Source organism: Chlamydotis macqueenii, chromosome 11, assembly GCF_036417535.1.
Source record: "Chlamydotis macqueenii isolate bChlMac1 chromosome 11, bChlMac1.mat, whole genome shotgun sequence".
Taxonomy (NCBI): domain Eukaryota; kingdom Metazoa; phylum Chordata; class Aves; order Otidiformes; family Otididae; genus Chlamydotis; species Chlamydotis macqueenii.
The window spans coordinates 14,591,329-14,879,686 of NC_141566.1; the positions used below are offsets into that span (position 1 = coordinate 14,591,329).

At 46.9% G+C, this 288,358-nt stretch overlaps 2 protein-coding genes across 2 annotated transcripts; both read right to left on the minus strand.

The window, feature by feature from the left end:
* Positions 1-3,764: 3,764 nt before the first annotated feature.
* GPC4 (glypican 4) lies at positions 3,765-72,439 on the minus strand. Its single transcript, XM_086756527.1, has 9 exons — positions 72,206-72,439; positions 41,995-42,153; positions 27,615-28,006; positions 16,899-17,064; positions 11,012-11,142; positions 10,657-10,803; positions 10,104-10,240; positions 7,826-8,001; positions 3,765-6,874 (listed from the first exon to the last, which is right to left on the minus strand). Exons 1-9 carry the CDS (start codon positions 72,378-72,380, stop codon positions 6,666-6,668), a joined length of 1,692 nt encoding a protein of 563 aa, XP_086612653.1. The 5' UTR covers positions 72,381-72,439; the 3' UTR covers positions 3,765-6,665.
* An 18,441-nt stretch (positions 72,440-90,880) lies between these two features.
* GPC3 (glypican 3) lies at positions 90,881-240,795 on the minus strand. Its single transcript, XM_086756401.1, has 8 exons — positions 240,568-240,795; positions 231,494-231,655; positions 171,966-172,660; positions 151,543-151,676; positions 148,827-148,952; positions 135,932-136,052; positions 117,402-117,555; positions 90,881-92,052 (listed from the first exon to the last, which is right to left on the minus strand). Exons 1-8 carry the CDS (start codon positions 240,731-240,733, stop codon positions 91,877-91,879), a joined length of 1,734 nt encoding a protein of 577 aa, XP_086612527.1. The 5' UTR covers positions 240,734-240,795; the 3' UTR covers positions 90,881-91,876.
* Positions 240,796-288,358: the final 47,563 nt, after the last annotated feature.

The window sequence follows — 288,358 nt, forward strand, 5'->3', positions numbered from 1 at the left end:
TTTAGGATTGCTCATGAGAGAGCCACTACTTCTCTTCCTCCGCCCTCCCGTGCCCAGCGCCTCACCTGCAGACAGGGCAGGGCGGCTGCTCACCCCAAATCAGAAGGGCGGTGTGGAGACACACGCACTGAGAGCTGCCCCCAGAGCCCCCCAGACAGGCAGGGATTTATTTAGGGTTGCACATACCAGCTCTGATAGAAACACGCTCTGTCATGGGGGTGCAAAGGAAGGCAACCACACAAAAAAAAAAAAAAAAAAAAAAAAAAAAAGGCTTTTTGTTAAATCAGAATAGGTTTTCTACTGCAACAACCCAGTTGATACGGGTGTGTGACCTTGTCTCCATAAAAGTCCCTGGAAATGCAGACGCACCTCCTGTTAACGTCAGTGAAAAGCCTCCTGCGGACTTGGACATCCTCAGGTCTGCGTCTTGCACAAGACAGCAAGCGCGTGTGTGGTACTGGCATGAGGGAAATGGCTGAACATGCACAACAATTAGCTTTATAAATGTACAATTTCGGCTATTGTTTCAGTTGCCTCTCCCTGGGGATCCTCAGCGTTACTGTATTATTGATGATGTTAAATGGGGTTTTCAGCAAAGCTGGTTTGAAGGCATCTGAATGCCAAAACAGCATTTCAACCCATTAAACTGCACAGATGAAACAATTTCTTCTAAAAATAATCATCAGTTCTTCTCACCAGAAAAAAAATAAAAACCTGGCCAATTCCTAACATGCCAAGCTTTCAGGCCGGCCTGATTTTTACAGCTGAGCTTATAAAGCTCTGAAGAAAAGCAGGTCTAGAATGAAAACACCGACGGAGCCGAGTTATAGGTGAAGAGCAGCCGCCCTACACAATAGGGCTGCCAGCAAACGCACTCCACCTTGCTAATCCTGAATTTTCCCGTTCAGAGGAAAAGAGGAGATGTCTTAACTGCTAACATCCTCGCCTTTCTGTCGATGCAAATACAGTCACGAGGCAATTACCGGCCCAGCCAAGGGCCAGCCATTGTGGGGCTGACAATAGCTCTTCGGAGGAGAAACAAATCCCCTCAACCTCTGCAAGATTTTAAGTCTCATTAGTGTAAATCAGGAACCCAATTAATGAGGGGTTTAGCAGATTGATTTGCATCAGATTACACAAATTAACAACACATGGAGCGGGAGATGATGCGGCAGGGCACGCTGGGAAGATGAACAGCTACGCAGGGAAGTTGCATGGCCACAGTACAAGAAAGAGGGGCATGAGCACCCCAGATTTTGTGATGGGGGAGAAGCTGCCCCGCTCAGCTCCCACGTGGCCGCTGGGGAGACAGACACATTACCTGGCTGCTGAATATGGCTAACAAGCTTGGGCAAGTTTGCAGATGTAGATTTTAAGAGCTGCTTTTTAAAAAATGAAAACTCCTGCTTTAATGACTGCAGCAATCTCTGGTTGGGGGTTGAACGGAGATGGCTTCTGGGGGAGACTTCCAAGGTCCGTGGGTGAGACATTCCAGCTCTGCTCCGCTGGAATGTGGGGCACACGCAGGCGGATCCACCAGTAAGGGCAAAAAGAGACGTGGAGAAAAGCAACCAGGGCAGCAAGGAAACACAGGGCACAGCCACTGTGAGTAGGCTGGAAGGAGCCCAGAAGGGCAGAGGCCCACGAGGCAGAGCAGGTTCAGGAGGAAAAGCATCTCCACCAGCTCCCCACCAGCACCCAGCACACACGGAGAGTACACAGAGGAAGGCAACAGTTAGGACGTGCCGTCAGCATCCTCCAGACAAGATTGTGTTTATGGACTTACTCTTCATTCGTCATCCAGTAACTTTGCAAAGCCTGCCAGGTTTACCAAAAGCCTCTCCCCCCATGGCCGCCTACCCTTTCTGCTCCTGGCAGGGTCCCCCCGCTCTGGCCAGGCTGCCTCGCCCAAGGGATGCCAAAAAGGGATGGTCCCTGTCAGAGGAGAGGGACAAAGGGACAAGGCTGTGCCCAGGATGCCTTCCCCTCCTTCCTGGGAGGGCAGCCCCTCCTTGCTCCAGCAGTTATAAAAGGGCTCCCAATCCATGTAATCCATTAGACACAAATTACAGCAATTTAAGCACACTTGACCCAGAATTACAGCATGCCCGTAAAGAGCTGTGTCTTCCCAGGCAATTTACACTGTTACAAGCCCTCAAACAAACCACAGCAGAGGATTAAAGAACAACAACAACATAATAACAAAAAAGCAAACCAAACCCAGAAAATAGGATGCTTGAAACAGCATTATCAAGAAATGAAAACCGTTACTGGGGTTGGGTCATGCTCAGGTGGTCCTAGAAACACCAGTATTGCACAATCTCTAACCAACGCGTGTCTTGCAGCTACCTTGAACTATTAAATCACAGCTACTTGAAAAAAAGATGCCACGAAGCACAGCACTACACAACCCTTCGGGATGGGGGCTGCAACCCGGAGCCCAGGGGACGCAGGTGGGAAGGACAGTGCTGACCTGGCAGCTGCTCACCCTCCCTCCTTGCGGGTCCCCCCTTAGCATCTCAGGTCAACAGAGACACCACCAGCCAGGAGGGGCATTGCAACATTCCTGCAGCAATTTTCACCCCCTTCTGCACATTTTCCTATTTATTTTTAAATTACTACCAGCCCTTGATGGCATCCCAAGGAAGAGAAGCAGCAGAGGACAGGCCAACCTCCTGCCAGCCCTGCGGGTACGACAGCATTGACTTATGGACCACTGCAGGCAGGTGGTCACTGGCCATCACATCAGGGAGAAACTTGAAGGAGCAACGCTCTGCAGTTATCCTAGATACTCAGCCTGGCTTACATGGAAAAATAAAACCATTAGTTATTTTCTTCCAACAGTGGGAGATGGATTCAGCCAGGTTCCGGTCTTCTGCAGCAGCTGCGCCCACCGTTTTCCACACGCACACAATCCTTGGTCCTCAGGGTCCCCGGGATGCTCCAGGACTGCCTGCTCCAGCAGGACCTTGCTGTCTGCTGCTCCTGGCTGTGGAGTTGTGCCGGTGGCATGGGACTTCCAAGGGACAAGAAGAAACGCCGTGGTTTTGTGCTGGCAAGTGAAAGGTGTGAGCTGGGCAGCAGCCCCCGGTCACTGCTCTGGTGACAGCATCATGCTGGGGGCAACACTGCCACGTTCACACAGGGGCTGCACAAAGGTGGGAGGGTGGCTTTGGGAAGAGGGTGACAAACAGGGCCAGCAGTTACTGTGGGACTTGCAATAATTAAAAGGAATTTTTATGTGCCTTGCTCTGAGATGTCCAACACCAGATGCTGTCATGAGCAAGGAGCCAGAATCACAGAGGTTTTGCCTGGCCCAGCAAGTCTTACATCCAGCACAGCAATTAGAGGATGGTGACGGAAACTTCAGCACCATCAGGTCTAAGAAACGACCGGAGCACTGAGAGGTTGCACCTTCCAGAATTAATATTCCACCTTGGCCATGAGCATACACCCCAGGCTGGCTCAGTGGAGGGGCAGGAGCAGGACCCTGCCCCGGGGGCACGGGAGGACTCCTCTTGCTGCCCTGGTCCTTTGTCCTCACTTAGAGCCACACATCACAGCACAAAACAAAGGACTCCATTTATAAAAGTCTCACTTTTTGCCTTCCTTTTCCCCCCTTCATTGCTATGAGGAGTGTCAATAGGGAGGCTGGGCCACTGGAGCAGCCTGGACCAGCCTGTACGCGCACGTCGCCTGCAAGGCTGTCGCAGCACCGAGCTGTACGTGTTTCAAGGGAGGCAGAGAGCTGATAAAGCAGATCCTTTCAAGGGCTGTATATTTTTATTCCAACTCTTTGGGAGACAGCACCTCACATGCCGCCAAGAACACCACCTTTCTGGTTCATTTTCCATTTGAAGCTCGTTACCAATTCCATTAATTTTAATTATTAATTCTACATATAGGAATTTTCCTTTAAAACACAGTCGTAATGGCAATGGTTATGTGGAAAAAAAAAAAGAAATACTTGAAGGAAGGGAGCACATGCCTTCCTCAAAGCCAGCAGTTCCTACCCGTATGGTTTAGTTTACAAGCTCATGTCAGAGGGCCGATTTCACACACAAACACAAAATAAAAGCAGGAACACAACTTTTGATCATCCTACACTGATGTTTACTCTGGTTTCCTGTAGCCCCAGGTGACAAATCTGTCCTTTGTATAGTGGAGGGTCGTTGTGCTAGTAACAAAGTCAACTGGACACGCTTAAAACTCACGGCAGTCTTTGCATTGTTGGCTTGTACCAAACTAAGGAATAATAATTAGCAATTAGTTGTAAAATGATAAATACAAATTCAGAAACTTTTTTTTTCCTGAGCAGAAATGCTCAAAAGCAGGAGAATTTACAAGCAACTTTCTTACATATGAACACTTACGCCAAGAAAGGAGATGTTGGAGAAGTCAGCCCCTCCGAACACAAGGGCTTTTGTTCCACCGTTCTCTGAGCTCTGAAGAAGTTTAATTTTTATTTTTTTTTCTTCATTTAACTTTGCCGGCCTGCCAGCTGGGTATAAGCCAGAAGGGTTATCCAGTCAGACCTTACTGCGATATATTTACAATGGTAGTGCATCTAAGGTTTGTTTATTTCGGGATTAAAATTCAAATGGCTAGAACCATTTAAATAATTAAAGGGCAATCAGAAAATGCCATGAAACCAAACAAATCAGGAAAAGTCATGGAAACCATCAGCAATATTTAATTCAGAATTTCTCTTTGTTAGGGAACTTAGCTGAAAGAAAACAGCTGGATGTAGTTCAACCCTCTAAATTAAAAACAATCTAACAAGGTCTATAGGGATAACTCTTTCAGCTACATATTGGAGACCAGATTCACTTCTACCAAGTACATGTAATAGCACTCAAAGCTAGAAAGGAAATTCCTCAGAACTGAGGTAGTTTCTAAGTATCAGCACATTTTCCAATTCCTCGCAAGGCAACTTAGCTATTTACAATCCATTTTTTCCCACACATAAATTTATAACTTTTTCAATTTTATGCTTCCATGATTTATTTTCTAAAGAAAAATAATCTAGCCAGAATATCCCTACTCTACTAACATCATGTTTTAATAAATAACTGGCTACTTCTAGTAAAATTAAGCCTCCAGGATTGTTTATACCAGCCAAGAACACTCCGTCTTTATAGCTTTGCAGAAATTTGGTGTGAAAATAAATTTGAATATAACGCTGACCCTGAGCTAACAAGTAATTAATGCTTCAATATAAAAATAGAAAATTATCCTTACAACACAAGGGTGGAATAGAGCAAACCCTCTCTCTCTGGATTGCTCTCCTGGCCGGATCCCAGCGTCCGGCCAGACCTAAAAGCTACCTAAAGCGGGAGGAGACGTGCAGAATAATTTTGAGTCTTTCCAAAGACTGTTTTCCCTAAGCTCTTTTAAAAATTATTTTATCTCTTTTCTTAAAAATATACATTTCCTTTATTAATGAGTTGCTGTTCACCACAACACTGTTCCAACTGCAAAAGCACAGGCAGAGAGAGAAGGGTGTCATGGGTAGCACCGAAAAGCTACAGCCGCTGGGCATCAGCTCCCAGGAGACCAAATACACAGAAAAGGAGACATCTTCAGCCCTGCCAGCTCCTGCCTGCTTCTACTCTGATCTGCCTGCAACAGTGGCATGGGGTGCTGCCTGCCTGCTCCTTCCCTTTTGCCCGATCAGAGAGGAAACAACACTCTTGCGAAAACAAACCTGACACTTCCCTGCCTCCCCTCCCATAAAGTATTCCTTAGGAAAAAAAAAAAAAAAAAATTTAATCCAGCATTCATCTAAGAAATTTGCAGACAAGACACATGTGGGCATTTGGATCTGCGACATGACAAGTTGCTTCTAACCGAACAAGTTTAATGCCTTGTTTCCACGGGGGATGCACGTCAGGAACTGACCTACAGGAGTTACAGCTAATTGCAAGGATCCTGGGGAACAAGTGACAACTCTTCTTAGCGTCTGCGGAACTGGCATTCTCTGTAGTCTCTTCCAATTTAATGAAACCTCCTGTAAAGAAAGTACAACCTGCTCCTGGCACTAACACCCTGTGCAAATGGGGCACTTGGCACACTGACCAGCTCTGCCTTCTCCTTCTGTTTTACCGCATAATAAAGACAAATTACTTCCACTTCTTTCCAGATAAGGCAACTAACATAATGTGGATAAATGGGAAGTTAGCTACATGAAACATGTTTTCCGCTTGCTGGGCAATCATTTTTTCCCCATAAGATACCATGATAAATAAAACCTGCTTCTGTACAGATATTTCTCATTTCAGAAACACATACTTGTTACAGGCCAAGAGAAGACCCTGGGGTTTTCTTGTTTTCGTAAGAAATATGGTAAAATTAAAAAAAAAAAAAAAAAAGTGATAAAGACACAAATGCAGAGCTAACTACAGGCTTGTATATACATTTTTGTTATCCACTTCTAACATGGACTCTTGGTAAACGGGACAGACTGGTAGTCCCTGTTCCTGTTATTCCCAGAATAGCAAGGGAAAAAAAAAAAAATCAGTATCTTAAAACCAGTGGCAACATAGTAAAAACTGTACACTGTTGTCCATTAACTTAAAAAGCAAAGTCCCTAGATGGTATAAAAGTGAAAGCAGGTGCCTTCTAACTTTGATAATAAAAGTCTTTTTCCCCACTATGCTGCACAATTATCTCCATTGTCTTTGCATGGCCAAGAACAAAAGGCTAAGGAGCAAGGCTGCTTGTGATAAACCGCTCCTGGTAGCGGCAGAAGTGTTCACGGTCTTATCGCTCTTGTTGGAGTTCCCAGTGACTTCGGTGGCATTGAACTCGAACTCCAGGGAGCACTGCTGGAGCTCGCAGCCACTGCCGCTCTCCTCCCCGCTGCTCTCCTCACCTGCGGGAGACAAACACACGTGCTGTCCTCCTCTGCCGTCTGCAGCGCAAGGCTTTGCTTGCAGAAGGCAGTGGGGGTGGAAAAGGCAAGCACATGGATGTTTCAGCTTTTACAAGATGTAAGCACGGGTCCTCTGGTTAATGCGATTTCTGCATGCCATTTGCCACACCCATCTGTGCTGGTGGTGACATGGGCTGGCAATGTGCGCTTGCAACCCAGAAAGCCAACCACATCCTGGGCTGCATCACAAGCAGCGTGGCCAGCAGGCTGAGGCAGGGGATTCTGCCCTGCTCTGGTGAGACCCCAGCTCTGGAGCCCCCAACATCAGAAGGACGTGGATTTGTTGGAGAGGGTCCAGAGGAGGCCATGAAGATGATCAGAGGGCTGAAGCACCTCTCCTACGAGGACAGCCTGAGAGACTTGGGGCTGCTCAGCCTGGAGAAGAGGAGGCTCTGGGAAGACCTGAGAGCAGCCTTCCAATACCTAAAAGGGGGCTGATAAGAAAGATGGGGATAGGAGGGTCTGCTGTGATAGGACAAGGGGTAATGGTTTTAAACTAAAGGAGCATAGATTCATACTAGATTTAAGGAAGAAATTTTTTACACTGAGGGTGGTAAAACACTGGCACAGGTTGCCCAGAGAGGTGGTGGATGCCCCATCCCTGGAAACATTCAAGGCCAGGTTGGACGGGGCTCTGAGCAACCCGATCTGGTTGGAGATGTCCCTGCTTCTTGCAGGAGAGTTGGACTGGATGGCCTTCCAGTCCCTTCCAACCCAAACCATTCTATGTGAACAACCCTCCTCACACAGCCTGACAGAGATGTCAGTTCCCACTCTCTTTACTTTTTCTGCTTACCCATAGCAGAAGCTTAACCAGGTACCCTGTGTTAGCATGAAATCCAATTTAAAAGGGAAAAAGAAAAAGCAAAAGGCGAACACCAGCAAACATACTTATGTCAATGAAGTCGACATCGTTCCCACTGTAAGCGTTCTTCAGCTTGTTGGTCATCACCCGCAGAGCCATGATTTGCCGGCGAATCACCATGTCTGGCTTGGTAATATCGACTTCCACCTCCGGGTTATTTACTTGACTCGCTAAGCCGTTTCCCGTTACCGCAAAGTCGTACCTGAAAATAAATCATTCCTGCTGGTACTGGAGCTGCAGCTCAGTGGGGTCCTGGGCCAAAGGCGATGCCACCCCCATTTTCAAGCTTGGGAAATATCCTGAGCCAAATGCGATCTTCCACATGCTAACCCTCACGGAGCCCTTCTCCAGCTTCTTACCCCATACCTGAGCAGCATGTGGAACTAAACACTGTTTTCATATACACTGTGCCACAGAGGCAGGGGAAGGCCAATTTTCTCCCCAGTTGAAAAGAGAAGGGAGATCTAGGGTTTGTAATAATAATGGCTTACAATAGCATAAGTCAGCTTGTTGCAAGCAACAAAGCAAAACAAGATGCTGAGATGCTGTGGTGCCCAGTGAGATGACAGTTTTGGGAAAACAACCTTTGGGACCATACTTATCCCAGAGAAACCTATAGTAACTGTTGGAGGCAGGAGTATCATTCTGGCTTTGCATAATGCGCCTTTAGCCATCAAGCTGGGGTATTCAGCGTGCACTTCTCACCACGCAGACACAAGATGCAATTTCCCTTATAACCCCAGCAGGAGAAACATCTGTGATGCTGAAGATGAGATAACAGAACCCCACGCATCGAAGCAGAGAGCAGCCGAGCTGCTCAGCCTGAGGAGCTGTGCATGCCAAGGTCTGAACACAAAAATGGCCTCTTGGTTTAAAAGAGAGACTGAGCAACAAAACCCAACAGACTACGTCTCCTGAAATTGGTACTCGGAGTATCATCTTAGAGAGCTTCTTTTTTCCTCTTCCAATTATCTGACTTGCAAGAAAAAAAAAAATTGCTGTTTAACAGAAGAAAATATTACTTCTGCTTAGTTATGATGCCAACATCAGTATTAGAAGAGAAAGAAAAGCCTTTAGCACAATCTACTGATCCTGGAGACCAGGCTCAGATATAAGCACGCATCTGAAGGGCATGCACAAACCCTGTCTCTATTTGAGAGGGTTTATTATTATTATTGTTTTTATTTGTGATCAATGTTGTATGTTGCAAAGAGGTCAGAGAGAGACCAAAGTGTGGAAGATTACTGAACTTTCAGCTTATTGGAGCCACAGAAAAAATAGCAACAGCAAAGCATCTTGCACAACCCATGTAGGAAGGCAGTAAATGAGGTCCAGCCTCCCCCAGCCCCTCTGTCTCCTCGCCCAGTGCTGCCAAGTCTCCACCTCCCCTCCTCGCTGCTGCTGGCCCTCGCACACACTGGGGGAATCTGCCATGAAAGGCTCTGTAAAGGTTGTGATAAACAAGACCTCAGGAGGGGAGAGCCATTTCTTCTTGCAGAGACCCAAACCACTGCTCTGGCCAGGTGAGGTAGTGTTTCAGGCACACATGAAACAGTGCTAAATTTATGCAGTATGGCTCAGTCCTGTGCCCCAAAAATATCAAGGGCAAAAACTGTTATTACTTGGAAAAACTGCTGGAAAACCCTGGATTACTTTTTTTTTTAAAATGGAACATCCTGGATTTTGCTTATTTCCTCAGTAAGCAAACAGAAAAAAAGACACATCTACTTCCAAAATAAAAGTTAAGCAGTTACATAAACCATATGACAGAAAACCTTTGGCTTATTCATGTGTTGGTAATTTCTTCCTCAGAAGAAAAAACAAAAAAATAAGTTTTGTAACTATTTTTTCCATCAGCTCTTTTCCATTTTCTTGTGCCTCTGCACTGGAGAAGTGGACCTGTCAATCAGCCTCCATCTCCCTTGCCCTTGCTCAACAAAAACCATTAATTGGGTGCACTGGGGCAACAGCGCTGTCAGACAACACGAGCATCCCTGCTCTGTGACCGAGCTACAGGATTTTGTACAAATCACCTCCCCAAACCCATGAGCAACCAGTAAGAGATTTAGGTCCAAGGAGAGATGTTGGTATCTGGATACATAGACTGAGTTCTCTCCTTTAGAACAAACCGCCACGTAGAGCTTGCATGATCCATTAGCTTTGCATTCAAGCTCTCCCATCTTCAAAAACAGGGGTAATGGCAGCAGCCTGTCTCAGGGGAGGTGGGGTCAGTCCTGGAAGAGTGGAGGGCTCAGGGAGAGGGATCAGCAGGCTGGGGGGAAAGGGGCAGCAGCATTGCCCAACCTGCTCTTGGCGCTCCCGTTCCAGCACTCGTTCTCGTTGACGGTGCCTACAGACATCTTTTCATCATTGCAAATGTTGCCAGGGAGAGATGACCAAAATTTTTTGGCTTGCTTCAGCTTCTCTTTCACATCAGTAACCTATTAAATAAAAGGAGAGGGAAAAGAAAAAAAAAAAAAAAAGACATAGGACATAATCCAGAATACCAAATGCTCACTAGAAGTGAAGCTGGAAAGGTACTTTTTATCACAACAGACATGTATAGGCCAGATCTTCAGGCTGCAAGTTTTGATGGTTGATTTACTTTTTTAATACAAAATTAAACACTGCTCCTCAAATGCATATAACTCATAAGCCAAACTTTAAAACAGGCACTTTTCTGAGATACAAGCATTGAGGCCATTCATGTCTAGAGCCATAGGCAGATTACACCCCTCAGAGAGTTTAAGACAGCCAAGGAATATTAAGAAATCCTGTAAATTACAAATGGTAAATTATACACTGCGGTACACGGGTATGAAGTGCCTGCGCAGCACCAACAAGACCAGGCACTCACCAGTCGGTCTAAGCTCGTGCCGGCGGCTGTAGTTGGCCGCTCCTCCGGGTTGTAGGGTCTGAAACGAGCGCTGAAACCACTTTCGGACACAGAGCGAGCAGTCCGGCCTTGAGCAAGCGTTTTTGGCTGGCCACATCCCTGGAAAACCTACATGAGAAGAGGAGAGGGTTTTATGAAAAGGGAGGTGGTCACAAGAGCCTCCCTTCTCCAGGCTCCAACCCAGCCCTTGCCCAAAGCAATACATCAGTTTTATATATACTTGAAAGGACATGGAAGAAAAAAAACATATCAAGGAGAACAGGAAAATAAAACACACTGCATAAATAAAGCCCGAGTGTTCTCTTGGCCCATTTACCTTCTGAGACACCTGCATGCTGTTCTCCTGCATGTTCATGATTGCATCCGAAATTTTCACATCAATGGGGTCCATGACTGACTCGATGTTGAAGGGACCCTCCAGCCTCTCTGCTACCAGCAGCATCGAATCTAACACAAAGAAAGAAAAAAAGGCTTTTAATGGAGGAGCTTCAAGGACAATGGACAGAGTGCACAGACCTTAACCACTGCAATGTTGCTTCTGACCAGCGCACGTCTCCAGGAAACATTTTACTCCATTCCCAGAGCCTACAGCTTCACCAGGCGCTTACAGGCTGCGAGCACCAAGCCACGGGCTCATACACATCAAAAGCCGCGTTAAACGAGGGAGAGCCACCGTAGCCTGCCAAAAGGCAGCCTGTAATCAGCTCCTCCCATTAGAACAAGCATTACTAACACCCTCCTCTCCATGCTCATTTATTAAAGGTTTCCTTGTGTCATTTGTTTTTCAAGACTGCTTTCAAAGCCGCTGGCTTCCTCATGCTGGTCCTGAATGCAAGACATCAACGCGAAAGGGCCCAAGAGCACCCCCGCTACTGTGTCTCCCTTATGGAAAGCTACAGGCTTTGCCATGCCCCAGGAAGCCAAGCGATTGAACCTTCTGGCCTCTACATGGACAATTTGCACGAGGGAGACTGCGCGGACGCAGGAAATGCTGTGTACCAATGGCGTATCTGGCACATCACTAAGCCAGGGGAGACGGAAGAGTTCCTCGGCCAACACCAGGTCAACTCCTGTGCCGTCATGCATGTACTCACCAAATACTTCAAACATAGGAGCTACCAAACATCCTCTACTTCCTCTGGGAAATTATTATTGACATGAAGGCTTTCACCCTGCATTGCATGGAAGCCCTCTCCCCGGTTCTCCCCTAGAAGGTGCCTCCAGGTACACGCCTGGTGCTAAGCCCTTGTCTTCTCGCCCACCGCAACCTTTATTTAATGTTACTTTTCGCTGTGGTCCCTCAATCCCAAAGCACCCTGTTTGCTGGTCTCCTTTCCTATGTCACTTCATGATGGTCTGCCACAAACTCATCATTTTCCAGTTGCATTTAATTCTTCAATTTTTCCTAGCCTGTGTGACGTGGGAGGCCAGGGCATAACCACCCCTCTGGCCCTGAAGAAACCCTCTCCCAAGGAGCTCCTCCCTGCTCCCAAGGACATGCCTATTCCCTTCCATTAAGGAGAAATGGGCATTTCCCAGTCTATTAATTTCTCTTGAAAAGTGCCTCTCATTACATTCCTCCTCCTAAGTGCAGAAGGTACTTTTCAACAAGCAGAAAACTTCCGTGGGTTCTGGTTACCTGTTAAAGCCCTATAAAGGTATTCCACAGACTGAATAATTTAGTAATGGCTCTGCCCTAGTGCCCAAGTCATGTTGAACTATGCTACGAAAACCACAAACTGATGACAAATATACAATTAAGCTATTTGTGTAATTAATAATAATGATGATCATCATCATCATCATCATCCAACACCAAAACCCCTGCATGAACTGCAGATGCCTTCCTAGACTGTAAAACCACTTTTTAAAGACAACTCAGTATTCTAAAGATTTGCTGGGTGTAAGTTAGAGGTCCATCGGTTGACCAACCCATCCTAAAAACCACGTCAGCCGGGACTCACCAGCTCCGCTAAGGCGTGGGTGCTTAGAGAACAAAGCCCGGGAGGAGCTGGAGCCCCCAGAAAAGCCCCTCGCCCTGCTGGCACACACCACCAGCATCACGCAGGGTATGGCTGGAATTCAGCCGTCAGGGACTACAAACAGGTCTGAACTAAACGTATTAAAAAAAAAAAAAAAAAAGGTAATAACAAATGAAACAAAGAGTCTTAGACTGTATTGTGGTGGGCTCCAATAAAGTGATGCTTCAAATCTCTGAGTAATGACTGCTAGCATGAATATACCATTGTGCCAGAGGGGAGAAAAATGCTTTTGATGTGCTACCAAATGGAGACTTTTGTAAACAAGTGGAGCACAACTTAAATGTGTTCATCATTGTCAAAGCTTTTGGGGTTTTTCACGCGCACAAAGAACATCCCGGCGCAGTTTGCAGGAAGCTGCTCATTTCAAATAAAAATATTACCAATAGACAGATAATAAAACACACAAAACTCAGTTTTTTAAAATTAAAAAAAAAAAAGAAAAATCATTCAATTTTGTAACTACTTAATTCTCCGAGTGGCCAGGAAAGGCCTCAGATCAATAAAGTGTTTGTGAAAGACTGAAAGGAAACATAAACCCCAATTCTTCTGGCTGTTTGGCGTCTTTGTAAACTTTGAGCCGGGCAGGCCATCCACAAGACCATGGGAATGTAGAGCGAATTGGGCCCTTTGTTCGCGGGGGTGCCATGGCGTTACATGTATCACAGCCCAGGAATGCGGCCTCCGCTTTGACTGCCGATAGAGAAAATGCATTCGGCCTCCAGCAGAGCTGCCAAAGCTGGCGAGAAAAGATAAGGAAAGTAATAATTGCCCTTGGAGAATACATTCAACTGGAGCCCTTCAGGAGCTGGGATTGACACTGGCAAGGAGCAAGAAATGAAATAAACTTTCATTAAAAATTAAAATTAAAAAAAAAAAAAAAGGGGTGGTGAGGGGCTCTACCTCATCCACAGTTTTGATTTTGGGGGCATCCTACAAACTTTTACCTCCCACCAGGCGCTGGCTGGTGTCCCCAGCAGCAGTCATGGCGAGCAGCGGTTCCCTCTGGCAGCCACAGCTGATATTAACAGGGTTGGCTGGCGTTCAAGATAATGCCGGCACGTCGAGACGGGAGGCGTGCGGCACTAACACCAGAAATGAAGCTTTGGCGCAAGGTTTTCCATTATTGGGAGAGAGAAGTTGATATAAAGATCAATTATGTTGTCCCAAATAATTGATATTTATAAGCCACGGTGAGGTGGCTCAGATCTGCTTCACAAAAAAAAAAAAAAAAAAAAAAAAAAAAAAAAAAGGGCTGGCTGAGTGAAAAATGTACCCTGGCCATTTATTACAAACACACAGCGTGACAAAGACTGTCTTCTCCTCCCTGTGATGGGGAGATAGAAGTGGACACCCCACCCACACCATATAGCTCCATCCCTTAAAGACCCTTTTCCTCCTGCATACATTTGTCCTTGCTACTGGCATTGAGACAATCCTTGGTGACAAAGCACCTCGCTCTCATGAAGGAAAGCAATTCTTTCGCATTGTGCCACCAATAATCAGAAACCCACATCTTCAGCCTCACTGTCTGACTTGAAGAACAAAAGGCAGTTTTCAGTCTTAACCCCAAGATCTGATTTAAAAGGAGAGGGAAGGAGGGGGAAGACCTTGACCATTCATTAACAACAATCTTTCTTCTTTTTTTTTTAAAGAGGGAAAGAAAATTCTTTGCACACAAAGTAGTACTCCAGATATGTATATGGAGCCTGAATTTGAAATCTTTGAGCAGAGTAAACCTTTGGGGGGCTGGGGGTGGAAGGAAAAAAAAAAAAAAATCATGAAAAGGCACTGGAGATTAACACAGTTCATTCAGGAAAGCTCCAACTCCCCCAACAGCTTGTTTGAAACAAAGTATACCCCTGTCTAATTGGTGTACAATTGTGTCAGAAATAGAGGGCAAAATAATTTAAAGATAATTAAATGGGAGAAAAGAGTTCAATTTGGTCATTATTTCATACGCAACAACCTGAAATGGTACTTTGCAGAAGTAAGGAAATATAAAGTCTTCTTGCCTCAAAAAAAAAAAAAAAAAAACAACCAAAAAACAAACCTCTACAAACTTTACATCCCAGTTTGGAACAGCTTTACGTAAGTGACTTACATATAGACCTACTAACACACACGCATGCATATTTTATATGCACGTGCACCCAAATTCATATGTTCCTGCAGCATTTGTTGCAAATTCTCCCATTTAACCACCTTTAAATTATTTTGCTAGGTTCAAAATCTGGTTTTGCCATGTAATAAATCATTGCCATAACTTCAGACTTAAACTCACCATGCAAAATAGCAACAAGCCTACGCAGGTGGGGTTTTCTGTTTTGGTTTTGGGGTGGTTTTGGGGGGATTTTTGTCATTTTTATTTATTTATTTAAACACACAGAGAGGATATTTGTGACATATGTCCTGTCACAAACACCAAATCTATTTAAATTTAATTAGCCTCAGGTGGCAAATTGAGATAGAAATCAAAATCTGGACCATAACCAGCACCTGTTCAGTTATTAAACTGTCTTAAGAAAGCACAGCTTAAAGTTTTCAGTGTCCGTACTCCACCGCAAGAACCAACCCAGAGTGCAAGAACCAGGCAAACACTGCCAATGAACGTAACAAAGCTTCATACCACACGTAAGTAATGAGCGGGCAAGAAGCCCCTCGGGGAAGAAGCACTGGAAGCAGAAAGCTTTGCCTCCGACCTGGAATCGCATTTATTTATTTCATCTTGTTTAATAATCTTGATGACTGTGCACGGTCCCTGATCAGTCTCGTGTGACAGGGCTCGCTGGCTTCCCCTGAGGTTCGTTTTTAGCTGCATACCACCTACAGCAATTAGCTGCTTGTGCTTTTGTCTGTTTTCTGGCATTATGCCCTTCCCTTTCATGGGATTCCTCTTTTCTACTTGGACTAGATGTTTGCAAGTCTCCTGGCTTTGAGCTATTTCAGCAACAATTGTAGCTGAAATACTTAATATTCTCATGAGAAAGACGGCTGGGAGGAACGGCGAGGAGGTGTCAGCTTCCCAGAGAATGACTTGGAAACCCAATTTAGTGTCACATTTAACTCCCTATATGGAATACACAGGCAAAAACACGCCTTCTGAAAATAATACCCTGCACACTTCCAGTTGACACAGGCAGTGAAGTGAAAAGCCAGCGTGCAAAACACGGCAAAACAAGTTCTAAGATTTAAATCTAGCCCAAAACGCCAATTTATCAGCAATTTCCATTTTTCATCTCACAGCTTAATGAAAGGGAAATCTTTTCTTTCTAACAGTCTTTTTTCCACGAGTGGGATGGGAAGAGTACCACAGCCTTGTCAGTAGCAGCAGATACTTCACATGTGCACTTCATCACGCATTAACTGGAGTGAAGTGACTGCTCCCAAAGGATACTCATTCACAGATAAATCAAGCCTCCTGGAAAAGGAGCACAAACGAAAACATTTAACATTATCTCTTGCCTGTGCTCCCAAAACGTGATGCATCGCCAACTCTGATGAGCCTTGACCCAAGGCAGAATTTAACATTTTGGTCTAAATTTCATATATCAAGTATTACCCTTTATAAGCATGGAAGAGAAATAACAAACAGGAGGAAGAGGATGGCCAAAGCACTCCTACAGAGTCACTTAAGGCCTGTCGACATTTCAAAAGGACGGTGGCCAAGCGCCAAATGAGCTGTTCAAAAACAGATTCAGATGCATGTCCCATTAATGTTTTTAATGTAACATACAGGCCTACAGCTTTTCCCAAAGCTCACCCTGTCTGGCAAGGAGACTCCCAGACTGCTGAGCAAGAAAACTGGCTTTGGGAAGGACACCTATATGGTGAAACAACGGGAAAGAAGTAGTATGGAAAAAACAGCTTGCACACATGCTTGCTCCAGCAAGAAGAGATGCTCCAAGCCTACAAGCACGTGGCAACTCCATCCTCCTAAAGCTTCCTGCAACAGAGGTCACTGGCACAACAAGTCTCGCTTATTTAGAAATTTACACAAATTGCAAAAGGTTTGCTGTAAACAAAGACGTGGAAGGAAAAGATACCCATTACAGACACCAAAAAACCTGCTATAGCTCAGCACAGCCACTCATAAAAACCCTTCAGGTGGGGGACACAATATCAGTATATACGCACGTGCAGTTTTAACCCACGTTGCCTTACCCATAAAGATATTCCACTCGGCGTCCAAGTCCCCTTGGTTGGCCAAGCAGCCTCTCATGACATTAAAGCAGTAGTTGTAACAGGGCTTCACCGACACCAGACCTCGGCAGTGCGGGCAGTACATCATTTTCAGCAGCGCTCGCGTACCCTGTGGCGTGGGGTTCACCTTTTAAAGAGAAAAAGAGGAAAGGAGAAGAAAATTAGCCCTTGGTCACTAAAGCAAAAACCACCCACACATTTACCCCAGAGTGGGTGGGAACAGAGCTGTGCAGAGGAGATAGCATGGGGTCAGCCACCGCTGTCCGGTCAGAGTCCCCTGCTTAAGTGGTCCAGGGATCTGGGGAGGAGGTGAAGGGGTCTGGCTGATCTCCTTGGGTGTACCTGCCACTCCAGGGAACATCCATAGTTCCCATCTCTGCAAAATACCTTGTGTATTGTACAGGCACCTCGAAGGGACAAGCAGCACTCAAGCTCAGGGATGGCAGTAAAAGGCAACCAAGCCAAAATGCCTAATGCAAAGGTTGCACTATCCAAGCCCTGCTGCAAACATGCGCTGAAGAAGACAACACCAGGATTTTTTCAGGGAGAAGTGGCTCAGATGGGAAGCCTGCCACTATCCCCAGACCAGACCTGCCAGGAACGTGCCCTCCTCCTCTGCAGCGCTGGGCTCAGCTCTTCCCGGACAATCGCCCAGCAGGGCTCACCGGCAGAGAGACCAGCTCCTTTATCTTACATTCGTCTCCTGCAACACAGCATTTACATGACAGATACCCAGGTTAATTTATACTCAGCAACCATCACACTAAGTAATGCCATTCCCCACATCTGAAGGAGGTGGCAGCTACAGCTCCACAGCTGAGGACAAGCCAGGAGGACCCTTGACACCAACACGCAACCGCAGGGCGTGCAAGCGGAGCTATCTGCAGCAGGCATGTCACCCTCCGAGCCTTCAACAGGGCTATTTTCCAAAGTGACTCATGGTCATTCATGTTTGATTCACTCTCTGGCCCGGCTTCAAAACATTCATTGAAACCATTTCCACCAAGCCGGTCTGAGGAGCACTAGCCCCAGCACCACATATGAGTGCCGACCACGTGGTGGGTCTGTCTAAGAAGCTCCCTCAAGAGCAAGTTTAAGTGTTAATCAGCCACACATGAACATGGAAAACTAAGACATGATCAGAGATATGCTAACAAAATAGGAGGGGTCTCCAGCAATGCGCTGGAAATTTCTTGTAAGGCGTTTATGGAAAGTGCTCTAAACAGGTTGTGATCTAAGACCCTGCTGAAGGAGGAGAGACAGCCCTGAGTGAGAAAGAAGTCATTCAACACAAATGGCTGGAGATACCGATGGCCTCCACACCTCATCTGCTGGAGGTGTGGAAACCAATTTCACGTCAGTGTGGATGACAGGACTGAAGGGAGATGAATGTATGGTGAGGAAGACCTGGTACCACGCACACAATGAAAATCTTACTATCGCAAAGCCCATCCCAGCACAAGGGCTATGGAGAAACTGAACAAAAACTAGTTGGTAGCACATGAAACTAGGAGGCAACAGATTTTAACAAAAACAGAGCAGAAAACAAAACAAAAAAAAAATCTACTACATATTCAAGTTAGCTCCACAAATAACATCAGTGGATTTTTAAACCCTCTTTTCTCATGAAAAGAGATGACAGATAAAAACCTGTTGTTTCTGACAACTCCAGAAAGACAAAGATTTCTCTTCCATGGGCAAGGGAACTGGTTAGAAAGACAGAACAATTTTCTGCGGATGATGGAGCTCAGTGCTGGATTTTGGCTGGCTAGCAATGTTCATTCAGACATTGCTTTACCCCTCTTTTGTCATCTTCACCCCTCCTTTGTCCACAAGGAGCCTGTTTGGCTGAGCAAAAGGAGACTTAATGTAGAAATCTGTCAGCGGTGGTAGGAGAATCTGATTCAGATGCTTCAAGAACACATATATATATATATATATATATATATAGACACACACACACACATTTGGAACGCGCAGCGGGAGCAGGAGTCCCGGCAGAAAGCTCCCTATTGGGGCAGCATGGCTTTAAAGCAGAGCGAGTTCAAACACTGGGAAGAGCTCAGGCAACAGAAACCAGCCAAATCAGATGATTTATAGTAGGAAAACCGAAAACAGGCAAATGCAAAGGTATCATCTGCCATCCAGATGGTGCAGTCTTTGCATAACAAAAAAAAAGTTGTGAAGGGGAAGAGGGAACTAAACAGCATCTCACACCCAGAGTCAGAGCTCTGAAGGATGCTCTAGTTTAGTAGTTCAGTTGTTTCTCTGATAAAAATCCCTTCCCGTATCATTCGGTGATAGGTGCCAGGATCCAGGATCTCCACACCTAGAGTCTGGAGGCTTATCAGCAGACCCCGGCCATCCTAGCACTGCTGACTCTCAAAAAAGTGCTCTGCATCCTCCTTGGGAAGAAAACTAGGAAAAGGTTGATAGCACCAGCGAGGTGCTAGAGCAGTTAGAAGCGGAATGAGGAGCAGGAGACTTTCCCAACCTTATAATGGAAAGCTGCAGCTTTATGAAAGGGATTGCATGGCAGCACATTACAAAAAAAAAAAAAAAAAAAGAAAAAATCAATCACCCACACAGGAGAGACCAGGAGGCACCTTCCCATCTTAGGTTCCCGGCTCGCTCCATGAGCACCAAGCGGCTGCAATCCCGCAGCATCTACTCTGCTTTGATATTTCATAGGGGTTGATCTTTATGAATCTCAGCAGATGCAGGGGAAACTGAAGCTGCTTCCCCACGTTCCATGGCAGACAACACGGGACGGTCACTTGGATTAGGTCCTTTGAACAAAGACCCAGGATGATTTTAAAAGCAAACAGGCTTTTGCTCCTTCCCTACGTACGTTTGCAGCTCTGAGCCCTACAGAGCCAAGCAGAGGGTGATGGCAAAGGCGGTGATGAAAAGACAAACCTCAGCCTGTGCTGACTGCCAGACTGAGCCCTAACTAGTGATGGACGTAACCCACAGGGAAGCTGTTAGTTTGCAATACAGTTGCAGGTGAAGAGGAAAACAAAGGGGAAATTCATCAGTCCAGACCTGACATTTTGTGGTGTCCAAAAGCAACAGGAAGGCACAAGCGGAGATCAGCTCTAACAGAGAGTTTTGAGGAAGATTATGAGCAATTACACCTCGTTACAACAGTGATAAATGCTTAACTGCTGCGTATGGCTGCAACGGGAACCTTAACCCCTGGCACGGGGCCCGTACCCGGTCCAGACCAATTCTGGATCTGTCAGTGGGCTGTGCCATATGTTGCACTGGCAATTCTTCACAAGCTTTTAATGTTCCCTCTGCCACGCCAGGTGCAAGCTCTTAAAACACCATTGTATGTAACAGTAAACCCAGATATGCTTTGTTCTGGGGTCGTGTTTATCTTGGAAAGCAACTCAAGTTCATTCAAACCCTACTCTAGAATGACCCTCAAAACCAAATAATCTCCTTTCTAATAAAGCAGAGTCCCAAAGAAAGCTTTATTTGCTGAAGAGGATTTACTCCAGCAGATTTGAGCCCAGGTATTAGTACACTGTAGTGCATATACCCTGTAAAAGCTTACAATAGAAGTAAATGCACTCCAACCCATTCCTTTTATCTTCTGAAATTTATTTCCTTTCTGTGGCGTTCCACGCCACTGCAGCAATTCATCACCCTGCGGTTTCATCATGTAAATTACAATTTGTCCACGTCTATACGCTTTGTCAAATGTGAAGATTAAAAGCTGCTAACAGATGTATTTTGGCACCAATCTGCACATTTGTATCAAACTTGCTCCTTAAAAAAATAGAGATTTGCACACAATCCACAAAAATTAAGTGAAAAGCAAACAGTTCCAGGCTTTTGGGGCTTAATTCAAATGTTTTGTATCTTATCTGTTGAGGTAGCCTCCCAACTTACACTTATGGGTGAAGATACAGTCGTGTTTTTGTAAAAATTATGTGCTTTTGGTGAAATAAAATCTCATTTTCATTGGTACTTTGTCATATCCACCCAATTTCAGAGTCTCACCTAAGGGAAACTGTTCGCCCTGTGCCCTTAGCCTTTTCCAACTCATTGGAAATCACATCTGGATGCATACGTCTGGTAGAAACCTCACCGTCAAAGCACACCCCTACCAAGTGAAATGCCTTGTTAACAGCCTACCACAAAGACTCAAGAAAACTCCAGAAAGACCAATCTGTGCAAGCAGAGAAAGTTCAGAGAAGCAACCAGTTTCCTTTTCCCCTCTTTCCCAAGGCAAGAAATAGCTGAGGAAGGATGAGAGAGCTCCAGCCATGGATAGTCCTGCGGGGAGCTCCCACCAGCTGCCAGGCAGCCAGAGCCACATGTTATTCTCTCACTCTGCCCTCAAGTTAACATTAAGAATGTTAATAACAAGATTTAAAATCCTGTCAGCTTTAATAACTATTTATAACAACACTGATAACTCAGGCTTTCTTATTTTCCAAGCTTGCACAACAGCAGCGTTGCCATGCCAGCAGCACAGCCACCAGAAAACATAAAAATCCAACATTTTGAGAATAAATGCAGTGAAATAACTTTTGATTTATACTGTGTTTTCTTTGCAGAAAACTGATTTAGGGCAACACTGGATAAAGATGACTGACGCAGTAACTTCTCAGTGACAAGGAAAGATCACTTCCTAACTTCAAAAAACTAACTCCAAAGCTACTGAGGGACTGTGGGATGCTGCAGGTGAGCAGCCCGTTTAGACAAGTGAAGCATCGTCAACTTTTGGGACCAACACAACCTTACTTATATCATTTTTTCCTCCCCCCAGTATTGTGCAAGAGCATAATCTTGGCACATGTCAGTCCAGATGTTCCGCTCACTGCAAAGCAGATCACTCGGGCGTCTCTTGGTTTGCTTCCCCACCCCAAATATTCTAACGAAAGTGTTTTGGAATTAACTATGCATTTAACCAATTTTGCTGGCCCGGTGCTAGCACATGAATAGTTTAGAAAGCATCTGGTTCAACCACAGATTTGGCCCTCTGAGGTCTTGCACAAGGGAGAACATTTAGAAGCGACACTTGGGAACCGCACGGCTCTGTGCCTTGTCAGTATTCGCTACCCATGGCGATGTCTGCTGCAGCTTTATCTTGTGCGAGGGAATTTCAAGAGTACGTTTATGCTCGATTCCCTACTTGTAGCTTGCTTTTCCCTCTCCCCACATGTGACGCTGCCAGAGAGGAACAGCAAAGCTCCTGAAAATCACACCACCACTCACTCGACCTGCTCAATCTTAATGCTAATGCATCAAAATGGGAGCACCATGCGCTTGTCTGCCCTGCCAGCACCCCCAGCCCATGCCGGGCAGAGGGGACCTCAGGGTGGCAAGCAGTCACCTCCTCCACAGAGCAATGCCAGTGTCAACATCTCCTGCTCTTGGTGTCCTCAGGACCAACTCACCTTTCAAACAAAGTTTGTTCTCCAAAGCACCTGCCTGTCCCCACTCCAGAGACACAGCAGATAATTAGGAGCATTCTGCTTGCTTTAAAAGAGCCAGAACACTTATCGTGGCAGGTACACCCAAAAACTTCCTTAGTTATCCCTCACACTGTTCTCAAAATTAGCAGCAGAACCACAGCGTGGTGAGAAGCAAAGAAAGAAAGGAAAAAAAAACAAAAAAACAAAAAAACCTCAGTGGACTGAAATGCTCCTGCACAACCCCATCAGCTCTAAACCCACGGCCACATCACGCGTGCACTCAGCCCGTTAAATCCGCGATGATTGCTGCTCCAACACTCTTTGAAGGCTATGCCCAGCGCAGACCCTCAGATGGCTGGAGCTGAGGCAGATGCAGCAACATTCTTGGCAGGTCTCCTCAGGGTCATCTTTGATGTGGAGAAGTGCTCAGTATTGTTTTCTGCATTGATATTTGCCCTTGGCACGTGGATGGCAACATCCTTGTGCACGGCGGCCCCTCGGTCTGGCTCCACGGCTTGCAACTTGCTGCCTGGACAGTACTGCTTCTTCAGAGGTCCCTCTGCAGCACTAAAAGGGCTCCTTGGCTCTTCTGGCTGTTTCTCAGTTGCCCATGAAGCAGCAGCATCCGCTCCCGGCTCCTCTCAATGCATACAAGGAATGAGTTTCATTTCTGTCACTTCCCTGGAAGGGCTTGCTCTTGCCCAAAGGCTGCCCAGCTTCGTTGGATACAGGAACATTAACTTCTTCCTGAAGAAGGATTAAGGTCACATTCCCCTTAAATCAAACCAAGGGCAAAGATCCCATGAAGGGAGATTGGACCTTTGCTCTCTGACTAAACTTTTAGATCCTCAAATGGTAATTGCAAAGGGCACAACTTTTACTGAAGTGGGAGCCCAGTGCCCTGTTATTTTTGATGATACAAGCCTTAATTCTTATTCATTCAGTGTTTTATTCTTTTCACCACTGCTTCTCCTAAGCTAAATGCCTGGCCCACATTCTACATCCATGCTGGAAAGAGCAGGAGCCACTGTTCAGCACTTCACCTTGTGCACCATGGATGCGTCAGTAGAGATGAGGCAGCTCAGAGCAAAGGGGGTTAAAAACCCATGGAGCTGTGGGAAGGCAACCACCTGCCCTCTCCGCAGTTCTCTTCCATAAACAGTTTATAGCCAATTCCCTTCTTGGCTGCTATCATCACACTTCATCAGGCAAAAAAGGCCAACACCAAGGAAGCTGAGCCTCTTTCACCCACCACAAACATCTCCAGCAGCTTCCCCTCTGCTGTTAACGTCTCTTGAGAACAGCGGATGAGGAGGTAGACGTATTCCTCATATGAAGCTGTGCACGATTTCATACGTTCATATCTGTGCCTCCAAATTAAGCACCATTTCTTGCATATGACTGAAGCTGTTGCCTGTCCTGGACAAAACAGACAGGGTTCCCAAGGACAGGCTGGAAGTCCATTTCCAGCAGCCCAGCTGCTCTGGTGGCAACTGCACCTCGTGTGGCTTTCAGTATGCAAATGCTTGTTGGGGAGGTGATTTAGGAGCCTCCATAGCTCCTGGCAGACCCTCAAACGATTGGACACCAGGGTAAGAGGGAAAAGTGGTAAAAGAACCCCAAACAACAGCTCATCAGCATAAATCTCCCGGGGGGCTGCAGAAAACTCTCACCACCACTGCAACTAAAGCCATGTCCCATCCACATGTCCCTGCCGGCAGCTCTGCGGAGAGACTGTGACACAAACGCAGGGAGGGATTTGGTGTCATGTGGCTGCATGCTTTGTCCTTCAGGCCCCTCTGCAGCTGACCAGACCTCCCCTCCCAGCCCTTGGGTCAAGCAGGCTCCTCCTGACCCTACAAAACTGTCAGGGGTCTCAGTCCTTGACTTCACCACCTTCTCCTCCCCCCACAGTGGGGATCTCCATCCCATACCTGCAGTTGACCTGCGCCCAACAAGCCTCTGGGCACTTTGCTCTCAAAAATGTCATGACCCTCGACCAGGCTGCAGGTTTAATAGCAAGGGACTAATTAAGGGAACATCACTGCAGCTTGAGAACTGCCCAGTTGTAGGTTCTCACCCTTTTTTGGTCACTCTGCGCTCTGGCTTGTATTTGCTCCTTTTTCACCCCTGGCTGGGGCAGGAAATGTCACTGCTGGCAGCAATTTAACCCGGCTGATTTTAGTGCTTGTCAAGGGCTAAGTAGCAAGCAAGCGATTAGGGGATGGGCAGGTTTCCGTCTCCCGAAGGCGAGGGCAGGAAGGTCAGAGAGAAAGCACCAGGCGTCAGCAGGCGACGGAGGGAAGCGCTGGAGGCCCCCGGCCCCTCGCAGCCCACCTCAGATGCAGGGCACATCTCTAGCAGGCAGAAACGGCATCCTGGCTTTTCTCCTCGGATCTGCTGTTCAGGATGGATCTGGACAATTTTGTATTTTTTGAGTCCAAAGGAAGGAATTTGAGGGGTGAAGCCTTGAGCACCAAAATTGCAGGGTTTAGACACAGTTTGAAAAAAAGGCTGTGCTTTCTCTCCATTGTGTGTTTGGGCAGCAGCACACAGCTTCTGATCCATCCAATGCCGAATTACAGCTATTTCCTAGCATTCTGGCTCAGAAATCAAGCATACTTGCAGCTTTTCGATATTCTCTCTTCCCCCTTTACTCCCAAACTCACTCAAGAACAATGCCTTTCTAAATGCATCTCCCTAGTGAAGATGTAAAAATATATGGGATCACTAAAAAACCATCAGGGTTGTTCTACTGTAAAGTACTCTTTGCTCTCCTCACAGCGCCCCAGGAAAGTAAAAAGCAGGTGGGTCTTGCAGGAGTTTGTATTTCTCCTCCTGAGGATTTTCAATTAAACTTTTTGTTTGTTACAAAACGTATTCAAACTAATTTGCATTGCTTTGGACATTTTTTTCATAAAGAAGAATAGAAAATTTATCCCTCAAGTTAATCCCTGGTATAAGCAGTCATCCCACTACAACTCCTGAGTAAAAATAATAAGGAACCAAAGTCAACGGAGTCATTACAGAGAGCTCAGCAAAGCTGGGCTAATCTACACGTAATGTGGGAAGCCCCACAATACAACCGCAAAGCAGCAGGCAGAAAAACATCAGCTTTTAAACGCACATATAAAATTTTGCATTGTGTCTTCCAGAAACGTGATGCTAAGATTTCCACTGAATTAGATTAGCACACCAAAAAGAATATTATTATTCCTTCCACCACTGCAACTAAAGCTTCGGTACGCAGCAGCAGGGACTTTTGCTACCACTTTGAAAAGTCAACCTGTTGCAGGATTTCCAGTGCAACTGGTGAAACTGAAGTGGAAAGTGCGGTAACTGTGATCGTCCACAGCACATGAACTATTTTTGCAGCTGAGTGGGTCTCTGGGTAACCTTCCACACTTGAGCAATTAATTCTAGAGTCGAAGGCAACTCTACACTCAAGGATCTTCAAAAGCGAAAGAGAAATCACGACACCACCTCGGGTTCACGACTGATTCGTAACAGATGCAGGGACCGTGTCAAGTCTGGAGACGTTTTGATGAATTCTGAGCAGATGGAGCATAAACACGATCCCTCATCCATGCACGTTTACTGCCTATCAAGTGATTGCACATTCCCGAAAACTGTACTGGGGCTTAGCAGACGGACCTCCCACCCAAATACTTCAGCTGCACTCTCCAGCAGTGAAAACCCTTTTCCCCTTTCTTTCTAACCACAGCATCTACCACAGTGCTACACAGCCAGAAACAAGAGTCACCAAGTTTGAAACTCCAACCAAGAGGTCAGGGGGTTTGGCCGGTGACCTGACATGGAGATGCAATACTTGGCCTCATCCAACACCAAACCTGCCTCCCACATCTCCTTCCCATCACAGGACAGCATCCCCGAGGCTGGAGGATTTTGTGGTCTCGTAAGAGGAACTCCCCATGTCAGCCATGGAGCTCCACAACACCCACTCTCAACCAGTGGCACGCAGACACATGTAATATGAGAGTAATCACTATTAAACAGGGACTCAAGGTGTCCAAGCACCAAAAAGCACCACAGCTAACTCACAACTTGCTCCTGGGGCCTGGATGTATTAATATGGCAGCTCTTTCCTCGCTAACGTTCTCTGCCCTTTCACACAAATGCAGGCTTATCACAGGCTGTTCTTCTCATTTCTCTTCCAAGAAAAATAACATAGAAGTAGATTTTTTTTTTCCAAGAGAGACAGTATTTTAATATTATCCCCGTAAGTCAAAGCAATTTGAATTATTATCTCACTTAACGATGCTGCTTGTGCTGCCTCCAAAATCGCATTCTGCTTCTAAGAGCACCTGAACAGCTATTCTTTCCTGGTTTGCTACTTTTTTTTTATTCTTTCCTGGCACTTAGTATTATTCAAAGTACTGCCTGCCCTTTCAGCCTGGTGTTTTATTACTCTGTAACTAGGTAGAGAGAAAGTAAATCTCTCTCTGCCCGATTAAACGATTATACTAAATCTTCTATAGCCCACAGGAAATGAGCTGAGTTTGTTAAAAGGAAATCACTAATATTTGTTATCTCACACAATCACTTTAAGGGGATTATTGACTACACCTGTGCCCTATTCCATACAACTCATGTCAAAAAAAAAAAAAAGTTACTCCGCTTAAACCACTCCAAAGTGGTTTAGAAGAAGAGGGAGGTAAACATTTAAGTGACTGACAGTCCACATCTGTTTGACCCCCCACAAAAAAGTGACTTTACCACAAAAGTCTGAGGTCTATCTCACTCACCCTGCGTGTGTGGCACTAAGGACAACTGGCTCCTGCCCTGTGCATATGGCTCTGCCTTACGGTTATCATAAAGATATTGTGTGCTCATGCTCCCGGGAGTCAGGAGCAAATTATCAACTGCTCCATAATAGATGCCCATAGCATCCATGACTCACTGTAATTTGAAGGCAATATTAAAAAGAAGATACGGCCATTACACAGGCAAATATGGTTATTTCCACTGCAGAAGGTATTTAATTTCCTGCTCTTTGCTGTTTCCCAGACAAGAGGACAGTATCAACCTGGGGAACATCCCTGCTGCTGGGCTGAAGCACTGGAAGGTGGTGTCCCCAGAACACGACTCTACCACACAATGGCATAGTCTACACAGATGGAATTTGGTCCCACCTGCGCTCAACTATGCCTTTAGGTACAACAGGGAAAGATGCTACCCATCACACGTCCACGGGACATGGGAATAATAACAAGACGGAGCTCACCGCAGACACTTTGCTCACGACGTCCCTTGCGACAGCAAGGCCCTGCGCAAAGGTGCGGGCAGCCACGAACGCTCGCGTCACTTGTAGCTTGAGCTTCCGCGGCACGTCCCCAAAGGGCTTCAGCTGCTCGGTGTACTTGCTGACACACTCGAGGTACTCATCCGTGAAGTGGTACTGAGGGTTGACCAGCCGGAACATGCGCTCCAGCAAGCGCGCCCAGAACTCGTTGAGCATCTCCTCCAGGTTGACGTTGCCACCCACATAGTACCGCTTCAGCTCCACGAAGAGGTCCTTGAACAGCTCCGAGTTCTGCATGTACAAACGGCCATACGTCCGCACAAACATGTCATTCAGCGACTTCTCAGCGTTTTCGAGAAGTTCTTTGAAGAACTCTAGAAGAGAGGAAGAGAAGCCGTGGTAAATGTCAGCATCAGGTTGTGTGCTCACATACTTCTACAACCACTGCCATCACTTAACTTGAAAATTCAGCACAATGACACCATCACCCAAATGAAATGGAAAGTTAAAGAACTCCCTAAAAATTGTCATACTATTTCTGTGTCTCCAAATCCTTGATTACTCTTCGTAAACCAATCCTTCCCCCCGACCAACCACCCTCCAGATCCAAAGACATACATGAGCTAAATCTCTTTTTATGCAAATCCAAATACCACAACAGAAGTCAGTAAAATTTGAAAAAGAGTCAGTTTTCTATGGTACCATTCAGCCATCTTAAATTGTTTTAAAGCATAAGAGTATCGGAAAGCAAAAAGAGAAAAAAAAGGTGGTCTTTTTTGTTAAACAGATGTTTTGCACAAATGGATCTTTCTTTTCAGTTCTTGTCAATCCATTTTCTGAAATGATCATAAACTAGACTCAAAAGTGAACAAATTTCAATATACTTTAAAAACAAACCCAAAAATCTACCTGCAGTTTCTTTCTCCTGTCTTGCAAGTTTGTAAGCTCCCAGGGCAAGGCCTATCTCTAATTACTTAATTGGTCCTGATCGCAGATGGGGCTTCAGATGTTTGTGGCAGTACAAAAAAAAAACATAATTAAGCCAGAATTTGCTCAAAATCCAAGGGCTAAACACTTGGCACAAGAACAACAAGAGATTTTTCAGATGACAAAGGACAGATGAGGGCCCTTAGGTTTCATGGCTTTCTAAAAGCAAATCCCTGCTTCGGTTCACCCTCCAAGAGCACCAGACAGCCCAGTGCCGGAGAGCGGCCACTGCTGAAGCGCCATCACCACATTTTGGCAGTGCCACACACGTCTCTGATGCCAATAATGAGCTGACTTGACGATGCCCGGCATATCAGATGCATCTGCCAGATCAGTTGAAAGAACAGTCCTCACCAGGCCAATGCCACCAAAGCCTCGGCACGTGGGTCTAAGCAAAGACCGCCCTCCTGCAAAGCCTTCACCTTGGAGATCTGGTGTAGATGAGTTAAAATGAAATTTAAACATAGGGAAGGAGTCCACTAAGTCAACCACATTTGGGCCATTTTGGAACAAAATTCCATGCTATGTGGCCTTGGGAAGGAGCTAAGGAGAGGAAGGGTGGGTGCCATTGGGACAAACCATCACGTGCTGGCAGCAATCGCGCCGGGCTGCTGCCCATTTGCTCCAGCCTCACAGGGAACGCTGGCACCTTGGAGCGCGGGGACAGCCTCTCCACCGCCACACACGGCGCAGGCGAGGAAGAGTATTATTTTACGCATGCCACTAGCAATTGAGGATTCTGACCTCTGCTTCTCTGTGACTCATATTCAATAAATATTTTTTAATAAAACATGCCTCTGTGTTTTTTTTAAATCCTCAAAGGAGTGATGGTTAGAGCCAGAAGTTGTTAGAAGGGGGGAGGGGGAATATTTTGGCCCGGTGTGAATTTAAACCTTGTTAAAACGTATTATAAGTATGCTGAAGTTCAGATTTTCGTCTTCAAAGTGTTCCAGTACAAACAAAGCCTAACACAGAAAACATTTTCTGGAAAAACTGAAACATTCTTCGAGTTCCTGACGAACAAAGTCATGGGGCTCGGAGCCTGACATGGCTGTATATAATGCAGCCTCCTAGGAGCACAAGAGAAATGATCCAGGGAAGAGGAGATTGATTTCAAACACCCGACACGTCCTCTGTCCAATATCAGCAGGAACCTCCACTTTCGTTCCCATGACTGGCATTTCCTCTCCAGGAAGATTTTTTTCTGTTGAGTTTATACTATAGAGATTAGCTTGGTGTATATTAATTTCTAATCCACTTAATCATTTTGAAGGCTCACTTCCTTCCTTTGCCCAGACCCTTTAGTATCGCCAAATAAGTTGTTTAAATATTTTTGTGCCTGGCACAAGAGCTGGTAAACTCTTCAAAAATAATTAGATTTTGAAATTATATTGATGAGAAGTCTATTAAATAGTTCCAAACACCAGTTTAAAAGTATCCAAAGCAATGTTTTAAACCAGGCAAGTTATCTCAAGTAACACATCCATACTACCATAACCAATTTATTCTCTTGCCCAAACTCATTTTACTGGTTACACTCCAAAGTGGAAGTTGAATAAACTCCATCTCTTAGCAATTTTTCTTGTGGGCTAAAACCAGGTATGTTCATTAATTACCCTGAAAAAAAAAAGCAACCTAATTAGCAGCAAATACCTGTGCACCTGCAGTCTTCCAGCCAGCAGCTTTTCCTTGGCCCAAAGGAAGGTAAATAAAGGAAATGAAAACTTCCCACCAAAACCAGCCACTTCTAACATCCCAACACAACATTGCTGAAGGAGGCACCATGGCAAAGCCATCGTTTCCAGCTCGAGCGCCAGGCAGAGTTCTTGTAGGCCGAAAACACTCATTCTCAAGTGCAACTTTACAAGTGAGAAGAGGAGGAGGACAGGGGAGGCTCTGCAGCGCAGAAGCAGCACCCACCCCTCCCACCCACAAAACTTCCCCACCAGCACACGCCTGCATCCCCAAACTGCGCCAGATGGGAGTCCTGGTGATGGGTGCTGGTGGCTTGGCCCATGGGTGGCGTCGCGGGCACCTTTAGGCTCCTGGCATGAAGACGAGGAATAACAAGCACGGCACCGAGGATGAGGGGCCACCCCACATCAGCAAGGAGGGGAGTGACTCAGTAGCAGAACATGCTGAGATCTTCCTCCATGCAAGGCACTGCTGTTGCATTAGCACTCAACTTGGTCAGCAGGAGGGATTAAATTTTTTTTTTATATATATATACACACATATATATGTGTGTGTGTGTATAAAAATAAATATATACATTATTTACTCTGGCTGTTGGCATACTACAAGTCTGCATCCTCAGTTTGTCTCCCCTTCAAGAAATCAGCTTGGGTGTAGCAAGGAACATTAAGCTTTTCTTTGTGCAAACCATGGGCATAGAAATCTGCAAGGAAAAGAAGAAAGCCCAAAAGTCCTTTTTATGACTTAAATGCTAATCTGACTAGTAACTCCCTACATCTAATTAGATATTAATTTTCTCCTTCACAGAAACAAGCTGATTAGCAAACACCAACGTAACCCAGCATTAACCCTGCCACCACAAGAAGAAAAATGGCAGGTTCCTCTCTTACGTCTTGACTGTTTGCTGGGTAAAATAAATGACCACCTTTCATTTGTATTAGAAGTTGACTTGTTCTCAAACAAAGCAAACACACAAAGGCCTCGGTTGCTTATTTTACAGCACTGTAAAAGCACGTTTTACAGCTGTGTTGCAAGCAATCTGTACTCATTAAATTATCACTCTGACAGGCTTCCTGTGAAAAGCTGTCAAACGCAAACATTTTTCACAGACGACAATTCATACTTTGCCGGTGCTCTCTGAGACACTGCTCTCCGGAGAGATGGCAGGCTCTCTTTTCCTTACCAGTTATCTTGTTCAAACTCCCAGAACAAGGGCTGGCCCCTCATTGACAAACAGGCAAACACAGGCAATGCCAGGAAGGGCTTTACAGACTGACCCGTGGGAGCAGCACGTGGCTCAAAGGTCTCCCTGGTCCTCCTAGCTAAGAGCAGAGCACGGGAAGACGTCTGGGTTACACGGAGAAAATCACCCCTTTGCTAGGTTTAAGCTTGGCAGTTTCTCACCTGAGGACGGACCACAGAGATGATGCTGGGCTAGGGTGACTCAGCCAGCTCTAGTCCAACCTGACAGAGGAGCAGGTCCACATTTTACTGCTTCAACCCACCTCAGCTAAGCCCTGCTGATGCCAAGCCATCTCGTTGCTCAGGGTGATGAGTGCAGGGGCCAGGGTACCAGTGCTGCCGTCCGCAGAGCACAGCCAAGGTGCCCAGTGGGACCAGAGCCACAAACCCTCTCCCAATGCCAAAGAAGAAACTTTAAAATTTATCTATATTGCAAAATAAATCCTGTGGATGCTACAGACTTTGATGCTCAAAGGAAGATGACATTTCCAATGCAATTAACTTTTAGAGATAGAAAAGACAGTAATCTGCAGTCAGGTAATCTACAGCTCTGGGCTCTGTTAATTCTTTTAACTTATTTGAATTTCAGGGTAGAATTTCAATGCCCAACACTCAGGGAAAGCCTAGAGATGTCACGAAACAGTAAGAAGGTCTAGATGTGACATAGCTGTTATTTCTGCAATAAGAGTCCTGGAAAAGAAAAAGAAATCTCTGCTTTTGAACAAACTCTTCTATAAAAGAGCACAGTGGGAAAACATAACCATAATTACCTGGCAATTTCCTTTTTTCAGGTAATAAGATGTATATTACCTGTTTGCAGCTTGAGGGCAGACCAGCCCTGCCAGTAACGCAGCGCAGGAGAGCACCGCGCCTCCCCAAGGTGCTTCCACACGACATCAGCTCCTGCTGCCAGAACAACTCAGAACAAACCTTCTTCCAAATTGCGGATACATGAGCTACTTGAAGAAACACGAGCACTCCACCCACTGTAAGACACAGGCCAAATCTCACCTCCAGACAACACATCCACTTCCTTGGAATTCTGTACCCAGTATTTTTTTATCTTGGATTCATAGGTCTCATCTGGAAATATCTTTTTTTTTTTTTTTTTTAAGTAAGAAGGGATGTAACATTTTCCTATTCCTCATGCTAACATTTTCAGACATACCAAGAGCAGGACTTTCATACAAGAGGGCTTTTGATGAGGAGAGCCCGCTGCTGTTAGGCACAGCCCTACCTAAAGCAAAGGCAGCTCCTCGAAATGAGATGAACACATCAAAGAGGCACATTCCCCTTCACCCACAGGCAGGTTTGGCATTTCCCCTACAAATGCTAGTGACAGAAGAAGCAGCAGAACTGCCTGCTCTGAGCAGCCTCCTGCCACCACCAGCAACATCTGCCCCTCGGCAGGACCGAAGCACAGGTGTCCTCTGTCCCTCCAGCCATACCCCAGGCAGGGAGTCCTCAGGGCTGAACCCATAGCTGACCACCGTAGGAGTGCAAAGCTTTGCCTTGAATTTCCTCATCTTCAGGATCAAAATGCATTTATTTCAGAGAATAATTTCCCATAGACAAGCACAGCTTCGCAGCAGCCTGGCTTGCTGCTCCTCCAGCAACTACAAAGAGTCAAACCATGAGTGACCCAGGGCTCAGCACCAAAAACCCCGCACTTTTTAGAGCGGAAAAAACCCTAACCATGGTGCAAGAAAGGCAGAGATTCCTACCAAAGAGCTGTGCAAGGCCATTAAGCCAACATGCTCTCCACAGATGCCTGTCTGTTGGCCGTGTTCGGGTGTGCTGGTGTCCTTCCAAAAGGAGACCAGGGCTACCATGCCCCTTTCTGCTCCAAAAAGCCACTGGACATGCTACATTTCCTCATACAGCCGGTTTGCTTCATTTAGAGTTGTATTTTCAACTGGTCTTATTCTGTTTGAGGTTTCCAAATTAACAATGCAAACAGATACCAGGTAGACATGCAATTACACAACACACCTTAAAAAACAAATAAAATCAGGCTCAAGCACACAGAGGGAACATGCTGAATTTTTATGGGCACAATTCATCAGTTTCAGATAATTTGCCACCCAGCTTTTTGGGTATATTCTTAATATGTTGTCCAGATTATGATTAATTAAGGACCGTCTGTCTCACCGAAACCTTTAATTTGCTTGTCTGTATAGACAATTACACTTTCTAGTGTGTACAGAACACTGCCACAAAGAGATTAATTATACTTTCTCATAAAATGGTTTACTTATAAAATGTCCACAACATGGATTCCCAGACAAACCCTCTTGCCACGCCGCAGCCCTGAAAGCTGCGCCGCGGAGGGGCCAGCGCCGGCACCGTCCCAGCGCCTTCACGGAGGTGCATCTGTGGATGCAAACCCCACCCTGCAGCTGCTCCTACCATGCAAAGTAAAACTCAATCCAGAGAGATAAAAGGAATTTGGAGGAAAAGAGACGAATGTTTCACAGCTCTTTTCACCTCAAAGGTGAAGCCATCCGTAGCCATGCCACCTACTCCAAAGGAAAAAGAGAATTATTTTTTTTCCTAAACGTGCCTCATTACTTTTAACACGCCTTCACTTCCTTTATTGCACATAGCGCATTTGTAATTTCCACCAGGGAAAAACAAACCATAGCTTAACAACCTTTTTCCAGAAGTGCTGAGACACCGATGAACACATAGTGTTAACACATTTATTGAATATGAACTCAGGAAGGGCAGGGCAAATCCACAAGCTGTTTCTCTGTCCTGTTTTCAAACATGTGTTAGCATTTACTGACATGGGAAGAACTCTTCCACGGAATTTGAAGAAGAACAGGCTTAAATCATGCCAGCATCACAGCAACAGCCCTAACACGTGAACCTTGGAGAGCTGGGAGGTACAACATCTCCCCAAACTTTGCTTCATGAGTGAACTGTTTCAAGACAATAACAACAACCAGGCTGCAGCCTCATAGGAGAAAAAACAAACCACCAAAAACCAGGATTTCTAGAACTTCTTGTTTCTTGACTTCATCTGCACCCCAGGGCTGGCGGGAGCCCAGAAGAGCAGGGAAGAAGCTACAACACAGTGTGAGATCACCACCATCACACTGAGACTGAGCTCCTTAAAGGAACAAGAAGCAATGAAGGAGGGGGGAAAAAAACAGTACGGAGACTGCCATTTGTGGTTCAAGAAGTGAACAGCAGCACATTGCATCCTGCTGCACCTAACAGTCATCCCATGAATTAGGAAAGCAGCCACAGCAGAAACGCCCTTGGTCCCCCCTTGGTCCATCCCGCTCTGCCGCATCCCACACAGGAGGATAAGCCCACCCTGCGCAGCCTCCTCGTCCCCATTTTCAGGGTCGTCACCACTCACGCATCCTGTTCTGGGTCAGCTATAGCAGGTTTCTCCCTGCTGCTTCTACGCTGTCTCCTTCCTGAGCAGCAGGTCCTTCACTCCCAGCATCTCCATTCCCCTCCTCATGACCACAACTCAATGGCCATCTTCTCCAACTTGCTGCTGCTGCTGCTTTTCCCTCCATTTGCTTCCTCTTCCCTCCACTACCCCGCTGTCTAATTTTCACTGCACCCATTCCTCAATCTCAACTGACCTTTCAAACACATCTATTATTTCTCAGCTGCTTTAGCCTGCTGACCCAGGTCCGTTCGGTACCAACACACCAAATTCCCACCCCAGAACAGCAAACGTCACCCGCAAAATTTGAAAGCAAGTTCCTTCAGGTCGCATACCCCCATTCAGAGGAGCTCTCTGGGACACCCACTAAGGTATTTCACACATATGTATTTTTCCAAGCCTCCCTTCCTATGACAGCTGTTGCAGATCTTGAGGAGGAGCCGTGCTGCTGAATGGTGGGAATGGCTTTCTCGTTCCCATTACCTCAGTTCCCCTCACCCCGTTATATTTGCACCAAGAGCTCTTCCAGCTAAGGTCACCTCTCTGATTTGTTCATCCAGCATGCAAACAGCTAGACGCTAAGACATTATGGTACATTTACCGCTAAAAAATTAGCTCCAGCTCTGCACCGGTGGAATATCACACCCCCAAGCCCACCGCAAGACCCCAGAATACCACCAACTCAACGGGCACCTGGGGGGAGCAGCTCCCAAAACTAGGCAGGCGATGGGATCCCACACATCGGCTGACAGCTCCTTTGTGCAGCAAGGAGGAAGAGCGAGTTAATTTTAAACCGACAAACAATAGCTCATTGACGGGTTGACAGCAGTCAGTAACCAGAGAGCACCAGGCACGTTTCCTGTAGCCAAGTATAAAGCGTGCTGCCCGCATCTTTGCTTTTAGGAAAAAAACCAAAAGGGTAAGAGTAGTTTACCTGTGATCTTAACAGCAGAACTGCTTGGACCTGAGATGGCAGAAGTTTGTTTGATCCCTCCAAACATAGTGTTTTTGCCTACTGCCGAAGTCTTTGCTTAGTTACAACATCTAGGCGGGGGGTTTTTTTTTTTTGTTTTTTTTGTGGTTTTTTTTGTTTGGTTTTTTTCTTCCCCTCTCCCAAAATACAGGGCAGGAGTCTCCCCGACTTTGAGATCTCCTTCTGGGATGACCTGACCTCAGGGTCTTTCTGAGGCTCCCAAAACAGAGGTCTGGTCCCCCACTGTCAGACCAGCATCGTCCTCCTCAACAATCAAGACTAAAAATCACAGTGGTTTAGGTACCTCCTTAGAAGTCTTCAGATATAGAGGAACCAGTTAAAAGAAAACAAAAACAAACGAACTTCCACAGCACAGACAGCAGACAGTTTGTTTCATTATTGTTGCAGTGAGTGGGAAAGCCCACAAGTGGGATTTGCAAAAGCAAGTATGCCGGTGGCTGCTCCCTCCTGCACCTCTGGAATCAGTCCACCCCGACAGGCAAGCACAGGTCTGAAACCAAATCTGAAGGATTGGCTCTCAGCAAAATTTGAGGGACCTTCCCAACATTTTCCACCTGATTGGTATGAGGTTTGGTGCTGTGCCTTTCTGGAGAAGGAAGAACAAGGCTGTGCCTTCATCTAGACATGAGTGGCAGCAGATAGACAAAGCCACTCCATTATTTCTATGCTAACGATGCAGTTGTCATCAGCACACTTGCCAGAGGATGGGTTGTAATGGTAGATCTCTCTCCACCACGTTGATTTTTTTTCAGAAGCACAAACATCACGCAGCTCTGGCACAGCAAGCAACAGGACTAGCCCCACGGTCCTGGGTGCCATGGACACAGGGGAACCTGGCACACGAGCAGGATGAGGTCCCAGGTCTCTACTCTTGCGGGCAGTTTTCAAAAAGGTGAGATGAAGGTCCCCAAAGGGCAGTTATTTCAGTAATGCGGAGCACCCCGACGGTCTGCCAAATTCTAACTATAGAAGCTGGGCACCTGCGTGGCTCATCTTTCGCCGTTTGCCTCTGCACTGGCTGGAGCAGTGGAGAAAAGACCACCAAAAGCTTTCTCTCAACCCTCCTGTCTCATTCCCAGTTATTAACACTTCCCAGCCACGCTGTCTCAGCACACCTCCCTGCTAACTCCTACCTGGAGACAGTGGCTGGAAGTCAAGGATCATCTGAACAATGAAATCTAAATTCAGAAATGAGATTACAGGGTTTTTTTCTCCAGTTTCAGCTGAGTTCGGAAGGTACTTGGCCAATGCTCCACCTGAATAATCACTAGAACTCAGCCACAACCCAGTTACTGGAAGTAATTTGTGCACCCAGGAGTAGCACAGGGCTCATGCTAGAAGATGAAGGGCACCCTGGGATGCTTCTAAGATGCAGGGCAGGATCGTGCGTTATACCTGTGGCTGCTCTGCCCAAAGCAAACATGGAGCCCACAAACAGGGATCCCTCTCCAGCCCTTCTGCTCGCAGCAGGGAGGTGGGTGCACCACGGTGTCGAGGTTCCCTGGCCAGCTCCTGCTGCTTGGGTTCGGTTTCTTCCTGCTCACCGTCCCAAAGGGGTTTCATTTTACATTTCTGTATTTGTTTTCTCTTAAATGCTAATGCAAAAGTCAGGAGGAGCGGATCGGAAACAGGACTCTCGGCATTTAATAGCTTCCCAGATGCTGGCTCGGGCTGCGCCGTTTTGAACAAATCCTTCACTCGCTTGGGCATCGGGAACACCAAACCTGCTGCCAGCCCAGCCCAGCGATGGATCATGTTATATTCATCTCCTGTACATATCATTCCCGTACAACAAGAGTTGCAGAAGCTTGCTTGGCTTCCCTAAGTCCAGAGCATGCAGAAGAAAGTAATAAGACCTGGTTTAAGTGCAACAGCAAAAGCGTGTGAAATGCAGGGGCAGGAGAAGCTGCCGCCACGTGCTGGACTCAGCCCTGCAGGGCAGAGGCTCGGTGGTACCTCAGCTCACGAGGGCTTGGCAGCTCTGCCCTAACCACTCTGCAACCAGCCCATTAAAATAATAATAATAATAATTTCTCCCCCCAGAAAAGGCCTAGGACAACAGTTACGCCTTCTGAGAGATTCAGGAGGTGTCTTTAATAAGAAAAAAAACTAAGAACATCTTATCTAGGAAGCAAGAGAATAGCGGAAATGCTGGAGAAGAGTTATGGGCTATGTCCTGTCCCTGCTCCAGTTCCTCAAAACAGCTGAGCAATTTCCCCAAAGCACCACTTGGCTAGCACAGACCCCGGCACGGAAAACTTCAGCAAAAAAAGAGCAAAAGAGGTGAAAGTTCAAATTTAATAAATGAGACCGAGCATTTATGCAGTCTTAATGTCACCATTAATCCTATTAATGTTATTCATCCCCAGGAGAGGGGAGGGCACTAACTGCTGAAGATAATACAAGGCAAAGGAGACTTTAAATGCACCCCCCTCGTCTTTTTTTTTTTTTTTTTAAAAAAGCCCTGACTGCTATAACCGCTTCTGTGGCAGGAGATGTCATCGCAGTTGCACAGCTTTGTGGCTTTCCCACGGCTGTCGCTGTCACAGAGGCAGACGGTTACATGGTCAGAGAATCTCACCCACAAATTTCTCAATGAAGCCCACAAACGTGTATCTGAGGTCACTGTACATCTTCACCTTAACGACATCTATCACTGGGGAATCTGACAACTCCCGAAGTATTTTTTATTAAAAAAGCATTTCCCTTACCACTGAAAGTACATCCCTTACTGCCACACTGGGGCTGGGCTACTTGTTTAAATTGCAAAGGAGACACCCCCCAGGAGCATACATAGCTGTACTGTGAGAAAGTGTTTAGACAGGATACATAAGATACGTGACTCCAAAGCAGCAGTCTTCTCCCAGTGTCCACAAATGGAACACGCGCAGGAGGATCTGACGCTGTCATATTATGCATTAGGAGCCAAAATGACTTCTGGTCAGCCCTTTGGGGACAGATAATCACCAGCTTGTTCCATGCTCCCGATTAAGAGGAGATAATCCATTTCTGTATGGCTTTGGTGTCAGATCAGAGCAATTCTGGCAACAGTTCCAACGGCACACAGCGCTCCGGCAACAGCTGATGCAAACGCTCCAAAAGCCACGGGGCATCACAGCCTCCATCCAAAGGATGTGCCGCCACTCCGACTGTCCTTTCGCAGCGGCAACTGCTGCAAAGGTCAAGCACATAAGGGAGGCAGCGCAGGTTTGCCTCTCCTCTAGGACCTGAATGTCAAAACTGAGAGATGAGCAGCCAGAGAATCTGCAACAAAGATTCTGAAAGAGCTGGAGGACACCATTTGCTGCTTGAGCTGCATCCTGGGTTGGCTTTTCGCAACATGGAGATGTCATCCTGCAAGAGGAGCATTCATCCAACAATTTAGCTGCTAGCAACAAGGCAGCCCTAAAGAGCTGCAAAAGCTAAAATCAGAGCATGGGCCCATGCAAAGGAAGAGCTCTGGAAGGGATCAACTGCTTTTCAAGTCTCATCCCTAGAAATAGGGACAAGTATGTGGGTTTTGAACATCTCCCTCTCCTCTACATTGGGTACATTACACCAAAAAAAGTGGGAAGAATGATGATGGACAAGGAGAACTCATACTGCAAGGCAGAACAGACCACAGCTGACCCGATGACCAAGCACCAGGACCGAAGGAAGGACACATCACACCACAAGCAGCTGATCACTCAGTAGGAAGCTCTTAAAAACAAACTGACAAAACTAACATAGCAGTCTCAGGCACACCACTCCAGAATTTTTGCAGAAGAGTCTGAGAACCTCCGAAGGGAGACTCCCCAATCTGCCCCAGCCACCAGCAAGAGTGCTGCTGAAGAGGAGGTGTCTCCAGGTGACTGGGCTGGAGGGAGAGAGGCAGTCATGATTAAAGGTCTTCCCAGAGGTGAATGATGGAGGATTGTAATCACTTAATCTCTGCTTCCAACCCAGGTAAGATTAAAAAAATCCCTAAATCAGCTTTGTCTGCAGCAAACGAAGATTGAGATCTGGTATTTGCCAGCGCTCAAAGATGGGGCCATTAGGCTTTGGGACAAGCTGAGGAGGTTGCTAATTCTCCTTCATTAGTTTTGTACAGGGAAGAGAAACACCCTTCAGGGACAGGCTGGGCACAGCAAATCCAGCTTCCAGCAACAGGATCACACCATGCCCTTCCAGATTTGCCTGTCAAGGACTCCCAGGACTAAGACCAGGCTGAGACCAGCACAGGGCACGCTGACAAGGGGCTGATGGAAAAACCACGCAGCACAAACAAAACAGCTCATACAGGGCTCCCTACCAAAGCTCACCCATTTTGAAGCCTTGTGCTTGGACAGGTATCCAGCTCAGCTTAGTTTAATGTCCCCTTGCCGTCATGCAGCCCTACAGCCATCTCTCACCCTACAAACGGGCAGACACATCTAGCAATACGTCCGCCCCACGTCAGGGATGCTAATACACTGAACTGTGCACACTCTTTGTTTTCAATGCAGCATTTCATAAAGCCTCGTTGTTCATTTAAGGTGAAGCAGATGCTGTTCCTCTGGTCTCTTTGAAAGGGCTTATCTATGAGCTGGATTTCATTAAGGATCTTGTTCTGCATTTAATAAGATTGCAAGTCTAGACACTTTGGTTCTCCCTCTATCACTCCTTTGGTGTACCAGCAGGTAGAGACAACAGAGGTTAAGAGGGAAATATTTAGCTAGCAGATTTAGATGCTATCAAGACGATTGCATAATTCCACTTTGACTCACTGCAATTTCATACCCAGGGACTTTTTTGTTCACCCAAGTTCCAATCCCTTTAGAAAGAAAGGGACTGCTACCTGCTACAGTAGAGTAGAGAAAGTTCTTGGGAGGTTCAAGGCACAGACTTTGGGATATTAGTAGAAAATCCATGTTGAACCAATGACAAAACAAGGGAGAAAAAAGGTCCAGAGGAGATTTGCAGTAGAATTGCTCTCTACTACCAGGTGGCGATGACAATGTATGAGCAGAACAAAAGTCTCAGTAACCCAGTCCACCTAAACCTCCAGACATTTCCATGTGTAACTGGGTGTCACCTCATTCCCCCAGCCAACAAGGACAACCCAGGCAGGAGCCTGATGCCCAGCTCCTCCTTCCTGGGGATGTCCAGGCACAGGGGTCACAGTGACCAGGAGCACTGAGGCATCTGCAGAGCCCCGTAGGAGCTGCCACGACCAAGAGCTGAGCACTAAAACCAAGAGATGCTGCTTGGACCTCAGATGGGTGCTGTGCCTGATGCCTGGGCATTGACTTCAGGTGTTTTCAAGAGGGATGTGCCAAGGTGTTCTTGAAAGAAAGGCACCTGGCTGCAAGGAGGGCAACGCTCGAAGGCTGTGTGCCAGCTGTCTCCAAACAGAGTTCTTTCCTGCAGCTCCCATGAGCCGGGCATGCCCTACAAAGACCCAGTCTGACAGGACACCACTGAGGATCCAAGGGCAATGCAGAAGCCAGTCGTTTGCTTATCAGTCAGCAGTTAGCGTCACTCAAGTGACGGGAACTCAGCCGAGACTTTGTTCATTTTGCTTCTGACCCTGCATCACACTTGAACTCTCAGCCTCCGCAGAAAACCAACTCTGTATTTATTTGCTGCTCTGCTTAGCCCCAAAGTGAGCTAAAGCTAAAGTGAGATGGATACAAATCCTGTTGGTTCACACTATGCCAGGAAAGATGAGTATTTTTGTGGACTGAGGCTGCGAGATGTGCATGTTACAATTAGATGTGCTGCAGGGATGTACCAACAAAACTAACTGCAATCTTACATTAAGAGCAAAACGGTTTTCCAAAGGATTAATCAGGAAGAAAGATCTCTCTCTTTGGGAAACAAGCAGCCATAATCAGCAAATATTTCTCTCTCACAGGATTGCAAAACAAGGCATGCTTTGCCCTCCAAGCCATGAGTCATGAACTTCCTGAGCAAAGGGGGAGGCAGAGCAGAACAAATGCATAGAGAACAACAGGATGAGGATTTTTTAAATTTTATCCCAAGGAAAGCAAGTTCAAGGTCTCTGCACTTACCATCAAACTTCTTGTACCGGGAACTAAACATGGTTTGTAAGTGATTGCTAAGCTCTACAACAGCGTTTCTAAAGTCGTGTTTACTCTGCTGACCGTACTTCTCCTCCATTTCTTGAGAGCAGCATGTGTAGCCTTGCGAGCAGACTTTCAAGTGGTCACCTGAAAAGCAGAAAAGAAAACATCCCCAGTTAAAAGGATTCTCTATGCATGGGCAAAGAGGTTGGCGTGCGAGGTAGGGGAGCATGAGCACCCAAGGAGATCTTCCCTCACTGCGCAGATAACAAAACCTGAATCTGTAGAGGAATTTTATAGCGACACACGTAAATACCACACCTTGCCTTCCTGCAAGAACATTAAAGAGTGTCCTCTTATTTATTCAGTTAATAAATGGAATAAATAGATATTCATTTTGCACAGTATAATTGGAAGAATCGGCAAATTGATCTGTATAGACTATGCTATCTTCCATGAAGTTTTTGCTGAGTATTTTAATTACTTCCAACTCATTTAGTTAACACACAACATAGTATCAATGGCAATGGTCCTTTTTGCACAAGAGAAATCCTTTTTTCTTCACCCTCCCACCTCTAATTATCACAGGAGAAGTAATCTCTCTCAGAAACACAATTATCACTGATAGTAAAACGCACTGGGGTTTACGCAACGGCTCATTAAAAGGCTTTATATTTCCCAATTCCTGATTTTACAGTTTTCTGTCACCATCCTGGGTGAAATTTAGTGTTTGTTTTTGGAGAATTAAAACAGATTTCCCTTCCTTCACCATTAAAGATGGTTCTCTTCTACAAGTCATCTGGTTCAAGTTGGCTTGGTCAGAGGAATCACAGCACTTCAGTATCTACCGTAGCTCCACTTCAAATTTCACCAACAATCTGGGAATAGGATCCAGCCCCACACCATTTGCTTTTAGAGCATCTGGTTGCAGTGCAGGATGAGGCCGTCCTCATCTAGCAACACCAGTAAAACGTTGCTGTCAAGTTTTGGGGACCAAGACAAACCCTTTGCATAGTAATCCTCAGCTCCAGCTTCTCTGACAGGTCCCACAACCCAGCACCACCACAGGCAGGCAGGCTGATGCTAAAGTGGTTCAAACTTGGGCAAACTGTGCAATTCTTCGTCAACACTGAAGATACAATCAAAACAAGCAGTCAAGATGAGAAACTCATCCTTCCAAGTCAGATGGTGTTTTAAAAGACACAGCCTACATGTAAGCTGCTGCCTCCTCTCCCATTTCACACCTTGTTGCTAAACCTTATCCTTCAAGCCCGAGGAAGTAGATGGAAAAGCAAAGGCTCTTCCCTACCTGCTCACACCCTGGATGCCACCAACAACCTCCAACCGTCATCAAGGTCCGCAGACTCATGGCGAGAGCTGCAAAGGACTCGTCAGCCCCCTGCACAGAAAATAACCTCTTCACGACAGGCCATGAACCACGCACTTACTGAAGAGCCACCCTACCTGCTAGAGCATCGAAAATACGTTTAGAGAAACAAAAGCCATTTTTGCATGGTGCAAAACAAAGCCTGCCCATGCCCAACATAAGTGGTTGCTTCTCTGCCCACCTCATGCAAGATCTTGTAACAACGTAATTGTCCCAGCTGTTGAACCTCTGCATCACTTCGCACGACTTTCTAGCCCAGAAATGTTGGTATCTCTCCCTTAAGGACCATTTTAAAACAAGATATAACTATTTATATATATATCCCTCTCTCTCTAATTCTTAAGAACCTCTCCTCCTAAATCTATTTTCCTTTTGTGCTGCAGGGTTTGTTTGTTTTCCCTGGCATTACAGAGAGACCTTGACCAACAGATAATTCTGCCACAGCTAATTTATTGCACAAGACCATCCGCTGTTCTTGAATTACAGAAAGCTCAAAGTCTGTTATGGGAAGCAGCACTGCTTAGGCACGGCCTTCAGAAAACACAGAAAAATCTCACCGTCTCCTTACAGACATTTGTCTTTCGCAGACACAGTTTCTTCCCATCTGAGAAGGGCACCTTCAGCAGCAAATACACGGCATTAAGGGGTGCAGCACCAAGTGATGAAGCTCCATTTAGCTTGAAAGTCATTTAAAAGAGAGGAAGAGGTGCACCCAGGATTTTCAGATCCTGCCCATGAAATCCTCCATGAGTCTGCCTTACCAGTGAGCATTAAAAAAAAAAAAAAACTGCCCAAGCTCCAGCACTTCATTCACTTTGAATCTCTTTGCTCTGGTCCAGTACAGGACTAAGGCTCTTTGACACAACGGGAAACAAATAAACAGTAGCCAAGCAATAATTACAGCTACAGTGAAGGCTCGTTTCAAGGTGTCAAATTAATTTAATTTCAGAAGTCTTGACTCAGTTGTTTTTTTTTTTTTCCTAAATTCCTTATGAAGGGGGAGTATGTCGGAAATACTTAACCTGAAGCGCACGTCATGAGTTCAGCACCATTTCCATGATGCACGCCTGCCTTTGGCGGTTATGGCTTACATACCTGCCATTCTTTTGTGTTTGAGAGGCAAGCCTCTGCCCTACTCGGTGAATTCAAACATACCGACAGTGGGATTTCTTCTCCTAGTTACACTTTGCAGACACTTCTGAAGATGTCCACAGATGTCCTGAGACCCCTAAAACAACTTCTAACAACTACTCCAATGTATTTATTGATAAAAAAATAAAAAGCTCAATATATTTCACAAATACAATTAACAGTTTTATATCTATTCACACTATTAAGCTAAAGTCACCATCTCTCCTATTTTACAAGGCCTTTTTCTGTTATGTCACAGTGGTTGACATTTCCGAGTGTTAGATCAAGAGCTAATGCTACAAAGCAAAGTCATTTTTCTTTTATCCCCCCCCCCGTCCCAAATTTGCACAGTGCCTCCCCAGGACACACGTGCAAAGCCGAGCAAGGTGAACAGTACTGACAGTAACTCAAGCTTGCACAGATCCTATTTGGTTAATCATTAAGAAATTACGCTCCCAAACGCGACGCAGACATTCAAAAATGAATGACCAAGCAATCTAATTATGGAAGATATTTCTCAGTCATGTCAGCACTATGTGGTCTTGGCTTGTGATCAAGAATTAGCTCTGTCTGGAGCAGAGGAGCTCCGGCTACTCAGTGCTAATCGTAGGAGGATGCACTATGTTACCCAGTGTTAAAAAACAGAAAGTTTAGGGTTGTGAGCTGCTTTTCCTGCAGTTTTCCTATGCCACAGTGGGAGATACCAGTGGAAAGTCACTGGAAAACACTGAGGCCCCCGTTTTCTCACTGAGGCCCCCGTTGTCCTTAGCATCTCCAAGCCCCTGAGAACAGATCCTCGCTAGAGCAAAGCAACACGCACTGATACGGTTTGCGAGAAATCTCACACCTAGCCTTTGTTTTAAATCAGCTGGCAGAGCTGATCCGTTCAGCATCCATCCACAGGACTCAATCCACACCCGAGCTTGCAGGGAGAGCCACCCAACATCCCAGCGTCCCATCATTGGCCGGGGTGATGGATGCCCTTTCGGTGAGCAGCTGCAGTGCTGGGAACCACTTATACCTCCATGGACGGATCCCAAAGCATGCCACCATCAGGTAACAGCTTCAATACAGAGCAGTGCTACAACCACAGTGTGCAAGAGAACGATAACGGTGTGGCCTAGAAAGCAGCCGCTGCCAGTGGTCCACGTGACCATGGACCAGTTGTGCACACTGAAAACACTGACCTAGAGCCAAGACCAAAGACAACACTCTTCGTTTTTCCAGCTAGCAGTGAACTGCTTTACGGAAAAGGAGTGAAAAATTTGAGTATTCAGGCCCACTTAAACAGAGAACTAATGTTTATGTGTATTATGTAAAGAACACTCATGGTGTGCGCGCACTGTCAAGGACACATTCGGCAATAATTATTTCCCAAGTTAAAACTCATCAAACAATGCCCATACAAGGCATCTTCATCTACTGTTGAGTGTTAAAGACTCGGCAGCTTTTGTAATTTATCACCATGTGAGCACAGCAAAAATACAACTCTGCCACAGCTTCCTTTCAAGTTCGGCTTTTTATTGAATTGTTTGGCAGGGTGTGCAGTCATCACGTTGGAGGCTGCATGGCAAAAAGAGCTTAAGTAGCAGAGAACGACTCCAAGTATCTACCACATATGCACGCCATCACTGCAACTTGTCATGGATTTGCAGCAGACCTTTCCCATGGCCTGTTGCAGCAAGACTTTTTCTCTATTTTACATTACCTATGAATACAGAGAGAGGATAATGGACTAAAATTACAAAAGCAGCTTGCTCCTTGGCTAGTTAACAGCACACCTCTGGGGAACAGAGCGGGTGTTTTAAAGATAAAAATGCAATGGTACACGATGTTATCATCTGTACATCCAAGGAAACATCCTCAGAAAGGTAATCTTGCAAACTTATGATTTGAGCTGTTACAGAAACACCACATTCAGCACACTCCAGGTACATGGAGTTTCTTCCAAACCAAGTCACTGTTTTGCAATGTGCTGGAAAACAAGTTTTCCTCGAATGAGTAAGCGTGCAATACAAACTCAGGGGCTTCAGATCTTGAAAAGTAGTTCCCTTCACTGAACAATTACCCAAGACCTTTTCAAAATGCTGTTTCTGGACGTCTGACATGCCTTCCCAGCCTGCTTCTCCTCACCTTGACCAAGTTCATAGTTTAAGTATACCCAGCTGCAAAACTAGCTAAACTGTCAGGAGCGGTTCACTGGAAGGCAGTGGGGTTTATTTCTTTAAAACACTCCTGTACACAGACTAGCCCTTCATTGCAGTTCAGTAAACAAGCCAAAAACAGTTTATGGTCCGAGATGTTGCTGTTGGACTTTGCTCTCACGTGAGAAAACAGGCTGGGGCAAGCTGGGCTGGTGGAGGAGCGGGAGGCAAACACTGCTGGGGGACCGGCAAGTGGGGCCACCATTTCAGCCTTGCGCTCTGCCTCCTCCCTCCAGCACACATTGGCTTGTGTCATCTTTTAAAGGAGTTTTATGACTTCCTCTGAGCCAACTACCAAAGGAATCCCGGACTGTAATGCCAGGCTCTAATCCGATTTCACACTAGACTTGCCTTCTAATTATCACAGAATATTAGGCTTCCACCCATCATATATAATTGACACGCTACTGAGGCTTTACAAAACCCCCAACAAAGATGACAAGAAACACTAGCATCACCCCTGAACACAGCTCCGCTGCTCCGGCCCCACGTTAACAAGGGGTGAGAAGAAGAAAGAAAAGCATGAGGTTGTGATCGACTCCGACACAGTCATTGAGACAGACAGGGCTACCGAGCCACCCGCCCAATCCGATCACCTTTAATTGTACTCAAAATACAGAGACTTGCCCACTTTTCCTGGCTACGAAATGAACTGGGGATGCTCAGCACCCCCAGGAACGGCCCATGAGCTCTCATCCACCTGCAACGGTGCTGCCGTAACCCCTGCGGGCTATGGGCACAACCACACGTCCCACAGCCACAGCTGTCCCTGCGCCCCAAGGAGAGGCTCAGCCACCCGAACCACTGCTTACGCTGCTTTTAGGTATTTGCTAATGAAGAGCACTACAGAAATGCAGGCAGTGTCTCGGCATATAAATATTTCCAGGCAAGATGACACTAAGCTGCAAACACCAAAGAAAAGCAAAAAAGTGACCATACTGCCTCCTCCCAGGCTGTCGCACATGCACGCTGCTCGGAGGCATGCTTTTGCTTGGCATAAGCAGCAGACTTGAATTTTTAGTTGATGGCTCTTATCAGAGTACTTCTTTTTCACCAGGTAGTCAGCCTTCTCTGCTTGCTTTAAAGTGGTGCTGCTGTGGGACTTGTTTATCTTACTGGAGAGAATACTCCTGCAGAGACGGTCGCGTGCCAGGAAGGAAGATATGTAAAACATCGCTGAGGTCCTGCTAACGGAGGTGATGCATCCACAAAGGGCAGCAGCATTATTTTTTTCTAAGCTCACATCCTGCAAGCGATGCAGCAGTGCTGGTACCCTCTGGTCAGAGTGGGTCAAACTGGGCTGGGACATTCGGAGCCATACCTGCCTCGATGCTCTCGAGTGCATGGTACTATTTCCAGCCTGAACGACTATTTCAACTACACGCTTCCAGGAGAAGTGCTTTGTGCAGCATCCACCCTACATCTATCACCATCAGACACAAAATAACATAACCCATTTCCAATACAAATTATTTCCCATCCTCAAGGCCACCATCAAGCAAGAAGAGTCAGTTTTCCTTTCTTCCCTCCTCAAAACATTTGCAATTCCCATTGGTATCTCAACATAAAAAGCACCAAAAGACAGAGAGCACCCCACATACCCAACCCCAGGTCCTTGCCATTGAGGTCTGCAGCCAGCATCACCCTCCAGCCGGGCATGGGAGCCCCCCTCCAGCCCCTCCACAGCCACTGAAGCCCTAGTCCTGGATTCAGCCACCATGGGTGCTCGTCCCCACCCGCACCCTCTTTTTCCCCAACCACCCATGATTTTTTTCATCCAGAAGACATCCACAAGTGCAGTCAGCTCCCAAAGCTGGAAGTACCTCAATTTGGCAGCACGTGCCAGTGCGCAGTATATTTAACATCCCACTCAATTAGCAACCGTTTTATATAAATGGTTTATTTGCCTTATTAATGTTAAAGCCACTTGTTTCCCCTGTGCTTCCACTTAGTTATTAATCAATGTGCGTTTCAGTTTTTTGCTGATTACTCTTATGGCACAGAAAAATTCCCCAGACTCACTGAGAAAGCTTATAATATTGAAATGATTTTTTTTTTTTTTGCAAACTTGTCAAGCAGTCAAAATACACTCTTTGATACCTAAACCAAAGCCCTTTCACCTATGCTTCACAACAGTGAGCTATTTTCAGTTGAGCTTTACTGCATCTGTTAACTCAGCTGCTAATCCATCTTGCAGGCGCGAGGAACGCCAGCGCGCACAATACCTCAGTGGCATACCTCCCTTCAACACAACAAATAATCCTAATTATTTCCATAGCACGTACCTACAGTTACTTAAAATATCGTACACAACCGAGGTCTGTCTGGCTTCTATTTTTCCATTTCGCTTTGTTGACAGCTTTGGGTTCCCAAATTTACTGCCAAGAGGGTCAGGGACCGAAGAGAACAAGAGAGATTTATATCCGCGTGTGTACATTAAGCCAAATGTGCATTAGGAACCTTAATTTTTTACTGGAAAGAGCAACTTAGGACACAAAGAGAACTCTTGCCTTCCACCCACCCAAATCCAAATTTCTACAACAAAGCTTGTCTTCCAGCTGACGACAGAGCCAGGTCCCTGAAGGACCGAGTCCAGGCAAATGCTGCCTGTTGAGGCCAACTGGAGTGATTTTGGGACATCACTCCCAGGTGAGGGCAAACCAGGAGAGGCCTTCCCATGCTCCTAACGCAGCTCTTCAGCCTTGAACAAGAGACAAAGACCTGCCTCCACTTTCTGCAGCGCCTCAGAGAAGCATCACCAGTCAAACATGGTCCCCTCCTGCCTGGCTCTCCTGTTTTGAGCTTGGGGCAATGGAGAGGTTCAGGTGGAGGTCCCCAAGGACCAAACCCAAAAAGTCTCTACAGCCCACGACTGCGCCCTTTGCAGGCGATGTCCAGATGAGGAGGATGCAGGATCTCCCCTTCAGCAGGGGTTTTAAGAGTTCATTTAAAGTTAAAACCCTGCTCACCTGAGGAAAAACACCATCGCTGCTTCATTTCCACAGCACAACCAACAATTTCCTTCTCAACAGGGTGGCCCAAATACTGCGAGGTTTTACACCCTGGAAAAATAAGCCATGATAGAGCGTGCTTTCATTCCAACAAACAGGATATTGAGTCAATTAGTGGCACACCAAACACAAACCAGACAGATGAAGATAATGCATTTCTGCAAACATCAAAAGACAGAAACCACACAAAGACCTGAATATACAAATAAGGCAAGAAAAAACAAAAAAGAACACTACATAATTAAATTTATTATTTAAACAAACCTGCAGAGTAAAATAGCTCTAGTTAACTAGAGGATTCTCCCTGGCTCTAGCTAAGACAGAAACCTTCAATGAGAACCAAGAGTTCTTTTCTAAATAAAAAACAAAACAAAAAAAACCCTATTTGACATCACTGAATGAAAACTTAGGAAATGCAAATTCTCTTTATTATCACCAAATTCTTCAGGCATGAAACGGTTTTCATAACGTGTTATGCTGAAAATTATTTTTCGTTTTTTCCACTTCTCTAGTGAAGAGGACGGATACACAAGGTGAACAAGAGACCCATCTCTGGAACAGCTGAGACCAGTAGTGTCCGTGTCCCTGTCCCTCCATCAGCTACCAAAGAACAGCTAGAAAGCCCAGCACTTGCGGTCAGTAATTCTGGGTATATGTAAAGATAAAAATAAAAGTAAAGATAAAAAAAAACAGTAAATAGAAGAGACCTGGCTGGGAGACAGTTACTTTCTTTGTGAGACTTCTCATTTTTTTCCTCAAATTCCCCATTAAGAAGGCAAAACAAAGCTGAAAAAAACTGCTTTTTTGTTTTGTTTTGTTTTTTTCCAGAAAGCTTTGGGCTATTTGCCAAAAAAGTAGCTTTTAACCAAAACTGATTCTGCTACTAACACTGTCATTTCAATTGGAATATCTTTCCTTCTTAACAATATTTTCCCCTTCCTCTTTTGGTCCCTCTCCCCCTGCGCTCCCCAGACCCTCTGGCAGGCACCTCCCAGGACGCTTGCCGGCGCAGGACGGCACCACACATGGGCAAGCAGGAGAAACAGGAGTACACCGCTGGCAACCACTTTTCCAGTATTTTTTTTTTTTCCTTTTCAAACATACCGATTCCAGCATCAATGCACAAAAACATGTTTCAGAGCCGCACAGTAGTTTCTTGTGAGATGCTCACCTATTTGTGCCAGCAGACCAGTCATCGGCTGGCGAGTCCCAGATTTGGCAGCAGACGACCCTCGAAAGCTTCAGCAACGTTTTGAGGTCGTACAGCCCTACTGATTCTGAGGATCACGCTTTATTGGAGAAAAAACCCAAACAAATGACAAAAAAAAACCTGAAAATAAGGTGTTCATGAAAAGCCACAGCTCTCCCAAAGGGTGGCACCAGCACATTTTAAGGCAAGGACCACAGTCCCAAGGCACTGGTGCCAACCCCTCCAAGCATCCCACCTTTCCGATGTCGGCAGCTACGCAAGGGCTTGACAGAAGTGAAATTTTCCTGCTTGAAAAAGCAAAAAAAAAGCATACACCATGCCACAAAGTGGAGCTACCACTTCCTCATGTTAAAAGCGCACCAACAGGAACAAAGGTACTAACGGCATGTGAACTGCCAGGTATGACCCAAGCAAAAATTTTTTTAAAAGCCCCAAAACCTAAATATGTTTTCAATTCCTTAAAAAAGAAACAAAGCTTGTGAAATATAGCCACAATTTCCTGTTTTTGCCTTAAAATAAAATTTAAAAAATATCCTGGGCTTGCTTTATACAAACAATAATCTGATCTATAAATTGGAACACAAGAGAGATGCTAATTAACTTCCAGAGAGATTAATTCTCTATTTCAGGATCCAAAATAAGCACTGTGGAATCTGCTGCAAGTCTGAGACAAACTTTACACAGAAGGGAAGGAAAAGGGAGGAAAAAAAAAAAAGAAAAAACCCCACACACAACCCTAAGCTGCAAACAGCTATATTGAAGAGCAGCATACAAATAAATACGCAAGTATCTGCAAAGTAGCAGAGCGATGTTTTTCATCTGTAAAGACACACTCCTTCACCCTGCCTTGGGTGGCTTTGGGCAGGGAGGACAGCGAGCAGTGTGTAGGGGCTCAGCAGAGACCCAGGACCCACCAGGGCTATCCAAAAGTCCTAGGTGACCCAGGCAGGAGGTCTACTTTTGCTCCCCTTGCTTTGATAGTGAAACCCTCACAAGCCCCTTGCTCCACACAACTGCTGATGGCAGGGGTCACCTCCCACTCTGTGAAGGCAGCCTGAACTTTGGACCAGAGCACCGACTCCTTATCTCCTTCCTCCTGCTGCCCCACGTGCCACTGGTCACCAGCGCCGCAGCACCCAGTGCCACCCACCCCCAGGAATCCCGCTTGCTAGGGGAACAAAAGTGAGCCAGAGCTCTCCACCGAGGAGAAACACTCTTATCTTCTCAATCTGCAAGAGTATCGCTTGCTTGGGGGTTTTCTGGGGCAGGAGTTATGACTTCTGGTAACTGAAAGTATAAACAAAAAGATGAAAAGCTGTGAGGGTTCGGGTGTAGCAAAGTCCAGCCATAATCTAACAGTCAGCTCATGTCAGGAAATCAGGCACCCTCCCCTGCCTCTGCAGACCCCCATCGTCCCCAAAGGCACCTCACTAGACAGAAAACTGAGCTCTGGACTCCGTCTAGCAAGAATGGCTAAAACCTGAGGGCCAAGGAAACAAGTTCACTCGGGCAGGTTGCCTACCCACATCTGCCGAGAGCCACGGACGCATGCTGCCCAGCAGATCCCATGGCCCCTACCCATTCCCCTCCCTCGACACCAAGGCAAATAATGAGGGGTTTGCCAGGCCTGCTTTGGAAGACATCAGTTTCCACCCGGCAGTACAACATCACTGCCTGGAGTCATGCCCATACCCCATTTGCCCTCGGTGGGCTGCTGCCAGCCCAGAGGGTCCTCCTGGTACTTGCAGCACCAAAGGGTATCGTCCCTCCGTCCTCTGGCTGGGCCACATGGAAACTTCGCTTTCTTCCAGGCAGGGACAAATCTGCCCCAGAGCACAGAAATATAGTGTGATTCACTCTTTCAGAAAGTCTGGCCACCCATCTCCCTCAGGTCCCGCTTGATGCATGGTCAGCTGCCACTTTGGCTTGCTGAGGATCAACCCTGAGGCCCTTTGCTCCCCAAATCCCCCCTTATTCAAGTTGAGGGATACTTGTGGCCTCTCTACAAGACTCAAGCAACCAGCCTGACCTAGGAGAGGAGGCAAGGTCCCCAAAACACTTCTGACAGCATCATGCCATTTCTCAAAACAAACTCACTGGCACGCAGAGTCCTTCAGTAAGAGGCCACCTACCAGCCTGAGCTCAGCCCCGGGATGAACGTTCAACAGTTGGGGGATGTCAGCTCCCTGCACAAAGCGACAGCTGTGCAACGCCAGCAAAAACAGAGCCCAGGCATGGTGAGAATCATTCATCTGTAGGATGCTTCCCCACCAACTGCAGAAATATTTGCTCCAACAGCCTTCAAGTCTTTAAGGAAGAACTCAATGTTTTTGTTTGTTTTGGGTTTTTTAAATTTTTTTTTTTCCTTTTCAATCCTCTATTTTCCATTTCTCCATACAGCAACCTAACCAACCCAAACCAACCCAAGTCCTCGACGAACAGACTCTAACTACCAGACCTTCCCCTTACAGAACAGAGTTGCTTCCCGCATGGCCACATCCTGCTGCCCCTCATAGGACAATTAGCCTTAATCCTCGTTAGTTCTGTACGTTTCCTTTAAATCCTGTTACTGCATTCCTCCGTGCACTCGAGTGCAGCTCAGCCAGCCTCGGCTGTGACGGTGACCCCGCGGTGCCTCCCAGCTCCTGACCCGGCAAAGCTGCACCCATCCCAAGGGCTGCAATGCTCCCGGACTAATCTATCTTCACTGATTAGTTCTTAATCAGGAAGGCAGACGTGAACGAAGGGTGCAGATGAAAAGAGAAAGGGGGAGGGGAGGTTAAATAGAAAAAAAAATTGTTTTCTTCAAGGAAAGGTTCCCCTTTGCTGCTTTAGGAAACAACTATGAAAAATTTGTCCAAAAGCATCGTTTGAAGTCTGGCTACTTTCGTATTTGTAACGTTTGAGTCACTCCACAAAACCTCTGCCAAAGCAGACTGAGTTGGACTACTACATTCATTTATTTTGGAAGTTTATCCAAGCTTTTGGTTAAAGATAAACAACGTGCCTGGATGTGAAAGAACATCAGAGCTGGGCTGCTGGAGCAGCGGGGAGCTTCCACTCGCTTTGATAGCACCAAGGCACGAGATGGTATCAGCACAATCCAAAATGTACTTACTCCTTCCTGGAGAGGCACGGCAAAAATGCTGGGAAGTTACTGCTTGTCCTTGGGAGGCATTCTTGCCATGCTAATATTATGCAAAGGATTCAGCTTAGAAACCTCAGGCACAATCAAGGCATTTAGACCTGACTCATTAATGGCCAGCAGTTAATAGGCTGGAGCCGTAATTCCTCTGTCTGGGGCCCTGGGGGTGTTTATGCCAAATCTGCACTTCTGATCTGTTACTGAAGGTAGGAAGCACCTTTCAGTCCAAAACACCCTGAAAACCAAAAGTAAAACCAGACCTGATCAGGTCTTCACTGATTCCCAAAGCCAGTGAGAGCATGAGTATTCCTAAACCTGTCTCCAGCAGGGACATGGAAAAAAAAAAAGTGATTGGTAATGTGTCTTAACGCTCAGTGCTCTTTTAAGACATCCAAGGAAAACCCTCCATCAAACAAAAGTTCAGAGAGTGTAACTCTCTCAAGAGCAGCACCTGCATGTCAAGACTACAAATTAGTCTCTGGAGCCTGCCACCCTCCTTTCAATTTAAAGTTTAAGGCAACACCAACACACCAAAAACCAGGATCTTTCTTGTGAAAAGCTGGTCTGAAAACACATGGTGAACATATTGCCAAATTCGAGAGACACCTCGAAAGAGCGACAATGCGAACTTTTGGGACTTCAAATAAACAAATTTGAACTAATCAATCTGGAAAGTCTGTTTTCTATTTGTGGCTTTGGGGTTGCCGTTTTATGTTTCTTTTTTTGTCTTCGCTGTTTGTTTGCTTTCAATTACTCGGGGCCCCTCCTTATCCTAACCTCTAAAATTCCCTGTGCCGCGCCGGCCGGGAGGCAGGCAGCAAGACACCATAGTCATGCAATTGCAAATACGAGCTGGAGGATTCTCCTTCTTCAAAAGCTGCTGGTTTTGCTCTTAAATGAACTTTTTCTGGTGTGCCTCCCCCACGGCAAGGGTACAGCAGCAGCAGTTCGGCGTCCTCTCCTCTGGAGTGGGGACTGTTTGCTGTTTCACAGGTCATGAGGAGGTAGCCAGCAAAGCTCGCCAGATGTGTGTTTTATCACCTCGAGTGAAACTACTATTTTCTTTATGAGAACCCTGTTTTTTAAGGTTTTATCAGATCACTGTGATTACAAAAACTTCACTTACATGCTCAAAAGCTCCTATAAAACCAAGGTTCAAGGTCTATGTGGTTTTCAGTTTGGAGGAATGACTTGCAGACATAGGTAAATTTGTCCATAAGCTTCCACTGACCGGTTGCTCGGTGCGCTCGAACCATGCCTGCCTTCTGAGCAAAATTCCATCAACTCACTGACCAAAAGATGTTCTTTTAAGAATATTAAAGAAAAAAAAAAAAAAAAAAAAAAGAGCTTGCAGCAAAAAGGAAGTTTCAATTACTTTGTGAAATCAAGCAGAAAAATTAAGATCCAAGAAAACTTTATTAGCTCTGACAAGCAAATGCTGATGCCTTTGTTTCCGATGTGCGCAAAACTTTTACTAAGGAGAGGGGGGTGTGTGTGTGTTTTGGGGTTTACCTTTTTTCTTTTTAAAACAGAGATGTGTGGGATTTATTTTTTTTCTTTTTAACAACATGCTTTGCTATAACAGTTTCGTAAAGATATGCAAAGGCAGGGACTGGCACAGAGCTATCACAAAGCAGCTGATCCTTCTCTAAGCATCCACCAACATTTCCATGTGTCAATATTACTTCACAACCGCATTTATCTATGGAAAAACCCACATTAATAAGCCCTTCCCCTGCCCGCAGAGCTTGCCAAATACAGTAACAGTGCAGATAACATAAGAATTTAGAGCAGGTTAAGAGACTCTGAAAAAAGATACATAAAAGGCCAGATTTCCAAATGCATTTTGCATCCAGGCTCTTTTTTTTTTTTTTTAAATCATGACAGTTTGGATCTTACAAAGCATTTCATATTTGATTTGTGGTCTGCGCCCCAGGGGCGACTAGAGGGGCCTGGGGAAGCACACACATAGGCCGTGGTCTGAAGCTGGCAATGCAGGGATCTGTGGCACCCCTAGAAATTAATTTTTAGGGGGCCCACAAACTAAGACAGTTCAGGAGAGCTATGCTATTCACCGCCCTCTCAGCCCTACCCACTTCTGCTGAACAAACTGTCCCCTCTGCCAGAAACCCACGCTGGCTCCCGGTCACCCACTGCCCGAGGGCGGGTGCGCTGCGAGCTGGTGGAGCCCCCGCCTCAAGGGCCAAAAAGTCTCATTTACTTAGAAAATAAAATTCAGTCCAAGAGCAAGTCCTGGGCAGACATAAATGAGACTTCAGTTGCAAGCGGAAAGTTTTCCACAAGACATTTTCATAGCAACACTGAGACCATTTTGGCACCGAAGGGAAGGCAGAGCACTCACACCAGTCCATGCTCGCAGCTCGCCAGTTGTCCTCCCAGTTTAGCTCAGTGCAGAATGACCCCAGCCTGGACACAGGCAAAGCCCTTTCCACAGCAAGCCAGACGTACAGCCTGCTCCAGTTTTAGGCCCCATGTTTCAGCCAGGAAGCTCCCATAGCAAGGCAGCTTTCCAGAACAGGAGCCTGGAGGAATCAACCCAGAGATGCTTCTCCAGAGCATCACAGCCACAACACACTATGGAGTTTATCTGCAGGAACCCACACTACATAGCTGTACACTACAAAACCCCAGGAAAGCAGCAAGTTTGATGCATGCTGCATTTTTCAGCCCTGCCCACAAAAGCAAACGAAGGCTTTTCTTGCTTCATCAGTGACTCCAGTGATGCCTTCAGCCCCTTGCTCCAACCTATCTCCCCGGGAAGGAAGGCCACGGGTGATGATGCTCTGCCCCATGTCTTCCCTCTGCTCATGACCGTAGAAACAATCTCCCAGTTTCAGCCGGACCAGAGAGAGGCACCAATTAAAGAGATTTCAAAAATAATTAGCTGATGCAAACCAGGGTTGGGGAATCAAGCCCAGATGAAGGGCTCTGGGAGGGATGGCCAGCAGAGCTTGATCTGGCAGCAGCTCTTCCTGGAGAACCAAGGCATGTGCATGTGCTTCCCAGCGCACCCCCTCCCAGGGTCAGAGCTACCAGGGGCTCTCTGGGGCTCTCAGGTCCTGGCTTGTCAGGCCACCAGAAGAAAGGCTGCACAGGAAATTAATAAGCAATCTGTGTATACAACATTGTGCAGGAAGAGAAAACATTTTAAAAAATCATAGGCTGCTATCCACACACAGTTTGACATGACTTTCCAATTTTAAAGGTTAAAAACCTCACACCACATGTTATTGCAAAAAGCAGGAAAGAAAACGTTCCTCAAAGGAGATGAGAACACCAAAAACAAGGAGGTGGGTCAAATCTAAATCTAAACAGATTCACTGCACATCCATCCTAGGGCCACTGTTTATAAGCAGAGAAGGGCAACTTTATACACAAAGATCACACACAAGTGGTTCCTGGCTGTTCCCAGGAAGAAAAGTTGCTTTTCAGCTGAACTTTCCGAGAACTGTTCATGTAAATAAGAGAAACCTCCAAAAACGCACACGGCCGAGTCTGAAGCACCACGTGGAGAAAGGCAAACAAGCGGCACAACAGGAGACAGGGGAAGTCCAGTGCCAAAAAACCCCAAGGTGCAACTTTCCCAAGACCTTTGAAACGCCCCTGAAATTGGGCCACTGTGCACAGCTAAGAGCCAGGGAAGGAAGAGAGAAACTGCTCGTGGAAATCTGCCCTCCAGCACGTGGCACAGCCCCAGGTTTAGCTCCTCTGAAAAAAAGGGGAGCAGAACCCCTTCCAGGCCTCGGAGAAGCAGCAGGCACCAAGCCCAGCTCTGTCCTACCCCAGGCACAGCAGGCAGGACGTCTGCTGGGAGATGCCACCACGGCAGAGCCTGATCTCAGGGTTGCTGCCTCTCATCCAGGGACATTTATTGGGAGCAGCAGGGCCGGGATGGGAGCGCAGCCCCACAGCACCGATGAACCATCACCTACATCTCCCACATCTCAGCTTTATCTCCCCTTAAACAAGCCACCTCTGAACTAAGACCACAGCTGAGCTTGTAAATAAGATTTTCACCTGAAAAATGTGCTTTTAAGCCTTTGCCTACTACTCCCACCAAACGTACTTTTTTAACAGCCTGGGCATCTGTTGCAGAAGCCGCTCAGCTCACACAAGCAGCACACTGTGCTCAACCAGCAAAATGCTACCTACGCCCGAAAACTCATCCCGCAGCTGGAACAGACTCCCAATGTATTCCCCGGGTCCGGAACCAGCAGCCAGCCAGTATTTGTGGAAAAGGCGAGGCTGAGCAACTTAACTTACCCTGGTAGAGGTGCAAAAGAGGGTGGGAGAGAAAGGAGAAAGGATTAAGATAAGGGTATCACAAAATTAAAAATTCCTCCTTCTCCCCCCCGCCCTGTCCAGGACATCCTATCTACCCCATTATCCTCAGCGCAGCTGTGAACACTGGTCTTATCTGCCAGCAGGTTCACACGGGCACCCCTCCTAGCATAGATAAATCTCAACATCTTTTCAACAATTTGCAGGCCAGCTTCTGCGCCACCAGGTTTGTTTGAGCAAAACCCTCCCAGGAGCGCCCGCAGCGTCCCAGATGAAGGATGCGGCTGCGGAGAACAATTGCCCGCAGGGAGGGCAGGAGGGCACAGGAGGCCACTTCAGCCTTTGAAGACCAGACCAGCTTTTTGGTTTCCCTGCCAAGCACATTCCACCGCGCGGGCACATTCCTTCTCGGCACTGCTCTGCACAGGAACATGGCGCCTCTCCTTCCCCACAGCTGAGGGGGTTCTGCCCATCCCACACGTTCGATAGTTGGATGCCCACGCAAGCTGAGCCACCCAGGCCTTTCCTCCACGTTTGCAGAAATCCTTTCCCAGCCCAGAAGGGGACCCAAAGTTTGGATCTGTCCTGCACCAGCAACAGACCCTACACCCATTCAGGAAGGCCTCTCCCCTCCAGCCAACACAGGGTCATGTTTTCTCAGGTATTTTAGAAAAAGCAAGTTTGGGAGACCACAGCCCCAGGTATCTCAGGGACTTTCCACCTGCAGACACAAATTTTGATCCCCTCTCATGCATAGCAGCTGGGCTTGTGCAAAGGGAAAAAACAACAGGCCTGGCTGAAAGCACCTTACTATACCAGGGGACAACTGCTTCAAGGCCTCCACTGGCAGGCACTGAAGGAGCTTATTTTGGTTTTTTTTAAGCACGACCCTGAGCAACCTGGGGGGAGGAGGGAGTGTAAACAGGACCTTTGCCATCCACCTCCCAGGCGGTGCCATCCCAAATCCGCTGCCAGGAAGGTAAACAGCCCCCAGCACACTGCGAGCCCCAGGGAAGGGACGGCTGATGAGAAGGATGGGATGTATTTACCAGGGAGAGAGAGGGGCTGCCACTCTCCTTGTCACTGCTGCTGTGCTGTCCTGACACCCTTCATCAGCACAAAACAGTCTATAAAAAGTTTGCGGCTAAAAAAAGCCCAAAAGGAGCGAGGGGCAGTCTCCACAGCAGGGAGGCATTTGGTGACCCACCGGCAACGTGCAGCAATGTGAGCAGGGCTGAGACACGGCCCTAGCGCGGGGGCTGCCGTCGGTGGCGTTCCTGTGTGGGATGGGGTCTCCAGTGGAGAACCGCGGCCCCACGAGACACAGGCTGTGAGCACAGCTGCTTCCCACCGTGGGGATGAACCTGTCCTGTGGATCCACCACGATAAAAGAGACCGAGAAACACCCAGAGAAGCACCCATGGCAAAGCAGTGAACCACGCTGGTTCAAATCCACGCAGTTGGGCGCAGCCAAAAGGATAAACACAGGGATGGGCAAAGAGCACACGGAGGGGAACCGGAGCCGGCAACTCTCCCGTGAGAGCCCAAGTGCTGACCACAACAAGGTTTGAGGTGCTTTCAGTGCAGCCAGCCATCACATTTCTGCCCACCAGTCAAGATGTTCCTTTTTTAAAAAAAAAACAAGGAAAAAAAAAAGGGCAAAGTTTCCCATCCTTCAGCACCAAAGAGAGAGGCAGGGATGGGGGATATGTAGCCTTCCAGCCTGGACACCCTGGGACAAAAGTCTGAGCTAACACTGAAGCTTCACCTCAGCCCCAGGTACAAAAAAAAACATTTTCAAGACTGCCACAGGCTTATGGACAGCCCTCCTTCTTGCTCTCCTGCTATTTTCAAGCAATGACATTTTTTCCAAAACAAGTGTTTCGCAATCCCTTCCTTTTCCAATAAAAAGTGAAATTCTCTTCATTCTCTGCCGGTCGAGAAGCACAACCACAGGCACAACCACCAGCTCCAAACCCACCCACCCCGCCGACGGCCACGTCAGAGCCCTCTCCCCAGGGTCCCGTGCTGGGCTGGCACCAGGCAGGTCTTGCTGTACCACGAGCCGCTCGCAGAAGATTTGAGAAAGGTTAAAATTTAACTTGAAACTCTTTTACTAAACCACTTGACTTGTCTTCCGACCCTAGCTCCTGTAATTGAGGGATTTCACTTAATCCATTTAACTTCCAAGTGTGCTGCTTCTTCTAAAACTTCTTTCCTCAAAAAGAAATTGCTTAATGTCTCAGAATACTAAAATGTATGTATCACTGAAAACCACAGAGTCAAAGATGACCTATTTCTTATAGCAATATACATATTTCCAGGTTCTAACAAAAGCACAGGAAAAGTAGCTCTACATCAAAATGTAACTGAAGCCAATAAAGAGATTTGCTCTGAAACAAATTAATATGAATCAAATCCCAAGGAAGTGGATTTCACGGCACAATCCTCCTATGTTAACTGCCCAGTAGTCGCCCAAACTGCCAGTCCAAAGGCAACATACAGTAAAATTTACATTCTGTGGTAACTCAGACACACATCTGGCGCAAAGGCCCACTCTTTAAAATAAAAACCCATTGAAAACATTTCTGAAAGAGCTTTGTAGTTTAAAAACAACACCCAGGATCTAAGTGGGACTGAGCAATTCAATCCCAGAAGACAGACGGGCAGTCCCATGGCACATCCCCAGATCCAGCTGGGAGAACACAAAGGGTTAAAACTCACGGTGGCCTCAGCAGGAGCATGAAGGGCCTATTTTAAAAGAAGAATCAGAAATAAGGAATTTTGCCAGTTTTTACCCCTGATAAATCCGCATTCCAGTCTGTCAGCTATCTTGTTATCCCCAGAGCTGCTGAAGTGTCTTTGGCTGTAACTATGCATGACTCCGGCTCTGAGTAATGGAAATAAAGTATGTGCGTTGCGACTGCAGCGTTCCTTTCCCAACCCCAGAAAAAAAAAAAAAAAAGAGAGCGGGAGGAGATCCTAGAGCAGCCCATTGATTTTGTAGAGCGAACTTGGAAAGCTGCTCACACCCTACATCGGCCGCCCACCCCACCAAACCTGCCTGGGGAAGGATGCCTAGAAGTTTTAAAGGAGATGCCAAGTTTTGGCCAAATACAGCAGCTTTTATTGTCTGCAATAACAAACAAATAAATACTCTCCCAGATTCACAAGTCCAGTTTAGCTGGCAATTCATACCCGGCAAACATTTGGAAGCAGTATTGTAAAATTAAACAAAGCTATCATTTACAGGAAACCCTGCCTCGAGTACAAATTACAGAGTTGTTAGGTTTATCTGGCAATGCCTTGCCCCTGAGTGCTATATAATTATTCCTAAATCTTTCAGGAAAGAATGCAAATATTTTAAAGCCGTAATTCATTGACAAGGAGGAAGTCTCCCTTAACCTTTTATGCATATTTTGATACCTAGAAATTAACCCCTACTCGCCACAACTATTTTTCAGTATCCTACTGAGCTGGCTGGCGAGTGGGATGGTCCCCGGTTTCGGCAAGGCTGGCTGGGAGCACTGGGCTCGCCCGGCATCCTCGCCCACTTGCAGACAGTGTTCTCAAAGCGGCTTCCGGGCTGGTTTGGAGGTGCCCTGTGCCAGCCAGCCTGTTCCCTGCGCAGGAGCCTTCCCGGTAAGGGAGGTTTCAGGCTGCTGAAAAGGCTGGCTGTTCTCACGGGCGTTACGGCAAAAACGTGGTATAAAGGAGCCTTTAATAGAGCAGAGGGCCGAGTTCTGTGGAGTTTTCCTAGCTGGGCGCCTGCCACCAGGATCTCCGCGTCCCTTTGGCAGGCTGGATGCAATGGGGCAGAAACAGCCCTGAGCCCCGTCCCTTTGAGCCTCCTCTACCCACCAAGCCACAGCTCTCCAACCATCCCCAATTAACTGATGTTAATTACTGGAAGCCACGTGGCAGAGAGCAGTGCCACTTTCCCCAGCCTAAAAAAAAAATAAAAAAACAAACTACAGTGCTGTGCCTGCAGGGTACTCAGCTCTGACGGCACTCAACTCTGCTGTCAGGGCTGCTCTGAAACCATAACACATCCACTATTAAGCTCAAGAGGAAAAAAAAAAATAACCACAAAAAAAAACCAAAAACAAAAACAAAACACAACAACAAAACACCATCCAACATTACCTTTCCAAAAGGTAGCACTCACGATATTGTATTCTCCTCTCAGTGACATTATTTATTTAATAGGAGCTCAGCGGTGGGTGTTATCCCTGCTGTGCAGAGCGGGATGCTGCGGGAGGCAGATGCTGGCACCCTGTCATAAGCAACCCCAGCACTCACAGTTCCTCAGACACGGCGAGTAAACCAGTACTCTACCAAGGTTAGGCTGCAGCAGTTAACCCAGTAGCTCCATACACCCAAACAATATCCGTGATGCACATCGACCATCGCAGATTAGCACTTCTGATACGGTGGATCTTGGAGGCGAAAGGACCTGGCTTTTTCCTCCCACTGGAAGCAGAGTAGTGGATTCCCTTCCTTGCCAATAGCTAAAACCAAGGGTTTTTAGTATGAAGGTGAGCACTGCACAGAGAAGTCACCCAAAAATGGATTTAAACCCAGCTCCACTAAGATGCTACGATGCTCCAAACCACTACGATGCTCCAAATCGCTACCTGGGTCTTTCAGAAGTTGTCCCAGCGATACAAGTCCCCTCTACCTCCTTTCCTTTGCAGTGACAAGTCGGGAGCTTTCCTCCACACCTGGAGCCGGGGAAGGGAGGCCAGGACAGGCTTAAACCCTCGCACCACCTCCTTGCCCCAACACAAGCCTGATGCCACGGTCCGGGAGGCAGAAGGTGTAAAACCAAACCAGCAAGTGACTGCACTAGAAGAAAGCAATCTCATTATGAGAGCTAATGAAAGCAAACCACAGTTATTATGTAAACAGCGCTGAATCATTAGCAGACGCTATCAGAACCATTTTTCCCCCACTGAGGGGAAAAAAAAAAAAAAAAAAAAAAAAAGCATATGGTCCTATGGCATCCTCAGCTCAATCTCTGAATCGAGCCAAAACTCAGGAGGAAGCCTGTTTGTTTTCCTCCAGTCCAAACCAAACCAGTGGCACCGCTCTGATCTCTGATCCGCGCACCGGGTTTCTGCCAGCCGCCCGCTCCTGGTGCCTCTGCCCTGGCAGGGTGGCATTGCTGCCGGTGTCTCACCGCCTCATCCCACTGGGCACCCCATGCTTCCCCAAAACTGCCGGCCACTGTGCTCTAGAAACCCAAAGGTGGGGAGGGAAAAAAAGAAAAAAAAAAAAAAAATCCACCCTGCACTACTCAGAGCAAAGGTGAAGCCCGCTCAGGTGCCCGTGCATACCTGGCAAGGGAATTATTTTCCATCAGGTTTATAATTGCACTGGTTTCTTTGATCACCTAAATGCCCTGTCCTCCCACGGGAAGGGCCCAAGGAAAGCCAGGGAGGCTGCAGGAGGTTATTCTCCTCCCTTACTGCTATCATGCAAAGTCTCCCCCCATCACAAATTTCTTCCCAATAGCACCCACCAGAGCCGGGTGAAGCTGCTTGCTCTTTAACCTTCCAGGGGTCAAAGTTACCTTTAAAACCAGCAAGCAAGCCAGCTCCCTTGTAAAGAGGACACTGCCAGCCAGTTGGCTATGAAGACACTCCAACGAGATCCTCATGTTTGTAGAGCCAAAAACCTGCATTTCAGCCCAGGAAAAATCCTGGCTCTATCTTTGTATTCCAAGAATGCTGAATCAAAACAGGCTCCACTCTTTAAAAAAAGAGAAGAGTACAAAGAAGCAAAAAGTTTGTATTAAAACCCATGTAATCTTTTTAAAACACCATTATTAGAACCTGTAGCACCAGCCAAGAGTGATTTATCACCCCCTGTCATCGCAGCGTGCAAGACAGAGCTTTTTATACCAAACCGTCAATGCTACCAAGCTAAAGCTCCAGCTCATAATTTCTTAAAGCTGGCCCTCCGCTGCCAGCAAATCCCCTAAAAACCCAGTGCTCCTCCATCAGAGCCACTGTTTGGGGACCGGCTGCACGGGGCGATGCGACCCAGCGCCAAGCATCCAGCACAGGCTCTGCACAGTGCTTCGAAGTGGGAGGATGTCATAAGGCAACACAGGTAAACAATGTGCCAAGGGTTATTTTGGCGTCTTTCAAAGGGAAGTCAACGGGCCGTACAGGCTTTAACTACATTTTCCAACGCGAGCGTGTCCCTTCAAGGGATGTACCATGAGGTGTCCAGTTTTCACGGGGTGAGAGGTTAGAGCTCTCTGAAAACCAGACACCCTGACATTTGGGGTTTTCCTGTGAAGTTGTTACCCTAACACACCCCAAATCACCAGTAATTTCTAGAATAGCACTACAAACCACAAGAGGTTAAACCGACTGCACATTACTTAAACTAACCTAAGTGTGACCCCTGGAAAGGAACAGCTATTGGATGTTGTGGTTCTGTAGAAACTCAATTACCAGAGCCAATTTCCTATGAGCATTTTAAAAAAAGAAGGGGAAAAAAAGAAAAAAAAAAAAAGCAGCAACAATGCTGACAATGTGTAAGGGCCACATATTTTCACCTCCCAAAATCTGCAGCCTCGCCTGTAGAACAGTTCCTATTCCCACAAAAATGTTGAAACATATTTTAAACATTTCATCACTGTTTTCTCCCATCTGAATTTGCTTAAAATCCAGACAATTCTCAACTTCTAAATTGGAAACATTAAGAGAAATATTCCTTTGAAATCCTTCGCTGAGGGCAGCTCCTCTCCGCTGACCACATACCTTTCCCACACGAAAACCAGCCGGGAAAGGAGTCCCTCACAGAGAACTCCCATACATCCAAGTCCATCAGCCACCGATTGCATAAATCACAGAAAATCTGAGTAGAAAGACTGGACACGAACAGATTTTTTTTTCTTTTTCTTAAAAGATGAATTAAAAAAAAAGTATTTCTAAAAGTGCTTTTTTGGGGGGAGGAGAACTCGAGCAATACTTTACATTGGGCAAGAGGCACTACAATCCTAATTTCACATTAAAATCAACATTGGTCAGCCCTTAACGAAGAACAAGCCCACCCTCACACACACCTTAAGCATAGTCTCCACCCTTTCAAGCACTGCGCTTTGCCAGCGAGGTGAGGCACCGCTGCCCTTGGGTACCACCACCCTTCCCCTTCCCCATCCCATCTCGCCCCTCTCCCAGGCCCTACGGGAACACAAGATGTGCCAGACCACAGGGCATGAACTGGAGGGGAAGCAGGGCAGAGATGCCTGCACCAGCCAGAGCCATGTGCAAACAGAAAACATCATCCTAAGAAAACCAGGATAGCCACAGCATCGCGGGGGCAAAGCCTGATGACAGCCCACATGGCTGCCACCAGCCCCATGCACGTAAAACTCTCCAACACCTTCTCATCAGCTTCTCTCTTCCCAACGCACTGCTTTTATCCAAGCGTCTTTCCTGGACCAGAAAGACATAAATAAGAAGAAAATCCTCCAGAACAAATACGATGCTTCAGCTGCAGCCTCTGCAGGGCTGCACGCATGCTGCATTGGCAAAAACAGACGGCCCAAAAGCTCTTCTAGAAAGGCAAAATAGTTTAATGAAACACTAAAGAAAGTCTTTAACAAACCAGGAAGCAGCTAAGAGGGGCTACAACAAAGTCATTCTCTTTTATTAAGCCGCTTGGAAATGAAGAAAAGTAACACAAGCAGCAGCTTTCTTCCAGAGATGCATGAATCCCACCAAACAGCACAAACTGCCCCTTCCAGGGCACCAGAGAGGTTTGCTACGGGGCATCTTGGAGCACACAAGGCAATTTAGGGAGCAAAGGGGGAAATTCAAGAGTTTTCCCCAGCCCTCCCATTGCTAAGCAATGGGAGAAGGAAGTTATCTTCATAATCTCAAAAGAAAGAGAAAGCAGGAGGAATGTGAGGAATGCGAGGAGGTTATTGCCCCAGAGACCGGAGCTGGCAGCTCGCTCTCAGCCCCCGGCCGTCGGGGAGGAGACGCACACCCTGACCTTTTTGGCTAACAAGAATTTCCTTGCCCCCCTCTCCAGAAAAAAAAAAAAAAAAAAAAAAAAAAAAAAAAAAAAAAGAAAAGGCAGAACAAAAGCAAGTAATCAGTTTGAGTGGGTCGCTCCTCTTCTGGGAGAAGGCGAAGGATTTGGAGCAGATGGGATAATCCCGATGCTCCATCCCATGGTTTAAGGAGGAGAGCAAGAGATACAAAAGACTGAGCCCTCGCAACTCGACACACACATGCACATCCATAGAAGTCCCGTGGTCAGCTCCTCTCTGCTTATCAGGGGAGCAGCTACGGGTGGAGGGGATGGGAAGCGAGAACCACGTGTCCGACACCTCTCAAGAAGCGCTGGCAGCCCTTCTCCATCCACGCAGGCTCTGGGGCACTGGCAGCGTTGGCAACTCATTGCACATAACCAGGACAGCGGGGTCCACACGAGCCGCCAGCCAACACCACAGAGCAGGCTAAGACCACGAACATCACCACCGCGAATAACCCAGGACCCCTCCAGCCTCCTGACTGTGTCTGTCACAATCCCACTGGGCAGACGCTACCTGCGCCTCCAAGACACTGGTCCAGGACCTTCTCCAGAGCCATCTCACACCTTCTGCTCCCACACCGCTGCGATGCTTTGGCCTGAACTCCCTCAGCTCCACAGGTATCAAGGACAAACGCCACAGCAGAGGGGAGAGGCAGAGACCCGAGGCCAACCCAGCGCCACGCCGGCCTTGCTCTGGTGTCGTTTCAGCGAGAATAAAAAGTCTGTTGACATACGAAAGCCACAGAAAATCTCCCTGAAACTACAAAACGGTCCTGAAAACATTGTGCAGCTCCAGCCTCCTGCACAATGTACACACTTCTATTCAGCCTCTTAAAAAACAGCTACACGTCTAAGGAAACATCTGATAATTAAGGCAATTTTAACAATAGATAATAATTTGACTATGAATTGTATGGAATGTAATGACTGCTTATTCTGGCAGAAAAAACAGAACTTTCTATGAAGTGTCTGCCAAGGAAAATGATACTCCCACTCAGCCCGGACCACTGCAAGCAGTTGCTGCTAACCACATGCTTCACGCTGCCGGCTGCTAGGACACGGCGTGCTGCTGCTGTCGAACAAAACCCCGTGCTGCAGACGTACGGAGAGAAAGCAGAGTCCCAGGCGAGCGGCGGCTGGAGCCGTGAGTCAGCCGGGGGCCACCACCGGCTCTCACCAACGCTCACCGAGCCAGCCGGCTGCCAGTGCCGGGACACTCGCTGGTGGCCTGCGGGCAACTTGCACGCTGCCAGCTCCCGCCTCCCGCTGTTTCCAGTTGCTAAATGACATTAGAAGCAGCTAAAAATACTTCAAGCGATGCTCTCGTTTGCTTTTCCATGCCAGCACTTGGCGTTCGCCGCGAGGACGTTCTCCAACGGTCACTTCTCCACCCACGGGTGGTCAGGCAACTGCTCTGTTAATGCACACCGGGCGGGAGAAACCACCCTGCCCGCCAACAACCACTGCCTTCACTGGACAAGAGTCACTGCCAACAGCTACAGCCGCTGGCCAGGTAGCTCCATGCCTTCAAATGGACGGTGACAAGGACCAGGGATAATCTGGAACTTCTCACACCCCAAGGACCACAGCAGCCGTCTTGTGCAAGCTGACTGCAACAGGCTCAGCGGTGCCAGACAGCACGAGTAACAGCCCTGGACGAGGGCCAGGAACCGTTTCTCAGCTGGAAGAGGCCACATGGAAAAGAAGGAGGTGAAAACTAAAAAAAAAAAAAAAAAAAAAAAAAAAAAAAAAAAAAAAATTAAAAAAAGCATTTGCTGGGCTTTATATGTAAAACAGCAGCACCGACAAAGCAGCCTTCCCCCTTGACCAAGGCGGCCTGCCTGGGTGATACGTGGGCACCCAGCTGACAACCACAAACACCAGCAGCAGGACATCGGGGCGTCCCTGACAAAAGTCACTTTGGGTAAAGTCCCATCAGGCCAAAAATCGGGGCCTGAGTGACTTCCTCTGTCACAGTGAAAGAACTGCTCTCCATCGCTGCCAACAAATAAATGCAGCTACTCCATTAATTTGGTTTAATTAGAGACAAAGATGACATTGAGCATCTTCACCAAAACTGAACACAGAGTACCACTTGCACCCAGTTCCCTGCAAAGGCGGGCTCCAGGCTCGCTCCATGCTCCCCAACAGAGCCACTTCCACTCCAGCTTGGCACCAGAAAATCAGGACGGTGGTGCCAGCGAGAGAAGACAGTACCTTTCTGCAGGAAATTCACAGGTTAACTGATAATGCTTTCCACCAACAGGCAAGATTACCCCCCTCCTCTTTTCAATCCAGGAAAAGAAACATGTATTTCTTCCAATTAGCAGGAAAAGGGAAGGAATTTCCATCTGTTTAACACCTGAGGGCAAGAAGGAGCCTCTTGAAAGGAACACTGGCTTTTTTTTTTTGTTTTGAAATCACAGCCACCTACTGTGGGTCTCCGGATGCCACCACACCAGCTCACTTTGCATTCCGTCCTGCAGCCACACCAGACCAACCCGGATGGTCGCTCCCAGGGAGTTTTGCTCCATCATCCAGTGACACGTGGGCTCAATGAGGACGGATACTTTCCAGGTAGCATTCAAACAAAGTGAGCAGCTACAGGCTGTAGGACTGAGACCTTCCCGAGATGTGCCCTTTCCTCACAAAGCTTTTAAAGTAATCTTAAAACCAGTTACAGGCTGGTGCTCTCCCCATACCACCTACTACCCATAGGTGACCAAGAGTCGAGTTTCTCAAACCAGCCATCTACATCAGCTCTGCGCAAGCACCGATCTCTCCAGCAGCAGCAGCAAGTTTACATCTTACCACTGCCACATGCTTTGCAAAACACACATCACAGGGCTATAGGCGCAGAGGCTACAGAAGATCACTCGGACACAAGGCAGTGCCAAAGGACCGTGACTGACGAAACGCTTCCATGCGGATTTACAGCAGCAGTCTGCCTTTACACCTCTAACACCCAGCTAACATAAAAGGAAACAATTTCTATACGTTCCACACTACAAATAACACATTATACATCTCTTATCGAGCAAGCAGTGAGTTGACCAGCTGCGCATTTCTTTCAGAAACGTTTATGTACTTCAGCAAGATATAACCTGCCATTTATGCGCATTCTAATTACAATCTAAACAGATATTAAATTGAACTCCTAGGTAATTACGGACAAGCAACAGCCATTTAATGTGACTGAAATAGCAATGATAGACATAAAGAGATTGTTGGAATATGCCCTTTCTTGAAAGAAAAAGAAGTTGCACATACCTACTCCTCCAGGAGAAGATAAATGTGGCAGAAAGGTTTAGTCGCTGCTAAACCCCGAACGACTCCCCTGCCCACCCAGTTTCACTTGTCACGCAGCCGGATGCAGGGGCACATCTGCCCACACGGCTCAGCCACTTCACTTCGACAATTCAAGGCCAACGTTTTGTAGGATCAGTAATCTCTGCTTTGACAGTAAAGACGTCACCACACCAACAGAAACTAGTTTTCCACAGCTTTCACAATACCTTTTTGGAAAGGTGTTTCTGTCTGTGCACTGTGAGCTAAAGCAATTCTGTGAGAATGGGAGAACAGAACACAACCCACCAGACCTGTACAAAAATCTAAAGAACTTTGATGGACTTCAGACTTGAGTTCACGCCAGTAACAACCGCATTTCTGTATGTTATCCCAACACCATCTCAGCCCATTGAACCCTCTCCTACCTGTTCACCATGGCTTGGCAAGTAGAGAGGTGCTACCAAGCAGCAATCACCAGTTTCCACCATCACCCCAATGGGATACTCGTCCAGTCCAAACACACAGCTGTTTCCCACACACATTTATCTCGTTCCCACCGATTAGCCAGGCTCCCAGGCAACTGCCCTTCCAATTCACTCACCCACCTGAAAGAAAGCACATCGCTATCACCTGAAACACCAACTGAAATCAGAGGTTTGACAAGTGACTCATTTTTCGAGACGCAATACACACCGTGGACCTTTCACCCGTGTGTCAAACCACAGCCTCCAGCGTTATCACGGGCAGCATTTCCCACCCAGCCCACAGCATCCCCAGTTCCCTGCGCTGACCCCGCAAAGGCAACGGCAGGTGAAGCACTACATGCTTGGTAAGTTAAAAACCAGCAGTGGGATGAGCAGTTACCATCGGCATACGCCAGCTGAGGGGCAAGCAAGGGGATCCTCTGAAGACGACACGTGCCAAAAACATGTGCATTTTCAGGGGGAACGTGAAACTGCAGCAGGTGTAGCACCCCACTCGAGGTTTCATTCTGAGTGCAGTCGCACTTCAGGTACACCACACTTGAAAGCCATACGCAGCACGCCTCCTTTAAAGACTTCCACCATCCTCTCCGAAACAGCCCGCAGAGTGGGATGACATTTAAAACATAACTTTGCAAGACCTGTTGCTTTCCAAGGGAGGCCAGACACAGACTCCCCGCACCCCTGGAACAGCAACATAACCCAGCCGATATTCTCAGCATGTCATTGCTGAAAGCCCTTCTTTTCTCCAACAACCTTACCTTGCCCATCATGTTTCTCTGACCACTTATTTCAAAAGCACAGGGTCAAAGCGACAACAGCTTTAGAGCCTCAAATGGAAATCCTGTCAGCATGACCTGCTCCCGACATCCTCCAAAGCTCACCAAGTCATCTTAAACAACAACATATAAAAGAAGGACTAGGTCAAACCTTCCTGGTACAGCGCATACAAGGAAGCCCGCTCATGTCCTGATCCTGCACCGATGAGAGCTGGACTCAAATCAAATCCAAGCCTATTTAGTAGAGACCGTTTTAGGAAGCAGGGAGGGTTAAAGGGAGAGAGTATTTTAACCGCAACCAGTCAGACGTTTCTCATTAAAATACTTCTTGGAGAAGTAAACGGACCCACAATTTTATTCAAACAGATGGAGGCTAAACGCGTATCGTTACTCCTGACAATATAAAAGCGCAACCGACTGAAGTCATTTTAGTTTTGTCAGTGAAAAGGATAATGTATGCATATCTGGAGGGCACGCCAATGGTAAAGATTACCCCCAGCTTCTATCTGAGCCGTCTAAAGGTATTTACTTGGGGTCTGCCTGTGTTGTGACAGTGTCCTAGACAGAAATGAATGCCTCTAACACTCCACATTTTTGAGCCATTCAGTCATGCATTTTTGTTATTGTTGAAAGTAGTGCAAAATCGCAGCGCATGAGCTGGAGTCCTTGGTGGTCTCCGAGGATTCCAGCTAAAAAGGCACTTCCTTTGTTCCGCGGAGAATGCGGTCCAGTAGGTCATTCAGGAGGGGAAATAAAAGCCGCGGCCCTGGGAGGGAGATGAAGGATGAAACAAAAAGAATAAAATGTTTTGGGTGTGAGCACATTAGCTACCATTTCCTACTGCTGCCGGCTGCCAGCGCTCCTGTCCCCTGGATGCGCGAATACCTCGGGACGAAGGTGGGGGAAAGGAAAAGAGAGGGGAAGAAAAAAGCCACCGTTCCTCGGTCCCTCCGCCAGCAGGCCGCCGGGCCAGCGGCACCCGGGGCGGGACGGGGGAGCGGCAGCGCCCGCCCCGCCGCCGCGCCAACCGCCCGGGCCGAGCGCCGGGGAGCGAGGCCGGCAGCGGGGGGAGCTGAGCCCCGGCGGGATACGCGCCCAGCTCCGGGGGAGCCCAGCTCCGGGGGCAGCCGGGCCGGGGGGTGAGGGGAGGGAGCCGGGGCCGAGCGCGCACAAAGGCGGCGGCGACGATCGCGACTCACCGCTGATCTCGTGGCTGGGCGCTTCGCTCTGGCTGAAGCCCTTGGCGGCGTAGAGCCGCCGCACTTCGGAGCAACTTTTGGCGCGGGGCTCGGCGGCCAGCAGCAGCAGCGGCAGGCTGAGGGCGGCTAAAGTGCAGCAGAGGAAGGGCGGCAGGCAGCCGCGCCGCCGGGGCATGGTGCGGGCGGGCAGGGGCCGGGCGAGAGCGCCCCGAGGCCGGAGCCGGCCCCTCCGCCGAGCCTGCCCTGCACCCCGCTCCGCTGCCGCTCGGCTCGGCTGGCCCGGCGTGCGGCGGCGCTCTGCAAAGTTGGCCGGGCAGGAAGCACATGGGGTGGTGAGGGGGGAGGAGGAGGAGAAGGAGGGAGGCGGAGGGAGGCGGGGAGGGCGGCAGCCAAGCAGGATCGCGCGGGGCTGGGACAAGCCTCTGCAGCCCCCGGGAAAATCAGGAGCTGGGATCCACCCGCCCAGCAAGGCGGAGCGGAGCCCGCGGCTGCCCACCCCGGCTCTGCCCGCCGCCGGCTCTCCTCGCCGCCGGCTCTCCTCGCCGCCGGCTCACCGCCAGCCGGGGGACTTGGAGCCCTTCGCCTCCCGGCGGAGCTGGCCCCAGCCCGGAGCCGGGGCTGAGCGTCCCCCGGCCGTGGGGAGCTCCCACCTGGCATCGCTCTGGCGCTCGCTTACAGCCCAGAAGGCCAACTGCATCCTGGGCTGCATCACAAGCAGCGTGGCCAGCAGGTCGAGGGAGGGGATCTGCCCCTCTGCTCTGCTCTGGTGAGACCCCAGCTCTGGAGCCCCCACTATAAGAAAGACATGGACCAGTTGGAGAGGGTCCAGAGGAGGCCATGAAGATGATCAGAGGGCTGGAGCACCTTTCCTATGAGGACAGGCTGAGAGAGCTGGGGCTGTTCAGAAGAGAAGGCTCCCGGGAAACCTTATAGCAGCCTTCCAGTACGTAAAGGGAGCCTACAGGAAAGACTGGGAGAAACTCTTCAGAAGGGCCTGTTGTGATAGGACGAGGGGTAATGGTTTTAAGATAGGGGGAGGTAGATTCAGACTGGATATAAGCAAGACATTTTTTACACTGAGAGTGGTAGAACACTGACACAGGTTGCCTGGAGAGGTGGTGGGTGCCCCATCCCTGGAAACATTCAAGGCCAGGTTGGACGGGGCTCTGAGCAACCTGATCTGGTTGGAGATGTCCCTGCTTCTTGCAGGGGGGTTGGACTTGATGGCCTTTGAAGGTCCCTTCCAAATCATTCCAACCCAAACCATTCTGTGATTCTATGATCTGCACTCCCATCCATCTCTAGCTCCAAAGTACCCAGCAAGGGAAGGAGGAATTCCCTGGTTGAGTTTGGGAAGGGCTGGGCTGGCTGCACTTCCTTGACTGGAGCTGTAGATGGTTCAGCTCTGCTGCAGTTTTAATAGGCTCACTAAGCTGCTGAATTTTGACATCGCTGTGATGGGTTCGATCTACGTGCATGAAAGACTCGTCAAAAGTGACTATTTTTTCACCCATCTTCTCTTTCCAAGAGTTTGGCAGGACAGAAGCCTCAAGCACACAGACACCAAGATGCTCCAGCCACTCTTCCTCCATACCCCAGCCCTGCACACACACACACACAGAAACATGCCCTGCTAAGTCCTTAAACCAGCAGTTTAAGCACAACAATTGCTAGTTGCTTCTGTTTACTGAAAATCATGGAAATAATACTGCAAGAATAACAGACACTGTCACAATTCCATGGAGCTGGAATGTCAGTTCAAGGGTCTCCTAAGGAGACCTTGCTCCCAGTCTGACACGATGAGGTCTCCTGGGTGCAGACACCGCGCAGGCAGCTCTGTCCTGCCACAGCATCCGTGTGTCTGTGCCCCGTGCTGTGTCCAGAGTGGTGTCTCAGCACAGTGTAATTTGCCCCATGACAGTGTAATGGCCTAGTAATAGCGTCATTTAAAAAAAAAAAAAAAGAGAAATGTGCAGCATTTTACATTTCAATGTTCCTTTATTATATTCATTATATTCATTTCTCTCATTGCCACATTGGGGAAGGACAGACTGAAACAACAGCAAAGGAAGTTGCCAGCTTCACCTCCTTGCTCTCAAACCAGTGAAACACTGGGCGGGTCGAGAGAAAAAGACCCTCTATCCATTCCCCTGGTGAGTGTGTGCCAACAGCAAAGCATGGCCTCACTGCCCTGCCAGGCATTTCTCATGGGAACCAGATGCTCCTTCAGCTCTGAGCTTTCCAGCGACGCTGCTGGCACCAGCCTTGGGGCAGCGCAGGCTGCTGCAGACGAGAAATTTCACCAAAAGCAATGGAAAGTCGTGTTACCGCAGCCCGGCCTGGGCCGGTTGCGATGGAGAGGCTGCTGCTGCAGCAGGGCTTCCGCTCCAGTAGGGATGCAGGGAGCATCCCCTGCCTGCACCATGGGAACTGGGTTGCGCTGTCCCTGAGGCAAAGCTGGAGTTTGCTTTATTGCGCTTTAAAAAGTCTTCAGGGGCAAATCCAGCCATCCTGCTGGAAAGGGGTGTAGGGGTCTCAGCCTCCCTGCCATCCGCCGGGGCCGCTCACGCCGGGCTGGTGAGACAAGCCAGGCCAGAAGTTCTCATGAAGTTATAAAGTGTCCTGAGAAAGAATAATCCTCTAGAATCTGGCCCTGCAATGTATGACTGAGTTCTGGTTTTTCAAAGCACTACCTCACCCTCCCAGCCTTTATTTGAAGAGACAATGTGAATTTTAAAGAGAACTCAGCAGGGAGCACTGCATTTTTTATTCCAAAGTGAGAGAGAAAACGAGAGTGAGAAAGTCTGTGGGGTAAGAGACAGCTTGCCATTTGTTGTTTCTCATAATCCCATACCTCGGCAGGATTTAAGAAACCTCCTGAAAAACACGGAGGGTTTTGTCAAATGCTTGATCAAGTAGTTAAATCAAAGGCTGCAGCAAGACAATGGGACTGCCTGAAATTTTTCATGAAAAACTTTTTTTCTTTTTTTTTAAGGAACAGAAAAGTGGCCTCCCTCAAAAAGGCGCTCTCAGAAATTTTTCTCTGAGTTTTTTTGCCTTCTCCAGCATTTTCTCACATCTGGCAGAACCTCCCTAGCCCCCTCACCCCAAACCCAAACCTCGAGCAATTCCCCTTCCCCACTTCTCTTCCTTTCCCAGGAGAAAAAGATAGAGAAAAGCAGAGGGGAAAACTTGCAGTTTTGTTTTCAAAAGACATTGAGAGGCTTTTTTCAGGGTGAAAACTTCTGACTTCCCACCTCCTCCAAAACTCTAATCTCTCCCCATTAATATTTCTGCCCCCAGACCATGGGTATCTCTCCCAGCCCTAGAAGATACCTCGAGGCCTGCCGCGGTGGCAGGGAATGATCGCCAATGCCGGGGCTGGTGTCCCCATCTCCCCAACCTGCTCAGAGAGCAAAGCCCATGCTGCTTGCAGGGCTTTTGGAGCTGTTTCAGCTTTGCCCGCTCACAAAGTCGGCTGTGAGCCTCCTCTGTTATTTGGGGGGAGCCCCAACGTGACCCCGCCACTGGCACGGGCACACCTGGGCTGGGCAGAGCCAGCTGTGGCGTGGACCCGCTTGCACAGCCGTCACTGGCCCCGGCGCAGGAGACGCAGACAAGGTGACATCACCCGCATTGTGTCTGCACCGAGCCTCTTCCAGCTATGCCACAGGCCTTGCACATCTTGGCATTTCAAATTTCCGTCATCTCATTTGGCAGAAAAATTGCAGTCCTGCCAGCTTTTCAGAGAGAAGGAAGGGTAGGGAAGGAGAAACCAGAGGAGACCTGGCTCCTGCACAGTTTCCCTTCACGTTCCTCTGTGTGCTCCCTCTCCTTTCCAGCGTAGACCTCCAGCCGCACCGCTCCTGCCCGAGCCCTCATCCACACACCAAAATTACATCAGTTTAATTAAAACCACTTTGAATCCGCTGTAGAGGAACTGGCACAAACCCTTTGTGGGGGTGCGGTTAAATCAGAATAAATTGTACCGGTATCAAGCGAGTCCCTGTTGGCGATGTACCGGCTTACGCTAAAAATCCATACAAGTAATTCCCACCTGCGCGGGATTCGCTGGATCGATTTTAACTCCAGGCTGGTGGGAGCAGGGCAGATCTCTAGCACTGACGAATCCTGGCAGCAGAGAGGAACCCCAAGCCCAGCAGTGGCACCAATTACTTACGAAAACCCCATCGGGTCCTACCAGGGTTTAAAGCTTTTGGTTTGATTTGATTCTGGTGCTAGCCAGAGGTCTGCCCCAGCCCTGTGGTGTTTCCAGTCATCTGCCAGGGAATTTACTGGGGGGGGTTGTACTCAGAGAAAGATTTCAGATGTAGCCCTTTAGGAAAACCTGGCTGAACCCAATCCTTGGGCTGGCCATCATGAAGGGTGATTAAATCCTGCATTCCGGCAGGAAAGCTTGGGCCAGGGGGAGGTTAGAAAGTGTTGAAAGGGAACTGGACAGGCGTGTCTTCCCAGCTCCAGCTCATCAGCAGGAGACGGCTCATTGTAAACCCGAACCAGGCGCGTTGGCTCTCCTGCGGCGGAGCTGTCGGGCTGGAACGAGGGACGCTGGAGTGGAAAGCGTCTTCTTTAATAAAACCCCAAATACCACAAATTTGGGGGGTGTTTAATCCAGGGCATCTGTCATGAGGATGGGAGGATTCTGCTGGTTGCAAAATGACGCTCTGGATCTGGGTTTTGAATGTCAACAGCCTGATATTTTAGGGCAAGCAGTCCGGTGTTTCAGCATGGGCTGATGTCTCCATTTATTTTTATCACTTCTTTTTCTCCTAGGGCTCCTTCACCCCGTCCAGCAAACAGAAGCCTCCCGCAGTACCTGCTCGGCTCCGGGGTAAGGGGTGGGTTACCTCCTCGTTGCCTTTTCCATGGGGGGCAACACCCGCTGAGCTCTGCAGCAGGCAGGGTGCGAGGTGCTGTGCACACTGAAGCAGGATGGAGAGATGCTAAGAGGGCAGGGGGGAAGAGGCCAGGCGTGCGAAGAGGCTGCTGTGAGGGTTTCGCTCAGCCTCCCATGTCCAAACCGGCTTGCTGTGTGGAGCTCAAGCTCATCTCCATTTTAGGGAATGCTTGTCTCTCCCCTGTCAGGACAAGAAGTCATCCCAGCTCCGTCCCTGGACACCGCAGGGGGGAGATTTGGGGACACACAGCTTTGAAGGGCACAGGAATGCACTCACTTTCACAGATTTTCATGCCTGCACTTCCCAGCTCTCCCAAAAATGACTGTGTGGCAGATGGCTCTGACGTGTAGCACACTCACACCCAGCGGATAAAAATATTCCCCAACAGATTCCCGGCAAGCGAACGTCAGTCACTGGCGCTCCAGAGCTGGCCGTGGCTTCCTCTGCTCCCTGATCCCTCGCTGCTGGGCGGCAAAGAGGGTCCCCAGGCTGCATATCCCCGATGGGCACCGCATGGGTCACCAAACCAATGCTGGCAGCTGGGCTGGCATCCCAGATCCACACCGGCTCACCCGCACTTCTTCCCGCAGGGGATATGTCTCTGTCCTCCCTGCCCTGGGTGGCAGGATGGGACCCTGCCTCACACAGACCTTTTTCAGTGTGAATTGTAGCCACGATGTTTAATTCTCCATCCGCACTGACATAATCTTCCTATGGACGTGAAGCGGGGGTGGGAGTGCATGTGGCAGGGTGCGTGGAGGGGGAGCAGCCGTTGGAGGGCAGGGAAGATGAATAGCATAATTCAGGGATGACAGAGGAAACAAGCCCACAAGTCATTCTTGCATTTCCATCCCTTCCGAGCGGCAATCCCTTGCTCAGCCCTCCCCCAGGCGCTCTGGGCTGTATTTACAGCAGGCATCACCACCTGGGCCACTTTTTTTTTTTTTGGCTTTTTTTCTCCTTTTAAGTATGGTTTTGCGGGTGCACGGCTGGCCCAGGGGCTGCCCACTGCGGTTAGTCTCACCCTCTGTTCCCAAAATCCATCCTCATTTGAGACTGCACAGCCTGTCCCAGCTACCGACTCGGGATCTTATTGCACAAAAGCATTTCTTAACGGCTAACCTAAACCTCCCTGGCCACAGTTCAAGCCCGGGATTTATTTTCTCCTATCTCCTGTACACGGAGAAAGCATACCCTGCTTTCAACAGAGCCCAGAGCCCTCGGCAGAAGTGGCCGGCATGGCACAGACGGAGGTGGCCCTGGTTGCTCTCGGTGGCCCCGCCAGCCACATGGCCTCAGTCCCTGCAGACCTGGGGTGGAGGGGAACAACCCCAAGTGCTGTCTGGAGCAGCAGGAAATAATCTCCTGCTATGGAAAGGAGAAAGAGGAGGAGAGGCATGTTCAGAGCAGCAGATAACCCAGCCAGTTGGCACTGCTTAAAAATGAGTAATACCTAAACGTTACCTGAGCTCCCTTGCGCCAGCTGGAAGTTAGAGCCAAGGGGAAGAGGGAGCTCATTGCTCTGCAGACTCTCCCGGTCCCCTCTGATGCCTGGCATCACCGCTGATGGTGCTTGCTCGCTCTGGGTGGAAGGTTGGTCTCCGCCGGCAGCAGTGGTGCCTTGCGGCAGGTCAGGCTATGCCTGTCCAGGGATGGAGCCGCGTTGTGACAGTCAGCAGAGAGGTCAAAGTTGGTTTCTTAGGACCTGGAAGGATCTGTGTGAGCTTGCCAGGGAAGCTCCTGAGATCCTAATTACCGTACCCAGCACTTCATCTAGGGCCTTTCATCCCTCTCGAAGCGCTTCTACCTGGGCACCGGTCCAGCAAGCACTTGGTTTGTAGACATCTGCCTCGTTACAGCAGGGATGTGCATCAGCGCCTTTGAGGATTTCATTAGCGGAGAGCAGGAGTGGCTACCCTTTTTAACATCACCTGGGACGTGGGAGGCAAAACGGGTCAGCAAGAGAGCAGGGGGAGCGTGAGCTTATTGTCCCAGCCTTGTTCTGTACGGGGCTTCAGGATCAATAACATAATGACAAATAAAAATTAAAAATTATAAAATAATTATTTGGGGGCATAAAATAACACCCCAAGGCACTCTCTTTATTCTGTTTAAAAGCTATTTCAAAAGAACTTATAAACACAGAGTGGAAAATGTGTGTGTGCTTACACAGGTGGCAAGAAACAAACCCTACTTAAAATGACTGCCGCTGCGGGCAGGAGGCACTGGCAACGCACACAGTGCCCGCATCCGGCTCCTCAACTCAGCACCCAGGCTGGACAGGCTGCTGCGGCTCCGCTCCCCGACAGTGCCATGCCAAAACCAAAACCCATGCAGGAGCAGCCCAGGAGACCAGGGCACAGGCTGAGTGCCGGCTCAAGCCCTGTTCATTTCCAGACTTCGCCTTGGACCCCAACAGCCACAGCTCGCACCCCCATCCCAGGTGTGGTGCCCATCAGAGGGTGCAGCAGGAGGCTCAGAGGGTGTGAAACAAAGAATTCAGGTGCAACCCTCCCCGCTGCTCCAGTCCTTGCACGGACACTGCAGGGCAGCGGGCAGCAGGGAACCATCCATCCCACCAAGCCCCGAGCATCCTCCACGAGCAGCATGGCCCTTGCCATCGTTCCCCCCAAATTGCAAATGCTTCGCGTTTCACTCCATCCTCCCCACCCAGTATGGCCGGGGCAGCACGCAGGCTGCCAGACGTTCATGGTTATATCGGTGCTGCTTGCAATTCTTTTTTTTTTAATCTTCTTTTTTTCATTCCCCTCCGCTCGCGCCCCTCACCCCCCGTGGTTCAAAGTTTTCAAATGAAAATATGCGAGTTGTGACTTGTGGGTAGCGAGCTGGGGCTTGCGAGGAAAGCCGGGAGGGAGGAGGGAGGAAAAGAAAGAGCGATCTGCTCCAAATGCCAGCAATTGTTTTTATCCTTTCCAGATGAAGGAAAAAGATCATGTTATTTGTTCGGCATAAAGTTCCAGATTTTCAGGAATGAAATCTGAGAGCAACATGTCAACAGTCTGTCTGGAGAGCTGGGGTGGATGGCGGCCTTTGTGCTCCCAAACACCAGCGGGGCCGGTACACTTGGCTGCGGAAAAAAAAGGCTCCATTCTCACACTCTGAAGTGGTGGCATTAGATATCAGCAAGATAATGGGCCCAGGGCCTAGCCCTGTTTTTCCTCCCAACCGAACGGCCCCAGGCAGCTGGCTTTGATCTGCTCATTTATTTGCCTTTTCTTTTGAAAAGATGATATTTTTAACCGATATCGTGGTTTGAGCATAGATTGGGGAGAAAGGAGGGAAAAAAAATGAAAGTCATTTTATCACAATAGTTGATGAGGAGGGAGAGGAAGGAAAAAAAATGGGAAAAAAATCAGTCATGTGTTCGCCTGTACGTTGACGTTTCCTGCTGTAAATCAGCTGGGACGTGGAGGTCTCACAGCTGGAGGGAGATCCCGCACCAGCCTGGGTGAACCTCGAGGTGCGAGGAACCGTACAGCCCACAGCCCCGTGGCATCCACACTTGAATCCCAGGGGATCAGGAGGGAGATAACGGGGTCAGGGAGGTGGCCAGTGGTGAAATTTGGCTGGGGCTGATTGATGTGCGCGGTGGCATGGGTGGTCCCGTGCCACGGGGCTGGGAGCGTGCCCCACACGAGATGGGGACAATGGGAGCAGCCACTGCCCCTTTAACATGCTGCCCCACCATCCCCGCCGCAGAGGGCTGCGTGGCAAGGCCGGCCATCCCGCACGCTGCTGATCACTGGAAATCCAGCCCGTGGGTTGGGGGAGCCCACAGCCTCCCGCCACGTCCAGGACAGGATGGGGAAAAGAGAAAAAGGAGGAGTGTGAAGGGGAAAAAAAGAAAAGGAGGAGAAGTAAGGACTTGTCTTGCTCTCTCCTTCCGGACCCCATGTGGGAGTAGTACTCAGCATCCTCGGTGCAGAGGCTGGAACCCCCCCAGCATGACCAGCATGGGGCTGGGCACAGCCCCACGTCCCCTTCCCCTGGGGAGTAACTTTTGCGGGGCTGATGCAAAACAGCAACCACACAGCCGTTTGCTGGGGGACCTGGCATCCCGCTGCGTGGTACAGCCATGATTTTCACCTCCCTGGCTCCACCCGGTCCGAAACAGCAGGTCCAGGGACGTCACCTCTGCGCTGTGGCTTCTGAAACTGCCATCATGCGAAATCGCCATCTCTCTGGGGAGCCCGGGGTGCGGATGTTCAGCACAGGCTCTTGTACCAGGGAAAAAAAACATTCAGCAGTTCTTGGTATTAATGGCCGAGCAAGAGTTCCCCGTGGAAAATTTCATTCTGACTCACAACATCTTTGTTTCGGTTGAGAAAGCGAAGCATCAGATAGCTGTGTGCTCGATCCCCTTCTGCGACGCAGGTCTGAAAGTACCAACCAGTGGTGCTGAGCTCTTGCCACTTAGGTTTCACAATACTTCATGTAAGTGCCCAGCACTTGAAATTGTCCTGTCAGCTCTTTAAAGAGGATTTTTTTTTTTTTCAAGGCCCACAGCTGCAGTGGAAAAACTGAAAACTCACACCCAAAACATGCAAAACCAGATGGCAGGAATGGAACTCCAAATTAATTATTTCTTAATTTAAAAATTCTTTTAAATTTAGTTTGGTTTCTAAAGCAGGCCGACTGCCTTGGAGCCTCATTCACCAGCTTGTGTGCTGCTGGGATGACGATACCGTGACATTTACAATGACACTGGCTCCTGTGGGTGGTTTTTTCCAGAGCCTGTAAGCCGGCACACGTCCCAGAGACACAGACACGCTCTCGAGTCACTTCAGCCACATCTCCACTGCAGGACCCAGCGCAGGATGGGCTCCTCCACGGACACGGTGCAGCTGCTGCCTCCGTCTTGCCAGAGACGGGTTGTGCAGACACTGGGTTCGGTTGGGCCTTGCAGGCTCGCTGCCAGCCCCCGCTGTGTCCCACCTCTCCCTCTGGCTGTGTCCCTTCCTCTCCATTCTCAGCCCCATGAGCTTTCCCTCCTGTCTGCAGTGTGCCCACCTTGCAGCTGGGTGTGCAAAGGGTGCCTGGAGGCAGCCTGCTCCCAAAATGGGCTCATCAAAGGTGAGCCGCCCCTCTTGCCTCAGCATCCTCTTTTTGTTTGAAGCAATGAGATGTTTCCCCACAAAAGATGCCCCCATGACAGCAAAACTGGGGCTGGGAGGTGTTTTCAGCCCCCAACAGAAGCATGCTTCAAAAGGAAGAGCATTTCGCCACCTGATGGGAGTGGCACTTTCTAGTGGAAAAACGTATCATAGAATCACAGAATGGTTTGTGTTGGAAGGGACCTTAAAGATCATCCAGTTCCAACCCCCCTGCCCTGGGCAGGGACACTTTCCACCAGACCAGGTCAGGTCCCCATCCAACCTGGCCTTGAGCACTTCCAGGGATGGGGCATCCACAGCTTCTCTGGGCAACCTGTGCCAGTGTTCCACCACCCTCAGTGTAAAAAATGTCTTCCTTATATCCAGTCTGAATCTGCTTCCTTCTATTTTAAAACCATTACCTCTCATCCTATCACAACAGGCCCTACTGAAGCGTTTCTCCCAGTCTTTCCTGTAGGCCCCCTTGAGGTACTGGAAGACCGCTATAAGGTCTCCCCGAAGCCTCCTCCTCTCCAGGCTGAACAGCCCCAACTCTCTCAGCCTGTCCTCATAGGCGAGGTGCTCCAGCCCTCTGATCATCTTCGTGGCCTCCTCTTACTAGTCCATGACCTTCTTATGTTGGGGGCTCCAGAGCTGGACGCAGTACTCCAGGTGGGGTCTCACCAGGGCAGAGTAGAGGGGCAGAATCCCCTCCCTCGACCTGCTGGCCACATAAAAATGAAGGTTTTAATGAGCCTGGAAATCAGCGCTGGTGCGTACCTGCCCAGGGCCCCACGGCCAGCCGGGAGGCTGACAGGGAAAGCCAGCACTGAAAAATAATGGGGGGGTGAAGCATTAGCACCTTCCACACTGGGTGAGCACCTCAGTGCTCGTCACACTCGGGAACACCAAGCAAATTATTTTTTATTTACCACTTTGGCTAACTGACTGCTTTGGGATGAGGCACCACAAACTGCACAAATCCCTTGGCCAAATGCTTCCCAGGGAGGAGCAGCACTTGTGGTGGAGACCCCCTTTCAGGGGGCAGAGCCGGTTTGGCTGGACTGGCACATGGAGGAAGCATCCCCTCAACCCTCCTGTGTGCACCAGGCACCGTCTGAAAAACAACACTGGCAATGGCCGCCTCTGATCTTTCTTCGCACTCCGCGTGGAAGCGATTTTATTGCCTGCCCCTGCCTACGCAGCTGGCTCTCCCTGGGTTTCAGAGCGATAACGGGATGAAGGGCGGCTGGGCAGCGAGCCCCTCACCAGCAGCCCGGAGCCCACCAGGCGCTCCCGGCAGCCCTGCAAACCATTGCACGCCCGTCCCACGCTGTCAGGAATAGGATCAAGAGCAAACAGCAGAGCGTTGACCGAAATGCCACATGAGGCTGTGTAAAAGAGGTGGTAAACGCCGTCTGAACAGCGGTGGGGGAATCCGCTCATCCCGTAGCCAGCCAGCAGGCAGAGCATCCCCAGGACCCTGAGTTACTTCTCCAGAGATTGCATCAGCAGGTCAAGGTCGCAACGACCAGGGGCTCCCGCCAGACTGTTGCCAGAGACGCAGCCTGGCAGCCCATCAGGCAGCGGGATCAAGCAGTCTCCTTAAAAATAATTAAATTACGTATATCTTGCCTAAAAGGATCATTCTTTAACTGATGAAAAGAAAGTTTCAGGCAAGGAGCACAGAGGTTTGAGGGATTGTGCAGGATGAGCTACAGAGCAGTCATCACCGTCATCGTTGTTGTTATCACAGTTGTTATTATTGTGGCAACGTATACAAGTGCTTTCTTCCTCCCGTCAGTGTCTTCAAGCGAGAGTCACTCCAAGCGAGCGGCCGCTGCGGCGGTCTCTGTGGAGGGAGGTCACACCAATGCCACCTGACAGCCACACGCAGGGCGGCTCGGGGTCCCCTCCGTCCCTCAGCACTCACATCCTACCTGCACGCTGTGCTGAGACCTCCCAGCGCCCTCCTGCTTCCCCCTCGCCCCCTGCTCTGCCCCCCAAAACGGGGGACACTGGCTCGTGCCACCTGCCGCCAACTCCCCGCTGTGTCTGTCACCTGCACCCCTCTGAGCAGTGGCCCCGCAGGGACACGCGTTAGACCCTGACTTCAGTGGGCTCCTCTGTCCTGGGGAAAGACACCAATTATCCATGGTGAAATCCATCAGCCTCGTGACGCAGCAACAGCGTGGGGGGAGCGGGAGGCCTGGCAGTGGTTTCCCCTCCAGCATTGGAGCTGGGGCGCTGGTGACAAGAGGTTGCCTCCACTGCTGTGCCTTTTGGGTTTTTTTCCTTCCTTTTTTTTACCCTTTTTAAATTTTTTTTTTTTCCTTTTTGCGGTCACACATTTGGTGTCTGCAGGGTGGTTTCCACAAACACGGCACAGCTTCTATCGCACTAAATAAAGCAGCATGCAAATCCCATCTCCACATTCGCGGTCCGCAGACATGCAGTGTTTAAAAGGTGCGAGAGCCACTTCTCCATTCATCCTTTCACCGGCAGAGACGCGGCTGCTGAACATTTGTCTCCAAGCTGTGGGATGCAGCTACCCCGCGCAGCTCGGTGCATTTCTTTCTGCCTGAGCACCACTGGTCTGAAGGCAATCCCCGTTACACCGATGAAGGTTTTCCTTCCCGAAGTAGCCTCCCCTTACGGACCCCTGGGCTGGTCCAGGCCCCAGCAGCATCACCGTGGGCCAGAGCAGAGACTGGAGCCAGGGCTTTCCTCTCCCCCGCACCTTTCAAAGAGAGGTTACCTCTGCCACGGCTTAAAAAAGAGGGGCACCGTTTCCTAGCCCAGGCCTTGGTCTCCCTCGCTCGCTGCAGGAGCATCTTGAGGTGGTGAGAGGGCAAGGACAGTCCTGTACCCCTCCATCAGCACCCCCGGCGTATGGGGGGGGGGTGCTGGTTCCTCCCCACGTGAATGACCCTCCATCCACTCCCATCTATCCATTCCCACCTTGACTACACCATGGCCAGAAAGCAGCAGCAGCTGTGGGCAGGGGACAATTTACGGAGCCCCTGGCTACCGAAAGACAACCACTGGGCTTGAGCTCCTGGAGGCAAAGGGAAGGTGCAGCCGGCAACGGCACAGGCCAGCCCAGCTGCCTCTTCCCAACAGGTGAGTGGGAGTTACTGGTGCTGCAGGCAGGAGAACAGGACCACGACGAAGACACAGTCTGGCACCTTGGGCCAAACCCCAGATCCTTCTGCAGGTTTCAGTTCAACATTATAAGTCACTTATGCCACCATCCTCTCTTTATTTTTTCCCAGAAAACATTGATTTCTGTCAAATGGGAACAAATACACCCAATACCCGGAATTTTGCTAGATAGAGTCCAGATGACAAGTTCTCAGAAAACACTGTCAGCTGCTGAGATTCAGCTTCAGGAGACATCATCCAGCATGAACCATAAACAACAGGGGCAAGGAAATGTCTGGCAGATCTTGAAGTGACATGAGATGCCTGCGCTCCACAACAAACCCATTTCACACCACAGGAAAGGTCACCACTTTTATCCACTTCTGGGTGGAATGTACACAAACGTCATTCTTCTTAACATCTGTAATTAAACAGCCTCTTGCTTTGCGATCCAGCCCGTGTTTATTTTCCCATTTGCTAACATACTGGATGGTAATATAATATGACACTGAAGGGATACAGGCTGCTACAGGTGGGCTTTCAGCTTATTTTTAGGGGTTTGTCTGCAGAGAGCTGGATGTGAAGGGTGATTGTGCTGCAGTGATTTCCTTTCTGGATGTGCAGCATCTTTGTGCGCCGAAATAATAACAGCAAAGAGGACAGTGAAAGCAAACCAAAACTGCTGCCAGAGGTCCCCAAGCGTGTTGACTTGTTGCAAGGAGTTGTTGAGGTCTCTGCCAGGCTCCTACGAAGGAGCTGACAGCCACTAAACTGGGAGACTGGGTCTGGGTCTGCACTTCTGCTGTGGAAAAGTCTGGTTTTCGACACCGGGAATGTGCTGGAGCATTCAGGAGAATTCTTCTGTGTTCCCGTGGCCACTAAGGAGCATTTGAAATAACCATCAACAGTCCCTAAGGGGTCCCTTCCTCTCACACAAAGTCCTCTCAGGTACAAGCACCAGCTTCTACCCCACCACACAGCACCAGGAGGAAAAACCTCACAGCAGCAAGCATGGGTTGGTTTTTTTTTTTTTTCCCTCCAAACCTTTTGGGCTGCAGGGCTGGCACAGGCTTCGCGAGGAGCCTCACCGGGAGCCGGGCGCGATGGCTTTCACGGGAACGGCGTTAGCCGTTGGGAAGGGCTGTGGGATACAGCGCTTTGCAGCCCAGAGGCATGGATGTGTACTTCAGATCCTAGCATGCTCTCAGCAAAACAACACCAAGATGTTTATTTTCGAAAGGATACAATGTTTGACAAAATAAACTATATTTGATTAATACCGACTGCTTTTCTGCTTTTTTTCCTGAAGGCAGTAAATTTGCTGACTCTATAAACATGCCAGGGCTGCTTCATCTGCCTGTATCAAAATTTCAGTTACCTCATCTCCAGGGAATGTTCTTCAGTAACATTTTGACAAGCTTATTAAGGGGGTTGTTTGTGGGTTTGTTGATTTTTTTTTTCTCCACTTTGGCTTCTTGGTGAGGTCTCCCATGAGCAAGCTGCAGGCTGGAGCCGAACAAAACCCACCACTTGTCTTCACAGGGAAAATTTCCCTGTGCCTCTAGTAGAAAACTCAAATTCCCATGCTGAGGACCAGCAAGCATCCTCCAACAGGACAGCTTCACCTCAGTACCCTCAGGCTGCAAATTTCATCCTGGAAACAGCTTCCCATCCCACCTCCATACCTGGCTCCTTGCTAAAGCAGCAAACAACGCCCAAGGAGGATTTGTGAATTTGCCAACGTCCAGCCGAGTCATCTCAGCTGTAGAGCTCACACCGAAAAATCCCTGGGTTTCTGGGAACGGACACCTGCTTCTGGGGCGTGTGGCTCGTGATCTGGTAAAACTTTAGCAGCGTTTGTCAATCATTAAGCTGCAGCACTGCTGGAAAGGTCAAGGAAATTCCAACCGAGGCACCCAAGTGCTTGGGAACCAAATGATGTCTCTGAGATGCTTTAGCTGGGTGGGCTACACAGTCTGCAGGGAAGGATTCCTTCAGCGGACTTGGCCAGGGCCGGTCCCACCACCCAGCTACGTGTTCTGAGGTTGGAAGGAGTCATCTCAGCAGCACACGTGGCTCTGTTTTGAGCATTTTGAGATCTTTGTGTGGTTTCCTCTATTTTACTTTAAAGACTCATGCAATATTCCACGTCTTCAGCCCTGGGACTGCCCCCACCACTGCCTCCCACACGTCTGCGAAGGTCTCACCATGGGCCAGCAGCTGCTGAGAAAGCAGGGCAGGAAGCACTGCAATGCAGTCACCTCCTCCCCTCCCGGCACAGCGGTTCCCAGCGTGTCACCTCGCCGGCACCCTGGCCTGGGCCCCAACCGAGCACCCGCTGAAGCTGGGGAGCAGCCGGGAATTGCCCTCTCAGTTGGTGGCATCTCCCTTGCTGTACCCACAGCCCAGCACACAGCAGTTTTGACTCAAAAGCAAATCCAAACACCTGACAGCACGGGACTCCGCGTGTCGCCCTCAGCCAAACCCGCGGGAACACCCTTGTGTCCAGCTGCCACCTCTGCAGACGTGGCTGCTGCTCTCTGCATCCTCCATGGAAGGGGGATTTTGTTTTGGTCGGAAGCCCCAGTGAATCCAGTCCCACGTCCCCGCTGGGTCCCTGCTCCTGAGCACTTGAGGGCTTTGCTCATGGAGATGAATGAGCAATTCTGAAAAAACTCCCTGAAAAACAAAACCAAGACGCTCTAGATTTCACTTCCCAAAACAGCCCAAGCCGTGAGCCCCAGCTGTTTCCAGCAGCTGTTAAGCGCATTAGATTATACCATTCCAGCACTGGACTATTAGTCAATTGATTAATGAACGGAGACTTCCCATCCAACAAAAATATTTTGGTTTAAAATTATAATTTGATGCATGGTTAGTAGAGAAATACATTACACATGCTAAGCACATGTTTGCGTCTCATCACCACCCGCAGACATGGGGAAAGGTGCCGGCTTCGCCACCTTTTCAAGGCTGCCCGCACACCCACCCGCAGACGTGCTGGTTTCGTGTGCGGCGTGACGCTGCTCGCCCCTGCCCACGCACGGGATGCCCGCGGTGGCGGCAGGCCACCGGAGTTTCAGGAGAACTGCAAAAACCTGCCAGGAAGCGTTAAGGGGCAGGGGGCAAGGGCTCAGCCACCTGACGCTGGGACACTGGGAACCTTCCCCAAGGTTGCCGGGCCTTCAGCCAGCGCTGGCACCAAGCACCGAGCCTGCGAGGCACGGTCGGGACGCGGAGCTGGCAGAAGGAGGGCAGCCACGCTGCACCGGGGAGACTCGGCGATCGGAGTCCGCAACAGTTCAGGACCAGCTCTCAGTTTCACTGCAGGCCTGGAAATTACCTAGAAAAGGGTTTTTTTCCCCTGTTTTTATTTTTTTTTTTCTCTCCAGAAGCACCTCCATGACATAAATCCCTCTGTTCAGCTGCTTCTCTTGCTGGCAGAAAACCAGACAGATATTTACTCTGGCCGCTGGATGTGGCCACCACCGGTGCTGGAGCCACATCACCGCGTTATCACGGCGGTGCCCCAGCACGTACTGTCAGGTCAAGCAGTGCACCTCCTCGACTCATAAATATATTACTGTATATATGATATATGTACTAATTACTGACACATATACGAATATATATATACTAATAAAAATAAAGAAAAATTGAATATATCTTGACTGAGTGGTTAAACCTGCAAGCCCTGGGGCAGGGCGTGGAGCTCCAGGGACACATGCACAGGGGAGGTGACAGTGCCCATCGCCTGATGAAGATGTCCCATCCCGTGGCAACACAAGTCACAGTAAGCAGAGGTGGTGTGTAGGAACAAACAGGGAACAATTATTCCTTATTTCTCACGACGTGGCAACAAAACACTGCCCAAACCTGAACGCCAGCTTTACTCCGTGTTGGTGGCCAGGACATCCCTTGCAAACCTCTGTTAAAACACACACATAAACCCACCACAGGGTAAAATTCAACAGCTTTTTTTGAAGTTATAATGCGTTATTTTCTAAACTTGGCAGGTAGCAGGCTCAAAGGCTGCTTTTTTGTGATCTCTTATCATAACAAATTCTCCAACAAGCACAGCTTTGCTGAACAGCATGTCTGTGCAACGGGAAACCAGGCTCCGTGTGCTACAGAGCGGTCTTCTGCTGAGAAGCATCGGCACTGCACCGCGGTGATGCGGAGGAGGAAAGCCGGCTTTGTGAGACACAGCAAGGCACAGCCCGTGCCGCCTCCCTAAGAGAGAAAGAGAAGCACGCTGGACGTGCACTGCAGAGGGCCCAGTGTCATCACCCTGTCCTGCTGCCTACCAAAGGAAGGAGAACATAGAATTTTCCAACACAATATTAGCAGAGAGAATGTCCCCGCACTGGTACCAGGGACGCCTGGCAAGGAAGAGGCAGCACATCATCTCTGAACAATCCCAGCGGCCCACTCCCACCCCCACCACTCCAGAGGGATGAAAGGAAATGATCAGAAGGGAAGAAGCGATGGGAATTCAAGTGGCGCTAATAAAATATTCCCTTTGGTGGCGCAGAGGCTCACGGGCACAGCCAGCTGTGGCGCGGAGAGCAGGGATGATGGGGAGAGATGGGCCAACACAGGAGTGGAGTAGCAGGAGGGTCAAGAAATGCCTCTGCCATCTACGCTGACGGCTCTTCCCCTCGTCACCCCCATGCACCGGCAGCCCTTTGACACGAGGGCTCCCCAGAGAGTGGCAATCCTGAGAGATGGAGAGGATTGCAATGTGGTTTGTAACATGTAAAATACAAATACACATATACAAATATGCATCACACAAGCACAGACGTAAAAAATCAGCACTTGCAGGAATGCTGTATGGCACCAGCGCTGCCCAAACATCCCTGGTGCTCACATTGATAGGGATGGGACATGACGGGTCTGAAACCCAGAGGAAAGCTCTCCAATCATTAACCAGCAGCTTAGCCCAGATCCGCTCCTCTCCATCAGGAGTGGTGAACTGGGAGTAACGTCCCCAGGCAGAGGAGCGGGGTGAGCAGCTAGCTCTCCCTCTGCCACCAAAATGCTTCAAATCCAGGTCAGCCAGATCAGTCCCACCACGTCAAAGTAAGAACAGGCAAAGTTTCTGCTCTCCAAACCGTCTGATTGCATGGTTCAGATTTATCTACTTTCTCCCAAACACAAAGTTGCTTTTAAAAAGGTCTGAGGCACACAAATATTTAAAGCATGCACACGAGAGAGTGTGTGCATGCACACATACAGGCACACACTGCAGCTTAAGATACTGCAGATACAATCACCCTAATAAAGGCAGCATCTTCACCAGAAATATGTAACCATTTTGGCCAGGAACCAAACCAAACCAAACACTCCCTGGCCCCAGCCCATCCCTTAACCAGGCTAAGCCAAGCCTTTCCGCGGTGCCCCGAGCCAGGCACTGATGGCCTTTCCAGGCTGCCCACTCCAGAAGAAGGCAAAGCATCACCTCGCGCACACAGGAGGCTACTTCCAGCACACCGTTTATAGAGCAATCGACCTTTATTTTGGAGATAGCTTAAGTAAAGTAACATGCAAAGAAACACATGAGTAAGAGTCTCATCTGCCTCAGGCTCCTGCAAATCCTTTTCTTTTCCTCCCTCGTAGCACAATGTGTTGGACGCCCATTATTTATCCCCGAAAAGCACAGCGTGTACATCCACACTGTCTGTCCTTTGGCTGGAGCTGTGCTTTCAGATTTCCCATGGGAAAGGAGGTGCTTTGCTTCTGAAGAATAAAACCAGGGCACCGCACGGGCTACGGGGATGCCGGAGTGGACCAACCGCTTGCACTGAAGGGCTTCACAGGACCTGGCTGGGAGGTGAGCAGCAAAATCACCAGCAACTTGCCACAATGCAAGTGTGCTTCGTGCCCACAGGAGCATGTCTCCACAGCAATCCCAGTGCACCACAACTTGTCCTCCGCAGCATCTTTCCTCCTGCTGTATGCCTGACTTCTCTCTCCCCTGTCTTCACACATCTTCCGTATCATGTGCCTGGCCAGATTCCTAGGGGTGAGCCTGAATTTGGAGTAAGTATAAAAACTGCTTGAATTACAGACAAAAATCTGTATTCAGTCAACTAGGAACAGGGGTCTGATATTTGCTGCGAGTATTTCATAAATCGTAGGTGTTCTGTACCCCATGCATGTTTGAACAACTCAGGATGAAATATGGTCTTCAACTTAACAGCAACGGAGATCTCAGTCTTCAAAAACTGTGAGGAACACAATTTAATATCATCCTCCTTATATTAAACAGGATTATCTTTAAAAAGCACTGTTGTGTATTTACTAGTTTACCATGAACAAAGGCTTTTTTAGGGCATTTTTTGGTGTGAAGATATCATATTCTTTTATAAAACTGACTCAAGTCATTTGCCCTGTCTTTGGAAATGTGCACATATTTCAGGAGACATTGCAAATGTCTTCCTCATTAAAAAAAGCCATGGAGAGATACCGAGCAATGCCGCCAGCACCGCTCACGGCCAGTGGCCCAGCAGCAGCAGCAGGACCAGGGCAACGGCAGTGGCAGGGCCGCGGCAGGGGACTGTGCTCCCAGGGTCGCTGCTGGAAATCGCGGTGGTGTCTTTGCTCTGCTGGTTCAGAAGCTGCTTGTTTGCAGAGGCATCATCCATATCCAGGTCATACGCCAGCTCTGAAAGCAGAAGGAGAGAGGTGGTTAATAACAGGCGGTGCATGCCGGCATCCCGTGGCACGGCACATCCAACCCTCACTGGCACTGGGGTCCCTGGGACAGCCCGCACCAGCGGTTGGGGACAGCTGGGTTCGAGTGCAGTCGAAGGTATCGTGGCGGGGCGGATGGGCCACAAGAGCTCAGCAACCATCTGGTCAGTCCTGCACCTAGCCCCGGTCCCAGAGCACCTCCCAGTACCCTACACCAAACCTTATGCTTGGAAAGACCAAAAATCACAACTATAAGATCCTCCAGTAAGAAAACAAAAATCTGCCTTACTGGAGAGGCAGAAAGAAAATCACCTGAGCTTCAGAGCGGGTCTTTAGCAATGCAAATCATGCCTGCTCCCCAGACACTGAAATGACGCATGCAAGAGTGTGGAAATCCACAACAGTCCCCCAAACCCAGAGGCACAAGGCCTTGCTCACCAAATACCCCTTGGCTGGAGGACCTGAGAAGCTCTGCCTTTCTGCATCACTGCAGTCTTACATAAGTGTGTGTGCAAAATATGCTCATTACAGCACTTCCCATCCCCTGTCCACCTCATCAAAGCGCTGTAAAGTGAGGAATGTGAACAGATCACGCACCCCGGGCATGCTGGTGTTGCAACATAGGGACTTTGAGATTAGCACATGGGAGCTCCAACCCAAGAAAATGTCCAGGATAAAAGTTTTTATAGTCCTGGCAGAGGAGCACGATATTAACCGGGGAAAAGCTTGCAGCAACCCATCACTGGCTGCAAAGGACCTGCTAAGCAGTAAGTTACAGTCGCTCTCGTCTCTCTGGGACAGAGAGGAATAAAAAAGTCCAAAGAGACAATGTGGAAAGGCAAGAAAACCAGCAATTCTCAGGGCCAAGAACAAAAAGCAAAAGGTGTTTTAAGACACCATTCACCAGATCCACCTGGGGTGTTTGTACCTGCTGAACATCTGGACTCAGCGGATGCACCCATGCCTGACTGAAGGCAATGGGTCCCTCGTTCCCCATCTCATGTTCCTGCCATCTCCTTCTGGTGTCCAGGTTTCTCGCCCGGACAGGAATCAGTTAAGCCTGTCCGTCCCATCCCCAGAGCCTTGCCTCTGGAAGTGGAGGAACCTGGTGGTTTCCATCAGAAGAGACCCTGGCTCAGGCCTTTCACAAGCCCTCGTGGATCACCAGCATACTGACGGGTTTGGATCATCCCACCCCACCACACCCCTGAGAAAGAATCCAAGCGACTGAATAAACACTCCGGCTAAAAAACGCCACATCAATCCAACGAGCTCCACTGCCAAGGCAAACAGGCAGTATTTCTTAATCAAAAATACCCAAACACTGCAAAACAAAAGCGTAACAACGTTAGCATGACAAGTGAGTCAGCCAGGGCCATCAAAGCGGGTCAGGAACGGCTGAACGGGAGCAGATATCCATCCGCACACAGGGCCAGGTGCAAGCAAAACCCGCCTGGTAAACTGACTTCTCCAGGAGATTCCCACAGGTATTCTGATCTGCTTCTCCACGGCTTTCCTGCTTTTCTTCTTAACAGTACAGACGCGCCACTGTCCTCCAGAGCTGCACACCCACGGGCAGAGCAGGAAAAGGTGCCACCCTGACAGGGATGCGCCCAGAGGCCACCTCTGCCCATCCTGTGCTGCTTTCCAAGCGCAGGAAAAAAAATAAATCCTTCTGACACAAGCGATGCTCAGGCTTTGGGGCAATTCGGGAGCAGCCTGGCTGCACCATCTTATTTTCCCAAGCTCATTTCTGCAGAACAAGTGAAGGGATTTTGAGTTCATAAAATCACAGCAGATTGCGTTGCAGTTGGCTGTTTCACACAAGAGTCCTCAGCTGGTACCATGTGCCATCAGGTCACAGACGGCCTGCCCCGGTGTGTTTTGGAAGGTGTTTCCACACACTCCAAAGTCTCCTAAAGCCTAAAAGATGCCCCATGGGGTCACAGTACCATCAGTCACCCGCGTGCTTCCAGGCCAGCGATCTGCAACTGCTGGGCAGAGCTTTTGGGGAAGAATATTCTCTTATTGAACATCCTAGCAAAACTAAAAAAATCCACGAGAACTGAGTAACGACTCTTGCCTTCAGCTCAGAAAAGAACTTTGAAACAAAAGAGTGCTTCATCATGGTCCTTAACAGCACAAAGTGTTTTGACGTTCCCATTTCAAGCCATATTCTGTGATGCTGTAATTTATGAGATGCGCGGTTCGCAATGCAGCAGCTGAATCCTGTTGGAAATGCTCAGCCAAAGCATGCCAGAATTACCACTTCAGACACATTCTTTTAGATGGGAAATTTTCAAATTCTGAGATTTCACCTGAATCTGAGTAAAGACAATTTTTGAAATCACAGAATTTCACCCAACTGGGAATGGCCATTCTCTCATTCATTCTTTTTGACCAAATTCAGAGAAGTGAATGGAAACTCTCTTGTCATCAGAGATTTGAGAGCTATTTTCCTAGCCTTGTTTAATTGCTTCAGACGTTTAGGGCTTGGGTGTGTCGTTTGTTCTCGCTGTTCCTTCCATTGTTTCCTTCTCTGGGCTTATTTGTGCCCAATTGTATTTTTAGGCTTGACAGATTTAGCCATACATCCTTTATTTTGTATTAATAATGGATCTGTAACTCTTGCAAATCCCTTTCACTTAGCTTCTAATGACCTTTGGTACACAGGGGGAAGGGAAAAAAATATTAGCCTCTACCAGACCTGAGGCAGCTGATAGCCAGGTCCAGGCAATAACAACGTTAAAAATGTATAATAATATTTTAAATCCAGGAATCCAAATTAGCAAATGTTCCTAAGCAGGTACTTCTTGAGAGGGCTTAATTACGGTTCCACCCTTCGTTAGGATCCACATTTAGCCCAGGTCACTGCCGCATCCCTGCACCTCCTGCTCCCACCTCTGCACCGGCAGAGCAGGATCCCCGGCACCAGGGATCGAGCTGCCGGATGGCCGGCGGCACAACACAAACTCATCTCCCACGTACGTCATTTTGGTCACTTCCACCCAAAACTCTGCCTTTATGCTGGAAAATAACCCAAGAGACGCTGTTCCTCTGGCTCCCTGCTCCTCAGCCATCCTCTGCGTGAAGATCTCCACTGCCCCAGCTGTGATCATCCCCTTAATTTGCAAGAGTTTCTGCTACAAAGTGGCCCTTTGGCCTGCAAAAGGTTTGGTTTTTTGGGGGGGGGCCGGGGGAGAGGGGCAGGGAACGAGAAAAATCTGTTTCTGTTTATAATCAGTTGGAGCCCAGAGGGTATTACCAACAATCTGCACTAATTACATATTCAGTCTTCACTCATTTTGGTCCTTCTTGTCCTCTGGGCTGCGGATTAGACAATCCCCTTAAAATAATAGTCAAGAGTCAATCATTAGCTCTGCTTTTTTTTTTTCTTCCCCCCCCACCCCCCCACGCAAGCCAAGCGTGCCGTGCTGTTTCCCGGAGTCCTCACGCAGCTGGTGAAAGGTCTCCAGCCAAACACAAGCCGGTCCCTCCGGAAGCATCTTTTGTAACAAAAGCCCCTCTAACACAAAGCTGCTGCTCCCAGGATGGCAAAAGCTCCTGTGGTCTCACAGCGCGGATGACAAAACCTGCCGCCAGCTCAACGCCGTGTACTTTCCACATCCGCAAAATGGAGCGGCGGCATTTTTCTGCGGATTAGGACTAAAATTATGCGTACCGGCTCTACGCGAGCTTATCAGGCAGCAGTCATTACAAAGCCCTTCTTGCTGCACCATGCTGGCTGTGGAGGCGGCTACGAACGATGGCTGACGCGGGAGGAGGTTGGTATAAGTCCCACGGCAGCTGGCATAGAAGAAGCCAGGAGGATGAGTACTGGCACGCAGGCAGCGTTACGGCAACCGTTCCTGTGCCAAATTCACCGCTGCCTACCCAAGCACCCCTTTTCACCCCTAAAAGGGCAACACAGCCTTAAGCAAGGAACGGCCAAGCCAACGTCACTCCAGCAAATGACCTCAAGAGGACAGTGCCCGGCTCCCGCGGGCTGGCTCGGCAGCTGCCCAGCGCCCGCAGCCAGGCAATGTCATCTCCCAGGCTGGCATCTGGGCTGCCTGCCTGCCAAGCCTGCCCTGGCAGATGGCTCCAGCCGTGGACCTGATATAGCAACAGCGTCACAACGGGCAGCCATGCGTGAAAACCGCTTTGTGGCGTCACTCCATAGCTCTTCCGGTGCCCTGCGCAGCGGCAACGGGTGCGAAGGAGATCCCCCCACAGGCAAAACTATTGTGCCTAATGCAGCACGGTCACCAAACGAGGCTGCCGAGTGGCCAAAGCGCTCGTGGGGACGTGGTGATGGCCCTTGTTTCCACATGATGGAAACTCTGTGGTGTGAAGGGATAAGGAATGGACCGTGACCATGTGTTCCCAATAAGCTCAAAATACATCAAGTAGAAATGTCAGAGACAAATAGAGCAGCTTGGCAAGCTCCTGCAGCTCTCATGGTCAGCTGTGAACATCTGCTTGCGCGTGTCCTTCAGGACTGGTCTAGGAAAGCACATGCTACCATTGCTGACAAGAATTACAATCTCTGAGGCACACTGCTTTACTTAATTTTTTTAAGCAGCAAGCCTCATCAGTGTGAAGAACAAATTGCCAGTGGATGCAGCAGCAGACTCCAAAGCAAGACTAGATTTCTTAAAGGGAGGGATGTTTGATTCAAGCCCAATCTGTTGACTCATTACAAGGTGAAGCGTAAGAGCTTCTCATCCCACAGACCAGACTGCCTGACCCCGGCTCCCAACTCTCTCCATCTCTACAGCACCAACCACGTCACTCTCGCAGGTGCTTGCACCTGAAGTCTAGAACAGTCCAATTTAATCCCAAACCCTTCCTGCTGGAACACCAAAAGCTCTCCTCACCTCAGCCTCCAGTTACCTGGCTTTCTCATGCAAGCAGCTCATACTACAAACACACCTCTGCATCCACAAAGATGATGTCTGAACCCATCTGTGGAGTTACACAGCCAGGACTGTGTGGAGAGAGCCGGGATCCCCAACCCTCTGCTTCTCCAAAACACGTTAAACTCTTCCAAACACCCAGCCAAGCATGGTTTCATCTCACCAGGGAGGTTTTGCCCTCTGGCTTATTACCATTAAAATCCTGGAGCACCAACAGGTTTGCCAGTTGTCTTCTTGCGCAACGAGCTACAACAGCCCAGCCATAGGTGCGGCTGCGCCGGTGCGTAATTAAAGCGCTGAGCTGGGGCTGGCCGCGATGCTTGTGTTGGCATGGTTGGAAGATCATCGAGATGGATGCGCAGCATGTGCATGGTCTTGTGCCTCTGCTTTTGCACCTCCTCCGCAGCAATTTAGGAGGTGTGGCTCTTGGCAATGTGGATTTGGAAAAAAAAAGAAGAAAAAACCTGGCTCAACACCATCTCAGTGCCGTTGGCAACGTGGCCAAGGGAGCCTGGTGCGGCTCGGCAGCCCAGCGCAGCTCGGCAGCGAGCAGTAAAACCAACTTCCTGGGCAGAAACCCAAGGGAACTGGGTTTGGGATTGCTGATTTGCAAACCAAGACTTTTCCCCCACTTGTGTCTTCAACACGTCCTGGCTGCTGGCACGCTGCTGATGGCCTGCAGCATGTGTTTGTGAGACCCAAAGATCGCAGGCACCGCCACCACAAAACTAGCACCGATTTGAGGGAAGTTCCCCCAGGATTGAAGCAACCTGGAGGGTGGCAACTGGGTTGACTGGGGGGACCCAGTCATCTGGCATAGAGAGGCAAGGAAACTCCAGCTCAGCCCCATGCCTGGGGTGCAACCATGTTCTGCTCAGGGTACACAGGGCAATTGGCCACAAGCTCTGCGAGGCAGCCAGTACACACACCCCGGCTCCCCAACCTCCAGCATTACCACAAAAATTTTGTCCACGGATGTCCTCAAGATTCCAATGGGGCAAAAAGACAAAGTACCCCCCCAAAATCCAAGACATCACATGGTATGGGCAGAGGGGCTGCACCATGACCCCAATTCAAGCAACTACTCCTCCATCCCACCTTGGCCGGAGGTGGTGTGCTCTAGATTCACCCTGAAGAGAATCTGGCGTCTGCAGTTGCATTAAGCGTTTTCCCTTTGGCAGTAAGTGAAAGAGTTTCTGAAGTGTACTCACAGAGCAGAGCCACAAAAATGTGTTTAGCAAAATGCGCTCATGTAATTTATTAAAAATTAACAAATCTCATTAGCATTATTAATTGGAAGTGCCAGAGTCTTTGTACTTCGATGATGAAGCAGCATGCCTTGGTCTGATAACTAGCTGTACTGCCCAGAAAAAGAGCTGCTACCTAAAGGAACGTAGGAGAGAAGAACTGAAAAACAGGGAGCTAAACATGGACAGCCAAAAACATCTACAAAGGCAGGAGTCAAGAAAGAAAAAAGAGAAAAAGTTGGAAAACAGGAGAGTATGAATAGAAGTTAAGTGATTTATGAGGCAGAAATACAGGACTGGGTCAAGCAACGGCCCTGCAGATCCCCCATGTACCTCAGCCCACCCAGATGTGGAGTCACCCTCTCTGTCTTTGGAGACCTTCAAGGTCTAAACCCACAAAGCAATCCCTTCTGATCACTCTGCCATCACCTGAGCCATCTCAGGACAGTCTTGATTTTGGGAGGTAACATTCCCAGTGATAGCAGGGCAAAATGAAATGCTTCATATTTCCTCTAATGACCGAAAACAACATCATCACACCAAACTGAAATTTTCCCCTTCACCTTTGCTTCCCTAAAGCATATCCCTTGGATATGACCAGGCAGGCAGCTCTTGCATGCTACTTGCTGGCCCTCAACACTCCAAGCTCAGGACACTTAGTGATATTCATGTACTAGAAAGACTTGCCAAGACGCAGTCCTAAGGGGAACGGCAATGGTCCCTGCCTTCCAGATGCCAGCTGCTAAAAGCAGCCCTGAAGGCAGAAGGATATTTCTCAATGCTCGATCAGAAAACCCACGGTGGTGTTACAGCACCCAGGAACATCTGACATCTTCCTTTGTGACTCACTGTGTGTGGAAAACAGACTTGAACAGGGCCCAGGTCATGGAGACTGGGGTTCGTGGCACTCATGCTCCAAGTAGGACAACATGCCTCTTCAAGGAATGTGCCTCTTTAGTCAGAAGGGACCAGGACTTTGTACAATATCTACACTCAGTCAAAAATCCTTGGGCATCCATCACTGCCTTACACAAATCAAAGGTGGCTAGCGTACACACGCATCTGCTCAGCCTGCCTCTGCTCCTGGAGAAACTGCCCAAGGTTTTCTGCTCCTACACCATCCAGGATCACCAGTGTGGATGGAGAGCAAGCTCCACCTGCCCATGCTGGGGAACCCAGCCAGCCCATGGACCTTTGCACAGAGCATGGGTTGAGGTGAGAGCACTGCCAAGGGAAGGGAGGAGAGAGGCTACAGCACCACCCAGCTTTTTTAATTGCATTAAGCTGCTAAAATAAACAATTAAATAAATAAAACCCTGGCTCTGCATTAAAACAACATTAAAGTGACTTCAGCCTATAAAAATGGGGTAATGCAGGAGGCCCTGGGAAACATCATCATAGTTGACTTTCCCACTTAATATAAAAAAAAAGAAGGGTTGGGTTCATAGGCTGGAACTTTTTAACAGCTTCAGGTCATGTTCCTGCACTGGAAGGAGCCCCGGGAACAGCCAACTGCAGTCTGAAACCAGGAGCTGGCTTTGCACTGCCTGCTGAACGGCTGCAGGAAAAGACAGACCCAAATTAAACGCAGCTGCTTACCGGGTGCGTATAACATCTGACACAAAACTGGGGCTGATTCCTGCTCCTTGTCTCCATCCTGAACCAAGAGCAAACCTCAGTCCCAAAGCATTGCTGGAACAATGGTGCCGAATGATAAGAGCTGGACGGTGGTAGCAGCTCCAACAGGAAACCCAGCATCATCCCAGCTGAGCGCCCCAACACTGTGGCTGTAGTGCTTGGGCTGTGCCAGATCCATCTCACCACACTTGCTCTTTTCCCAGGGTCAAGGGGCTCCCTGTTGTGATTGAGGACCTCTGGCTGGGACCTCGTCAAGCCGGTGTGCCCAAAGCTGGACCATGGTGGAGCTCAAGGAGATCACCTTGGCTGTCCCTGCCCCAGGAGAAGGGAGCAAGGGAGGGAGCAGATCAACCCCAGGCTCCTACCTGTCACCTCCCCAGGTCAGCTTGGATGGAGGGTACTGGGGACGGGGCTGCACAGCTCACACAGGAGCATCCAAATTGTACCAGGGACACATGCATCGGTGCAGGCAGCAGGTATTGGCCGAGCAGTGAAACAAGGAGCTGACAATGCAAGAGGGCTCCAAGGTCCAAGTACATGAATGCCTCCCCCTCCGTCCTATCTGTAGCACTCATAGTTCAGTCTCAGGAATGTCACAATCACGGTGGAAAATCAAAATAAAGAGGCTATGTAATCCAGTTTGTAAATCCCTTGAAAAATACAAAATCCTCTCTAAAACAGATTACGGAGATTAGAGAGAAAAGTTTCCTGGAAATCAAGAATTGCATTTCAGCCTCCCTCCTCTCCGCTCTCCCAGAAAAGAGAGGGGCTCATGCCCTGCCCCACCTCCCCACACTTCTCCCCGGCCATCACCCCTGCCTCGGGGAGCAATGGCAGCTCCCTCCAGCCCCCCAAAACAGCACAGCTGTATCTACATGATTTCACCCTAAAAACTATTTTGGGGCTTTACCTGCCGCATGTACCTGAGCCTATGGGCAACAGGCATCCATGGTAGGAAACCTGCCTTCCTCAGGGACAGGAGGAGATGCCTGCCAGCCTCCTGCAAACTTTTTGGTCCATCCCTTTTCCAAAGAGGCTCCGCGGGACCGTGCAATGGTTTTGTGAGCTGCAGGAGCTGCACACAGCCCTGCGGGTGCCCAGCAGGAAAACGTCCTCTGAAATCAGGGTGATCTTCTACAAATCAAGATCTTTCACTTGGCTGTGCCAATGGTGACAACGCTATCAACAGGAGAAAGGTCAAACACTCACGTGGCGATGATATAAAAATATTTAGCAGCCACACCACTGTTATTCCGATAGATTAAAATCAGCATTTTGTTTATTATTTTGACTCAAGGATCCACAGTCAATGGTGGCAGGACAATTTTCTGCTGGGAATTTTTATTTTCGTGAGAGTTTTTGTGCTCTCATTCTTATTTGGAAAAAAAAAAAACCAAAAAAAAAAAAAAACAAAAAGAAGATTGCAATATTAGCATTCCCGGCAGAGCACACATTCCAGTTCCTGACCTGCTCTTGCTCAAGGATTTCTGCAGCTGCAGATGCCTGTTTGGAGCTACAATTGGGTCACTTTGAATGATGCTCACAGAGTAAGGATCAAAACACTTACAGCCTGATCAAAAGGACATTTTATGAACACTGCAGCCCGAGTTAAGTGCTGATGTGAATACTTACGTTCACCCTTACATTAGCTCAGCTCAGTTCTAATAAAATTAACACCCTTTTAAATAACGCGCTCAATTTGTATTTGTTTTGTGGTTTTGTGCCTTATGGCTTTGAAAACAAATCCTCAAAACCTTTCCATCATTCTGGGAACGTCTGGCTGTGTTAGGATCTGGAAATTAAATTCTTCTCCAGAGGAATAAGGGGGAGTTGCTGCTCTGTATCCTTGCTCCACCTGCTCTAACTTTAATTTAGCCACCAAAGGTTGAGTGTGTGTGTGTGTGTCCCCCACCACAAAAGAGGCTAACACAGTCAGACTTTCTTTTCACAGCAGGAGTTACTACCTGTAAATAAACAACTAAAAACTGAACTACAAGCACCAGCAGCATCAATGCTCCTTTGAAAAGAGACAACAGAAAAAAAACAAAGCAGGGAAAAATCCAGTCTCTTTTCTGCATTTCCCTTGCACATCAGAGGCAAAATGAATTTACCAGCCCAGGACAGGGGACGTCTCTTTGGCGCAATACAGCCGGTTAACTGTTCTTTAGAGATATTCATCTCAAAAGCCAGAACAGAAAAAGCATTTTCCCCCCCTTTTATTTATTTATCTTTTTTTTTTGTGCCAACTCACCTTAGCTGAAAAGCACATTGAGATTGTAATTATGGGAAGGCCTCATCTAGTAGATTTGTAAACTCAGTTATCGGCTTGAATTACTGGAATTAGCAAGGCTAATTTAATGTCACTGTTCAAAATAGCTCAGATTTGGAATTTCTTAATGGCCTCAGGAGAAGGAGTCTTTATGCATACTGCAATCTAGGCTTCATTCTTAGACTAAATTCCTTCTCATAGATTTTGTGAATGCCCTGTTTTGTAGCCAACACAAACTCTGTCCAGTAAAATAATGTAAGGACTCCGAATGAAAAGAGATTAGCTGTTCCCTGCTCCTGTTATTTTAAAGCAGAAATAACTTTGGCTTCTACTGATTCATAGACAAAGCTTGAAATGCAAAGCATGCTCAACTCCAGATTCAGCATGAAAAGGACCTTAAAATATTCCTGAGTGCAAGTAATGGACTTATTAGAGGGATGAAAAGAGGCACTTTTCACAGGATCCCAAGCTCTTTAGTCCTGTCATATCAATAATCTTGCTTAAGAATTTCGTTCTATTTACATTTCTTTCCCTTCCAAATATCCTGCCTGACTCCTATGAAATACAACATTTACACTTTTAAAGCGTTAATTTATTTCTGTTAACGCTCAGTGGCAAGTGGTGTAAAACGTCTGCAGATCACCCAACGCGTGAGCGGGTGCGGTGGCGTCAGGACGGCGTGTGACAGGGAACAACTCCGTACGGCGTGCAGTTTTACACCTGACAATTGATAAATGAGGAGGTAATTTTAAAGACTTGGTTACAAGCGTCTTCTTTAGATGATGACAGTTGATTGTGTTGGAACTCAACGTACCTGCAATCTGTTCTCCTCTCCTTTATGTTTAACACCCACAAAAACAATGCTGACAGTGAGAAAAAAAAAGGCTTTATAGATATCAGGAAGGAAATCTGCCCAGCTGTCCTTAAGCTATCAAAATACACACTTTTTTTTTTACCCAGTTTGCTTAGTCTTTGCAAGATGGTCTAATCTAAAACCAGCACTAAGCAACTAGTAACAATTTTGCCTCTTTGTTTAAAGAAATGGCTGAAAACCAAAGGTATTTCAGGAACCAATTACAAAAGCCTGTGTAGAAACACCAGGAAAGCAGATGGAGATGTCCCTGATAGCTCACTTTTTAAGGAGTGAGGGGAGATTTTTTTTTTCCACTCCACTCCATGTCCCCATGAGAATTTGAACCAGTCGGGAGCGTCGTAGCACGGAGGGGAGAGATGATGGGCAGGGCTACATCTGCCCATGGCCCTCCCTGAGACAGCACTGGCAGAGACCAAAACACCCCAAAACACAGCGATACAATGAGCGGCCATCCCAGGACAGCCATGCAGTTTCGGTCTGGAAAGGCAAAGTCCAGCCATTGCACACTGCCTTTCACCCAGGGGTCTCAAAGCACACCACAGGCATTAATTACACTCTCTGCTTTGCAGAGATTAATTAAGCACTGAAGGCTCACGGTCCCCGAGAACCGAGCGCAAGCCTCCATTCACTAATGGCTAAAACTGAGCCAAGGATGCAACGAGGCTTCACGAGCACTGATGGGCGAGCTGGGAAATGCACCTCTGAGTGACCTGAGTCGCTTTGCAGTGGCAGCCTCCTCCTCCTGGGATGCTTTTAATTCCTCCAGACATGTCCCAGCAAGCCCCCCTGTGAAGACAGACATTCAGGGTTTTGCTCTGAAAACACTCTTTATGGCCAGGCATGGAAACCAGAGAGATGAGGGAGCAGGGAGAGCAAGGAGCAGTCCTGTCCCATAGCCATCTTTCAGTGCATCCGCTCAGCCCCTATTTCTAAGGACACCTCAAGAAGTCTCTGGCATCAGTGGTCATTTTTCAAACAAGGAACTCAACAGCCCTGATGAGACATCCTGCATCCATACACCAGGAAGCAACAGAAGCTCCTAGAGTCACCCTCATTCCTTCCTTGTGTGCTGCTTGCTGCCAGGCCACTGCATCGCGTCACCCCTCCCTGGGTGGGAGAGGCTGCAGAAGATGACCAGGTTGCCTTTTTCTGCCCATCCTCCCAGCCCATCCTGCTGTAAGAAACGTCCCCAGCAGCTCTGTCAGCGGAGCCATGGCAAGGCACCCTAACACGCACCGGTGCTTCGAGATGTCCCAGCAACCGCCCTCGCTGCAGCTTTGGTAGAGCTGGCATCCTTCACATCGCATGGTACTCGTGCAGCCTTGGTCACTCCAGAGGCCTCCTGTGATGCTCTAGCAAAGCTGCAGGCAGAGGCAGGGGCTGAACCTGCATCACTGCGGTCATCTGTCTGGAGGATTTCCTTTCTCCTCAGAAGCTGGTCGAACATTCACCCAGGGCCCAGGTGCCAAGCAACGAAGGATTTAGACAAGCAGCCTGCAGACCCACAAACATCCGCTGTCACTGTTTCTTTAGCAACAAATACCTGGATGAAATAGCTGACAAGTGCATTAAAAAAATATGATACCTGCGCAGCAGAGAGCTGGAAGGCGAAGGGGGATTGCCGGTCCCTGCAGCTAACAAAAAGTGCTGGCTGTGCTGTAGCTGCAGCCTGGAAAACCCATTAAGAGCACATGGGGTGCCAAATCGTCGGTAACGTGAGTGCCGGGCTTGCAGGCACTGCGTGACGGCAGCCCTGCAACGGAGCCGGGCGGAAAGCAAGGCCAAAGAGACCAGAGATGACAAGAGTTGCTCAGCACATGCCTGCCTTTGCCTCCCAAAAACTGTGATGAGCAGGCAAAGGAGCACAGCCCCGCACAGCCCCCCGAGGAAACGCAGAGATGCTGCAAACCTGCACAGCCCCAGAAAGCCTGAGCTGCAGGGCAAGGCAGAGGCAGAGAAAGAACCCCAGCTGCGGGATGCAGAGGGGGAGATGCCCAGGGAGGGATCCCTTGGAGCAGGGATTGCCATAGGGGCTGTATCTGCTTGCTTTGCTCTGGGGTTAGCACAACCCTGCAGCTGTCCAGTCCCCCAGCGTAGGTTTCAATGGGCTGGAAGTGATTTAGGAACCTCCGGGCAATCCCACACAGTGGTCCCGGTTCCCTCGTATCCCACATAACAGGAGCTGGTTAAGTATTTTTACAGGCAGGTTTCTGCTCCTTAACGCATGCAACTGGTCAGGGTTAGTCTTACTGCTGTTAGCGACCGAAATCGCTCTCAAACCTCTGGCTTCCAACACAAGCACAGCACTTCTTTTTGTTCAATGTGTAGAAACACCTCCTTGCTACCTCCTTATTTTCGGATTTTATATTTTTACTGGTACACAGAACCATTTTTCTTTTTTCCACATTTTCTAATGAGTTCTGGCGGCGGGAAGTTGTTTGTAAATCACACAAGTATTTGTTCTACTGGAAACATCTGCTTTAACATATTTGTCTTGAAAAAGCTTTTTTTTTTTTTTTTAACAAAGGTATTAAGCTGCAATGTAAATTGGGCACATCTGTTTATGAGTCACCGCAATAGCACTGCCTCCAATGCACCGGATCACATGGATCTCCAGGGGCCTGATCCAGCAGAAATTGGAAACTTACAGCTCGCTCTGCTCCCTTTTCCAGCACTGCTTTTCCAAGAGTATCGCTGCCTGATTTAATAAATTAAGGCCACTAAATAAGAAGGACCTATTTAGTGTCTGCTAATAGCATTAAGGGTCTGGCCCAGCAGATACTTCAGTAACAAGATAATTAAGCCGGTGCCCCACTCCACGCGCACCCCAGGACTGAGTTCAGCGGAATTATTTGTGAGTGGGGGACACTCGTGGCTGGGGACACCGGGTGGTACCAGACTCACCTTGGCCCATGGTACCGTCCCGCCTCTGCTGCCTTCAGCCACTCAGCGCTGCCATTAAAAGCATTTAGAGAAGCAAACTTGATGGCTGAACCTCCAAGATCAAAACCCGACCCAGGAGCTGGTATTTGTTCATTAGAAATACGAGGGTCAGCAAATCTCGCGCAGTGGTCTGGGGTCCAGGAGAAACCATTCAGCTTCATTTTCTGGAGTGGCTGGAGAGCATCCCTCAATGCTTCTGGGGTAAATAAAGCAAACGGGGGGTGGGAAGGAGGCATCAAAAAGGGCAAGGAGATGCCTGGAGAAGGCAGATGCAGGACCTCCATCCCCACAAGACCTGAAAGACCCAAACTGTCTCAGACATATGCACACCACCTCACTAGGGCAAAGCTTTCTGCCACTAAAGCCCACAGCTGGGCAGGAACGCTCCAGCAGAGCCCAGGAGGAGAACGTGGCACATGCAAAGCCTTCACACCTGGACACAGTGGCTCCCCAAGCACAGCCTGCTCATCTGGGACAAGTGCCTGCCCCGAAAGCACCGGACTACTGCTGTGACCTCCCCCCAACTGGTCAACGGCCCCACATTTGGAAAAATTGGTCTACTGGCGAAAGCACCCATGGACAGTCCACGCAGCAACCGCGAGGAGGTGGCTGCGCACAGCCGCGTGTGAGCTGCCCCGGGCTGGGCGCACCTTGAGCCTCTCTCAGACTTTGCAAAGGCAAAAATAAAGCTCCAGGTGCCAGGAAGGGAAATGAAAGGTGACAGCGCATCAGATGCTCCCTGGCAGCAGACAGCAGAGCACAACTGGGGAAGTTTGCCCTTCGAGGGAAGGGGAGAGGAGAGCATTTTGAGTACAAATGCATTCTTTCACATTCTCTGTGCTTGCCTTAGCAGATGATTTATGTGGACAAAGGAAGAGGAAGAGATATTGCAGGCTGTGTTCTGTGATGACTTTGGGGACCACACAATTTTTTTTTTTAATTTACTTTTTACTGGAATGATCTACACAGAACCAGAACAGGATGAGTGAATGTACCGAAGCTGCAGAGCAGCCGGAGGAGACTTACCAGGGCGGCAGAGGATATTACTCAGACTCTGATAATAACCACCGGCTCCCACCTGCCAACTGCAGTCTACCGAACCCAAAAAAGTCCGAAAACAGCCTGCAGCAGATGTCTGCCTCCCCATGCAGGAAGCGTCTCCAGTATCCATGGGACACAAGCAACTCCAAAATAGCTTCGAGCCCAACAATTTCACAGAGACGCAAGATGCTGAATTAAAACAGGAAGCAGGGGGAAAAGAAAAATAAAAAAAAAGAGAAAAAGGATGTGCATCACACTGCAGTTGTAATTTGGATTTTAGAAATCCTGCTGGGACTCCTGCGCTGGACTGAGACGGTGACAGACGCCCTGGCAGTCTGTCCAGCTGCCAAACCTGACGCAGCCAGCAAGGTCCCACAGCAGCCAGCAGTACCTGCCACCAATACACACGTCCCTGCACACCATGGCATATAACCAGCAAGGGAGCAGCCAGCCAAGGGACGCAGCAGCACCCGCGGCACGCAGCAGAGCACAGGGTCCTTCAGCACCCAGCAGAGTCACTCCCAAAGCAGCGCTTCAGGCACCGGCTGCCAGCTCCCCAGAGACGTGCTACGAGAAAGGGCCCTCAGAGGAAGGAAGGTGTAGGAAAGGGAAGGTGCTGCTGGCACGTAATGTCCTTGGCTGGGTTTGCCTTCAAGATCCACATCGGGTGCAGACCCAGCCCCATGCGGGAGGGAAGGGCAGAGCATCGACCCAGGTCCCGCGGGAAGTAAAAAGCGAAGGAAAAGCAGGAACAGACAGCAAGATGTTGTCAAGAGCCCCAAATACCATTGAAGACATTTTCTGAACCAACAGAAGCTGGTCAAAATGCCAGATTTCCATTCCCACAGAAAATGGGGAATGTGCTACTGCTCCAAAGTAGAACAAAGGCAAAACACAGCCAAATTTTCTGCTCTTTAAAAGAAAAGAAAAGGCAAGTTGACATGCCTCTCCAACAAAGTCCAATCAGTTCTTTTGGATTTCTTTTTTTTTTCCATGGTATAATTAAAACTGTAATCTCAAGCAGACTTTTAGACAAGAAGCCACTGTGGAGTGAAAGCTGACAGCATTACCTTGCAGTATGGGCAAGCAGGCTGCTGCTGCATTTCCCTGCTGCAAAGCAGAGAAAGATGTTTCAACTTATTTCCGAAACGAAAAAAATCCCATCCAAAACTCCAGCATGCTTCATTGCATCCCAGTTCCAGCAGAGAGGTATTTTCCAACACAAAGCCCTCCCATAAGGAAGTTTCCAACCTGCCCTAAAAACAACATGAAGGGAGGTTTAATCTTGGGGTCAAGCCGCATTTGCCCCAAGTGAGATGCACCATAGACAGAAAAGCTGGCAAGGCCAGCGAACTTCAGAAGCACTCGGCTGCCTGAAATTTGTTGGTATGGAAGAAAGCCATCTGGGTTTGTCTCAGAGCCATGAAAGCCCTGGAAACCCCTGGGGCTGGGGATGGATGGTGAAGGCAAAGAGCAGCCCACCGGCAGCCACCGCGTGGGAAAGAGGACATCTCTCCTCCTGTTCACAGCTCATCCATCCCAGCCATGCAAAGGGTCGGGGATCTGCTGGAGGTCCACCTGGGAATCGCGGGAGCCAGCGCTTGGACGGACACACCTGGTTCAGTTCATGTTACTCCTGGTGTCGGCCCCGGCAGATGTGCACGCACAGTTCAGGGCTAATGCACAGCAGTTGAAGAGAGCTTCATCCTGATGGATGATGAATCCCCAGTTTCTGGAGTGCACAGAGCAGTGTTGACTCAGTAACGGATCGTGTCCTGGTAATACACGGACTGATGAGTGATTTGCAGCCCAGACTCAAATACACACCATTTTCATTTGCAAAGCAAGGGGTGGGGAGAAGAGGGAAAGAAATGTGGCTTAAAAAAAAAATGAGTCCTGAGAGATTTCTCCAGAGGAGCATCCCTTTCCTTCTTTCTGATATATTTTTGGCAAGGACTAAAAAGACAGGCTGCTTTCTGGGCAGGTCTGTGTTTCCTTCTACTGGAGACCATCAACAATCAGCGCCAGGCACCAGGATCAAGCTCGTGCAGGAGGCCAGCATGGTCTCTCCATTGATTTCATTTTGAGAGCATCAACTCAGGCAATGCCTTTTCCTCCACCCAGGCTACAACCCATGACTTTCCAGGGAGTATCGCTGTTTGGAAAGATCCAGACATCTTCCAGGTATTTAACTCACAGCTTCATTTAGTCAGGCTTGATTAGTTCATAAATACATGTACTTATACTTATGGAAACATGTAAAAACTAACTTTCAAGAATGTGATGCTCCTGTCTGTAGCAAGTAAGAACCTGTTGGATCCCAGGTAAGGAGATGGTTGCTGTGTAGGCCCTCACTCAACCACACCTAAGTAAACACCAGCTCCCCAGAGCCTTCGGTTGCTGCCATAATGCGACACTGCAACTCACACTGCTAGGTCATCACCACAACATCCTATGTAAAACCAAAAACATTTGTTCAAATTTGAAGAGGGGAATTGAGAGGTCAGGATTTTTAAGGCAGTCTGGAGAATTTCAGTATTTCCCATCTTTGCATTAGGGCTCAAGAGTGCTCTGAAAATTGTACCCAAAAGTTTTCCACTAAGCGGTGGCTTCCATGGTCCACCTGAAACATCATCTGTTCTCTTGGACGTCTCCCTCCAGGCAAGATGATGGACAGCAACGCAGCAGCCACAGCTGAGAGCCCAGGACCCTCTCCTGGACCCTTTCAATGAGACAGGGCCACCTGGCCCAATGTTAATTGTGTCTCCAATCTCTCACATAGTTGTATTTCCCCTAAGCACCTTCTGGGCAGATGCATGTCAAGCTCATCCTCAGCCAAGCTGTGTCTAAAAGCTCAATGAACCTTAGTTCCATGAATTTGTCTTTTTGTGACTTTGACTCCATGTAACCTCTGGTGTCCCCACTGTGTGATGTTCCTCCAGAGCCCTCTCCTGCAAGGCCAAGCAGGGCTGCGCCCTACAGCCTCATTTATTACATCCCCATAATCACTCTTATCAGCTTACCTGCAGCAAGGCATTAGTAAAAGCCAGCCACTCATGAAAGGGGCACCCTCTTCTATGTGAAATGTCAATCAACGCCTTATATTGTTATCAGGCTCACAGACAAACCTCTCTTTGTACGACAAACTGTGCAGATACGATGCCCTGACTATCAGTGTAAGGTTATCTTGTCGGTCCATTAGCAAGTAGCACCTGGTTTGCTTCTGTCTGAAATATTCCTTTATTGTGGTCCCTTAAAAAGAAATACAGTTAAACTATTTTGTCTCTCCGCAATGAAAAATGGCACAAAAAGAAAAGCAAGTTTGTATCCGAGTCAGGAATTGCGTTTCCCAGCTTGGGAAGAATTCACGTATTTTCAGCCACAGAAAAACAGATTCCTCATCCTTTAAAGATAAATATAACTATCGCTATTGCAACTGGGCAGATTTTTGCATACTTGAAATGGTTTTGATGCGTTCAGTCATGTAAAATGCTGCACTCAGTAACAATTTAAAGACAAATCAGCTCCCAAATTATACTGTTGAAAAGTATCTCCTTAGATGACCTGGCATAACACAAGCTCTTATCCAAACTTCCACCCAAATAGAGGGCAAACCTTTTGTCAGCAGACTGGCACTATAAACATCTGGGACTGATAAGAGGTTATAGATTTTCAAAGACCTCTGCGCATTTGTGCATGTAACAGCAGAAGCATCATCTCATCTGACCTTCAGTGTATCTCCAGCCCTTCAGCCTCACCCAGTCACCATACACTGAGCCCAAGAGCCAGCCTCATCTGCACTCATCTGGGCTTCCAAAAGAAAGGTTTAGGCCAATGTCTGCTCACATTGGGAATGGGATACATGTGATTTATGGATACAAGGATATCAGGGATTTACACACCTTCCACTGCTTTAAAAAACTTGGTACATCATTCTTTGCTTTGGGTCTGAATGGACTGAGGTAATGGAATTCAGTTCCTAAAAATACCAGATACAAATTGCTCAGATGGACTTGGATCTGCAACGTGTAAACACAATGCTGAAAAAGTGGAAAAAAAAAAATTGAAGAAAAATTGAAACCAGAAAAATAGAAGCACAAGATTAATATGTCCAGTAGATTTACTTGCTGATCTCATAGATGTTTTTGCACATAAGTAGCTTTTCTCAAAGTGCAAACTTACCCTGACAGATGAATTTCTAGCTCTTCAGTTGTGGACTTACTGTTTCTTGGGAGGAAATCACAGCACAAAAGCTACAAGAACCCTTCAAAATGAACACATTCTGTACAATGTGAGGCCTGGAAGAGTCACAGCGGCACAAACAGTCAGCTGAAGGATGCTATAAACAAGCCCATCTCTGAAAGCCACCAATAATTTCCCCGGTCTGTGAATAAAGAAAATCATTTTTGCTGACGTCAAAGTGAATTAATGAACCTGCCACTCCATTAGAGCTTCGGCCAACTGGTGCATGTGATTCCCTCTCCATCTTCTAGCTTGTGTGTGGACAGTAACAAACAATTCTTGACTTCCAACCAAGTCTTCATTAAAAGGAGAAATTTCAACAAACACAAACACTCCAAATAGAAAAGCAATAATCAAGCTATTGCTCTGTTTTAGTTGGTACAATTCCAGCTCTTCCATCAGGATAATCTAGCTGACATTTGGCCTTGTCATTTTTTTTGCCTTAGGACAGGATGAATGTCTTGTAAAACAGTATGCTCCTGCTATCCTTGCTTCAGTCAAGCATTCAACAGAACCCTCTTTGGGGAAAAAAAAAAAAAGTTGCTGCTACAAAAATTATAGTTAAAAGTCCTAAAGCTTTTAGCAGAACAGAAATAAACAGGGGAAGGACGCTGCGTCAAACCGACACGGCTCGCCCTGCCATGTGAGCCAGACAGGGCACCTCTGCTGAAGGCTGAGCAGAACCACGTACAATAAATATTGATATCGTACGCACGATATTGTTCAGTAGGACAATCCAAGCCTGCAGGCTGTACAGCGGAAAGGCACAACAGCCATGTGGCCCCATGCCATCAGCAAAATCCACACAGATGGGGACATTTTCCACCTGCGGAAGGAGTATTTTAAAAGTCAATCAGGTATTTGAAAACATCTTTACCAGCAGACAGATGAACATCCCAAGACCCAGCACTAAATGGAGCAGAGCGGTATCGGCAGACAGGAGCAGCTCAGATACGGGCACCCTGAAGGCGTTTGCAGAGAAGCAATCACCGTGATAAAGGATGGGAAGACACGATCTTGTAAATATTTTAACTGCTGTTGGTCTGTCTCCCAGCACAAGCACAGAGTGAGCCCTGGCAGACATCTGAGCACTCCCAGGTTGGGAGCGTCCCCTCTTAGAGCACGAATACCCACCTCTACGGAAACTTTCCCACAGGAATGGGCTGCAGAATCCAGGAGGGCTGCACCCAAAACAACCCTGCCTGGCCTCCAGCACTGCCACGCACAGCCACCGCCATGGCAGGGAAACTTACTGGGACCCGTTTGCTCCCCAAAATGAACAGCCTTTGGCACCCCATGAAAAAGCAATTCAAATGTCATCATAGCAGAAGCATCTCCTGTTCCCTGCCCCTGAGGAGCTTGGATTCATAGCACCTCCAGAAACAGAACTGGGAGAAAACAGGGCGATGAGAGGAAGGTTACCAAATGCTGAGCTGTGGGAATGACATCTCAGCACCCAGACCTCCAAAACATGGAGTGGTTTACTGGGACATTTGGAGATGTTTAAAAGCAGAATAGGATGAAAGTTGCAAATCACAGGGGTTCAGAGCAGCTTTGTAAAATATGGTGCAAGGCATAAAACAGCGGGGTCCCACTCCGTGCCCACACACAACATGGCCACACGAATACGGCAGCCCCTTCTCTCCGGGAAGGTGGCTGGCAGAGACATCACCCGCTCCACGATGTGCCTGTATTTCCCTTTGGAAGCAACAATGTCTTTGTAACACGTATAAAGGGCTTTCCTACCTGGGAAAAAACCACGCTCGGCCAGCCCAGGCAGCAATGCAATTGCAATTTGGTGAGAGCTCTCAAAACAACCCTGCTGAGAAGATAAACCAGTGGTAAAGCAAGGCAGGAGCTATTAAAGAGTTACAGAACTGGGTAAATTGAGGGATACACTGATCTTGACTTTCATACAGCGCCTGGGTACGGCACGGACTGCTGGAAACCCGCGCAGAGGCCCAGTTCACCCGGCCGGTCTGGCAGCATGCGGCAGCAGCTGGAGCAGCAAACGAGTGGGGTGCAGGAAAACCCTGGGGCTTCCCCAGGGGCTCGACCTACAAACTCCCTCTCTCCCTCAGAAATGACCAAGGGAGAACAGAGAGGCACAACTGGCTGCAGGGAATGCAGCGGGAACAGCCAGGCAGGGGAGCTGTTTTACACACACTCACTTGCAGAGCCATCTTTATATATCTTTATTGCACACATCTATCCTTACATATCTCATGGGATGAGGCCAACTTCCCTTCCCAGGACAAACTATTTCTACTTAATTCTGCCAAATCCATCTGTTCCCAAGACAACTTTTGTTACTGCCTAACACAGATATTTTGGAAGGGTAAATCTTCCCCTTGTCCTCCCAACCCCCCGGTTGCTGGATCGCTCAGAACATTCCCCGGGTGATGCTCCAACCACTAAAAAGGACTTTTTCCTCCCAGCAAAGCTTAATGAGATGCCCTGGGGCCCAGCATCCCCGCACAGGTGAGCTGGGCCACACCACCTTTGCAAAACCCCCCAAAAGCCTGCACCTCCTCTCCCTCAGCACCTACTAAAGCCACCCGCCGGGCGCAGGAGCCTGCCCAGCACCCATTTTTTATTTCCAGGCTTCCTGGCAACGAGCTCATCAGTTATAAGTGGCATTTTGAGCAAGAACGCCGGAGGTGAGCTAATTAGTGGGTGGCTGTCTGGAACGGCAGCGAAGCGCCAGCCACCCTGGGCTCTGTTTGCTTTGGGTGCCCAGTGTAGGACGACTGATCCCAGCAGGGTGCGAGTACATGTTGGCGTTGTAGAGCCTGGAAGACATTTGCACTGACTCATAATTTGGGGGAAAAATACTATAATTTATTCGCAGGCATGATTTGCCATTGGTGTGGCATAAATATATGCGTGTGTGTGTACACAGCTCTATTTTTAGCGCTGCACGGCCAGGGTGCCGGCTCCACGGTTACTCCATTGACAAACAGGATGAGCTCTTCTCTGAGCTGGGAGGTTTTCAGTCCTCCTCCTTATTGTAAACATTCTCTGCCTTCAAAATCCTTAATGTGTTGCAGATGTGACAAACAATAAAAGACCTATCATTAAAAAAAAGCTTGCCATCTCCGTGTTTCCCACTGGGGCAACATAATAATGAATTTATTAGCATATAGCGCTCACCAACATATGTTTATAGTCACTCACAAACTTTTGACTTGACAGTTTACAAGTATGTTTAAATCATTAAAGTTCAAGTTGACTGTCCAGTTATTACAGGCTCATTATAAATAGGAAACAAAGGTTACATTTTATACAACAGGCGATAAATCAAAACTAGTCTGTATTTGAGACTGATTTTTTTTTTTTCTCCTTTGCTCCTTTTTTGTCTCCACATTTTCAAGACCTTCTGAGGGGACATCTTGGAGAGGCCAGTACCAAGCAGCTGGTTGCAGTTAGCCAGCAGGACCAGCAGCACCCACACCGGCCAGCAGGAGAAACTCCGACTGCATCCAAGGGATGCAAAGACCTCAGAAGTGGAAAACTCTGACAACTTTTCCACTCAACCAACGGCCAAACCCAGCACCAGTCCCAGGCATCCAGCCCTCCTCCACCCTAAGGCATCACCAAGTCCATCTCCAAGGCTTGAGAAACCCTCCGCAAGGGAGGAGATCTCCGCTGCTACCACGGGACAAAGAAAATTTCCTCCTAAGCTGAGCAAAGCCTCTAAGAAAAGGAAAGCAAAGCACCCAAACTGTGTTCCCCAGCTGCAAGCCTCCAAGGGTCGGCAGAGGCACTCGCACTCGAAAGGAGTTTTTGGGTTTGAGCCCACTGCTACGACACACATCGTCCCCCCAGCCATCCGGTCGTGTTCCTGCCTTAATACTGCAGAGCATCCAGCACGGGATAAAACTAGAGTCAGTAACTCAACCCCAGCCACTCCCAGTCCTTTCTGCCTCTATTATGGGGTAACCACCTTGGGAAGGAGAGAGATAAAGCCACACTAAATGTAGAAGTTCATTTTGTAAACTGTTTCCAGATTTCAAAACCTGGCATCATTTCAAATCGGCATGCTAACCTAAAATTTAGAATTTGTGGAAAGGGGGGGTGGAATGTGGAATGGTTTCTGGTCCCTTTTATTTCGTGCTATGTACATGTGATATGATATGATGGAAAAGAAATTAATTGAAAAATACCCTTTCAAAGTAAAAAGAAATATCATTCTCAAAAATGTTGAAAGTGAGTATTTCCACACCATCAGCAACTTTTTCTGGGCTTGTTTCCAACATAAAACTTGAACAGATTCACAGTTTATATCCAATCCTGACTAAATAGGATACTGTCACTGTCAGATCAGCTTCGCCTTCTGCTCTAAAGCAAATCACAAAAAAGAGCATTACGGCACGGGCAAGTGAGGAAGCACCAGAAAGTTTCCTTGGCCACCACGATGGCACAGCTCACGTTCTCTGAGGCCAGCGGGTGCCTAAAAGCTGTGCTGGACAAACTTCACGCTCTTAGCAACCTGAAAGACTTAACCTGCCAGGAACACAATGCCCCAAAGCCACTGCTGCTTTAAAGTTAATATTTACCCATCCTGCAGCAACGGCAGCAGCAAACACACTCCAGCAGAGCAGCACAGGGAGGACAAGTCCTCTTTTCCTATTACACGTTCACATCCCACAGTGACAAGAGAGGACTAAATTGCCAGGCAGGTTGTTGGAGAGATCAATACAGTGATTAAACTAGCCAAGAGAAGGCAGAAAAAGGCAGAGAGGATTATATACCCAGCTTCAGAGATCACTGATGATATTATGGGGAAGGCTACAAGAGGAAATTAGAAACACATTAAAAATAGCATAAAGATGTGACACAAAGATCACGGAAAATGAAACACGTATCTCTGCTCTCAACTCAGGACGATGAGGATCACCTGTATTTCCTTAACGTACACTTTGATATTTAGTTCTTGGATGAAATAAAGTACATTTTATCCTTCTCTGAATTCTGTATTTCTCTTTCAGAGCTGGATCGGAAGAAAGCCTTAGAAAGCCTTTTCTTTCCCTTATCTAGTATTTGAATATATGTATTTTATATATTTTTACATAATGTGTCAATAATCTTTGATATGAAACTGGCATTTAATATCTCAGCTCTCACTTCATTACAGATATTTTAATTATCCCAGACCAATGGAAGGGAATTTATTAACATCTGTGCTTCATTTAAGAGCCCAAATTTGCCTCTTAAACTTCAAAGCTGTGAAGCTGATTTTATCCAGGTTCAGTTGTCTGGTCTCTCAAAGAGCAACGTGTAGCACTGGAACCAGCATTAATTGGGCCAAGCCTCCAGCCCACAGACCCGTGTCCAGTGGACACCGCTCACCCACGACGGACACAGCTTCTGACAGCCTGGTCTTGCTCACGTGAGCAAAACAGATGATGCTGCTGAGCTCCACGGAGCCAGAAGTAGGATGACAGCAGTTTGTGGGTCGGGGAGAAGGCACACGCCAAAGGCATTTGACACTGCCCATGTCACAACTGGTCCTTTGCACTCTCCTCCTGATGGGTGACCAGGGACTACCTTATTAATAACATTGCGCTGAAGCACTAAGAGTGCCTCACGGTGGTTTTCAAACCAACCAAGGACATGACTTGTTCAAGCAATGCAATTTCAGACTCCTGAGTACCTACACCACTTCTGAAAAATGAGCCTGAGTTATTAATAAAAAATTACCATGGGTGTCTCAACCCTAGATCAGAAATAATAATCATTTGCTACAGTCAAACAATCCTTACTGGCATTCTGATGTCCTCTAGAAAGCAGAAAAGCTCATCTCTAAGCTCATGAGCGTGGGCAGCAGTGGGAAGGAGAGAAGAGGGTGACTCTGGGACCTTCAGCAGGTTTGCAACCTGTCTCGAAGCAAAGCCCCTCCCATGGGTTGCCCTCAACATGCTCCTGCTAAACTGACCTGGAAAAGTGGCGTCATTATTTCTCCAGCTGTTGTCCTTGCTGGCACTGAGGCCAGTTCGCACAATGCTGAGCATGAACAGCCTCTGAGCATCGGTGGTGCCTGCAGCAAACAGACCTCACCTGACCCCAGAAGGCAGCTCCCCACACCATCACCAAGACCTATAACCCCCAGAGGGGCAGCTGCTGCCAGACCACCATTCCCATCACCTGCTAAGAAGCGGAGCTGGTTCCTCACTCGCAGCTCTCCATCCCCAGAGCCTCTGCCACAGTCATCTTCATCATCGCAGTCTCCACTCTCCTCTTCCTCCTCTGGGGTTTTGCCTGGAGCTTTTCGGTGGGGCAAAGCCATCCCTTTGAGCAGCTGAAAGACACGAGGTGCTACAGTCATTCAACAGCTTCCTCCCACCCTCCCTACCGCTTCATCCTGCACTCGCAAGGGGACTGGGTGACAAAAGGGAGCCAGGGCTCAGTGGAGCCAGGACAGTGGGACAGGATCCCATTGTGCTCCTCATGCCAAAGCACTGACAAACTCAGGTTCATTCATGGACAAAGCTGTACACAAAACCTCAACGGAAGAAACAAAAGGAGGAGGAAAAACCACACTGAGTAACTCTGCCCTTTGGCTTTTGCCCAGCGAGCACTGCATGAGCTAGAGCACATCTACCAGCCCTGCGAGACCCCAGTGCCACCAAAGCTCTGGAGCTGGCTACAAAACATGTGTCCAAAGTTAGGCCAGATGAGGCAAAAACCAGCAGCAAGATGAAGCTCTGTTCAGGGATTCTCACTGATTTCAGGGACTATCTCCCATCTGAGAAGTAACACGCATGAAAGGAAATGGCAGATCTCTTGGGTTTGTATGGCGCCCCACAAAAATAACCTAAAAATCTCATTCCTGCACTTCAAGAGTGAGAGGATGCTCATCAAAGTTTTTGGGATAGCTAAGCGACACAATAAAAGGATCTTTTAAAGGATGTTTTAAAGTCGAATCCTAAATAACGGTGACAGGTTGAAATGAGAACTCGAACACCTCCGCTGAGCACAGGGTCAGGACTGCCTTCCAAACACGGGTGGGAGCTCCCCAACCCGCCCCTTCACAGCACACGGGCGCATCAGACGTGTCTTAAGCTATCGGCTTCCTCTTCCCGCTGACTTTTCTGATTTTGCTGTTGCTGAAAGCAGCCAGCTATTTCATCATAAACCCAGACCCACTTTGAAAAAGTGTGAGTCAGCCGGTTAATATATGCTGAAAATTTCTATCATTACCACTCTGCTGCTAAAAGCCTTCTTGAGTTTAATCTCAGCATAAAAAAAAAAAAATAACAAAAAGGATAAGTAACAGAGAAGATATTGCAAAATGGGAGCTTTCCGCATACTTCAGGGCTTTAGTTGGTTCCATCTATTGCAGCAATACGCGTGCCTTTCAAGGCATTTTTTTAATATCTGGAATCTAGGTTATATTTTTAAACTATTAAGCTAGCCTTAGAAAACAGTTTCTAAAATATTTAGCTGCTGAAGTTTATACAGCCTTGGAGGAATGCTTTCAGCATCTGGCTCACTCTGTCCACGGCAATGTCCACATACCTTTGTGTTTACATTAGAGGAGCATAACGTAATGAAAAACAAATGGGTCGACGTGAGACCCCTTCGGGTTCCCTGGCTGCATCAAACAACGCAGGAAACGTCACCCTGGCAAGTGCAAAAGTCTGCCCTGCGCGACAGCCCTGACGAGCCCCGCATCCATGGCAGGAAGCAAAATGCAGCTCGTTTCCCCGAAACTCAGGGGATGCTTTTCTGTGGCCTTCAGCTCAGACTATTTAAATTCACTTTTCAGGAATTTTATTTCATTTAGACATTTACAGGTCTTTCCCAGAACATGGCATAACCACAAAAAAAACCCCCCAATAAACAAAAAGGTAAATGCAGCACTGCGGGTAGCACAGGGAAGACCTCGCACAGGAATGGAACATGCCGACCACTCAAGCCTTTACACCATCACTTGTATTCCTCTCCTCCAAACTAAGCCCAGAGCTAACAGCAGCCCTCAGCACAGAGTATATCAGCTCGAGGTATAACGAAGTTCTTCCCCACACACCAGCTAATTACAACATTCACCAGTTTGGACCCATTGCCCCAGTGCATCATTGTTAAAAAAACCAAGCCGGTCGAAGGGGACCGTGACTGCTCAGTGGCAGGATGCTCACTCCTCTGCATCCAAGGCGTGGAGCAAGCCAGCCGGGACCCCACTGCGCGGCTCGGCGGCAGAACTTTCATTACTTACCCGAAACAGCAGAGGAACTTTCTGGCAGAGAGAATTAAGCTTTGGGATATTTTCAGATTTAATAAGCTCAGCGGGGAGTGGGAGAAAATCAGGATTTTTCAATTGTGTGTTTTCAAACATTAAAATTACTAGGCATTTCTTGTATTACTACTTTTTTCTTGGCACGCCATAAATTAACAGCTTAATTTCTCTGCCTTTGTAGCCACAATAAAACAGGAACTTTCTGAGAAATGCCATGCAGGCCCAACTTTGGATCGAGTGAACATGACATCACTGCGCCATGCTGCTCCTTCCTTTTCCAGGACAAAAGCTCCATCCTCAGCTATGTGTTCCCCAGCTGCCAAGAGCCACGGGCAGGTTCAATGAGTCAAATTTTGCAGCTGGCTCTGGGAGAAATGAAGCCTGTGACACAAAACCTACTGGCACCATTACAAAAAATCCCACCCCGCTCCACTGGTGCATCCAGACCTGGGAACACTGTTGGATGCCTCAGCTTCGGCCGGAGTGGTGGCCACAGTCCTGCTCATCAACCATTACACAACCTCCCTGATGGTCTGCACGCTTTATGAAATTGTATTTGGTGGACTGAAAACAGATTCTCCATCCTTAAATAGCACGCGGAGCTGACTGCACCCTAACATTACAGTTTATTCATGTCCTGTGGTTTAAAGCCTATGGTAAGAGGCAGGAAAATACACAGTCTGGCGATTGCTAAAGTAGTATGTGAGATAGCTTTAAGTTAATCACAATCCATCCAGCTGTAAGAGTTTACAGTTGCGTCTACTCTTCTTTGCTAAACCATAATGGCAAAAATACTCTATAATGTACCCAGTGTAAACTAGAGCACCAATTGTGGGAGCCCACGCGCTTGCACGCGTCTCCAAGGTGTCTGCAGGGCATTCATCTCCCATCTTCACAACCACCATGGCAAGAAACTTCCTTGGCTCCTGACTACAAGCTGCACCAGCTCAAATGTCCATGAGTTTTACTTCCAATCTCATCCTTTTTCACTGTGACCTCCAGACGGGTAAAGCAGGCAGCACTGCTGTACCCGCACCGCTGCATTGACCTTCGGCACGAGGGACGCCGGGCAGCCCCGGCTGGTCTCCACATACATCTTTGTTGCTTGTCTTGTCTTGTGGTCTCCCTCCAGCTTAAAAAACAAGTCAGATGGGAACAGCGCGCCTAGCCTTTCTGCAAGGAAAGCTCCCCGGGGCATCCCAGCGTGATTTACACAATTATTCCCAACCGTACGGTGACCAGACAAAAACAGATGCAGCAATGTGGGGTAATGACTCAGCTGGATTTGGACAGGCCACCGTATGTTGAAATCTTTATAACTGCTCATTCTTTATAACCACTTGACTCAGAGCTCACCATCCCACCAGCCCACTGAGCCACCTGGTCTTGTTTTTTCAATTTTAACATAAACAGTGAGAGCTGCAACACACTTTTTATCATCAATCTCCCGTCTCTGAAAAGAAAACGGCATTGCGTTTCTTGAACTGTAGTTTAATAGTTGTTTTCTCCTTTTGGAAACTATGCCCACAGTATTGCAAATATAAATTTGAGCAATACCCAAAATGGGGCCCACAAATTCAGATAAAATATCAGCAATGAGCTACAAGCGCTGTGCTCCTTTAGGGCAGAAATCATCCCTTTCAACATACTTCAAAAATATGTAAAGTGAAGAGAACAGTCAAACAGATTATTAAGGGGAATAGAAGACTTTTAGAAAAACATTTAATTCCTTCATGAGTTTAGGGGAGAAGTCTGATTGATATTTGTAATCTTTCGGTGGACAGAGCTGTCATTTAATTTAGCTTGCATGACTGAAAGAATTTAATAAAAGTGTTCCACAGAGTTTTGCAGAAATTCTTTGCATGTTTTTAGTAAGCCTCTGGAATATGATCAAACCTAAAACGCTGGAGAGGACGGAGACTGAACTTGCAGCTAAAATAATATTCAGAATTGTAATATATGCTTAATAATCAAGTAGTCACATCCCACAGAAAAAATGCCTTAGTGCAGAAACTCCTCTGGATCCCCAGCCGTGGGCCCAGGTGCTGCTTGGTGTCACGAAGGGGACCCATGGAACTGGACCGAGTAATGAAAACCGGCTCTGCTAGAAACCTTTCAAAACTCAACAAAACCCACCAACTCATGACTGACTGCAAAACTTGGGATGCCTTTCTTCTGGAGCCTCGGTAAGGAAGAGTTCTGAAGGAGCAAAGGTGTTATTTCCCCTCGCCTCACACAAGCCGCCCGCTCCGGCCATGCACTTTCGGGTACCCAACACAGATGCTGCTGTACTTCCCACACAACTCCCAAGATTCCCAACAGGTCAGGTTTTTCTATTTTAAATTCCAGCCTGCTGAAAACATTGGTTTTAGGGCAGAAAAACCAGATCTTATGGCCAATCTTGACCTTGAAATCTGCAATACTGAATAATTTATGGGTGGCTTTTAAATCAGGGCAGGATCATGGGAAACGTGTAGATTTTCACACGATACTGTTCCCTGTTAACAGCTCATTACGATGTACAGAAGTATATTCCCATTATGAAATACAGCTGGGGTTGTTTTGCTTACGAAGGTCATTATCTGATCACAAGCAAGAGCTGGGGAAAGGAACCCATTTTAAAAGGCTGAAACCGGGGACTTTTGGAAAACTCACATGTTTTAAATTTTGTGGCCTGATCATACACAAGCATGCAACAGCAGAATTGATTCTCTCCACTTCCTCTGCTTATTAGCCCTGGAAATAGCATGGAAAAAAAAATCATATTTTATTAGCAAATACTTTCTTTATTATTTAACCAACCCTATCATGAGATTCGCTGGTGCCCTCCTCTCCTCTCTTCTATTTCCCAGCCCCGTTCAGTTTATCCTTTCTGTGAACAGAGGCCTTAGTGGCATGGGAGCATGCACAAGCAGAAACTCAATGCAACATCAACAGCATCACTTCCACTTGCTTCTTTTCAAGCTCTAGAGAGCTTTCCCCCTCTTGGGTGGCAACGAAATGCAACATATATTACAGAAAAACTCAATGTTCCCTGGCACCGAGCACCGAATGCCATTTAAAACGAAGGATATTTAAAACTTTTTAAATATCTGTAAATACCAGGATCTGTACTTCTGTCTTGCAGGAGCGAGCACGTGTGTGCACAGATGGGCATCGTTGCCCTTCCGATCACATTAGCCCACGGACAGAAGCGCCCATTTTGGCAGGAGGACACCTGAACTGTGGTTTCCTTATGGCCCTTCCAGTTGGATGCACCCTGGCAGCACAGACGTGGCAGAGAAGAAACCTGTTCCTAACTGGACTCAAATTTTAAGCTCAGCACAACAAGGAGCAGTCGCTAATCAAATGTTAATAAAGTGGAAGCAGGCTTTGGAGATGGAAAAGTAATTTTCAGTGCTCAGAAAAACAACGTGTTGGGCACGTCAGCTGGTTTATCAGCTGCTCCAAAAGCAGATTCTGCACTTCCCTGTGCCGCCTGCTTCAAGACGTCTCAGGTTTTGTGCTGCAGAAGCCGTATTTGGCAGCCAAGCCCCAGGCAGTGCCTCCTGCCCGCTCTGGGCAGGGTGGACAAGAGATGGCCCAGGACGTCCTCCCCATGCGCTGCTCGCGGGGCTCCACACCAGCCTGTGGCAACAGGTGACAAAAGGGGTGAGCCACAGCTCTCAGTTTTGTGGCTCTTCAGCCATAAAAATGTTTTAGTCTTTACTTCTAGCACTCAAATTACCATCTCCTGCAAGAGAAGAAATCCCTACTGTGTTTCACCTGGGGTCTACCAGCACAGCAGGACCCCCTTTACTGCCCTCACACACTGCAGAGGAGATGCTCTCAGCTGCCAGTAAATCAGTTTTTCTGGTCACTCTCCTGATAGCGCGAAGAAGCTGGTGACAGCAGTGAATTATTGGCCAAAGGGTGGCCGTACTTTATGGATCATCAGCTTAATTCCAGATTAGCTATCAAAACTGACAACATCCCTATGGGTAAAGGAAGACAGATAAAGACCCCTAAGTGTTTCAGTAATTAAAATGAGCCCACACTGGACAGTAAATCTCTTTTGGCAGCAGAAGGGGCTGCCAAGCTGTTATGAACTGCTCTGGTTTGGTGACAGCAGGCCGATGCCTGGGACAGGATGCTCCCATGGACGCGGAGGTTAAGCCCTTGCTGGCAGAGGGATGGGCTCCTGCCTGCTGTCCCCCAGGCAGGGGAGGTGTCACTTCCCCGACCTGGAACAAATGCTCATTCATCACAAGGCACATGCGAAAAAGAGATTACTCTTTACGATCAGCTCATTCACCTTATATCCAGTTCCGTCCCCTTCCACCCCACAGCTATTTACGGCTTGTTTTTGTGCAGTGGTAGGAAGGAACAGGACAGTGTGGGTGCTGAGCAGGGCTGCAGAGCCCAGCCCAGCCTGCTGGGGACCTGGGCAGTCCTCAGCTGCTGCTGGCTCATCCCCTGAGCCCAACATCAACGCCAACATCAGAGAAACGCTGCTTTTCCCTTTGTGAGCTGCTACAGCTCCTTCTCCTCCTTTGCACTTCTGAAACCAAACTACCACCGATCCTTCAGCACCCCTTCCTACACCCCTGTGTCCACCTCCATCAAACACAGACATCCTTCAAATGCCAAAACCCAACTATTGAACCAATCATTGAACACGCAGTTGGACCAGGCAGTAGATGTCTTCAGCACCTTGCTGGAGTCTGCCTGGACCTTTTCCTGCTAGGATTAGGCAGACTCCCTACAAGCTACCACTTCTTTTAGAAGGAGGTAGATCCAGACTGGATATAAGGAAGAAATTTTTTAGAATGAAGGTGGTGGAACACTGGCACAGGTTGCCCAGAGAGGTGGTGGGTGCCCCATCCCTGGAAACATTCAAGGACTGGTTGGAGATGTCCCTGCTCCTTGCAGGGGGTTGGACTGGATGATCTTTGAAGGTCCCTTACAACCCACGCTATTATATGATTCTATGATTCTCTAGAACTGACACAGGAATGCAGCCGTTTACTGCAAGCACCCCTTTCCAGCTCTTCTTCGCTTTGCCTGGGCTAACCTGCATCTTTTCCTCAGTCTCTGCCACAGGGTCTATAACTGCTCCAGATTTGGTGCTACTCATGCCAGAGCATCTTCTGAGGACATTTCATTTGGTGCACAACCCAGGAAACCACTTGTGCTTACACCTGTACCTTGATAAGGGGAGCAGAACACCATGCTAATCCCACAGACGATCCTGTAAACCTGCATCAGGGAAAGAGCTCGTATTTCTTGACCACTTGGGCTTTCAGACTGCCTGGAGGAACGAAACAAGTAAAGAAAGTCCCCAAGAGGTGACTTACCAGGCACATAACTACCCATGCCTGTCAAGAGTGGAAAAGGCGTTGCAAAGACGCTCCCTTCCTTGCTACCCGCAAGGGCTGTCTGCCTTGACCCCTTCCCATATCAGTTCTTCACTGGCATCTTATCGCTGCTCCTTCTCCCCACAAAGTTTCTCAGTCTCCTACTAGCAGCCCCACCTGTCTTCCCTTCTCCTTTCCACCCACTCTGCATCACTAAACAGGAGAATCTGGACCAATTTCTCCACCTGCCAAGCAGCCACCCCTCAGGGGGTTGGCAACTGAGTGAAGGAGGGGTGTGGGAGCCTACATGGGCCAGGACCCATCTCTGCTATTAACCATATTTTCCACATTTTGTTTAGTTACGTTGGAGCAGAACCCCGCTCTGCCATCCAAACACCACTCAGGAAGGCCCAAAGTGCACGTCACCAGAAGATAAAACATGAGACAACAAGCAACGCAGGAGCACAAGGAACAAGAAGACAACATGGGTAGAGGTGGAGCAATCAACCACCTCACCACCATCATGTCCTTCAGTCATCTGACCAGGGATGGCCTGGAAGGAAGGTACCCTAAAAGCAAGAATATCTAGGAGGACAGGTAGGTATCACACCACTTCAGCCATCTGCTAAGAAAGCCCCATGTTTACTGTAGAGGGGGACCAACGTGCTCAAGGCAGGGCGTGCAGCAGCGAGCAGGTCCCCACAGCTTCCTCGCCACCCAGCTCAGCCTAGCCCGCGTCAGAGCGGCTGGGAGATTTCCTCTTGGCTCAGGTTCTGGCACACGTGGCTGCTCTCCGGCTGTCAGCAACGTCTGCCGGGGCTGCCTGCGAGACAAACATCTCGTCCTTGGCACCAGGTAGGAAACACTGAGCTGAGAGTTGTGCCGGAAGGATTTTTTTTCCTCCCCCTTCTCCTTCTGCCACACAAATGAGAGGCAAATCTCTGTCTCAGCCACTTCCCTTTTTCCCTAAAAGCTCCCAGTGGAGAGGGACTTCTCAAATCCTGTATTTTTGTGCACAGTGTTGTCTTGTACAGAGGTTTCAGCCACAACACCAGCCCCTCTCCCCATGCCCACCACCCTGCCCTCCTGGGGGCTGCTCTTTCTACCTTTACTTTTGCATTTGCTTCACCCCAAGTGCTTTTTGGAAGCCCAAAAAGCAACTGCAAGCAGCTCTGCTGAATGTCTCCAGCTCCACAGAGCTCTCACAGGGGACTGAACAACTGCCTCATAAGCCGGTCACCTCCTATTAGACAAGATAACCCCTGTGCAGGGCTAATTACTGAGCCGTTGATTTCAGCAGAGGCTTTAATCAGGCAGGAGAAGGAGAAGGACTCCACAGCAAAGGAGGAGCGAGCAGGGGGTCTGCCCTCCCTGGGGACCCGCTGGCCACTGCACCAGGGCAGGTTGTGCCTAGCTGAGCCCTGGACGTGGTCCTTGTGTCCTGTGGCCACCTCTGCCACCCAACAGCCACTGCTCGGTCCTGCGTGGAGAGGAGAGCAGGGAGAGGGGAGCGGGGTCCACAGGAAGGACGGGGCAGGTATTGCTGGGGAAGGCGCCCAGCTGGAGCGGGAAGCCCAGAGCCCCAGGCCCTGCTGCCACAAGTAATAACGCACTTCACATTAAACAAGCTTTCGACTGAGACAAACCAGACCAGAAGCAATGCCAGGAACAGGGACTCTCCAGCATCCATGGTCCCTAATTAACAGGTGATGGCTGGGCAGGCTCCTGGGCAAGGTCACAGCTCTCCTCTGCATTCAGAGTGTGGCTGCTGCTTGCTAAAACCCAAAGAGGAGAAAATTTAACTTCACAGACATGGTTTTTCCAGTGTCAATATTGGCACCTGCCTCCTACAGTGGGTCTACAAAGAGGATGAGGAAACATCCAGGCTCCAGCATAGGCACTGCTGATACACTAGGATGCAACCCATCACCGATACTGAATGCATCCAAAAAAACAGACCCTGCAAGGCTCAGGCCCCAGAGCCGAGCCGCAGGCAAGAGGCAGAAGCAGCCCTGCCCAGGGTGGTTCTCCCACACAGATGCACAGCCGCCAGCTGAAGCAACTCAGCATTTAAGTTAGGTTCAGAGTTGGTGACTTCATACCCTCCTTCAGTGAAACTCAACCCTCACAGAGGAAGCCCTGAAATGCACCTACATGAGTCTCATCCTCAGCTCTCAGAAGCTTATGTGCTGCATGAAAAGGTCAGTAAACTCCTTCCCCCCAGTAGGCAGGAGACATTTGAGGGGTCCTGCCAAAAATAAAAAGTAATTTCCTGTCCATCTTGCTGGCTCGGACACTCATCCTCTGCCAGCTGCCTCCCAGCTCCCCGTGCTTCACAAGGCAGCATCTTCTTCCACGTGTCCTCAGAAAGGCCAGACAAGCACATTTTCTTCTTTTAAATATTGTTCCCCCACAATACAGTCAAGCAAGGCCATAGGCAATAAATATCGCTGCAGCCTAAACCTCCCTGTTTGCTCCCAGTTTTATGTGCTGCCAGGGCCATCTCTCGCAGCACGTGCTCCAGCAGCAGGAGCACTAAAACACAGCCTGGCCTTTGCAGCTACACAGTTTAACAACCGACAGCATGAACTGAGAGAGCCCTCCTGAGCCGCGAGGGTTATTTACACCTGCCCCAGCACAGGCAGGTCAAAGTCATCACACTGACTGGGGACAGGGTTTGCCTAACAACAAACATCTGCCTCATCAGCAGGTGTAACAAAAGGAGTGAGATTACAAATTTTTCATTACCTAAAATGTACAAAACCTCTTGTACTTTCTGACAGCAGCACAGCTTGGATGAAAGCGGCAGCAGTCTGTGCCGGCTGCTACCTCCAACGGAGGTGGGACAGAGCATCAGGAGAGGTTCCAGGAGCAGCCTTAGCTTCTTACCAAGCCAAGCCAGTGCTTTAAAAAAGGGATCATCCTTTCCCAGAGCAGGATTGCTGGGTGGGGTGTAGGTCTGATGCCTCTTCTACTTCAGACCAGGAAAGCTCTGGTGACATTTGTTGCAAGAATGAAGCTGTTGAGACCAGAAGATTAACTGCTTCAGCTGGCTAACATCTTTCTGCACACAGCAGTAAGACACCTTACCCTGCCCTTTCCATCCGAGGGATGCAAAAACTGTAAGTGCCTTCAGTTCCTTCAATGCAAGTCACATGCAGATCTACAGCAAGTTGGATCTGGAAGGACTCCTCCACTACCCATCCCCAGCTGGTGTCATGGACCAGATACATGTTAATGCCTCTGGGAGAAAAAAAAAAGGTGCCATAAATGGGTCTTGTTCCCACTGCAGAGTGGTTTGGTGAAGGGACACAATTGCACCGGGGAAATCTCCAGCTCCAACCTTCCCAGCACATGAAGCAGCTAGGGATGGACTGGGAATCTTATAGGCATCCCGGCTCTCGGAAATGCCACCTGCACACCATGCCAGAGCTGGGCACAACGCTCCCAAAGCAAAGCCCGGGGTGCAGAGCAGCCCTGCCACCGGAGCTGGCCCTCACTGCCTGCGGCAGGTCCGACCGCTCTGTTTTTTCCTCCCTTCTCCTGAGAACATCATCACTAAGCAGTTACACAATGTCAGGCCGGAATCAAAAGTAACATTATTGTTAACAAGGCTTTTTCTTGGGAACAAAAGCAATTGGATTTGTTCTGCAGCCAAAAAGACCATAGGTTACTTTCCAGGCCTGCTCTGGACAATGAAGATTAGCTCCCTGAATCCCAGCCCCATCTCAGTCTGGACCACATTTAAAAACCTTGATGTTAAGTCAAATTTGGAGAAAAACACATCAATGAGAAACCTACCAATCATCCCCCTAATGCCTTACTGGGGCCATTGGGAGGACATTTACTTCAGACATCTACTGATTAAATTACCAGCCTGAGTCACAGCACAAGGCGACACTTGATACAATTAAGAAGGCCCAGAATAACTTTAATTAACTGTTAATTTGGTATCAATGGCTCCACTTACACTGTGTTTTGCTGCACAAGGATTTCTCCAGGTTTGTTTCCTCCACAACAGGATAAACTCCAGTGCTGGTACAGGATATCTGGTGTTTGTTTTAAAGCACCGCTACGTATCAGCTACATGTTTTGGACACAAAAGCAAATGAATCCCCGTTAAAGGTATTTTTTTTCCAGCTGATTTCCACGGCATTGTTTGGAGGCTGGTCCCTGCAGGACACACCTGAGGCACTTACCTCCCCAGCAGAGCCAAAGCCACCGGGGCAAAGTTGAATCCCTTCTCATGCGTAAGACCGCAGCAACCAGGGAATTTCAGGGAAGGAGAATGATAAAATGCTATTTATGTTACCCAAAGGTTATGACGCCTAACAATAAACTGGCGTGGAAACCAGCCAAAACTGCCACCCATCCGAGCTCAGCCCCAGCAGCTTCCTGGTCCTGCTGAGAAAAGCAAGGAGCTGGATCCACCACCCAGGAAAAGTGTTGCTCCTATAGTCTCAACTCAGCTACACATCTATTCCAGTACTAGAGAAGTGGTGAAACACCACGGATGAATAAAGTGACTCTGGGAAAGGCAAGTGGGATTAGCAAAAAGGAAGCACGGTGAGCCGTTCATTTTTCATACCAATAAGGGAGATATTCACACAGGAATGCACCTTTCCCAATCCTCTCCCATGTGTTCCTGAAATTCACTATGAGGGAAAGGGCAATGAAAGTAGAAAGGACAAGGAAACAGCGAGTCTTGTTTCAAAAAATGACAGCTCTGCAGTCCCGTTATTTACCAAAAAAAAGGAACATACGTCCGTGGACCAAAGGACCAAGGAAAAGCCCACAATTAATTATTTTCTCCAAAAACCGGCCAATGAGCACTCTGGACAGTGATGGGTGCTTTGATGCCACCTTCAATAAAAACAACATATCAGCAAGAGATGGCAGTCACAGCCAGGTTTATGCAGCACGCAGGAGATGCTCAGGCCCTCAGCACAGCTCTGAGTTTCGTTGTCACTGAGCAGTACCAGAAATGGGCCTATTTACTGCCCGTTCCTTACTGAAAATGGGAAATACCTCACATTCCACAGCAAATTTAACTGCACAAGCAGTAAAAGCGCGGGGCTTAACAGCGCAGCCCTTACGCTCCGCTGTCTCATGCAAAACTACGGGTAAAACTTCAGTAAACACAGCCCAGATTACACCTCTGTTTAAAAACATACATGCAAACACACCGGGTCCAATCAACCTCGGGCCGTTAAAGAAATCCCGTTTAGGGTGACCTGCGGGTACAGTGTTCCCACAACAAACCCGATAACGCCGGAACCTTTGCAGATAGGGTCCCGACGGGCGATAGCTGGTTTAAAAAGCAACCCAACAGTCAGATAAATTGCAATTTAATTATGTTCTCGTTACAGACGGTCACACTTCCCCCGATTTAACTGGAGTCGGAGAGCATTTACCCGGCGTGTTAACGAGAGCCGAGGCACAAAAGGAGGATGGAGTTAGTCTGTAAATACCAGGCCTAGACTTGGTGGAGCTATAGATTATTTTGTGTAGTAAAAGAAGAATTAGCTGATCCATTCCAAAATGCATTTATCATTAAAATAAAAATCTTCTGTCATTTTATTTAATAGCCTTAGTAAGAAATAATTGCTTTCAACAACATGTGGTTTTCATATTTTAATTGTTACAAACTGTTTAATAATGTTGAACAAAAGGCGTGTCCAAGTAATTATTGTGTTTATTAACATTTCTTTGGAGGACCTGATAAATTATATTACCCATATACAGCACTTCAGACATTGTAGTGTTAACTTATTAAATTTAGAAGTGGAAAATTAGCCAGAAGTGACTTGTTTTGGTGCAATTTAAATATTATATTTTCAAGTGATAAACATTGTGCATCACGTTATTTAACAATCTGGCAGTTTGTGCATTTTTCTAATTATTATTCTGCTTCATTTGGCTAGGGAATTAAAATATAGTGGGAATAATAAACTTCACAAAGCCTAGCAGGCCACAGGGGGATGGGATTTCACCAAATCTGTCAGAGTCACGGATTTTTCTGATGGGGAAATATATTCCTGAAAAATCCTCAGCTCCCTAGGGTGTCCCATAATAAACTCAATAGTTTTCCATGCTGGGAGCTGCCTGGGACAGGGTCTGGCAATGTGGCCCCCCGGGACCCCACGTCTCCCCCAGGAGCACCCACAGCCGAACCAAGCTCCTGCGTGCACAGAGAGCAATCATCGCACCCTCCGGATCCAACCCTTTGCTACCCCAAGCATCATCCCCCCGTGGGGGGGTTAAAGCCCCTCCGCCAGTCCCCAGCGCTCCACCACACTCTGTATTTTGAGCAAAGGGGTTGAGAGATACTCGGGCACAAGGGCATTGCCCTGTTCCCAAGTCTAGTTTGCTTACATTTGATTCAATCAAGTTGTGGCCTTTTGGCCCCTTTCCAAATTAACTCCTAGGTGACCTCTGCTGCGCCCTCTCCCAGCAGGCAGACCACAGGGAAACAGCCCATTAAACCTACAAACAAATATAGGACATATTGGTTGATCAGCCCAGCTTCAAATACAGCTATTTAAATGCCGGGGCATGCTTTTTTGCAAACTTCAAGTCTATTTTGTCTTCGGTCATTCGCACCTCTGGGTCTCCTTTTTTTTTTTTTTTTTTTTCCCCCCTTCCAGCTAGAGCTCTGTGTTTTACTGCCTCGTAAAACTTCTAAATTTTATTCTCATCCTCTTGTAAACCCCACAAAGAGCAACGCGAGGCGCTTTCACACGGGGCTCACCACAGGACCCGGGTCTTTACGCCGAGCACGTGAAGAAAGGCAGGGAGATCCTGCTTGGGGGGAACAGCTGTAATACTCCAAGAAATGGTGTGTTCTCCTTATTTCCAAGGAAATAAATCAAAGCGGGTTTCTCAGGGTCTGCAAAAGCATATTGCCTGGATTCCGATCCCCAAAGGGTTGTTTTTTTTTCCAAGAGCTTATATGGTAGTTAGATTTCTGGCTAGAGAATATGCAATATGATAAAAACACAGTCCCTATACGGGGCAATAAATTACAGATTGTTTGATGTGGAAACCAAAGAACTGTCAAACTCCAGTATATCTGAAATATTCTAAATGAGCCCTTAACTCCAGTGTCTGGAAACGTACAATATGTTTCCAGACCTTTCAGTCTTGTAAAGACACATCTCCTCCAGTTAAGTTTCCTTTTATGGACTTTATTCTTCATTTTTTTGTGGGTTTTTTCCCCCCATTTCTTCCAATATTGCACTCTTCCTCCTAGAGATGGTCCTATGATAAACATCAGGATTTATCTAAGCATAAAAAGGGATCAGAATGGGCACAAGCTTAAACAGGTAAGTGCAGTAAGGGTGGAGTAAGGCATCAGCTTCAACAGTGTCAGAGTCCCATAAGCACTGCAGAGAGCACACAGTCAGCTGGGGACCGAGACGGACAGGAGTGAGGACCAAAAGTGTCACATTGCCTGATCTGGTACCTGCAGTCTCCATCCTTTGCTGCATCTTCACACCAGCACGGCTCAGGTCCGCTCCCCAGAGCCTTTCTTGGGAGAAGGTTCAACAGGAGGTCATCAACATGGCAGAGCGCCTGGGACATGGGACACAGGGCACCACGGCTCCCACCTTCATGCGTATCTGTTAAAACTTGAACCTCATCTCCATCTGTCAGCCACCTAAACGTCCCCATGGTGGGAGGAAAATTGAGTGACCAGAGGAAGTCACTCACCTTGCAGACCACTTTTTGCCTACAGATGCTACCAAGTCACAAAAAAACTGAGCAGGACCTCATGCTGACACAGAATAACCTTTCAATTTCAATACAGTTTCACATGTGGGATGAGCGAAAACCCTTCTAGCTAGAAACAGACCCTATCCTCTCTGGGAAATAAAAGTTCCAACTCATTTTCCTGAAGGTGACCCTTGGCCTCCCAGCTGAGATAACAATGCTAATATTTATGGATGGGCTGTTCATGCCTCTGGGCACACAGCAAAAATAACTCAAATCAAAACTTGGTAGACATCTAACAGAACTGGAAAAAAAAAAAATCCTTACTTCCAATATGGCAATAATAAACCATCTCGCCCACCAACACACAAAAATTAGCACCACCCACAATCACACATTCGGGTGAAACAAAAATGGTCTGGAGTCTTGATGTGATGAGCAGGCACCACCGAGGGGGACTCATCCAGAGAGGATTGACTTGAGACAGCACCCTACTTTGGCAGCGAGCTTTATTCATTTATTTATTTTACCTTGATAAAAGGTGCTTGAACCAAACTAATACAATCTGGCAAACTTTTTTTTCCCCTTTTCTCTGGGTTAAGTTTCCTATACCCCTCTCAGTCTCTGTGCATTCTGTTCTAATGCACAAACATCATTCATTTTTCAAACTGCAAAAGGTTGATGAGACTTTCTCATATATATGTGCGCACTTACCCAGATTCAGTTTGAGATGACATGAACTAATGAGCGAGCGTGATTACTGCACACAACATATTCACCAAACTCAAGTGAGCTCAAAAACGTGGCGTACTGCTGAAAGAACACACATTTTTCAGCAGCGTGAGCAGCCTGGAATAAATTGAAGCCAAGTCATCAGCAAATTAGAGACATTAGCAAAAACCTACAAGTAAAAGGAAAAGCTGTGGAACTCTTAACAAAAATTGTAGCAACTAGCATGGCTCCTGCGTCTACCCGCATCCTCAAAATCCAAGTGGTATCTCCAACACAACACACAGGGAGGAACTCATTATATGGTACTAGATTCACAATTTACTGGTAGTCACATGGGGAATCCAGTTTACAGCTCGGAGCACTACAAACACTCAAAAAGATGCTCTGTTCTCCAAAAGATTCTGGAGGTTTGAAAACCCTTAAAAGCTGCTGTTGGCTTGATCTTGGTGGGTCAGGAGATTTTCACCCCTCCCCAGCCCAGGAGTCCCCACTGCTTCCCAGATCTGAAGCCAACACCTGAAAAACACAACTGTAATTCATCCACATTTCCTACTCTTTGGCGTTCAAGATGCATTCCAGATGTGAAGGAGAGCACAAAACTTTGGTAGGCCAAGAAAATAAGTGTGATGGTGAGCTATGACACCCCAAATCCCAAATTTAGGTGACCTCTGCAGCTACCTTCCCAATATACAAGCTACTTTCCATAGACTAAAGACCCTCTGCTAGGTTCATAGCTAATTTTCACAAATAACTTCCCATTTTCTCCTGATTTTATTCTCAATCCCCCTCTTTCTCAAACGTAACTTTAGAGGTTCGATATTTTTCAGACTCTTACATTTACACCATTTAAACCAAAACAACTCACCCACCCCCCATAGCACATTCCAATCCAACATTGCAAGCTGAGGAGGGGAACTGCTGTAAGAGATCGGGACCAAGCTGATCATATTCACTCCCTTACCGCTATTTTTCCCAGACCAGCGGCTGACAAAGAAACTGCTGCTGCAAACAGCTGAGTTCAGCCCGGCGATGTTTACCCAGGGTCTCTCATTCCACAAATCTCTGCTCCTCAGCAGCCTGAACTGTTCAGCAAAGACCTAACTTGACCCAATCTGGCAGCCAGCATTTCACAACCACTTTATGTCAGCAGTTTCAAGTACACTAATAATCATGTTTTGTTCAGTGCGACTTTCTCACTGTGAACGGCAAAATATCATTATCACCTGCAGGTTGAAGCCTGCCCTCTACCCCATTTAATAGGGAGCTGATTATGCTATTTTTTTTTCCCCCTTTTAATAATTATGGGTTGTTGGCAGATGGTGTGGCTCGGCACGGGGAGGCATGTGGGAAAGCAGAGTGGGCTACACTGCTGCTGTGGCTCACGTCAGCTCCTGTGTGGTGGGGTGCTCCCAGGGACCCCGCTGCATCCCACTCTCAGCAGCTAACAAGGCGTGCCTGCATTGGAAGGTGCAGGGGTTAAACCGAGAACTGCTATGAAAACAGTCCCTGGCAGTCGTGGGAGCAGGAAAGCAGAGGTTAGCAGAAAACTCGCTAAGCCAGCAACTCCTGACAGATCAGCCCTCGCAGCCCACCCAGTCAAGAAGCAAAGCTGGGCTTAACCCCGGGAACCCGCTGCTTCCCACAGCCTCATGCCAGAGCAACCCTGAGCAAAGGCCCCGCCAGTAAGAGCCCTCAGAGACTGGGCAACTCAGCTGTATTAACAGGCAGCATTACTGCCCATGTATTTGCCCTGCAAGGTCCCAAACACTGTGCATCCCTGGAAAGTACAGAGGTCCAAGCTACCAGCCTGCTAAAAAACATCCCCACTACGAGTTACTCAGTGACACAGAGAGGAGAGCAGAGTCCAGAGCTGGACCCCAGCCCAGCAGCACTGCAGAAGAGCTCTGGGAGGTAAACCATCATGAGCTGAATGCCATGCAGAGGTGCCACCTAACCATTTGGCAGCGGTGGGCCTTGTTCACAGACCTAACCTGGCCTGGCATGATGGGTAGAGACAAGATACTACTCGTCCTGGCAAAGATGCCAGGTCTGAGACCGTGGGAAGGAAGCTTTCTCCCCAGTGGAAAGGGTCTAATCCAGCTCTGCCATTTCCCTATTCAGTGGTAACTTGCCCCAGTAGTGACTGGGAGTGGATGCCCAGGGAGATATAGCAAACAGGTGACCCTCTGCCAGCCACGAGCAATGCCAAGGGGGACTCCTCCAACCAGAAGGGACATCTGGCACATGCTGTGTTGAACCATGCCAGCACCTCACGCTCGGGGGCATCACGGCAGCCCTGTCTTTCCCAGTCCTCCACTGACCAGGGGATGGATGCCCAGCAGAAGCGCATTGCAGGGATCCATCCACACATCCGCTCAGGCGCAGGCTGAGCCCTGGAGGGCTGCAACGCGCATGCCCTGCATTTCTGGCTTCACCCACTGAGCATCACCCCAGCGTGCATGAGTCAGGATCTGCCACACGTGCCCTGTGAGCCTGGTATCAAGCAGGGCTGAGGCAGCTCTGGATCCGCATACAGCTGCTATAGATGGAGATGCCCCAGGTTGTCTGGCTGAGCCCAAAGAAAGTGTAGGGGAGGCCAGACTGATTCGGAAACCGCCCACTCTGGGGCCAACCCTGCTGGCATGCCTGCAACAAACCTGGTTGATGTGTTTCAGCTTGTCAATAATCTGGCTGATCACTGGCTCAGGACCTTTCATCTTCACCTCATGGTTGCCAGGCTGAGCTTTTGCTCCATTCCTTGTGATCTGGGGACTGTACCTGGGGGAGTGAGAACAGAGGAGACCACGATGTGATGGGCTAATACAGAGGAGACCTTTAAAGTTCAGTATAAATAAAAGAAATCTCAAAACGCCCTTTCCAAAACGGAGAGCACAAGACAGTTAATAATGACAAAGAAAAGGCAGAAGATTCCCATAAACATTTCTGCTCTGCCTTTGCAAAGCAGCGAGATGATGTACTTCTATCACTTGAGGACAATGAAGTCCTTTCCAGTCCATTAGTAACCAAGGAAGACATTAAACAGTATACAACAGGGATAAATATTTTCACATAACTTGCACCCAAGAGTCCTAAAAAAGCTGGCTCAGAAATTCCAGCTTGCTCATGTTTGTTTAAAATAAATCTTGGCAGACCACAGAGACTCCAGTACAAGAGCGGTAGTGTTGTGCCCATAGCCAAAAAAAATGAGTGGGATGACCCAGTTAACTGCAAGCTGATTAGCATAACATCAACCCCCTTGCAAAATAATGACTATCACTGATGTGTGATTTCAATAATAAAGAATTAAAGCATCAGAATATAATTAATGCTGTCAACATTGCTAATGGAAAATAGGTGTTGTCAAACAATCCTGATTTCAGTCTTTGATGAGATCCAGTCTTGGGGATCAAAGTAACTCTTTAGACAGAACGTACCTTGACTTTGGTGCGTTGCTGGGCTCTGCACCACACGATATCGTGGTATCGTGCAAGCCAGTAAAGCACCCATGAAGCAGACTAAGAGCTGGTGGAGAGATCTCCAGATGCAGCTCTCCATAGGGACCCTCCCTGAGCTGCCAGGGTGGCTCTGCAGAGGAGGATGGCCAAGCTTGTGCTCAGCTTTTTCATCAGCAATTAGGAAAGAAATATATATTCACTACTGCAAAATTTACAGAACGGCAAAGTTTATCAGAGCGACAAAAGTGAGGAGAAGAGGGACAGAGGGATCCCTGCATGTCTACCTTTGGAGGAATGTGTTTCTACACTCTGTACCAGGGTAACAGCTCATGATGCTCAGAATCCAAGACGAGAGTGTCCACCCCAACTACTTCAGGACCAGAGTGAGCAGCTGCCACCGCGGACTGCTGGCAGCCACAGCAGTGGCACAGAGCACACTGGTGCCTTCTCGACCTGCGGGCTGTTGGTACTCATCACAGCCCCAGTGATGGGCCATGGTACTCTACAAGCACAAAACAAGTCCTCATCTCCAAGAACTGACAGCCCGAGCACACGCTGCCAAACCCCAGAGCAGCCTACAAAAGCGAGATCGCCGAGATAATGCCAAGCATCAGTCTGCTCTACTGTACGTCTGTTTTTGCGGTGCCGTGGGTAAACACGATGAATATTCCTTTCCGCGATTTATCTCCTACACATCATGTCCTCACCCAACTCCCAGCACCAGCCCCGCTGACTGCCTCCCCGTCTGCCAGCTCTCCACTCCCCTGCCCACTAATCCTTCACCCCTATGCTCCCGGGCGAGCTCAGGCGACGACAGTCAGCCCATTTCAGAGAGATTTTGGGGAGGAAGTGGGACTTCATCGAAGATTTAAAGGAGGAGAGGGAGACAGGAGGGATGGTGGGGCCAGCTCAGGGAGGATGTTTTGCTGGAGAAGCAAGCAAGAGGCGTGGGGACATTGAGCCACAACAGCGCCAAGGCACAGTGAGGGTTTTGGGGATACACAGGGGATTGGCCCCACTTAAACTCTAAAATAGGAATGAGACCAATTCAGACATGTGAGGACGCAAAGGCAACCTCAGGTTTATACTGGTGTAGCAGCAATCTGCCCCTGACCTGAAATCTTTGCATCATTTAAAATACAGGACTGAGGCTGATTTCCACTGCAAGGCTTTTTTTTTTTTTGGAGCAGGAGTTGTACGTACAGGAGTGCTCTGCACCCCCGGCTGGGTCCCCACACAGCTGAGCTGAGGGCTGACCACCCCACAAGATACTTCACTGAAAGAGACAGCAGACGAAGAAGAAAAGGAGAAAGGAGGTGCTTGCACCTCTAATAGAGGAGCACACACCTGTGTACATTCCTGTTTCCAGACACAAACAGCTTGTCCAGGTACAGGAAAAGCATCACCACAAAGCAGAGACATCAGCTCTGGTCTTCCAAGTCCCACCAGCTGCCTGCACAGTCAATGCCCCACGCAGTGCTTCACCTGCAGCCCGATGCTGCCCAGGTGTATTTGACCGACTCCAACTGCTCTGTTCTCCACCCAGACACCTTTCCCCATGCTGGTGCCTCCAGTTAGGACTCAACGTTTTGCAAAACACACACTTTTTTTTCTTTTATTTTAAATAGTTGTATTATCCTGGGAAGTACCAGCTATACCCGAGATACAACAGCTCCCAGCTCAGAAAAGCACTTACACATGCAATTAGAGACTAATTGCAGACTGAAAGCTAAGTGACCGGTGGAAGTGGGGCCAGAGAGCACCAGGCAGGGTCCCAGCCTGAAGCAGCCCATGCCCAGGAGAAGGTCTGGCTTCCCAGCAGACCACAAGCTCCGAGCACCATCTCGTGGGAAGACGCTGCTGCCGCAAGCACAGACCTGCTCGGCTCTGCAAGTACTCGGGCTTAACTTTTTGCAGGGGAATAAAGCATTGGGAGAAGCAAACCATTAAAGCTGCTGCTAATTTGTCACACAGTCGCTTAATGCCACTGTGACAACCTGACAAACGCATCTGCCAACTGAACATAAATATCCACAGGACATATGACTTTTGAGATGTCAAAGAAATTCCCATTTTTGGTGTCACTGTAAATTTAATCTAAAACACTGATGGAACTTTAAAGTACATTGCCGAAAAGTCTCCTGTGGTTTAAGAGACTGGCAGGATAAATCTCCCACAGGTTTTAGCAAGAGCTAAATCAAGCCCGTTTGGTGCCTACCTAAAAATTCATACAATCTCTCTCCTAAACAGTTTTATATAAAGAAACTCAATAGCTTGGGTTTGAGGTGGTGAAATCCCTTCTGAAATCCATGCAACAACTACCAGAGAGGATTTCTGTAGCCAACAGAATGTCGTACAGAAGGGAGGAACACGGCTATGGCAGGTCACCATAACTACATGTCCAAAGACCGAAAGGAGACAGAGTCCCTAACGTGACCTCCGTGACTGTGGTGGAGTGGTGAGGATGTCAGATCACCTTCCCCAGGGGGACAAGTCTACCAGAAAAGGAAGCAAACCTGAAAGTGTTTGCAGAAGGATCTCTCCCTAGAACAGCAATGCTGGAGAAGCAGAGTACCACCACCTCGTGCCTCCCACCTGGCCAGGTACAAGGGTACGTAACAGGTCCAAAATAAACCATCGGCATCAGTACAGAAGTCATTTGAAGCAGCAAGGCAGTGGGCCCTGCAAGCTGCACATCTCGAAGCACAAATTGCAAAGAGGCAGATGCACGGGGACACGATACATCCGAAGAGCCAGAGACGAGCTCCTGCCTGGCTTGGGTGCTTCAGGACACGCTGCCTCTGCACGGCTGAGCTGAGACCTCCTGCTGCGGCTGGGTACGAGGGGAACACCAGCTCCTCTCTGCCCACCCAGGGCCAGGCTGGCACACACTCAGGCATGTGGGATGCAGCCAAATTAAGGGTTAAAAGACTTTGAAATGTAGCTTCAGTGAGGGATGCACATTCCTGAAATGCCAGAAAAGCTGGAAAAGGCAGCTGACACCCCTCCCTGCAGCATGGGCCAAGCAGCCAGGCCTTAATATGGCAGAGAGATGCCTTTGCAGACCCCATGGAGCTGAAGGACAGGGGAGTCCCAGGGCAGTCCCCATGCAGGCTCCCCTGCATCCCACTGAGCTGCTGCTGGGCTGGTGTGCTCACAGGTCCCATTGCAAAGCAAAGCCAAAGTGTCACCTTCCTCCCACATTCCCCAGCCACAGCTCAGCAAAGGGGAAATCTCTGAGCCATCTCAAGCTGCTTTCAACATATGCCAACAAAACAGCCCCTTCAGCAGGACACCTGTGCCACTCCACAAAACCCATCACATACCTCTGCCATGGTGATACTGGCATAGAACAGCAAATATGCACAGTGGTTCAAGTGCACCCCACGGTCCCAAGGGATCCCTGCGTCAAAGGGGTATCAGTGTTGCAACATGAGCACGGTCTGGCTTCCACTTCATAAGCAAAGCCCAAAATACTTTCCTCTTTGACGTGCGTTGACGTCAGTCAACAGCATCTCCTTGCCCGGCTCCCTGGGTATGGGCTCTTGCTGGGAACATGGTATTTTCCAAAGACAAATGTCACATTGTAAAATGTGCTGATAAGCAGCCCTCACTAAAAACAACTTTAAAGACAATCACCTGATGAAAACACTGATGTTCTGAGGTCTTCTGCAGGGACAGCACAACTACAGACCCTTCCTGCTCCTTGTTTTCCACCAGCAATAAATGCCAAAGCAGGCAGCAAAATAAAGGCATTTTTCCCTTCTTTCCTCCCCACCATCCACAAATGTCTCCTGTGAACATTTGGACATTCCAGTACAAATGCAGCTCCTTCCAAGCTTTCATTTCAGAGCAAGGAAGACAAGATGACAAATGCAATTTAAATATATGGCAATTAATTTAAAGTGTATGTTCATCCTACTTGGTCATGCTCGGCTTAGAGATGAGTTACTGCAATGCCTGACATGTGATTTAGAGAAAGTAATCCTGTAAGTCAAACATAAAGAATTACACCTTTTAGAAAAAGGAAAGTAAGTTTTTCATTCAAACAGCAATTAATTTATGCCTGCCTTCCAGTTGCAAAGTATTTATTCAAATGCAGCTCCACAATTTAAAGAGCACGATATCCCCTGCAGGCTCTTCCTCTACTATCTCTGTTCACCGAGTCATACTTGTTTGCGGGAGTGGATGGGGGAAAAACACAACAGAGTCTGCTACAAGACAGGACTACAGTACAAGAGAAGAGGTTTCATTGCACAGGACTGAATAACCGAGCTTGAGAGAGTGGGATTTCCAGGACCCCCAATCCCCTGAAGCTACTCTGCATTTCAAGACATGACTTACTACAGGCCATATCGGCTGGTGACACCGAGTTCTCACCACATGAGAGACAAAGAGATATGAAAAAGGGGAGATAGGAAAGAAAAGTTTCTCCTCCACAGTCCTGGAAGGAATCCAAGTCTCATCTCCAGCTGATTTTCATGGCTAAGTAAAGGTGGGCACAGTGGTGACGCCCAGATTTTACCCTCTGGCTTCTGGCTTAGTGTGACAACCTTAGAGTCACATCACTGGTACAAACGGCAGAAACCAAAAGGCTGGAAGAGCTGTTCCAAACCGCACATCCCGCCCTGCAGTCAGATTGTGACTCCTGGACGAGTCTCTCTGAAGAGAGACAGTCCAGAGATAACCTGCTCCATCATACCAACTGTCCCAGCCCAGCCACAGGCTGGGTGTGGGCTGCAGGTCCACCCCAGCTGTCCTCTTCCATATGGGCTGCATGGTCCCACCATCCCTTGACCATATGGAGACATCTGTTATTTGGGCATGCAGGTGGCAGGAGAGAATTGGGGTGTGTGGCTTTCAGGTGCTTTCCTGACTTGCAACATGCCCTTGACTGCTTGCTTGCCTTGAGTCCTTGCAGTCATTGCAGAGCTTGCAATGCCGCAGTCAATTTACATCACCAGCAGCTGTGAGCAAGCTTCTTCAAAAGAAAGCAAGAAGATCCAACACTCTTCGCAGTGAGAAACATTCTCACCTAAATCAAAAGGAGACATTTTCTGCTGGATTTCCAAGTATCAGCCACCGTGCAGCCTGGTCTCACTGCCATGAGAGCCCCCCGAGATCCTGCTGTATTGGTGCCCTGCCAAAGGGAAGTGCTGCCTCTTCCCAACCACCTTACACAATGTGATATAGCCGGTAAGCGTGCTGCAGATGTTAATTTGTTTTATGAAACGTGGAGTCTCAGATAATCACCCAGTTCTGGAAGATGTAACTTTAAGAACAGCAAAATCTGTAATATTCATAGCAAAGCAATGGGAATTTGAAGTGTGAAGGGACAGCCTGAGGTCTCCCTCCATTCTCACATCAGCTGAGTAAAGTTCAAGACAAATAGATTATAGAAAAATTGGCTAAACTTGAGACCAAGCAGCAGGCTTCATATAGGAAGACTCATGATCTTCATTTCTGAAATACTCTGGAAACAACTATGGCAACTCAATAATCGACTGAATTTGCCTACTATCCTTTCGTTACAGCTTACATTTGCTACAAAGCTGTGTTTTATGTGCTTGAAAAGTTATACAGCCTCTCTCTTTGGGGACTCCATTGTATCAGATACTTTGCAGCACCGCCAGAAATAACCAAACCCTTCATGAACTAAAGGGTTATTACTGGCATGGAATTTCCTTTGTTCCAATTACAGAATCTCATTTTTCTCTCTTGCTTCCAATTGTGCTTTCATTGTTTATGATCTGTATGATTAAAACAAGCCACCGTACATTGGCAACAGCAGGGAAATCTGAGACTTCTGGCTTGAAGAGGAGAATCTGGCAAGGTGCTAAAAATATATTAATTTGGAATTAGTATAAAGAGAACAAGAGTTATGCAGGTAATTTAGATTCATGTACAAGTTTGTCTTGAGAAATTTGGAAATGGCAGTATCTAACAGTAATACTTAATGTGCTTACAGGTTTTGCAGTGGGCAAACATTGCTGTCATTCTATTCAGAACAGCTTCAAAGGAATATACCTGTGTAAGCAGATTGTTAAACTCTAAGAATCTAGATTTTAATAGGCTTTTAGTATTAAACATGGCAAAACCCTGATACTATATATAAGGCTCAAATCAGATTCAGATGGCTAACTCCCATAGAAACTGAGATGAGTTCAGTATCTCAACAGCCACTTGACTTAAGCTGAAATCTTTAAATGAGCTAATTATTTGGTCAGGACTTCAGTGATAAGAATCACCCTCTGGTTCTTCTCTGCATTGGACAGAGATAAGGATAAGAGAGGCTGGACAACATCTTCTTACCACCCAACACCACCAGTATGAGGGCAGGTGGGAGGACTGGGCACTAAAACAAACAGAGGCAAGGAAGGGCATGATGGCAAGCCTCACTTAGGCAGGTTTAAGCTGTTGCACACCCACCCTTTATCCATGTCCAACCCTCTGCTATCTCAGGGAAGTGCCTGCCAATTAACTGAGCCCAGGAAAGCTGCAAAGAGGTGCACAGGGATGCACAGAGACAGAGGAGATCCTGCAGGTCTGGTCTGCAGCTACCATGAACACTCAAGCACCGTGACCCCTCACAAGCTCTTCTCAAGTGGTGCAGTGTGCCATGTGTGGCTTTTGCTGTTAATCTTTGTGGTGTCACACGAAAGCACAATATGTTTTTGTACACTTGGAAAAGTGTGAAAAGCAGTAATTAGTTGCCTTTTTCTTTTTTCTTCCTTCTTCTGTTTATGTTCTTCAACCACATAGCAACAGCACAGTAAAAGACACAGACACAGTGCATGACCAGAAAAATCAGCCTTCCTTGTATGGTTGCCACTGCTTGTAAGCTGTTATTTCAAGGCACCATGTCCTAAATCTACATAAGGGATGGCAATCAAACTCTCAACACACAGGTCAAACCTCAGGAAGGAGGATGAATTCTTGCCATTAGATGGTCCAGCCTGGAGAAGTAAATGACATGGATAAAGGATCACAAAGTAAGACCCACTAAAAGCAAATTAGGGATGAATCATATTAAAAATACTAGAATATACAAAGCGAGATGAGCAATGCTGATCCATCAGCAGAACACGTTGCATGTCATCCCCACCACAAGCCAAGGTGTAGAAGGTCCTTGGTCAAGTGGATCCTCGGAGCTCTTAATTTCAGGGAGGGTTGCAAAGGGCTGCACCAGGCAAGGAGTGCACTCGCTACATGCATAACCCTGCTCTATTGGTGGGAAATCTCGGAGCCAAGGATGAAATAACAACAAGTAGAGTCGGACCTCGATCACCATTACAAACAAAGGAGAATCTGCACAGGACTGCACTGAAACGGTTCCTTGTATCAGAAGAAAAGCACAACAGAATACTCCAGCCAGCTGCACTGGATCAGAGTCCCAGATGAACATGCCACATTCAATGAGGGCAGAGGGAGTTAAGGGCAAGAAGGAAACAGAGGACGGTTCAAGGCTTAAACTGGGAAATGAGACCCAGTGGAACGGCATTGAGCACGTCTTGTCCATGAGGAGGAGGGACACACTCTCTGCTGATAACAAAGCACTGGGATAAACAGGACAGAGTAAATACTGATTCAGAAAAACCACAAGAGGAGGAGCAGACGGTGCAGTGTTTGTGTCAAATAGCAGGATACACACTGTCAGCATTATCTAGTACTTGAGTGCATTGGCAAGGGGTTGTGAAGTCACTGTTTCAGGCTTGATTTAACATGTTACAGGAAAATGACTTAGAATAACTAGCAAATTTTGTCATGAGAGAGAAGTCAGGAAATGGATAAACCAGTAGAGCTCCTCTCTAACTCCATTAGCACTCGGGTACTGCATTAAAGATGTGAGAGGTAAATAGCCACAGCCCCACAGGAAAGCTCAGACAGGCCCGTATGGATGCTCATATCGAGCTCACTGATGCACAGCAATGCCCAAGCATCTTTATCCATCAGCTGTGCAGCACCAGACATGGAAACGTGGAAACACCATCCCTCTCCCCTGGTTTCCACCTGATGCTGCAAAGCTTTCAGCAGCTTTGGCAGATGCTAATCTATCCCTAGGGTGGGCACCTCATATTGCTATAGGAATCTTAAGATGCCTCCCCCAAGCCCCAGCTGCTACTCCACAGGGATGGAGTAGTGGGTGGTCTTAGATCTTCCTGTGGATGTCCCAGAAATCCAAAGGGGTCTCAGGTTGCATGTGGTGCCCATGTTCAGGCAACTCAATTCTGCCCCAAGGTGAAATGTATCCAGCTACAGCAACCACACACAGCAGGTTAAGAGCAAGGCATAAGTGTCTCCTCCTGTCCAGGCTGCTGAACTTTCAGTCAGGAAGATCTGATTTGCAAAAGCCAATATCCAAAAAAACAAGAGGGAAACATCAAGACATGAAGTATAATTTACATGCACAAAACCTAGAAAATCAGACCCTTCCTTCTGGTAGCCATTACGTACATGGGACAACTACCAAGTCAGCATCCTGAAAGTAATATTAGATATTCAAAAAGTTTCTTGCAAAAACTGGCAAGTTGGAGTTTGATAACCAACAAATGCACATCAGTCCAGCAAGAGAATTGCTGTAGTACATAATGCACATTCCCAAAGTAGCTTGCAAAAGAGCTCCTACCCAGTGAACAGCTGCTTGGCTCCCTCTTGGAGAAAACACTGAAGAAAGAAACTGGTGGTTTGGGGTACTTGAGCACCATTACCTTCAATGCTCCTGGTTTTTTTTAACTACATGTTTGCTTCTATTTGAAACGTTCTGCAAATGGGTGCTGGGAGAGGAGCACCCTGAATCATTACCTTAGCTCAGCTTTATTTAGCTGAGTTTCCCCTGTAGTTTCATCGGCAGGAAAACCACCAGGTATGAGACGTTTCTGCAGCCTACAGAGAGGAGAGGGTTGCCCTGGGAAGCGTTACGGTTGCAGATGATAAAAATACAAGGTGGGGAGGCAGCTGATGCATTTAAGGGGCAACAGCTATTTCTATTTTGTGCATCTATTTGCCTCCTGAACACCCTGCCACTGCAAAGGTGTTGAAATCTCCTCTGCTGTCGTGGTTTTGTTAGTGAGGGGGAGCCTAAGGTGGTAGCTTCTGTAGGAAACTGCTAGAAGTTGCTCCCCTTTGTTCAGTGGACTCGGCCAGGCCTAGGGCGGACCCGCTGCTGGCCAAGGCCGAGCCGATTCGTAGCAGAATGTTCTGTGATAACACCTCTGTGATAACATATTTAAGAAGGGGAAAACAGGAAAAAAAAAAAGAGAAGAGAAGATGTAAAGAAGCTGAGCGGGGGCAGAGGTGCAGAGGGGGAGGCGCAGGCCTCATGGGCCTTGCAGGCCTCACCCTCTGGCCTCTCGCCAGGCGGCCGACTGGGCCCAACTCGGTCCGGCCTGGCTGCAAGAAGTGGAAAGGAGATGAGAAGTGAATAAGATGTAAAGAAAGATCCTGAGAGACATCTACAAGCCTGTTGTGAGGAACGGCTGCAGATGCCAAGGTCAGTTCAGAAGGAGGGGGAGGAGTAATGCGGCTCCTGGCCAAGATTCCCCTGCAGCCTGTGGTGACGACCATGGTGGAGCAGGTTGTCCCCCTGCAGCCCATGGAGGTCCACGGAGGAGCAGAGATCCACTTGGAGCCTGTGAAGGACCCCACACTGGGGGAGGTGGATGCCTGAAGGCGGCTGTGGCCCATGGAGGGCCTGCTGGGGCAGCCGTTCTGGAGGGACTGCACCCCGTGGAAGAGATGACCCACGCCGGAGCAGTTCCACGAAGGACTGTGGCCTGTGGGAGAGACCCCACGCTGGAGCAGGGGAGGAATGTGAGGAGTTCTTCCCCCGACCATGAAGCAGCGGCGTGAAACAACTTATGATGAACTGACTGCAACCCCCATTCCACCTTCCCCCCTGTGCCGCTCAGGGGGGAAGGTAGTAGAGATAATGTTAAGCTTGGGAAGAGGGAGGGGTGGAGGGAGGTTATCTTGTTCTCTGTCTCATTATCCTGCTGTTTGTAGTAATAAATGAATAGTTTTCCCCAAGTCGAGTCTGTTTTGCCCGTGACGGTAACTTTAATGATTTCTCCCTGTCCTTATCTCAAACCTCAAGCCGTTTTTCCTTATATTTTCTCTCCCTGTTCTCTCAGAGGGTGGGGGGAGTGAGAGAGAGACTGCGTAGTCTGGTCCTGGTCAGGGCTGAACTATGACATCTGCGCAAGCCACCACGCACACAGCTTTCCTGCCTAGTCAGCAAGAGTTTCCCCCTCCAGGACACTGCTGATGTCCCTGAGAGAGGATGGGGGATTTCACTCTCTGCACCCCTCTCTGCTCACAGCAAAAGAAAACCTCCAATATCGGCCTGCAAGGGAGCTCTTACTGATATTTCATAGGAGCTGGCAGAGGCGGTGACATCTGTGTGACTGATCAGCGGGGACAAGGATAAGAGAGCGGGAATGCACATTCTCTTCAAGCACAACAGAGAATTCAATCCTTGACTTAACAGCCAGGAAGCCAAGGGCTGAAATCATGATGCTTTCGTGTACATACACTTTATCTTCTCCCTGCCTTGCCACATCTGCACACCGTGGCACCCACACGACCTGCCATATTGTGCCACCAACGCAGCAGCTTTGCGGCAGGGGACCAAGGGTGACATCTCTGCCTCTGACAGTCCACCTGCATTCTCAGCAGAAAGCTAAAGAATCTAAAGCTCTGCTTAATCTGCAGATGCCTCTGCACCTAATTTGCAGGAGGATCTGGACCCAGCACCTTTCCATTGCTGCCATATCACCCAGCCCTGGCATCAACAGGGTCTGGACCAGGGCCACTGGCCATGGCCCTGGTGAACCACTGTAAGGTAAGACCTCACCCTAGGTCCTCCCCTGCAAAGCTGCAGTGTTTATAGCGCTGTTTTAAGAAGCGGCAATTAACAGTCAGTGAGACAATATTGAAATAATATTTTTTTCCAATTGTACTTCTCACTTAGGCATGGAAACTGAAGATTTTCCAGAAATAGGTACAGACAGAGGACACATTTTTCCTTAGGCCAAGTAAGCACATTTGATTAAGCATGTGATCTTAGAGGCTTGAGCAATTTTTTTCAAAATATAGTTTGATGCTATTTTGGTCCCTTTAGTGTTACAGGTCAGTATTGCAAATACAGGCTAATTACCACCTGAGGTTACTGATCAAGAAGTCATAATTAATATCTTCACCACTTCTTGATTTTATTTCTGTTTCTCCCCTTATGCAAGCTACTTAATAGGAAAGGATGCTTTGCAAAGCAGAGTGATTAGAGGAGATTTATGTATAATTTCCAAGTTCTATTTCCACACTCTTTAACATTCCTGAGGGGCATTTTTTGCAAGAAAAAAAAAAATCTCCATTTCTATTAACATTTCCTTTCCCTTTATGCTATTAATCCTGTACTTGCCTGTCTTCATTAACCTCATAGTCACCACCATGACATCCTCAGAACAAGTGAGTGTGGCAGGGAAAAGCAGCCAGGGGACGAGCCACACACTTACAGAGCTCGACTCTGGTGTGAACGGCTCCATCCAGAGAGGAAAGCCAGGGCTCAGTTACAGGAAGACCATCAGACAGCAGCAGTGGCACCACCAAAGATCAGTGGTCCTGACCTCCTACAGCACAGAGCCACAGCCAAGGAGAAATCCAACAAGGTGGTCTTCCTTGTTGCTCCTTCAATGGGGTAGGGGATGCCAGCCATGCTGTCCTGCTGTCACTCGGTGCGTGGTGGCAATACCCCCCACTGCTGCTCTGGAGAAGCTACCCCTGGCATCGTGGCGCACCCTCCCACGGGAGCACAGCTGCGCTGAGCTGCCTGCTCCTGCTCTCCACTCTTGGTTCGCCGCTACCAACCCACCCTGACCAAAACCAGTCATGGCTGCAGGGTTTTCACAGCAGAATGCAGAAAACTCAGTGGAGGGCAGCACACAACCACTTCTCCTCTCTGTGCAGACTTTGTGGTGGACACTGGTTCTGCAAATATTTCTTAAAGGAATGAGCAGTGTCCCAGCCACAGACCACTCCTGCGTGTGGTTAGCAAAAGATAAGCAGTGTTGGGGAGAGGAAAGGGAAGGGAGATGTGATTCACCTCTCCACGACTTCTTGTCCGTTCCAGCAAAGAGTGTCGTTCTGAACAGCAGAGCTGTGGTTGCATATGTACTCTGGCAAGCTGCTGTAAAAACTGCTGTGGGACTTCAGCTTCACAATGAGTTCCCTGGAAGAAAGAGGAGAAAAAAATGGTGCTCAGTTAAAAGAGGAAAAGATTATGAGGTTGGTGCATTTTAACCAGTGAAGATAGTCACACAAACACAATCAGAAACCAGCTGGGTGCGAACAAAGCATAAAGCATGGGATTTATTTCTGACCTCAAGTAGCATTTTGTATCATTCCCTGATTTTATTCAGTCAAGGGCTGAATTCATGCTTCTTCGGGCAAAATTGCTGGTAATGAAAGGGATGCTGGGGCAGCAGGACCTCAGCCCACCCATGCAGCACACCAAAGCCTGTAAAGATTGGTAATGATGGGCTGCGCTGTCGAAAATACGATTCCTCCATTCCTCTTCATTTCTCTTTGCTTGGGGATTTCGAGTGGTTCCCTCTCCAGACGACGTCCCTGACTGCCAGCTGGGGGCAGGCGAAACACAGAGAAGAGGCTCCAGCGCCAGCGAAGGCAGCCTGCACTGGGCTGCTCTGCTTTTTTGCTAATGAGGAGCCTGTTCCTGCTCCGGTCAGACAGACACAGCGCATGCAGGCAGAGGCCACCCAGGTCCTACCCTGGCTCACCACAACGCAGTCTGCCAGGGTATCGCAAGCACCAACCCGTCCATCACTGCCCTTGTGTTTCGGCTGCAATGGAGCTAATTTTGTTCTTAGTAGCTGCTGTGTTTTGGATTTAGTATGGGATTTGGTATGTGAAGAATGTTGATAATACACTTATCTTATTAGTTGTTGCTAAAGAGATCAAGGACTTTTTCCAGCTTCCTAGGTTTCGCTGATGTGCTGGTAGAAGAAGCCGGGAAGGGTATAGCCAGTACAGTTGACCCAAACTGGCCCAATGAAATATTCCATACCATAAATGTCATGCTGAGTATATAAGTGGAGGCTGGTCGGTGGGCAGCTCTCTCTTGCTTTTTCTCTCGCTACTCAGGATGGTTCCGGGATTGCTTTTGATTTTGTCCGTTTGGGACAGGCTATATTGCTCATCAGGTGGCGAGAAATTGCGCATCATTCATTTTGTGTATTTTGTTATCTCTATATATTTTTTTATTATCATCTTCCTTTGCTATCCTAGTAAACTGTCTTCATCTCAATCCACAAGTTTTCCTTTCTTCCTGTTTCTCTCTCCCATTCCACTGGGGAGGGGAAGTGAGCAGCTGCATGGCACTCAGTCACTGACTAGGGTTAAATCATGACATCATGCCAGTAAACCTTTGCCTGAGGAGTCAAAGCCCATCCCAAAGGGTGGGAGCTCAGCCCACAACCCCCCTGCACAAACTGGAAGGGTGCTTCAGACACTCACCTCCTGCATGAACCGCCTCTTACGGCCATCTTCTGCACTGGGCTTACGGTGGGGCAAGAGGTGCAGCCAACACCATTTTGAAAGCCAAAACGAGGCAAGACCTGGGTCTTCAGCTACCCCAAACTCCGAACAGGACAAGCCTTACGCTACCTGTCTCACCCAGCTCCTTACATCCTAGGCACTGCCTTGCTCCCCGTCCCACAGACCCTGGCAGTGCTGGGGAGAAGAGATGGAAGAAAACTTTCCTGGGGAGCAGAGCTCCCCGCCAAGTAGAGGGGGAAGGGAAGGGAGAAACTCCTCTGTATCTGCAGGATGCACAGCTCATGTAATTAATTCATGGCAGCAGATTTCACTAGACCTCACAGTTGCCAAAGGACATCTCTGTCAGAGTCTGGGCTGTGTAACCCTCTGACGTGTTGAGACAATGGAGGAATGCAAGCCCTGGTGCTATATGTCACGGGAACCATATCAAGAATGTGGCCCTGTTACTCTTTAAAGAGAAATCCATCCAACTTAGTCTATCCCCAGCCCCAAAAATTGCCAAGCTTGCCTGTTTCTCTTCCGCGGGGATTTTTCTGGTATTCAAGACAGCAGTAAAAGCACCACATGGGTCTGGGTATGCTTTCAGATCCAGAGGGGAGATGTTTCTCCCTGACACACCAGCGTGAGCCCACTGAATTACAGCTTCTGTTTACAGAGGGAGGGAAGCACAGGGTGCAGTGCCAGCAGCGGAGGCATCTGCTTCATTTTGAAAATATTCAGTAAAAGGCTGTTAATGTTCCTGAACTACCACAAAAGACTGCATAAAAAAAAAAAGTGGTATGACTTCCCCTTACCTACACACAGTGTTATATGCAATGTTTCAGGCTAGAGAGACCATTTCCACCTATAACTACACCTGTGAGTATTTCTAGTACTATAGCAGTGCCCAAGAAACCCAGACAATGCATTTGGTGTATGAACCTGGGTGCCTGGTGCATTGCAAAAAAAGCAAAACAAAGATTAAAGCAGGAGGCAGTTTCACAGGTTAAAAAAAAAAAAAAAAAACAAAAACAAAAAACCACCACCCCACACAGATGCACTAGGTCAGAAAACACATGTAAACACCTTGCTGCACTTCAGAGCCAGCAACAGAGCAGCTCTGATGTTCAGAGTCAAAACCAGTTGCAGATTTACAGGTAAGGGAAATAAGGAGCTCTTTAACCCACTTCCATGGGGTCATGCCATATGGCGACTGCTCCTGCAGCCCAACCCGTGGGCACTATGCTAAGACCAAGCGTTCTCACCTCCTCCTGCTCGACAAAGTTTCTTCTTGCTCGATGTGAGTCACCTTCATGACTTTCTTGTCAACAAAAAGGTCTTCAGGGTAATTAGCGGATCGATACTGCCTCTGCTGAGCATGGCCACATAACCGGCTGATCTGGAAAACAAAAACACAGGGCATGAGGAAACACTGGGACCAGAAACAGTGCAGGAAAATAGCTGAGATGCACACTGGCCCCTGCACAGGAGCTGATCGGTCATCTTGTCATGCTGATCTCTCCCAGAGCTCACGCAAGCGCCTGAAAGCAAACTTCTACCCTAAGGATACAACCCCGCTCTTGTACAAACACCCCATGTGGGAGGGAAGGCAGGAAACTTTAAGCAAGACTTTTGGGCATCGAAGTGCCTCATGATTGTCAAAACCCCTGAGCTGCATGCATGATCAGCAGAGCTCCCTGTGCTGAGTTAAACTCATGCTGGTAGAAAGGGGCTCGAGACATTCCTCACTCCTTCCATGCTGAAAGCTGCGGCATCTCAGGATGCTACGCTCCACTGCTCTAGCCGGGCTTTTAGGTAACACTTCCCCTCCAAAGGTAAATCCTGAGCTGCCAGTTCTGCATCTCGAGGCAGCTCAGCATCCTCATGGTCTGCGCTGCAGGTGCCCAGGGATGAGCATCATACACATCATTGCTAATTAAAAATCAAGAAAGCATCAGGGCTACAGCCGAGTCATACCATAGAAGGCCTGGATTAACAGGGCTCTGTTAATGACACAAATTAGCTCATTAGCACACAGATGATTCGGTAACCGGCTGCAGTGGCAAGGGAAAATCCAAAATGCCTCATTAAAGCTCTCCAACACAGTCAATGTCCAGAGACTCGGCCAGCAGCGCTGCAGCCCCTGCTGCAATCCATGTGGCAGACAGATTTGAAGCCATCTCCTTCTCTCGGAGACCACCAAGGGACAACTGTTCCCCCAAGGCACTGGTGCCGCTGGGAAACTGCCCTTCTGAACCATCCTATGCTATTCTGCAGGACTTGTTCACACTGGGTTGTGAAAGGGGCTCAGCCAGTTGCCAGGACCATGAAGGCATCGCAGCTAATACCAACCGCTCTCTCCTTGAGCCTCATCCCACCGCCTGCATCCAGCCTCAGGACCAGCCACATACCCATAAAATGCCCATTCCTCGCAGCACCTCATTTATCTTCACACCACACGAACCAAGACAGTCAGCTAAACTCCAAGGTAGCCACACACCAGGGGCTAAATGCACACCTGCCGCCCAAAGCTACAAGTATCTGATGTGCAAAGAGAATATATTAATTCTGTTCTATTACATCCTGCATTTGGATGGGCAAATAAATTAGTAATGTCACCTCTTTCATTATCAAGAGCAGCACAGTTTGTTTCCTCAGGCTGCCATACAATGAAGAGTAAAAGAGAAACCTCCTGGGAGCCGGGCACTGCCATTTCTGGTTCACAGTGCGGTGGGAAGAGATGCTGCCACTGGTCCCTTTTGCACCTGCGGTTGCCTCTGCCAAAGCGGTTCCTGCCGCAGCTGCCGGAGGAACAGTTTCTGCAGCATCTTACTTGGGTTTTTTCCCCACTGCCCGCCCTTGGCTGTGTTTCCTCCCTGCCTTGCCAAACCCTAGTCTTACAGAACAATGTATCAGCCCCTACTGCCCTCCCTAAATCATGTGGCAGGCTTAAAAAACAGGAGGAAGTAAGGAAAACAAACACCCTGCTTTGGGCTGTTTTCTTTGCCATTCAGGTTTGCCTTTAGCACCCATTGCTCTCCCATAAAATTCTCAGGTGATCCCCTAATACAGGAAGCCAAGGACTAGAAGGAACCCATGGGGCAGCACGAGACCTGGACAAGGACATTTGGGACACCCAAGACCCCAGTGCTGCAGAATGGGTCTGCTCGTCCCGTGTTCTCTCTGTGCTGGGTGGTGTCCCCATCCCTGCAACAGGCAGACCGGCAGGAGAACACGAGGATGCATGAGGGTTTGCAGACCTCACCCCGCAAAGGCGCCCTTCCGAGTCCGCAGGGAGGCCAGAGATGAGACCTGCCACAAAACCACCCCAGGGAAAAACAGGACGGAGGGCACAGAACAAGCAACACCACAGAAGCAGCATCGCTGCACCCATGCTCTGCACGAGCACGTAAAGTGGAGGAGAGAAGCAGAAAAGGGTCAGATATTTTAAGCTGCTGCTTGTGATCGCTCCCTTTGATTCTCCCCAGCTCTGTGAAAAGCCCCCCCCCCCTTTTCCAAAGCCTGCCTTTCAGCTGGTGAAGCCTATTGAACCTCGAGAGAAGAGCAAGTCCAGGGTCAAGGCTTTTTTCCCCAAGGATGCTGAGAAACACTGAATGCAAGGGGAGGGCCCGAGCGACAGCGCGAACAATGGCACTTCAAACAGCAAAGCAGCCGGGTGGACTGGGGCTGCCTCATCTCCCGCTCGGTACCGAAGGTATCACAGCCCCTCTGCTCCCAGCTCCTGCACAGGAGCTGCAGCTCAGCCACATCCTCGCAACCCTGCTCGGCATCTGGGTACCAGACTCCTGCGAGGGATGCAACCACAAACAGAATCGTGCTAGCCCTGACATGCAACAGTAGACGAAATCTTCATGGGTAGAAGCTGGAAAGTCTGACCAGTGCATCCAAGTTTTTAGTTATTTATTTATTCAAGGACCAATTAACCTTTTCAGGGGAAAGAAAAAAAAACAAAAACAAAAAAAAAAAAAAAACCAAAAAAAAAACCAACCCACCTGCAGCCCATCTTGCAGTGTCACAGTGAAATGATTGTCACATTTTAGTAAAACAAAAACCCAGCTGACATTTGAACTTTAAATAAAGTGAAAGAATGTAGAAGTAACAGATTGCCTGCTCATTTGCAGGGGTGGCATCGCGTGTGCTTTTCGGGGGAGGGAAGAATTTCGCAAACCATCTGCTAAAGTCTGCTGGGCCACAAGTGGTCCTAGGACAACAGCTTAGAAATTCTGTTTCAATCTTCCCCCCTTTCTGAGTCCCCGCTGCAAGCTCAGGAACGTATGAGCCCAGTTTCCCAGTCTCTTCCTAAGGACTGCTATTTTAAAGCAAGCTCCAAATTTTTAAAAGTCTGGAAAAATGCCACTGTAGAGCAGTCACAGAAGGGACAACACAAGCCTCAGACTTTGGGAGGAAAAAAGCGTGATGCTTCAGCTCTCCAGGCATCGCTTGCTCTGGCAGAAGCAGCAGAGCGAGGCCAGCCGGATCCCTGGCAAGGTGGGACGCCTGCAAGAGCGAGAGCGAAAGGAAGGCGGCATATCTAATTGCATGTGCTAAACCAGTATCGAGCGACAGCGGTAATACACAGTTACCTCCCGCCACACAACTATAAATGTGAAATTCAAAGCAAATCGACAGAATGGAACCGCCGGCCCTTCTCCTCAGGCTCTGCACGCTGTCAGCGGGACCGTAAATACACGGGTCCTTATCTAAAGTACATTCAGCGCAAGAGCCGTGCAGTCTCTCATGCCACACAAACAGTCCCAGTACGGGCTGAAGCTTGAAACATAAGGCCACAAAAAAACCTGAATGAGTAAATGAAACTGCAGTGTGTTTTTCAGGCAACGGGGGTTGAGTTTTTTGTTCGTTTTAAAGAGAATCTGCCAGTCCACCAAAAAACTGCCACAAAGGGACACAAGGCAAGCAAAACCCTTCCAAAGCCCTGAACTGTTACAATCCCCCAAAGCCACTGATACTTTAACAGCTGAAGCTAAGTTTCCTTGCCCCAGCTCATTAACAAACTCGCTAATTCCCTGATTTCATTAGCCTCCTCCACGCAAGCGCGACCCAGGCCACGAGGGGAACACTTCGTCTCCTGCCAACCGCTACCCACCGCCCCATGTCTTTGTTCCAGCGGCAGGGAGAGCCCATGCCCGCCGGCCGGGCAGAGCTCCTCGGGGACCCCACGGCTTCCCGGGGCCTGCCGGCTGCCCTCGTGCTGGACGGGGAAGCAGCTGGCTCCCAATGCCCCTGGGAGCCACATGCCATGTAATGGCTCTGCTTTAGAGGGAACATTGATTTGAGAGGAGCAGAGGGACAAAGCTAATGGAGTAGCACTATCAGCTCGCTTTAACGCTTCCCCATTAATTTAGGGTAAGAGGTGCCAGAGGACTGCAGGGAACCTGTTAGTGGCTGCATGGAAATGACGCACCATGAGCAGCCAGGGACCAGATCCACCACCACGGCTGCTTCCAGCCAGTTCCACTGCGAGGATGTGGAGCGCAAGGCTGGTCTGCATGGCTGCCTCCAAGCCAACGGAAACTTGGACCACTGGGACAAGATTAAATTATGTCAAAAAATGGGTGGTGACCACAGTACCAGGTTCTGCGTGCAACGCATCACAACCTCAGCGCAGCCGACGGAGAGCGAATCCCCCATGGGTACCCCCAGCCTGGCCACAGCAGTATGACAGCATTCACAGCGCTAGGGCCACTAACTGAACCCGCTCCACCGCCCAGGCTCGAGGCGAGGCGGCCGCATGGGGCAAAAACCTCTCCCCTTGCACATCAGCAAGCAAATCCAGGGGGGGAAAGATTGGAAAGCAGCACAACTGCGATCCTCACCACCAATCTGAGTACCGCTTGTAAAAGTAGAAGTGTTTTAGAGGTAATTTTCTACAAGATTTTTTAAAAAGCTAATCAGCTTCCCCATGGAAGAGAAGAGAGTGCATTAGACACTGTTGAATACCTGCTGCTGCCGCTTCTCATTCAGCCCATGAGCTTCCACTCCGCTCCAAAGGAGAGCTTGCTATATTTGACCTTTACTTAAACTTTACACGGAGTTTCCATTAGTCTTCTCTGTGAACTCTTCTGCTTATAGATTCATTCTCCAGGAAGACACAGTATTTTTTTTCCTCAAGGGGATGGCCTCATTTTTGAAGATTTCCTCCCGCAATCTTCTCTGCTCTCTGGAGTTCACGTATGTCATTTTATACCTATCCCTGAGTTTCCTTTGGGAAAAGCTGCACATTAAACTGAAAAGCGATTAACTATTATAATTGATTCAAACACAACCTCTGAAAGGGTGATTCGCTACGGTATGCGCAGAAGATACAACCACAGACCTCAACCGAATGAGTTACCTTCGGAGGAAACAACTGGTGCCCACTAAACCCTGCACATCATTCAACGATGGAAGCCAGTTTGACTGGTAAGGCTGAACGTCTCAGTAACGCAGCTGCCTGCATTGGTGCTGCTTCCCCAATTCTTTTTCACAACCCACTCTGCTAAACATCACACGTATTATTAGCATTATAAACGGGGCACAAATGTGTTCTTTATCTTCAAAGTCACCATAAAAGCGAACCTGAAGTCTATTACTCAAGCGCTGCTGTAGAAATCTGCTTAATTAAATTCTAAAGGGCTTAAACCAAAAATATACATGGAGATGATGTGGGACAGAACATAAACTTTTTAATAGTAGTAACCAAACACATTTACCATTTCTACAGGTGTAATAAAAATGCTAATATATGGTAATGTTTAGTCTGTGGTTAATGCTTTGTCTTGTTAATTTCCCCAGGGCTTTTATTACTGATTTAAATCTGCCACGCTACCCCCGTGATTGCATCGCCTTCCACAAACTGCACGCCACGCTCTCAAACGAATGCTGATTAACAGAAGTGAAGAAACACTTAGCTAGGACAAACACTCTTATTATATGCTTGTAATCATTATATACATTTTGTCAGGAAGATGAGAAAGAGACAATTCCCCGCTCCCTCACTCTTCTCACAGCAGAAAATACAATTATGGGCATAAAAATGAATTTACAAGTCTTTATTTTAGGAAACACATCATTATTAACTAAGTAATGATTGTTCTTCTGGTTCCAGGCACTCAAGCAGAAGGAACAAACCGAGTATGATAACAAAGATGTCTTCTATGCACATTTCACTAAAACTCCTCATTAACGGAGTACTAAAGGTTATTAATCAGCTCTATAGCATTACGATTTCCATTATTCAGACATCACCTTGCAAGGATTACATAAGAGACAGCATCCTAACTCACTCTCGCGGAGCAGCAGGAATCGCGGGAAGTGACCTACTCTCCGTGCCGAGAAGAGCAGCATTAAATAATGCATTACCTTTAAATAATGCAATGCTATAATGTGTAAAATGCACACAAACACTAATGCTTAGAATAACAGAGTGCCTGTCACACCAGTGCCCACGGTGACGCCCAACACATGCTGCAAACACACGCTACAAATGGCCAGGGACTCCTGCAGCTACCAGGCCAGTTTACACTGAAGACCGTCACCACCTGGTTTGAAGACCAATTGTTCAAACTCCTGCAGACCAAGGAGGCACTTTTAGATGGAAATTTAACTTCATTTTTATATCCATCCTTGATGTAGAGCATCACAAAACACTCTGAAGGAACTCGGCGTCCCAGCAGGAACACGGGACCCAGGAAAGACCAATGGTGCTCCTCCCTGGAGCAAAGACAGCCCTGACCACTGACTCAGAGAAAAATAAGAGAGGGTTCAAGACTTGATGGAAGAGGAGACAACGGGATGGTTACCCCACAGACTCTGAATGCTGTCGAAGGCACCCAGCATACCCTGGTGCAACCCGAGGACTAACTGGGGAGGTGCTGGTTTGTCAGGACAAAGAGCAGGCTGTGGCCCCACGCAGCTATATGTATTGTTGTGACAGAGGTGAGACAAGAGCTGGCAGGTCTGACGCATCGCATGGTTACATGGCCACCCTATCCTAGAGCCTGCACAAGGGCCTGGGTGCAGCAGCTCAGAAGAACAGTGTGGAGCGCAAGAGTTTCAACCCTCAGTGCTAATTGCTGAAGCTGGATGATCACCATCTGCACTTACCCCTGCTGTGTCAGGGTTCAAATAACTTACATCAGTTGGAGACTACCACTTCGTTTCCATCACTGGTCCCATTATGACATGTCACCCTGTCCCCAGGAGGACTCGATGCCCCGTGTCCCATGCATGTGTCACAGCATTTGAGGCACCTCCACGCCATGTTCCACCACATCTCGACCCCTGCGCTGACCCAGCTTCTCCCAGTGCCGGATGCCCTTTCCCTCAAAGGAACCGTGACCTCAGCCTGAGTCGAATCCTTTCAAACCTACATAAAGTAATGCAAACAAGATGTTTCTTCTTCACATGCGGTGTTTAATCCACCGGAGAAAGCTGCTTTGTGTTTAAGCAAAAGGCTGTTTATTGTTATTTATAGGTAGAGAGGAAGTTGGACTAAATGATCACAGTTGTTCCTTCTGCTTTTATAATCCATGACATGTAATTAAAGCGCAATTTTTCAAGTCAGTGTTTCCCTCCAGTGTTTTATTAATTCTGTTTTATTAACACAAAATTTGGTATTTCAGTTCTGATGGTCGGACCTCGGCAACAAACCACAGGGCAGGTAGCTGGTGCCCCAGCCCAGCCAGCTGACTGGGAGAGTCAAGGAAAAAGCATTTGCTGCATTTTCAGCACACACTTATGCAGTTTTCCCAAGTGACATTCCCTAGAACAGGGCCCCATAGCACCCTAGTGCACCCATTACGGTTTTAAATTAGATCTGTGCAATATGACGTTTCTTAGACACCCAAACTAAGGCTTTATTCTTGGAAAGAGAAGTCAGCCTTGCCTGAAAGGTGGTAACACAGCAAAAAGGGAGATATGGGAGCAAAATCCAGAGAAAAACAGGAGTGTGTTAGACTGACCAATGCCATGATCAGGAGCAAAACGTGACAGCATCCAGAGCCTGGCCTCTGGTGAAGCCCCAAGCCCCTGACGTGCTGCGTGGCTGATGCGGGGGCACGGCAGAGGCTGGCAGCATGGCTGATCCTCAACCTCTGCTCCCCAAGGAGCACCTTGGGGACTCAGATTCCCTGGGGAGCCTGAAAGCGTTCCAAACTCAAACAGTTGATTTCAAAATTAGCACTGAAACAACTAACTGGCTAGAAAATTTGGACCTGAGGTAACCAAGCTGATTTTTGCTAAGGATGGTAAATACATTGCAATGACACAACTGTGCATTGCGCACACTGTAATACTTGCACAACGGCTACTGCAGGCCCCTGGAAGACCCTCCTGTTGCAGGCAATTAAATCTACTCCATCCCAACAGACTGAGAAGCAAAGCAAGGAATTGGCTTGAGGGATTAGCCGTTTCTATCTAGAACTTTAAAAAAAAATTGCTTTCTACACCTCCAAGTGTTGCAGGGTGCCAGTAACTGAACAATTACCCCTTTGAGAGCACCAAGCTCCACAGAGGCTGCAAGCTCCGGCTCTCTTGGAGGAGTCAGTGGTGACAAGGCCGGGACTGCTCCGTCCCACCAGCAGCCGGGAACAGCAGAGCCCAGGGCAGCCTCGCCGCCCGCAGAGGTACCCTCCGCTGCCGGGGCGAGGAGAAACAGCACAGGGCAAAGCACGGCAGCACGACAACTCCAGGCAAGCACTGTGCGCTTGTTATTTTCCTTCCCCAAGTTAATTGGTTTCCTTCGCAGATTTCTCTGTGTTTTAATATCGCACCGTGTTTGTGCCTACGGCGCTACAGAAAGGAACAATCTGAAAGAAATAAAATCCTAGCAGCTTAATTCAGAGAGGAAAAACAGATACCTGCCGTCAGGCTGGAACATAAGTCAGCAAGCCGGAGACAGGGCTTATAATAGGTTATTTAACAGCAGCCGTGTCAGCTGGGTTGCAAATGTGGTCAATACCTACTGGTCCAACTTCCCCCCTGCAGCCCCAAGCAGAGATTCAATTATTCTTTGAGAAATACATCGTTAAATAATTAAAAAGTTACTGCATTACTTTTTTCCTTTTTTTTAAAACCAGACTGATTCAATTTTGGAAGTATAAGGCCATTATAATGTGTCAGCTAGCAATTAGCTACTGTACACTGTTTATTCTTGAATATAATCTTTGAGTAGAAGGGCAATATTCTTAGAAACGCAGCATTAACTTGCTCCTCAATGACTTTAATATGGCTCTTTTCAAATTACTGCTCATAAAATCTCAGGGAAGAAAAATCTACTGATGATATCCCATCTTCTTAATTAGTTTTCTCTCTCTCTCTCAGCAATCCAATAGCAAGTGTAATATTTATATAAAACAGAGCACACAAGGTTTATCGCGAACTCTGCTTTAACTGGTGTTATCAAAACAAGCAGGTAAAAAGCAATGCCCGTTTCCCAATCCGTGCAGACCGCACTCACAGGTACACACAGCTTTTCAAATTTATACTCTAATAAACATTTGTATCGAAACCATCCCAAAGGTTTTTATGCCATCAACAGTATTTTTCACTATAAAATGCCCTCTCTCCCTTCCTGTGCTGAATGGAAAATCCTTCTGACCCCAAAGGGTTTGGTATCCGTCATGCCTCCCCACTCACCCACCCCGTAACAAGGGACTGGTACCCTATGTATTTTAACCTCCCCATAAGAATATCACCCCCCCCAGCAACCACCTTTTGCTCCCTGCATCCACCTTTCTCTTTCCAAAGACCAGTTTCCACTAAAACAACAAGACTGGAGGCACCGAAGCTGACCAAATCATTTCAGTGGTTTTTAAGCTGCTGAATATCTTCAGCAGAATAATTACAATCATTTGTTTTCCAGCTGAGCCTGGAGCAACCCCACGGCACATTACCCAGCTTCTGGCGAGGGGTGCACGGGGCTCTCCCCATGGCAATATCGTGGATCTCCCCAGGCAAAGCCTAAAACAGAAGTGTAATAATTGTTATTAACGGAAAGTGGTAAAAATATCTCAGTACAGTAGAGATTAGCTGCTGGTAAAATTAATCCATTCAAGGCCAAAAAAGAGCTCACGAAGGCTCTGTGTTCTTTTTTCATCCTTTTTTTTCCCTTAATCTGTTGATTTTTCTTAGTTTTGAAGCTATCAGATCCATATTAATTTTTTTCTCTGATAGTCAGTCCTAGCCTAATCCAATTAAGGTCAGCACCAAGATAATTTACCCAAAACATGGCAGACAAGGTAAAAAGACTCTATCAGATTTTTGCTCCTGATAAAGGCACTACATTTTTCCCAAAGACAAATCAGGTTTACTGAAAATGTAAATCATTATTTTCTATAAATATACAAATACCTGTGGGGCTTTTTCGAGACTTTGTTGTAACACATCTTGTTTTCATACGTTCTGCGGTTAGTACAATTGAATTACAGAATGACTTACAGCATTAGATTAGCTCCTGCTTGATTGAGAGTATCTTTATAATGGAAATTGGTGTGCACTTTAAACCTCATTACAATGCTATATTATATGTCTGATTAATATATTAAAGTGACTCATTCAACAATAGGCTGTTTGCAGATAGAAATGAAATGAATTCAACTTTATCACAACACCTTTATTAACGTCATCAAACTGAGGGCTAAAATTTGATTATGAGAAGCGGATTCCAATAAATTGATATGCAACAATTCCAAAATGAGGGAAGGAAGCATTAGATTAACCAAAAAGACCCACCCTAAATACATTTAATACATTCATGTGTATCTTCTTTACTTTCTACTCACCTTGCAAGTTGTGAACTGGGCATTTCTACAACTCATTGAAAAGAAAAATCTTGCACCAAAATCTTCAAGTAGAAAGTGCTACTGCAGTGCCTTCTGGCTCCTAACCAGCAATAGGAATTGCAGGAAGCAAGGCTCTCAGATGTCCTGGGCATTTTTCAGCATCTGCTGGGCAAACCCTTTTGGGCTCATCTGCTCCGAGCTACTGGTGCCATTTTGCTGGTCAGAGCCATCCCAGCATCACCTCATGCAGTTGCTTCTGTCCTCAGGCAGCCCCTGCTCCCTGTTTTTGGGGCTGTCCTTCGGGGAGGAGACAGAGGAAGGATAACTTAAACACCAGCACAGGCAGTTAAGGTACCTACAGAAATACCTGCTCTCTGGTGCTTTGGAGAGCAGCAGCAGGAAGTTTATTTGTACAGTGGTACAGATTAATACGTGCAATCCAAGAGTCAACAAGCTTTAGAAAGACAACTCAGAGCACATCAGTCACCCCCAAATTATCCTCACTAACCCTCCCCAGGTCAGTGCCTAAGATCATCATCTCTACCACTGCTGATAGCGTGGAAGAGAATTAGGTGTGAAAATTGATTGGCTTAGAAAGATCCACCTGCATAAAGAATTGCTAAATTCCTCAACTGCTGGTGTGCTGGGTTGGTTTTTTTTTTTTTTCCTTTTTAAACAGAAATAACTCTGCCAAAGTAGCTGTAGGCTATCGGCACAGCTTTCTGCAGCCAGTTTGCTCTTGCTCAAACGAAGCTTTGAAAGAATAATGCAGTTAGCAGCCAACTTCACCCTCCGAGACCAGGCTCCGTGCCCTCGGGAGTTTATTAGTGGGGGAACACAACAAGTAAGGATGGAAAAGGCCATCGGTTCATTTTGCAGTAACCTGGAGAGGTCGAGAGGACTGCTCGAGAGCTCTGCCAGCGCTGCAGCAGACAGCTGAAAAATCTGCCTCAATTGTTTGTTGTAATTTGGTTTTTTTCAGCTAAATGTATTTGTAGATGGCATCTTTCATGCCTGGTACCTCAAAGCCACTTTACATTAAGATGTAAAAATGGTGCAATTCACAGCACTATAAGCAGGCAGAGAATTCAAAATGAAGCAAAAAGCCTCATTGCAACCCAGTCCCTCATCTTCTTCAGCACAAAACAAAATGCCGCTGCTCCACCCAAGCAGCTCTGGGCACTATTTCTGCTTTGCAGAGGGTCGCTTTTAAGTTTCTGGTTTGTTCTTGGCTCATTCATCAGCATTGCTAATGGCAGAGTTAGTTCTAGTTTTAAGGCAGCAACACTCACGGGGGTTACTGTCACTGGAAGTAAACTCAGCACGGTTAAGATGAAGGATGCCCGGCAAATGACCCCAGATGGAGGTCTTAGTGGAAACTGCAGTCACGGATAATGAGGCCAAAAGAGGGTTTAGCGTAAAAAGCATAAAGAGATGGATATTGGTGAGCATGAGTCTGGTGTTGCAAAGCTGCAGGTCTTAGCAAGGATAAAAATCTTCGGGAAAGGAAATGGGCCAGAATACATTTTGCTAATAAGGCAGCCATGTTAATAGAGGTTGCAGTAATCTGGATAGCAAGCCAGGGAGCCATGTCCACTGGGGAATTTTATCTCTCTGATAAAACAAAGATGTGTGGCCAGTTTTGAGAGAGAGTCCCAGAGGCAGCTCCATGATTCGCCAGTAAGTGCTGAGGGCAACGGCCTATCTGGAGGGATGGTCTGGACTGAGCTAAGTAAGAAGAAAGGCAGTTCATGCCATGAACATAATTTCTTTGCAGGCTCATCTGAAGCCAGGCAGGTCAGCCCAGACCCAAAAGGCTCCCGGTTCTGCCACGCACCAGCTTGTAGCATCCTTTAGGCAAACTAAATCTGGATCTCAGTAAGGACCCTGACCATAAGCCTGGTTTAACTCTGAAGGAGGTTGAGCTGTAAAGCTCCTGCAAATACACCCCCAGCGAAGGGGCTGTGCCCCAGCCTTCCCTGTTCAGAGGGGCAGCTCCTTCCCAGCCAGCAGAAGCCTCAAGACACCCAAGAGGGAACTTTCTGACACTGTGATCTTTGGTTCAGCCTGAAACTCAGTTTTTTCCACTTTAATCCAATCTACTTCAAGACCTCACATTATGTCCTTTACCATTACAGTTTATTACAAAATTAGACCGTTTGAAATTTCAAAGCCTAAAGCCCAGTGCGCAAGGAACAGACATCCCCATACATCCCCTCCTCCAACGTGCACAGTCTGCTTTGGAAGACACGATCACCACCAGCTCTCCTCTTCTCCTACATCCCAAAACATCCCACATCCAGCTGCAATGCGAGCCAGGAAAAAAGAAGAGAGATGAGAAAAAAACCCAGAAGATTCTCTGAGCAGCAAAGAAAGCTGTATAATATCGCAAAGCTGTGTACCATCATTTCCCACTGTTCAGACCGTACCTTGCTCCACCGTCTCTGCTAACTCTTTGTACCAGCGTCAGGGCATCTCAGAACCAAATATCTTTTTAAATGCTTGGAAGCCAGCTGCACAACAACAAATCAGCTCCTCCACTAAAACGAGGAAAACAAGCCAAGCCATAGGACATGCAAGCAGGCACACAGAACTAGTAATTAATCTGCACAAGATTTCTAGGTTTGTTCTGACTTCATCTCAGAAAAGATGCAAGACATCCCACCGCGTGCAACCTGCGTGTGGCCAGCACATGATTGTAAGTGAGATCAAGCCAGGCTCAGTGGGTGCCACATGGTATTCCCGCCCATAAAATGCAGCAATCTTAAAAAGCTCTTTTTATGCCACAGACTAGCAGGGATGAAGTTGCCACCAGCTGAGTGATCTGCCTCTGACTGAAGTCAACAGATTCGTGTGAGCTTCAGTGCAAAGTTGGGTTGGGCATCAAAGGCGCTGTCAAAGGATGCTCCCCATGCTGCCATGTGTGTGTGCAGGGAGGAGGGGGCACTGTTAGCAGACTACCTTCTACTTTTAATTTTAAAAAAAGCAAATTTCACTGAAATGGCACAGCATACCAGAGGCTAGAACACATCCGGTTAAAAGGACAGAGAGAGAAAAAAAAGGAGAGGGCAATATAAGTCTACAAATAGAAGCAAAATCAAGTGCTATTTCAAATTCAACCTGTGTTGATAATCAATGCTACCTCCCCCGGCTTTGTATGGGCAGGTTTGAGCATCCCTAGCCACAACCACTGCTTCCACCTAGCAGCTCTGCACAGTCCCACGTGCTTCCCTGCACAGCCCTGCACGCTCACCCCGCTTCAGCCGGGCCCAATTCTGGGACAAATTTCCCCAAAGCCTCACCAAGCCATCACAGCAAGCAGGAGGGGAGACCAGCATGCCACTTGGCCCACGTTAGACCACAGCAGAAAAAGGCCAAGGCTGACCAACAACCACGAAAGCATGCTCCCCATGTCCTCTAAAGGCAAAGCTCTTATTAGCAGTGAAATAATTAAGCATTGATGCTGACAACCTCCCTCCCCAGGCCAAACATGAGGCAAATCTTTCACTAGGCTGAGAATAACTTCTGAGCCTCACTCCCTTAGAGAGGCAAGTGACAGTCAAGAGCATCCATGCCAAAGTCACTTCCAAAACTGAGATGCAGACCCTTAATTTGTTACTATGTATTTGAACATTAAACCAAAGATTTAAGACCAGTAGCAGGGTGCCAAAGCTACTGGATCAAAATAGTTGGTGCTGGGTTGTAAAACTGCAGGCATAAATAATTTTTCCCTTTTTCTTTCAGCGCCAGCCAAGCCACCAACAACGTGAGGGTTTCTAGATCAAAATCAACGCCTCACAATTCAGCGCCTATGCTTCCCCAACTATCAGAAAATCTTTAATATCTTAAACCTCTCCAGATAACTAATCGTAATAGTCCCAGGATATGTTCACAGGAACGGGAACGTTGCTAACACCATCCTCAGTGATCAGGTTTCTTTTCATCCCGCAGGAGGAACAGCTGCTTGCTTTAACACACCTTATCAGGCACGTTACACTGCTTATCACAAACCGGTTAACAAAAGTACACGATCGACACACCTTGGGATAGCTACAAGTGGGTTTGAGCTTACTGAAAACCAAAACCTCACACATATTTCCAGCTTTAAGTGAAAAACGGAGGTAGCTACCAGCAAGCATTAGAGAACAGCCTGAGGATTAAACTTTGCCGATAAAGAAATGGAAAATACAGAGGCTGTGCATCCAGCCAACTATCCCATGAGCAGTACGAACGGAAAGCAACCCGCATTAGAAGTACAAAGAAACCAATCTCAGCATCTCAAAGGGAATGACTTCTCAAACAGTGCTATAATTTCACAGCTTTTCTCACAAGTCTCTTGCTAGCTCTAGCACAGAAATAAATCCATTAGCAGGCAGGAAAACTCATCGGAGCTCCCTGCCGCTGCAACCCACCAAGCGTCACCAGGTGAGCCGGCTCCAAGAGCAGCTCCAGGGCAGCATCCAGGGAAAACCACACCGGCATCGCCGCACTGACAAGTGCACTGAATCACTCTGTATGGCAACAGGTGACATTTTCATCCGTGGGGGCCAAAAGTCTCTTTACTTACAGATTCTTGAATTTAAGACCTCTGCATCTGCAGGTACTGCAAATTTCTGCACCAGTTTGCAACAGAGCAAAGATTCTCTTTGTGGTGCTACAAGCAAAGTAGCTAGTTATCCCTTCAGCGTGCTCATGGTCTCCCTAACAAGATTCCCCAAAAAATCAAGGGCAAATGAGGGTCCAGTTCGCCCAACTCCATTCCTCCCTATGGCTCCATTAGCAGCTTCCCATGGCCAGCGTCAGAGCTGGGCTCACACTCGGCACCTTGCCTATGTTGGCTGGGGTGAGCACTCTGGCTTTGGGATAAAACCAAACCCAGCCTGCACTGGGGCTTCACCTCCTCAGTAGCTCTGCAGCACGGCTGTATAACCTCGTTAATCCAGACCTCAGCAGTCTTGTAAGGGTGTTTGCAGGGAAGTAAAACAGCAGGAATCGGCTCACAGCCCAAGCCCACTGAGAACTGCACCCTGTTCCTGTACAGCACTGGTCCCCTTCCTCTAACCCGCTCCGCTCCCCAGCGCTGATGAGTGCAATCGGTTCAGCAAAGGTCTGGCTACCTTCATTCTGCAGTTTAACAGGATTTTCTAGAAACTCAGCCATCAGTTCCGAGTGAAGAAAAATGCTTTGCTGAGCTCCCTGCTCTTTCCAGGCAATACTCTGCCGATAAAGCTGCGCACCTCCACCGACTGCGAGGGGAGCCGCAGGGGCTGGGCAGCCCTGTCAGCCCAGGTCTGTCCATTTCTCCCTAGAGATGCAGATGCCCAGGCTGGGACACATCTGCTTGACAAGCCTGGACTGGCTCAAGTTTCTTGATATGGTATTTCAGTGGTGGGTTGCTGGGGTTTTTCATAATGTACTTTTTCTATGAGACTTGTAAGACTAATCTTGTATTCCTTTGCAACCTGATCTCATTCTCAGATTTGGTCACGTTACAGACACACCAGCTCCACAGCATCTTTTGTGCTGGACCCTAACTAGGCTAATATGTACAGGTCCTGCCAAGCAGAGTCCCGCTGTGAGAGGCACCACTCAGCAGCTAAAAGGCAGGAGAAGTCCTGCCACCCCCACCCAAAGGGCTGGGAGGGGACATGCATCCTGCTGAGAGTGCAGGATAAAGCAGCTAACGCAGCCAAAAGCCACATCCCTTTCTCTGACAACTCACACCCGCAGTGCATCCTCCTCCTCACACGCAATACACAGCTACAGCCTTGCCCCATGCTGCTCCCCTTTTTTGGTTCGTGTCTCACTAGTTCCCTGTTGTTTCCCAGTCTGCTGGGATGGGTTCAAAACCCTGATAAATTACAGAGTGGGGGGAAAAGCATTAAGAAAAAATATTTACATAGACAAATTAATACCTGTGTCAAACCAACAGCCCCCACCTCAACTCTGCAACCTTTCAAAATAAATTTACAGCACTGGCTTAAGGTAGGGAACCCCAGGGGAGATAACTATTAGCAATGTAAGACACCCCGACCTATTGTCTCTCTTGTACTTTCAACAGCAGAGAAAGCATTAACTTCAAGAGGTGTTGGGGTTGAATATTTTATGACATTTATTTGTACTTCAGCTCTCCAGTTGTCTTTGGTTGTGGTAGAAAGGACAAACAGACTGACTAAAATCACTCTTCCCTACATTCATGATTAAAATACCTACAAGAGGGGGACATACTAGGCACACCTTCAGCCAGGGGAAAATAGCAGACAAGATAATTCATAGTATATAGATACAGCCCTAGACAGATTTTTTTTTTTTCCAATCTGCCCTGAGACTCAGCCTCCTTGATAAATTATTTTAATAGCATATTTTAGGGGTGAAGTTTTTAAACAGACAAATTGTGGAAATAACAAAGCCCTAACTGCCACCATCAATGACAAATTAACTGTAAAAGCAAGGCTTGGGATGCAAACTGCCACTCTTCTGCATTGCTGTTTGCATACGAGGAACAACTCTGGCATCTAGGCTTACATTTGAATGCATGCCTGGAGGCACAGTCTCCAAAAACAGTATGACTCCGCATCCTGGGGACCACAGAGCTCCTCAGAAACCTACCTGGAGGCTCTGCAACACCTCTGGGGCTCAGGTTCACGTGCCCCTTGTAGCCAGGTCTGCTGCAAGCTATAAAAGGGATCCAGGTCCTCATGCAAACCCAGGCACCCTGTATGTGGGTGAGTGGCAAGGGGAATAGATGAGCAGCTGCATGGAGAAAGGATGCTCGGTTGGGTAACACGCCCAAGGACCTGAAAGACCAGGAGGAAAAACTACTGCTGCAGAAATGCCACCAATGCTGCAAAAAACTAAAGCAGCTCAAAGGACAGGCAAGGGCAGTAGCGTTGTTATTCAGGCTATAATCACTACAGGCATGGAAGATAAGTTTTCCATAATTCCAGGAGGTTTTAATGACAATTAAATAACATGTCATTATCCTTAATACATACAGGTGCATTGAACTTTGCCTACAGAAGCAGTGGTGGCCAAGGTCAGTAATAAAAGAGGTTGATACGAGAAGCCAGTGCAAGAGCAAAGCCCCACATTTTCAGACATCTCCCGCAGCATTTTATACTTTGATACGACAATGGTGTCTAAAAACAATCATATTTACAGAATAACAGTAAATACAACTGTTTGCTTCTGGGTATATTCTTTGAAACTCAATATGTGCTGATAAGCTCAATAGAGAAACTTCCATTACAGCACAGCTAAAAAAAATAAAAAGAAATTTTAAAATTGCATTCTGTCACTTACAGGCAGAGATATTTACCCCAGATCCCAGATGGAGACCGGCTATCAGAGTCAGGCCATCTGCAATGCTGTAACTAAGACTGTCAGCACTTCCATTACTGCTCTATTCCTCTGCTGAACAGCTCATTTGTTAAAAAAGTTGCTCTGGGCTCAGGTTTGACACGAGTCTTAGCTAAGCAACATCAGTAGTTTTAAGATAAACTTTAAAAACCCAGTAACCATTCTCTTTTAGTGACAACTGCCAGACAATTGGCTTGTTTGACTTGGATTTTTTTCCTTTGCACTCCTCTAACTCAAAAATGTCTCTAGAGCAAATAAAATAATCACTGAAGTATTAAATAATCAGGAGGAGTTATGTTTAAATAAGTACCTAACTATATATGGCACTAATGAATTCAAACAGCTCTATCAAGTACGAAAGCACTGAATGGTTTTACAATGCTTAGTGATTTTTTTATTTGAAAGGAAGTCAATTTATGTTCTGGTTTGGCAGAGGATGGGCAGAGCATGTCTTTACTGCCACGGCTTGCTTTGACTTTAGCTCCATCTACTCATCCTACCACAAGCACATTGTCAGTAGACAGACCAAGGTCTCAATATTTGATAATATAAATTACAATCATGTTCTTTCACTGTATACATGGACACCTTCAAGAAAAAGTGATTTTTTTATTGACGTGCCAATAAAAGAAGGATAGGGGAAGACAAACACTTATTTTCAGGACCATACAGCAATGCTCATGTTGTGTGTGCCTGCAAGACCTAGCACACAGCCCATAAGGGCAATGTTTCTGTTCTGCCTTAGCACCTACAAGCACAGCAAGTTTGCTAGTGCAAAACATATGGATGCTTCTGCTCATAGCTGAGTATGTCGACTGATCTTTCGAGATCAAACAGATTCATACTACATGTAGAAGTAAGTTTTGTTTCTTACTGCCTTGGAAATGTCAGCTGGGCTTTCTCTCTTGTCAAGCTGGGTTTTCTCTCTTGTACACATCATTATCACCTGTAACATGAATTCTCCATCTCTCCTGACTTCAAGCTAAACCTATAGTTACATCTCTGCTCCTTTGCTGTTCCAGAGAGCACTGACAGGTTCTGACCAACAGGGAAGAGCCTGCCCTGGCTCCATGGCAGCAGAAGTCAAGCCCAGCAGAACTGCTGCCCCCAGATCCTATCAGCTGGAACCTCCCTGTGGTCCTAGGAACACGAGAAACGCTTGGCAGGCTGCTGTAAAACAGGGGTTTTCTGCAGAAAGGGGCTAAGGTATGCAGCTGGAAAGCCAGTGTCCTGCACTGTACCCTGGAGCCTAACATGCAGCCCACGCGTCCTGCCGGCATCCATCTGCCCGGGTGACCAACACCAGAGCCTGGTCCTCAGCTGCAGCCTCCTCCTGGTCACTGCAACGCGGGAGTAATCCAACTTGCCAGAGATTTGGTCCCTAAATCCCTTCTAAACAACAAAGAAAGCTTGCACCACATGTGCCAAACTACCCAGGGGGTGTGAAACCACCCGTATGCCACCATGTTATTTCCTAGCCTGCATGTCTCGTGCAATGACGGCACATAAAACAGCCCAGAAGAGTGCTGCTGGCTGAATGCCACATAGCTCCAAATCCATAAGCTGATACATTTCCACGGTCCCCAAAAAAGATAAGAGTTACTTACAGTGCTAGTACTACAGTGACCTACATAAACATAGTTCTTTTGTAAACAGGAGTCAAGAATTATAGGAACAAGCAGCTAACAGGGAAACTATGGCAGATTTTAATCATCGTTGGCTTTAAGCAAATGGTAACGATATTCCCGCACCTTTGCCCCCATCCTCAACGCTACCCTACCTGCACAGAGCAGCTCAATTGTGTCTCACGAAAAATTTCCTCTGCAAAACAAGCATTGTATTACTGCAGTCCATCTGTCCTTGGCATTCAAACAGAGCAGCAGGATTTTCTGAACAGTTTCTTGTGAGGCTCAGAAATTCACACAATGGATTTTTAAAGAGTCAATTCACTCCTAATAAATAAGAAATAACCTCATCACTGGGATTAAACGTGACCCAAAACTGGAATGAGCAGCCAAGAAAGGGAAAAACAGATCTCCCTTAGTAAATCAGGAAGCAGGGGATGCCACAGTACACGCTTTCACATAGCATCTATTTGGAAGTACATTTCAGCGATGCTACAGGAGGCAGGGGACACCAGGAGAGCAGGACCAGCCTTTCAGAGCTACCCGAGGCAAGCATAGCATCCAGGCAGTGCTGAAGATGCTGGGACATCTCAGCTCCCAGTCTCACACCCCAGCTACAAGGCTGACGCCAGGATAACTCCAGATCCTTCTGCTCTGACCAACCTGAAAAGAGACAAAGCACTTAACAGAAGCCCAGGCCGCGCAAACACCAGTTTCCAAAAACCAAAAGTTTTTAAAAATCATAGAATTGGGGGGAGAAGGGGGAGGAGGAGTTGGTAACTGGAGCATTTAGGGTTTGTTGGCTGGAGGACAGGGGTAGATAGGTTTCAACACATAGAGTTACTGGTACACAACCAAGCCCTGCCATGGCAGCAAGCTAGGGGATTGCAGAAAACCACTCACAGTTGTCGAGAGCTTTCCTTCGTTCTTCTGCACGTGGACAATCGCATCCCGCACCAGGGAGAAGAGGTTCAGGAGGACATGCTCCATGTCATAGATGCCATGCATGCCTTTGGTCAGCCCCTCCAGCAACCCGATGTACTGTTGCCAGTGGTTATCGATCTCTACGATGCCCGCCAAGCATCCTTGCATCACCACACCGCAGTAGCTGGCACAGGGTTTGGCCAGGAGGAGCCCCTGGCAGTGCGAGCAGTACCACATCTTTAGCAGCGCTCGTCCACAGTCCTTGCTGAATTTTAAGTGGTCAGTAGTGTTTATCACCTCAATCCCCAGGTTGAGAGCCTGCAGAAAGACTCGCGTAGTCTGCAGCGACTTGGACACCTGTGTCATCATCATCTTTGGGTAGTTACCAAAGACTTTGAGGTCTCTCCTGGCTGCCCGCAGGCATTCAGTCATTTCCACGGAGGGATCGGGGAAGCCAGGATTAATCAAGTGTGAGTAAACCAAAGGGAATAAACTGTCAAAAAATTCATTTATCATGTTATTCACACTGATGTCAGAGCCCAGTATGTACAGAGAGATATCAGTAAAAAGTTCTCCAACAAACTTCAGAGCTCTGGGCCCCATGCTCTGGTAGTGGGTCCTAAACATGCTGTTGGTGAAATTTCTCGCATGCCGTACTACGATTTCAAAGGCTTCTGCAAAACAGAACAAAAAAAAAAAATAAATAAATAAAAAGAAGTTATTAAGAGACGATGGGCTCAGGAACTGTGTAATGCTGTACTGCTGCAAACCTGGTCCCATCCTGCCCACTTTGGGTCACACGCCTGCTGGCAGCCATGCCTGCTGCAAAACTTACAGCATCAGCTGTTTTCAGGGGAAATACATATATTCTTTAAACACAAGCTACATTTCAAAGTGACAAAAACTATGATCTAGTTAACATTTCAGCTTTTAAAGAAGATATTGATTCAAGAAAAGGGCTAGACTGCAATTTCTTTCTCTCCCTCTTTCATATTGATTAGAAATTAACAGGAATTCTACCTTGAGACTTCATTTAAAGCAGAGATGCATGTTTGACAAACTATACAGTGTTTAAAATCAAGAAACAGTAAATCCTGACATTCTCTTATGAAAAGGAAAATATTTTTAGGAGCTTAATCACAGAGAATATTTGGTGTCGACCCCCAGCACCTGCCCTGCACTAAGTGTCCCCAAAGCCATTTGAGAAGTCCCTGCAGTGCTGTAGGTTTCCCAAATGCACCAGGCTCACTTCAGCTGCAGATCCAACATTCCATCTGCCCTGGACGTGAGCTGCTCCATGGTCCAAAGCAATGCTGAGAGCCAGCAACACAGCATCCATCTGTGGGTGCCCAGCCAGGACCACGCTCACACACATCAGTTTGTGCCAAACTGCCCCATGAAGCTCAAGTTTTGCATGGAGACCTTCAATTTGCTCAGAAAAGCCAAGGTGCAAGCATGATAACCTCCAGCAGCACAGTCATTGTGCAGTTATTCCCTTAATTACAGCCCTCCTCACCAGAAGGCTTCTAAAATATCCATACCCAGGTATGTAAAGACAACATACCTACACACACCCCAGTTTGCAAGTTAAAGCATTAGATGGGGAGGCTACTGGCTCAAAATAAAGTCTTTCTCTTCGGCCAACTCTCTGTACCAGCCTGTGTCCACCCTACAGGGTACTATTCATAAAATGCTAAAAATAACAAAGAGCCTCTCAGTTCACAGGTCACTGACACCCCATGACGTAACCGCTCTCAACTGTGTCACTCTGGAAAAAACACATCCAGGCTCAATTTGCATGAAAATTATTCATGTTCAATAATTTAAGGCAATCTTTAATTTTTAAAACCCTAAGTGTTATTTTTCCCATTTGTTAAGGCTGGGATGCAGCTGAGCGTGGCCTGACGCCTCTCCACGGGGGTTTGGTATCAACGCTATCACAAGCAATGTCAGGCCTTGCTGCTCGCCCTGCTCACCTCTCACATTACTCAAGAGCTTTCAGACCATCACATCTCCAGGACTTCCAGCTTTTTCTTCCCCGGTGCACTCTATGCAGGCACGCCTGGCAGGACAGGGACCTGCTGCTGTTTGCTGCCCCCTACACCAGCACACAGAAAGCTATGGTGTAAGCAGCAATCAAAGCAGAAAATAGCAGTATACTTTTGCTAAGTGTCTCCATCCCATCTGGTGCCTGCACACCTCCTGGGCACGCCACTGAAGCGTTCCGTCCACAGCTCCCGACACCCGCACCAAGACTGCCCCAGCAAGCCCAGAGCAACCATCTGCGCTCCCAGACAACCACAATCCCTCCAAGCACCACAGACTGGGGGGTGCTGCAGCAGTGCAAGGACACAGAGCCCCTCTCTCCATCCCTCCCTCACCACGACAGCAGGCATCTCGCTCTTCACACCCATTCAGAACACTGCAAAGCTCTCCAGGCACAATGGCACATCCGACACACAGCGGGGTAAACGTGCGGGCTATGCAAGCAGAGTAAATTCTGGTTGCACTGTTATTAAAAGTTTTAAAACAAAAAAAAAAAAAAGTCTCTTTAAATAGGGCACATGGATTATGAAACTTTTTTTCCTTCTTTATCGAGAGCACCACAATAGCTTTTTCCTCAAAGAGCACAAAGCACTTTTTGGGCCAGTGTTTTTTTGACAGCGCTGCAGACGGTGCCAGGATTTTCATGCTGTGCCTCACCATTCGCCTTTAACCTCTTCTCTGTTAGTTGCCTTAGAGAAAGTCATCCTTCTTCCCTTTTCTCGCTCCTCTGTGCTTTGCAAGTTATCATCAGAGCCAAGAGACTCTTCGCTGATTAGAAAAATATTCCAAGCTCCTATGCAAACCTCCTACAGCGAGAAATGCTTCAGAAAGGCATGGAGAACAGTGGCATATCAGAAGAGCATGCACACACGGTCCCACTGCTTTAAAGGTCATGACAAGCACATAATTTTTATCATAATAACTGGCTAAGAGTGTCTACTTTATGCGCCTTGGAGCCTTTGCATATATCCATTAGAGAGCACAACAGGGACTATAAAAGCATATGGAGCCTCCTGCTGCCCTATTAATAGATGCAAGAAATAATAAAATTTTGTTAAAAAAAAAAAAAAGTCTTACACATCCCAAAACTCTCACACCCATCTTCCCCAGCAGTTGCTTATTCTGAAATATTCCTCACAAAGTGCTGGCTGCAAGAATATGAAAGCCCTAGCTGCCGGCAGCAGGAGTGACCCACGGTCAGGCTCCGAGCACTTCAAAGAGGAGGAAACTTCGTGGGTCAGTCCCCTGCACTCCCACGAGTGAGCCTCATGGGGAAGCGGAGGGGACGCCGCATTACAGAATCAGCGCAGGCTTCTGATCCCCCATAAAATCCAACAGCCTGGATTTGCTGCTGGTAAAGTCTGCCCTGCTAATAACACAGCATTACTGAAACTCCAGTTGGTGGAAGACAATTGAATCATTTCTTTCTGCTATTTATTTCAAGGATATATTTTGTTAAATGCAATTTAAAGCAGCCAGTTTCCTGATTTAGCCGAAGCAGAGTAAATACAGCTTAACAGCATTGATAAAGAGTAGCATCAGACTTGCACCCAGCTTCCAGCAGGCGAAGATACCACGCGACAGTGTGCAGCTCACGCCTTACCGCCTCCATCACCACAGCTGTGCACACCAGTAGAACTGGATCACACTGCATGGTTCTTTATCTGCTTCTAATACCTTCTTATGTGATTAGCAGTAAAAAAAAAAAAAAACTACCAAAAAAAAAAAAAAATCACTTTTGCATGCACTAAAATTTAAAAAGCCGTGATTCGCAAGTCTGGCTCAGGGAGACGACAGCCTGAGCTGCTGTGGGCCACCACACCAGAAGTTCAGTCCTGCCTGGGTAGTTCTTCAGCACATTTCATACACAGGTACCTAAAGGAGCTGAACACATACACAAATTATACTCAAAAGTCATTTCAGTCAACACAGGAACAAAATCTGGGAGCAATTAAACACCACACAGCACCATTGTGCCATACCCCACGATGGATGGGAAGAACAATTCTGTGCCTGGACAAAACAAAGGAACCGTATGGAGGATATGAGCTGGAGCACCATCGGCAAAGCATCGTACCTAGTGCACTGGTACCGTACATCTGTTGAATTCTCCTGTCAAGGGCAATTTATCAGGGCTCCCAAAGGATGCATGAAATAGCTAAAACTCTACTCTAGAGCACAGTTATCAGGCACAGTGAAAAGCATGGGCTATTACTTATTTTTCCAGGAGGAATCTTGCTGAAGGACCTGGAGAGGAATTGCTGCCCAGTTTCAATGGCCAGGAGGAAGGGCTAAGCTGCTTTCAAAGTGCAAAAGCTCCCCAGAACACAGCCCAGGGAGAGCTGCACAGCCACTGCAAACCAGCAATTAGAGAAAAGAAAATAAATTGTAAAAGAGTGTAACAGTGCCCTGAGTGGAGATTACTGGCAGGAGAAGGAAATCACTGCGTTCTCAGCTCAGATAATAAAAGTCTGCTGCTTGGTTAAAATGCCAGCTTTCCTAAGAAGGCCCGTTCGCTCCTGAGCTGCGGCTACTTCAAAGGGGCCGATGCCAGGGCCAGAGGAGCTCAGGATTAACCTGCCGGCTCCCCCAGGCTGCAGCAGGCTCCAGCCAAGTCTGGGACTTGATGGGTTTATTTAAGAGATTACGTGATGCAGTCGCCTGAACCGCAAGGAGATGGCGTGAGCAATCCCAGCGAGCCATTCCCACATGGCATCCCCCTGGAGAAGTGAGAGCCAAAATCCGATGGCGGTTGCAGAGCCAGGGCAGCAGAGACAGCACTCAGCCCCAGTCCAGCACCCCTAGGCCTGAGCTCAGTGGGTGCAGCTTCACAAGCAACTGAAGGAGTTTGGAAAGGTGCTGTGGCCAGGAACAGGGAGGTCTGTTCTTCCTCTGCCCCACTCCGTGCCAGCTGCATCATTGCAGCCACGTGGAGCCACCTCCCTGCACCATTGCGGGCACAGGGAGAAGGTGTGAGCTGTCGCACAGAGGAGACAGCGGGATCCACCATGGCAGTCAGACTCCAGGACATGCCATGGGCTGTGTGCCTGCCCCTCCATGACTGCGCTGCTGTTGTCTTGCTGCAAACACAAGCTTCCCACACAGACAGCTGCCCCTCGCTGTGCACCACACAAGTCCTCTTTGGCAAAGGCACAAAGACGAAGGAGCTGCACAGCAAAACTTGCTGCATTAGCAGCTCGTGTTCCATGGTGCACCTTGCAAGGGCACAAAGTGAGGTGGAAGTGCTGGACTGTGTGACATCACCCTCAGCACATGGACACCAAGGAGTTAAAACTGCACCTACAACCTTGATCTTACTGTTTCTTGACATCTAGGCACACACACCATGCAACCATAAAGCGCTCTCTGAGTGCCAAAGCTCCCACCATAGCTGGTCCCACTGCCTGTCAGGACCTGGGCTCCCAACTCCCATTTGCACCTTTGCAAAAGGTTGTTTTCTTAAAAACCTGGCAAATGTTTCCCCACATTTAAAGCCTTATCTTGACCACATAAAGATATGTGTTCGCAGTAGAGGAACTACATGTTTGTTATTCCATTGCCAAGAGCTAGTAAAGGCGAGGCCTTGTTTTATTTTCTGGGAGACAGCCAGGCAAGTAATCCCAGCCAAGGTCACAGTGTCACCAGCATGTTGCTACCTCCTCATAAAAGCTTCAGGGCTATCTCCTCCAGGATTTTGTTGCAGAGTGGCAAAGCCTCACAAACTATCACGAACTGTAAAACAAACAAGAAACTGATTTTTTTTGTGCAGCAGAAACCTCCCTGGAGACCAAGACGGATCACTGGCATCCAGCTGAATTTCTCTCTCTGCAGATGATGCATTTTGTGATTCACTGCACCTTTCCCGGGACGCTGCTGCTTGGAAGTGTCCCAGGCTGCCACACCGTATGCAGCGCTTCCCCGTCCTGCTCACCAGCTCTACATATAAAAATGCACTTTAAACACCTTTTGGGTGTGAATGTGCCCCTTCTCCCTCAATAAATCTCATCTACAGATGTGGCTGCTCCAGGGCAGCAGGGGAACCAGTTCCTGAAGCTCAGTGGATTTGCTGAAGTCCCTCTTTCATGCTCGATGGCTCTCCTCATGTTCTTGGGTTTGGCCTCCAGATGCCTTCCCTGGAGCATCCCTACTCGCAGGCCCTGGCACCAAACTCTCTGTGCAAGGCACAGCAACAACTGCAGGGCCTAGAGAGCCCCCGGCCCAGCTAGACTCCACCTGCTGAGCTGCCCTGGCTCTTCCTGCTCTCTGGCACTGTCCTGACGACAGTAAAACCTCATTTACTGCCTGTGAAATCACCTACTGCTGCAAATCCCTCTCCCTTCACTCCTCAGGACACAAATCACATCAAGAGAACCAGGCACTGGGATCCCTCAGCCCACAGCAATAGTTTCCATTCTGATTCAAAAACATGGATCCCCAGGCAGGGCGGTGGGAAATTCATCAGTTAACCTGGTTCTAACACAACTGCTGCATCCCCTTCAGGCCCAGGGTTTCCAAACCCTGCAAAGTCCCATACGTCTGAAAACCAAAAATGCCCAGCCACAAAAAATCCACCTCACTCATGTTCATGGATGGGAATTTAAATGTTCATCAATGAAATGCCAAAAGTTTTGCTTTCTGTAAGCTTGCCAAAACATTTTCTGACATGGGAATTGCTGTGGTACTGCTAGGAAGCAGAGAAAGGAGCCGTAGGCATCCACATGTGAGTGAGCTCTAAAGGAAACTTCTTTAATATCTCCACTGAATCAGACAACTTCAGGCTCATTGCAACAGCCTGTGTTCCTGAAAGACACACGAAAGAGCTCACCAAGAGAGAAACAACTGTTTGCAATATCGGCCTGGCTGCCACAGGCACTACTGGTGAGACGAACTGCAAGTCATTTTTCAAACAGCAGGTAATATTTATTTACAAACTTGGAAAAGGTTCGCAATATATCCAGCAGAAAGGAAACAAAATCCTAGAGAATTTCCCCTGGCAGCACTAAGAGCAGACTCCAGATTTGTTCCGTTATGATTTATACTACACTGCAAGTCTTTAACAACATTATCTGGAGACAAAAGCTCTTCTAAGCAGCATAATTAGTTTTGTCTGTGGCATTACAAAACTCATCAGATGGTGCCACTGCTGCTCTAACAGGGTTCGTTTCTCTGAACACATTTGGCTTTAGAGCTTAGAAATGCTTTTTTTCAACCATGACGCAGCCTTTTGGATTACTTTTACAATATTGTCACTATAAAAATTATGGACTTAAGCTCCCACATTTATGAGATTCGCTTCAAAGCATTAGTAATCAAAATTAGAATGATTCAGTTATACTGTCTTCTAAATTTTAAACCATGAAGGTTTGCACTTTCTACCTTTGTTCCATCACCACCAGATCAGGAGAGGAAAGATCTCTGTCTCTGTCCAACCTTTAAATAAGAGCAGGCTTCTTCCAGCTCTGTGCTCACCACCCTTGCTCCCCTGGGAGCCAAGCTGGAAGTTTCCAAAGCCAGTGCTGATCACCAGCCAAAACCAAATCATTATGCTCTTGTCAGAAAAGTGTCTTCTAATTATCTGTGCCTACCAAATGCCAAGATCCAAAGACATTTATCTTTAATTGTTCAGCTTATCTAGTGCCCTGGCATTTTGAAATACACTCCCTGAAGTTTCTAATAAAAATACTTTATGTCAGCATCTCATGATACCCACTCAAAATGCACTAAAAACACACCCCTGTTATATTCTAGGTAACAGTCTGACTGTTAGGCAATTAGTCACTGTGGTTCACCCATTGATTATTTATATCCTGCAATAAAAACTTTGTTAATGCAGACAGCAGAGCCCACCAACGCAAGCTGCTACAAGCCCAGAAGCAAGGAGACAAGAAACACTGGTGCCCATAGCTCCTCACCTTCAAGCGGCCCCCTCATGGTGGCCCGTGTTGGGACCAGACCCTGCCTGGAGGGAGTTCAGCGCAGTGCTTGGTGCCCCAAGCAGGCATCCGCATCTCACAATAGCAAAAGCCCAGGTCAGGGATGCTGAAAGGGACCACAGGAAAGCCACTTTGCTTTTGAGGGACACTGGAATGCCTTGAGAGATTCCTGGAGATCCTCAGGAATATCCACTTTGACATGGGAAGCCTACACTCCAAGTAAAATTCCCAAAGGGAAAAAAAAAAAAGAAAAGACAAACAAAAATCTTACAGCAAACACCTCTGGAGAATGACTCTGTAGTAAAATCTTTTCTGGGGCTTCGTGCTAGAACACCTGGCTGTGGTTCTTTTGATTAAATATGGGTTGCACATTTACTGTGTATGTTTTCCTGAGCATCAAGAAATCATTCTGTTTTGTGCCATGACAGATGTGTGAATGCTTAAGAGATTCCTGAAAATTTAATACAGACAAAGTTAAAAATGCACGAGTGGTGGATGAACATGATTCTTTATCAAAAACAATGGGAGCAGGAGGAATAAGGGCCTGGAGAAGCAGGCTCAAACCAAGCCCTGGGAGCACAAGTAGAAAAAGCAGCGAGAGGGATGTAAGAGGCTTCTGCAGCAAATAGGTAGCTCTGTTGTGCTGGCAATCTGTCAGACCAAAGAAAGATAAACCTCTCCCCCCACACCCCATGTCCTGATCCTGGTGCTAAAGCTTGCAGAAAAGTTGGGGTTCAGGTGTCCAGGCTCCTCTCCATCACTGGGCACCAGTTTAGGGACGCGCTGTGCAGCAGGACCACCGGGAAGAGGCATGGCAGAGCCCGGATGCAGGAGTGCCCAAGAACGCAGGGAAACCTTACACCTGGAGAGCATCTGATTCTACAACCACCAATTTGTGTGGGGTGAAGGCTGCTCCTGCAGAAGTGTTTCACTGCAAAGGGCACAGCAGTTTTATCCTCGTCCAGTGCTCTCCGAGATAGCTGGGTTGGCAATAGAGAGCAGGAAACAAACTGCAGCTCCACAGGGCAGGGACTGCTGGGGTCAGAGTGATCTCACCCCAACCCAGCCTCGAGGGAAGGCAGCAGGGAGTGCTGAGCTGGCAGAGCTTGGGTCAGCCGATGAGGAGTTTGCTTTCAGCCACGCGCAAGAAATATGTACACTCCAAATATTTCATATTTTCCTTTTTCCCTCTAAAGGGGAAAAGTTAATTAAACCAATCCCACAAAACAGAAAATAAATCACTGAAAACAGCACTACTAGGCTTTTGTTATGTTATATCAATAACATGCCCCGAACTAATGTCACATCACTGGGGAACTTCCACCTTCACTACTCTTTCTACCCCAAATATTTACACTCTTCACTTCTATTCTCTCTTACCTTTCCAATTTGCTGTGGAGATGCCAGTCTCCATCTACAACTCTTATTCGGAGCCAGCAGCTCAGCCAAGGAACACAGCCCAGCGCAGCAGAAATAGCTTCAAGAACCCTGGGAAAAGGGCATCTCTGCCCTGGGTAACTTGGCAGGACAGAGATATCGCAGACATGGACATTTTACCACTGCACAGCCACATCTGGGGTTGTTTTGTTTTTATTTTTAAATGCAAAGTGCATTTCTAAAACATTGAGAAGAGACAAGGGAACCACCACTTGGTCACACCTCATCCCCCTCAGTCGTACTGTACTAATTGGGAGCTCGAACATCCACCTAACAGGTTACAAAGATATCGAAAAAGAAGCACACCTCTTAAAAGGAAAATGACAAGCCACATTTCAAGCAGATGGCAAGTGATTCCATACCCTCCCTTCCAAATTTACAAGCCAAGCATTTCTAAAGACCAGGATATCAGTTTGTGTAGTTCCTCCATTTATTTCAAACTAAAAGTTATAAGCAATTTCTGAAAAAAACACATGCCTAGCAAATTCCTTTATTCCTCAGGATAAATGAAGATAAAGCAAGCCACTAGGTCAAGTTGAGCTTGTATTCAAAAATTAAAGTCTTTGGAAGTGCACTGGTCTCAGTAACTTTAGAGCAAGGCAGATCTGAGACGGGTTTTCCAGGCTCCCTTTCATTGCAGCGGGCTTTTATCAGCCTGTTAAGTCTCCAACAATGGGGAGCAGACTATTTATTTAAGAAGCAAATTCCTTCCTTTATAATCTCCCCTGGCCAAATTCTCTTTAAAGTTATCTCAGCTGTCTGATGAAAAGCAAAGGGCAGATGATCAGTTCTTGATCCCTATAGTAACACGAAGGACTTGCACTTATTTAAGGGAACCTGTTGACGATTTTTAAGTCACTGCAGCCGCTTTATTTCTGATTTCAGCTTCCTACGTGTGCTGGCAGAACCTGGGCAAGGCATTTGCTCAGTAACATCCAGCAGCCAACATCAGTGTAACTCTCTTCCCCTAAGGAGTGACTGCTTCCAAGATACAGAACAGTACCCAGGCTCTCAAAAGCAATTTAGTGATTTTTAAGCTGATTTTGTGTCAAGACACCTCAGAGGAGGACAGGGATTTCCAACATGGAAATGAGAGCGTGGATCATCTCAGTAGCACAAGGGCAAGCAGCCCCTCCAATGGTCCCTGGCAGCATCCGGCTTGCTGAGTGCACACAGAACATTTTAGCAGCGTCTTGCTCGACATGGACCAGGGCACTCAGACCTCCATCCCGTCTGAGATGCCATGGGGGGGACACAGGACACCATATCCACACCAGCACCATTACAAATGGGCTCAGGACATCCCAGACACACAAACCCTAGGCACTGTCTCCACTAAGAAAAAAAAAAAGAGGATCTACCCATGGCCCCAGTTTCCAGACTTGGCACTTTCCAAAAACTGAACTCACTTCTTTCCTTCCTTCCTCTGTGGTATGTTGAGCAGAGCCCCCAAAAACACTGGCTGTTTCACTGGGGGTTTAGGGTATTGGGTTTTTTGTTTGCTTGCTCATCTGTGGATTTTTTTGGTTAGGATTTTTTTTGTGGGTTTTCTTTGTTGTTTGTTTGTTTGTTTGTTTTGGTGGGGGGGGTTGTTTGGTTGGGTTTTGGGGGAGGTTAGTAGGCTTTTTTTTTGTTTGGTGAGGGGTTTGGTTGATTGAGTTTTTTGTTTGGGGTTTGGGATTTTTTTTTTTGGTGGGTTTTCTTTGGTTGGTTAGTTTCAGTTTTGTTTGAGTTGATGCATCGGCCGCTCCCTGCCCAGGGAAGAAGCAGAAGGTGAGACATTACGTCCTGGTGGTACCTGTTGAGCCCACAGCTGGGCCATCCCCAGTATCCCATGTGGTTCCTGCATCCCTCTTGCCCTGGCTCAAAGCCCTGTTTTGATTAACACTCATTTTAAAAGGAAGATGTTTTATCGTTTCCTTACTCGTCCCTGTAAGAAGGAGGTAGCTGTTGTAATGGGCACACAAGATGATAATTTGGCTTTCAAGAGCAAGGCTCACAACCACTGCTGCCAGAAATCGATCAAAGGCTCTACCGCTCGCTCCAGACGGGCTTTCCTTCAAGAATATGAATAATCCTCTGCAAAGTAATGGTACTATTCATCTCTCGAAAATTCCTTGCAGGCTTAAATCCCTTGCTGAACAGGGAGCCGCGTGTTCAGTCGCATTCCCAGTAAATTAAAATTCAGCTTGTTCTTTTTCTAAAGAGAACCACAAAGAGTATCGATCGATAAATTTACCAAAAGTTTTATGGCAGCTGGTTTTCGCAGTAATAGAGCAACTACTGCTCAGACATGGTTTAACGCATAATCTCCAGATCAATATAACTTTTGATTTATAAATAATGATAACAAAAGGAGCAAGGACAAATATGCTTGGGAAATATAAACACTTTCTCCAAAGAACACTTTCAGCATAATCCTCTCAAAATAAAGACCATGTATTTCAAAGGCTGCGTGTGGAAACCAACAAAGAATATATTATCTAGCAAAGCTGAAGATCCATCTTCATCATTATAATGTTTCCACTCGTCTATTCTGCATCTCTCAGCACCTAAGTACGTGACCCTCTTGATGGTGTTAGCTTCTCATAACTCCAGAATCCTTTTTTTCCAAAAAAAAGTTACCGCCCAGAGACACCACTCCCCTGAACACTTCCATACAAACTATTTTCTTACTACAAATGTTAGGTTTATTATGGAGCCTTTCCTACGCATGAAAAACACAGGTCAGAGAGGATTATAAATCCTATCACCTGACAATTTTTTCAATTACTGTGCATGTTAAAACCACGCTACCACAAATAGGTTGTAAGATACATGCTAGAAAATCTATTAACTTACTGTAAATCTATTTAAATTCGGAATTCACACCTTGCAGAATTTTACCATTAGTCCAGGGAATTAGTTTATTGCTGGACAGGGAGGGCAGAGCCCATGAGGGTCATTTCAAGGACGTACTGCACCATGTCCTCTCTAAGGAGGTCCAAATCCAGGTATTTAATGTGCTAGTGAGTTTTTGAGTAAGTGTTTGTATGCTTCTCTCTACAGAGATACTGAATAGGAAAAAGCATTACCTTTTTCTAAACCTTCACATTGCTTCTCTTCCCTTCCACAGTCTCCTCTTGCAGTGGAAGCACTGACATATTTGAGAGGTTACAACAACATATGTACCATTATTCAGTTGCTTTGGGAATCAACATTCGATTTTCTTTTATATCCATGGAGAAAAAAAAAGAGCTCAGGTTCAAATACTGATACTTCTGGTTCAAAGGCAACCACCTTCCCTACCCCAACCCCACCACTGTTCCTGTCAGGAAGAATATTTTCCTTTGAAAAGTTATTCTTCATTGACTTCTTGTCAAGAATGAAAAAAAATGCATTTCTTGTGAGGTCTGCACTTAACTGACTGTCTCAGGCACCTCAGAGATGGATCCTTCTTGGTAACAGACTAATGGGAGTTTCTACAACCCCTAGAGACACAAAGAAGAGCCAGCCCATTTTCCGCTACCTGAATTGATCACGTGCTTTGAAGGAGAACTCCTGGACTGTCAGCATCCACCACGCCTCAGCCGCTGCACAGCCTCCCACACAAGCAACAGGGAAGTGATGGAGGGGAAAAGGAAAGGAATTAAACACTGTCAGCCCAGAGTTACGCCTACACTACCATCACGTCTCTGGAAGTCCACGACTTTCCTATTTTGATCTGACCTACAGGGTAGTAGAAAGCTCAGATCTAGGTTCAGGCCTCCCTCACCCAAGTTGTAGCCAAGTTTAAGCAGCATGGCATGGAAAAGAGCCTTGAAAAGAGAGAAGGGCAGACCTGTATGCCTGTGTCTGGCACTAGGAACAAATTTGGCTCTCAACATGGATGAAGGGTGAGCATCCTCTTTTGGTATAAAAATGGTATATAAAAATGGGGAATGCTATTTACTTCCTCTTTGAAGTAAATAGCATTCTTCTACACATGTCCCCACTTTTCTTCAAAGTTTTCAGCTTTTCATACAAGACCCAAGGACCTTCCTGAAGGTCCCCCAGAACAGCCTCCCCCTGAGCTGGGACATAAAGGACAAAGCATCAGGGCAGTTTCACCCTAGCTGATGGGCAGTCTGTGTCCCTTCATCTACGGAGGCTCTGAGCCATGTTTAGTGAAAGCCGCACCCTCTGTGCATCAGCTAACGGAGGACCTTTGCAGACAGGGAAGGAGCTGGGGCCAGCAGAAGAGCAAAGAAGCTCTATGACATCCCTGAACCCACAAGAGCCTTCCTGGAAAATACACTCAACCACAGTCACATTGCAATGCTGTGGCCACCCTCCCAATATGCTTTTTCCATTACAAAAACACTCCACAGACTCCCTTCATCTTCAGGGCAGACGGGGAAAGCAGGCGAGCACAACCGACAGCATCACCAGCACAGAGAGGGGCTGCTCAGCGCAGCGGTGGCAGGAGGCTCAGGGAGGTTGAGTCAAAGGCAGAGTGGAAATGCTGCCAGCGAGCAGACAGGATGGACTTGCTCTGTTGCTTACACTTCCCAAACACAGTCCATTCGCTGTGACAGACCTTGGAAAAGCTCCTTCTGACTTCCAGAAGCAGCAGCTCAAAGCAGGTCCATACAGACATGGACCCTAACTCATACAGAGTTGGGCACAAAGCACTCCTTTCATTTTTCCCTTGCGCGCAGCAGCCCGCTCTGCCATTGCTGACCCCGAGGTTGTGCTGCAAACCTCCCTCCTCTTTCTGTTACGAGTTTGATGGTATTTTACATGCCCAAGAAATCTAAACTGCAATAAAACCACAGTGACAAAACCAAAGCTGGCTATGGAAAAAGCAGTTCCTGGCCAGGGTGGCTGTGTGGGAAGCACGTTAAAAGCCCTCTGGAGCAAGGGCCATTAAAATTTGCAAACATGCAGCTCTCTGCTAACTCCCCCCAGACACCAACCCCCCCCTCAGCCCAGACAAAGAGCCCATGGACGCCAGGGCTGCAGAATCTCCCCATAAACGCTTTTATTTTAAGCCAGTTAAACCGGAAAAAGGTCAAGACCAGTAACAGCACAACATGTGTTATCAGTTAAACAAAGTTAGCAGCTATCAGTTAAACAAAGACCACTTAAGACACAAACCAAATCAAAGATCCTCTGTATTTCAGGCACCCAGATGCATCTCTAATGCCCTACTAAGCCTCTGTGTTTTATGTGCTGTCTCCATGAAGTCTGCAGTGCGTTTTTTTAATTGCACATGAATTAATTAACCAGTCAAGTAAATAACTACAAATTAAAAAAAAAATTAGTAACAATATAAAAAGCTGGAAGTGTCACCTAGATCTCTGCTGTCCATAGCAACTGCTGTGTTTCTGATTTCCCATCACCAAGTGCTATCTGAATTACTGCCAGATTTGTATATACAGCTGATAGATTATTTATAGGTACCTGTTAAACAGGTCTTGAAAGAGAAAGCTTGCTCTATGCATGCTGAATGTTTTTATACCATGTCATCTTAGGTATGTACATATGGTCAGGATTCAAAGTGGCATATTCCCCACTCCAATAAGTGATATTTATAGCAAAGTTTCACCTTCGAAAAAGGCTGAACCTATTTCCAGCCACTGGAATTGCTCTCCCATCTTGCACAATCTGTTGTTTTCCTGAAGCCTCAGCTTTGGACAGAGCATATTACATAAAAACCTCAGTTTACAGTTAAAAACCAAAACAATCCAGCCCTCGCTGCTGTGGGAAAAAGCTTGAAAATGTGACCTGTAGTGCTGGAAGACAAGAAAAGCAAATGAAGGAAAACCTCACAATGTATCATTTTTCAAGCTTACCAATTTTAATGCCAATCACATTGTTCTTAGGGCTTTAATCACGATTTCGTAAAGCCCTGAGGTTATGGGAACTGAAAACCACATGCTTCCACTCAGATGAGACAGCAAAACATTTTGCAAATTCATCTCTCTTATGAAGACACTCATGTTTCATCCTAATCCTTACCTCACCTCCTCACTAAAGCAAAAATTTACCCAAGTCTCCCAAAGACTTACTAGCTTAAGATACGGGGAAGTGTCACAAAAATCTCAGCATTTTTTGTTATCTTTTTTTTTTCTCCAGACTATTAAGGTAACCCTACCCTGATTTAAGGGAATCTCAGCCTTTACCTTTATAAATTAACAAAACCAAGCAGTTTTAAAACACGGTGGTCTTACTCATCCCCATTTCCCAGGCTGACACGTAATTTTATCCCCCAGCCCTAACAAGTAGCACATAAGCACAAGATGCTGTTTCAAACGGCCCCAGACCACAAATGATTCCTCCCAGATGCAGCACTGGAAATTCGGATGCGTTTTCCCTGCGGACTGAGCAGCACCGGAGCCAGGAGGGCTGGGGCTGCCCACCCTCCCCAACGCTGGGATGCGGGTGGCACGCACAAGGAAAATTAAGTAGAAAAAGCTAATTTCCTTGCTCCTGGATGAATTATTAGCTATAGTTCCTGTCCTAAACAAAGTGTTTCTGCTGGCCTAAGCAGCATGAGAGTGATGCAAACTGGACAGGAAAAAAAAGGAGAGCTAGCAAGTGGCAGGTTCCTGTTTAGTAATACCAGCACGTTAGCCTGCATGCAGCAGAAAAAAAAAGGTGGGGGGAAGAATTACAGGAAATGTTAAGGGCTCCTCTCTCAGCATTGCTACTTCACATTTTCTGCTGTCAAATCTGAAGTTAAAGCTGAAAGACCCTCATGCATGCATATAGTTATTCCAGCATCACCAAGATGTTACGCTGCTTTGGCATCCCCACGCAAACGCCCGGGGCAGGGAGGCATTGCTGCAGCTGCAAGAAGAATGAGCCCAGGCCTCACACGGAATACATATGATAACAATTCACTTTCGTACATCAAAAACCAAAATAATTGATTTTGTAAAGAGAGGGGTCAGCGACACTCACTACAGAAGGCGGCCATTTCTAAAGGTACTTTGACATGAATTTGGCTGCACCACTCCTCCTCCAACACCGATACAAGGCAAAAAGGGTTTGGCTTAAATAACCAGCCTGGTGAACGCCCTGGCTGGGCGTGAAGGTGATCTGCAGCAGCTGTCCCAAGTGACATGAAAAGCATTTCTCAGCCTGGATGGGGAGCACGTCCCCATGGGCACCTGCATCTCCCATGCAGCCCAGGGGAGGAAGCCCTGCCATGGTGGCTCCTGCAGCACCATCCTCTGCACTCTGGCAACCTCCAATGGCCACCACCAGCCAGGGAAAGGCTTGTTTCACCAAAGGGCTTAATTTGAGGGTTTTCTTTGTGCTTCTGCTGGATAAAAGAGAGTGGATGGTGAAGACTTAAAGTATTTGCAAGTTTGGTGAATTTTTACACCATGTAAACAAACAGAGCATCACTTCAAATTCTCAGGGTTTTTTTGCGAAAGGTGACTGGGACTCCCTACAGCTGGTTTCCTAGCACTTGCACCCGCTTTCAAAGGTTTTGTCTCCATGGAGAAAGTGGACTGAACAGTAACATCAACTAGACAATAGGAAAAAAGCAAACAAGCAGATGCTAAACTGCTTCTCACCTCTCACATTCCTGCACAAACCCATTCCTACCACACTCCACTCTTCTTCCAGCCTAGGCCTGAAATTTTAAAACCCTGTCTACAGAGAGAATTAGGCTGGATTTATTGCAAACACCTCCTCTGGACACTTGTAAAGCAATTTGAGAGCACCTAATGGATTTAGGATTTAACTAAATTGGTGCAACACAATAAAGAGATTAAGAGCATGGTCAATCACAAGCGATTGAGTTAGCACATCCTTAAAAAGCTACCAGCCATCAGCAAGGTCCAAGAGTAACAACGGAGCAGGGAAAAAGGGAAGTAGAAATGCAGGGAAGAGGTTGGGGTTTCCTGGGAAAAGTCTCTATGGAGCTGCATTGCAGGGACGCAGAGCTGCCCTCACCCTCCTGCTAGCTAGCACCCACCCTCTCACCTGAGCCCCTGCCCACCCAATTCATCCCTTGTGAACGCAGCGGAGTGACCATGTTTCCCACACACATTCCACCACCAGCAGTGTCTCTCTGCAACAGCTAAGGAGTGCTCTTGCCATTTTTAACATAAGAAACCTTTGGCACCATGAAGCATTTGGTCCAAATGCATTTGTGTAGGAAAGAAAATTCACTACGTTCTTCTACTACTTATAATTTAATTTTGGAAAATGTATTCAGTGAGAATAAACAAATTTAAAATAGCACATTGCTAGATGAATACCCATTCCCACAGGTGATCATCTACATAAATACCTTCAGGATCCAGCCAAGACCTCTAGGATCATCTCAAAGTCTCACCTGACCTCACTGCGTTTCACCAAATGGTGTCACAACAAAACACTACGTGGGGCTGAGTCCAAGAGTTTCGTATGCTCTGAACATGCAAGGTCTTTCTGGAGCTTATCAAGGTACATCTTTTCTGGCTTTCACTGTATTTTCACGTGCTTTCCAGACTCCTCTTCCCCTGCAGCTCTGCTTTGGCACACTTTGCCGGTGATGCAGGGGAGTAGAGTACCTACCAGTCTCTCTGCCCGTTGGCAGTTCTCCTCCAGCTGGGCAGAGCAAGGTCTTTGGGTAGCAGAAAGTGATTCAACCCAGGGAAGTTACAGCAGCAAACTCCCATCAGCACTTAAACAGCTCGGCACCACCCCGCACTGGCTGCAGCATCTTCCAGTTTAATTTCCAAGAAAAGGTTTATGAACAGGTTTGCCACAGTTCAGAACAAAATGTGCACCATATTCTGGTTTCATGTTCATGGAGGCTCTACACAAGAGCAGAGCCAGACTCTTGTTAGCAACCTATCAATCACGCTCCTTCCTGCAGCATTTGTTTCCGAGCAATCAGAAATGCTAATAACCTTCCTCCTAATGCACTAAAACTGTGTATCTTTAGTTCAAACAAGTCCGACACCAGTTCCATTAGTCCTTACCAATATATAAGCTCTCTTCATTTCAGAGCAAGCCATCGGTATTCCACAGTCTCAGAGTAATTATTTTCCAAACAAGTTGCAATGAAAGGTTTCCCCCATACAACTCCAGTTCCACATGAGAACACAAGTATCCAAATATTTTGGTTGTTGGAATTATGTAATAATAGTCTAGCTTATTGCTTCATTTTGTATCAAATTTAGTGAGGCTTCCAGGCATTTACACTGCCAGCAGTCCTTCCCTTACTGTAAAATCTTTTTTTATTGACAATTCAATCATGTCAGGTTTGGAACAGTAGACACACTGATTTGATCAGCTATCATTGGATTTACAATATATAAATGACAGCACCATATCTAGCTGTGTCGCAAGCAGCTGCCTTTTATCGATTTATATTCTACTAGCAAGGAAGAAAAATTGCAGCACAATGTAGTGGTATAGTTTCAGATCAATACCAATTTTTTTCTTAATGACATGAAGGCCAAGATAAGGACAGCATAAGTCAAAGCCAGACAGATCAAATTTGCCCGATATCCCTTTCAATTACTGAGGTACATACGCAGGGATACGTAACTTTAAAGCTATGGGGAACATTATCAAAATGCTTTAAAATTACAACAGGCTTACAAGGTTGCTTAACGTCCCCACTGGCCCTGGGAATCATGATGGAGAGCCTCGGGCTGCCCAGTGCCACCACGCTGCTTTGCCAACCCTTGATGTCTGCAGGCTGATGCTCCCTGTAGAGTATGCAAGACCAACTCTGCCACCACGAGGTGAGAAACTCTGGTTAGGCATGAACGAAGTCATCAGCAACTACAGCTGCTGCTATGTGCTCCATGGACACGTCTTTGGTAGGGCCCAATGTGCCAGGGTGCTGGCACAGGGTCCCTGGTGTGCTGGGTACCACCAAAGCATCACCGATGCAAATAAAAAGATGGAGCAAAAGAAGCAGCAGGTAGCATTTGAGTGTTCCTCCCAGATTTTCTCTTTGAGTTTAATTCTTCTCCCCTGATGGCCCAGGGGCAGCAATGATGGTGGGCAGTGCCACCTCCTCACCCATCGCCAAACAACACACCTACCCTGAGGCATCATCCCAAAGTGACCAAGGAGGAGGGAGCGCAGGTATGCACTTGTTCAGACACTGCCCCCCACCAACCAGTCTGACCCCACATCACTGATGGGATTGTATGTTTAACCTGGCAGCAAGAGAAGCTCATGTGATGATCTGCTCCTCTTCCCAGGACAGTGCACAGCCCAAGCAGGCACCAGGCAGCTCAGGCACGCTTCCAGCTGCTACACAAAGCACCAGCACAGGCTTCAGGATTTGGGCTCTTTGAGATAATGCATCTCTCTTTTAACATCTAACCCATCAATAACAGACAACTCCTAATTATTCCAGCAGTGCCAACATTTCATAAATTCAGTCGTTGCTTAATGAGAAGTTCTGAGTGAGCCCTTTCTTCATTAACTCTTCTGCAAGACACAGGAACAGGAACTTCCCAGCCTAAGCCCTCCACGCTTAGGCAGCTTAAATTCCCATTCTTAATTGGCAGCTGGAAAGCAGCACTGTCATGATTTATACATCTTCTGTACTCCGAGTTTTGATAATTACAAGTTCTGCATGGCTCGTGATTAATCTATTTGCACAGTATGAATTACAAACCCAAACACATTTGGAAATGAAGATTCACGCGCTAGCTCAAGCACAGGCAACGTGACAGTGAAATGGATGACGAAGTACAAATCAGCCCAAGGCTGCAGTTGAAACAAAAGTGCCTGAGATCATCCCTGATACGTAGTTTGGGAGATTAATTTTTTTTTTTTTTAAAAAGCAGTTTAAAGTTTTCTCCCTCCTCACTTTTCCGGAGGCAGAAAAAGGCAAAAGCACTTAGATGATTATTAATTTATATGACCTTGATGTGTATGCATTCATCATCTCTTTAAAATGCATTTAGAGCGGCTGGTGTAAAAGCACCATTTAACCAAGGTGTATGCACATGCACACAATTAACAAGAAAACATATTTTTAAAGAGGTAAGCAGGAAGAAAATCAGATTACTAGTGCTGATTATTCCTGTAAAATTAAATGCCTCCCTTTCCTAACCAGTGCAGACTTTTGGGTGTCGTGAATTTGCACACAGTGCTGGCCACTGCAGAGAAGAGCGTCAGCTTCTGGCCACAGAGCCCAGGCAGAGGTGACCGGCCCTGGGGCTCCTGGGCGACACGAACAAGAGTCCCCGCAGAGGGACGGGGGACTGCTCACTGCGCCAACAGCAGATGCAGCGGGGTTCCCTTGGACATGAAGGACCCAGTGGTCCCACTATGTGATGTCCCTGCCCAAGCACATACAGGAGAGGGTGACTCTGGCATTTCACAGCTGAACACAGCCATCACTGTTCTGCTCCTCATTCCATTTCAGCCTTGGACACCACTGCACCTAAGATTTCCAAAGACAAATGGGAAACAGGGACTGGATTCAGCAGGCACTGAGAGCCTTCCCCAAAAACCCCACAAACAAAGACTAGCCACATCTCTACAATCGATACCTCTGGCAGCTGTGATCCAGCCTCAGTGCTCACCACCAGCCCACCTGGAGATTACAGACCTCCATTTCCAGCTTCTTTTTCAGAAAACAATTTCACTATAATTTACATAGCTTTTGGGCTAACATTGGGTTTTTTCCTTCTCTTCATTTCAAGATCATTACAATCCATCCTATAAATCAGAGTGTCCTTTTAGTGCAATTACTCTGAAAAAAAAATTATCATGCAGCAATGAAACTTTTCACTTGACGGAGGCCAGGTTCCAAAAGCAACTGGAAAATGTTACTTCCACTCCGAAAAACAAACACTGATTTTTAATTGCCTAAAAGGACAAGACAATTTCCAATTCTGTGGAGAGATTACTTCTTTGGAATAAATATTTATTGATACCTATATCCCACCTACTTAGTCATTTACTTTTTTAAAAATATGCACATTTTAAAACGGGTTTACTTTTTCCTCCATCATAAAAAATGCAAGCTACATTTCTCATTCATGAGGGTTTCATTTTTAATCTGCCACCTCAGACAGGTTTGGCCTGCATTTGCGGCGAGGATAGGCATGAGAAAAAGAAAACTTTGCTTTCACAAGAAAGATTGAAAAAAAATTGAAATAAACTAAGTCTCTCCACTGTGTTTGCCTCAGAGAATCCCACAAGTCCTTGTGGTAGCAGATGCAATTTAGTGTTCATACCGGGTCCTTGAATCTTATTGCTCCCAGAGCACATTAACTTGGCATTTAGAAATATTGTTTTTGAAAGCCATTCGAACATTTAAAAGTTCCTAGCTATTTCTGATCTGCAGGGCAGCAACAAAAAACAAGGGTGGTAATTAATTTCTCCTTCCTCACAAAAAAAAAAAAAGTCAACTTCAAATAAAAGCAGTCCCTGGAAAATGGCAAAACTTATCCCACGAACACAGCAACAGAGATGTACAGCAAGTGCCGTGTCCACGTCAACTCTCCATTCATCAAACGGTGTGGTGTGAAGCGTGTGCTGGGGAAGATGGCTCTTGGGGTACACCTTGCACGCAGAGCATGCTAGCTTGGGCTCCCCTGCTTGCAAACTTGCTGCAGTTTGTTATTAAAGCTCTGCTGAGAGGCACAAGACCTGAGCGTGCATGCACCGGCACGCAACACAAGGCATCTCAGCCTAGCGTGCTCAGAAGCTCCAGCCATCATCTGCCTGGACAAGGAAGAAGCTTACCCCAGTCCAGGGCCATGCAGGGGCTTAGGGACACACTTGAGCCCATTATTTTTAAAGGATTTGTCCAGGACTTGTCCAACTTCTGGAAGTGCTGCCCCAAACACAGAGAAAAGGAGTTAAGCCACATTTACATTGTACAAGACAGCAGTCAAGCATCCACTCTGCCAGCTGAGGGCAAAGCGACGTCACCCGGGGAAAGCTAAGGGAGCACACACTTGTGTACTCACAGGGTGACACTGCAGGAAGGGTTGATGGTTTATTAAAAGCTTTCACGTGATTTCTGGATTCTTCCTTTCCTCCTCAAGAACCTTCATGCCAAAGTATTACAGATAAAAATTACAGCTAAAACAATTCATAACTAATAAAACAGCATTAAAACAATTAATAGCATTTTGCAAGAATCCTGTCTACCTGACAATAATTAAAAAAAAAAAAAATCTCCAAGTGGGGAAGGCTGCAAAACAACACCACAAAGTGCAAGTCAGGACAGTGGCCTGGGGCAGAGCCAGGTCTCAGATACATCCTCGATCTCTTCTCCAGGAGGACATCAGCCCATTAAACTCAGAGCCCAGTTCCCAATCTGTGCAGCCACCGCATTGATCGTAGGGCATCTGCGGCTGCCAGCTTCAGTGCAGGAGAAGTCAGAAATCATCCCTCCTGCCTCATGCAGGAAGATCTGCTTGATACTTCCCAGTTGCATCTTCCTCCCTTTCACATCCTGCTTCTTCCTTGCTGCAGGGGAAATATCCGCTTGACCCATCTCCACCTTCAAGCCCTTCCCTGCCCTTTGCTGTTTCTGCACTGCTCCCCTAAGGGCTCAATTCAGAAGCAATGCAGAAGACTCTGCCACAGGGAACAAAAAGGCAGCGTATCTCTTATGCTCTGGCAAAACGAGAAGAAAAAAAAAATCTGGCTCCTGTGTTGCCACAGGTCTGAGGCATCATTCACCCAGTTTGCTTTGACTGTATCGTTGTCAGGACTTTCTGAACAGGATGGTGAACCTAGCACCGCAGGATGGCAACTGCAGATCTACTGCATTGAAGAATAAATGTTTTGTAGTCTTGCAGGAGAGATGCCAGGGTGATTTTATCATCTACACACCAAAAGAATGCCCAAGGCTAATAATCTGCTAAGAGAAATGCCGGAAACTTGCCTCAGCAGGAATCTCTTCCTCGTCTCTCCACAAAGAGCTCACGGATCAAATGGCAGCCCAGCAGTGTCATACAAAGAGGTCTTTAATACCCTTCTGGCTGCAAAAGGGACCTCCAAGCAAATAAGCTAACACCTTCCTACCCAGCACTGAACTGCCGTAGGGATGTGGCAGCCATCCCAGCTCCAGGGGCAGGGGCTGTCCCTGAAGCCCTCCATCCTGTGGCTGGTAGGAGGACAACAGAAATGGGGCACAATGCGAGAGCAGGCCTCAGGCTGCTCAAGAGCACACAAGGGGCTGAGCAGGGTGGGACAAAAGCAGCAAGTCAGCAATTGTTAGCCAGTTATTGTTCTCACTGGAGCAATTTTTTTTTTTTTTTTTAAACAATTTCTGAACTCTATTGCTTGGAAGATGCCCACGGAGATATTGAACAAACTGAATTAACAATCCTGAATTAAAGCTCCTGTAGCTCTTCTTGTCTGAAGGTCACGAAGAGAAGTGTGCTCTGGAGCACACCTGTCCCCTGCAGTACCCACACTCTGTCCCCAGCCCTGGATCACCTTCAGGTTAGCAAAAGGACCAGGAACAAGAACAACCAAAGTGGGCCAAGATGCCTTCAACAGAGCGGTGAGGACCAAAGGAGAGGAAGAGAGCAATGCATTCAGCTGGGTACAAGGTAGAGGAGGGACAGGAGAAAGTCTGCAGCAGCAACTCTGTGCTTCTTGCTCATCCTCTGCCTCTTCAAGAAAAACAGACATAACCCCACAGCCACCTTCATCTGTGCTCTGTTGCACCATGCTACCAACAGCACTGGTAACTGTGGCCTGTAAGTGCAACTGATAATTGTTTCCTCTGCTTTGAGCAGGAGGCATATCAAAAGAACTTTTATACAAGGGTTATTAATTTCTGGCTTGTAGTCCCAACTGACCTCAAGAAATCCAGCAAAGCAAGGAGCATGCACTCTGCTGAGTCCTTTCCCTGGCACAGCCGGGTGGAGACTTGCTTCCCTTTGCATCCTTTGCAAAACAAGGCATAAAGAGCCTTTACTCCTGTCCACACACACCACTCCACTCACAGTTCTGTAGCATAATTCATAATTCAGGCACATGCATGAAGAGTGAAACAGATACTGTGCACAGAAAAGTGGTATTTACTTCTAGAGATAATTTTTGCAGCTGATGGACTAGCACTGTTCCCACTACGTGCTCTAATGCTATCCTACTGACAGAGCAGGCATTTTCCTGTGTTTCCTATATTTATTCTAAATCCTAAACAGATGGGTTTGCTGAACCATTAGTGACCTGAATCTGCCACACTAGAATCAACAGGAACTGTAATTCAGCCCAAAAATCCACCTTGTCCTTTATACGGTTTCTTTCAACAGATCCCCAAAATGCACCGCTGGTACCGACAGATGAGCAATGAAGACAGAATAGCTGTCCCAGACATCCACAGGGAAGAGTTATTCATAAAGAAAACATATTTTCTTCACTTAAAAGAAGATGCACAAAACAGGCGTACCACTCATTCAATCCAATAAACCCCATGTGCCGAGTTACATCAGTACCTGCAAGTTGCCACTGACAGATTCTCTCCAAGGTATTTCCACACTTCAGATTTGTTTTCCTATTAAGAAGCAAAGAAATTAGGGCTAAAGCAGAAGTTTGGCTGCTAACATTGCTTCTGTGCTCTCCATCATCAGATTCAGACACATTTGTTCTCACTGAGCTTAATGACGAACAGACTAGCTGTGATTGCCGCTACCCTATCAACTGCTCTTCACCATGTACAAACGCCCAAAGCCACCCTCCAAAGGAATATGCTAATATCTGTCATTCAGCCGAGAAGAAAGTGGATCTAAAATGTTATTAAGGGCAAACAACTCCAGCTCTTTGGGGGGGGGGGGGGGCTGAAGTTGACCGACAAACAGCCGGCTACATAAACGCACCACACTTATCAAGATGAAATGTGTAATTGAGCACACACGATGCCACATATGGGGCATACCAGTCATCTGCAGGAAAAGAGTGTTTTAATTTCACTCAGAAAAGGAGGGGGGGAAGAAAAAAAAAAAGAGAGAGCTTTTTATCACTTCCCCTCTCTAATTTTGGTCTCCTGAATCAACTTTCACTTACAATTCCAAAATAGACAACATCTGCTTCGGTTTGAAAAGATGTCTTCCTCTTATGTTACTGAAATGAAGCTTTTTTAAAAAGGGGAGCTGTGATTTTGCAGCAGCACAGGGCAGAAGACAGAAGCTGTGAAGCATAAAGAGTGAGCAACAATTGGACAAATATTCTATTTTAAGCTCATTATTAGCAGGGCAGGTTCTCCCTTCTCAACAGTTTTGATTCAAACAAGCCCAACACAGACAATTCTGTGATGCAAGAAAATAAGGGGAGGAAGAGGAAGATGTTGATTTAGCTGACATCTGGCTAATGGTCCAGTGTGCAACAGCTGCCTTGTTCTGTGAATAGCTGCAGCCCAAATCACAAGCTATATTCTGCTCTCTTACACCAGCCACATGAATGTCAGTGTAAGTGGTATTTTGGGTATAAAGCCAGGCAAAGTTTGCTGCAAGCTTCCCAAGAATTATTTCACTTTAAAGTAACTTTCCCCTCTTACACTTTCTACTCTGCCCAACCTCAATGCTCCAGAGAAATCCAATTCCATTTCATACCCGCTAGTCAAAAAAATTTCAGACTTGAGCAAAACTGCTGTAATTAAGCAGTTTTCTCAGGAAGCATGACTTTGCTAACACAAGCAGCAAAGTGAGCACCTGCCGTCCCCTGTTAAAATAAGTAATGGCTATCCAAAGAGAAAATGCTGCCCAGGACTGCTGATTCCTTCCCCCACCTCCACCAGCCCCATGGCCCCTGGCAGACTGCGCTACTGGGATTTTCTTATTTTTTAAAAATACTTTTTACATGACATCTCAGTTAAAATGTAACCATAGCAAGTCCCTTCAGCACCTGAAGTGCAAGCATCTGTCAAAGTGACAGCAGAAGTAGCGTAATCCCCTTCGGTCTGGATAAACCAAGTTATAAAGCACGTGACTCCCAGCCGCTGCCGGCTCTGACGTGCAAGCGCTGAGCCAGAGCTTCCCGCGTGCTGAGGCTGGAGCCAGCAATGCCGAGATGCTCCCAGGAGCCAACGAGAGCACTTGAAGGGGCACATGGTGGTACGCATCTGGCCATCCCTCCACTCTCCAAATGCCATCACATCCCACATCACAGGGGAATTTGGCAACGGGCTCAGCAAGCTGTGATAGAGAGGCAGGGGAGGAGTCTGGGACCCTCCTTGGAGCAGATCCCCCACCAGCAGCACACACAGCAGACACTCCCCAAGGCAGCAATGGTAGAAGCAAGACAGGTTGAAGCCTCGCTCAATGCTGACAAGATCAATGCAAATAGGGAGGGAAGCCAAGCAGCTCAGAAGAAAGCTGAGTTTGGGACAGACAGGCATATTATTCTGCAGCAGAGGCTTTACGATCACCAAAGCGTGTGCTCACTGCATGCCTATCCAAAGCAGTAAAAAAAAAAAAAAAAAGAAAAGTCATTAGGCTAAAACTCAAGACCATTTAATAAAAACAAGGCAGACTCATTTTATTTGTCTCCTGACATCTTAGACTGCATTCAAGACTGGGTTTGGTTTTCAAGCCTCTCCCTGCGGTTACCCAGGCTAAGCTTTTGTTTGCTTCATTAATTGCATAAAATTGTGAGCAAGGACTTTATTTTAACAGCATATGAAGTGTTGTAAGACAGTTACCACTGCTGTTAATCAGTAAACTCTCAAGGATCTAAATGGAATTAAATTATCTTTTTTCATAGACTCACAGAATATTTTGGGTTGGAAGGGACCTTAAAGATCCTCCAGTTCCAACCCCCTTGCCCTGGGCAGGGACACCTTCCACCAGACCAGGTTGCTCAAAGCCCCATCCAACCTGGCTTTGAGCACTTCCAGGGATGGGGCATCCACAGCTTCTTTGGGCAACCTGTGCCAGTGCCTTATCATCCTCATAGTGAAGAATTTCTTCCTTATGTCTAATCTAAATCTACCTCTTCCAGTTAAAAACCATTACTCCTTGTCCTATCACAACAGGCCCTGCTGAAAAGTTTCTCCTTGACTTTCCTTTAGGCCTCCTTGAGGTACTGGAAGGCCACTACAAGGTCTCCCCAAAGCCTCCTCTTCTCCAGGCTGAACAGCCCCAACTCTCTCAGCCTGTCCTCACAGGAGAGGTGCTCCAGCCCTCTGATCATCTTCGTGGCCTCCTCTGGACTCGCTCCAACAAGTCCATGTCCTTCTTATGTTGGGGGCTCCAGAGCTGGGGTCTCACCAGAGCAGAGTAGAGGGACAGAATCCCCTCCCTCAATCTGCTGGCCACGCTGCTTGCGATACAGCCCAGGATATGATTAGCTTTCTGGGCTAACAGCTAAATTCACAGCAGCACCTGACTTCATGAACAGTTCATTAATTTCAGGAGAAAAGCTCAAACTTCTGTGCCACTGCAGGCTGGAAAAAGCTTCAGCGGTGTTAGGAGGCCCACTGGGACTTGGTATGCAATCTGCATTTTAAGCCGTGGGAATGACAAGCTTTGCTAAACCCTGACCTTGACAGCCGCTGTGCATTCTTAAGGGATTTTATCTCAATGTCATTTAATTACATGTCTGTAATTATCATAGCATTCAGCAGCACCCAACTAGTTGCATGTTTATTTGCAGCCTACAGTAGTTAGAGAATGTTTTTTTTAAATCCTTCTAAATGGATAAAGAACAACCATACTTGCATCTACCTGCAAATCAGGATAAAAGAGAGGGGGATGGGAATACCAGCAACCAAAGCCTCAGACCACCAAGAAGAGGTCTTACATTATTAACAGAATTTTTCATACACTTGTCTACATCTCGTAACTTAAAACCTTTATTTTCATTGCAGAAAATTGTAACAAAAACTCAAAATCTTGGTTAGCCAGCTCACTCAGGTGTGCCAAATTGTGACTGAAAACTTAGTGTCCAGGTCTCTACACAATGATGACCAGCATTATCTTCTTGTGCCTCCCTGCAATTCTCTGCAGCTGCCTCTTTCCCCTGTACAAAAATACACAGAAACCCCAAAGTGCTGATTGCAGCCACAACAGCAGGTGAGGAGATGCACTGAACAACAGCAAGCAGGTCAGATTTTTGGGAGCTCGAAGCCACGCCTTTGGGCGGCCACCACTACCTCCATCCAGCATCAAGCAATTGTTTCAAATAATTAGGATTAAGTGATATTTATGGGCAGACATTTTCGGCGTCACCTCCTGGAACCCACCGTAGGCTGGTGGGAGAGCTGCTCAGGCACGAGGCTCTAGGATCATATGCAGGACCTTTTGCCAGCCCGCTGGTCCTGCTATGGGCCACCCAGGGTCTCACCCCAGGAAAGATACAGGACATCTGCCTGGTCAAAGAGATGGACTGGACATGCTTTACTTCTACCATATTATTTCCTTCCCCCTACAAAACAGAGATTTTTAACATATTCCTTGCAATACAACCCAATGAGACAAATCCAGCTCCTATTGGCTTATTTTTCAGTTTTCCCCAGCAAAACATAACTATGCATGAAATAAAATTCATGGCATGGATTCTGTGCTGTGCCAGAAGGCAACCACAAATCCAGGTTTCTGTCATGGCTGTGATCAAAGCCTCTCCAGTGACAAACCAGGACCAACCCATAGTTGTTCCAGCCAACCTGGGGCTGTGAGCAGAAACAAGCTGCAAGGAATTTGAGCCTGAGATCAAGACAAGAAGCAGTACTGGGAAGCTGGGTGGTTTTTAAGTTATTATTATGCATACTGTGCTAAAAAGTGAGACAAATATGAACACTAATATATTTTGATCATGAATTAAACAGAAGTGTGCTCTTCAGAAGGGAGTGCTACAGGAGAGTAAATAATGAGTCACGTAGCCAGAAACAGGCTTAGATCAAAAAAAGGTTTACAGACAAACCAGACAGTTCAGTGCAGATAAGTGTAGAGTAATGATGACTTTGATGAGTCTTTATCACACACGCCGCTGTGTCAATGACTGCAAGAAATAACAAACATGAGAGGAAGGCTCCACTGACACTTGCGTACATCATTAATGAAGAATGAGAAATTGAAAACACTAACAGCCCAGTGCTGAGAACAAGCATGAGGAGGTCGTATTTGGGGAAACTCTGGGCAGTCCCAAGGCAGGAAATGCACTGCACAAAGCAGGCGTTTGATGTTCATACATCACCCCAAATATCAAACACCTTTGCATTAGAGTCATGCGTGTTCAAGGCATTGCTCACTGGAAGATGGTGTCAGAGGCAGAGATTCATCACATTTAATGATGTCAGGAGGAAGCTTAATATTTCACAGTAATGTGCAGTTGGACATTACTATACCCCGTGAGCCCTATATGCTCTAAATAACTTTCGTTAACTCACGCATTTCGCACATGGCACCTGGTAATCATTTCAAGTTGGTTCTATTAACTGGTGCCCCCTGTAAACTTACTGACCCAAGTTAATTCAGTAAGTTGAATAGAACAAGTCATGCACGTGAACAGCACCAGTCAAATCAATAGCAAATCACCTCTCCATATAAACCCTGCAACTCCATTGCATGAATCAGAATTCAGGAAGAAAACTTCTTTGAAAACAGCAACATACCAAGGCAGAAAAACAGCAACATTATTTAAAAAGAGAGACCGTGATAGGGGAGAAGGAGCCAGATGCAGGAGGCACTCATGGCACGAAGCAAAGCTCAATATAACAGGAGAAGCCAGCCCCTGGCACGCACAGAGGTGTGCTGGGGCCATACACCGAGCAGCAGAGGTAACGCGGAAACTGCAGCCCTGCCCCAAGAAGGCCACTGGACCAGATGAGCTCCAGACATCCTTTCCAGCTTAAATTATTCAGTGGACAGACTAGAGAGGTCACACCTAGACAGGAGGCTCCTAAGGGGCAGATTTTTTTCCTTCTTATGCCTCCATTTAAGGCCCAGTGAGGACTAGAGGACTTGGTAAATTTGTATTCCTCCAGCAATTCAGCACATCAAATTTCTTGCCCCATCGCCCACGTCACATTGCACAGTCTCTCCCACCATTCAGTCACAAAGCCCAGTCCAGACTGGGCCAGTTTAAATCACAGTTTTTATTTGTATGCACAAAACCAGAAGAGAAGTCTGCTGAGGCAGAGCCACTCCAGGGACTCAGCACAGCAGCAGGCACAGCTGTCCTCCCTCTGCACCAAAACAACCGTTCTTATCATCCAACACCATTCTGTTTTCTGCACTTTAAAAAAAAAAATCCCCGAAAGATGACACACACAGGCACCTGCACAGCGAATTCATGACAAGTGACATTCAGGTCCTCTTAGGGATGGAGAATCCCTAAGAACCCAGAGGCTAGCAACTCCAAAGTAGCACTTCTGACACCACACTGTCCCACCACCAAAAAGAATTCAGTACCTATTTCAGACCAGCTTGTGAGCAAGACATCTATGAGTAAAGCCTTACAAGAAATGACAAGAAATTTAAGCTAACACAAGACACATGATGCAAAAGGAAAAAGACAGTTTAAGTGGAAAAAGTTGATTCCTGCAGCATTCTCTTCCTTCCTGTCCTCCCAGTAAGGAGCAGGCTGGAGCACGTGTACTTCCACATCCCGGGGACTGCCAGCACAATGCCAAACAGTTGTGTTTGCTGACCGGTCTCCAGTAGCGTGTGACTCCTGGGACTAAGATGCTCATTTATCAGCCCAGCTGTTGTTGCCAGCCCCCAGGGACCACGTCATTCAGTGCAAGGAAGCCAGTGGAATATCCTGGCTCTGTTACTGGATATCACTCCTCTTGCAAAACAAGGCAGAAATGTCAAGATGTAAAAATCCACCTCAATATAGCCGACACCTTGGGGTCTCAGAAATAAAAGCTTGTTAATAGAAAGCTATCATGTGAGCGATGACAATGCAATGTTTCCCCTGTCTTTATACACTGAAGGTTGCTTTCTAGAATTATTGTTTTTTCCCTTGTAGGACAGAAAAAAAAAAAAAAAACAAAACAAAACAAACACCAAAACCAACATTTTGGAGCTAAATTCTACATAGCTTCTCCAAACACAAATGGCTTATCCACACTGCTGGGTGATCTGAGCCAAGGAACCAGTCCTGGTCCTCGTGCTGAATGGTGCAGGCTGGCTTGCACACAGACCCCAGACCAAGTGCCGCCTCTGCTTCCTGCCTCCAGGAACTATCTGACCCACTTCAATCCAGGCACTGGGAACAAATGAAGATACGCAGTGTGAACTGGGTACCATCTGCCCAAAAGGGATGACTTTAAAAAAAAAAAAAAGTATCAAGCCAACAGCACAGGAGAAAATCCATTAGCAAACAAGTAACATGAGCACTAAAGGGAGCATCCAAAAAACCAGGAAAGCCAGCTACAGTGTTAACTCTCACATTTAGAAGTATTATGCAATTTATTACACTGCAACAACACCCCCCCCCCCCCCATTCATAGCCACCGGGAGGAGGCCAGGCATGCTCTGCCTCATTGGTTTTACTGTCTTACTAGTGGAAAAATGTTGTTACTTGAAAGTCTGGGGGTGGTTTTGAGTGCAATGCCAGTAGTTGTCTAAAGTAATTGTTACTTGTCATACAAATTTTATCTAAACAGCAGCAGACTAACATTTACCAGAGACATACATCCCTGGAGAAACAGAAACACGCAAGTACACCGTATGGTGAAGTGGTACCTGTTACCTCAGCTATCCTGTATTCTCACTTACAAACATTAACATCTTGGTTACAACTCATTCGTCTTCCTTGCTGCCCAGCTACACTGAAATATAAAGCAAAGTTCCCTTTAGCACACAGTCTGGCATTAGCAAGTCATTTCATAGGAAGGGAATTTTCAGTAAATTGCACATTTAATTTCCATATTATGGGAAGTGGTTTCCTTTAGTTCTTCCAGCAGTCAGCTCCTGCTATTAATGACCACAAGCAATGCAGTGACCCTTATAACATCTGATTTCACAGCAAATATTTTAATTTCTGAAGGTGAAATGCGAGATGTACTCTCCTATAACACTTATCTTTATGGCTCTCAAGTCTTCAGAATTTATAGTCTCCACTAAAAGCACACAGAACATAATTGAAATAGATTTTCCAAGATATAGCTGGATTATTTTAACCTACCTTTCCTTGTTAGTCATTTATATTATTCTAACAGAGGAAAAAAAAAAGTATTTTCACACTAAGAGCTTCACCAATCGCTTTTTAGACTTTTTAAAAAAATTAATAGCTTTTTAAAGGGAAAGAAAAGAAAAACCCACACATTGTCTCTGGCAGCAAAGATTTTCAGAAATCAGGACTGGAGGGAGGGCTTTACAGCCACAATATTTTTCCATTTCATCTAAATGGATCAGTCCCTCAAAGGTATTAACACTTCCTTGAAATTATGTATCAAAACAAAAATGTGCAATTTTAGAAATCCTAGGAAAGTACGAATATGACATTGTATTATGAGTCTCCAGAGCATGGAAAACAACTGTGGCCCGAGTCAGCCCTGAGGATGGGAAAACAGCATTTTCCAAACATAATTTCTGCTTTTAGGAACCCCTCTGTGTTCTGGGAGAGATCTCCACACCTCCAAGTTTGAAAGCCAAAGTGGACAAGTGACCACCAGAAATAACAGTGGCGCGTTTAATCCTGGGGGACTAGAAAGCCCCTCCAGATCCTTCTACCCTGTTACATCGCATCTGCTAGCCAAGGACACACAGCATCATCAAGTCTGGCTTTGCAGCTTACTAACCTTCTCTAACTGTTGTTCATTGTTATTGTGTGGGGTTTTTTTCCTCCAGAAGAAAAGAGTATCAAAACAAAAAGAACAATTTGAAGAATGAATGCTTTTTCCAGTGTTATCACTGCAGCAATAGGCACATATGGGAACTCAATGAGAGCTCAGCTCTGATTTATGTTTGATATTTCATTTAATTGAATTTTGCAAGAAAACTGTTTTCATTATTGAGAAATGGACCTCCCATCATGCAAAGGGTGGGGGGAATCAAATGCTTAAACTCTGCCTCACTTAGCAGTGACAATTCTGGAATGAACAATAGTTTCATACATAAATTTGCTTGTTTGGCTGCCACAGATATGAATTGTCAGGGCATTTTAGAACAAAAGAAATGACACGTCAAAGCAAATCTATAGTTTAGCTAATCAAAATGCCATGTTTTAAATATTCAGGTTGTTTTACACCAAAAGGCGGCATTTATCAGCAAGCATATAAATTGACAGGAAATCTAAGATGTAAGTGGAAGGCAGACAAAATTAGGATTTTCAAGTACATACAAGAAATTTACTTCCCTGTGCACTTTATCAGCCATCACCACTCCCCCTTCTCCCCTCCCCCCAAAAAAAAAAAACCACACATCAAAAAGCATATCCTCTGCCTCTCGTAAGCAATGACCACAGTAAAGTCACCTAAAGCATTTTAGCTAAAAAAGCTGGCTCAGAATTTTGCACTGTTCCTAAAATGACAGACTCGGTCACAACACTTTGTAAACAGCCCTTGCTAGACCAGCCAAGCTTCTTCCCAGCCTTTCCACTACATTTTATTCAGGTACTGGTTTTCAGCTTCCAGAGCTCAGAGTGGCATCACTGACAGGGAACGGATACGTTGGGTACATCTGCAAAGCTCTAACTCACTTTCTGCAGGCAGGCAGTCTGTGGAGGGGGAGTGCGAGCGGTTGTGTTTGGTGTGTCTAACAGTTATGCACTTTTCACCTGTAAGCAGGTAAAGGTGTATAGATGCCTTCAAGGATACTGCTGCACAAGCTTACTTGAATATGAAAAAAAATAAAGGCATCAGGCCCAAAATGCTCATTTTGTGAGTTCCCTGCAGGACTTCTGCTGCTTGCAGCCAGCCCCCTGGCACCCCCTTAGCACCGCTTCCATGGAGCCCTGCTCCCCCCGACACCCCTCTGCTCCTGCCAGCCTGCGCTGAAGTACAGAAAAACTTGTCAGAGCAAAAATCTTATTATGCAGGCACAGCTCCCTGTGCTTAGCTGCTCACAACACAATGTCTTGTTGTGGAAGCTTAACATTATCTCTTAAAAGTTAAGCCCCGTTTGTTTATCATCTATTGCCAGAATAGTTACTAGGATGCAAAGAAAGCACTCCAAAGGGAGGCTTTTACAGCATCCGTCTGTCTCTCGCTTCTCCGTGCTTGGGGGTTAAGTCCATTGCCAGAGGTTTGTCTTTGCAATACAAACATGTTTCAGAGCACGTAAAATCCCACTAAGCCTACCAAAGATGCTGGTCTGGTTGTGAATCTCACCACTGCCTACGTTCTGCAGCCTACAAACCTGCAGATAAGCTTCCTGGAAAAACATCGTCTCTCTTCTAGTCTGCCACAGCATGCAAAGCTGCTACATCCTAGAAGCACAAAGAGAAAGCCACAAAAGGTCATACCCAGACTTTAGAAGAATTTGAGGAGCTGGGCTTTACAGTCCATTAATGAGCTGGGAACCTAAAAGATTACCAGAGTTCAAGAAAGCGCAGCTGGGGCCCATCTCCACAGAGAAAGGAGCAGCATTAACTAGCTGCAGTACTGTTTGCCATCAAGAAAGCACACCACGCCATCAGATAGCATAATCATCACAATGTTCTTCCACATCTTTTAGCCTCTCTTTCAAAAGGTCCCAAAAGAATCTTCCCCCTCCCAAGCTCCTGACTCTTTACTCCATGTGGGGGGAAAAAAAAAAAATAAAAAAAAATTAAAAAAAAATGTTTAACCAAGTCCCTGCATGACAGATTTTTGCATACCCAGGATTTCTGCTCCACAGCAGGTATAGGACCAGTTCTGGTAGGAGAGGATTTGACAGACGGCAGTCCCGAGCCCAGGGACCAATGGATGCACTTCTGCAAGACAGGCTGCAGAACAAAGCAGCTTCAGAAAAGACACTTTTGTAAGGCTAAAATATCAGGGTGTTTTCTATGGGAAGCTTGTGCTTTAGGGTCACTGTGTTCTTGATTCAGCAACAATAATTTATAGTAGTCTAAATTCTCAGGCAGCAAAAGTGACTTCATCACGAGAAAGGTCTCGCTGACTCTGCAAAAGAGTGCATGCTGTAGGATCAGCGTGTACGTCACCAGACAAATGCCAAGCTCTAACAGCAGCACTGAAAGTTGCTACTGATTCCTGAGAGATTGAACTCCTGTTGCATTTCTAGCAAGTGGCTGGACTGGTAAACATTTACATTTAAGACTTAAACACCACCACCTAAAAAATACCGTAGCTATTGCTACATTTAGTGTTGCTGGGTTATGATGTCAAATGGATTTGTAAGTGAATGGTACTAGCAGCTAGGTGTACAAGTGTCTTATTTCTCTGGTTCACCAAGAACCTGTCCTTTAGCAATCTAACAAACTCAAATGACTGAACACTTTTTGCTCCCTCCAAATGACAGCTGAAAAGCAGCATCTAACACTTTGGGGCTTTACTTTGGATACAGCTGCAAGAAAAAGCATTCATACCGTCTTCAACTACAGCTAGGAAGCAAAGAACCTTTTAAATGTTTCTTCTCACCAATCTGAATAACCAACATTTCTAGGAGAAAACCATCTCTACAGCCTCTCCAGCAAGTGCTCAAGCAGATGGCATGCCTACTCAGGAGACAGCTTGTGTTTTCTGTACTTTGAAGAAGGGCACAGGACTGATACAAGCACTGGCTATGCATGACCAGAGCTCTTCTGCCTGAAACCCATGCTGTCTGGTTTTCCAGCATCCAAACAAGGCACCTCTGCCTGCAGCATCATCCATGCAAAGAGAGCCATGAGCACTGATGTGGTGGGAATGCAAAACAGCACTTCACTCATAAGGTAAAATACAGGTTTCAAACACCCGCCACGTATATATTGCAGCATTTCATTATATGCACTGAATGCATGGCAAAAAGGGCACCATCTCCACATACACTGCACCGTGGTGATCTCTCACTTTAAATGACTGCAAGTTCTCTACTACTGGGAGCTATACCATTTTTGACATTTTGAACCTGTCCCACACAAGCAGTTAAGTAACAAAGACACTATTGTAAGTCACTGTACAGATAGGATACAGTCACATTTCCTAGATTGGACCGGGGTTTGGACAAAAGATTGCCATCTCCTAAAACAGTGAAGCAATGCTACATTTGGAAACATTATTAGACTACTTCATTCTTTATTAGTAGAGCCATTGAGATTTATAGCCTACAGAAAAGGGTTGTTCAATCAACAGGGAGCAACTGAAGTGAAAAAGCGTTAATGTTACCCACTGAGGCAATTATTGTAACATGATCACAATTCCTATGCATCTTTAATTTTTGCCAACACAACGGATTCTCTATTACTTGGATCCCTGTTTCATTAAAATAATATGATTTGTAATAATAATATGAGGCGGGTGAAACAGAATCCAGTCTCTTAACACTTGAGCATTGCTTTCCCTCAGGGGATATCAGTATACAAAATGGAGTTTCCGGCAAAGTGCTTGTAATCTCAGAAGCCAGCGCACCAATAAAACACTTAGTAGGGCTCCAGCAGAAAGACAATACCAGAGACAACAGTCTCAAGCAAGATAAAATCTCAGCCCCCCCCCCCCGCCCCCCCCCAGGAGCAGAATGCTGGTTTAGTTCCATTTAACATCTTATCTACCTGGAAATCCAAACGGGCAAGAAAACATCATCGCGCTGGCCCTCCGAGGAACAGAGCAGCGATTCTCCGATCCCATGCGGCTCCAGCAATGCAATCTCGGGCAGGTGACCAGTTTGTCATCAGGAAACCGATTCCCCGGGGCCAGTTCTGCTGCTTGTCTCTGGTCTGAGGTTGATCCCTCCCTTTAGCAGTCTTGAAATGCAAACCCAAAGAGACAGGAATGTCTTGATCCAAAAAAAACTGATCTGAACTGCTTCTACAAAATTTTGTGGGTTTGGGTTTTTTTTCCTTCTTTTTAGAGGAAAAAAGGAGGAAGAGGGGAGTGGGCACCAAAAAAACCAAATCTGTTCTAACTAGAAAACAAAAGAGGAAGATGAAAGATTTCTGTTAATGGGAAAGTCTACTGCATTGCAATCATTACTTTACCAAAAGATCAGATCCTACCAAGACATTGGTTATTTCCATTCATCTCCTAAGGAAAGCTTATCTGAGGACTACAGAGGTCACAGACCCTAGTCCTATGGCAGCACAGTTTTTTTACTTTAAACAACAACAAAAAAAAAAAAACCAAAACACTTTAAAACTTGTAAATTTCTTCACTTAATACTTCACTGGCTTGTAGAAGGTACCCAGTCTTCTCAGGAAGAATCACCAGTTGCAGCACAGAGGGATGCTTCTGCCACACACAGTCTGAGCGAGGGTACAAGGGTGCAAGCCACATAGCAAGTCTGAATTTCAGAGCAATATAAAGAAGGAAAAAGCTGCTCCCTATGGGATCAGTGCTGAGCTCTGGATGGAGATATTCACAGAGAGGAGAAAAAACCCAACAAACTCAAAAGAGCAATGTTTGCTCGTTACGCTCAAGACTTCAGAGTGAAGCTACCAGTTTGAACCTCCTAGTTTTCTCGCATCAGGGAAGTGACAGCTTTGCTGACACGTGTGCATGCCAGCACCCTACCCACTCCTCCCCGCCCCCCCGAATAGTCCTGTCCCGTGCCTCTTCAAGTCTCCTCTGGCAGACTTTTTTGCCACTTTCAAACCTCTAATATGCTGCTGTTCTTGTACAAAACCACGTGCTCCCCTTAAAACTCACACCAATGTCCTGGCACCTGCTTTGGCTCAAAGGAAACAACAGTCAGAGGGACAATGCTTCTGTGCAACTTGCTGACAGTGAAGGTACTGTATCATTCATGCCTGCTTAGAGGGGGTATCATGCAAAGCAAAAAAAAGAGAGAGAACAGAAGCATGCACAAAGCTCAGCCCTTTCCTTGGAAATCCTCCGTTGGATGCCCTGTGGAAAACACTAGCTCTGTCCACAAACCAGGTACCCAGGTGACAGCACCTCCACAGACCTCTTCGGTTGCATTAGCTGGAAGATGACAGCTTGGATTTATGAAAAATTGAGGCTGTGACATTTGATTTTTTGCTGAAACACATTTTTTTAGCTAACAGGCATTTTCCTGTACGGCTCTCCAATTTATTTTTTTCCTGAATTCTCTACACAGTGCCACCATTGCTGTGTTATACACTGAAAATATTTACAAAGGCATCAAAATTAACTCTTGGTAGGACTTTGGCAAGCAGGGGAGGGAGGCTAAAGGAAAGCAATTCTACATGGGGAGAAGCAGCCATCTCCTTTCACTGCAATCAAAGAAACAGAGCAACTGGAGGACCAGCTCTGAAGTTAAATAAGATGAATGGCAACTAACTACAGCAAGGGCTGTAAAAACACCAATAAAAAGTAAGTTGCCATCAGGGAAATAGCCAGTTCAACACCTCTGCAGCAAGGTAAGCACAATAAACTCACTCCTAACACGGACATCAGTTTATTTTTTCAGGTGCAAGCTAAATGCAAAACCAGGGAGGGATGCAGGAGAAGCAGCACCCAAATTAAATTCCATCTGCTATGTAAATAATCTTGCTTGTTGATGGAATTAGTTGCATGATTTAGGTCAACATAATCTGACCTTAAACAACAAAATTAACAGCCAAAAGCCAGTGCTCCCCCTTCCCTGGGGGCTGAAGCAGTTTTTCTGCAAACTCCTTTCTCAGACCCTCAGAGAAGCGATTTGTTCTGTGTCTGTCTTGGCACCTGTCAGAGGCTGTGTTTTATTTTACTTTGCACCAATACAAAGAGGTTCTAAATATTCTGGAATTAAAACGATCACAAAACATGAAAGTGCTTATAAGGCATTTCCACCTTCTCCTCATCTGGCAAGTGAGTGGCTGATTTACAAGCCAGCTGTCAATACAGAATAATTGCTTACCCCATTTTACAGGAAAGCAAAAAAAAAAAACACTTAAAAAAAAAAAAAGACTTGCAGTGCATAATACTATGCAAAATTACTTTTGTCAACATGGCAATCAGGACTGCGTGTTCAATACTGATCTGTCACAGAAAGATGCCTAGTTAGCTTTCAGGTCAGTACCCAAGCTCTGCGAGCTGCTAAGCAAACATCCAAAGACCACTCCAAAATTTTCACTGCTGCAAAGCAGCAACCAGCATGTCCCTACAGCTCATGACCGGCCTTTCCGGTCAACACAAAGCAGGATTCCACAGGCTCCATGCACCCTAAATGTCAAAGGAAAGTTAATCCTTGCAGTTAATGTTTCTCTAGGCCAGCACACAGTTCCAGCTCTCAGAGGAAGACTCCAGCTTGAAAGTGTGAAATGTTAATGCCTGCGGAGGGTGGATGGCAAATGCTTTGCTCCATTTGAATGCAATCCTTACTAAAGCAGAGAGAATACCAAAAAGCTGTCCTGTGCACCCAGGCATATCTCCGCAGCTTTCCTGAAAGAAAGACCAAAAAAAAAAAAAAGCAAGAAAGCATCAGTGTCTGACCTTACAGCTACCAATTATATCTGCTCAAGGCTCCACCCGTGATGCAACAACAGATGGTATTTCTCCTTCCTTAAAGAAAACATCCATGCTTTAGGGAACTGCATGCAGAACTACTGTATCAAGAAGAGCAAATCTAGCCTTGTGAGAGACAAGAAACTGCCTTTCAAGTCAGCATTTTTAAGTTTGAAGAATCTGGCGCTTTTTTTTCTTGTACAAGGAAACCTCAAAACTGCCTCTTTACTATTAGCTACACCATGCTGTTCACCACTCATCCTGGTGGCCTGCAACACCACCATCACACTGCAGGTCTGGGTAGTGCCCCAGGGCAGCCACAGATACACATAAAATGTCCTGATGCAGTGAAACGCCACCAGCAGCAGATGGATGACCGAGGTCTACCACACTGCTCTGGAAAACAAACAGCTCCCAGTTACACCTCATTCCCCCGTCATGTCCACCAGAGGTACCTGCACAGGGTCCTCCCTCCAGCTGGCCCAAAGGGACACACCAGACCAACCCTGCCCTCATCCCTGACCAAACACCAGCCCCATGGCTGCTGTCACCCAGTGCTGAGGCCCCCCAGCAGCCCGTTTTGCAGACCCCAGTCCCTGCTGCCATATTTTGTGCTTTCTTTCCGAACTGCTGCCAAGCAAAGGTTTTTGGCAAGCCCCCAACTCAGCCCTATGCTTCCCCGGCTTGCTCTTCTCCCCCCTGCCAAAATGCAGTTGGCCATGTGCTGCTCTCAAGCGAAACCCTCTTTCAAGAGTCTTGGGCCAGTCCTCATGCAGTTGGATGCTCTCTGCCATTGGGCTGCATGAGGCAGCTGGAAAATCCACCATTTCCATGTCTTTGGCCAGCCCCTCCCTGTTACACATTGGCAGTTTTGCAGCCCCACATACAAGCAACACCGGACAGTTTGGGGCACTGATCTCTCTGGGTCTCCAGCCCCCAGCTAGTGCTAACCAGCTTCTGTTTACTGAGCTGGGCCCTTAATCTGATTGAATTCTCCATCGACACTGCACTTCCTAACACCCCCCAGTCTGCTACACCGCCTTGCTTGTTAAACTGCTATTAAGTGATTAAAACAAGACTCTTGCCTACTCCCTAGGCACCACGTCAAAGATGCCTTAAACCGCTTTTTAAAAATTTTAATTATTTAGCTATTGCAATCATATTACACAACCCTTATTGTAATTGTTCATTAACCTCTGATATTAAATAATTAGCAGGCCTCTGCAACAGTAACATCGTTGTGTTGGAGTTCATGAAGTTTGTTAAATAGCACGAAGGAGGATGCAGCACTGCCCCATAGCAGCGTACGATGACAGAAGAAAGGACAGGTTGGTAGAAAATGTTCTGCTATTAAAGTCATGCAGAAGGACTACACAGCTGGCAGAAGAGCAGTCAACGTGACTGCGGAGAGACACTTCCAGCCCACAGCCAAAGGGCAATCAGACAGAGCACCAGAGGTCAGGAGCCAGAAGGGGTCTCCTTGCTGCTTGCAGGGCTGTGAGAGCCACAGGCTGTGCGCGGCATAAAGCTGCGGACCGCGTCTTCAGCTGGGGAAGTCAGGGCATGTCCTACAAAACCAGTGACACGACAGCACCATACGCCAACATCTACCAGACAGCAAACATGTCAGCTCTGCGGCTGAAAAACAGACCCTTTGCTACAAAAACGCTCAAGCAGGAACAAAGCACGTTCCCCATAACAGGATGAAAGCGCCTACAAAAGCAAAGCAACCTGGTTTGGAGCAAGACTGGTCGTGCATGAATAAAACTACACTTCCATTTTTTTGCAGCTGTAGTGGCTAACTACATCTCAGTCAAGCTAGTCCAAACCTCCTTCACACAGAGGACCTTTCACCAGAACTGTTGTCAGCAGCAAAGCCGCTAGAAGCGTTCAGTTGCACCTCTACGTGCCATTAACATGCATGGCGTTGGCCAGCAACCATTACAATCCCCATTACTACACCCTACTATAGTCACTGAACAGCTGTCATCTCCTCCTCTCAGCAAATCAAGAGAGACCATGATAATACTACAGGAGACAGAAAGCAAAACCTACAGACTTACTCATGCAGCAGCACGTAATGAAAAAAGAAGTCAGTTGGCTCAAAACAGATGTAGTCCCCAACTATTTCGCTTTACCTCTTCAAGCTGGGCAACAGAGACCTGATAAATGCACATACTGTAAGGTCCTGGGCAGGAAACCGCACGGCATCCTCTGCATGCTTTTAGACTATGGAACACCAAACACAATGAAAACAAAAAGAGATGGACACTTCTATGCGGTGTTGCATTACAGTAAAGGAGAATTCAGCCCAATAGAACAGACACTGCTATGCTACAGGGGTTTAAAAGCTTATTAAAAACCTGACATAATACTCTGCAAGACAGTACCATAAGCCATAAGAAATACAATTGTGTAGTAAGGACAAGGCAACTGCATTTTGAAGGACCAGCTACAACTTAGTCTAAAATGTCATTAATAGTAAAAGAACAAACAAAGCAAGGACACTTTTTATGCCATTAAGCATTTCAAAGTATCTGGGTGACACACCACTTTACTAAGTAACAGACTACTCACTTTCCCACATAATTTGTTTAATAGGCAGCTGAAAACATTAGAAAGACAACAGGAAGTTTTTATATTCTGATCATTTACATTTTATCTATATTAACAATCAAAAGCATAAGCAGTGAAAGAACTGTTCTCAGATATAATTTTAATGACATGCATCCTTTTAAGTGTATCCAGTGTTCTTCATATCATTAGAAGCAGGGGAAAATTTAATAGAATACTAATGGCCAAACAAACTACGAGTACAATAACTATTCCTTTTTTCTGTTCATATTATCAGTCAATGTTCTAGCTCCATTTCTTCTTGAAGACCATTTGAAAAAATAAAATAGAAATTTCAATATACTGGCTGACTACTAAATATCTTCCCTTTCTCCACTGCAATTGAAGGGCTACCAGAAACACGGGTAAAGCTACTTGTTTCTGTGCCTTCAGGTTCTTCCTTCCCACCTTTTTTTTTTTTTTGCTGTGATGCTGAGACCACCGCTGTTCACATGTTAAACACTATACACATTTCTTTGCATCCCTTTTTGTCTGTACTCAAATGCTGTCACTTGTTTTACACTTGGACTGTAAACCCTAGAGAAAAGTGATCAGGCACAACAGCACCACTTAACCAGGGCTAGGTACAAACAGTTGTGTATTCATAACCCGATGGCACATCATTGTCAGTCAGGTGGACAAGTTGCCCTAATCCTAGATTTCAGCAAGAAACTACATCATCATTTCCTTATTCTTAAATTGAGGTTCCTTGATGAGCCCTTCCTTTTAACAGACAAAAGGAAAGCCAACATTGAAAGGTCAGAAAGGATCAACAGGACAGCCCGGTGGTATTTTGCCTCCCCTTGTACTTTTTACTAAACCAGATCCCCAAAAACTTTTATAAAAGGGCACACGTGCACAAACCTCAGCTGGTTTTCCCCATATGTACCTCCACACACTCCCAGAGCAGGGTGTGCGTTGCTGTACCACGTGTATCTCTGCCTTGAGAAGAGTGAAGGAACACAGAATGTCACTGAAGAGCTGAGAAAGTCATAGTCCATTAACTGTAATTAGAGGAAAGACTAATTTATGAAGCAGATAAACTTGGGTGTATAAATTAGCTCTATACAGTAAGTGCACACAGAAGGTAATGCCTCTGAAGAGTTTACATCGTTCCCTGATAATCAACACTTAATTAGATCTTTTTACCTTAATGCAGATTTTCTCTCTTTAATATTACTGCTGTCTTTTCACATTCTCATCCTTGCCCCCTAATGTTTGTGGCTTTGTCCTCTGACAAAAGCCCACCACAAAGGGGAATGTGCCAACATAATTAATTTTTCAATAAAAGCCAAGTTGTTGTTTTCTCTGAAATATTTTACACTTCAGAAAACGTCAGAAATGTCAGAGTACATAAGCAGAAACAAAAATCAGATATCTGCTTCCCTATTAATACTGCATGACCTCCTCAACCATCTCACTCCAGGAGAGGGAGACAGGGCACTCCATGGAGAGCTGAGGAGCCATCAACCACGGCCAAGGAGGGGAGGGGGGCCAGGGAGCTAAACAAAGTATTAGCCAGTGGTAGGTTAGAAAAGCAAACAAGTTTGGAATATAGGGAGCACAGAATCAAGTGCCTCAGCCCTGGGAGCAGGCTGGAAAGCTGCATACTTTTCTGGAGAAGGGGCACACAAAGCCTGGAGGAGAGCAGGGAGGCAAGACTTGATCCTCAGTCCCCAATCAGTCTTAAATTCCTTCCCCAACACCTCTGCATGCAGGGGTGGCAACCCAAAATTATAATTGTCTATAGAGAAGATGGAGGAAAAGTGCTATGTTGACTCTACTTGTCTCTCAGAGGGATCCCTTAAGCCTCCCTTCACTGCATCACCCAAGACAAGGCAGGGAGTCATCTTCAGAAATAACATGTAGGAGTCCTGTTTTCTTTCCCTTTTTACCCTTGAGCTTAGCTGCTGCTGTTCTACGGTGATCTCAGCTCCAATACACACACAAACACTCCTTCTGTATCCTTCAAATACATCACAGTGAGTTATGTGCACTTTCAGACCTCTACAAAAATACAAGAGGAGATGTATCTCTGCTTCCCCAGGAGAGTCCTGGCAGAAAGGCTCCGACACAACAGGCATTGGCCATGGAAGACACCAACCACACTTTCACAGGAGTTTTACAGCCTCAAAGACCTAAGGGCTCAGGTCACCACCCAACTTCATTTTTGTGTAGCTAATGGCTGGTTTTAGTACCAAAAGCTGGTATTAACAGGGCAGACTAGCTCCAACCCAGAGTAACTCAAAAGCATAGTTTTGGTACAACTTGAAAATGAAGCTTTGCTCCAGCCTGCTGGTGGCCTTTCCACTTTTTATTGCCCCATGAACCATGACCAGCAATGTTACTCACAGAATTGACTGGCACTTCATCCATTAAAAGGTGACATCAGGCTCAACTCAGGCTACTGCAGTGTCTTCTCCGCAGCTCCTGCTACCTAAAACAGGCTCAACTCTCATTACAGATAAAATTGCATCTTTTTTTCTTTTCTTGTTTGATTTCTTCTCCTCTTCTCTGAGCACATTAAGGAACTCTAAATATTTTCTGGCACATGCATAGCATTCAGAGACAAGTTCTTGTGTAGTGATTATTTCTCGATCCATAAACTAATCTCTCACTGGATTAGTCCCCAAAGAGTTTAAAACTGATATTGAAATGCCTTCCATGCAAGAACATCCACACATGCTTTACTTACACTGATTCCTGCAGCACTGCAAATAGGAATAAAAAAGGCATAGCCATTTAGAGGATCAGAACAGAAGTTTTCATCGTGAACACATTGGTGAATCAGTAATAAACTCAAACTTATGAAAGATTTGCATATGAGCAAGATTTGTTATGTTCATCGATTACACAGACTGATTACATGACAGGTAAAACAGCAACGTGGATACCTGAGGTTTGCGTGACCACAGCAGGTATTACTCATGCAGATCTAGCTGTTGGGAGGTGACACATTCCTAACATCCCATATACAGATAATAAAAAACCCTCTCACATTCTGCAAGCAAACTCACTTTAACTACAGCTTCTGAGTCCCTTCCAAATCTCAACGAACGATCACACTTCAGAACAGCACAACAGCTCTCTGCAACAGACATTTAGATTAAATATTATTACTGATTATAGGCAGAGCTGGTAGCCATGTATAATACAGTTGCCTAATGCTTCTGATCTTTAGACCCTGTTTCTACTTACCTATAATTTTGCCAAGCTCTAACCATCTGGACTGCAACTTTGCATGCCTTTTGTCTGCCTCAGGCAAATTTTAATTTCAGCCAAAATGGTTCGACTGCTTCTGAGAACAAGGCAGAGGAGAAAGATTTATCTTTTTTTTTGCCTACAGTAAAAATTTCTGCTGACCTTTTCTTTAATTAGCTGAAGCATTTCCCAGACTCTGAAACAGAACTCTACTTTTGACAGGATTTTTTTGAAAGTCTGTATAAACATGAACTCTTTTGTTACAGTTTGGGGGTGCGGCTGACTTCGGGCTTTTTCTGTATCTGCAAAAATGTACCAATTCACTTGTGCCTTGAGGGGATGTGGAGAGAATTCAAGTTGAAAATCAAAACAATTTCGACTCTTAATTTCCCGCTTTTTAAAAGACAGTCCATGTTTTGGTGCATTATTGCTTCTTTTTATTAACTCAAAGGCAAAAGGTGAAATACTTGCAAGTTGGACACTGCTCCTCCAGCTCCTTGTCTTGCCAGCTCAAGAAGTCAAAAGGTGTGGAGCACACAAAGCCAGCATTAACCAAAGAGGCTGTACCCAAACCCAGGACCTCCATCTTGAATACATATTGCTACGCTGTTGTGAACACAGTCAAAAAAGGTCTTAATTAGGCTCCTTCTGAATTTTAGCTTTTCTATCCATGGAACAAATATGCTACTACTCAGTGCTGAACATCAAGAAACAGCATGAAAATATTCACATGCAATTGAAAACTTAAGAATTCTGTCCTTAAGTGTTACTTGAAAGTATTAAGAACCAGGCATCAATGATGAAAAAGCAAATGGCTCATTAAGGGACATTCATACAGTGCCCTTGCACAAGGGAAGAAGCCTGTGGAAAATACACACAATGCCGTAATTAAGGCTGTATTCTAACGCACAGGACAAGAAACCAAATTGAGGTTGCCTGGTTTGTTCACAACCTTCATAAAATTTTCACCCTCAGTAATGTTCTTCTGATGTAGTTTTCTGCATGTGAGACAAATTCAGGAGAATCAACGTGCATCTGAAGAGGTTACTTTCTCCCAGCTCCGTATCTTCAAGATGCATTTCAGGATCAAATATTTACTTAACAGTGAGTCTAATTATTTTTCATGCTTATGTCACAGTGAAGCATCACAAGCCAGAAAAATAAATGGTTTTCAACCTCTCACCAGTTCAAAGACTGCCTGCTCATTTGATGTGAAGCATTTGCTTTTATTTAATGTTAGTAATGCAGTACACTTTACAGTGCATCTTCAAGGTAAAAATCTAAGCAACCCCGTAAAAAAAAAAATAGCATTATACTGTCCATTAGTTCAAGAAGTAGATTCTGAACCACATGCCTTAGAAAAATGAACCATTTCCCCAAATGTCAAATGCACTACTTATTTTTCACTGGTAGCAAAATGTGACACACCGGGTTACTAATATCATTTCCAGGCTGTTATCTAAACAAACAGCCTCTGAACAAAGCAAGAGAGGGGAAAAAGCAGCTTATCACCTCCAGCTTTAAAACTGCTGCAAATTCCAGGACACGATTGGCATCTCTCAGCAAACACAGATGAGAAGAACTACTCTGTATGGAAACATACTTTAATCTTTCTTCAGAAATCACAAAGCTCATTCCCAAGGACAACATAGGCTACATTGGCATGAGTGCTCTTCAAGGTAGGCCTTTCTCTCCTTTTCAAGACTACCATTTAAATGCAGGCACTTAATTTATTACAATGCTGCAGCACACAACTTGCCTGAGATCTCCTAGTCACTGCCACGCATGCTTTCCTCTCTATTCCGGCCAATGGACAATGGATGCATCCAAGTCCTATCTTAGGTCCCAGCCCCAGGGGTGGCTGCCATGGGAACCCAGCACAGCTGGGCAGATGTGAACCTACGGCAAACCAGGAGCAGTGCTGGGCTGTTCGTATATGCACCAAATATCTGCAAAGTCTCCCAGTGTTCAGCCCCTAGCACATCCCACAGCAACACCCCACCAGCCCAGAGGCCAGTCATCCTCCTGTTGTCCCCCAGCTTCTAGAGAGGGGAAAGCCCCACAGACAGCTCACCAAGCAGCCACGCCATCCACCTGACCACAGGCAAGAGAAACCATCCCTTCCCCTAATCTCACCTAGAACCAACTTGCTGCCTAATCCCCGGACAACTTCAGGTCAGTCTCGCCCGTCTTGCTCATGTGCATCCACAGCAGTGCTTTTGCAGAGCTGGCGCAGTGCATGCAGCCTGCTCCAACTAGCACAGACAGCTCTTCTCTGAAGAGAGGGATGATCACCATTTATCACCCTGTTCTCTGCAAGAGGCTGAGTAGAACACAGAAGACCGCCACCCAGTACTGGGCTCTTGCTATTCTCTCAGTCAAAAAATAATAAAAATAAATAAATAAATAAATAAAAGGTAGTATGTGTTTTCAACATTTCTTACTGATGCACTAATAGCAACTCCTCCTTACAGTAAACGTTTCAGTCGTAAGAAGTGCTGTGCAAGAGATTCAGCATTCTCCTAGTCATTTTTCTCTTTAGACAAGACTTTTTTTTAATGTCTTTGCTACACAAGAGGAGGTTTAGCTGCAGAACCATTCACAAGCTGTGCATCCTAGCCCCTCTTCTACCCAGCCGACGCGGGCAATGCATCGCACCACGTGTGAAAATCCTTCTCAAAGACTTCCATCCAGCTCTCACTAAGTACATAATAATTCCCAAAGGCTTCATAAGAAGGTCGATCACAGCTGTGCAGCCGGACATGAGGGACTGAGCACTCCCCTGACAAACGATGGCATAAATAATAGTCTTAAAAGCCGTGTCCAGAGGGAAGCTGAGCATCTAAATTAGCTAGTGAAGATTTCTCCAGTACAAATGGTATTTCTAACCCTGCCATGATCTGGGCTGGCATACTCAGCTGAAGGACCGGGGATACTATTTTATTCCATTTACATGACTATTTGGAATTTATGAGCTAATATTTAAGAACAGTCGATAGTCACTTACATGGGAGACTCAAGCAGACTGAAGTAATTTTGTAATTAAAAGGCAGTAAAAGCATGTGTGTCATTTCAATATAATTCCTCGGAAACTCAGTAGCAATTTGATTTTATTCTTTTAATGAGATAGATTCAAGAGAATGCATTGATCTGATCAGCCTTCACATTCTTTCCTCCCTTTTAGTGTAAGCCAATCTCCTTATATGGATTACTAGGCCTATTTAATTTCCTTTCCCTAAAAAAAGGAACATCATTTTTCACTGCAATCATAATAGGAATTTTGACCATTACAAATATGCTGCATTACTACAATCTGTTACTCACCAATTTCCTGCAAAAAGAGTGAATTCCAAAGCTGTGAGCTGTAATCCTAGGGGCAGCCTTACTGTTCTCTACTGCTTTTTAAATTGCTTCTTTATGACACTCAATCACGGATTTTCTGACTTGAAGATGACAAATTTAGGAAGAGCTAATCAGCAACAGCATTTGTTTACAATTGTTCTACACCAGTGTTTGTTTTGCCTTGTCTCGGATGGTTGGTGTTTTTTATCTTCACTTTCTAACCAACAGGTTTATGTGATTTTTTTTTTCCCCAAGCACACATTCAGATGATCTTTTTTCCAATTAAGTTGTTTTGGTTTGTTTTTTTTGTTTTTGTTTTTGGTTTTTTAAGTATTAACATATCAAATATCTGGTGCTTCCTACCTTTCATCTGTCATAGAAGATGCATTGATTCACAGATGCATTACTTCATGGAAACGCATTTACTTTCACACATGAGAGTTTTCACTTGTCTCCTGTGCAGCACCATCACATGCAAATCCAGCTGTCTAACTCTGACCTACCAGTGTTACATGGGACAAACGGGCCCAATCCAGCATCACATCAAAACCACACAAAGAAAGCCAGTGAGTGTGCACTGCAGCAATTACAGATTCAACCTAAGCACTGCTAAATCCAACACCAAAAGTTACGTAGCTCATTGCATAAATACAGCCTGAAGTATTTTCCTGTGCCTTTTTAGGGGAAGATCTGAGCATGCCAAGGTATCCCCACCCTGCCAATGTCACTTCCAGGCACTACAGCAGAGAGAAGGGTGGAAAAATGAAGTCATTTCATCATGCTGGTCACCAATTTCTCTTTTGTAGCGGTTTCAAACTGATCTACAATGCAAAGCAGAGAGGAAAGTATTCCTGGGCATGCTGCAACCAACCCCCTAATTCATTGTTGGTCAACGGGAATTGATTTTTACTCCAGACTTCCATTCACCTACCACCAGCAGCACCACGCAGGTTGCATGGGAACGGTGATCAGCTGCAGTGTCATTAAGACTTCTGGACCAAGATTAAGAGCAAAAATATCTTCCCTTTGTGAGAAAAAAAAACAACTGTTAGGCCTGGAAGCCACAGCAAGAGATTTGGTCAATCTCTGGGAAGCACCAGACCACCTGGAGACTGAAGCCAAGTCCCCACCACAAACCCCAGAAACTCAGCCATGCTAAAGCCTCCTGGGTTCCCAGCAGCTTGTGTAATCAAGTTTACAGAAAAAGGACCTGCAGTGAGCCTTTAGCAACCTAAAAATGAGGTATTTCTTCTCTCATAAGCAAGTTTTATCCCTCAGGGCTTTCTTCCTGTCAGAGTTTTTCCAGTGCTGTCAGGCAAGTTACCCATTGATGCAAGGAGGTTTCCTTCAACCCCCAGGTCACAGCTGACTCAGGTGGAGAAAATGCATCACAGACCCATCAAACCAGCTACATGGTGAAAACACAGCTGGAGAGTCTTCCAGCAACTCCAAAATTCAGAGGGAGTTTGCAGAGGGAGACAGGACACAGGCTCACTCTTGCTGTGCGAGACATGTCCACCGTGCAACAATCCAACCATCCCCCAACACCCACAAAGCTCCTGAAAATGAGATTTAATTTTCAGAGGAAAATCAGGTGTTTTAAACACAGCTCAGTTCACTACATTTGTAAAGAAACACTACCTAGGCAGTCATCCTTGCTATCTGAACCTGTAAAGCTACCAAAGCACTGAAGAGAAAAGCAGATCTCTTGGCACGCTCTGCCTGATAGAGTACAGAAAGGGCCACCACCTCTGGGGTGCACCAAGTATCTACCAACAACCCAGAAAGCTATAGAAGATCCACGAAGCTGCCAAAACAAAACCTACCTCAGAGAAACAACGTCCACACAGCAAGCAATGAGGCCACCCAGTGCAACGTCCTTCTACGTTCATAGATCATTTTAAGGATAAAGCCCAAAGTCCGAGAACTGAATTGTTGGTGCCTGCAGCACATCAGAAAGTTACACTGGCTTCTACACACCAGATATTTCAAGGGGCACTGCCAGCTGTACACACTTATGTAGATGGATCTCATCTGCCCTCACTACTTGAGTGCTGTTTTTCACAGATTAATATACTTTCACAGTAAAATGAAGGATTATAAATTGCTAAAATTGATTTCACATCAGTGGTGAAGTCAGAGTGAGTAACACACCTGCGGTGACCCAGTATGCTCAAGGGAACGTGAAACCACAGCGTATTGACAGTTTAATTGTCTCAGCAAGAGTTCATTTCCCTCAGATGAAATGCGCCATTGGCCATTTTATCGCTGTATCTTATTGCTGCTTTAAAAGTAAAGTAGATGACAATCTAGCAAAATGTTTTCTTTAGAGAGACAGTCACTATCTTTATTGCTGCGTGCCAGCTTCTTTCCCCCTTTCCTCCCCAGCAAATGCAAACAAGCTCTTGTTTGCATTTTAAACACTTTGCACAACGAGAATGCCTTCATTTATCCTTTCAGGCCAAGAGACGGAAGATGCCACTGTGCCCATTTCTGCACTGGAATTATACAGGAAAAAAAAAACAAAGCAAAAAAAATACAACAGCACCAAGCAGTTCTATAAAATATCACGTTCAAGGGTAACATGACATTTACATCCTCCTACTGCAAGCTAGAAAGATGTCATTTGACTGCTTTATAGCATTAGGAGGCATTTTAAGCATGTTAGTACTTGAACTATCAAAAGATGATAACTTGCACCTCAAAAGGTAATTACAGAAAACAGCCCACTTGTAGAAGCGGAAGACTCAAAGGAGCACAGGAGCCCTCGCTCCCTGGTTATCTCACAATTCACACTCCAACGGGGAACACAGGCAGAGGGTCGTGTTTTGTCAGCATGGGTCCAGAGCAGATGAGACAGAGGCAGCACCACCACGCTGCACGATGCAGGGACGTAGAAGTGGAGGAGGTGCAGAAGACACTGCATGCTCCTGCAGAGACCCAGCCCAGACACCTCCCCATCCAAAAGGTCCACATCTCCTGTGGAGGCAGAGCACCATGGACACAAGAGGATGTGGGTGCAGCATCTGCCACAGCCCTGCCCAGGGAGCAACGCAGAAGCGCCCATGGGCAATGCCTTCCTACAACCCTCAGAAGCAAAGAAGCACCATCCCCTTTCACAGCAGAAGAGCAGCAGCAGCAGAGCTGGCAGGGGACAGTACCCTGGCAGCTAAAGAAAGGTCCATGAGTACCCAGGAGTCCTCCACACACTTTGAATTGGGGACCATTAAGCACAGACACCAAGCGCAATGTTTAAAAACTGCTGAAGCAGCATGTAGGCAGTTACGAAAAGCTCCCTACTAACCTCCAAGCCTCATTTCACCAATGAGGGGAAGGGTGTCAGCAGTATTTAATTGCAGGGGAAAAACAGAGAGAGGCAGGACACAGGGAAGGGATCCCACACCACACACAATTCCCCATGGCTGCACAAAGACTTCAAGCCACAAAGACCCCAAAAGCAGGGGCCGGGGACATCTCCCACCATACACACTTCACTCCTCCACAGATGTCCCAGGGAGTCTCTAACAGCCCTCTGCAAAGGGCATGATGTAAGGTCTTCCCACAGCAGCCAGTCCATGGATACCCAACACAGGCTGCCTCCACATGAAAACGCAGACGAGAGCATGAGAGGCCATCAGTGTGGGTGCATATTGCAGAGCTCAAATGGGGATGCAGGGAAACAGCAGAAAAAGCCAACAAACTCCCTCCCGGGAGGAGGCTCCCCAAAGAGACATGCTGAGCTCTCCATCAAGAGCAAGGGCTGTGCAAAGCTCTCCACGATGCACCACGATTTCAGAAGATCAAGGGAAATGTGACCATCCTAGTATTGACTGAGGCAGGGGAGAGGGAGCCCAGCCAAGATGGGAGCTCCACATCTCAGGCTCAGTGACACAAGGAGCAGCCCCCAGCCAGCACACTCAGAGCCTGGGGAGCTGCATGCCAACACAGTGCTGGCATTGAAACTCCAGGCAGCAAGAGGAAGAAACAAGAGCAAAAACAAACATCTTTCAAAATCTCCCTTCTCGGTAGTGAGCACCATCATACAATACTTCCACACTCATGGTTTACGCGGCTCAGGAGGGCAGTTTCATGCCCTAACTCCTGCATGATGGATTTTACAATTTGTTAAAGAAACTCATCAATCCTCAGCAGTCATTTTTAATGCCCAGAGCCTCCACAAACTCCTGCATTTTGCTGATCCCCCAATTTCAAATCATTTGAAACTGCTGCTACTATTACAGCTCTGCTCCTAAAGCTAAGCATTATAGTACACTCCAGACTTCCAGCTTCATATGCTAGTGTAATAAACAGATTAACTGTGATTTATGAACAATAAGTGCTGGTTATTTGAAAGGAAACATTACTTCCCTAGACCAATTCTGACAACCAGAGATCTCTCATTATGCAGACAGCTCTTTCCACCTACCTGTAATCATCAGTTTAGAACATCGTTATCAACCTGGGAAACATACCACCGGTTTTCCACTACAAACTTTGTGCATCCAAAGCATCTAGCAGGAACCACTGCCAAAGGCAGAATATTGGCCTGAATTGACCCAGAGAGACAATTCTTGTTTTAAATACATATTAATAAAATAAAAATTAAAAAAAAAAAAAAAGAAACCACCCAAAAAAACCCCAAGAAGCTTTCAGAGAGGAGAACTGCCACTGCAGAGTGCAGAGAAGGATGCAGCGAGATTTTGGTTTGCAGAGGACTAATTAGGCACAGGAATTATAAGATGATAGAGAGATTTACTTGTGGTGCTTATTTACTTGTAAAGTCTAATTAGAGTTCTAAAATTCTCTTCCAAAAGTGAATTCACTCTTTGAGGCCACTCTAAAATGTCAGCTTAATATTTTACAGGCCCACAAGCAAGAGTTCACATTTTGACACGCACTCCTCAGAACACACCTGCAGCTATTAAGCTGACCAGCCCACTCATATCACATTTGAGTACAGCTAAGAATTTTTTGTTTACACTTATTCAGTTAACCATAATCACTTTTCTCCTGCATAGCAAAGCTGTGCAAGAAGCCTGGCCAGTGATGCAGTCCTGCACACAGGTTAGACCCACACACCCCACACCTGTGGCCTGCTGGTCCCAGGGCACATCTCCCTCTGCAGGGCTGGTTCAATTCCAAGACCTCCTGACCCTCAGCATCTCTCACCTCCACTGCTTTACACCTTCAGAAATGATTAATAACTTCTCAAGCTAGGGACTTCTCCCACTTGCTCCGTATCACCTCCTTCCTCCCTCCGCACACTATAAGCGACAGCAGTCTGCAGAACAGCACAGTGGCCCATCCAAGACTCTTCCCACTGCCGACACGTGAAAGACCCTCCTGCATTGTCAGACTTAATTAGCTTAAAGACTCTGCAGTATTAAACTATTCCAAATAAGTCACGAGCGCTGCTGGGCAGTGCTGACATCAGTGGACCCTTCTCAGCAATTAACGTGCAATAGCTCCCACCACGCAGCCCATCTCTTCTTACCTAACTAATGCATCCTGGATTTACCTCTGCAAGGCATGATTAGTAAAGAGAAAAGGTTTTATATACTTAAATCTCTTTAATAGAATAAGAGAAATTTCAACTCCCTCACCTTGACTCTAAAGTAGTAACAGCCGCTCCTGAAAAATGAAAAGCCTTGAAGGATTTGGAATAAGAAACTTAGACAATCGTTGATCTTTTATCTTCCAGACTTCAAGTAGAATCAAGTTCTTCAAAGAAAACCCAATAAAGCCCAGACATTTTCATCATAACAAAATAAATAATTCAGTCATACTTTAGAGGACTCCGACATTAGGATCGGCTATTTGATATATTTGTGGCTTAGGTGCCTCTAAACTGATTAAAGATAACCTGATAGAAGCTTGCAATGTCAAAACCATCTTCATGCCTGACAGATATGAATGGATAGTGTAAATAACTATAAATAACAAAAATGGTTGCATTTATGCCTAATGCAGGATTTACAGCCTTCAGAGACGCCTGGTAGGACTAAGAGTTACAGCTCTGCCTTTATCCTACCGCAGCACACAAGGGGAGATGAATCGACATTCTCCCCATCCCACCTGCTCTGCCAGAATCACTGAGGGCTCAGCTCCCACAAATACAAGAATACCATACATGTACAGACAGGTTTATCCGTATTGATTTATCATGGTCTTCCTAGACACTGCTCAAACACACATCCCAAAGGCCCCTCAAATTGCCATAGCCCTTGCAAGCTCCCCTTAGGTACCTGAGAGAGCTCTTTTTCTCTTCCAGCTGCCATTTGCAGAATGTTAAATGCCATTGCCTGTGAGGAGGAACAGATCAGGTCTTAATTTAAGCCTACAGGTTTTCACTAAGGGGGATTCAACTGCAGGATCCTGGTCAATTTTCCAGTTCAGGTAATTACACTCCTGTCTTCCCAGCGTCCCCTACATTCCTAACAGAGTCCCAGCAGCTCTGCAGCTCCACAGGAGCTATTTGGGAAGCAGATGGAAACAAACACTGCACCCATGCAAGCGGCGGGGTGGCTAGATTCAGGGTCAGAAACAGGCATACGATGTATCTCAAGATTTACACCACTGCTGCCGTGCTGGCTCCAGCAGCCTCACCAGCACTGCCAGATCACAGGGTGGCCACCGACATGCTCTGACCACGCAAAGAGAGCCTGCTCCAGGTTTTGACCTAGCATCAACAACAGAGGCTGCAGAAGGGCAACGCAAAATCCTGCCAATTGCTTATTTGAGGAATCACTTAAAATAATGAAAGCAACTTTCTCCAGGAGCATTGGATTACTCCAGCAGAAGTAGCCCCTAGTAGTCAGCTCTCCTGTTCCCATGGAGAGCTGGCTGGAGAGGGAAGATTACAGCAAGTCCTGCACTCGTTGGTTTGTGTAGATGTTCCTCTTCGCTTGGAGGGTCCTTCTATGCTTAATTGTCTTGCAGTCTTTCCCTTTATTAGAAGCTACCTTTTCCTTTGGACAAAGGACTAGGAGTGTACCATGAAAGCTGCATCTGAGCAGCTGCTATAGCTTTATTTTTTTGTTATCCACTGTGCAACATGGTCAATAGGCAGGACAAAAAATTAAGTGATCACTCAAAAGAAAATTCACAAAATAAGGAAGCAGGAGGCATCAGGCTGATGAACATACACACAATCCAACTCCAGGGAACGGACTTCTTTATTAGAGGAAAGAAGAAAAAAAAATAACCAAGAACAACCCTGGTATTTTACTTCTCAAGTTTATCTTTCACAAAGCTGAAATATTCCCAGATTCAGATGTAGTTTTTAGGAAATCAGTAGGGTTTGTTGAGGGCTTTTACTGTTGTTTCAGCAGGTGGTAGCAGGGCCAGAAACTATCCACCAAAAAGCCAAGATCTAAGGCCAAGAGAAAGAGAGGGGAGGAAAGCAAACTCTAGGGAGCGGCTCTCATCATTTGGCACAGCAGGTTCATTGCACTAACTTAATTGGCATGAGAAACTCAGAGTAATGCTAAATATCACTTGCAGAAAGACACATGAGCAAGTTTTGAAGCGATGCAGTTCAGCCTAGCTTCACGGAACCAACAGAGCTGCTGGTGGCTGAGAACCTGAACTGGGAGGTGTGCACACAGGCAGGTACCATCAGATGTATCGCAGGAAAGCAAGAAACCTGCCCCCAGAGAAATTCTAGAGTAAGATTTAACTGCAGTCAAGGCAGCTACAATCCATTTTAACACTGTCAAACACAGCAAGTTTCCAAAGGATTGGATCACTACTTAAATCATCTTCATAATTTTAAAAAATACCTGTAAGATAAGACCATGAGCTAATTGTACCGTTTAGATTTAGTAAAGGGAGGATTATTTTTTTTTTTTGGTTGGGATTTTTTCTTCTCAACTGCAATAAAGAAAAAGCCCAAGGGTCTAAAACTAATAATCTAATAAACTTTGCTAAGTGAACATTGTAACAGATAGGCCTGGATGAGATTTTCTGCAAATGCCAGACAATTTCCCTTGATCTTTATCAGCAGAGATGTCACTCTAGCATCAGCGGGAAGAAATTAAATTTGGTGCAAAATAATAACATCTGGGTGAGATTTAGTTTGTCAGACTAGCAGTCCCTTTAGATGCGAAGGCTAAAAATATTTAAATGAACTCTGAAAGGTTTCATGTTTGTGTTTTAATATGAGTGGTTAGGATCTGTTTCCATACCAACACGTATTACCTCTGCTCTAGAGAGTGGTGCAATTATCTGTCCTCAGCAGACGCTGGGGTCCAACCCAACGCAAGACACGTGGAGAGCTTTCTCCCTTGCCAGAGCACAGCTGCGAGAGCTGGCATTGCTTTGAGCTATACCACTCCTTCGGTCCCAGTACCTGAAGCCACAGGGCATCTGTCGCCAGCTTTGAACAAACCACCATGCCAAAGCAGGAGATGCTCGGGGACCACGGGGGCTCCAACAGTGGTCACGAGTGCCTCTTCTCTGACCAATCCAGCACCCTCCCCTATAGCTGAACACAGCCTGCACAGCCCCAGGCACACCCCTGCAACGGGTACCCTACACTCCCCAGCTGTGCCAGGGCAGCAGCAAGTTTTCTGACCTCCAACCAGCCGTCACAGCACACAGCTCGGCAACTTAGGAGGAAGCAAGTGGCACACTGGTGGGGTTTGATTTGAAACATCCATCACACCTCAGTGCCAGATCCCTTAGTGATGTCTTGAGTCAGAAGCCTGTCCCTTACCACGAGCAGTGCCAAGACACAAGAAATCAGATCACTGGGTGTTGAGTCCAAGCACAATTTCTATAGCTGGAACAGCGCCTCACACTGCAGCCATCAAAATACTCTTAAACAAGCAGCACCCAAAAGATCCATCTATTAAAAAAAGTGTTCTTCTATAGACTTTGAGACCAAATTTAAAGATAACAAAAGTACATGATTTTCAAAGTCTAATTAATTGCCCTTCCAAGTCCAAAACATTTTATACAAGGTAATTAAAGTGAACTCCTCAATGGTTCCAGATAGGAATTCCTCTTCTACAATGGGATTGCAGAAGGTCTTTAAAATTAGTCATGATCTCTTTTACAAGCAAAAGCGGTCAGGAATTCCTCAATTAAATGCTTTTCTTCCCCATCACTAAGAACAATGGTAATTCAGCATTTAGTAACATCAGCTCCAAAATCCCTGCACAGGGAAAAGGCTCTCATGGCCAGGATGGAAAATAATGGTTTTAAAAAAAAGGGACTCAGCTCTCTCCAGAAGATGCAGAAAGTTCAGAGCTAGAGTACCCAACTCTGCTACGCTACGCACAACCCGTAGTAACACAGGGCATCATTCCCACAAACAATTAAAAACTCTAATGTTACAATGGTTTCATCAAATGGTAGGGAAGGAGACAGACACTGCATTCCAGCCAGGTTATTCACCATTGCTGAGGCTAATCCACATTTCCAGTGCCTAGGAAACTAATCTCTCATTAGTTTTACCCCATTCTGTTTGGCAGAATTGGAACTTAATGGTCACTGCATTAAGAAGCATGGGAAAAAAAATGCTGTTACCTCCTCAGCAATTTATTTGATCTTATGTTGAGAAAACAACACATTAGACTTTATCAGTCTGTTGTGGACCAGAACAGACCTTTGCCGTGATCCCACAGGCTTTGGGTCTTGCTATTAGTGAGGCATGAACAAAAATAAATCAGTTATTCTGCAAAAATATCAGCATGAAGGCAAAAATGCTTGATTACTCATGCTTGCTTTTTTAAATATAGGCAAAAATGTCATTAGTACAGAACGATGGAACCTCAATAGGTAAGCACTCAACAAACAGGCAATCATTTCACCACACATTAACCATGGATGGAGTAAGTTTTGCTTGCATAAATTGCAGATTTAAGTGACACAAACTGGTGTGTATCCACAGTAGAAAATATTTGTCAAAGGAATTTTGCTAAAAAGACAATACATCACATTATCATTAGAAAAAGAAGAAAGTTGCCACCATGTAGTGTGGCATCAGGTTACTAAGCACTCACACATCCCATGGCAAGCACCAGGGATCACACCTGTGAACAATGCAGCCTCTACCCACCTTCACATGGAATAATCAACTCTCTTTTGTGGTGAATAACAATAATTAATACACACATTTTAGTGAGATGCTTACCAAGCATTAGACTGCATTTGCAACCAGATCACATCACTGCAACATGGTTTTTGGGACTGGCAGAATCACAGAAGATGGTACTTGCACAGATGGTTTAATTATTGGAGAAGTGGGTTTTTCATTTCTTTTTACATTTGTACTTGTAAATTTAAAGACTGAACCTGTTCATTTGCTGTTTCAGCTACAAGAATATTTAGGACAAGCCCTTCAGAGCAGCTATGCACCAAACCAGGTGTATTATTTATCATAAATAAGCATATATAACATATACAAACATATGAAAGCAAGTGAACAGAAAGCTTCCAACCACCTGCACTTCCAATTGCCAGGTGCTGAAGAAGAGGAGAAGTGCCACCTCCTCCTGTCACGTGCCTGGACCACCCCCAGCGCTCACCTTGAAAGACCGCAGCATTCTGGATGACAAGGAACTTCAGCTCCATGCTGGCAGACTGCAGGAGCTGCTCCATGTTCAGGCGAGCTGTTGCCTGGTATTTCTCCTCCATCTTCCTCGAGCAGCACGTGGAGCCCTTCGGGACACATACTTGCAGATCTGACCCTGGAGAGAGACACAAGAAGGGCAGAAAACTTGCATTAGCAGGTGGAATTGCTGAGACTGGAGAAGAAACCAATGCTATACATTGGTACCACTGCAATTACGGTTTAGGCAAATTGATGATATATCTGGAATTTGTCCTGAGCAAGCAGCTCAGCCAAAGGAGATCACTGATAAGGCAGAGCCAGGATTGCTGAGCAGTAGCCCCCAAGAGCTTGCTATGCACGCTGCTTGCTTTAGCTCCCATGCACTCCATCCACTGATGCGCTGGTGCTGAGCAGAGCGACACAGAGCATCGCCCTGTTGCCTCCCGCATGCCTACCAGCACATGGGTAAGGAGCTGCAGGCAGCCAGAAAAGATGGAGTGGGCGATGGAAAAAGGAACCAGGATTTGAAGCTGTGGATTTACAAGGAATAGAGCAATATGCGTAGCTCAGCATGCAGGATATGTTTGTAATTTGCATAAAGACTTAAAACAAATAACAACTGCTTCATTTGCCTGTGATCTCCATCCTTTTGTATCCACAGCAATAACAGTAACAACAGGAGGGCACAACAATAACAATTCACTTTTTTTAGTGCAGACTTCTATATTGTATATATCTCCTAAGTCCTCCCACCAAATTCGCTGTCCTGTTCTTCCTCCATCACAACAGGTAAAGCCCAAAGTTTGGCATTTCACTTGCACAAGACCTGCTGCAGAGGGACAGGACCTGAGGCACTCACTGAGCATCGCAAAAGGCAAGTGCCTCTGCAGCAGCAGACATGCAACTGCGTGGATGCATGGGCAGCACCTCCACCCATTCATCAGAATGGTACAACAGCCAGGGTACAAAGGCAAGAGGAGCATCGCTTCCTCTGGCATCTGAGGCTGCAACTCAAAGCACTCATCAGCGATGCTAAACTTTGGGGGTTTAGATTCCCAAAGTTCCCACTCCTGAAGGCAGGAGAGACAGTTCGCTTTCATCTTAGGAGAAGTGTTGTTAGCCAAAATGCAATAACATCTGGGAAGAAAATATTGATCTTTTGGGTTCAGAAAACAGGAGAAGATAGAAGAGCTGGAAGTGGCAGCAACACAGAGGTCTCATTCTCAATCAACTTTCAATAGCAAACTGTTGCCCTGCAAACACAAGCAGAGCAACAAGCTCATATCAAAGCAAATAGCCCTCATCGTGCAAGACACATCTAATCTGATGCTGCTGTTAGAAACTCAAACAGTAAGCAGGAACTCCATTAAAAACAGCTGTCCAGGGCCAGACAGCAGCGAGAAGCTCCCATTTGAGCGTCTGCCACCCGAACTGCAGCATGCCCCTGGCACGCCAGAGCAGGGGCGGCTCCCTGTTAGGCTTAGCATTAGCCAGAACCAGGATTAGGAAGCAGTCCCTACGCCAGAGACCAGCAGCCAGACAGGGTGAAGGGTCCACGCACTCCTGAGCCCTCACTCTGCCTTTCTGTTTGCTGTAGAGATTTTTTTTTTCTCCTCAAGTTTGGTAATTTACATCTTTGCTCTGGAAGGATTATGCATCCTTCCAGGTTCCCCTCTCCTTCTTAAGAGTCTTTTAACCACATCCACTCTCTCACTAATTACTACAAAGTGTCAAAAGTCACCTTTGTAAGTGTACTCTAGAAGAGCAGGATTAATATTAATGTCAGTTCAATCGCGTACCTCCTGAAGAAGAGTCGTGCACGCTGCCGAGGGAAAAATCAGCTGTCAGCTCAGAAGCAGCAACAGCAGAAACCCTCCTCCCTCCAGCCCCATCCCCTCCCAAGCACAGCCTGCTAAAAACAACATGAAACACTTCATCTGCAACGTGCCTTCCACGTGCAGAAAGGAGCTTTAACCAATGCAAGATCTGCCGTCACTGCGAAACAGCACACGGCAAAGGGGAAGGAAGAGGCCCAGCGCAAGACTGGTCCCACAACACTGGGGACTGGTCCCACCTCCATCCCTACCTGCTGCCTCAGTTTCTCCTTCTACAAAACAGGGTACACAGCACAAATCCCTTCATCAAGACCTCAGACAAAGAGCCAGTGCCACTGACATCTAAAGACCATGCCTCAGTGGTTCATGAGCTGACCCACTCCAGACGAGCTCAGTGACGGGTATTTCAAGTATTGAAAAAAAAAAAAAAAAACAGGGACCATAAATCCATTTAACAGCAAGACAGTGCGTTAATGAGAGAAGCGGTTATACCACAGCAAGTTAAAGAGGTTTTTAAAAGTCAAATCTAAGTCAATTTACACTGCAAAAAGGCTTACTGTGGTCCCTGTAACAGTAAAATATGGCCATAAATTTCATGGTAATACAAAGCTTATTTCCTCCTACATTTATTATATTAGGACAGATTTCAAATTAAAAAAAAAAAAAAAAAGCGCCTTCCACAATTGATGGAAACACCGATACAGAAAATCTGAGAGATGGCAATTAAGAGATCTGTGCAAGTTAAAGCCAGGGATAGGGAGCAGCAAGGTCATCTACTTACCCCCCTCCTTCTTTTTAGCAATTAAGCCAATTTCTCCTTTTAAATGGATTTTTATTTTTGTGAAGTAAGTAAAAAGACAGACACATGCTGTAGCAGAGCAATTGCGGAGGAGGAGGAGGAAAGAGCCTGAGAATTAACTCTGACAGCTTAAAACGTTTTACAGAGATAGACAACTAACACCAGTGACCAGAAACGTCATGGTAAATGCAACAGGTCAATACAGGCAGGACAGGCTCTTATCAGCTGCCAGGGACAAGGTCCTTCTTGGCGCAGAGCGTTGCTACAGAGGGCCAGGGAACGGGGCCCTGACTCCCATCTGCCTGCTATTTTCTGTCTATGGCTTTCCCAGACAGCAAGCAGACCCAAACAGTCCCATCCGTAAATCCCAACAGTAAGGAAAGGAGGTTTTGATGTCCAGGACCCCAGTCCCCCAGAAGCCATTAACCCACCCCGCTGACCCCAGCAGACATCAATGAAACAGGGACAGTGCTTTTTGACCTGTGAATATGTTTGGGTTTTTTTTCATGCTGTTGCTTGGAGGACCCTCCTCTGCACTCATGCTGAAGCACAACCCAAGAGACCCAGGTCCTGCATCCCACATGCTAGGAGCTGTGCAAACCATGTATGCTCCAGAGCATGGTGGATGCAGAGACATCAACACCTGGAAACACACCACAAGGCTATGGATCAGACACTATCATGAATTAAACTGCTGCATGTTTTTGGGTCCATAAATGCCATACAAAAGGTCCTGTGAGTCATCAAATTCTACCCCCTGCCTCCCAATCCACCTCCTCCAAGTATTTTATCTAACAAACACCTCCAGCGATAGCTCAGACTTGCAAGACAGCAAAGCCCATTCCACTGCCTAATGGTCCTTACTGTTAAGGAGTTAACAGTTAAGACTGTTTTTATCTCCCAGCCTACACACTCCCCTTTTTCTTAAAGTTTCAAGCCATTACACCTCCTAATGCTAGTCTCAGCCCTTGCAAACAACCTTCTTTTCTGCAATAGATCATTACAAACTCATTATTGGAAAGAAAGCGTCCCACAAACTACTCCATCAGTTTTATTAAATTGCATTTGGATGCTCACACACCAATCTTTGCAAGATCAGTGATACCGATGCAATGCTAAGCCCAGGAGCCTGACCCTCTAACACGCAGCTCCCATGGGTGAGGAGGAGCTGGCTGTGGCCCCTTCCATAGGCGTGGGGATGCCGGGCACCGTCAGAGCACTGTGCCATTTATGCCATCTTGGGGAACAGCCATGTAAATGCTCCGGTAATTTCGCACACGCTCCAAGGTGACAGACTAATCTCTACAGCTGCAGTAATTTCAGCAGCACCCTGCCTCATCCTCCTTCTCCTGACACGGGGAATTTTTACTGAAGACTGGGTAGCAGTGAATTTAAAGCATGACATTTGACTTTGATGTACAATTATTCCCACTGATAGACCGTTAGTACAGCAGAAGTGAAAATAATTTCAGTGGATTAAATGTCAAAAACCCCCTCGAGATCATCTGCAGACAGTTGTGGACTCCTTCGTGAGGCTGAGGACTGTATTTTGACTTTAAGCATCTCAGGATAGCTCCAACCTTGTCATCAGAAACAGGCAGACAAGCCGTGCTTTCCACTGGGGCACACCAGCCTGCCCACTCGGACCCAATGGCAGCTTAAATCAGATTAACATTCTCCCCAAATTTACCTCAGGCATTGCCAAAATAAGAACCTGTCCCTCCTTAATGTTACATTGCTGTAGCCCCCTCTCCACGCGATGGGAGGGCTCTGCTACCCATGCACTCTTTACCTTCTGTGGTCTGGAAATGTCAGAGGGCTTTGTCCCACCTCTTAGCTCACCAATTCGTTAATATTACCCATAAAAAAAGCTGCTGCTTTGTGTTTATATTCTTTCCCTAATTGTTTCGCAGTCAGTATCTTGCTTTAAACAGATAAAAGCAGTGATTCAGCCTTTAAATGTAGCAGATTTTCCCCCAGCTATTTCAAGACTTTTTTTTTTTTTTATTAAAAACCTTCTTTTAAATTGAGTAGGGGGTCATGCATCTGTCACTGGCTTTTAATGCTCCACATTTGGGGGAAAAAGGAAATGGGACTGTTCAAAACCCAGGTTAAGTGCTGATCTTTAAAACCTAATTAAAGGATACAAATTATAAAACAACTTTGTTCAATAGGTGATTAAAATTGGAACAATATGGGTACTACATGGGATATTTATTACTGCTTAATTATACTTTATTTTCTGTTCCATCTTGTGCTTCACAAGGCCATCTGACTCTGGATTCCTCTCCGAACCTTGCAGTGTTGGCCAGATGATTGCCACGCAAATATAACGCTCTGTAACACTGCATCTTTTTAAAAAGACGTTATGGAGAAAATAGAGAGGTGTTACAGAGTAAGAGTTTCCTCCTAACAAATCAACAATACTGTAATCAAAAATATGGAGTTCATTTTGTGGGCACCCACTGACCATCCGCATTTGTTACAGTCACATGCACACACCCTACAGTCATTCCAAAGACTGGGAAGAACACTGTATAGGATGTTGTTAAAATTAACCCCGGGGGGGGGAAGAAAAAAATGATCTCACTATAAAACTGCTGCCTGGGGAGGTTACTAAACTTTAGGGTTCTGCTCCTGCTCTCTTAACTATCAAGAGAGCAACTTGCAGGCCTGAAATAATTAAGAACAGAAAACTCAATTATCTAGCAAACCAAGATCTTAAACCATCATGCTAAGATAGAGAAAGGCTGCATGGGGAGAAGTACCATTACTCCCACTCAGGAAAAACAGAATAAAAGAGCAGGAGTACAAAGGGAGCCAGCTTGCACACAAAGGTGCATCAAGTCCAGCAGGAAGAGTTGGGATTTTTAATTTTTAAGTTGTACATTGGCACACATCAGGTGCCAAAAAAAAGAAGAAAAGAAAAGAAAAGAGAGAAGAAAGCTTGACACACTCAGCCAGCCAGTTATAAAGCTTTACACCTCAAGTCCAAAAGCAAAAGTTTAATTTCCTCTATTTTCTTAGGGTGAATCCATATTTACTTCCATCAAAGAGAACGAACAAGAAGCTGAAAACTGCACTCTGCCGTGGGAGGAAGAAAACTGACCCGCTAGCAGATATCTCTGCTGAGAAAAATATTGCTCAGCTTTCATACGGTCCAGGGCAGAGACGTCCATTCCCTCTCCCCGTTTCGGCAAGGCAGCAACTTGCCCCTGCCCCTCTACCCACATGCACCAGCCCAATTATCTGGAGTGTCACCACAAACACAAAGAAATCTGAATGGCAAAGAGCAGAGAAAAATAGATCAGGGAAAAAATGGAAATTCAAGTTACTGTTTATACATGAGAAATTATGCAGGGGAAAAAAAAAAAAAGACAAAAGGAAGAAGAAAATCCAGACAGGCAGTGTAAGAAAAAGATAATTTAGTTATTAATGAATGTGAGCGGCTGAGGAAGTTACCCCAGCACATAACCGCAGGCTGGCTCATGAGCTGGCACAAAGCCTCAACTTCAGAAAAGCCTTGAAAAGCACTCTCCCATCACCCTGCCTGCGCTCCTCTCCAGCACGAGACCGCTCATCGGGCTCCAGTCGAGCTGTTGGCATGAATTACATCCTCCCACCCCTCCGAACAGTCAGCCGCAGCTGACAGTAGGTAGGTCGTGCTGCTCCCCCACCTCCGTGCCAAAGCATGCTCAGAGCTGCAAAAACCCGGTCCCCAGGCTGCAGGACCTGAGAAGACCAAGTTTCTGCTCAGTGTCTGATGCATGCCTTCAGCTAGAATTACTCCTGGAACATTAATACTGCTCATGAAACAGCACGACACTTCCCTCACATTTATCAAAATTGCCTTTTTCTTTTCTTTTTTCCATTTTAATTAAAAGTATCAGCCTGGTGGAGCTGGGCTCCTCTACAGGAAGCGCTGTGCCGATGTCCCCCCCAGCCCACGCACCACTGATCCAGTAAAACGGAGCCGTGGGACATTCCTCCCGTGAGTGTTGCAACTCAGCAGCATTTCCTCTACTTAAGCCTTCAGCCACAACTGCTCACAATGCAAAAATGTGGCTTCCAGAAGTCATTGTTTTCTGTTTGTGTCAAAAAAAAAAAAAAAAAAAACCCTCATGTTTTAAATAAGTTGTTTAAACCCTCGATTTCTCCAGGCTGATATGATCTATAGGCAGAGGTTCTCAGAATTGATTCCGTGGTGATTTGTGGCTGGGAACGCCAAAACTTTTTTTAATTGACAGATGTATGAAAGAAAGAAAAGCAATAAACAGAAGCCTGGAAAATAGTCCTTGAGTGATGTTCCCCTATTACAGAGATTTATGCAGCTGCTACTAGAAGCAGCGAGTGCTCTGAAGTGTAATTACTACACAGTCATGCAAGATGGGCCAGACCCAAAGTATAAGGAAGCAGTCATTGCTTTAATTATGATAAAGTTTATGTACTTAGGCAAATGTAAAATCCACTTTCGATTTGATATGTGGGAACTTTATTATCATAACAAGCTGGAAGCATTCACTTGAAACACCAGCCCTGTTACGAGATATTGATCCAGCTACCAACAGGCTCTGCAGAGAGGCAACAGGCTCCTTTTCTCCGCCCAAAAATCAGGGATGCAGCTGGGGCTCCGCGGGGGAAAGAGCACAACTGAGCAACTCCAGCAACCTGAACCCTGCTGGGAAGGGAAGATGCCCAGGCAAAAGCGCCCACTGCAATTACAGCCCAGGCAGCACCACACCACACACCGCTGAGATGGAGGATGCCACCAGCTTCTGGGGAGAGGACCGACCACATTGCAGCGTGGCAGCCCCTCGAGACTCACAACACAGGGACTCACCAGGAGCTGGCCAGCCGCCTGCCCCTCCAGCACCTCTCCCCATAAAAATGCACTCCAAGAAAGTTACTTAGGGATTCCACCTTTCACAAAAGCAAGGGAAGACGTTTCTTTGATTACAAACAACTGAAATTGTCATTTTAGCAGCGCTAAGAGCAGCTCTTTCCCCTCCCTGCAACTTTCCATAGAAACATTTCATCGCAAAGTAGTCCCAGCACTACCTCCATACTGACCAGGAGACCAATGTCCCTTGGGACAGAGAGAGAAGAGATGCTGCTACTGTAGCTTCTTTGAAGGGAGCATTAATAAAATAGGCAAAAATTATATGGGAAGGGGATGTAAGCATAGGAAGGGGCAGGGGAGGTGCCCCTCAGTCCTCACCAGGACTTGCATCTAAACTCTCCCGCTAAATCTAACAGCTGCTGGTAAGCTAAGGCACTGCTACAGTCCTTACAGACCAAAGGATTTGGAATCTGCACCAGCAGACACAACTCCTTGCAGTCCCAGTCCTAGGCACCTCGCTTCTCCCCTCCCTCTCCTGCGCTGCAGCAACTCTTGTACTTCTGGCCTGTGCGACACCGAATGCAAGCAACATAACTCAACACATCATTATTAAAAGCAGTTACTGCTGGTGATGATCTCATTGCACCTCCCCTGCCTGTCACGTTTGCCTGTTATCTCTTCCTTTTCCTACTTTGATCAAAAGCTTTTCAGGGCAGGCATTCTCCGCTGCACATTCAACCCAACACAACAGCACCGAGTTCTCCAGGCAGCTCCGTAACGCAGCTATCAAAACCCATCCGTTTGCGTACACGCTCTGAGTGCACAGCCGACACTGGAGGAGCTGGCACTCCCTAGTTACCAAAAAGCTGCAAAAGGGCCTTAAAAAGGCAAGGAATCCAATTGTTTCACTTACATTTTTAAATAGGAACGAAGTATACATACTGAAAGCAGGTGCATAGGGCATAGGTGGTGGGGTTCGGTGCGGCAGCCACCTGTAACGTTGAATGGCACAGCAGAGTAACGCCTTGCCCAGCTCCCCGAGAGCACCCCGCACGGTACTCGCACAGCTCGGAGAACGCCGGGCTGCCCCGTTCCCAGCCCCGTTTTCCCGGAGCTGCGGCAGCCCGTGGGCTCGGGACGGGGACGAGGGTCTGGATGCTCTCGGCGTGGTTTTACAAAGCGGGATTTCCCCGGGATTACGGCTTTGCTCACCGCACCCCTGCCTGGCACACGCTGCACTGTGGATAAGCGGCTCTCGGGCAGATCCAGGACAGGTAGAGCCGGGACGGGTACGCGGTGCCTCCGCTCGCCGGGCAGGGACACTGCGCACTGGACAGCTCGGCGGAGCCGTGAGGACGGGGGAGAGCAGTAAGAGAGCCGCCCGCCTAGGAAAGCCCCGCTTCAGGGACCCCACCGCAGGCTCCGCTTTAGCCCAGGGGGGCAGCCCCGCACCCCAGCCGCGGGGGAGAGGGGGCGGGACAGCGGGCACCCTGCACACCGACCGTCTCCCACGGCCCACCGGAGAGCCCCAGAGTGGGAGGGGGGCGGCAGGCCACGGGGCCGGGCGGTCTCACCTGGCACGGGGCTCTCGGGCACCCACTTGGCTCCGGGCTGCAGCACCTGGAAGGCGGCGCGGACCGGGCGGCAGGCGGCTTCCCCCACCGGCTGCGCGCCCGCCGGGGCACCGAGCAGCGCGGCTGCCGCCAGCAGCAGTAGTAGCGCTCCGCCGCTCCCCGACATCCTCCCGCGGCACCGGGGCGCTCCTCTACACCCCGCCGGCGGGCATCCCCGCCGCGCCGGCACCGAGCAGCTGCAGCGGAGCTCAGCTCAGCCCCGCGCCTCGCACGGCGCTCCCGGGGCGCCGGGACCGGCTACCGCGCGCCCCGCCTCACCGCAAGCCCATTGGCCCCTGCGTCAGCCGGCCCCCGCCCTGATTGGTGCCCGCCCCGCTACCGGCAAACTTGCCCCGCGCGCGGCACCGCCCCGGCGCTCATTGGCTCCGCGGCGCTCGCGCCTCACCTGCCGCGCGAACCGCGCTGCAGCCCGGGAGGGGCCCGGCGCCGGGTGCGGTGCAGCGGCGCCGCAGGTTTGCGCGAGGCCGGGCGTTGCGCTGGTTGCTGTCTGTGCCGTGCGGCACCGGCGTTACCCGGCCGGGAGCCGAAGGCGGGGTCGTCTCTTGTGTGCACGTAGGTGCGTAGCATGAGCGCGACGTGCTGCGCCGCGAATAAACCAGAGTCCTCAGCGGCCCCAGGTTGAGCTGCGAGGGAGAGCTGGGTTACGCCACAGCCAGTGGCCTTTCCCGTCGACTGACGGGCAGGGCCCTGGCGTGGAGCCGTGAGTAAGTGGGCCTGGGGGTGCCTGCGGGCCTGGGGTGCTGTTGGGCAAGCACTGGATGCCTTACCAGAGGGGCCGCACTGGCAACGGGCAGCCGTGCATGGGCATGAGGTATTGCCCCAGCGGAGCCATTTCCTCACTGTTTTCCAGCCAGCGCTGTTGATGACCCCCCGTGCAATGCTCTGAAGGCCCCACAGGCCTGGCCGGACTCTGCATCCCCCAGCCACGGGGACCCTCGCTGCAGCATCGGCCAGGGCAGCCCAGCTCCGTCCCACCAGCAAAAAAGCCCTAAGTACTGGCAACGCATGCTCAGCTGGAAGGAGCCCACGCTGCTCATCGCTCCGCAAGCAGCTGTATAAAGTGGGAAGCAGGCTGAGATAAGGCTTTATTTCAAAAAGCAATGGCCACGTACAAAAAAATGGCCCAAACTGTGTTTGCGCAGGCTGTCTCCTCGCTGCTCGCCCCAAGCCTGCACCATGCTGCTTCTGCAGAGAAAAACAATGAGGGAGCAAGCGTAGGCAGAAGAACAGGAAAAAAAAATTATTTAAAATTTCCAGTGCAAATACAGGATCAAATTATCACTAATGGCTCGCTACCAGCTCTTTTTCACTCTGGAATTTTGAAGACGGATGAAAAATGAAAGTCCAACCTGTGTGTGTGTGTTCTAAGAAAATGCCTGCCAGGGAGAGACTGTTAAAATATATTATGGATATGAGACCAATAAGCTGGAATGTGCAACATGTCTCGTTGGTTAATGGATTGTCGGAGCCTGTTGCTGTCCGCAGACTGCGCTATTTATTATCTGTATTGTGTCTAGTAAGCATGGCTGACAAAACTCCCATTAACCAGGCAGCAAAAAGTCCTCCTTTGCAGGAATTTGGAGGAATCCAGAAATTTCGTTTTGCTTAAGGGAGCAGGTACTCCATGGTGCAAATTGCGCCTGATTTCAGCAGAGTGAAGAGTGGGCGTGTGCTCAGTGATACGGCTGAGGATTCATCCTTTACGCATTTTCATTTCTCCCAGTTCCTTATATGAAATACCATCACGCGTGCTTTGGCTCATGTGAGCCATGTTGTGCTGGATAGTTAATGTATCTTTTCTGCATCTCCTTTATTGATTCAGTGATGGATTTGTTATGTTTATGCAACAGTTTGCATTTTGAGTACAGTATTGCTTTAGGGTAGGAATCAATTGGACTGAATTGCAAAATACAAAGGCTGGTATTTGAAGCACTCCTTTATATACACTATTGCAATCTATATTATGTTTATGGCCTGAATTACGGTTGTCTAAAAGGCATTCAAGCATCTCCTGTGTTCATCTTCAAACCTGCGTATTTCATTTAAGTACAGGAGGCTTTTACTGTTCCAGGTAAGTACAGAGATATTGTCAAGCATGCCATTACAGCAAAGAATTACATACAGCGCCAAATAGGCGCCATTTAGGTATCTCTGCTGAGATGAGGGAGTGCTTTAAGATTTCAAACCAAATTAGAAAACAACATTACTGCTCTTTACCAGATCTGGCTTCACAGTGGGATCTGTCATTATCTTGACAATGTCTTCCTGCAGCAATAAAGCTTATTTATCAACAAGGAGTTATGTCAGAAGCGAGTTAAACCTTGTGGAAATGTACAATAAAACCAAGTGTCAGCCCTCTCTTTCAGTCACTATTTTAGGTTATACCCAAAGTCTGCTGGCAGGAAAAAAAAGAGCTCACATTTTAGCTGAAGACTTCAGTGGAGTAAGTGGTTTTCACTCATTTCTTCCAGTTTTCACTCTGGCACTACTGACTTTCCTTGGGATAATAAGTCCAAGGATGCAGCTGGATGGAGATGGGGGTGAATTCCATCACATCTATAGACTTAAAATATTGTCATGTTCTATAGCAGCCCAAGCCCAGGGAACACTCTCCACCCTGTGCCTGCAGAAGCATTCCTGAGGTGACAACTGTGCAGACTCTCTGACCTCCATCAGGACTGCAACAGCCCAAAGAAAGTCTGAAGCTGTTTTCCTGAGTGCTGCATGTCCACGCAACTTGTCCTTTTAACGTGTGAGGGTACCAAGTGCAGGTTTGTCCTAGAGGAGAAAGCAGACGACTTGCTCCAAGATCAGAGGCAAAGTCACTGGGTTAGCTGTCTGCCAGCAGATGTAGTAAGAGCCAAGTCGTTGTCTCATCTCCAGGATGATAATTTCCCTTGTTACAATGGCTCACACTGTAAAAATTTCACTTAATCATCTACCTGCCTCAAGCCTGTAAGTAATGAGAGGCATGATCGTGTGCAGCTGATTTTATCAAATGCTCTTATGAAGTTCTCCACTGGGAAAACCCTGAATAAATTAAAATGCCAAGGAGAGACATAGGAGAGGGATTCGTACTCCTCAGTAGATGCTCACTGGGTTATCAACACATTTCACTTATTCTTCCCCAGTCAAAAGGATGGATGAGCTCCATGGGGACAAGGTCAGCTGGGCCATGCCTATAGCAGAGGAAATCACTGTGGGGCAAGGGAGAAGAGAAAAAAACCTGGAGCATCTGTTGACACGTCTGCGTGTTTTCAGCACATACCTGACAGCCTACGTGAGCATGTTTGGCCTGGCTTTTTCATCCTTGCTGCAATCCCCTTGTGCTAACAATGGCCCAGCTGCATCGCTTGAGATCTCGCGTGTCCTGCTGCAACCAGTGATGGCTTCTCCCTGTCAAAATGACCCTTTTCATCTTATTCTGCACCCTGCAGAAGTTGCATTTTCAGGTTTTCATAACCATTTGTGGAGGAGGAGAAGGGAGAAGCTCTTCACTATATAACAGTACTCATACGTTGTCTGATGGAAAAAAGTGCATTTGCCATGGGGCACTGGGAGAAATGATGGACTGCCAGGTAGCAGACATCCCTCCCCTCTTTGGCAGGATATTGTATTCCGTGTGCCGTACAGGGACGCTGATAGATCCATAAAACATTAGCCTTTTCCTCACCCTAAAAAGCAGTGGCTGATAAATCGCTGCCTCTCTGGAGTTTCTTGGGAGCAGATCAGACAGCAGAAGCAGCGAAGCCTTCAGAGATACATCACTTTAAGACACTGCAGATGTCAATAGAGCTGTACATCAAGAATGCACAGACAAATCACTTTGCCTGTCCAGAAGTGAGATACTTCACAACTGGAACTATTTTTTTTTTTGCAAGTATGTACCAGTTTCAGTCACATTCACATCAGAAATGCCTCCTGGAGCCTTGGAAAATCTCCGCACTCCAGTCCTAGGAATCTTCCCTTCTTTTCCAGAGTTTGAAAAGTCTTCTCTCCCACTATAGCACACAAAACTTACTGAAATTGCAGAATATTTCATGGGATAAAATCACAGCCAGACCCAAACCTTTCTAAACTAGCTCTTATCTGTGGATAAGACACGGGTTTTGCAGGGGGCAGCTAGATTTACAGCTAGCCATCTGGTTATCTGAAGAGTTTTTCATCCTTTGTAAAACTAAAAATGCACAGACACAGCAGATGTGGCTCAGAAGCTCTTCCACACACCCCACATCTCTGGAGGACCCTAAGCACAGTGTAAAGGGATGAAATACGCAGTGTGCTGGAATTTGGGTCATCCTGGTCGTGCGACGTGGCAGTCGGAGGAAGGCTGCTCCCAGCCCTCCTCGCTGCTGCAGCAGCCTGAGCTGCAGTCCCCATCTCTTTTCCAGCTCATGGTGAGTGGGGCTGAGCACCAGCAGAGCTCCTGAGTGCAAGAGAATCACTCGAGACGCAGCTTTACAGAGGGGATCAAAGCAGAAATGATGGGAGAAAACTGTTCACCGTGCACTGCTGCCTCTGCTGGGAGCACAGGGCAGACATTTCTCAAGCTGATATTTTCATTTATCATCTCCTGGTGATTAATCAACTGCAGAGATGCCGTCAGGAGACAGCCAGAAGAGATCAACCCGGAGCATTCACCTATGAAAATAAAGCACTGCCAACAATTACCAACACAGGGCTGTCATGCCACAGGCAGCCTGCTCGCGGTGGGAGCTGGGATGTAAAATTACAGGGCACTGCTGTGAACTAGCCCTGCACAGAGCGAGCAGACTGACAGCCTCGGTGCAGGCATGGCAGGCACACTGGATTTAACCCTGGAGAGATGCTGCACTCCCGATTCCCCGCACCGGCACGGGTTCAACAGCGCAGCGCGAGCTCCAGGCAGCTGAAGCAACAGGCGACGTGGTGCGTGGTCAAAGTGCAAAGCAAGGCTGGATCTTTGCAGACCAGGCAGCCCGAGTAAGAGCCATGTGGCTGCACACGCTGACGAAGTTCCAGTGTACAATGCAGAGAGCACACAAACTTTGAGATGGGATTTACAGCAGAACCAACAAAGTTATATTGAATATATAAATTGCTCCCACTCCAAAGGAGGCCACGATGTATTCAGGTGCCTTTCCAGGAGTGCTCTTTTTCCTGTGCAGTAGCACCACAATAAAACTTGATTTATGCCTTATTAAATTATTTTAATGCTTAATATTATATGCAAAAACTCTGTGAAGAGATATAATAGGGGAATATTTCCACTAGGCTCATGCAGAAGCTGTCTCCAATTGCATGGTAATGAGGCACTTCCAAAGGTATGAGAAGCGTTAGACTGCTCCTCAAACACCACTTTGCAGGTAGAAGAGCAGATGGGTGACTTAGTGGCAACTTTTAAACCCAATAATTCAAGAAATTTTAGGAATGCAGCATTCCTCTCCCTCACTGACACAGATCAGGAGTCAGCTGCTGGAGCCAGTGGATTTGGAGCAGCCCCAGTGAGTACTCCCAGCAAGGGAGGAGACATTGAAGCAAAGCAATGTGAAGCAGCATGAAGAGCCTCCATAAATGACAAGGTGGCTCTGGGGCCAGCGATGGGCTACGGTGGTGTTCAGCCACTGTGTAGGAGAATGGACAACACCTCTGTTACTTGCTGTGTCCCCTCCAGTGCCTTCTTCCTCCCCTCCACTCCCTTTCAGGCTTCACACTCTCTCCTTTCTCATTAAGGAAAGGTCAGTGCACACGACGGCAAGGACGAAAAACTGCAAAGGAGCTTCTGTTTTTACAGCCACTTGCTCCGAGTTCCCACCAGACCCGTGGGGTTGCTGTGAGCCTCATCCTGCAGCCGGGGAAGTGGCATGATGTTCACATTCAGCTCGCAACAGTGCACAGCACCCATCTGCCCCTCTGCTGCAGATGCTTGCGGTTCCCCAGAGGCCCTCTTGCCCTGTTTGGGCTTTTATGGCTCCCAGTCTCCCAGCACAGACATCGTGTCTATGCTGAGCATGGCCAACTGTGTCCCAGAGCCCTTCTCTGCCCGCAAGTTGAGGGTCCCATGAGCCACACAGGGCTGTTCTTTGCCATCAGCATCTCCCTCGTTCCTTGTCCCTGCTCCAGCCCATCACATTGGAAGACCAAAACCTTGCACTAATCAAGTTTTTTCCAGCTGCCTTCATGGCCTGATGCTGCAAGCAGCAGCTACACAAGAAGCCATCTGAGCACTCCTCCTGGCTGGCCAGTCTTGGAGCTCAGCACACATTGGGCTTCTCATTATTAGCATCCTCGCTTGCATCGGTGAGGGCATTAATAAATCTCAGAGGGCTTGGCTATTAAGATTGCATTCTTCTTGCACAAACCAAATAATCTAATAAAAAAACCAGTAAGATTTAACACTTGCACATTTGAAGGCATTTCCCAAACAACAACTAATTATCCTGCTAGAGGCTTAGCTGGATTTCACCCCTCCGCGGAGGAGGACAGCGTATCAACAGAAAGGAAGTTTTCTTTTAAAAGGAGCCTCACTAGGCATCAACGTTTGTCTCATTTCCAATCAGCTAGAATAATGAACCGCCTTACATAGAGAGATTTATTTTGTTTTTAAATGCTAAATCATTCCTGCACACAATGCGTAAATGTCAGGCCTCTCAAACAGCTCTTGAGGTTTTGTTTATATTATTACTATTAAACATTAAGCAGAAATTGAGAAGCAGGTAAGTGTGAAGCAGAGCTAGTTTCTCCTGATTCCCTCTGTCCTTTAAATAACACTGAAGAACCCACACCTGAGCTATGGCTGTCTCTAGTAGAAATTCTCCCCAAATGTAGAAATCTCTTTGTGTGTGCATGCTTTGGGGACAGGATGAGAAAGAAAGGGAGAGCAAGCCACTGTGTTCCGTCACAGCTCCGTTTTGTGACTCTGGTGTAGGGCACTTCAAAGGTTTTCCATAAACTCGGGGATTAGTGCAATTAGGTCAAGACTATGAAGAAGGAGTAAAGCTGTTGACAAATGACTCAAGAGGGTTTGGCTAGCAATGGAAAAAGCAAATAGAAACAAGCCCGAGCTTGTCATTTTTAGTGCTTTGGGATTGTTCAAACCAGTCTTGTTACCGAAATCCGGAATAAAACTCCTTAACAGCAATGAGAAGTTAAGAAGCAGGCACTTCTTTATTGCAGCGCTGGGCGCACGGGGGATCGCTCCACCTAGCGTGCGCACCTGTTCGATCAACAGCACGGGTTAAATACACATTAATTATACATATTCATTAAATTCCAAGGAATAATATGCATAAACATAAATTTTCTGAGAAACCATTACATCATTTCCCCACCCACTTGCGCATGCCCAGTCTTTTGAGTCGAGGGTCTTTTGGTGGTCTCGGTGGTCGTCAAAACGCCCCCTCCTCGAATTCGCTGGTCAAACTCCTCCTTGAAATCTCCATATCTGGTCTTGAGAACAGGTCGCGATGCTCCTTGGTTTTCCTGGCTCCAAAGTGATGGCTCAGGGCCTATTTCTGCAGGTGGGGTTTGGGGGTGTTTGGGACTTACCATTGTATTAAAGATATGCTAGGCTAGCTTCTAACAAATGCGTATTATAAGATCTCTAGGGTCCCACTCCCTCTAAGGACAAATAGATTTCGTATAAAATTTAACCTATGTGACTACAGTTCTACAGTTAGCAAGAATCACCTCATACTGATATTTAATTTTCAACATTTATGTCATGTAACATTTCCCCCCTTTGAGACTTATTTAATTTTTTTCAATAAGTGTCATTTACTTATAACTAATCTCCATAATCAGTAAAACAAAAAGTATTATTAGCATTACTACTAAAATTCCTTTGATATATTTCATTATTTTGATATGATTTTGTCTAATTCATTAAAAATGAGAGACTGTTAACTTTAAATGACATATTTCTTTAGAAATCCATTGTTTCTGTTTTGGAGGCTGTGCTTCTTGACTCTCAAATAATGAATCCAAGAATCAATATCTTCAAATTTAGGGGCTGTATATATTGCTAGAAGCACCTGATATGGTTCTTTCCATTTTTATTGAAGAGTTTCTGATTCCCAAATTTTCAGGTACACATAATCTCCTGGTTAAAATGATGAACTGGGGAATCTAAAGAAAGAGGCTCTGTGGCAGTTCCATATCCATATCAGAGTTCTTCCAAGGGATATCAAATACAATTCCATTTCATTATCCCCAGTAGCAGTCACATTTTGAACAAGGGTTAGAGTCTGATAAGATTTTCCATACATTAACATATGGACTAATTTTAGTCTTAGATCTGGATTGAATCTTGATTCTCAGAAGTGCTTAAGGAAGAGCATGAGGCCATTTTAAAGATATTTTCTGACAAATTTTACTTGTCTATTAGATTGTGGCCTTCAAGGAGTGTGTAAATTCAATTTGATTCCCAGAATTTTCCTCAATATTTGAATAATTTCAGACACAAAATGAGGACCTCTATTTGATTATATTCTTTTGGGGATTCCAAACCATGATATTATTTCTTTTAACATATTTTTAGCCACTTCTCTTGCCTATTGGTGCGACAGGAAAAAAAATCTTTTGGCCATATTTACTAATACCAATAAATATCTATCCATTTTGTTGTGGCAATTCTGAAAAATCAATCTGCCAATAATTTTCAGGCAAGTTTCCCATATATATGGTTCCTGGGGGTGGTTATTTAATATTTCTCGGGTTATTCTTTAAACAAGTTTCACACTTTTTGTTACTGATTTTATTAGCTTTATCATCCTAACACTAATCACCTGTCTTCTTAAATCACTGATCATTGCCTCTGTTTCCCAATGAATTTTTCTATGCTTTTAGCTTTGATTGTGGTGAGACCACAACTTGATTTTTAGGACTAATGATCATTTTTCATATTTATTTGAATTGATTTAGCTAATTCCAAATCAACCTTACTGTAATTTGGGGTTTGTTGCTCAAATTTCACTTCTTTAACTAGTATTATTGTCATGATGCCTTTTTCTGCTCTCTTCTTTGCCTTTTTATTGACTAATTTATTTCCAATATTCACTGGGAAATTCCCAAATTGGTGGGCTTTGCAGTGCATTATTGCAACTTCTTTGGGTTTCTGCACCACTTGGAGCAATTGCAGAATTTCTTCTTGGTGTTTAATGGATGTTCCTTGTGCTGTCAGCATTCCTCTTTCTTTCCATGTGGCTCCATGGGCATGTACTACTCCTATGTGACTACAGTTCTACAGTTAGCAAGAATCACCTCATACTGATATTTAATTTTCAACATTTATGTCATGTAACAGTCTCACAGTACCAGAGGTGTGGGGGACCCAACCGGGCAGTGCTTGGAGCTGGCCCTGCCCAAACACAGGACCCAGAACCTCAAAACGTGGGGGCGAAGAGCTGCTGGGACGGAGGCATGGCTCGGTGGGCATCTCCAGAGGAACCCGAGCACAAGTGGCATTTTAGGACTTTGTTTTAACCTCAGTCTAAATGCAAGCATTTAGAAATAAAAGTGACCGCGATGTATTATTCAATGGGCTGTTTTAGGAGAAACTGAATAATTTAAACAATCCATGCTTAAAGGCAAGTGACTTTTCCTCCCTGTGTCGTCGTCCCCCCCGCCTCATTGCATCTTCTCCGAGGCCAGCAGTAATGTCCTGCTGATTTCAGCAGTGGAGCAAGAAGCATTCAGCTCTCACTCACGGCCTTTCAGGGATTTGTCCCCATTTGTGACCTGGGCAAGAGTAAGCAGGAAGAACTTAGGGAGAAAGTGGTTTGGCTCTACTGGACACTGCTCTCACAAATGAGAATTGCTGAGCGTTATATTGGTCTGTCCCAGCGCTGTCAGTGACCAGCATTTAGTACTCGCAGGGTGAGTGTGGGTGGCTTTGGTTTAACTTCCTCTGGAAAGCAAGACCCTGATTCAAAAAGAAAGTGAATTTAAGAGCAAAGTACCTGCTGTTGCATGATACAAAGCTTGAACCAATATCAACATACTCTGCCAGGGCAAGCATCCTGCAAATGCATGAAAGGTTCACTTTGTTCTGCAGACTTTCTGCCCAACGAGGCATTACTGAGTGCCGAGGGAACGCAGACCAAGTCTCGCTCACAGGACGCGGTGCTAAACAGAAATCCTGCCACAGAGAGGTCCTGGGCCCCACCGCAAGCATGGCTCTAATGCACTGCAAATTGGCCAGCAGCAGATGACCTTCTGGGACCCATTCAAGAAAAATGACTTAACTCCAGACTACAAAGCGATCCTATTAAAAGCAGGCCTATGTGCAAATCCCTGCCTGGATCCAGGCAGGAGTCTTAGAAGTGAAAAACTTCAGTACAAAATGAGTCACTGACAGTCTTGCATAAGTATGTTAAGCGTTGGCAAAGCAGTGTTACAGGAGGGAAGACGTGCAAGCAGACGTGAACATCTAAGTGTAGGGATTTAGAACGTGGTAGCTCCATCTCAGACATCTTCAGACCAGCTGACCTTGGGATCTCCTTCATTGCCTTGCTCCCACACCTCTTCATTGGCAACAGGAGAATAATGATTTTTCTCTGCTTTGCTGGGGTAGCAAGGAGATAAATTTATAAGTACGTTGAAGAGGATCAGCAATTACAGTGCCGAGGTCACCCTCACACCTACCTCGATGACAGCCCAAATGGACCATGCGAGAGATGTCCTTGCATCTTCCCGGGATTAGCATCGATTTAATACCACAGAGAAACTGCATCATTTAGCAACTTCTGACAATTATGAAGGTGGTCAGGTTCATACCTTGTAAAAAGGCTTTAACAAAGCTGCCCACGGCAAAGCAGCTAATTCCCGCTGGCTTCGCTCAGGCTGCGGCTGCAACACCAGAAATCTCTGAGGTCCCAAGAAAATGAAGATGCCACCTTCATTTCCAAATGGGTTGCCACATTTATTAGATATTCCTGATAGAAATGTACGAGTAAGACAGATCCAATTAGTTCACCTAATAGTCTTGCGTGATGAGATTGGCCTAACCCTCTGAGCACAAAATTTTGCACAAATGAAAGAGCATTCCCATAAAATTGAAAATGTAATTTAGCAATTTGGAAAGGAAATTGACACTCTTTTGAGAAAACTAATAGCTTTTTACTGTGTAATATAAGCTCACCTATCTAGTGTGGGAAAACCATATAGAGCATCAGAGAGATAACCCTACCACTAAATGTAATAATAATAAAACCTCCTCAAATTATTTCTTGTTACCCATCTTTGTTCATTTTCAAACTCCCCAGAAATAGGGACTCTCTATGTTTCTGACTTATAATCTCGACAAGAAACTCCCTCCATCCCACCTCCCTGCTGTCTCTCCCCAGAATCACTCACTGGCGTTTGCTCCTTGGCCAGACAGCAGGGCAAGATGCTCTGAAAAAAATATTCCACAGCTGAGTGAAGAAGAGCTGACATCCAATGAGATGGTTTGCGGCGCTCGGTATCGGAGGGCAAATGCTGAGCACGTGGCACACGTATTGGCTTGGTGATGCATGGAGATCTTTACCTGACCCCTCAACTGGAAACAAAGTGCTTCAATAGCTGCTGGAAACACAAAAGGTGGTTTCAGAGACAGAGCTAGAGATTAAAACAAAGTGAGCAGTGAGAACAAGTGCAAAATTAAAAGCTGTGCCGGTGTTTCTGCACTGGATTTTGGATTATGATTTGCTGCAGATTAATCACATATCTGTCCTGTTCGGATCATTTGCAGCCCCCATCAGCTCCTTCTTGAACGCTGCTGCTGTTTTCCAGGTTGCAACAGCAGCAGAAATCCAAAGGCTGGTCCCACAATGTGCATAATTACTGATTTCAGAGAAAACCTACCCCTCCAAGCTGCCCTGCTTGTATAGGTTATAATGTCTGGAAAGGGAATTCATTAACCCAGACAGCTCTCTAGCACACACGTGAACTCACGGCAGCCCATTTACAACCCTGCTTAGAAACGCTGGCTTAGCAGGCAGGCAGTCGGCTATAAATACAGCTGCAGATGGAATCTCTGAACATTTCAGTGGTAGCTCTAAACAGGAATAACTTGACATTTAATTCTGGGACAATAGTGAAATGTCAACATCTGTTGTGGAAACACAGAATAACGATTAAATTAACACTATTTGCAGCTTTTAAGTGTGCAGTACTGTAATACCACCCCAGGATGCACTTGAGCAAAACCCTACTGGGCTTCATGGTTTGAGTGAAAGAGAGCAACTGTCTGGGCTGGAGAGCAGCAGGATCAGGCTCTGCTTCGGGCAGCTGCACTTCAAGGATGAGGAGCCCACGGCTGCAGCCTGCCAGCTCAGGGATTGCCGTATCTCTATCAACTTGATTGTTACAGTTTGTAAATGCATCACTCACAGCCCTTACAGAGGAAAAGTAACTGCAACGACCGTGGAGACCTCAGATCATCCCTTATGACGTGCAAGACCTTCACTGTGATATAGCCAAACAGACCAGGGCTAGATCAGTATTTAATTACAAGTTTGAAGTCTTTTACAAAGGTTTATTCAAGGACTTCACCTTTTGCTTCCTCCGATTACCAAGCAGGCTGGATAGCCCAGCCTAAAAATCTGTTGTGATCTTGATCTGCTGTCTCCTAAGTGACACATTTCCCCGTGTCATGCGGGCATGATGGTGGAGACAAGGTGGGACCCCACAGAAGCTGATAGAGCAGCTGGAAAGCAAGAGACTCCCGAGCCTCAGCATGCAGAGGGGGATCCCAGCAGGCGGCACAAGCTTCGCCATTCACAGCTTCTCTACGCCACTGACAAGCAGCCAACAGCCTCGGGCAGACAGCAAATGTGGCAGCCAAAAACAGCCTGGAAAAAAAGCAAATAATGGTGCATTTTGGGCAAGACACCCAAACCTCTCTGTACCACTCGGTCCCAGCCAGGAATGGGGCTGGGCAGCTTGCCCCGTTTGCAGGACTGCGTCTGAGAGATGCCTGGGGCTCCCCCGCTCTCCCCACAACCCTGAGAGGCACCAACCTGGGCAGCAGCTCATCTGAGCAAGGCGATGTTGCAAGAATTTGTCAAATCACTTCCACCCATCTTGGCTGAAACAAGCCGAAGCACCAAGGACTTGGCATTGAGTGAGTTTTTCAGCTGCGTTTTATGAATCAGTCTGAACACAGGCCAAATCCCAAAGTACTCAAGGACATCGGTGCCATAGATTTTTTTGATCTGAAGGAAAGTTACTGTATTTAACCATTATGGAATGATGTTGAAAAATGGTTATTAAAGCCAGCCATCAAAGGGGCTGCACATTAGCAATACTGGCCTGTTTGCAAAGCAACAAATACACAAACTGCCTTGGTTTTAGCTTCCCCATAGTCATGCATCTACAGATTTAAAATGTATTTTTATACATATAGATACGGTCAGCTGCTCTATCTCCTTGGATATTTTACACCACTCTGGAGGAGCCTTTTGTGTTCACAGGGTCAAATCCAGAAAAGTGCTGAGTCTTAAAATTTAATTGCAGGTATTTTAAAGGTGAACTGAATTGCAGTAGAGCGTCACATGCAGCACACAGCACGGCAGAGCCCAGCACTCGGTATCAGGCTGAGCATCCTGAGCTCAGCCCAGTCAGGCTGGTGCCAGGCGCAAGGAGCCACAGAGGGGGACCCAGAGAGGTCACCAACGTTCCCAGACTAGCAAAAAGAAACACAAGTTTGTTTTCATACCCAAGTTCTTGATTGTGGTGGTAGCTGAGGGGGAAAACCCAGCACGTTACTTGTTAGCCTACAACTCAAGGGAAGGGGGAAGCAGCTGTGAGCAGGGACAACCTGCGCCAGAGAGAGGCTCGAATACCTCACGCAGCATCCGATGGCACTTCAGCTCCTGCAGTGACCATGGCAGCAGACCTGACACACGACAAAATAATTCAATGTGGCTAAACCCTACTGAAATAGATGTTAGTCCTCCGGGCTCCACTGCTGGAAATGGGGCAGCGGAGCTGAGCTGGGCTCGGCATCAGCACTTTAAGCCTTTAACCCCACTCTCCCTAGCCCAAATCCTGGCCCAGCTGAAGTCAGTGGCAATTTTCTTGTTGATGTTCAGCCTCTGCATTTTGCCAGAGGGCCAGATTTCCCCGCAGAGCGACTGGAAAGCTTTCCTCTGTTTCTACCAGCCTCACACAACACCGCAAAGAGATTTGCTCCAGATTTCCTTGGATTTGAGCTCGCCATCAGGTCAGAGACCCTGACGCAGTGGCATCAAAGAACCACAGGAAAGCAGCCCATAGGACCAGTACCAAGAAACAGTGGAAATGTTGCTGTTATACCATAAACTCTGGGGACGGTATGAGATGTACTGCAAGCCAGGTACTAATACCCACCAATTCTGGAGTTATTTTTCATCCAATTAGCTCATTTCTGTGCCTGCTGGTACAGGTTTGCATATTTAGCAGAGGAGTTTATTCATTGTGATAATAGTTCTTCAAATTAGTGCTTTGTGGTTTTTAGGTGATGGAGTGGCCAGGACTGGGGGACAGAGGGAGCCTTCATTTGAAGAGTTATTTTAACCCATTGCTATCATTAGCTGCCAAAAAGAGTGAGGAATTTCTTTGGCCAGCTCCAATCTTGACACCGGCTGCGGGATAAATCACCGCTTGGCAGGTCCTGGCCCAGGACCACCAAGGAACACGCTGAGAGGTGACCTGAAATGGATTCACGGCTTTATCTCCACAGCTGATAATGCCCTACAGAACATCGCCTTGTCCCTCCCCCTTGTTATTAGCAGGATAATGACACTCACAGAGGGACTGTTTTTTCCAATTTCAGTCCTTAAACTCCCTGATGACCCATCAGCTGTTTACTCCTGTAAATCTATGGGAGAGCGATAGTGGAGGGGAACAATCACTTCCAAAGATAAAGGACTTTTCTGTCCCTGCCGGCACTGAGTGGCCACATCCAGGCCTGGCAGGAGGCATGAAGTCACCTGCCTGGCCCTCTCCCTCCCCAGCCGCTATTCTGCACTTCGACTCATCATGCACAATGGCGGGGACAAAGCAACCAAAGAAACCATCTCTTTCCATCTTGTTAAAAGCCCAGCAGTTCAGCAGCAATTATCCACATCACTCTGGATGGGGGAAAAAAAAAAAAAAAGAACCCCCCCCCCCCCCACACACACACAAAAAAAACCAGCACCACCTTTTTTCAAAAAGTGCAGAAGGAGAGAAGAAAGTTGTCAGCAGTCGGAGCACAGCACCAGTGCTGCGCTCTTCCCTTCAGCACCAGCATCCACTCTGGCTCCGGCAGCCTCAATCCCAGGATTTACTTGGTTCACGTCAGTGGTCATGCTGGCATAACTGCGGAGAAACCCAGGCTCAAGGAGGTCAGATTAAGTGAGGATGAGCAAGAGCAGAGGGATGCTAGGAGTGCAGGATGCTGTTGGCTTGCCCCCTGATACGGCTGTGTCCGGGAACATGTTTCTCGCAGGAGCTGCAATAGCTCAACCAGGTTGAAGACACCGATAAAACCTTTACATGGAGCCAAGGTGTCCTCCCAAATGTTTCACACAGGAGGACATGAAAAATTATTTAAGAGTGCAACCAAATAGGAAGCAGATCTAGGAGGAGTTGACTGGACAATCGACTTTGATTTAAAACCAATAGCGCCTGCAGCTCTGTGGGTGCAGCCCTGAGCGTAGGCAGAGTTGGGCAGAAATGAGGTTTTGAGCAGTGGGAGCAGGATGGCACAAACTCACTCACAGCAAGGGACAGTGAGGGCTCCAAACACCTACATCTTCTCAGACACTTTCCCCAGCCACTTTTTTTTTTTCTTTTCCAAGTGAAGTTTTCAAAAACCTGCAAAAGGTAACAGATTTATTGGAGCCTTTGGCAAGCAGGACAGAGCCACACTGACGGGGTTTCCCATCAAGTCTCCTGACTGCATCGTTATCAAGATAACTGGTAGGGACTTGTGGTTTATTGCAGTCACCATGACATTTCAAGATTAATAATATCTGGTAGGCTTTTCCCCACTAGCAGTCACATCACTCCACCACGAGGCTTGGGCTTTACCCTCATTTCTTGTTGTTCTGTCACTTCTAATAACACATTAACAGCCATTTCCTACTCTAACACTGGATTGTGAGCAGGAGGATTTCCTCAGACCCATAAATTGCAACCTGCCCGCTCACACTGTCTGCGAGTGCAAAACGTTTCGTCAGTCCAACCGAAGAGGGTTTTGAAGAGGAACATCTCGAAAGGCTTTCCTTGGAGCCACTCGTGGGGCTGCCCCTGCCCCACTCTCACTCCCTGCCCAGGGCACCCACCACAAAGCCTTCCTTTGACACCCCAGGTGTCCTTGCTTCGGTTTTAAGTCCATGAGTCTTAAAACCATGAGTATTATTTGCTACACTGACAAATCCACATTGCTTTTTTCTTAAAACCATATATTCCCACTGGGCATTTGCTGTTACATTTCCATTAAAAAAAAAAAAAAGTTAAGGACAGGAATAACCTCAAATCAGATGCAGAAAGCTTCCAAAGTGCCAAATCCTCTTCAGCATTAACAACTATCAGACAAACTCCAGTTAACTCTGCCACTTTATAATCACTGGAAGCTGCATTAACTTACATAGCAGCTGATTGGCAGAGGCCATGAAGCTGGATGAGCCCATGGCAGTAAATCCCCAAATCCCCCTGGGGCTGGGCGACAGCACCATGGTCCTGCCAAGAGCATCCCTGCACTCAGTGTGATGCAGGCGCGAGAGCGAGCAAACACCATTAACCTGCGGCTGGCACGGCAGCAGCGCGATGAGAAAGAGTATTTATTATGCAGAGCTAATGCCGTTAGAGTAAATGGAGGTTTCCCAGAGGAATACCAAAGCAGTGAGATGGTGCCGATGCTGGAGTGGTTCCCTTGGGCAGGGGTGATTATGGTGTTCAGATGGACTTTGCACACCCAGGCTGGAGGCACGTTTGTCTTCATCCACCACAGCCCTCTTGGACTGGGGAGGCTGAAACCTGGATGGGGCTGCAGTGCCCAGCCCTCCCCAGCAAGAGAAAGGCTTGAGCTGGACACGATCAGCTGCCTGAGCTGGAGATTTCTCACTGTATTTTATTTAGAAACAGCCTGCCCTCATGTGGCGAATGGAAAACGAGGAGGCTGAAGATTTTGGACTAAAATTGTCCAGCGAATGCACCGGGGCGGGGACCAGGAGCCCTTTGGATAAAATCTCTCGTGGCTCAGTCCCTCACCAGTCACACACAGCTTTTCCTTGCTGGCTTCGGTACCCATTTCCCTTCCTCCTGTTAATTCCCAAACAGCCATGGGCAAGCACCCCAGCAGAGTCCATGGGTGCCCAGCACAGCACCGGGGCTGTGGCACCCGCTCCCACTGCTGAGCTGCATCCCCCAAACCCCAGCCCAGCCCCCAAAGCTCCGGCACAGGGGAGGCTGCACAAAGTCAAGGCAAGCCCTCAGCAGAGGCAGAGCACTGTGGCTCAAGCATCTGAAATCAGGGAAAGTCCCGCTTGCGTTCAGTTTATGGGCAGAGCAGTAATTAGTTTTTCATTAACACCTCTGATAACACTTTCTGTAAAAGTGCGGGCTTGGCTCAGAAAGGTAATCACACTCAAGTCATGTACGGGGGTTTCTGGACAGCCTCTTGGAGCAGTCGCCGCTCATCACGACAGGGGATAAAAGCTTTACCCAGAATCAACATCATCCAGAATAAGTAAAACCAGGACGAGTAACAGATCTGAGAAAGCCACATCTTCCCCACCCAACCAACTCTTCTTTTTTTTAAAGCAACGATGTGCATGAGTCTTCCAAATCAGTGCTGAAAGATGCTGTGATGCAAGACCAGGCTGCATCGAGGAGCAGAGCGAGACGACTGCATTTTGGCAGCCGGGACAGTAACTCAATGGGCAGTGGGCAATGCAAGATAGCCCATGGCCAGCCCCGACACAAGCACCAGTACATGGCTGCACCTCACAGCTCAAATGTGATCCCTCCACATGCAAACAGGACATATTGCAGTGGCTCCTGTCTGGGGCTTGCAGGAACCCAAAACCCAGTGAGATCACATACCTGCACGTCGCACCGACAGCCCACACATCCATGGCGCCAGCACTCCCGCCTTCCGACAGGACACAAGCAAAGTGGATCTGGTTCTGATCACGAGTAGCTTCTTAACAGCACAGAAAAAGCAGAACAGGATCCCACAGCAAGAAGCTGAAGTGAGGCAAACCCTGCCCAACGCACATGGAGACTTTCCAACCCCAGGACCAGCTCCTGCAGAGACAAGAGGGTCCCCAAGGTCTTGCGCCATCACTCCAGGCTGTGCCAGGGGACAGGCTGGTGCCCAGCTGTCGTGGTTTTGTTTAGTGAGGAGGGGCCTAAAAGCACTGCAGGCTGACACAGAGCCGCAGGAGAGACATCTTCCAACTTTTTCTAAACTCCTTCATTTAATGTTCCCATTTGCAAAGCTCCTTGATTGCCGTTGGCACAACCGAGCACCAACAACTCGTCCCTGTCCCAGTCTCACTCGTGCAGCTTCAGAGCCTCCACTGGAACACTGGCTTGGGACAGCCCATCAGAAAATGAGGAGGGAAATGCAATAAATGGCATTAATCTAGATGGCGCTCATGTATTTTTAACAGCCTGAAAAAGCAGCGGCAGCAGTTTCACCAGAACACCCGCTTTCTGCCACGGTTTTTCACAGCAGCAAGTCCAACGGGCAACGCTTTCCATGGGCACTGCAGGCAGACCAGCTGCACGAGCAGGTTTAAGTACAGAAAGCAGGATGCTCACACATGTCTAAGCCCACACCCGAGGAGTTCAGAGACCTGCTGATCCCCATCTCCCACCGACAACCTCCCGGTAGCTGAAGCGCCAGCATCGCAACACAAACTGCCTGAGTGAAAAACTACGAAAGGCAGGACCGCAGCCCTGCCCGCGCTCGAGCGGAGGATCTAATTCCATTTTATCTGCTTGTCGTCACCTCCTAAAACAAGCCAGGCCCATGTTTTAGTTGGAGAGTGAGGTGTAACTGAGTAAGAGATTTTTGGTATATAAAAATAATTCTGAGCAGGTCTGTTTACCACACAGCTGCCTCGGGGACAGCCCTTCAGCAGAGCTGTGGCAATGCAACGATCAGAGTTAATGCAATCGTATTTTGCTACATTTACTGTACAAAAAAAATTACACAGGTAGGCGGCAATTTTAAGTCTCACACACAGGCTCGTTGGTGGAAGAACCACACTCCGCTGATACAGTTTTAAATTATTTTCTTCAAAACTAACCACAGCTTTTACTGTAGATAAAGAACTTACTGTGAAGTCTCCCCCAAACAGTGTGTGTAGCTATCTCACACTCCTTTCTGTACTGTATCACGATAAAGAGAACCAAAACATTTGTCATCAATCCGTTAAGCTCTGCCATACACTGCTCTTGGACTGAAGGATAAGGCTCAGATGCAGCCTTCTTCAGCTATAGGGCTGATTTATAAGGTTTTCTTCATCATCATAAATATTTTGGTTTAGTTGAAATTGTTCCTTCTTTGAGCAAAACAAGGATTTGGAGTTTCACATAAGCCAAAAGAGAGAGCAAACACTAAATTCTTCTCCTGTCTCTCTGTATCCTTTTTACTCCATATCAATGCAAATACAGATTTTTCATCAGTCAAGCCAGAAAACTTCTGTCAATACAAAAGATCCTTTTTAATAAGGAAAAAAAAAAAAAAAAAAAGAGGAAAAGCAAAAAGAAAGTAAGAAGTGATGTCAGCCAGTCCTACAGCCTTCCCGAGGGAACAGCGATGTCCAGGGAGCACCAGTGTGAAAAACCACCTATCTTCTGGGACAGCACTTCCCCGTCAGGCCCCGATTCCTCCCACATCCTGGCTGGAAAGCTGAAAACACAGCTACAAGAAGCACCAGTTTGCAGCTGAAGGCCCATCACCACCACTGACAGCTCACCTCAGTACCGGGATACGGGCTGGGATTTTCAAACAGCTTTCAGGGAGTTAAGCACCCATCTCAGACCACTAAAAATTAATATGAGGTGACATTCTGGGACCCGGTGCTACTTTGAAAATTTGTGTTTGTTAAAGCACTAACGAGCATCTGCACCGCTGCTGGGTATGGGAAGGAGCAAGCGCTTTAGGCTTTGGCACTAATGAACAGAGGAGTGGTCCAGCTTTGGAGAGAAGGGGGCTGTGTTTTTAGGGCAGGAAGATCTTAATTTTCTTTTCATTGCCGCAGTGAAGCTGTGAGAGGCCAGGTAGGCTGGCTGACAGAGTGCAGCCTTTGAAGTCCCAAGAGATTTCTTACCTCTTTCAAGCTTTCAATCTGTCCTGCCAGCCATTTGCTATTGCTGCAGGGTACCCACCGGGGAACCAGGTTTGGTGCCTCCAACAGCACAAGAATGGCACTTTGCACCAAAGAGCCCATTTCCATTTGGAAAAATAAATAAATAAATAAATAAATAAATAAAATATCACTTTACTCCATTTCCATATCACAAGAGTAACAAAATTGTAATTTCCTCTTCTATATCATTTAAACAGAAAAGGAAATTACATTTTTATATATATATATATATAAAATGTAAAAACAGCAATGGTGATTTTTCCCTTTGGTTCAGTGCTGCAATTCCCCACATTTTATAAAGTCCTTTGGCAAATGAAACGTAACCTTTACAAGCAACACTTCCGATGGGAAAGGTAATCAGCCACATAACTGGTGACTTCTGCTCGGGCTGCAGCAGCCAGCATACTGACTGCAAAAGTACAGTAACTTAAATCAACAGGTAAATGTAAAAAGTCAGAGTGAGGCATGTTGTTCTGGTGTATCACCACAGGGGATTTCATACGGGAGAGATGCACAGCTGGGGAGGGGACCGAGGATGGATGCAACACATCATGGCTTTCTCAGCCAGCAGGTCAGGTCGAGAGCTGGTTTGGGTCTGGACACTTGGTTCAGTGACCAATGTAAGCAAATTAGAAATACTTGCACCTTTCTGTCAGTTAGGATTTAAACCAAATAACATATGGAAACAAAACTCAGATTTTATGGACACACACTGTAATTACTTTGGACAAAGTGACTCGGGAGCCACCGGAGTTGAAGGGCAGCAAGCACGTGGGCTGTGCGCTGTAAAAGTCACGCCAGTCAGAAATGCTTACCTGGGCTTGTGCACTGATTTAGACTTGAGTGTGCTATTAAAAAACCCACCCTGAACACCATCAACAGCAGAAGATACTTTAAAAATAAATGATAGTTCAGAAGTATTAAGAGTGATTTTAACAAGTTTCCTTTAAGGGAAAAGGAAAGTACCCACTGGATGCTCCGTGAGATAAACACTGATTACAGCCGGGAATAACCACACGCATATTAAATAACAGAAAGTGTTGTGTGGCAGGAAGGATACTGAAATAATATGAAATATTCCCACTCTATAAAAATAGCCTAGGCACTCCGATGTTAGAAGCCCTCTGAAGTTTCCAGAACAAGAGTTGTCTCTTTCCACGAGAAGCCCTCGCATCTGTGTGTACTCGTACCTATTTATATACTTCCAGTAAAAAATTACTGGTGCCGACTCCTTTCTGACGTCCCACTCCCAGAAATAGCCGCTGCGACAGCTCCTGGAACAGCCTCAGCCCCTCGGCACCGATATCCAACAGCCGCGTGGCTGCAATGCTTCTCATGGCTAAAACAACCCAACCCTCCCTGTTTCAGAAGCAGCACAGCAACCCCTGCGCCAGCACAGCGGCGGCAGCAGCACACACGTACTGGACAGATTTCGCTCCTTTCCTCCTCTGCTGTAGCAAAGCGTAAATGCAGCGCCCGAATGCCCATCCCTGCACCCATGGTGCTTCCCATGTGAAAACAGGCTATGGAGAGGATCCCAAGACGGATGGGGGAACCCTCCAGCTTCAGCTCCTCCAAAGGCAGGGTCACGGCAAGTCAAAAGGTTCATCAGAAAAGCCCAAGATCCTGTGGATTCCCCCCTCACAGGGAGCTGGAGACAAACTCCACAGCTCCTGAAACACAGCCACGCTCCGCAGGCAGAGACCCCACTGCAGAGCTCTGCACCTCCCATCTCTGCATCCACCTTCACAGAGGTCAGATACCCAAAATACCCAAACCCACCGTTCTTGAGCTGGCTTGCTTTGGGGTTAGGTTTGCAATTCTACAGAGTGCTGCTAGTAAAAAGATGGGTCATTTGTTACTTCAAAAGTCAGGTTCAGCACTTTTAAACCTTTGAAAACAGTAAGACATGACATGGGGATCTGGGCAGCATAAAACTGGCTGTAGGCTTAACCCAGCTGCAAGGAAGGCTGAGTGGGCTGGGGTGAGCAGCTCAGAAAGAGGGTTCTGCAATCCGTGCCAGTCAGTTCATCCTCAGGTCTAAGAGAGGAAAGGACAGCAGAGCTCACAGACAAGACAGACGCCTCGGTGGGAGATGCTCAGTGAATGAGAGTTCAGAGCCAACACACTGCCATCGCGTGAAGCCTCTGCAGCCTCCAATCACACCATACTTCTCCTCAGTCTTAGAGACAGCCCAAATCCTGCAACACTGACACCCTGCGAGTTTGCCCCTCCTCGCCATTTCACTGGCACCCTGGAAAAAAACAGCACCAAGTCCTGGAGGTGCAGCACCAGCCCCGCTGTGCTTGAATACTGACAATAAAACCAACTTACCGTACGTGCAGGCAGCACACGTAAGTTTGCAGAAGCTGCTCCCAAGAGAGCAGAGGATCCTGCTTCTTCCTGATGCCTGAGCCGGTTTACAACTGCAGGAACATTCAGCTTGCTTACAAATTTCAGCGCTTTGAGCAAAGTCAGTAAATTCCATGCAAACCACCCAAACTGCACACCACAGGCTTGTCACTCGGAACAGATTGTGTAGATACTCACCAGAACAGCAAACACCTACGCTGTTAATAGATAGCTTTCACTCGCAGGATCAGACAACAACAATCCCCCTCACCCAGATAACTCGAACAGGCACTCCGTTTACTGCTGAAGCTATCAGTCACCTGCCAACAGCTCGGCCTGGGTGGGGTGGTTTTGGGGTGCCCATCTCAAGCTCTGGCCCTACCATGGTGCTCAGAAGCCCTTGGTAGTGAGACATCCTGGGATGTCCACACCAGCACCTTGCACCAAACACCGTCCGTGCTGAGTGCACCCACCAGCAGCACCAAATCCCCACCGCCAACACAAGCCTGGTTCACCCAAAAAACACCAGTAAGACACCATGCAAGAGCTGGGTACAGCTCCAGTGTCAGCAATACAAAGCCAGGCTTGGAGCATCTCCTAAGAGCATGTTAACACATAACAAACTTGGGTTTTGTTCCCTGTGTGAACACAGCCTGATGCCTTCCACTCGGCTGGGGTATGATGTGCTACAGTAAACCACAATTAGCACGTACTCCAACCCATTTTTCCTCACTGTCAAGAAGTGGTGCAGCCCTAAGGGCTTTACACTTAGGAAACATCTTTGCCCTGTTTGCACAGAGATTTGAAGTTCAGATTACAGCTCTCCAAAGCACAAGGAAGATTACAACTCAGCCTCAGATTAGGTTCTAGGGTAGAAAATCATCCAGAGCCACCAGCTGTAGAGAAGCCCTCACAGGAGCTCTATGGTTGCACCTGAATGAAGCAAGGACTGCTCTGCTTGGTCTGTGTTCTTCCCTGCTGTGCACAACCACCCCCTGGATCAGGTCTGGGCACAGGACCCTGGGGACACAATTGGATCGGAGACCCACCGTGATTATCAGCCCAGCTGCATGGGCCACCATAAGCCAGACGGGCAAAATGATCCTTTTAGATCTCAAAATATTTTAGCTGGGGAAGGAGGGTGTTGTAAACTCGCTGGTGCTACCCAATTAACCAGATCACATGTACCCAGGCAACTGCAGTGCCTGCAAGATGCAGTTCTGGAGCAAGTCTCAAAACAGCTCTGCCGCAGAACGTGCATGTAACCATAGTTTTAAGAGGGCAGACTTAAAAAAACCCCCCCCCCAAAAAAAAAAAAACCCCAGCTGAAGCCTGACCATCCAAGCAACCCTCTCCAAAGACACTTAGAGGTTCTCCTTCGCAGGTTGGGTACCCAAAACCAAAACATTTTAGACACTACAGCAACGCAGCAGCAGTCTCAGCAACACAGCTCTCTCCGCAGTGGAGCCTCAGCTCCGGCCCCTGCTCCCACAGCAGAGATCACAGCATTTTTGCCAGCCTCTGAAGCTGAGACAAACCAAGGTCTCCCCACTCCCAGGGGCAGCAGTTCATGACCAGCTGCAGCTCCACACCCAACTTGGAGGCTCTGAGAGTCAAAGAGGGGAAAAAGAAAAAAAAAAAAAAAAAAGAAAAAAAAAAAAAGGGAAAGAGTGTGCCTTGCTCAAGGGTGAGTGTCAAGCACTGTCACTCGAGGACATCCTTCTCCTGGCCTGGGGGAAGAAACATCCCTGTTCCCAGTAAAGAACCTCCTTGAAGTACCAGCAGTGAGAGGAGGTGTGCAGCAGATCCACTTTCTTCAAAATCAAGAGAGAGGAGGTTGCTGGAGGAGGCAGGACAAGGCTGTAACCCTCAAGCCAGCAAAAAAAACGGTCTCCCATATTTTTCTTGTCAACTCCAACCACACTTTGGTGAAATAGATTAAATGAACACAAGTTTTATTTTAAAATATTTTTATTGGTAAGTCCACCACATCCATCTACATGTTATTGCAGAAATAAACTCCAGAAGTGTCCTTTCCTGGACCACTGGAACTGTTCCAGGGGCTTGGGGGGGGGTTGTGTGTGTGTGTTTTTAAAAGGTAGACAAACCTTAGTATCTGGAGAAGTTTTCTTTCTTCCCATCCCTTCCAGCTGCAGAGTCACCAGCAAGCCATCATCATACACAGTGCTACAGATTCTGCTGTGAGAAGTGATTACTGACAAAAGCTACGTTGTCAGCGATGAAGGTCTTGCGGTTTACAGATGGATACCGTGCAATTTTTCTCCTACTAAACTAATCAAAATTGCATCGTGATCCACCCGACAACAGCAAAACAAAGCTTACCATACTGGCAAATTTGGGGCAGTGCAGCCTGAAGACAAGTCCTCCTTTCCTCCACAGGCCGGGACAAGTGCAATACTCTACACACAGCTACAAGTAATGCAACAAATCCCCACCCATGGAGAAACCAGCGCAAGGCATCTTCAGATCCTCCACGGGAAAAAAAAAAAAAAAAAAAAGCGGGGGGGAGGTTCAAAACCCATTATTCACCACAGATTCACCACCATCACAGTCAGTTTTGCATGGATTTGCACAGCAATTTTAGTAAGCTGGGATGCAAACCTGCAAAACTGACTGTAATCAGCACCATCTTCTCCAGAAACTGCCACTAGCTAGGATGCACATTATCTAGCAGTACTGGAAGTGCCCACATTACAGTAGGTCCAATTCAAAGCTACCTGCACTATGAGCACTTTGATACTGCTAGGACAAAACTACTTCCCGAGCAATCGCCTTCTGTGAGAAAACGCTTTTACTACAATTGTAACTGCTGAGCTAAAGCCAGACGGACGCGGGGCTTTTTTTTGGATGCGCAGGCAGCAGCTTGTGCCAGAAGGAGCATTTAGGGCAGTAGATTCTACGCTACTTCACTAACTGCACTAGATGCACCTTAACACAAGAACCATTTGTAACGTAGCTCTAAGGCAGCAAAACAACAATCCTGGTGAGGTCCGTGCCCTGCCACCATCACTGAATTGCCACAGTAATGCCAGAAGTGCTTATACTGCAGTAGATCCTGAACTCTACCTGCACTGTAAGCACTTTTGCACAACTCAAGGCCCATCACCAGATAGAAACTCCTCTACTTAAAAGGTCTTCTTGTTTCAGTGCAGCTAAAGCATCGCAGAAGCATCTTGACCGAAGCACAGGAGCCAGCGGTACCTGCCAAGAGAGAAGACTACTATTAATTTTGCATAGCACAGATATGGATTTGCTACTCGATCTGGCAGAGATTTTCTTATTAAAGTACAGGGACAGAAATGGGTTTGGAGTTTTGAGCAGGCGGTTTAACTGAGAGCACACCAAACAAGGAAGAGTTTGCAGCTATTTTCACTTAAATTAAGATAAAACTGGCTTCCTCCACAGTTTTTAATGGCAGTTAAGAAGCACCTTAATAGGTACCAAAACACCCCAGTTTCCTGCTCTCCTGCATTTGATGTGTTACCACAGCACGTGAGAGACATTTTACTTGACCTTTCTCCCAGAGCTTTACCGAGTATCTTGCATCACCCAACCACCAAACATTTCCCCCCCAAGTAGCAAGGGGAAAAAAAAAAAAAAAAAAAGTTCTGACACATGATCCCGCACCCTCCGCACCAGATAATGGAGTATCTGTACTCCAGATGATGCCATTAACTGCAGCGCAGCACAAAAGCGACGCGGACCCTCCCTTATGAGACGGGGGGGAGGAAAAAAAAAAAAAAAGTATATATATATAACAGATTTAAATTTCCCTCCGGAGCCACGCTGTCAAGCCCCGGTGTTACAAACCTGCGGGATTTTTCCGGGGTTGCCCGGGAAGAGAAGATGCTTGGGGTGGGGGGAGGGAGCAGAGCCGTCCCCTCCTTCCCGCCCCCCAAGGGACCCTTACAGAAGTTGAGCCGCTCCGGGGGTTTGGGGAGGTCGGGGGGGAGGTTGTGCTCAAGGGGGGGCCCCGATCCCCAGCGGGGCATTATCTGCCCCCGGGGCGGCGCGCCCGCCGTTATCTCCCCGGCACTGACCATCTGCTCGGGGGGGCGGGCGGGAGGATTACTCGGCCGCGCTCGCCACGTGCACGGCCACCCCCGCCCCCCACCCCGGGGGCACAACCGGAGCATCCCCGCGGGCACCGGCCGGTGCTGAATCCCCGGTGCCTTCCGCGCGGGCTCGCACCGGCCGCATGCCCCCACGGCCACGAGGAGGAGGTGTGGGGGAGCCCCGCCACGTGCTGCCCGCCCCGTCCGGCAGGCGCGCGCTGCCGCCGCGGCGGCGATTAAAGCGCAGGAACAAAGCACGGTGGGAAATGCAGTCCTCCATTCAAAGCCCCAAAAACGCGCCAAGCCGCCCGCCCGCCGCCAGGAGAGGCCCGGTCCCTCCCGCGCCCCCGGGGAAGGCAAGCAGCGAGCGCGGCGCAGAGTCCCGCCGAGGGCGGCTCCGCACGGCCGCGGGCGGCCCCTTTGTCCCGGCCCAACGGGGCAGCCCGGCCGCCTCCCGCCCCGCCGCCGCTCCCCTTCTGCCTCCCCACCCCCCACACGCCGCCCCCGCCCCTCTCCTCCCCCTTCGACTCCCCGCCACCCCCGGTCTTGCCTGAGCGCCGGCCGGGGGCGGCCCGGCGGGCGCGGAGCGCGGCGCCCCGACGGCGGCTCCGCCGAGCGCGTGGTCCCGGCTCCCGCCCGCCCCCTCCGCGCGCCAGCCAGCCAGCGCGCGCGCGCACCCGCCCGCGCCCGCCGCCTCCCGGCGGCCCCGCACTACAAGCCCCAGCGCCCCCCGCGCGCCGCGCATGCGCCCTGCCCGCCCCGCCGCCGCCATGTGCTCGCCGCGCGCGCCCCCCCACCCCCTCCGCCCCCCACCGCACCGGCCACGCGGGGGCGGCGCGCGACCCCCCCACCCTCCTTCGCAGCGGACCGGGGAAAGGTGTCACGGGACGGGGGGGGGGGGCAGCGCACAGGGTGTCCCCCCCCACCCCTTCTCCTCCTTCGACCCGCTCCGCACCACAGCGGCCGGGCGGGGAGCCCCGAGTTCCGGCCTCCCGCCGCGGCCCCGTCCATTGTTGGTGCCGCGGGAGCCGCTGGCAGTGGGCGCAGGGGGGTGGAGGGGGGCACTGGGCGCTGCGGGCGGCCCCGGGGTGCGGGGAGGGGGAAACGGCCGGGCTCAGAGCGGCCGCAGCGCGGGAGCCGCGGGCCCACGCGTGAGGCAAGGCGAGCCCCGCGCACTCCTACAGGTGGGTGGCGGCCGCCCGCGCCCCGCAAGGCGCTGCCGCCCCCCCACCACAGGAAAGGCCGGGGGTCGGGGGTGCCCGCCCGCCTGCGCGTCCCCCCGCCGCGGGCAATCCCGCCGCCCGGCTGAGATTGCGGCGCAGCCCGGCGGCGGGCGGGAGCCGCGCGAGAGAGGAGGGTGAGGGGGAAAAGCGAAAAAAAAAATAAAAATAAAGAAAAAATAAAAAAGGATAAAATAATAAAAAGCGTGCGAACGGGGGGAGCAGCCTCCGGCCCGCACCGGCTTTGGAGGAGGGAAACGAAAAAGAAGCGCGAAAGAACGGGGAAGATAAACACGTTACCTTTGAGCCCGAGCAAAGCCCTGGAATAAAAAGGGTTTTACGAAAGTGGCGCGAAGACAATATCATGTGATCCCAGCCCAGGGCGTCTCCTTCCCGCACCGACCAGCCAAAAAAAAGAGAGAGGAATAAAGGGGGGAAAAAAGTACATCCGCTCCCCACTCCATTAGCATAATTAATTGTGTCCTGCAGCTGCAGCCGCAGCTCCCCGGCCAATGGCAGCCACCGCCGCCCCGGCCTTCTCTTCCTCCCGCCCGGGGAGGCTGGTGATGGCCAGAGACCTCGGGGAGAGGCCGGGGCGGGCAGCGCCCGGCGGCATGGCCGAGGGGACAGCGGGGAGCGGGCCGGCTGCCCGCCCGGCCGGGTTTTGTGGGGAAGAAGAGCGGGGACATTTTTTTGGGGGGGCCGTCGCGGCCGCCTCACGCCTGGCAGCGCTGGCGGGGGAGCGGGGGTGCTGCCTGCCGAGGACTGCCCGCAGGCACCCTGAGGGTGCCCTGGCATGGCGGGGGGGGCCGCGCCGCTCTCCGCTCCCTTCCCCTCGTGGAAACAGAGACCGCCACCGCACAAACCACCCCACGGCCATGCGCAGCCAGCAGTCACTCAGGACCCTCAGTGTGGTGCTGCGTGGAAACTCGTGGCCTTTTTGGGGTGAAAAGCCCCGAAATGATGTGGCGGCGGGCCTGGCCCGGCCTAGCTTGGCCTACACGGCGGCGGGCCCGGCCCGTGGTGCCACCCCGCCGCTGGCGGCTTCCCCCTTCTGCCCTCCGTGGCCTGCCCACACCCGAACCCCCGCTGAGGTGCACTCCGAGCGGTCCTGCCAGAGACTGGGCGGCGTTGGGGATCCCTGGCCCTGACACGCGCCCCGGTGGGGCGGTCGGCAGGCCTTGGCGGGCGGCCCTCGCAGGAATGCTAAAAATGTGCTAATTGTGCCCTGCCAGAAGCCGCCGTGCCTCAAGGATTAGAAGTAATCATCTTTTAAAATAATAATAATAATAATCGATCAATAATGAACAGCTGTGGCCCGCTTCCCCCTCTGTCCACACCGCTCGGTTCGGTGAAAAAATATGAGGTGCCTCATTTAACCCTAATCATCAGTATCTGAAGTTAGAACAAAAAGGTCCCCATGGAAACCGGGGAGTAATCTATCAGTGTTACGTTCGTTACACAACGAGAAAAGGGCTTTTGTCCCGCCTGTATTTACTACTGTTTAATTTCTTTTTTAAAATTCTACAGCCAAGTTCTTTTCAGGTTTGAAGGGTGAGTTTTGCCGAGCTTCCCTACTTTCCTCCCCGCATGCGTGCGTCTGCGTGCGTGTGTGAGGCCTAAAACAAAGCGACCATATCAAAGCGCTCCCGGAGCAAGACAGGAGGGCTTTCCGCAGGCAGACCTATTTTGGAGGCTCTTTTATTATTTGTTCCAGAAACTACAATTTGTTTCTTCATTATCAGTGGAAATGCTCGGCCAGGTTGTTCTTTGCAAACTTTACATTGTGATGTTTCGGATAGATACCGAATTTACTGACTCCTGCTTTGGTGCCGCAGGGAGATTTTGTGCAATGGAGGACGCAGCAAAATTCAAAATTTAGATTTTTTCCCGATGAGGCAAAGTACCTTTCTCAGGTCCTCAGCCACCAATGCTAAACTAGAGCAAAATGCACAACATTAAAGTCAATAATTTAGGATGGATGTGTAAATTTGTTATCAATGTCACTGGAGAAACGGTATAGTAAATTGATATAGTAATGAAAAATACAAAAGTGTCCCCGTAACTCGTATATGCACAACAAGGTAGGAAACATTCCCAAATAATTGTCTAACAAAACTTTTTAAAACTTGTAGCAAATAAGCACTAAATGTGGCACAGTACTAGAAAACTTTCTTCTTTATATGAAAAAAAGAACAATATGCTTTGTATTGATATTTTTATTATTTAATATGAAAAGTTTTATCCTAAGTGTTATTCAAATCTTATATATGAGTAAAGTTACGTCTACGTGTAGCGGCTTTTACTTGTCGCATGCTGTAAATTGATTATCTCTTTTCTGTCAGTTCAGAAATAAATTAGTCTTTCAACAAAGAGAGCCTGAAGATGGTGAAATAAGTCTACATGAAGTGTCGCACAGATAAGATTAAATGGTATTTTTACATCCTCCCGCTGACCTTTGACTTGTATTTTTGTGTATCTTGGAAGGCAGTCTTGGGGTCTGCAAATACATCAGTTGCTAAAAAAAGTAATGGACAGAGAAAAAAGTGCCGGAACATTTCTGGATATTTTAAAGGGTATTGTCTAGCTACAGCATTCATCTGCCATGTTAGCTAGGCAGAGCGCTTTGCGCTGTGTTGACGGGCTTTTCAAGCGCACGTGATTTATAGATTGTAAGGTGGTGCTTATAAAACACGTTGCTTACTGGGGTAAGGTCTTGTTCCAGGTTCTGAGGACCAGTGTGACGGCTAAGGGAGCTGCAATCCCTGTACAGAGAGACAAAGAAAAAATATTTTTTGTGAAAATCACATTCAGAATTTATTGTGAAATTATCTATCTCGCTCTTTTCTTATACCAGATATACAGACATTTGGAATTTTTTTTTTCTGTAATGGAATCATATGCATGCACACATGATGAGAAGATATTTATGTTTCTTTCATTGCACTTTTCTTCTCAGCATTGCAGATAATTCTCTTCTATCTGATCTTGGTTACTGATTCATTCACACTCTAACAGCTATGTTCAAGGATTGCCTTGGACTGTCTCCTCCACTTCTGTTTCCTTCAAGAATCAGAACTATTGTCTGACCTTTTTCATGCTAAGGAAGGCGCAGTGAATTGTGCTGAACTATCCGGATAAAAGAAATTAAAATCAGAAACAAATAAGAGGGAGGTATCTTTGTGAAACAGAATTTTTTTTTTTTTTTCAGAACAGCCTACCCAGAGGTGCCTATCGGTTGTTGTATAGAATCATAGAGTGGTTAGGGTCAGATTAATAAAATTACCTTATTTCTCAAAACTCTGAGAAGGACTTCTGCTACGCTTGCAGAGCAGCAGCATGAAATCAGTGCCCAAAAAGCTATTTTATAGCCAGGTCTGGAGTCTTTCAGACATCATATTTTATACTTTTGGAAGAAAATGTTCAGAGAGATCAGATCATCTTAAAAAGAAACAACAAATGCAAAGGAATAGTTAAGAGAAAATACTTTAATCGTTAGCTGCAGAGCTATTCTCCTGATCTGCTAACTTTTCCTGTGAACGCTCACGGAGTCACAACTTTGGCAAAACTTCGCAGGAGTGGAGTTCAAGCCTTAAAGATCTGTCTTCATTTGTCTGCTGCACACTTTGGATTTTTCATACAACTGAGGATTACCTGGCATTTGCTGCTAACCTATCTTTGTTTTAAAGCATTCCACTGAAAAATATGTAGAATGAAAATTATTTTCCTCTTGTGAGGACAGAATAAAAAGAAATACTTTGAGACTACAATTCAAATTTTTCCTCAATGTCAATGAAAAATTTAACTCAAGATCAGTTTTCTGAACAGTTGCTATGTACTTGCACTTCTCTCTGAAAAATGACTGATAATGGAGGTTTTGTTACAAAAGATTTCACACTTTTGTCATTGTATTAGTAAAATAGATTTGAAACTGGCATTCACCTTTGCATTTCTACTTATTTTACTTCATTTGTAGAACTATTTAGTATTGAAAAATAAGATGCAGATATATGTTATCTTGCATTTTTGTTGTGTGAAATGTGCTTACAAAACCACCAAACCCTCTTCTAAATAAGACCAATCTGCATGCGTGAGAAACAAATGCATCCTAACGGCATGGACTTCATGTCTAATTTTAAACTTTTTTTTTTTTTACAATATTGATTGCTGTGATAAATAATGTACCATTTGCTGTATCTCTGATATGCTGTAGAGGACTGCCGCATGCTAATGTCTCAGAGCTGTCTTTTTAAGAGCTCTTTGACAATTTATTATAAACAGGTTTATAAAACAAATGTAAATGTAAAGAACGAAAGCTCTGTCTCATTTATTTTCATAGTTTGGTAGATGTATAAGTATGCTATAAGAAAGCTTTTAGCTTTCTAATCCTCTTTATTTATTTTGTATTTGTATCATCTTCTAGCAGGCTGAAATTACATTTCTTTGCAGCTCTTTTATGCAATTTCTATAGGTTTTGATCCTGTGAGTTGCTTCCACTTTTGTTAACATCATGGGAAGTGAAATGAACCCATCCCTTCACAGTACTGAGTTCTTCATCTGTTTCTGTCCTGTTTCAGGTGGGTTAAATCCTGAAATCTGGATATAAGTTGTCTCATTGAAACGGCCGTTACTTGCATGACTAAATGAACGTTGTGTTCACAGGATAGGGCCCTGTATCGCGCTGAACTGCTCTGTTAGAAATGCTTCCCATATCAACTTGCTCAGTACAGGGTTTTCATTTTTTTCATGTCAAAATCAATTCTTTGAAGACAGAGTTTTCAACATGTAGCCAAGCTGGCCATGTATTTTCTCTTTCAGATTCTCTAGGTAGGCTTAGTCCTGTGAAGCACACCTTTAGACACACTACGCATCCTTCTGCCGTTTTGATAAGATCGTGGATTATACTTGCCCAAATCACTTCATCAAAATCTCTGTGGTTTGAGATTTGCTTTTCTCATCAGAAGATTTTTGTTATATTACAACTTCTCTGCTTCATTTGAGACCAAATGTACATATTCTTCCCACAGACAGGTTTCCAATTTTGCCAAATATTACAGATATTTTCATGAGTTTTCTTATTTGTATCTATAACAGGACCTTTTAATCCACGCTTACATCCCTGCATATTAATTATGAAGTGCAGTTTTCTGTTTTGTAACAGTACACAACTTCTCCTTTTGTAAAATTGCTTAATAGATTTTATTTCTCCACAGCTGGCACTCAGGATACGTTGTGAGCTGTTTAGATTTCATGTAAATGCTAATTTTTGGATGACCCGCATTTCTAACTAGGAGCTAAAGCCCTTAAAAGTGTGTAAATACCTTAAACGAGGGGTGTGTAAGTTTGCAAACTGTGAAAGCTCTGTTTTGAGGGGCAGGAATCTTTCCATCAAAATATGTTACAAAGGCAGGCTACACCGTGAATCTGATGCTTCAGACATTTTATACACACGCTGGGTCACTGGGACACGAGCAGTCCCGCGGATGATTCAGCCCAGTCCCTGGGTGCCTTCGGTCCCAGTCCTGTGCAGACCTTTGTGTGCACCCTTAACTTCTCCTTCAAGTCAGGGGAAGAAAATAGGACTTGTTTAAATTTTTTCACTGTGTGTGAACTTCAGAATATGCTCAAGTCATTTCTAGATGAGACATCTCCTTCCAAAATACACTTCCCTTACACCATGTGACATTTTAGAAATGAGTCAATAAATTACTGTTTGAATACAGGTTACACATAAAATTCATATTTTGTCATGCTCTGTTACTCTGCTACTGTCGGATGCAGTACAGTATTGCCGACATTTGTCTCTGCAATCTACAGATATTATTGATGTTTGATGTAAGGACCTGATGAGAAGACCCAGAGACCCAGAGCTTGTCCTCGTGTCTCCATTGCATCACGTGGTCTGTATGTTGCTCTCTGTACCAATGTTATTTCCCCACTATTCTTGGGTAAAGGAACACATTTACCTTTCCCCATTTGATCAGCTTGTATGCACGCTAGGGGATCGAGCAGTTAATAGATTTTGAGAATTGTTTCTGACAAGTATCCTCTAAATGAGGCAGAGGTATGGGTATTAGTACATTTGAGCAAACTGGTAGTGTACACACGCACCGTATTATCATGCGTAGCCAAAAAAAAACCAGCTGGTACTTTTTTTCCGACGTTGAATTCCTGCAGTTGCATGCAATAGGAAATGCTGGGATTCTTCTCTTTTTTTGCAGAAGAAATATGAGCACGTTGCAGACAGAAGCTCTCAGGTTGCCCGTTAAATGTACAAAACTTGCCTACATGCAGGGCAGGCTTTATAAACCACCTGCAGTTGGCAGGACGCTCGTATTTCGTGAGCTCCCACCAGCACCCAGAGCACCCCGAGGCCCTTTTCTTCTGTGCAACATCAGATTGTTCTTCAAGAGCAGCAGTGATCAGCGTGTCTTCAAGAACATCGACTGTGTGAAAGCAGATGTCCTAGGCAGAAATCAGTGTATGTGGCCAGTAAATTTGAAACCCTGTCAATGAGGATGAGCTCCTCAGAGCCGGGTAGTGTGACGTAGTTGTTACAACCATTTGAGGGAGGCATTTCATTATGCAGCTGGTCAAAGTTTTCCTTCAGTGATTTCTCTCCCAAATGTGTGAGCAGGAGCTGGGCAGCACAAGAAGGTGTGTCTCAGAGAGGCTGTTGCCTCTCACGAGCATTTCGGAAATTCAGGGAAGAGCTGAGTTCCCAGGATAGATAAAACACCCTGAGATCTCAGGCTGCCTAAACACTGGGGTCTCTACTCCGGCTTGCAGAGCAGCTCAGGATTAGAAGGGCATAAAAACAGCTTAAACCTGCTGTATGTTCCCAGAGCCATGGCTAGAGGCGTAACACAGCATCTCACCTCTCATCCCGAGGCAACGCTTTTTTCCAGTGCCTGTGTTGTGCATGCTCCAGGTCCCTAATAAGAAGATAAAATACGTTAACAGCAGTTTAACACATTTTTGGATGTGCATACTTAAAGGATGATCCTGTTACCCCAAGCCCAAAATGTTCTGCTAGAAAAGAAAAACATGATAGGAGGTAAACAAACCTTATCACGAGGAAGAACGTGTAATTTATCTCAGCATAGTGGGAAAATGTGTTTTCTAAGTAATACAGTCCACAGACACAGCCTGAAAATAAGGCAGAGGATGGATACAGGCTGGCATTCACATATAAAAATGCAGAGGTTGGGGGTTTTTTTGTTTGTTTTTGGTTTTGTTTTTTGTAAAAATACTTTCCTTTCTAGGAAGGAAGCTCCCTTCTGCATCAGAGTGTGGTAACCAAGTGTCTAACCGAGGAAAGAGGGTGGGATTCCCCCTCCAGAACCTGTCCCGCCTGTGAAAACCTCCAGAAAGCAGCTTCTCCCCGCTGCCAGCACCAGCCAGTGTGGCTCTGCCCCCAAGCTGCAAACAGGCTGAAGTACAGCACTGAGAAAGAAAAGTATCTCCAAACCCTGAATGATATGCAGCCACCTTCATAACGGAGAGAGAGGGACATTTGGGGTGCAGCCAGAGGCTGAGAAGACCTCCCAGCCTGGGCCCAGCACAGCGGCATCTCTGTGGTGGCGATGGCAGCCCAGAATCCGACAGCAGCTCAAAATCCGACGGCAGCCCAGAATCCGATGGCAGTCCAGGATCTGGCACCGCGGCAAAAGCTCCTCTGCATCGCTAATAAGATTGGCTTCCAGCCACGGCGATGCGCAGGCAGATGCAGAGCTCCGTCCTGCCAGTGCCACCTCCCCTCTGCCTTCTAGCAAGAAGGGTACGAGACCAGCTCCTGCTGCACCAGATTTGCAAAAAAATTATCCTCCCTGGCATAGTCCTCTTCTAGGACTTAAAATTTTTCATTCGTAAAATTTTTCCCCATGTTTGCAAAAATTTACTCCTACTGTATAAACGAACCTATGAAGTCTATGTTAAAAGCAATGCTTTTGTGACGTAATTTCATTAACCCAAACAGAACATGGAATTGATGTGGATGAAAGGTATTTTTTCATGTAAATCCTGTATCTCAGGACACCAAGTCCTGTTACTGTTTAAGAACAGTTTACTGTGCGGCTCATTACATTAAATTATTTCCTGGTTAAACATGAGCCATATGCAACCAGCTGAGGCAGATTTGCAGTTTACATGGCAGAGTTGTCAGCTTTGCAAAAATGAGTGAAAACACTCAGATTATTGTGATTCAGCCCTGGAAACAAACTCACAACGTTGTAACTTTAGTAATGTTCCCCACCATTGTTTGCAAGGATGAAAGTTAAAATTACAGTCAATGTGTAGAAATTCTTTGAGGCAGTAATCCTTAAGAATTTATACTAAAATGAGTTAATAAATAAGTTATCTAGTTCCCAAGTCCTCCTATTACATATGCCCTCTAGTTAACTCTTTGAGATAAATCATACATTATTTTCTTTAGATTTTCATGGAAATTATAGACCAGTTCTGCAAATGCCTGAACACACAAGTAGCTTTATTCATGTGAATAAAGTTACTCATGCATTTAATATTTGCAGGATGAGACTTTTTAAAAGTATACAGCAACTAAAAAATATTGATATGTATAATTTCCCCTGTTCAATTAAATCTTGCCAGTACTGATTAGCAAAAATATGGCATTCGGTAACAAAAATGCCTTGGTGCCACCTGAAATGGTGAAAGATTTGTTGAGTTCTGCCTCCTACAGGACTGAGGCAGAAAAAGGTGAGTTTAGTACAGGCAGAACTCAATCCAAACATTCTGCAAACGAATTCATCATCATAGCTACACTTATTTTTCCACTAAATACTACATTGACAATTGAATCTGTCACAAATATTTTTTTCTCCTATGCAATCATTAGAAGAAACTGAAGAGAATCAAGTCCAAAAAAAAGGTAATTGAAAAAATTAAAGAGTCTTAATACAGAATTATAAAGCAAAACACAAAATGTAGAGCAAAATGCATTTACTATTTACTTTTTCCAGTTTCAAAATTGAGTAATTGGGAAAAAAAAAACCAAACCGAAAATGCACAAAGTGTAAGGGCAGACAGCAAGAAAGCAACTAGCCTGCTGGGGTTGCTTTCAGATCAGCATGTGTTCTCGTGTAAACTGAAATGCTTAAAAGACAACGGCAGCAATAATTATTAACACTGAAATCAGATCTGTCAGCGAGAAGGTAGTGGTAGGAGTTTTACGAGCTCTGCACAGGAGTGAAGCTCTAACTGAAATATATATGATGCAAAACAAACTCCGTGCAATTTCAGCTCAGAAACGTTTTTGAGGTACCTTGTGATGAGGCGCTGGGTCATGACCTGGGTCTTGAGAAGCCTGAGTTAGTAGATGTTCGTTTTCGTTGGGGCTTTGTTTGCCATGGACTTAGACATTTTGTATTATTAAGAATCTGTGGCTTATGAGGACATTCTATTTATCTTACCAGTCTTTTTTGATGGAAATGCCTGAATTTTCTTGGAAACAGGGATTTTATTGTGGATTCTTGGTGCCCCTTGGAGAGGCTTATTTTTCTGGACAATAGTTTTCCTTAGTGTCACTACCCTTTTGATTTCCCAATGGTCACAGGCTCTCAAGGTCGTGCAAAGTGCATCCTTTTGTTATAATGGACCCAGAATTTTGTATAAAAAGGCAGCAAAAAGATCTGTTTAGTGATTTAAAGTATATTTTCTGCCATGTACCTCTGCATTAGATTTTGGTTGTTCTGCTTAAAAAAACCTGTGTACTCTGGCAGATAAAAGCTTTAAAGGCAAATTACAAGAGTAAGGTCAGTATTTATATTTTTAACTTACCACATGTTCCCATATAAAACTGAAAAGCAGATTCTGAAACAGGATTTTCCACAGGAACCTCTTTATAATTTAAACATTCAGTGTATCTGAGATACTGTACCTTGCACAATTTGTAATGGAAAGCATTAAAACAACATGCCTTTCTATTTTGTTTGTTTTGATTTAGGTTGACTTTTCCTTTCCTTTCTAAATTCCTCATTTGGATAGATCTCTTACGTTCCTCCTGATGAGTGCTGCATTAAAAATGTCGATGACTGCTATGGCTTGTGGCATCGCAGCGTTTTGTGATGGTGCTTTGCTTGCCTAGAAGGTAAATAGTTCCTCTCTGGAGTAACCAGAAAGCACAAAACTGAATATTCATCGAGAATAACATGAAATCTAACAGGAAATTTTCCCTTGAGATGTGTCTGTCTTTGCAATCTCATTTCAACCTCTGTAACACCACATTTTGATTAAATGTGAAAAAAATGCAGCAATCTTTAAGTGTATTTCAATTCTTTCACTTTACTTTTTGTTACAAGATTACATATATCAATTTATTTATATCAGATTACATATAAATTTATTCTCTGTTTTGCAGGAAAGATATTAAATCACTCCACAACCTGTTTGAAAACACGACCAGGCATAAGTACAGTTTGCCTGCAGAATGTTGTGGGCTGCATGAGGTGCCTCAGGGCTCAAGAGGTCACTTGTAGGTTTGGGCTTTTTACAGTTTTTTGCGTGCCTGTTACGCTGCGGGCTTTTGTTGTGCTGCTTCTTCCAGCTTTTGCAGAATCAGTTTGAGAAGTATGTATCAAGTATTCTCACTATAAAATCTACAACCAAAAATAATCATTAAAAAGATCACATGCGTTAGCAACTTAAAATTTTTGTTTTCAGGACAGTTTAATTGTCTTTTTTTCAAAAGTGATTACTGTATATGTTTCTGCAGGGATGACCAACAGGTGCAACATAAAATGTATCAGCACTCTTAGCATCATTCCCCACAAATAAATTCTCACAATTATCTTAATTGTTAAATTATACAATTTAAAATAATCTTTAAAAAAAAATTCTCTGCTTTCCTGATACAAATGTAGACAAAGCTACAGCCTTTTGAACTGTATTTTTTTCTCTCCAAATATGCTTTTGCATACTTATTTTTGAAAGTCCCTGGGAAGAAATGAGAAAAATCAGTTGAATTCACTTTTGCTTACAAGTAGAGTCTGACCATTTCAATTGTCTAAACTTGCTCCGCTTAGCACAGCGCTTTAACTTTGCTCTGCAAATCTCTGAGTAATATTTATACACAAACAAAAATGTTTTAACTGCATATTTTACCTGTTCACATTTTTATTAACCTATTTTATTAGAAGAAAAAGTAATTGTAATGTTTTGCATAAATTACCAGGCAATGCTCTGATACAAAGCTTATTAAAGTCAATGGGATTTTTCTCTCTTCACTGATTTCAAGTTGAATTAGAAAAAGTCTTTTTCAAAAAGACTTTAAGAACAATAACTTTTTAAAAATTTTGTATAACAACATATGACATAATATATTATTTTCAGAGACTGTAACATGAGGCTCACATATAATTTTATTTATCTATATTTTTAATTTGCTGTTTTTCCATGTTTTGCAATCTTCAGTGGAAAAAAGGCTCCTAGCTTCAACAGCAGCTTTTCTTAATTAAGAATTTAAGACCAGTCTTCTTTTTTGGTTTTTTTTTGGTTTTTTTTTTGTCTTTTTACTTGAAATGTTTTCAGGTCAAAGTAGAGCTGATTCTCTAATTAAGCTCTTACATGCTGCTACAGTCTAGTAACGATAGAGTTAGAAGGCAACAAATTCACTAAATCCTCCAGTCCTGACAAATCAGGTTATTTTCCCATCTGCTCCTATTTGCTGGAATCACTTTTTAAATCTGCCCCTGTGATTCCCACAGAAGGATTTTCATTGCCTCAGAGTTACATATTTAATTTGTAAAGAGATGATGAATTCTTAAAAGATTCTATTTCACATAGGGTTTTTTTTTAGAAGAATATGGAATTTTCTTAGAAACCAGGATTCCTTTTTAGTTTAGATCTTTTCTTGAGCTTTGGATGATGCAAGCCACAGGCATAAACAGCTGCACAAAGGAAACTGGGATTTTATTGTGCATTCCTGGTGCCCCTTGAAGAGCTTATTTTTGTGGACAATAGTTTTCCTTCGTGTCACCACCCTTTTGATTTCCCAGTGGTCACAGGGTTCCAGGGTCGTGAAAAGTGCATCCTTTTGTTCCTCCTAGCCTAAAATTCCGTATAAAAAGGCAGCTGAAGGACCCTGAAGTTGGTTAAGGCATGGAGGGTATTTTTGTGTAGCAGAACTTAAGTTGCATGCTTTGTTAAATTACAGTTAAGATTGCAATTCAAGAGAGAAGATACCATTAAACACATCGTTAGAATATCCAAACATTAATAAATATCTATTCATAAAGTCACAGAATTAATCCCAGAATATCTCTTTGCATTCAAGCATTGATCAGCAAACAACAAAAATCGAACACTATCCAGCTATAATTAGAATTGGTTTAATTAATTTTCTAGTGTCTTTTTAAAAGGGCTTTGCTACGTATTTGTAATTTTGTTGAGAAATGCTAACAAGTTGTTATCTGCTCTTTCAGTTAAATTGTGGTTCTTAAGGACCTTTTACTCTTTCAAAAAGACCAACGAAAACTGAAATTTTGAAATTTTTCAGGAAAGAAATAAGCAATTTTCTTAAATATCTGCACTTAATTCATAAAATAAAATTGCTTATACTAAATAAAGATTGTTATTTGCAATAGTATATCTCTTAACATTCCCACAGCACACTCCCATCGCTCTTTCAGTTTTTATATAGGTTTCTAATACAAGATGGCTCTTTAAGCCCAGTACCTAAATTGTTGGAATTTGTGCCTTGACAGTATCATGCCCTGGATAAAGTCAATATCGTAAAAGAAGGAAGCCAGCAGTCACTCTCACCGCTACATGCACAGCTAAAATACATTTAAAGGTCCCAGCAAAAGCAACAGCGGCTACTGGTTGGAGAACAGTGGAAGAAGCTGGAGAAGTCCTGGAGTGGGGCTGTAAGGGATGGGGAAGGGATCAAACCCAAGATTGGATCCTGGGGGGAGACGGGGTGGAAGGGAGGAGAGTCATCCAGGAATACCGGAGGCTGAGATAAGGCACCTGATTTATTTATCGATGCTAAGTGCTGGAGCCTGCGGAGTCTGACTGCTCTGTGCATTACGAGTAAGGCTGATCACATCCTTTAAAGATAGAAAATTAGTTATTTCCCAATGTAAAATGTTCCACGTAAAGTGTATTATCTCTGAGCAAGTGTTGTTCCGTTTAGTTTCCTAATGAAAAAAAAAAAAAAAAAAAAGTGTGTGAAATCTGAAATAGTCTGATTTGGAAAAGCTTCACAGCATTTGCCAGTGGATTGCCTCATGTTATCCTGTTCCCTTTTTAGCCAAATTCCCATGAGGCAGGCAAAGGCTTCTGTGAGCCATTCTCTTTTTCCTGGGTTTTTTTTTTTAAAAAGAGTCCGTGAAGTTAAAGACATTTTGCTTACAGAAAGACCAGGATGCATTTCCCAACATAAACACCGGAGTTTGTAAATGAGTGTTTTTTGTACTGAAATGTGTACCAGAGCCTTCTAAATCTTCCCTGAAAAACAAGATAAGAGAGTATTTTTAAAGACATTTTATGGATCCCCTATCCTCCCTCCCCTTTCAAAAGATTCAACCCTGTATTCTCAAGGTGCAATGCTGAGCAAAAGAAGGGCACCTGGAAACAGAAGAAGTGAAGTATTCCATGTCCAGAAGATATTTTCATTCTTATTGTTCAGATTTCTTGCTACCTTGGAAATTGAAGGTATTTCTAATTTGCCAGAATGAAATTAAACCAATTTATCTATCAGCCTCTGCAATGCTCAGATATTGGCTATAATAGTGCCAGAGTGGCGAGTCACTCCGAGATTGGTAGAGCAGATTAACCGATATTTAATACCGGATGTATTTTCTCCAGTTCAATGTACAGCTCACACTCGTTTATACTATGACAAGACAATTTTCTTTGCAGTGGGTGTCTATGACGTTTAGTGAGCGAAGATTTAACTTCTAACAAAGCGGCAGTTAATGGCTGCTACCAAACTTCTTTGTCTTGTTTGACCACACGGTTTCCTAAACTCGACTTGCCATTTCCACGTGCCCATCTCAGCCCAGAATCTCCAGCCGCCTGAAGGACAATTTAAAGGAGGATCACATAAAACAAACAGAAGCTATTATCAGAACGAAAAATAGATTTGGGGGCTAAGAATGTTTAATTTCTGTTTCGTTCAATGCTTCCATTTAATACGAGGAAATAAGCTGAAATAATTGAGAGGAAAGGCTTATTTCAATAAACGTTTGTAGGTTTGGCCCTTGCTCAGCATAGACCAATCACTCACTACTTGATGCAAATTGGAGTGCTTCGTTCTATCAAGGTGTTAATTATATCCTTGGCTAAGTAAATGTTGAAACACACCGTATCTGTCACACATTTCCATGGCATAACATATATGCAGAGGGTAAACCAGCACCATATACAAGAAAGGCACATATAAAATACATTTCAAACCATATAATTAAATTTTAAATAGTATTTCTATAATCTCATATTTGAAGTTTCATATTACATAAATTAGCATCCTTTATTACCTGTCCCAGAGATGTATTTTATAATGTTAGTTGGTCTGATGAAAAGCAAAATACATCTAAGCTGGTATGAAGAGCTGGAATTGCTCTCCTGTGCCCTCACACCGGGCTGGTCTCCGGGAGGACGGAGTACAGGATGGAGTACGGCTGTCTCCAGTGCTCACTTGGATGCCTGCGTCAGACACCCAGTACAACCCATGGACAGCTGGACTGTAGCAAAGCAAAGGTGACATCTCCAAACCCCTCTCTGTCGCTATCAAGGAACACAGACCTACCCACAGAAGGCTGAATCTTTATTAAAAGGAGTCAAAGAAAATTCTTCTTAGCATACAGTGCTGAACCTGCTGTTGTACTGGGAAATCTGGGAACAACAGTCCAGCTCTTCACCGGTCGGATGTGAGAGGGTCGGATGAGGGATGCTTTCCAAACCAAAGCTGCTTCTCCAACACACTTCCAGTTAAAAAACAGGTGACTGCACAGACAAAATTCTATCTGAATTTTAATGTAACTTGTGGTAGGACTCAAAAGGGATAAATTGAGTCCAGAGAAAAGCCTTGTAACTTAAGAAATATTGATTAGCAGTGGGAATTGTCACAGTGAACAGCTGGTTTTGAGAAAGGGGCTGAATCATGTTTTGGTCACAGAATATCTCCAGAGCCCTCCTAACTCTAGAAAATGTGCCTGTCCTAGACCTGAAGACAACATCCACCCATATGTGTAGCTCCCAGACCTTCATAACATTTTTTTTCAAACATCTCCAGCCATCACATTAAGATCAGCAACAGTATTCAGTAAAATAATGTCTTTATTTTCTGTATCTTCTCTTCCTATCCACCGTTCTGCTTTCCTAAATACTTTTTTCAGATATAATTAAGATATCCTAGCTCAGGTAAGTGCAGCTTTGATTCTCAGAGGTAGTCATGGTGAGGTGATGTAAACATACACATTAGAATAAAAGGTGTTTGAGAAGTTTTTGAATTGCATTTAATTCTTTTGCAGTATTAGCCAGAACACATCGGGAGGGTTTCTGCTGGTCTCTGATATCTACAGTGAAATTCACCATAATTTGTGTTCTTTAATATTCAAATATATTTGGTCTCAAATGAAGTTTCAATAGAAGTAGTTATGTTACAATGTTTAAAAAAGCTTCCTAACGATGTCTGAAAAGACTGTGAGTTGTTAATTCAGAACCTCTTGCATTTTATCTGGGATGAACTCATACCATGTGCTCCCTAAAGCTGCAGGAGAAATTGGTTGTAATTCAAGCAATTTTTATTAGTTATACTGAAAGCTTTACTTTTCCCTTCTTTTCTTGGCAGTAACTCTCAATGCATCCTTTCTCAAGCCACAGACCTGAGAAGATTCTGGCTGAATGTTCAGAGGAGAGGCTCACCAGTCAGAATTAGTGAGCAGGTCTAATGTCTCTCTAGGAAATTTTCTCAGGAAATTTAGCAGCAGACAATCTTCTGTTCTGTATAGGCATTCAGACCAGGTAGAAAATTTGTAATGTCTGAGCACCTTCCAGCAGCACATTAAGCAAAATGACTAGCATATCTCATCTGTGGCTCACGGTGCAGAGAGAAATTGTGCATTAGGGAAGAGTTAATAAAAGGAAAATGAAAACAATTGGAAATTTTCTCTGTGTCTTCAGGCACAGCCTGTCCTGTTCCTCCTCCTCTTGCGATATGATTTCGTTTTTCTGTGGGTTTGTTGTTTGGTTTGTTTTTTTTTTTTTTTTTGCAGGTGTAAGTGCATGAGACAGTCTCACACTTCCTGAAATCCAGAAAGTGAAATTATGAACATCTTTCATCTAAGGCTTTAAAAGTAAACTGCCAGTTTCTTGAAAATGTTGTCTACCTGGCAGGTTGCCTTGTCCTTGGAAAGCAGAACTGCCCTGGTGGCAGCTAAGACTGCGAAGAACAGAAGGTGGAAGGCTGATTACAGAGGTTGCTGTCGGTGTTCTGAAATGTAGTTTGTTTAACGTGCACATTTCTCTGCAGAAGAACAAGCTGCCGATCCGCTCTGCATTTTCAGACCATACGACCATCAGTCTGGGTACAGACCGATACTTTCGGACCAAAGTAACAACAACCCAACTCTTCCTCCGGGACCTGCTGGCTCGACTCCTGAGGTCACTTTTGCTTCCTGATCTCATTGCCATCTTTCACCCGGTCACTTGGAAACAGAGCTGTTACCCTCCTTAAACTGGAACATCAGATACTCATTTTTACTGTGTGTTTAGAAATCCTGCGCCACTTACAAATACTCTCTTCCCGATCCAGCACAGGCATCTGGAGCTATTGCTGCCTCCAGCTTCTTATCTCTGTCCTCTGCCAAAGATTGGTGTAGATCTAAGGACAGAGAAACTCATATTGCATGCTCTCTAGTCCTCATTAAGAAAAATCATTAAGTCATGTACATAGATGTGTTCAGTTAATCTGGTTCAGGTGAAAGCTGGGGAGATAAAAGGGGTTTATTTCAAACTGTTGTGGCAGCAGGGATAGTGACAGTGTCTGGTGGGAGAGGCACACTGGGGAGTCACGTCAGCCAGCATGTACACTTGTATCAGTACACTGGATTTATTTTTATGTTAGTGATTTTTGTCTCAAATGAATTCTAGCTGACCCATGTTTCCAAAGGAGAGCATTTCTGAGGGAGAAATATCAATGTCCCAGAAAAGCAACACTAAAATGTCTCTTTCGTTCTCTCGTCTTACATTGTTAGAGCTTGAAAACAGGGTTACCACTTACAAAACCAGATTATTAAACACAATGGAATAAGATGTTAAAACTCATGGTTTGCCACCAAGTTCTGTCTGTGGTTTGTTTGCATCTTTTAAATATTTGCGTCCCTCTTTGGAAAGTTTTGCTCAGTTCAGTGCTGTCGAACCGGAATGACTCTGAGGACAGCAATGTTCCCTTAGACTTGCTCAGATCAGCAGAAGCTGTTTTGCCGTTACACTGGCCAGCATTCAGTTCTCCTGCCGAGCTGGGACATGGCTGTCACCGCCCACCCAGGACATCGTTCTGCAAAGAGCTTCTGCAGTGCGTTGTGTGCTGTGGGCTGCTCCTGATCTGCTCATGGGGAACTGTGGCCTCATTGCCATTTTATCGGTATCACCTTCAAATTATCAGTTACTAGTCTGTCACTTGTTTGAAGTTGGAATTTTTGTTCTGTTGCTAGAAAAGCTGTCTAACCCAAGAAAGCATGCTGTTTGGAATGATCAGATGTTGCTTTTTTTTTTTTCTTTTTTCTTTTTGGCTGCTTCTGCCAGTGCACACTCCTAAAATACAACAGCCAGTTCAAAAAGCAATTTCTTCTTTCCATCCTGGAGTCATTTGACAAGCACTTTTAGGGAAGGAGGAAATACAGAGGGGAAAGCACTGAGGTGGAGAAAGTCAGGGTGGGGCGGGATGAAGAAATTAAAATTAAGAAAAAGACAAATAAACCTACCTGAGTGCTCCTCTCTTCTTTCATTAGGTTCTTTCCTATAGAGTGTCTAGGGCAAATTTACCTAGGTCACAAAGAGTAACTGGTTGTTGGAGAGGTCTAGACCCTCTCTGTTCCCTTCTGCAATATGCTTGTCATTAGACTGGAGGAAGAGACTCCAAATACAGGGCTTGACTGCAGATGCACCATCTTCTTGCAAGATGATGACGGGATTGTCCATCGTGATAGCACACACATAAATACCACTACATAGCAGTGGCAGATCTGGTGGCTTATGATTTATTTTTTTGGCAGGACTGGTGGTGGTCTCTCCAGCCTTGTTCGGCACTGCTCTTTGCTTGCCCCCACCCAGCTTTTGACTTATCTAAACAGATCTCTTTCTTGAAGCAAACATCCAGCTGCCTTGTAGGGCTCCCCTACCCAAGCTGCAGGAAACAACGGCTTCCTCTGAGATCAGGCTGCAGCAGGAAACCTGATTAATTTCTCCTTCCCTCCTCTCCTGTGCCCCTCAGCTACCAGCGTAGCTCAGAGGTATAGTCCATATCACGCAAGAAAGCCCATTTTTTAGGGAGAGCCTGAGAGGACAGGTTGCCAGCCCCAGAGACGACAATTGTGACTGAAACTGTTGCAATTACAGAGCTAGGGGCATCAGCACGTTGCTGGAGAGCTGCTGCAGTTCCAAAGGTAGTTATAACTCACGACAGTTGTTTTTAACTCATGTCATTTACCTCTGTAGTAGAAGAGAACAAAGCTGCACAGAGTACCCGTACCCCTCGAGGAACAGTGTTTCAGTAACTTTTTCTGTTACTATTTACTTTTTAATTGATTTATCAGGCAATTATATTGGCACAAAACATTTTTGTAGATCATGCTGTGTGCTCTGTCTCACATAGATGCACAGGAGGGATTTATGTGACAGTCTGAACGAGGGAAGATGCAGAAAAGTTCAGCTGAGGATGGTGTGACAAAATTAGAAGTGCTCCTTTTGCTTACATGATACTACATCCTCAGTGTGGTTGAAAATTCAACCTTTCAGTATTTAATTAAAAACAAACTTGTTGCTTGGTTTTAGCTTGTGTATTTGCTGCATTGGAAGTCAGCATAGTTTTACTATGAAACAGGTATGGCATGGCTAATTCTGTTCGTTGGTAACATTGTCAGAAATCATACATTTCCAAAGTCTGGAGCTGAGTTTTGGGATACCAAGTTGGAATGGTTCAAAGCTTAGCATTAAAACGGATAAATAATAGTATTTACATTTTCTTTTTCTTTCCTTCCTTGCTTGCTTCCTTCCTTCCTCTTCCTGTCTTGCTTCTCTTCTTCCTTTTCCCTTTTTTCTTTATGCAACTGCATTTTTGTTTCCAAGCTGTTACATGAATATACTGCTCTTGCAAATTGCCTTCTAACACCCCTGAATGGCTCCTTGCTACAGAACAGGCTGCAAATTTCCATTACACTCCTCTTAGTGCACGTCAGTCTCGTTCTAGAAAGACAACTTAACTGAAGTTGCCATTCTCTTACTATTAAAGAAGATCCTTGCTTGTATGACTTCAGATTCCTTTCAGATCAGTGTAGTTGCTGACCCCAGCATGGTGCTGACCTCTAAGATGGGGGTACCTGCTTCTTAGCATCTGGACTGGAACGCTGCAGTACTGTCCAATAACTGCTGGATCGGGAAAACCGAAATCCCACAGAAGAGGAAGACAGATTCTATGATCATTAATCCTCAGTCAACCGAGACAGAAATTCAGGACTTCAAACTGCCTTCGATTTACACTGATCCTCCTCTAATATCAGTGAGAAGTTTATATGGAAACCAAAGATGT

What these genes read in the sequence shown, in the direction of transcription:
- GPC3 (XM_086756401.1), bottom strand. Translation starts at nt 240,733, where the DNA reads ATGTCGGGGAGCGGCGGAGCGCTACTACTGCTGCTGGCGGCAGCCGCG. An exon ending in GCCCGAGAGCCCCGTGCCAG is followed by an intron (nt 231,656 to 240,567) that starts GTGAGACCGCCC and finishes GTCTCTCTCCAG; the next exon opens with GGTCAGATCTGCAAGTATGT. An exon ending in ACTTTGTCGAGCAGGAGGAG is followed by an intron (nt 148,953 to 151,542) that starts GTGAGAACGCTT and finishes TCTTTCTTCCAG; the next exon opens with GGAACTCATTGTGAAGCTGA.
- GPC4 (XM_086756527.1), bottom strand. Translation starts at nt 72,380, where the DNA reads ATGCCCCGGCGGCGCGGCTGCCTGCCGCCCTTCCTCTGCTGCACTTTA. An exon ending in GCCCAGCCACGAGATCAGCG is followed by an intron (nt 42,154 to 72,205) that starts GTGAGTCGCGAT and finishes TCTGCTTTTCAG; the next exon opens with GTGACCACTTGAAAGTCTGC. An exon ending in CGAGTGGAATATCTTTATGG is followed by an intron (nt 11,143 to 16,898) that starts GTAAGGCAACGT and finishes TCTTTGTGTTAG; the next exon opens with ATTCGATGCTGCTGGTAGCA.